At 44.0% G+C, this 288358-nt stretch overlaps 3 protein-coding genes, 1 long non-coding RNA gene, 2 other non-coding genes and 1 pseudogene across 15 annotated transcripts; 2 read left to right on the top strand and 5 right to left on the bottom strand.

Annotated features, from left to right (window-relative positions):
* Nucleotides 1-48042: 48042 nt before the first annotated feature.
* TBC1D30 (TBC1 domain family member 30) lies at nucleotides 48043-129298 on the bottom strand. Of its 5 annotated transcripts, XM_045588217.1 has the most exons (15): nucleotides 128748-129186; nucleotides 122981-123145; nucleotides 85592-85653; nucleotides 85031-85096; nucleotides 83090-83215; nucleotides 81239-81424; nucleotides 76492-76660; nucleotides 73995-74163; nucleotides 68557-68662; nucleotides 59930-60042; nucleotides 57687-57826; nucleotides 54389-54595; nucleotides 54188-54220; nucleotides 50505-51657; nucleotides 48043-50331 (listed from the first exon to the last, which is right to left on the bottom strand). In XM_045588217.1, the coding sequence occupies exons 1-14, from the start codon at nucleotides 129169-129171 to the stop codon at nucleotides 50894-50896; spliced, it is 2730 nt and encodes a 909-aa protein (XP_045444173.1). In that variant the 5' UTR covers nucleotides 129172-129186; the 3' UTR covers nucleotides 48043-50331; nucleotides 50505-50893. The 5 variants fall into 5 exon arrangements, with proteins under 5 accessions (XP_045444173.1, XP_036312804.1, XP_036312805.2 ...); XM_036456911.2 differs by lacking the exon at nucleotides 54188-54220; XM_036456912.2 differs by lacking the exons at nucleotides 122981-123145; nucleotides 128748-129186 and adding an exon at nucleotides 89326-89755.
* Nucleotides 129299-141566: 12268 nt separating this feature from the next.
* Nucleotides 141567-189106, top strand: GNS (glucosamine (N-acetyl)-6-sulfatase). 5 transcript variants are annotated; one of them, XM_036458943.2, is made up of 15 exons: nucleotides 141568-141930; nucleotides 147903-147962; nucleotides 151070-151276; nucleotides 154717-154782; nucleotides 157688-157786; nucleotides 160320-160487; nucleotides 162055-162137; nucleotides 165860-165978; nucleotides 168177-168280; nucleotides 178413-178514; nucleotides 180267-180374; nucleotides 181332-181442; nucleotides 182784-182944; nucleotides 186610-186691; nucleotides 186722-189106. In XM_036458943.2, exons 1-14 carry the CDS (start codon nucleotides 141724-141726, stop codon nucleotides 186686-186688), a joined length of 1674 nt encoding a protein of 557 aa, XP_036314836.1. In that variant the 5' UTR covers nucleotides 141568-141723; the 3' UTR covers nucleotides 186689-186691; nucleotides 186722-189106. The 5 variants fall into 5 exon arrangements, with proteins under 5 accessions (XP_045444169.1, XP_045444170.1, XP_036314836.1 ...); XM_045588212.1 differs by having other exon boundaries at nucleotides 186610-189106; XM_045588215.1 differs by lacking the exon at nucleotides 141568-141930 and adding an exon at nucleotides 145980-146057 and having other exon boundaries at nucleotides 186610-189106.
* LOC118730984 lies at nucleotides 151763-151869 on the top strand. Its single transcript, XR_004991707.1, has one exon. It is a non-coding gene; the product is annotated as a U6 spliceosomal RNA (small nuclear RNA).
* Nucleotides 163980-164073, bottom strand: LOC118731090 (annotated as a pseudogene).
* An 8763-nt stretch (nucleotides 189107-197869) lies between the features above and the next one.
* RASSF3 (Ras association domain family member 3) lies at nucleotides 197870-280702 on the bottom strand. 2 transcript variants are annotated; one of them, XM_036458947.2, is made up of 5 exons: nucleotides 280421-280700; nucleotides 209401-209508; nucleotides 206114-206324; nucleotides 203760-203869; nucleotides 197870-200482 (listed from the first exon to the last, which is right to left on the bottom strand). In XM_036458947.2, the coding sequence occupies exons 1-5, from the start codon at nucleotides 280529-280531 to the stop codon at nucleotides 200333-200335; spliced, it is 690 nt and encodes a 229-aa protein (XP_036314840.1). In that variant the 5' UTR covers nucleotides 280532-280700; the 3' UTR covers nucleotides 197870-200332. The 2 variants fall into 2 exon arrangements, with proteins under 2 accessions (XP_036314840.1, XP_045444172.1); XM_045588216.1 differs by lacking the exon at nucleotides 209401-209508 and having other exon boundaries at nucleotides 280421-280702.
* On the bottom strand, nucleotides 213192-213298 carry LOC118730979. Its single transcript, XR_004991703.1, has one exon. It is a non-coding gene; the product is annotated as a U6 spliceosomal RNA (small nuclear RNA).
* Nucleotides 259315-263229, bottom strand: LOC123653200. Its single transcript, XR_006742864.1, has 2 exons — nucleotides 260375-263229; nucleotides 259315-260289 (listed from the first exon to the last, which is right to left on the bottom strand). It is a non-coding gene; the product is annotated as an uncharacterized LOC123653200 (long non-coding RNA).
* Nucleotides 280703-288358: the final 7656 nt, after the last annotated feature.

Here is a 288358-nt window from a genome sequence, read left to right as displayed (position 1 = left end):
AGGCCTGTTCCTCCGCAACTGCCCTCCCTTGCAGGCCTGGTCCCTCCCAACTGCCCTCCCCTGCTGGCCTGATCGCCCACAACTGCCCTCCCTTGCCATCCATCTTGTGGCAGCCATCTTGTGTCCACATAGGGGCAGGAAACTTGACCACATGGGAGCAGACACTTATGTGTTGGAGTGATGGTCAATTTGCATATGACTCTTTTATTAGATCTGATAATAAAAAAATAATATGCTGATTAGACTGGATAGCTGAATGGCGTTCTGGATGAAGCTGCCACGGCGGGGTCTAAAGCAGAGGCAGTTAGGGGCGATCAGGCAGGCAGAGTGGTTAAGGGTGATTAGGCAGGCAGGTAGAGTGGTTAGGGGTGATCAGGCAGGCAAGCAGGTTAGGAGCCAGCAGTCCCGGATTGTGAGAGGAATGTCTGACTGCTAGCAAACAGACATCCCCTAAGAGGTTCCAGATTGCAAGAGAGTGCAGGCCAGGCTGAGGGTACCCTCCCCTCACCCTGTGCATGAATTTCATGCACCAGGCCTTTAGTCTATGTATAAAGGGCCTGGAGCAGATAAGCAGACCCAGCACCTCAAAGGACTGCATCCAGGCTCCAGACAGCACTGCCCTAGAACTCTCTAAAGCTCAACATTCACACTGCAGAAAGGCTGCTGGGAAGAACCCAGCCACCAGCATTGCTGGCAGACTACTGCCGCAGGCAGCACTAATGGCTCCCAGAGGCCTCTGTCAATTGTCCCCTGAACCAAACATAAACATCTCCATGGCTGCCATTCAGTGGACATCCTGTTTACATGGTGAGTGGGGATCTTGGTTGCTTTCCCTCTTCTCTCTTGAAAGGCTGTAATTATGTTTACCCAAGTGAAGCAGTAGGTGCCAGCAGGACTGTGAGTTGATTTCCCTGGCTAACACTGCAGACTGCTGGCGGCGGCCCCGCTGACCCCTGCATCCCAGGCAAAGAGCCAACCCTATGCAGACACCAACACTCTCCCTACAAAGATGGCCATTCTTGCTGAGCTGATTGTTTTCTGTTCACACTGGGATGTTCTGAATAATTGTCCAGCAAATGCCAAAATATGCCGGCACTATTCACTTACCAGATAACTGGACAATAAAGGGAAGGGAAGGGTACCCTCCCCTGTGGAAGGTTGCCTGTGTACCACAAGGCACTGTCTGTATTTCACATACATTGTTTCAGTTAACCCTGTACAATCCATTGCTCGATTTTTATAGATGAGGAAACTGAAGCACAGGTTAATTCATTTTCATTAGGTCCCTCTGAAAGTAAATGTAGAACTAGACTGTCCAGATCTGAAGTTTATGTTCTTTCTATTCTAGGGGAAAAATATGAATTTTTGAATCCTTATAGTCCTTTATGGAAGTCCAAACAAGTTATTTTGACCCAGCGATGCCTAGGCTTTTTAATCCTTTTCCCTCCCACTGTAACCAGGCAAACGTATTTTCAAATATTAACCCAATGCATTCTAAATAATGCAGAGTTCCATGTGTAGTATGGTAGTATGAGCTGTTTATGCAGTAACTGTCCCACTGGTAACTCCTATAAACTCTGGGCAAAATATAAAACATAACTAATGCAGATTTTAGAAAGTAAACAATAGCAGATGGGTTGTGGAGGGAGAATGGATTTGAGATTTGGAGAAATGTTCATGCTGGGAGTGAGTTTCTTGGGTTCTGCTGGATTGGTTTGTTTAATAAAGAAGAAGTCAGAGGAGGCCAGAGAGGAAGGGAGTCATCTAATTTGCAGCATGAGTACATGTGTGCTCTGCTTACCACACATTTTCTCTTAAGAACTCCTGCAGCCCCTCTCAACTCATATGCACCCTACTCCCTGCTAGGAGGTTGTAGTCTGTCTCTTAACTTCCTCTGGGGTGTTTCAAGCAGCTTCTATGATGGCCTCCAGGGATCCCTATCCACTCCTTGTATAATGCCCCACTGCTTTCTTGAGTATGAGCTGGGTTTAGTGAATTGCTTCTAGAAAAGAGAAAGAAGTGATGGAAGTCACTTCCAAGATTAAGTTTTAGAAGATCATGGCCTCTGTCTGCGGCTCTATGTCTCTCTCTCATCTCTCACACTAGTGGAAACATGCTCCTATGCCATCAGCAGCCTACTGAGCCCATAGGTCAAGAAACTGATGTCTCTGGCCAGTGAGGACCTGGGGCCTGCCAACAGCCAAATAAGTGAACTCAAAGACAGGTCCTATCCCAGCTGGACCCGGAGATGAATCCAGCCCTGGCCAACACTAATGAGTGTTCATTTCACCTATTGCCTTCTTCTTACCAAATATATTGGGTAGGATCTGCTCTAAGGCTGCTTACCTTTTTCCATTTCTGGTATTTTTCTTTCTTTTTTTTTTTCTTTTTTTGGGAGGATATTATGCTTATTTTATATCACTTTCTCTCTGATCCACTAATTCTATCTTCCTTTATTATATGTTGTCCAGCTTGTTATCTTTTTTTTATAGCAGATGAACTCCTCTAATCCCTTCTCCCCCCACCCCGCCATGAACTCCTCTAATCCATTCTACCTTCCCCCCCTGTCGCCGCACCCCCCATCACTCCCCCAGCCATGAATATCAGCTATCTTGGTTAACAATGTGGCACCCAATGGGAAGGCTAATTAATGTCACCCAGGTCTTAAGTCAATCCTTTCCTGAGAGTTTAGAAAGGGGAATGGAAGTATGAGTCCTTCTTGGCCATTTCAAACTCCACTACATACACACATCCCCAACCAGGTGGCCCTGCCCTCCAGGAACCTCTCTCTACTTCTACCTAGGGTACTGTAACACTTGGATTTGAAATCACCTAGGCAAATTAGGGGTGGGGAGGGGACGGGAGGAAGAGAGAAGCAATTCTTGGGAGCCAGAACTCCCACAACTTTTGCTATCAGAAGCTGGGCATTAGCTTTCCCACGGCCTCAAGCTAAGGAAAGGTGGTCATCACTGTGTTCCTGTTCCACAATGCCTTTAGGGAAGGAGTGACCAGCTTCCATTTCATTTCCCTTTTAATTTATCCCCAAATACCAGTTTCATTATGTCACTTCCATGATCAACCACCTTCAATGGTTCTCCCTTATCCACTGGATTAAAGGGGAAAAGGCCAGAATACAAGGTCTTCTCTAATCTGCCCTTTTTTTCTCAATACCTTCCTATATCTGGCAACTTCAAATTTACTTCTCTGTCCTATCTCTAGTCCTAGATAGCCATCACAGCATGATTTCTTATTGATAACAGAGGCACAAAAATACACCACTTAATTGATTACATTAGCCCAGAAGCTAATGGTAGTAAAGAAGTGGCAAAATAATTGTTCTTGGTTTAGAAATTAAAACAAGTATCTTGTCAATGCAAACAAAGGACACAATCTACCATCCCTGGGATATATGGTAAGCATGACACAATGTTGGAAAACAGTTTGCAATAAAGTGAGCCAAACTCATTATTGGATCTCCAGATCAAGATGACATGTTTTCAATTTGTCGTTGTAGTGTGCAGCTATAGCACAGGCTTATGCAAGTAATCTCGTGATGTTGATCTCATTAGCAATTATTTTAATTAACAGGAACTAACCTGTGATGATGTAGCCTGTCTAAATGATCCAATTTTATAGCTTAGGTTACTGGCCACAGGACCAATGCAATAGTTTGCAAATATCATCCCCTATCTTCAATTATGAAAATGTGTCACTTCAATAAGTAGATGTAAAAATAAAACTGCAATAAACTCATACATCACAAATAAAATACATGCCTCCTTCCAAAAGGAGAAATAATCAAACATCCAGGCAGTTAGACTAGATTGCTTTAGATGTTTGAACCATTTGTTTCTGGAACCTAAGTCATTTCCATCTCAGCTCGCCCAAGTGACTGGGAGAGTATAAGAGTTGCCAAATAGGACTTGGACTCTTTAAAAGTCTGTTTGTGCCTGCATGACTAATAGTGCTATGTGTACTAAAGAGGAAATACCAAGTTAACAAGGAAGACCACAAATCCACAAAACTTTAATTTCTAGTCTTGGTAGACGTTAATCTCTACATTCATGTTTTTGTGTTATGAATTTTCATGACGACTTTAAAGCCTTCGATGGTATTTATGGTAATTTCATTACAAACCTCATCTTCATCTTTTAATTTCTTTCCTATTTATAATTATACAACTGTAATTAAAAGGTATTACTGGACTACTACACATTATCATAGCTAAAAAGCTTGGCCTGCCAGACTCAATAGTTAAGACATTTCTCTGGCTTCATTTATTTTCTCCATTTTGGAAGACGGTTGGGGAGGTAAGGGAGGCAATGGAGACTTTGGTCATTATAACCTCAAATGCTTTCATCAACTGCTCTTTGTTCTTTAAAAAAAAAAAAATATTAGGATTTTTCCAAACACCCCCCCCACGCCCACCACCAAATGAAATGTTTTGATGTAATAGTTTCCATTTCAACTTCTCACCACATCTGAAGTGATGCTCATTCAGACTAAGAACATGCAAAGGACTTCAAGGATTGTTGGGACTTGGATTGAGTTGCAATTTCCAGTGGTGCCCCCATTGCTCAAAATGTTCCAGAGGCTGAATGCCATAGCTGAGGCACCTCTTAAACTTTCACATTCAGCACATAGATGGTACTCATGGATAAAGACTTCCCTCTCATTCCAATGAGGTATCTCTCACAAGTCCAAGAAAAATTTTTGGAGGCCTAGAATCAGCATTCAAAGCTAAGCCTCAGCTGGAAAACAAAACAAAACAAAAAGCAGTGGAGCAAGCTTATAATGAACCACATTCTTAATATCTTCAAAGAAGGTTGAAGCTGTGGAGCCCAGCAGAGTCATTGCCCTCAAGGAGTTTTCAAACTAGCTGCAAAAAAAGATGCATATTTGCTGGGGTTTTGCCAACCTACTATCCAATTTTTCAGTGCAGAATTGACACTCTCTCAGCCCATGTTCCCAGATGGAACTGTCAGTCATTGTATGCCACCTACTTTAGGCCAAACACACTGAAACAGGCCAATCAAATCACTTTGGGTGAAAGAGACCTAGAACAATCTGCCGCTGTTTTGTTTTTTATTATATATTTTTATTTATTTCAGAGAGAAAAGAGAGGGAGAGATAGAAACATCAATGATGAGAGAGCATCATTGATCGGCTGCCTTCTAAGGTTCCCCACTAGGGATCGAGCCTACAACCCAGGCATGTGCCCTTGACTGGAATCGAACCTGGGACCCCTCAGTCCACAGGCTGACACTCTATCCACTGAGCCATATACATACAGGGAACTGCCACTGTTTTTATTGTTACTGCTGTAGATGTTGCCTTATGTTGAGCCCAGATTTCCAGACTCCCCCTTCTCTCACAAAGGACTCTTCTTGCGATCTTCTTTGGGATCTTTTTCTGCTGGGGGACCTTCATTTGAACCACCTTGATCCACTACAAGGTTCAAACAACAAGGAAAGGTTCCCTTCCTTAAAGCACTTCCTCTGGAGCGAGGGGTTACAACCCACTTTAGAATTAGAGTGATTCCGAAAATAGCAAAATCTGCTCCAAATGACTAGCTCTCTGTTCCTCAACCAGTGCTTCCCAACCTTAGCTCCACACTGCCACAAGGGCATCACTCTGGTTACTCTTGGAACCTCCTAGTGTCCAGGCCACACCCCACCAATTAATCACTCAGAATCTCCTGGGGGAAGAGCCAGGCATCAGGGTTTGTTCTCCCTCCCAAAAGTATCCCAATTTGCCATACTGTATATGAAGAAGCTACCGGCTACTTTAAAACAGCCAGATTCTCTGTCTCATTTAATTTTATTTAACTGGTGCTTGCAACTGTACAATAGACTATTAACATCTTATCTAATAAAAGAGTGATATGCAAATTGACTGTCATTCCAACAGACAAGATGGTAATCCCCATATGGTCAAAGATGGCTGCCCCCATGTGGACACAAGATGGCCACCACAAGATGACCAGCAGGGGAGGGCAGTTGGGGGTGAACAGGCCTGCAGGGAGGGCAGTTGTGAGGGTCCAGGCCGACAGGGGAGGGCAGTTGAGGGGGACCAGGTGTGCAGGGGAGGGCAGTTAGGGGCATCAAGGCCTGCAGGAGAAGGCAGTTGAGGGAAACCAGGCCAGAGGGGAGAGCAGTTAAGGGTGACCAGGCCAGCAAGGGAGGGCAGTTGGTGGGACCAGGCCAGCAGGGAGGACAGTTGGGGGTGACCGGGCCAGAAGGGGTGACCAAGCCTGCAGGGAAGTTGGGGGTGACTAGGCTGGCAAGAGAGGGCAGTTAGGGATTACTGGGCCAGCAGGGGAGGGCAGTTGGGGACGACCAGGCCTGCAGGGGAGGACAGTGAGGAGCAACCAGGCTGGTTCTGTGTATGTATGTGTGTGTGAAGGCAGTTAGGAGTGATCAGGCCAGCAGGGGAGGGCAGTTAGGGGCAATCGGGCCTGCAGGGGAGCACTTAGGTGTCAATCAGGCTGGCAGTGGAGAGGTTAGGGGGTGATCAGGTTGGCAGGCAGAAGCAGTTAGGGGCAATGAGGCAGGCAAGGGGTTGGGAGCCAGCAGTCCTGGATTGTGAGAAGGATCTCAGATTGAGAGAGAGCAGGCAGGGCTGAGGGATACCCCCCCTTGCATGAATTTTGTGCACCAGGTCTCTAGTACATTATCATATGTACTAGTATCCAAATATTTGTCACAATTTGTCATCTTTATGATTTTTCCAGACACATACACGTATGCATATACATACCCACATATATGTATATATAATGTGTGTATGCACATAATGTGCATAATATATGTATATATATGTGTGTGTGCATGTACCCTATACATTTTTTCTTACTAGTGTAAAGATGTGAGCAAAACTGCAAGTGGACAGAGCTCACAGGTGTGCTTAATGATCCAGTGATGTTATCACTCTTAAATAGAATATAAGTTCTCGTTCACAGAAGTTCTGGTTTATTTGTCTGATGGCAACTTTGTGCAAGATACTACACTAGCTGCTAGGACTCAGGGGTGACTAAGAGCACACCTAAACTCTGCACTCACAGAGCTATGAGAACATGGTAGACACTCAAATGGCCACGTGAGTGACAGTTACAGCCAACGTCTGTTCTCTAGAGCAGCAGTTGCCAACCTTTCGGACTTAATGGACCACCAGGGGTGTGCAGACCAGCAGTTGGCGACTACTGCTCTAGAGGACAGGAACCTGGACTTTAAGAAGAGGCAACAAGGCACCTATCAGCCTTGTGGGTTGTTCCAGAGGCACCTCCTCATATGGACTCTTTATTAAGAATATTCCCTTCTCGCCTGGCCAGTGTGGCTCAGTGGTTGAAAGTCAACCTATGAACCAGAAGGTCACAGTTCGATTCCTGGTCAGGGCACATACCCAAGTTTCCGGCTCAAACCCCAGTAGAGGGCATGCAGGAAGCAGCCAATCAATTCACTCTCATCATTGGTGTTTCTATCTCCCTCTCCCTCTCCCTTCCTCTCTGAAAACAATAAAAATATACAGTATACACTGTATATATATTAAAAATGTTCCCTTCTCCATTGCAAAGCAATTTAGAGTCCATTATATAAAGAAAGGCTTTTTTCTGGAATAACTGTAGGCGCCAAGATAGACTTCTGGAATACTATGCTTTTGGCATAGTAACACTATGAATTACTTTGGAACGGGCCTAATTATCAGAAACCTTAGCTATGCATTCCACGTTGATCCCTAAGAAACTCATCTGTGGTTTGGTTAACCACAGAGCCAACCACGTTGTAAACTGTCTACAGAGAGCCACGAAGCACAATCTCCCCAGCCTGACAATATTCTTTTTGTTCTCTAGAATTTCAGGAATTCTAAGAATTCCAGGATTAAAACAAACAAAAACCTATGCACACTAGGAATTACCAGTAATGTTTAAAGAAAGCTGTCAAACTTAGAGTCACATCCTCACTCAATTTAATATTCATTGATTACTGACTGTGGATCAAGCTTGCTCTACTAGTATGTGCTGAGAACATTTGCATATTGAGAACAGGTAGTACATTTTTACCTTTTAATCCTTACCCCTACCTAGCACCTTTGGAGCCCACATAGGAACCAGCACTCAATAGGCATTCAGTAATATTTGTTGAAATTTTTTAATATTTTTTGTTTGTGGTTTTTAATTGATTAAGTTATTACATATGAGTCCTTATGCCCTCATAGAGGTATGAGAACATGGTAGACACTTAAATGGCCACCTGAGTGACAGTTACAGCCAACATCTATCCTCTAGGCACATGTGTCAAACACAAGGCCCGTGGGCCAAATCCGTCCCGCCAGGCCTTGCAATGTGGCCCGCACCGCGCTGTCATCACTGCACTCCGCTGCGTTTCCATCACAATGACAGTTTATGACTGTTCAGTAAACCATTTGGCCCGCGTTTTAGGCTGGATTTTAGATTTTGGCCCCTTCTCTGATTGAGTTCGACACCCCTACTCTAGAGCAGCAGTTGCCAACCTTTTGGACCTCATGGACCACCAGTTGGTGACTTTTGTTCATATATTTATGCCCTCACCTCTTGGTGTCTGTGTCCATTGGTTATGCTTATATGCATGCATACAAGTCCTTTAGTTGATCTCTCCCCTTTACCCATACCTTTCCTCTGAGGTCTGAGCATCTGATCAATGCTTCTCAGTCTCTGGATCTGTTTTTGTTCATACACACACACACACACACACACACACACACACACACACACGTTTTATTGTTGATAGTATTACAGATGTTTCCTATTTCTTCCCCCCTCCTTCTAGCCTCTACCCACCCCCACCCCCAGGTCTTTACTACCCTATTGCCCATGTCCATGGGCTATGCATATAACTATACAAATGCTTTGGTTTATCTCTTCTTGTACCCCCATCCCACATTGAGGTATGTCAGTCTGTCTCATGCCTCCATGCTTTGGTTCTTACTTTGTTGATCAATTCATACTTGAAACTTTAAGAACCTTTAGGATACCTGGGTTTCCAGAGGTCCTCTGATGAGATTTAGATTAGGATGACAACACCATGGAGCCTGGGGCCTTGGAGTTCTTTGGTGGTAGTGGTGGTGGTGATGGTAACAATGTGTATGTTCTACCTCCTTTTCACACCAAAGAAATTTTTTAAAAGATCTCCAAGCCAACAAATTATTTGATCTTTTGGTCTAGTCATAGGGTGGGGATTTGGGAAAAAAATAGGAACAGAACTTAGAGCTCCTCATAGTTCTTAGTAATTCTCAACAGGCTAAGTACTCTACCCTCAAAAATGTTCTTTGAGAAGTTATGATTCATAATATGACCACCACAGGTTGTAAACAAGATCATGTCATGATGTCCAATATTCAACAGGAGTGAGGAGACCAGAATTACTGGTAAATGTGCATGGAAGTAGTCTCCTCTCCTATCCTCCCCTACCTCTTCCCCTCTCTTCCCCTCCCCTCCCCTCTCCTTCCTCTCTTTCCCTCCCCTCCCCTCCCCTACCTTCTCTCTCTCTTCACTCCCCACCCTCTCATCCAGGATTGGTTGGCCTCTCAAACCTTGTGAAGACAAGGAAACCAGTTAATACTTGGATTTAAAGGCTCAGATTCCTGACCTGGCCCCAGGTGGTCGACAGGGACTTGGATATAAAGCAACTGTTAGACTCAAAGGACGTCTTCTAACTCTGTTCATCCCCAAATAACTCAAATTTTTTTAAACTACAGTGTTGAATTGACAGAGAAAACAACCATCACATTGTAGGTTTGTCCTTGCTAGTCATGACTATTACTCACCAAATCAGGGAATGCCTAAGTGATCCCATCTACTTACTGTTTAGTCTCACTTGTCAGAGAGAGATGGTTTCCAATGTTTACTTCTTTTCTCTTCTCCCTTTTAAAATTGTTTTTAGCTCTGGCTGGTTTGGCTCAGTGGAAAGAGCATTGAGCCTGTGGACTAAAGGGTCCTGGGTTCAATTTTGACCAAGGGCACATGCCCAGGTTGTGGGCTTGATCCTCAGTAGGGGGTGTGCGGGAGGCATCCGACTAATGATTCTCTATCATCATTGATGTTTCTATCTCTGTCTTTCCACCACCACCTTCCTCTTGGAAACCAATAAAAATACATTAAAATAAATAAATAGTTTATTTTCTAACATTTGATAAATTTCATTCTCTTTTCCTTTAAAATAACTTTTAGGTTCCTTTGGTTGGTGAGTAAAAGAAAGGACGAGGGAAAACACAGCTTCTGAGAATACTGGGCCCACTCTCACTTGAGGCTAAGTGGCTCCTATGGGAACTGGCTGAGTGGAGAGTGGGATTCTGGATCGACCCCAGTCCCAAATACACCTGTGTCAGGCCAGAGGGAGGGATGGAGTCACCAGGAAAGTTCTGTGTCCCGGAGCACACAAGAAGGCACAGTGCATGAGTAGAATCATTTTGGGAAGTCATTTGTGCTTTCCACTTCCACTTAGAAAATCTCACTAGTGTCATGCAGAAAATTGTTTCTCAACCTTTTTAAAATCAAAGAACTTCATTGATACTTTCTTTAAAAAAACAAGCCAAAAACCTTTCTATCTCTGTGCCCATCCACACACATAAACCTAATACCAGAATTAAGGTATACACACACATACATCTTAATCAGACACTGCGGTGATGCAAAGGGTTCTGATATGTGGCTCTTTGTCAATCATCTTTATACTTCAGTAGTTAACATGATTCAAAGTATATAGCAACAGTCCAATAAATGCCCACTGAATAACTTAAAAATTCCATCTGTGTATGTTACCAAAAAGTGACAGAGCAAAGAGAAATTTTAACCTGTTTAATTCTCTTAATAAATTTTTTCACATACTATGATGTTGTGTTTTGCTTCCAAATATCTAAAACTATGATGCAATTCAACAGAACCTCCAGGTAAATAATTCATGAGCAATTATTTGCCTTATATATGGGACTACAAACATTAGGAATGGAGGCATGCATGTTGAAATGACATTTTCTTCTCTTGTATTTTTAAAGATGTGAATGTATTTCCTTTTTATTTATATGTCAGTGGTTCTAACTTCTACTTTTCATTCATTTCTATTAAAAACAGAAAAACTATTGAACTCTGCTTGCTCCAGTGAGTGTAAATACCTTGTCTAATGTTGTAATTGTCCCCAGGCCAACCCAGAGTGCTGGGCATGGAACTAGCTTTGTTGCCATGGTCAGTAAAAGCAGTGTATGAGCCGAGAGATGATGTGTGGGTGGGCCTGGACTGGAACCCTCCTCTCTCAGGTTCTGCTCACAAGACATGCGCCACATAACGTGTTTATCCTGAGCCAGTCTATGCTGAGATGAGAATAACCTTGAATCAGACTCTTTCAATTGTTTTCAAATATTCTTAGTCCCTTCAGATGCAGTGCAACTAATTGAAGTTCGATGAAAGAAGCATCTTTGCCTAAAGATTTCTATAAAAAGAGGATTTCTTCCAATATTCCCCATGAAATGCTGTCTGCCTGCCAGGGAATGGGTTGTCTTTGTAACCAGGGTGTCCGGTCTGTCTTCTACTCTGCTTTTATAGGTGGGAGAGAAGAACAGGGGGAGCATGCACAGCAGGAGAGCAGTTTTCTGACTCCAAGTAAGTCCAGTAGCTGAAGTATAATCACCATCTAATCCATTCTCTCCCACCCAGTATTAAACAATACAGTGATAGCATAATTTTAGGAAATCATGCCATGTCGTCGGCCCAATGATCTTGCAAATTGTAAAATAAAATTGCTTTCGTGATTTCTACTGCAGTTATCTGGGGTGATAGTCAAAATCTTTAACTGTTATCTTATAGGTGCTAACCTTTCAGAACAGACACCTGCAATAATTAAGTGGTACAAACTAACTAAATGTTGCTTATTGGAAATTGTTATTTTTTAGAAATTTTTTCCATTATTTCCCCAAATATCTGTGGTACAACTAAAAGTTATCCTTGTGCTGACAAAATAGTGAGATTGAGGAATAGTAAAAGGGAGGGAGCTGTGGCAAAAATAGCAGAAGGGGTACCATCTTTCGAGACACTCCCCCCTCCCCGCTCCCTCTACATGCCTGCCTGCTATTTGCAACCATCCCCAAGGGATGTCACCACTGCCCTCAGGAATGCCAATGAGCCAGAGCAGGCAACTTACTGTGCATCTTTGGATGATTCCCAACCCGCAGCGCAGCCCTGCACCTCCTGTTGGCTGCCTTACTGCCCTGAGAGTCCAGCCCTGTGGCCTTCCTTGCTAAGAGCAATTTTCTATTGTGATCTGCTGGAGGTTTTTATAGAAGAAACAATGATGATGGAGTAAGTGAATAATTTCTTAGAATGATTAAGGACTACCTCTCTAGGGACACAAGAGGCAGTTCAAGTATGGAAAGGTTCAAGGTTATCTTAGCAGAGTGGAACCTTCGAGTATTCAAAATGGGTCCTGACATGGGAGAGGTCCCTGATTCGCTTTTCAAATTATTCTAGTAAATCAAACCATGAGTGGAAATTATTCAGAAAAAGGAAGTTAATAACAACCGCTTATCATTTCATCAAAGGCTCTAGATCTGAGACTTGAGAGAATATTCAACTGTTTAGGAGCCAATACCAGTTGGTATGTATAAATGACGACAAGGAAGTGATTATTTAAGGAGGAAGCCCAGTAATTATGAAGGTGGATGAGGTTGTCGTTTGATCCAAATCTTTCATTCTTTGTTAATTCCACAAGCATTTGCTGCGCCTTCATGCACAAGGCAGGAGGGATGCACAAAACAGAGTGCCTGGCTTAGAAGATACTCAAGAATCCTACCTTTTCACTTACATTCTTGGGATAATCACTTAATTTTCTCAGATATGTTATGTAGCTAGAAGCAGCCTGGTAGTGAGTGATAAGAGAAATAACCTAATCTTGGCATCTCCTGCTCAGAGAGGGCATGCAAACCACTGCGTCAATGAGGTCAATCTGCTGCTGGGAAGAAGACTATGGTTTGGACACTCGGTTCTGCCACTTACCAGCTGGAGGTCAGTGAGAAAGTTACTTACCTTCATCTGTTAAAGAGAGCTAATATCTCATGTTATATACTGTATAATGTAAACATTATCTCACACTGTGCCATTTCATCAGAAATGTTCAGTCATAGTGAAAACCTCAGGACACATAAATAAGTGATAACAAATTAATATTGAGCCCAGATGGCATGGCTCAGTGGTTGAGCAATGACCTATGAACCAGGAGGCCACAGTTAGATTCATGATCAGGGCACATGCCCAGGTTGCATGCTTGATCCCCAGTGTGGGGCATGTAGGAGGCAGCCCATCAATGATTCTCTTTCATCACTGATGTTTCTATATCACTCTATCCTTCTCCCTTCCTCACTAAAATAAATAAAAATGTATTTTAAACAAAAAAAATTAATATCATAGAAGCTCGATTCACATAGATATAAACACTCAAATAGGCCCTGCCCTGCATAAGGATTCCACAAAAGGAATCAGTCTCATGTCGTTGGAGTGACTACCACAGACCAGACATCTTATCCACTTTATTTTAGTTAGTCCCCATAACAGTCCTAGGAGGTGGATGTTGTCACCATTTTGCAAATAAGGAAACTAAGGCTAAGCAACAGTGATGAAGGTCACACAGCAAGCAAGGCAGGAGTCAAGCTTTATGTAACCCAATGTGAGTGCTTTTTCCTTAGGCCACTGGCTCTCAAATTTAGTCTCAAAGGGGCAGCACCAGCATCACCAGGGAACCTGTTAGGAATGTACATTCCCTTCCCATCCCAAACCCACGGAGTCAGGAAGGATGGACGTGGGCACAGCCAGCTCTGTTCCAGGTGATCCTGATGCCTGTTCAGTTTAAGAACCACTGCATTGTGTACTATGTGTTCCCTCTCCACTTGGGATCCAGCTCCTTATCTATGTTTAACAAAGAGCATGAAACTTGTGTTTATGAACTTGAGTTTATACCAACTCCTGGCTATGAACTTGAGTTCATACCAACTCCTCAGCAATGACGGATCGGGTAATGCTAAACAAGCTACCTTTGTCCCATTCCAGCCCATGCTGCACATAGGAAAGAAGAATGGAAATTTCTCGTGTATTAAGTTTCTTAAGCATCTCTCCTCGGAGAACACAAGCTTTCCTTCTTGCTGTTGTCACAAATGGTGGTGTTACTCCCCTCCATGCCACTTGGTCTTGGCCAACACAATATAGTAGTATTTATCAAGTTCCACTATGTGCCAGACATGGAAAGAACAATGGGGAACAGAACCAGCAAAGCCTTCCTCAAGGAGCATACAATCCAATTTCTCCCAGCAGTGGACATTACTGACCTTTCCTAGAATCCCTGAATACCCTAGACAAGTGGACAAATTAGGGGTTCCCTACTCCTCCTCCACTGCCCACCACCGCCACCTAGAGTGAGAATAACAATAGCTCCTAAGCAAAGATGTTATTAGGAGAAACAAGGCATTTTACTCAAAACCCACCTGGACCATACACGGCATATCCACCCAAGGGAGTGTAGCTGACCAAATAAACAAGGCAGAAGCCAGTCAAGCGTGGAGAAACCACTGCACCAGCAGCCCAAGACCTCAAACCATTCTAACCATCCGCCTGTGTGCCTGTGGGCCTCCGCGCAGGTGCGAAGAACAGGTCTGCCAAGCCAGGACCCACACCTTTCAGCATGTTAGCCCAGTGCTCTCTGAGCTCTCTGGGTGACAATGTGATGCTGGAGACACCACAAATCATCAGCCCCACTGGCTAAAGGGCAAACACCCTGAATTTGCTCTTTATTGACTATATAAGAACCACATTGCTTCCCGCTGAGAATAAGTACCAAAGAATAAAAGGACCCCTAATGTATATTCCACCTGCTGCTAGCCAGGTCTTTGAAAGCCATTGCCTTCGCTGAACGATTCCAGCTGGTGCTCTCCTTTGTGCTGGCTTTTATGGGCTGTAAGGACGGATACATAAGGTGTAGGTCAGTTTCTTTAGGGAATGTAGGAGTCTTGCCCTCTCAACTCAACACATGCTTCTCTTTTCTTCCCACCTCCTGCTTAGAATTATGGGGATAGAGGTCGCTAAAGTGTCTAATTAAATGCTTTTGGATAATTCTGCTCTGTGCAACAGGCTGACTAGAAAACTGAAATGACTTCATCTGAAAGAGGAGAACCAATATATGAGGAAAGAAGGAGTGACGTGTTTATAATATTTATGCTTTCCCACCCCTTGTCTAACTCACAAGCAATTTCCAGAATACAATGCTTACATGTTTTTTCCATCAATGGGAGAACTTGAATCAATATTATGGGGAGAGTTTTCCCTTGTTTAAATTTCTCTCCCACCTCACAATGTGCCTGCTACAAGTTTGTGTCATAAATCCCAGCATAAAATTCCCTGTTGCTTAACTTGCCCATAAATGTGGAGCATGTAGTCATATTATACGATCCCTGACCTGAACATAAATTTCCTGTGGTCTAGTGGTGCCTTAAGGAGGAGCTAATATGTTCACCTGCTTGTTTTCCAGGCAATAAACCCAGAACAGGTGAAATGAAGAAGAAATTTAAGTAAGATCAAAAGGCAGGTTCAAAAGAATAGACAAAGCCATCTGGAATGCATCAGTGCTGCCAATCTCAAATATGAGACCCAGTGGAATGTTAAGTGGAATTTCTAGTTTTCCCTTCTTTCCAACCTCAACTTTTCTTTGGAAGGAAGCTCATTGTCCCAGAGGTAGGGCCAGACACTCACAAGTGAAAAAAATAATTAATTTCTTCTAAACCCGTTGTTGACAACCTCTTTCTCCCCTTCATTCCCCAGGCCTCTTGTTGCTTCAAAATGTATATAGCTTTCTCTAGTATTCTACCTTGCAGCATGAGTTTGGAAGTTTGGAAGGTATTTGCTGAATTAGTAGGGGAGAGTTTTACTTCGGATTTCAAATTACTCTGCAAATGACAACATTCTACTGCTGAAAATAACTTGAACAAGAAGCAACAGTGCCAGTAGGAATATAAATTGGTACAGTCTTCAACTTAAATTGGCAATATGTATCAAAACCCTTAAAATTATATAAACAGTATTTGATCCAGAAATTCCACATCTATGAAGTCATCATAAAGAAATGGTTGTACAAAGACAAGAAGATATATGCACAATGATGTTGCCTGTAACATAAGATGGGCACAACCTAAATATTAAACAATGAAATTGGTTTCATAAATTTTGATATTATGATGATTAGGAATATTATATAGTCACTAGAGGCCTGGTGCATGAAATTCGTGCAAGGGGGGGAGGGTTGTCCCTCAGCCCAGCCTGCACCCTCTCCAATCTGGGACATCCTTCTCACAATCTAGGACTGCTGGTTCCCAACTGCTCACCTGCCTGCCTTTCTAATTGCCCCTAACCACTTATGCCTGCCAGCCTGATCATCCCTAACCACTCCCCTGCCGCCCGATTGATGCCTAACTGCTCCCCTGCCAGCCTGTTTGCCCCTAACTGCCCTCCCCTGCAGGCCTGGTCCCTCCAACTGCCCTCACCTGCTGGCCATCTTGTGGTGGCCATCTTGTGCCCACATGGGGGCAGTTATCTTTGACCACGTGGGGGCAGCCACCTTGTATATTGGAGTAATGGACAATTTGCATATTACTCTTTTATTAGATAGGATAGAGGCCTGGTGTATGGGTGGGGGCCAGCAGGTTTGCCCTGAAGGGTTTCCCGGATCAGGGTGGGTGTTCCCTTGGGGCATGGGGAGGCCTGGGTGAGGGGTCTGTGGTGGTTTGCAGGCTGGCCACAGCCCCTGGTGATCCAAGTGGAGGCCCTGGGATCAGGTATTTATTTATCTTCTATAATTGAAACTTTGTAGCCTTGAGCAGAGCCAAGCCTCCTGCTTGTTCCGTGGCAGCAGCCATTTTTGTTGGGATTTATTTATCTTCTGTAATTGAAACTTTGTAGCCTTGAGCAGAGACTTCAGCCAGCTAGGGCAGGCAGAAAGTTTGGTTTCCTCCATTGCCGAGGGATACCGAAGCATCCTGCTCTCTCCATGGCAGCAGCCATTTTGATTGGGTTAATTTGCATACTCATTCCTGATTGGCTGGTGGGTGTGGCTTGTGGTATAGAGGAGGTACAGCAATTTGCATAATACTCTTTTATTAGATAGAATTAAATTATGATGGAGATCAAATATTTTGACAAAGAAGAATGTCTACTTATATTCAATAAAGAAGGCATGTTAACAAAATAATACTTATTTTGTATAGTTTACTCCTCTAAAATTATATTTTGCAGAGGGGACACTAAGGCCTGGCAAAATCCTTGTATCAGCTTCATTATTTTTTTTATTTTGATGATAAAGACAGACAGTGGAACCAGCCTTTCTTAGGGGATTTCTTTCATCCCCTCTCAGCTTTCAACCATTTTTTCTTCATAGACACAATGTTCTACAACTACCATCTCCTTATCCAGAGAGTGAGGTTGTAAGTTTTTTTTTGTTTTGTTTTTTCTTAAATATATTTTATTGATTTTTTACAGAGAGAAAGGGAGAGAGATAGAGAGCTAGAAACGTCGATGAGAGAGAAACATCGACCAGCTGCCTCTTGCACACCCCCTACCGGGGATGTGCCCGCAACCAAGGTACATGCCCTTGACTGGAATCGAACCTGGGACCTTTCAGTCCTCAGACCGACGCTCTTACCGCTGAGCCAAACCAGTTTCGGCAGAGGTTATAAGTTTTTAATGAGGATTAAAACAAAGCAAAATGCTTTGCTACTGTAGGCATTACCTCACATTACCACAACTGTACAATGTAGATATTATTCTATCCCCATTTTATAAATAAGGAAACTGAGATTCAAAGAAGTTAAATAAATTATAGCCACTAACATGGTGATGGAGATCTTTGACAAAGAAAAATGTGAATGTCTACTTATACTGCATGAAGAAAGTATGTTATGCCGAAACCGGTTTGGCTCAGCGGTAGAACATTGGTCTGCAGACTGCAAGGTCCCAGGTTCGATTCCGGTCAAGGGCATGTACGTTGGTTGCGGGCACATCCCTGGTGGGGGGTGTGCAAGAGGCAGCTGGTCGATGTTTCTCTCTCATCGACGTTTCTAGCTCTCTATCTCTCTCCCTTCCTCTCTGTAAAAAAATCAATAAAATATATATTTTTTTTAAAAGAAAGAAAGCATGTTACAAAACAATGTATTTAGTTAGTCCTCTAAAATTATGTGTATGTGCTTATATATGACTTACAAGGTCTCTATGAAATTCTTTTCAGCAGACCACACATACTGAAGTTCAATCAGTACAAATTAAGAAACTGTCATGTTAAAATGCCATTATGTTTTCTCCTCCAATTATAGTGAAATAAAATCAACAAGTATTTCCCCATGCAGATTTGGGCCTTTACAGACTCCTGCATGCTGGGCTCATTATGCTCATGCTATTTTTGATCAGTATGACATACATCCGTCTTCTATTTTGATATGTTTTTCATTGAAAAAATTGGTTTTATTTGTGGGAGTTGTTAAGGTCCTTGACATAAATAAAGACACACATCAAGGACAGCTATTTCCACAGTGTCAGAAAATAGTGCATTGCAGCGGCTTCTCTTGATTGGAGGCCAAAGCCTGAACTGGAATTGAGTAAAAAAAGGGGGTGGAAAAAAGGCTTACAAGTAAGTTTCTCTAAAACAGATTTTGTACTCATTTCTATGAAAGAGCTTTACACACATTTCCATTCTAATTAAAAAAGTAATTGGTAACATACGTCTTAATGCTATGATTATTTTGGTAAAGGAAACTCAGAGACTAGCAGTACATCTCTAAGAAGCCTTAGTATGCACTTTGAGGAGAAAAGCAAAAAGTTTGAAACGAACAACAGAAGCAATGCATGATGTTAACTTTTGACATCTAATTCTTCAACTCAGGTGATTTCATATGAATGATACTATAAACTAAAAACCAAAGACAAGACTTTTTACTGTAGCCACTAATGTAAACCCCAATCCTGGCTGCCCTACAGAATTACTACCCAACTAGTGATTCTGCTTTAATATGTCTGGGTGAGACCTGGACACCAGGGTTTTTAAAAGCTTACTAGAGGCTCAAATGTATCCATCATTTAGAGACCTAAACCTTATAATTGATATTCCTCATTTGGCAATCATTCTGGAAATGGAAATGAATGAAGTGTTACAGCTTAGAAGGGCCTTAAAACATCTAATTTTGCAGAAGAAGACACTGAGGCCTGGCAATCTCCTTGTGTCAGCTTCATTGTTTTCTTATTTTAGTGACAAAGACAGACAGTGGAACCAGCCTTTCTTTCATCCCTTATATAGCTCTTAGCCATTTTTTTCCTAATAGACACAATGTTCTGCAGCCACTATTTCCCTATCCAGAGAGTGGGACTATACGTTTTTAATGAGGATTAAGACAAAGGCAACAATTTGTTAAATGCTTTTGCTTCCCCAGTCTATACCTCACATCACCACAACTCTATGAAGTAGATATTATTCTATCTCCATTTTATAAATAAGGAAACTGAGATAATGCTCTTCATGCCAGAGGTAAAAGCTTTGCTGAATGAATGCCACATGGACTTTAACTGTTAGAGAGTACAGTCAGGAGCACTCAGCATCCACGGGAGTGACCTCCAGCAGGCCACTGGAGCATGGATACATCCTCCACAATCCACGAGGGACTCCCACTCATCTTCCAAGACCCATTCACTGGTCTTTCCTCTCTGATCTCTGAAGACCGGACCATATAACTCTCGCTAGTACATTCCTAACATCGACTAACACTGCTGTCATAGCACACACACTAGGGTGACTTGTCTGTGTACTTTTCTGCCTGTCACCAAAATGCCAGTTCCCTGGGTGAGGCCCATGTATCCCAATGCTTAGTCTATTTCCTACAACAGGGCACACACTCAACAACAGGTGTGGAAGGTGATAAATGTGTGCTCCTTCCACATAGGTGAGTGGAACAGCATATTAGAATGGAGATACCATGTTATAATTTTCCCAGCTAGGATGAAAATATATTTTAGAAAAGGGAATGCTTTGATCTGAAAAATAATAAATAATGTTAATGAAAACTTGACTATACAGTGAGACACTCTCCTCCTCCCACTCCTAATTCACCCCTCTCCCCTGGTGCAATATGGATTCAATGTTGATATCCCCCCCTTCAAAATTCATAGTTGAAACCCAGTGTGATGGTATTTGGAGATGGGGCCTTTGGAAGGTGATTAGAGCATGAGGATGGAGCCTTTGTAAGAGATTCTAGAGAGCTTGCTTCATGTGAATGAGCAAGACGACTGGCTCTGAACCAGGAATCTAGTCCTTACCAGACATCGAGTAAGCCAGAGCCTAATCTCTAGTCTAGCCTATGGTATGTTGTTATGGCAACCAGAATGGACTAAGACACCTACTTAGGTTCTATATGTTGTCTAGAACCAAAGTTTAGGCTATATGAATTAAATTATTCTGTATAAAGAGAAATGCAGTTTTGACATTTCACAAGCAATCCAGGAGGAAGGAGCGAGGAGGAGCTAGAGAAGTCAGGGAGATGCAGAAAGTCCACATGCTATACAATTTGGAACTCCTATTGGTACTCTGAAGTTTTAAAAAATAAGATCATGAGTACCTATGAAAGTGGTTTACTATTTTGTGATTTAAAGACAAGGCTGAGTTTCATGTTAAATGGCTATAGAGTGAGATAGAGATAGCCCATTAAGACAAAAGGCAACAAATGATGCTTTCATCCACTTCCCACAACTCCTCTCAAGGTCTCTTCTGCAAAACAGAGCACTGAATAAACAGTTCACTCGTGGCACTGACAAAGTCAACACTCAGATGATAGATACAATGAAGGATCCCGCTGAATTGACCCAACAAATGAGATGTGGCTGCAGTTAATTGCATGAGTGAAAACATTAGGCTATAGCTTATTTTATTACAATCAAACCTAGCCACTCAGATGCTTCGAGCTACTTCAAGGATACCATCTGCATATTGCATTGTGTGCTCACCACCAAATGTGAAATCTCCAGAGCGAGTGCATAAAAAGTACAAATGGGTGCTCATGGTAACAATCTCCAAAGTTAGCCCTGGCCAGTGTGGCAAGGTCAGTTGGAGTGCTGTCCTGTGCACCGAAAAATCTCGGGTTTGATTCCAGGTCAGGGCACATCAAATAAACGTGCCCTGTCACCATATAATTGATCCCCTTTATTCCCTCCCTCTGTAATCACCAGAACCATGTCTTCATTTCCTAAATCACTGTGATATCAAGAACAGCCTTGGCTGCACGGTGACCCCAAATGTCCACCAGTTGGGAGTGAGAAGAGGAAGGGCAGGGTAGCTCAGACACGTCCTATGACACAGACAGGATGAATTCAGGAAATGAGATGGGATCCCACACCTCTGGAAATGAGAATGACAGAGGCAGAGGTCAAGAAGGCAGTGGTTGGAAGGCAAATTATGTCCGGAATAGTTAAAGGCACTGGAAATGCTTGGCCAGAGAAGAAAATATCTGAGTATGAGAAGGGTGTAGTGTGAGGGGAGAGACAGACACGCGTTTTATATTTTTTTAAAGATGTCACCTAAAGGCAAAATTGAATGTAATCTATTTGGCACTAGAGGACAGAACTAAGACTCATGAGCAAAAAGTTTAAGAAAGCGAGATAGGATTCATGAGCGGAGGCCTCTAGCACTATAGCTTTCAACGTGACAATCCTGCTCCCTAGGGAACATTTTTGAAATGAATGGGGTTTACATTTTTATTTATTTTTTTATTTTTACATTTTAAAAAATTAGATTTATGGGGGTGACACTGGTTGATAAAAGTATTCTTTTTAGGTTTAAAGCACGTCTATGGTACCTCATCTGTGTATTGCATTGTGTTCACCATCAAAATAAAATCCTTGGCACCATATAATTGACACCTTTTCCCTTTCCTATCCCCCCTTCCCTCTGTAACCACCATAATTGTGACTATGAGTTTTTGTTTGTTTTTCCTGTTTGTTCATTTGTTGCTTTCAGTTTTATATTCCACATATGAGTGAAATCATATAGTTGCTAACTTTTTCTGACTTACTTTGCTTAGACTTCTAATATAGCCACACATGAGTGTTCACAGATTAAAATCCACATATTTATTTTAAGTTTCTTTCCTGTTACTTCTCCTATATATTACAGTTACAGGCAACATATTCATTTTTTTAAATCATGTGTGTTTAGTTATATTACCTGTGAGTTTCATTTAGACTAAAAAGAAGTGGTCACTAAATATATGTTCTGGAAATGGGCCCTGAGTTTGCTCTCAGTGTGAGGCACTACTCTGGCAAAAAGATGACAAATTTAAAAATGAGGCCACATTTGCACTGCAGGCATTTTTTGGGGGGTCTCTTCAGCATTCTTCATAATGTTTAACTAGTTGCTGACATTTGAACACCAGGAGATACATAAACAGCAGCATAAAAACTCACCCTAGAGAGGGTTAAAAAAAAAAAAAAAAAAACCCTCCCCAGTCACCGCCACATCTTCAATCCCACTACACTCACTTCCAGTGTGGTCCTTGCTGTCCCATTCCAGCTCTCGGTCAATCACACTGTGCTCATCGAGAGCGGATATTCCTCCCTGGCTGGGACCTTGTGCTGGAGACTGCAGGTGCTGGGCACAGTGCGGGGAAGGCTGTGTGTACAGTGCGGGGAAGGCTGTGTGTACAGTGCGGGGAAGGCTGTGTGTACAGTGCGGGGAAGGCTGTGTGTACAGTGCGAGGAAGGCTGTGTGTACAGTGCGGGGAAGGCTGTGTGTACAGTGCGGGGAAGGCTGTGTGTACAGTGCGGGGAAGGCTGTGTGTACAGTGCGGGGAAGGCTGTGTGTACAGTGCGAGGAAGGCTGTGTGTACAGTGCGGGGAAGGCTGTGTATACAGTGCGGGGAAGGCTGTGTGTACAGTGCGGGGAAGGCTGTGTGTACAGTGCGGGGAAGGCTGTGTGTACAGTGCGGGGAAGGCTGTGTGTACAGTGTGGGGAAGGCTGTGTGTACAGTGCGGGGAAGGCTGTGTGAGCACAGTGTGGGGAAGGCTGTGTGAACCTGTGCCTAGTTCCAAGTTCTAGCTTTTCAGAGTTGTGGCTCATTGGGTGAATCTCATAAAGCCTCTTCACTCTCTCCCAAGAAAAAATGCACAGCCACACAAAACAGTGCTTATTGTTTAAATAACTATAGGACCCTGGTATCTTTTCAAATCAAATTCAACTCAAAATTAAGATTCTAACTCGAATGATGTTGAGTCCAGCTGGCTCATCAAGTCTCACTTCTCTCCTCAAGTCTAACTTGGGAGATTTTTTTTAATCCTCACCCAATGATATGTTTTTCACTGATTATAAAGAGGAAGGGAGAGGGGGAGAGAAGCATCAATTAGTTGCCTTCTGCATGCACCCAGACCTGGAATTGAACCCACAACCTCGGTATGTGCCCTGACCGGGAATCGAACCCGCGACCTTTCAGTGCACAGGACAGCACTCCAACTGACCTTGCTACACAGGCCAGGGCTAACTTTGGAGATTGTTACCATGAGCACCCATTTTAACTTGTATGAACACGCCAGTAGAGATAATGATACTCATGTGATATACCTGGGCTGGTCAGGCAGCTACTGAGCTCTGGTTAAACAATAGCTCTGACAAGAACAACTAAGTTAACATCTAAAATCTGCTCTTCTCAGAAACTGCTTCCTGAGCAGAGGTCCAACCTGAAGACAACCAAGAAATAAGACCAACTGTAAGACCGAATGCGCCCCCCAGTGACTCGTTGGGCCTGTAATGAAATAACAGAAACAGAGATATCAACTGTGTGAGACAGTGGGCTTAGAGAAATGAAATGTGGCAGCATTTATTCTCTAGAGAACAAACTACTTGAAACTATATATTAATATATCATTTTTATGGCTCTCTTGCAGATGATCCCCCAGATCTTTCCTGGATCACAGCATTCCCAACCTTCTTCAGAAGTCATGCATCAAAAAGTATTTAAAATATACATTCTTATTAAAAAAAAACACACACACAAAAAAAAAAACAAACAAACTATTTCTCCTTGGCAAGAGGGGATGGTTAAAAATACCCAGCATAAAAAAAAAAAATTTTACCAACAAGCCTTTAATTTGGCACACGTTCTTCCTGTGATTTAAACTCATCAAACCACAGCCGGCTCTGAATAAATTTAGAATCAGACACAACAAAAACAAGATATATAGAAGGCTACTTGGGACAATCTTCAGAGATAGTAAAAAAAAAAAAATAACATAATAATAAGTATATATAGAAACTGTGCTTAAAAACCATGCAACTCTAGCTATACCTAAGGCATTATACTAACACAAATACTGCAGAAAGTTTTGGTATAAAATTGAAATAATATTTTCTTAAAACAAGGCAGTGTTTTCACAAAGCACCTTTCATCAAGCAATCTTATAACTTGAGAAAGCACTGGCTAGAAAATAGGAAATATTTCCCAAATCCAATAAAGTTCAGTTGTGCCACTGAAAATGACCGCCAAGAAATGGGACATTTCTGGGACAGAATTTTGGATCAAACTACTTTGTTATTATATAACTATCTAGAAATGAAAAACTCAATTATAATATACCACTGAATGGCCTGACTGTGAATTACTACAAAGCTTTGAAAGAATAGATGAAAACTGCAAGATCCACTCTCACTTAGACATGGTGCTTTCTCTCTTTGGCACTGAGATGCATATCCTTCAGACACAAATGTTCTGTCCAAAAATGCCCATGCATTTGGGTAGGGCACAGAATTACATGTGTCCTTTAACCTTTGCACAGTAGTAATTTTTGAAGTGATGAGAATTCCCAGAAACAGGTCTCAAGAAGAATTCATATTTTTATTGTAGTTGACTTAAGTTGTTAATGCTTTGTTTTGTTTAAGTATGCTTTTATTGACTTGAGAGAAGGGAAAAAGAAACATTGATGAGAGAGAACCATTGATTGCCTGCCTCCTGCACACACTCTAATGGAGACTGAATCCACAACCCCGGCAAGTGCCCTGGTAAGGATTCAAACCTACAACGCTTCAGTGCACCAGACAACACTCAACCAAATGAGCCACACCAGTCAGGGCAAATTGTACATGCTTTGTGGTTTTCAAAAGCCTAGAGAGTATGGTAATGTATTAATGAAATCACACCCCACTTCCTGGCTGATACCAACTAGCGTACACTCTAAAATAAAAGAATCCTATATAATAAAAGCCTAATATGCAAATTGAACAGCAGAATGACCAGCAGAACAACTGGTCGCTATGACAAGCACTGACCACCAGGGGGCAGACACTCAGTGCAGAAGCTGCCCCCAGCCTGCAGGCCCCAGGCCAGCTAAGGTGGGTATCAGCAGGGGGCGTTGGGGAAGAAAGGGGCGCTGGATCAATCCACCAGTTGCCCGCAGATCAGCCCTTATTGCCAGCCAGGCCTAGGGACCCTACTCTTGCACAAATTTCATGCGCTGGGCCTCTAGAAAATAATAAGACCATCAGACTTGAGCAAATTAAGTGCTAAGAGATCTGGAGAAGCAGGAAAGGTTCAAGATCAGCAAACTATCTCTGTCCTCCAATCAGGTTTTGAAAAGAGCTGATTGGAGGACAGAGATAAGCTTTACCTCCCTTCTGAATTAAGAAATTGAATATTGTTCTGGTCTGGTAGGTTTCTTTTGAACAGTTATGAATTTAACCAAGATCCGGGTGTGTTGCCTCCAGGATCAAGTTCTTTTGTATTAGGCCCACCACGTAAACTTCTACAGCAAAGCCTCCCAGACAGGTGGGAATCAGAAGGCACCACCTGAACCAAAGCATCCTCCTATGTGGGCCTATCTTTTAGTTAGGATAAGTTGGGTAGTGACTTTGGACCCCACACTGAAGTAGGAAGGAGACCTTAGGTACTCTAGCATATCCACTCCTCTTTGCTGAATATCATGAACATCTACTTCAGATCTTTAGTCCCAAGGGGCCTGAGAAATGCTGACAAAGTGGACTCCTTTCAAGTATAATTATCTACGGTGGACCCCATATAGGTGTTGCTATGTCACGCCCAGGCCCATCCTCCAAGGTATGGCCCTACTTTAGTCTACATTCCAGAGGCAGTGAGTCCAGAATCCTGGGAACCAGAAAAAGGCTCTCGGAGGCTATATAGTACCAGGCGGAATCTTTACACCTGAAGGAGTGAGGCTTGTGGGTCCCCCAAAGAGAGGGAAACTCCAGAAAGACACAGGATATTGCTAAATATGTTGTCTTTCATGTAAAGCAGTGTTAATGTGTCCTCAGAAACTTTACCTCTGAATCATATTTCTCAATCTAACATCAAACAAACTGATGACTCAAGCCACCCTTTGGATTCATTATTGCTTAGCTTTATTTTGTTGACAGAATCACTCCATTCTTCAGTAGAATTCTTTGGAGCCAATACTCAGTGAACTGGATAGGAATCCAGAAATGAGAAAGTCAGAGAAAAATCTACTCTTTGCTTTCCTCCTTCTCCCTTAGCTCTAAGCTCACTGAAGTTGTGTTTCTATAGCACAGGATGCTGCCTTGGATTTTTCTTTTGGAAACTATGCAAATTAAAAATTTTGAGGGGTCAATGTAATTTCTTTAGAAGGACCAGAAAAAGAGTCAGAATCCCAGTGGCATGGAAAGCTCAGGGGCACATGAACCTCCAGGTCAGTACTGTCCAGGAGCTAACAAAACCATAATAAACTTAGTCTCCTTTCATCTTCAAAGTCATTCATAAGCTCTAAATCCTTCATCCTCACACCACTGTAATCATGCGATTTGGCAGAAGCAATACACCTTTCATCTCTGGATCTAAAAGTGCCCTGTAAATGCCAATTAATCCTTACAACTGCCCTGTGAGGCAATGAAACATCAGCTAACGTAATTGGTACACAGAGAGGTTAAGTAACTTGGTCCAATCCAAACAGCAAACTGGCAGCAGAAGTTGAGAACTTGATCTGGATATTCTATTCCTGGGCTTGGATGTCTGAGGCTGAAAACCAAACCTATAAGTAAAGCCCCACATGGTAGCTGGCACATTATAGGTGTATAGGTAACAATTTCTGAATAAAGGAAGCAGTTGGTTAATCAAATTTCCAATTGTCTGTCAAATGTGTCTAAGTTTGCTAATATTTGAACTCAGGTTCAAATTTCTGCTCCAAACTGGCTTTGACTCTTGGATTTCTAGTCATCTGTTCTCCGACCAGAGCACCCACTATAGCTGGGTCCTTTTCAAGCCTCATGATTTCTTCAAGGAATTTACATCCACAGAAAATGAGGCAGATAATTTGCTCAGTGGATAGAGTGTTAGCCTGCGGACTAAAGGGTCCCAGGTTTGATTCTGGTCAAGGGCATATGCCTGGGTTGCAGGCTTGATTTCCAGTAGAAGGGGTGCAGGAGGCAGCTGATCGATGATTCTCTGCCATCATTGATGTTCCTATCTCTCCCTCTCTGAAATTCATTTTTTTTTTTAATTTTAAAGAAAACAAATAATGTTGGATGGTAAGAAGGTTATGTGCTAGTAAATAAAAGCCCAACTCCTGGATCACCAGTTGCCACACTACAAGTGCAAGACAAAAACCCTGGTGCAAGTGCCAGGGCACTAAGAATTTTGTAATATTCTAGCAACTTAGAGAAAAATTCTGACTCGTTTCTATTACTCTATAATTGATAGCAAAACCCTTAAGAAAAAAAAAAAAAAAGCCAGATCCTTTGCCTTCAGGGACCATCAGAAAAAGACAAGCTGATGGTATTATCTTTTAAGAAGTCTAGGAATAGACTGGGGATGGCAGCTTGCCTGTCTGGGTGCAGCCTGCACTTGAGGGTGCCCCCAGCATAGCATTAAAAAGACCCATGTGTTCCATCCAAAGCTACTCACCTCACTGAGGCACTTACCCATTCGTCCACTTACCCATTCATCCACTTCACACTTACTGTCTACTATGTGCCATGGTCCAGGCTCCTCTCTGCCCTTGGCGAACACGGCAGGAGCCAGGCCAGCAATATCCCTGCCTTCTACTCTTTGTTTGGCATACAACTTATTACCGTGTTTCCCCGAAAATAAGACCTACTTACAGGTTTCCTTCTGAGTGAAATATAAGGCATCCCCCCGAAAATATGGCCCCCCTAGGCTAAACATGAGAGGTTTGGTCCACTGATTCTGAAAGAAATGGAGTCACAAGAAATTCACCAGGAAATTCAGGAATTGGATTGTTATGATGATGTTCCAGAAGATGATGACATGATTGTCATTGGATAAATGAGTAAATTCTTGATACTGTAGGATTCAGTTTGTCTGGTTTGTGTTGACAACTACCGTACTACCGTACAGTATACAGGTAATAAGTTTCCTTTATTTTCATTTAACAATAAATGTGTACCGTATTCTTCTTCATGGAAAAATAAGACATCCCCTGAAAATAAGACCTAGCGCATCTTTGGGAGCAAAAATTAATATAAGACACTGTCTTATTTTCGGGGAAACGGTATTATGAAATGATTTTTAATTCAGTAACAATGAAAAGGGGGCAAATACAGATAAATGGTTGGTAGCTTTAGAAGTGATCTGCAGTCATCTCCTTACACCCGTGGTCAGCAAACTGTGGCTCGCGAGCCACATGCGGCTCTTTGGCCCCTTGAGTGTGGCTCTTCCACAAAATACCACAGCCTGGGAGAGTCTATTTTGGAGAAGTGCCGTTAGTAGAAGTTTAAGTTTAAAAAATTTGGCTCTCAAATTTCAATCGTTGTACTGTTGATATTTGGCTCTGCTGACTAATGAGTTTGCCGACCACTGCCCTTAACTGAATACGTCCCAAACACCCCCTCCCCCACTGTGGATGCCTGAAACCTCAGACAGTACAGGCCTGTATAGCCTATGTTTTTTTCTTACATATACACACACACACCTATAGTAAAGTGTAATGTATGCATCAGGCGCGGTAAGAGATTAACAACACTAATAAAATAGCAGTTATGACACTGCAGTAATAAAAGTTATGTGAATGTGGTTTCTCTCTCAAAAGAGCCCATTGTGCGTACTCACCTCGCTGTGATGATGGGCGATGATAAAATGCCGTGTTAAGTCGAGAAGGTGTATCCGAGCTGCTAGCGTCACTACTCCTGCGCTGTGGAGCCATTTTTAAGTAAAATAAGGGTTACTTGAACTTGAGAAAAAAGAAAACACTTTCATGGCAGAGCCCACCGGCCCTGCCACTCGACAGACAGCCGGGGAGATAACGGAGCCACAGTCGCTCAGTGGCCACCCGGCCGGAGCAGCGAGGCGCCTCAGGACAAAAGCATGATTCACATCCGGGGAGACGGGGCGGATCTCGCGAGATTTCACCACGCGAGGCAGAACGCCGCGCACCTTGGAACTTAGGGATTGTTTGTTTCTGGAATTTTCCATGTCATGTGTTCGGCCGTGGTTGACCACAGGTAACGGAAACCGTGGAGGGCGGCACGTGGGTGAAGGGGGGACTATGCCACACAGCTCGCGTTGTAGTCCCTTCATTTGCTTTAACTAATAAACTTTAATTTTAGGGCAGTTTTAGGTTTACACTGTAAACTTTACAGAAAAAAAATGGATCCGAAAGTACAATTTCAGCCGAAATCGGCTTGGCTCAGCAGGTAGAGCGCTGAACTACGGACTGAAGGGTCCCAGGTTCGATTCTGTTCAAGGGCATGTACCTTGTTTGTGGGCACATCTCTGGTAAGGGGTGTGCAGGAGGCAGCTGGTCGATGTTTCTCTCTCATCGATGTTTCTAGCTCTCTATCCCTCTCCCTTCCTCTCTGTAAAAACTCAATAAAATGTATTTAAAAAAAAAAAAAAAGAAAGAAAGAAAGTACAGTTTCCACATACCGGCTCCCCTCCCCCAACGCCAGACTCATGGCTCCCCCTAGAGAGGCGCCTGTCTGCTTCCCTGAAGGAGCCAGTAAGACAGTGCGTGCGTGGTCCCCAAGCTTTCTGCTCCCTCCAATTGCATAGGAACAATGGTTCGGCTACAGAAAATCCGGCTCCTGCCTCCGACCTTAAAACCAGCTTCGTCCCAGTAAAAGGCCAGTCCCGCTTCCTGGGAGCGCCCCTCACACCCCTCCTGGGGCTCCATCTCATCACAAACCACGTGGCCCCGGTGCTGAGTTTGAGTGAGTGAAATGGAGAATTGGGAAGACTGGCCTCAAGTTGGCCCTCCTGACACTTACCCCAGCCACCCTCCAGGTCTACAGTGCTGCTGGATCTGTTCTTTTCCTAAAGGCGCCCAGAGCCCTGAGCCTTCACCTGGGGGCAGCTCTGCAAGGAGGGATCTTTCCTCGCCTGTTCTGCATCTTCTTGTTGCTTCACCCTTCTCTAGACAGACCTCTGCAGGCTTCAGTTCTATACAACTCAGCATTCACTGCAACTATTGGAGTCCCTCACCACCATATATGGGGTGATCACCTCCTTTTATCCCCATTGTATTATGGAAACACCAACTTAGAGTAAGCCCAGAAGAAGACAGCAGAAGGAAAAGATGAATGCAAAGGCTGAGGTGATCCTCTCATTAAATATTCACTCCCTGTCCTTGAGCGTTTGAAGAACAGATCCTCCCAAACCTGCCTTTGTAAGGACGTGGAGGTCAGCTCCGAGACCTTTGAGAAGATAGAAACCACCCATAGGTACCCCATAGTGCATCCATAGATGAGCTGAAAATTCTGAGGGTGCCTTCCTTAGATGGCATTTAGTTGAGTCTCCCGAGGAATTTGTCAATGAAGAAATCGAGGCCCAAAACAGGGAAGAGGCCAGGGCTGCATTATACAGGATGAGCAAGTTCCTGAAGGTTCAAGGTCTCCAAGGTTATGAGCTACATTCACTATCCTACCTAATAAAAGAGAAACATGCAAGTTAACCATCACTCCACTATTCCCACAACCAATCAGAGCGACTATGCAAATTAACCCAACAAAGATGGAGGTTAATTTGCATATGCAGGCGGAGTGGAGTGAAGCCTGCTGTGAGGGGAAGTGAGGCAGCAGAGGGAGCTACTGCAGTGGTGCTCCAGACAGAAGCAAGGACTTGCCGGCCCAGGGGAAGGAAGGCCTATTCTTGCACAAATATCATGCAATGGGCCTCTAGTACATATATATTGGTCCTTACGCAAATATTTAAAAATCTATCCTTTACAGGATTCACATTCACCTTGATAAGCTGTAGACTGGAAATGAAAAGGGATCCTTTGGCCAGCCAGGTAGGTTTGTGTCAGAGGCCCCAGAACTAAGCTGGAGAGAGGTTGGTGTAGCCAGTCCTGGGAAACCAAGCATGGCTCCACAAGCATGGTCCTCAGCCGCACTCTGTGCCTGATGCACGGAACAGCTGTCCATCTTCCAGAGATCCTCAGGGCGTCCTGCTCAGGTATCATGGCCTCCAGGACAGAGTAGCTCAAGTTTTCTTCAATCCTTGTTCTCTGGAACAAAAGCCGAGCTTCCCCACCCTGCTCCGTCCACTCCTGAATTTAAGCTACAATGATATAATAGCTACAATGTGTTAGGTGCCAGGCCTGGACTAAGTGCCTTTCTTGTGTCCACACAATTACACCTCTTTTTCTGATGAGAAAACTGAGACTCGGGTAGGTTAACCCACAGGGTCTGCCTTCAACACCTGCTGCTGGGCTCCTGGCCACGTTTTGGCCAATGAGGAGCGTGCCCTTCTGTGTGTTCTCTCCATAGAAGAAGAGGGGCTGTCAGGACCTTGTGGGCCAGCAGGGCCAGAGGCTGGGCCAAGTGCATCTGGCGTGTCTTCTGCACAGGGGCTGCAGGAGATGTAACTAAGCTCGTGGAGTCGATACTCGCGTTTTGGTGCTTGAGGACAGCCAGCCACTGCAGGACCATGCCGGGTAGGTACCCCCAAACCACAAGGTCCAGCTCCAAGCCCTAGTACCAGAGACTGTATACAGTTGCTTCTGCCCTCCCAGTGACAGTCTCAGGTGGGCTACCTTCCTATTTCCTCCACTGCAGAACCTCTCTGCCACTGCCCTTCCCGGGGGGTAGCTGGCCCCTGCTGATTCTGCGCTCATGATACAGAGGTTGCCCTCTGCCCAATCTCTTGCTTTGTGGTGGCTGAGTAGTAGAGTCTGCATGGCCATCCACCCCAGGCTGCCCAATTAGAGCATGCCCAGAGTCTCCCCCACGGGGCTGCAGACACACTCCTTCTGAGCATGTGCTATGCTATAGGAGACGAGTCCAGGTCTGCAGGTAGGCAGGACAAGAAATTTCCCAAAAATGATTCTCTAATTCTCTCGTATCTGGGATGACCTCTATGCTCCAGGTCACAGCCTGGCTCGCACTTCCCATGTAACTGCTGCCTGATGCTGCCTCCTATTTCCAGACCTTCCCTGTTTTAGGTGACTGTCCACACAGGCACTCCCATCTTTCCCACCCCCTCCTGCCTGGCGGAGGGGGTTGGGGGGAGAGCAGGGACAGGCAGGGAGACTAGTATTGTACTTTAAGAGAAAGTTTATAGCGGTCACTCTCTGTGATCAGCAGTTAGGAAACTAAATGCAAATGTGGGCACTAAATTTTGGATCACAGATATAATCCAAAGTCAGATTAGATGGTTCTTTTAAATACTGAAACGTTAAATGCATTAAATATTAAAATGCTAACATCCAGTAACATCTCAATGACTTTGTACAGTGACAAATGGTTAGTTACTAGACTCTTGTGATGGTCACTCTGAAAGGTATATAAATGCCAAATCGTTATGTCAAACACTTGAAACTAATATAATAGTGTATGTCAGCTATACTTTAATTTTGGAGAGTTTTACATTCCAGAAATAAATTAATTTAATTAAATACTAACATAAAAATAAAAATTTAGAACTTCTCACTGAACTCGTGGATCTCCTGGGAATTCATGGCCGACAGCTTAAGAAACACCTTCAGAGGTGGAGCTCCCTTTGCCTGTCTCACTGAGTGCAAGTAGACCCGTGGGCTTTGAGACAGGAGTTGCTGTGTGTGTACACAGAAAGAGGGGGGGCCATTATAGCTCACATTTATTGAGTGCTTACTTTGTAAAAGACTGGTTCAGCATGTGTATGTTTTATTTATTTAACCTCTCCAAATCATACAAGCTAGATACTGTTGTTATCTCTGCGTTTACTCATGAAGCCATTGAGATAGAGAGGGGAAGTCATTGGCCCAGGATTACATAGTTGTCTACGGCCAAAGCTACAAAGAGTGGCTCCTGGGCTACTTCCTCTCCCCTGCCCTCCTCTTCCTTCCCTTCTTCTCCCCATCTTCCCCACTCCACCCCTCTCCTCCCCATCACACCTCTAATATAAGATGGCAGTACTGTCTGTCTTTGTCCTCCCACCATCTGTCGCCACCTTCCCTGCCTCTCTCTGACTCTAGGCATCACAGAAGCTGGCTTCAGCATTACTCAAGTGCCAGTGCTGGCATCAAGCACATGATAACTGCTTATTAGATACTTGTTGCCCTGTGGTGGAGGGCAAAAAACACTTTAAACAATGGATTGGGGGGGGGGGGGCAGGTGTGTGTGTGTGTGTGTGTTAGTTTCAATGATCTTAGTGTTCTGTTCCCCATTTTATGATAATTGAGTACTGGCTGGAAAAAATCCAAACAAATTAACTCTCTATTACTGACAGCGGAACAAGGAGACCCAAATCAGGACCATATGCCCCGCAAAGGCCCTCACATGCTTTCCCACCTCCCCTGGGACCTGCTCGCCTGTGTGATTCTTGGAGAGACAAAGCCCCACATTTCTGTGATTGGGGTAAATGCTGGAACAAAATTGGGTGGGCTCTGAGCCTGTCTGCTCTGTCTCTTCCCACCCCCACCCTCCTTCCTCCCTCATGACTTCAGACAGGCATGGAAGACTCCCAGGATATCCCCATTGTCTTCCCTAACAATAGCTTAAGACACGAGGGCAGCCAGGATTGAAGAAGTATGTGTTCAGTCACAGTTAACTTGCTAATGTACAGCGCACAAAAGGCAGGAGTGAGAAAGAGATGAGCCGGGTTACTATACCTTCGGGATCCCAGAGAGTATGTGTATCCAGCCACCCTGAGCAACAACAGGAAAAGTTTGGCATGGTCTAATCTGTGGGTGTATTTCCTTGTTTGCTGGTCTAGAATCTTCTGCTTTCATCAGGGGTTGGGGGGTAGGAGGGCTTGTGCTAAATGCTTCCAGAGAACATCTAACCTCTCGCTAGAGACACTCCTGAAAAGTGATTGGGTATGATTCTTCTTCTGTTCACTTCACTGCCATCGCTTATGTTTTTGGTCCCAAGCTAAATAAGTCCTCATGTTGGTCAGTTCCACCTTTCAAATTCTTGCTGTTTGTTATCATGTTCCCTGAAGTCATTTCTGGGCCCTGGCTCTATGTTTTTTGGGGTTTTTTGGTTTTGTGGGGGGTTTTTTTGGTTCTTTAATCTCTCCTCATAAATCAGTCCCTCCATTCCCTTCATCATTTTTATTGCTTTTCTCTGAACTCTCTCCAATTTGTCTATATATTTCGACTGCCGGGTGTCTAAATATAATTTGTGGGACTAAAAGCCATCTTTGGAGGAATGCCACCAATGAATCTCCTATCCTGAATCCTTTCAAAGGGTCTCGGCACACTGACCTGTTTACCCCATTATTGCATAATAAATGCCCCCAGGACAGCGTGGCACTGTGTTCAGGAGGCCGCACGCCACATGCTTGCTTTAAAGGAGAAGTTACTCTGTATTCCAATCCTTGACTGCACAACGTTTAAGCCAACTCAGAGGGACCCACCTCCCGCGGGGTACCTTTTCTAGTGAATGGTGTCAAAGGCAGATGGGGATGTTTTCACAGGTCACCCCTGGGGAGGAAGGCTGTCTCTAAGTTGTCCACGTAGGTAGGATGCACTTCCCTGGGAAACTGCTGTCTGTGGGTCAGGCCTGACACTGGTCCACACCACCAACTTTTAAAACATCCATAAACCTCAGTGTGGGCAAGATGTATCCAAAATCTTTATACAGCATGTGCCCTCTGACCAATGGGTAACCAATGAGGCCACTTCTAGGAAGTTATCCTAAGAAAAGAACTAAAAAACAGACAAAGATGTGTGTACAAGGATATTTATCCAAATATTATTTAAGGTAGCAAGAAAATACTGGAAACAACCTGAATATTTTTTTAGTGATGGGATATATATAACTGAAAAGGGCACAAAGATATTTCTACAAGAATATTTAACCCAGTACTATTTACTGTAACAGTGGACATTGGAAATAGTCTAAGACCCAAATGTGGGGTGACTGTTTAGACAGGTAATACCACCCCATGTTTATTCACACAGAAAGATGCTTATGGCACATAGTCTACAGGACACCTTACTTAGAAGGGATCACAGTGCGAGCCCGTTTTTATTTAGAAAAATCTCTACCTCCATGTCCATATTATACCTAGCAAAGGTCCAGAGATAAATATTCTAAAATATTCATAGTGGTTGTCTCCATGTGGTAGGCTGAGAGGTGATTTGACTCTTGACTTTACTGCCTGATTCCATCCCAAGGAGCCTGTTAGCGCTAAACTTATAATAGCAAGACAAGAAAGCTTTTTCCTTTACCTTTCTACATTTAGATAACCTAGTCAGGGTTCACAGAGTGTCTACTGTGCCAGGGCACCGAAACGGATGAGGGAGCTTTCCCTGCCTCAGTAATGGTGCAGCTCTGTGCAGGCCATCAGGGCCTGGAAAGTCTGGCCACGTGTGGAGAAAACACAGTGGAATCTGGAGGACTGGGAGAGGCTCTAGAAAGGAGCTGATACTGTATTCCAATCAGACTGTGAAAGATGCTGAGACAAAGAAAGGAGAAGTCCAAGTCCAGGCGACAGAATGAGCATAAACAGCCAGGAACACACAGACGGCAGCAAATGCTCTCGTTGGCTACAGTGGCCAGCACAGGAAAGAGGCCAGAGGAAAATAAGGCTAAACATGGAGGCAGAAGCCACATCTACAGGACTTTGCGTGCCACACTCGGGATTGTCCATCCTGTGAGCAAATAGAAGCCTTCAGTTTCTAAGTTGGGGTGAAATGTAAACAGATATACTTTAGAAAGACACCTTCGAGGCAGAGAGGAGCATTGATGAAGTAAGGTAAAGGCGAAAGGGAAGTCAGTCTGAGGAATATGACGATAACCTAAGTTTGAGAATTGAATGGACATTTTTATCAGAGCAAACATCAGAATACTTTGGTAGTTGAACACAGACTTTGAAGTCTGACTGACCAAAGATTAAATCCTGGTCCTACCGTGTATTGGCTCTGTGACCTTGGGTAACTTACTAAACCTCTCTCTGCCTTAGTTTCCTTAGCTGAAATAGATATGGGAGCAATAATATTGCTGTAAAAATTAAATATGTGTAAAGTGCTCGTAAAATGGAGGCTAGCAGCCAGGAAGAGCTAGTGTGGAGCTATTCTGAAGCTTTCGCTCTTAGTTGATAATAGCTAACATGTATCAAGGACCTAGTCTGTGGCTGGTGTTGATCTCTGCGCTTTACATACATTATCTCCACCTCGGTGACAATCTGTTTTCTACTACAGATAAGGAAACAGAGTTGGAAGCATATGTGGTGTGACCAAAACCATGGAGCTCTGAATGTCTGTGGGAAGGCCAGACAGGGGTCCAAACCTGTTTCTTTCCTCTATACCTGCTTTTGGTTCACGGGAGGTGAGGAAGGGAAACAACTCAAAAGTGATTCCCACACTTTCTAATTGGGGAACTGGAGGGATGGTGATTCCACCACCCAAACAAGGAAAAGAAAAGGAGGGTTTCAGAATTTTAGAGAAAGCAGGGCTTTTCCAAGTTATCTAATTCAACCCACATTTACCATTTTTAAGATGTCCAGATCTGGGGCTTTAGCCATCTCTTTCAACATGATGCCTCCTGAGTATCAAATTTACTTTTTAATTTAAAAATAGTTCCTTCCCAACATTTTGTTGGTCTTGAACTATCTCTTTAGTGTGAATGTTGTTACAATAACTGGTTATCTCTGGAGCACACAAGTGTTTAATGTTTGTGTTTTATTATCAATGAAGCCGTTAGTTAATGCACATGACTAGCATTTCATTGATTTTGCTAATAAGAAAATTAGAAAATCAAACAGTTCATTTAAAATCGGGTTCAATCAGACTCCCCTCCCCCATAAGGAAGTGCCCAGCTTAAAGTTAGCACCACGTGCCCAGCACTGAGTGAGACACTGAAATAGTCTCCAAAATTCCTCAAGCTCAGCCCTTGTCCTCACTCACACCCTCACACATGTCCCGCCTTCTTCATCGTCCCCATTAAGCGGCTGCCTGTTAACTGAGTGTTGATAAGCTCTCTCCAGTGCTGTTGTGAAAGAGCGAACCACATCTGTTGTTCCCACCCACTTCCCAGATTCCTGGCTCCCAGACAGAGAACAGTCAATTGCATTCCAGATGCCAAGATGCACGAATCATCAAACAGAAACAATTCTCTATTGAGAACCCACATGTCCCTCTCTGCAGGTGACCTGAGAAAGCAGGGACATTCCTGCTCATGGGAAGGCATTCACGCCATGTGCTCTGGGTCTTTAGCAGGCTCCCACCGCTTTTTTTCATTCTGCATCCTTGGTTTATCTGCACAGTACGTTGATGGCCTGTCTCCAAGACAAAGGTCTTCATCCTCATCAAAGCAAACACCGAAATCCTGAAGCAGCCGGTAAGACTACAGAAGCCACTCAAACCCTTCTTGTGCTCTCCTCCAAATGTAGATTCAAAGTCTCTGGGGAGGGAGGGGATGTGTGGGAGGGAGGGAGGGGGGCAAAAAAAAATCAATAAAATATGTAAAAATAAAAATAAAAATAAATAAAAAACAAAGTCTGATGTGTTGGTTAAAACACACACACACACACACACACACACCCCAAATGGAGCCGAAGAAATCATCAAGAAATGCTAGGACCTAGCTGGTTTGGCTCAGTGAATAGATTGTCGGCCTGTGGACTGAAGGGTCCAAGGTTAATTCTGGTCAAGGGCATGTACCTTGGTTCAAGCTCCATCCCTGGCCCCAGTCTGGGCATGTGTAAGAGGCAACTAATAGTTGTGTCTTTCTCACATCAATGTTTCTCTCTCTGTCTCTCCTCCTTTCCATTCTATCTAAAAAAATCAATGGGGAAAATCCTCAGGGGAGGATTAACAACAACAAAAGAAATGCTAGAAAAGAATTTTCTTGAATGAAGGAAGGATCAGTGTTTCCAGAAAGAATATGCCCAAGAACCAAGAGTCACAATGTGAATGTACTAATGTCACATAACTGTTCCCTTTAAAATAGTTAAAATGAAAAATTTTTAAATAGTTGAAATGATAAATTGTAGGTAATGTGTATTTTACCACAATAATAAAAAAGAAGTACCAGGAAAAAATTGTACATAAAGTTGTATCCCAATGATATAAAATAGATAACATATATAATTAATCTGAAAATACATAGAAAATACACTGGAAAAATACTTCACCCTAGGAACAGGTCTTATCACTTGATGTTGAACTTTCTGGTAAATTTTTTTCTAATTTCCTGTACTATCCAAATTTTGTATGAATATGTGTTTCTTTTACAATCAGAAGGATGCATTTTAAAAAGTAACACTTTCAAGTCTGTCCCTTCTTCACTGCAGCTCTTAGCAAGAGCCCCTTCTTCACACTGTACCTGGACTGTTTCCATAGCCCCTGACTAACGAGTGAGACCTCTCCTCCTCCCCCTCTACGTCACACCAGAGAGAAAGAGTTCTGTGAAAGTATAAGGCAGAGAAGACATGTCACGTGATACTGTATAATGCATGCAGCCATCAGCCCCACCCTATTCCTGGTCCTTACTCATCCCAAAGCCTAATCCATCCCTGAGCCATGCTTAGTCCTTCAACTCCACCCAAACTCTTCCTTCTCCTTAGCTGAGCCCTAGGATGATGCCAACTTGTAGGCATCATTGACAAGGAGGAGTTTGATGGGTGGGGTGGGGAGAGGGAAATGGGGCAGTTAACACTTCCAAAAGTCTCTAAAGGAGGGGATTCAGGTAGAAATTTAGCTGAATTTGGGGATTTGTATTATATGTTTTTTTGGGATGACTTGGTGTGAGAGTAATGAAAATTAGAGAGTTGTCATAAAAATAATGTTTACCCACTGAACACAAATGATTTTACTTGGATTGTACATTCATTGGGGATAGTATGGGTTAGGGTTGGTGAAACGTATAGGGAGTCCTACTACCATCAAGCCACCTCTGGTTTCACCCCTCTCCTCTCCTCCCGCCCCCCACCCCCCATTAGCTTCCTGCTAACTCTTAGGTCTCATCACTCAGATGGATCACAACTTTCCTGACACCGTAGTCTAGGTCACACGTCCCTCCTCTGGACTCTCCCAGCACTGCAGGTACACCTGATCTCAATGGTCCCACACCCCACACTGTCACTCTCCGTGCTGACCAGACACCAGGCTGCAAATCCTTCTCTACCAGCAATGTCCTTCATTTGGTGTTCTGGTCACCAAGTTCTGGTACTATCTGTCTGCAAAACCTTTCCTTCCATTCTATCTCAAACCCAACCAACACAGGCACTGAAACTATTTTTGTCAAGATCATCAAAAATGTGCATGTTGCTAACCACAACGATTAATTTTCAGTTCTCATCTTATTGAATGAATCAGAAGTAGCTGACATTCCTCCTTCTTAATAAACTTATTTCACTTGGCTTCCATGACCCACATCTTTTGGGTTCATCCTACTTGCCTAATTGCTCCTTCTCAGTTTCCTTTGCTGCTTACTCCTCTTTTTCCTTATGTTTTACATGCAGTGGGGTATCCTAGGCTCAATCCTTAGCCTTTTCTTCTCCGTCTACACAATGGTTTCTCAACTTTGGCACTATTGGCATTTGGGGTCAGATAGTTCTAGGCATTGTAGGACTTAAAGCAACATCTTTGGCCTCTATCCATTCAATATCAAGCTGTGACAATCAAAAATGTTCCCATACATTGCCAACTAACCTCTGGGGAGAGTGGAGAATCACTTATGGTTGAGAACTACTGCTCTGGGTCTATAGGGAATTCTCCTTTAAATATTCTAGATTTTAATGATCACTTCCACTCTGTAGTATTTAAATGCTATATATATGCCAATAATTCCCAAATTGGTATGTCCAGTTCAGACCTCATGAATTCCAGACTAAACTATTCAATTTCCCATTCAAACACTTCACTTCTATATCTAATATCCCAAACTCAACCTGTAGTCTTCCACCTCTCCTTGAAGGTAAGCTCCATCCTTCCAGTTACTCGAAATAAAAGTCTTGGAGTCATCCTCTATTTTCTTTTTAAAGCACTGCATTTTGCCAAGAAATCCTATTAACCTTCAAAATACATCCAGCATCTAATGACTTATCTCACCTCCACTACTTACCATGACCCCACACCTGGGTCATGGCAACGACCTCCTAACTGGTCTCCCCAGTGATAGCCTTGTGCCACTACTGCCTATTCTCAGAAAAACAGCCAGAATGAGACTTAAAATACAAGTCTGATCATTTCGTTCCTTGTTCAAATCCCTCCAATGACTTCTCATCTTATTCAGAGGAAACCCAAGGTCCCTGCAAGTCCTTCTGTGATCTGGCCCCTGTTACTCTCTGAGGTTAAAAACTGCTACTCTCAATTATCAGCTGAGAGGAGAAAGCCGAGGGGAGCGGGTCTAGAAGGAATGACCAAGAAATCATGTCTGGAGGTTCTTACAGCAAGATGTTGTGTGGTGGTGTGTGTGTACGTCTGGAACTCAAAGGGATTCCGGACTGGAAATATGCATTTGGGAGTTTTTGGCACACAGTATTTAAAGACATAAGCCTGGAACAGGTCCCCAAGGTAGTAGATTTAGCTAAAGACGACCAAGAGTGGAGGCTCATGGAACCCCAAAATTAAATGAGTGAAAAGAAAAGGAGGAACCAGAAAGGGGGACTGAAAAGTAGCTATCAGCAAGGTGGGAGGGAAACCAATGGGGTGAAGGGGAAGAACCTGCAAGCTAAGCGAAGTAATCTTCCAGTAAACTGAAATCTGTGCATCAAAGGTTTCTCTCTAAACCTATTATAGATTCATCATAGGGACTGCTCTGGGAAATGTATGTTCTATTGCACAACAAAATGCAGCACACAGTGTATTTCTTTCACCACTGTGCTTAATTGCCCATTAATTTATCACATACAGTTCTTGGTTTTAAGAGTCTTGTCTCCATTTCATTTCCTTCTGTTTTCCTATTTATGATGGTATCACTGTTTAAATAACCTAAAAGCTTAGGCATTATATGAATAGGGCATATGTATGTAGAAATACCAATCAACACATGACTAATGCAAGAATTAATTATCTAATTATTAATTTTGTCATTTACTTAAATGAGTAGTGAAGGATCAAGATGAAGAAAAAGAGCTGCTCCTGATTCTAAACTTAATCATAACAAAACCCAGGAAACACAATCTATACTAATAAAAGGGTAATAGGCTAATTAGACCAGGTCAACCGGCCATCTTCTGGACATCCGACTTCTTTCCAGACAAAGCCATGGTGGTGGGGGTTGAGGCAGAGGCAGTTAGGGGCAATCAGACAGGCAGGGATAGAGTTAGGGGTGAGATCAGGCTAGCAGGGGGTTAAGGGCAACCAGAACTGCAAGGGGGGGCAGTTAGGCTGACCAGGCAGGCAGGTTATACTTATCTTATTAACTGAAACCCAGGGCAATGTCTTTGCCTGCCGTATTTCTAGTCCACACAGATGGTTTCTTAGAAGCAGTTGCTCCCCATGAAGCTGAGGTCATATTTCCTCCAAACAGTAACCGAGCTCAGACGCCATGTGCAGCGCTTCACATGTGTATGGCAGCATATGCTTCCATCGCATCCACTTCTGATTTCCCTCATACACATTATTCTGCGAGCTCCTTGGACATTATCACACATCTGTACATAACCCATGAATGCCACAAGGTCAGGCCAATACTCACCTGCAGCTCTGCAAGAAATGACCGCGTCAAGGGAGTCCAAGCACTAAGTAAGTGCTAGGCTAAGCTCCTTACGCGAATTAACTGACCTATTGTTGGAATAAACACCAGATTGGTTATTAAATACGAGGGTCCCTCGGCCTGGCCTGCGGGGATCAGTGGACCTCCGAGCCACCACAGCCTGGCCTTACTGGCCGGCTCTGGGCTCCTGGACATTATTTCTCTAGAGCCCAGCAACAAAAAATCAATAAGGAAAAAGATTTGCTGTTTTCAGGCTCTTCTATTGTATCTTATTCCCACTAATGAAAACTGGTATGCCATGGGCTATTGGAGCCTGGGGAAGGTGTGGGGGAGTGGGGGAGAAACTGAGAGATTGGCTGTTCCATCCCGCTCACCAGCCCCGCCCCTGCCTCTGCTGCGGGTTGCCCTCTGTGTGTGGGGTGGGGGTGGGGGGTTGGCGTGCCACCCACATCCTTCATCATCCAACCCCATTTCCCCTTTCACCATCAGGCGATCAGAGCCTGAAGGCCGGGAAGGGACCAAGAGGTAGTAGGCAGTGCACCTCATAGTGACATCTGGTCATTCTGTCATTAGGGTCAATTTGCATATTGCCCTTTGATTATATAGGATGATGAAGGGAGGTCCAGGGGAGATGGGTTTTAGTTTGGGCTGTACTTTAGCTGGGTTGTACTTTCTAACAGGGCTGCCCCTCAACAAAAGGGGTACCCGACAAAGGAACCAGCACAGAGAAATGGGGGACCCTGAGGACTCCTCTTACTGAGTCTTCTTCGTGGATCACCTAGAACTCAGTCTGCCTACTCCTACTCCTCCCCAACGTGAGCCCTACTGTGTGTCCTAGTCTTCAAAGGGGGACGCTGCTGGGCTACAAGCTGCAACTTGACCCTGTGCACAGCCAAGAGCAGTGCTTCTACCCTAAAGCAGCCTAGCATTTGCTTTCCATTACTATGCTTTACACTCTACTGCTTCTCAAAGAAACTGTTGTTGAAGTCCTTCAAGAAATAATGATCTTTGGCTGGGAAATCCGTACCCTTGGGAAATTCGTATACTTTGAAGAATGTGTAAGATGAGAGTATTGGGGGCCCGGGTGTGTGGGGGGGTGAGAGACAATGGGAGCCTTCCTGCTCCTGTCCCCACACAAACACCCTGAACACTTAAGTTTGCAAGTCCTAGCATATCCCTAGAACCCAAGTGGCAGGTGAGGTTTGCATGAAGCAACAGTGACATCTAGTGGTTTCATACTTAATCACACCCATGCTCAGGTTCAATGAGAAAAAAGAAAAACAATTTAAACCCAACCCTTTTCCCATCCTTTGTACCTCTTACCTACTACCCATACCTGCTGGGAAGTTGATGGGAAATAGAAAAACCAGTAAAACAGTGAATCGTTAAAATGAAGCATGCACTACACCTGAACTATGCCTTTATATAACCGTTGATGCGCAGCCTGGGTTTCTTTCCCGAATGTGGATCTGCTGAGCTATTGCTGGGTCAAACCTAGCTATTGCATTAGTCAAACCACTTACATCATCCACAATGCCCCGTTTTAGTTTGTTTAAATGGGTGAGAACCTTCAGACATCTGTGAAACAAGCTTTCCTCCACTGATATTATGGTTTGGTTTTTTCTCAGAGTTGGCCCACTGTTTAATAATCATGGCCCTTGTGCTCCAAGACTAACTAAAAGGGGAAAGACCCAGCGTGGGTTTCAGTGTGTGGGGATCTAGTGGCCAGACGGTGTCCACTACTCCATGGAAGTCCAGCAGCTGGTTCGGGCCAACCCTGACTCAGCGAGGAGAGATCTTCTAAGTGTCCATAGTAAGTTTCCAGTTGCTTCCCAGTTCTGCCTCAGTCGTCCTCAGGTTTTTAACTAGGGGCAGTGGGCCACACAAAGGCAGGTGGAGGCACAGGCTTCAAGAAGAGCCCCCATTAAGTAGGTTAGGGTGTAAGGGCTGGAGCCACACTCCCTGAGGTCAATTCCACACTCTACTGCTTTCAAAGTCTATGACCTTAAGAAAGCTACGCGCCGAAACCGGTCTGGCTCAGTGGATAGAGCGTAGGCCTGCGGACTGAAAAGTCGCAGGTTTGATTCCGGTCAAGGGCATGTACCTTGGTTGCGGGCACATCCCCAGTAGGGGGCGTGCAAGAGGCAGCTGATAGATGATTCTCTCTCATTGATATTTCTAATTCTCTATTCCTCTCTTCCTCTCTGTAAAAAATCAATAAAATATATTAGAAAGAGAGAGAGAGAGAGAGAGAGAGAGAGAGAGAGAGAGAGAGAGAGAGAGAGAGAGAGAAGAAGAAGAAGAAAGGAAGGAAGGAAGGAAGGAAGGAAGGAAGGAAGGAAGGAAGGAAGGAAGGAAGGAAGAAAGAAAGAGAGAGAAAGAAAGAAAGAGAAAGAAAGGAAGAAAGAAAGGAAGGAAGAAAGCTACGCATCCCTCCAAGCCTGGTTCCTCACCTGTAACATAAGAAGGATTACCTTGTGTTTATCTTCTTTTGTTATCCTGTAGACCTACAGTTCTCAAGCCTTTGGGTCTTAGGACCCCTTTACATATATATTTTTTTAAATCATAAGGACCCTAACGAGCCTAAGCTGATATGTTATATCTTTTGATAGTTACTGTTTTACAAATAAAAAATATTTGATTTTTTTTCTAAATGACAATAAGTACATGAAAGGAAATAACATTTTATGAAAAATAACTCCACTTTCTAAAACAAAGATTTTTGGTAAGAGAGTGGCACTGTCTTCCACTTTCGCAAACCTCTTTCAGGCCTGGCTGTGACGGAGACAACTGGTTTCCCTCGTCTGCTCTGCACTCACCTGTTCCACTACCGCACACCCGGGAGCCTCTGAGAAACGCCTTGTGCACTCAGGAGAGTGGAAGTGGCAAATCAGATCTTAACGCTCTTACAAAAATAGTTTTGACCTCATGGTCTCATCAAAGGACCCCCAGACATCCACAGGGGCCCCCATTTCAAGGTGGCAGCTCATCTCACAGCCCTAGCCAGATCTCCTGGTGTCAAACTCAGTGTGGCAGTCAGCTCACTGTCAGCATCTGGGAGGATGTCCACAGACCGCAGGCCAATGGAATTGGATATAAAATACAGCTGCTGGTGAAAGGAGGCAGGAAAGCCCCACAACCCAAGCTTACATAGACCTTCTGGGCAGAAACTCCAGCCTGGGCCACACAGACCAGACCCTCGTTCTCTGCTGCATGGGCCAAAGCTCAGTTGTGGCCACCATCATTCCTGCAGTACACCCATTTCTCTGGGTCAATAGTAGACAATTGTTTTTCATCATTATTTTTCTTTTTTATTTGTTTTGGAAGAGAACCAATTCAAGGGAGATAAAAGGTTCACTTGATAGAATTCCTTTTCTGAAATTGTTTTTTTAAAATCTGAAAATCCAATGGTTGTGTGTGATGTAATCATTATTTGTTATATTTATACTAGAGGTCCGATGCACGAAATCATGCATGGAGGGGGGGTTTGGGGATCCCTCAGCCTGGCCTGTGCCCCCTTGCAATCTGGGACCCCTTGCTCCTAACCGCCCAGCTGCTCACTCCTTACTGCTTGGCTCGCCACTCCTTACCACTGCCACGAAGGCAGGAGAGGCTCCTGTCACCGCCACTGTGCTGGTCAGCCGTGAACCCAGCTTCTGACTGAGCAGCACTCCCCCCATGAGAGCGCACTGACCACCAGGGGGCAGCTCCTGCATTGAGCATCTGCCCCCTGGTGGTCAGTGTGCATCATAGTGACTGGTCGTTCCACCATAACGGTCGCTGGGCTTTTAGTAGCCTTATAGATCATTAAAGGTTGGATGGTAGTTGTTTCCTGGCAAGCTTTTATTACAAACGTTGCAGACTGAGACTCTCTTAAATTTGTTTCATTTATTCTTTTAGTGACCATTTAAGCTACTTAAGTGTAGCTACTTAAGCTACTGGTCGATGATATCACAGTCACTATGTCCCTCCATGACACTCACACCCATGCACGAGGCACACTCAAGCGATGGTCCACTTCCTGTCTGAGGGGTTCCACAGTTGATCTCTGTGAGTTTTCAAAACGAGGCCGGAATTGGCTGCCTGGACAGACTTGGACAGACTTCATCGGGGGCAGAGCTATGTTCTCCTCACATGGGCATCAACCACACAGGCTCTCTCCCTCCAACCCACAAGTTCTAGAAACATGAGAAGTTACTGTGTCTATCCAAACCCGCAGAGGCTGGCACCGAAACCCAGATCCAGAGGCTGCAGTGGGAGGGACTGGGAAGGAAATGCTCACTTGTTGGAAGTGAGCACCTAGCGATGATTCGCTTAGCACAGGAGTGCTGTGAAAACGCAAGCAGTGTGACGTGTGGCAATCATACATAGGAATTTACTTTTATTAATATAAACAGGATACTGTGTGAAAGTTTCCCCACTCTTGAGTGAAGCTCATGCTAATCTCCAGATGTGTGTTTGTGTGTGTATGTCTATTTTACCTAGACTATCCTAGTCCCATTTCTGTACCTATACGGATGTCTCTATCTATACATATGGGTCCCAGTAACTCTGTACCGATTGTTCCCTCCGCTTGGAAAATCTTTCCCCCAAAGACCTGTGTGAGGAGCCAAGGCACATAGTGGTCCTGACTCGGGCTCTGTGCTCTCTACCCAGCTCCCTGTGACTCCCTCTCAGTCCCTATGTCAGTGGGGCGGGAAGGAAGCCGAGCCCAGCAGGCGTGGCTCAGTGGTTGAGCATTAATTTGAACCAGGAAGTCAAGGTTTGATTTCCAGTTGGGACACATGCCCAGGTTGCAGGCTCAATCCCCAGTGGAAGGCATGCAGGAAGCAGCCGATCACTGATTCTCATCACTGATGATTCTATTTCTCTCCCCATCTCCCTTTCTCCCTAAACATATTTTTTTTAATGTTTAAAGAAACCAACTTGTTGACTTATAAAAAACAAACATCTTAGTGAGAAAAGAATAAAAAGATAATTTCTTTAACCTGATAAGTTACCTACCAGAAATCTCAGCGAACATCTTAGTGAATGGTTCCTTTAAGAGTCAGGAGTGAGATAGGAATGCCTAGTATCACTGCTTCTATCAACAGTGCAGGCCTAGGACAAAAGAAACGTGCTCCCCTCCCAGAGGCAAAGAGAAGCAGGCATGCTCACTCATTGCTCGCCTAAGTCCCACCTTTAAGGATGGCAATGTGGCAGTGTATGTAAGTCTTAAAAAGACGCACATTCTCTGACTGCAATCCTACGTCTATGAGCACGCCCTAGAAAATAGCTGAGGATGTAGCGTTAGGATGCTCCAGTGCTCTCCACAATCAGAGACAACCTGTGTGACAGCAGGTGCTGGTTCTGTGAATTCTGGCATGGACACAGGATGGAATACTAGTCACTGAAAATGATGCTGCACAAGAGCAATTCCTGGAAGGACCACCTAAACTAGTGTGCTCACCATACCTTTAATAGACACTGGTGTACACACACACATCAGAAAGACCAACACTAGGACATGGGTGATTCCTTATGCTGTTTCCCTAATTCTTTTAGAGCGGGTGTCACTTTTCTAACTAGGAAGCATATGTATTTACAACGCTGCCTCCTGTGGGGGTTGAGGGCAGCTGCTGTGTGCTCCATCATGGCTCTCTATCCATCCAGAATCCACAGACCAGAAAGCTAAGTTGCATTCTTATTGTTCTACTTTATTAAAACAAAGAAAAATCTAAAGGTTAATCTTATACACGCACACACACTCTCCAGTGATCTCTCTACTTACTCATATTGAGGAACCCTCTATTCTGCCAGGGGCTCAGCAGGCCACCATGCAACCCGCATATTAGACTGGGGAGTAGGGGGTGGGGTGGAGCTTACAGGGGTGTTTCCCTGGTTCACGTGACCAACGTGGGGGGCCTCACAGCAGGGTTCTGTGCACTGGCCAGACAGAAAACAGCACCCTAGCTACAACAATGAACGTCTTTATGCACATATCTTTGTAATCGACACAGTCTTTAGAACAGCGAGAGACAAAAATGGAATAGAATATCCCAATCAGTGACCACCCATAGGTCGACATTACAAACTCAGGGTGTGTGGGTGGTCTGGGAGGATAGGTGTGGAGGGCCAGGAGGAGCTCGTGCCCGGGCCGGCAGGCGCAGGCATCTCTGAGGATGAAGGAGCACTGCCCCGTGAGTGCTTTCGGGTTTGCATGGTGTCCAATACAAGAACGAGTCCATAGAGGTCTTTGTCCATGCTGTGTGGTCGAGGCTACTGCAGATTCTTTAAATTCCAAAGTAGGAAGGCTTAGAAGCTCACCAATTCATAACGGAAAGTGAGTACATGGTACAGTGCATGCACAGTATCGGAACAGAGAATGCTTCCACAGGAAATCTGTTAGTTTTTTACATCCTGACAAGGTCATTTTTTTTTTCTTCAAAAGACTATTATGCTTTCAGTTATTCATTCATCCAACAAATGCTCATCCCACACAATGTGCTCTCCCATCCATCCCTTTCTTAGACCAGCCCTGGGCAACGGGCGTGTGCTGGGAACAGAGACAGCTGGGGTGCAGCCAGGGGCCTCCACACCACCACTGCCTTCCTGGGCCCCCACCGCAGGTTGCTGGGAGCTGCCTGTCAGAGGAAAGAACAATTCTGTGCTGTCAGACATCCCTCAAGGGGAACAAGGCAGCTCTGACTCATTGGGGCAGGGGGGTGGGGGGAGAGGAGGGAAGAATCTGAGGTGGAATCATTCTTTTCTGTACAGTTGAACAGGTGGAAGGAAATCGTGTCATTTGCTTCACTTTGGGAAACGCAGTGGGTCTCCATTTCCGGGTGGGTTGCAAAGTCAGCCCAACCCTCCACCTTCCCCCCTCACCCCCTCACACCCCCGCCACAAGACACAGGCTGTAGGCGTGGCGGCTTTTTAAGAAGCTACCTGCTAACTTCAGGCGGCACAGATTTCAAGCAAAACTGCAGTATCTTATCAGTCATGTTTTCCATCTTCCATTCATTGGAGGGTCAAAATACCAGAAAAGGGATAAAGTGGCTTTTTCTCGCTATATATGTCATTCTTGTGTTTCCTGTTCAAAAAAGCCCACACCACCACATTTCCTATTTTATTATAAAAACATGTACCTCTCCTAGGAAAAGCCTTGTCTAAAACTACAGCTTTGGTTTCAGAGTTAGCGACCCAACTAGCTCAGATAAGAATGGCTGCCCCAGCACTATGCCTGCAGCACAGCCAAGGTCTTCCAAGACAAGGAAAGAGGCTGAGTCTGTGCTCCTGATGCTGGGAGAAGGGGACCGAGGAGTGAACCTTTGGTTTAGCCAAATGAGAGCTGCACGTGGCATGTTTTAAAATGCACTAACTGTTCAGGTCAAAGGGGTCGAGCTGGTTTAGTAAAACCACCGCAGGGCTGTCCCTGCCTGGAGGAGGGCCCTTGGAGTCAGGAGGGCGTGCAGTGTATGGCTTCCCAGTGGTGGTGTGTAGAACCTTTCCAGTGCATCTGCATGGAAAGAGCATGAAACCCGGCTGCTGCACTGGAGGAACGGTGGCCATGTCACCCTGAAGAGGGGCAGTATTTACCTGGCGGATCTGAGGGGCTACTTCACCGCTCAGTGGCCGAGTTCCCATTGCATAGTGGCAACAGCAGGTCCCTCTCTGACCTGCTGGGACCAGGGAGGAGTGGGTGAGAGAGAGCTGGAAAGCACTGGCCCTTCTCCAGAGAAAGGTAGTGTTCAAGGAACAAAGTATTCCAAGCATTCCAGTCAAAAGCAGCACAAAATTCAAGTAACAGCCTCTGCATCTGCCGCGAGAGCTGGCAGGGGAGTGAGCTGTACAGCGGAGGACACGGGACAAGCTGCCCATACAGCCCATCATGTCATCCCACCACGCTCCTAAGAGTAGAAAATGGGCCTTGGGGAAAGCTTAGGGGACTTAGCAAGCTGTTGTGAGCAGTGGTCGAGTGCCTACCCCATCTGTGTTCTCTGCATTAAGATCTTCAAGTTAGCCATCAACCTAAATTTCAGCAGATGAAAGTTTCCTTCATTTTGCAGCTAGAGATACTAGTAGAAAGGGAGGGAAAGGCTATCTGGAGTTTTCTCCTGCTCTTTAGCATAAGAATCAAAAACATCTTGAGACTGGCTGAAAGCAACAACTGAAGGAAAACTCGCACATACAAACATGCCCTCCCCGCATAGGGCATGAAGAGGGAAATCAGGAAGTTTTTTGCTACTAAGAAATTTACTTTCTGCTGAAACCGGTTTGGCTCAGTGGACAGAGCTTCGGCTTGACGGCTTGGTTCCGGGAACATCCCCAGTAGGTGTGTGCAGGAGGCAGCTGATTGCTATTTCTAACTCTCTGCCCTTCTCCCTTCCTCTCTGTAGAAAATCAATAAAATATATTTTAAAAAAAGAAACTTACCTTCTCTTTACAGTTTCTGTTCTAGCAAGCTAGTGGTGCATGCGTGCGTATTAACACCCAAAGGACCCTGAAGGCCCCTGGACAGGAAGAAGAGGGACTAACAAGTGTAGGTACACAGTCTTTTCGAAACAGCTGACAAAAAGTGGGAAGACTTCGCATTTTAAAACCACCGTTATTTATTTCGCCACCAAGAATCCATGTACCGGTCATCAGTGGATGGACAGACACCCCTCACCTCGCTCCCATAGTGAATCTTCCCATTCCATCTCCGAGCCCATCTATCTGTTTTCACCGGGCAGTTGCTGTTCTTCCGGCGCCGTGGAGGGGGAACCCCTGCTCCACCATGAAAAGGGATGAAAAGGGGGGCCTCGGCGCGGGGTTTTGGGGAGTCACCGCTTCTTGGTGCCGCCTCCCCCGGCGGCGGTGCTGAGGCTGTGGCTCAAGTGCGGGAAGCGCACAGCCGGGGTCCGCTCCGTGGGGCCGTACAGCCCCAGGTTCCTGGCTGCCGCAGACTTGCGCAGCGGCTTGACGCTGGGGAAGGGGCTGAAGATGGGGGTTTTGGAGCGGCCGCCGTGGGGGGGTTTGCCGGCGGCCCTGTCCTCCCCGGGCGCCTCGGGCAGCTCCGGGAGGCGCCGCTGGCAGGGCGGGTGCCGTGTGGGCTCCGCGTGGGCAGCGGCTTCCCTCTGGCTCAGTTCCAAGGCTTCCAACTTCACCTGCACCTCCGACACGTCGGCCTCCCCGAAGGCGGGCTCCGGGGACCGGCCCTCGATGGTGCGCCCGGCGCTGCCCTCCGCGCCGCCGCCTGCGCCTTCGCCCGCAGGGGACGCGCTGGGCTCGGAGGCGGCGGCCCCAGGGCGGCCCTCGCTCAGCTCCTCGATCAGCCCCACGGTGTCCCCGCAGCCCGGCTGGCCCCGGGCCCTCGGCAGGGCCTTCTTGTGGACTCGGATGTGCGTTCGCCACGGGGAGTTGAGCTTGGTCCGGAGGTCTTCGCAGGGCCCCGGGGATGCTTTGCCCCCCGCGTGGCCGGGCATGTGGATGACGGCGTTCCTGGCGGCTCGATTGGACATTTTCATCTTCTTTCCCAAAAGGAGGTGATTGATCACTGGGGAGTTGTTCACCTGAGACGGGAGGAGGCTGGTCACCGGCCCTTTGTCTGAAAGAAACATCGGAAGGAAGCAGGTAAGAGACGTGCCCTCAAGTCACCGGGTCCCAGCCTGTCCCCAGCCTTGCCCACGCGGTTTGGTTCCCAGGCGCTGGGAGCATGTGACTGCAGACGCAGAAACTGAATTCCAACCGGGGCGCTGTTCCCTCCTCTCTAAAGAGGAGGAGAGAAGGGGCCGAGGTCATAGAAAGGAACAGAGACTGACCCCTCCTGACTAGGTAGAGGCCTAATGACTTGGGGGTGAAGGGAGCTTTTGTCTCTGAGACGCAACCTCAGAGGTCTTCTATCCAGAAAACGTTGAAGATTTTTTAAAACATAGTAAGTCCAACATGCGTTATCAGTTGACTTCTGGCAGGCAAAGAACACACTGCGTATGACTAATGTGGGAGAGAGCAGGGTGAGAGGAAAACTACTTTTCCCCAATTTCTCCATAAAAACAAGCTATCCAGTCTGAAACACCCCAACTTCTTGCCCTCTGTAACCTAGGAGGCTGGTACCCCAACCAACTTCCTTCCCTCCTTCCGTTAAGTCTCAGAAACTACGGTCTTTGGCTTCTAGCTCAAGGTCAGTCTACACCGGAGCTGCTAATCCTGTCCTCCACCACCTCCTCTAACACCTTCCACTCCACATGTGAGCCCCACCAGGCAGCACTGGCACCCACAGCTCGTTGAAAATGCATAACCTGAGCCCCACCCAAACCTACGGAAACACGCTCTTCCTTTTCACAGACCCCCAGCTGGACCCTATGCACAGGAGAGTTTGAGGAGCAATGCTTTAGAACAGTGGTCAGCAAACTGCGGCTTGCAAGCCACATGCGGCTCTTTGGCCCCTCTAGTGTGACTCTTCCACAAAATACCACGTGTGGGCACGCACGTACATGCAGTTGAAACTTCATGGCTCATGCGCAGAAGGTTTTCGGCTCTCAAAAGAAATTTCAATCATTGCACTGTTGATATTTGGCTCTGTTGACTAATGAGTTTGCCAACCACTGCCCTAGAACAATCTCTCCCTAAAATGAGCCACATAAACCATGATCCAGAGTAAGGGTTGGCAAACTTTTACTGTGCAGGGCCAGATTACAAATATTTTAGTCATGGTAGTGTAAAGTCAGTCACAGACAGTGTGTAAACAATGGTCATGCCTGTATTCCAGGAAAACTTTATTTACACAAACAGGCAACAAGCAGGGTTTGGCCTGCAGACCATAGTCTGCTGACCCCTGACTAGAGAACGAGGCGCTGGGCTGAGTCAGCACAGAATCACCCAACGATTCACACAGTTCTGTTGAAAAAGGACTGTACAAAGAATTAGAACGAATGGATCCCAGCCCAGTCTGGACCACTCACTATCACTGTATCATCTCTAACGACTGCGAAGTCCTCATGAGTCACCACTTCCTCATCTTCTAAACGGATATGAGAATACCTGTTCCTTGCCTTCCTCATAGACTCCCCTGAAGGACAACATGAGGATGTGTACGTACCAATGCTTTGAAAACTGCGGAGCTGCAGTTGCCCGTTTCTTCTGTGATTAATGTGTGATTCAGGATAAAGTACAAATCGTCAGGTAGTCACCTCCTGTAGGGAGCAGCTCTAGGGCCAAGCCTCAGACTGACCTGTGGCAGGGCCACCAACAAGCCTCAGCGTGGAGGGCAGAGCCCTCCTGGCACAATTAAGGCTGACCTTAGAGTCCTCCCTTGCTCCTTCCTAGGTAGTTAATGGGCTGTGGGAGGTGCAGCAAGTGCTGCCAAAACAAGTCAAACCCACAAGAACATTTTAAACATGTTGACCACTTCCCTTCTTTTGCTTTGTGTGCTCTGACTATAAAATATAGCTTCCATTTTCAGGCTGGGTCTGTGTCAGAGATCCACCTAGCCCCAGCTGTAGTCTCTTTGTCTTCTTTAATCCTTTGCCGCCCCTCCTAAGGCTCACCTCACCGAACCTGGCCATGCTGAATGCAGCACAGCCTACCCTTCCTGAGAAGAAGGAGGTAAATTCAGTTTTGGGGCAAGATCAGTCACATGCTCCCAAGCCTCTTAAAAACATGTCAAATTTATACATTGGTATATTCTGGACAGGAATCATTTTCATTCAAATTTCACCGAGAACAAGACAAACCAATTCCAAAATCAGCGTATATTAAACAACAAAGCAGATTATTGCTCCCTGGGATTTGGGGAATTAAAAAGAAAAGAAGCCTGGCAATCCTTGGAAAAGAGCATTTCCAACTGCATTACCCCTGTGTTCTCAGCAGAGTCAGGACACAGTCACCTCGGGCAAGGCGTGGGGGCAGCCATTCCCTTTTTCTCAGATTACATGACCCTTTATTATAACCTTTTAAATGACCAATCGGTAGCTCGATTTAGTCATGTACAGATCGCAAAGTTCTATTTCTCAATGCCTGGAATTTGAGAGGCAACAGCTCCAAAATGTCTTAAGTCCAAGGATTGCTTGGCTTTGCAACACTGTGATCACTTGTAAACCCCTCTCCAGAAGCACACAGAGTGAAGATGTGTTCAATACCATCAGCTTCCCGGTCCTTGTCTTCCGTAGAGCCTGATAAAATAAAATTTTAAAAATGAGATGCTAAATGTGCCATCACCCGTGCCAGCTGAGTTTCTGGATGCTGAGATGCAGTGAGCAGCTGCCGTGAGACCAAAGCAGGACGTGCTCTCCCTTACCAGGCTGGCACAGAGTTGAAGTTGATTCGAAGAAGCCCATTACCTGCTCTGATATACACCTGATGAACCTGCTGCTGCTGCTTCCTTTTAATCCGAGAATACTGCCGCTTCAGCGCGTTGATGTCCGTGGTCATGCGCTCCATCATCATGCTGTTGAAAGCGGCGTGGTACTCACTGCGGCAGGAATTGATGGCTCCCGGACTCAGCTCCGCAATGTTGTTAGACCTCAGACTCTGCTCTTCGTGGGGCTCTGTACTCGCAGCAGCAGAGACAAGGAGAGGTGACAGTGGAGGAGAAAGGGACAAAAGGGCAATTGATTCCACTGTAACCAGAGTGGTATCACAACCTCCAGAAAATTCTAAACCATACACACACAAAAATGCACATGCCTAAACCAGTTTGGCTCAGTGGATAGAGCGTCAGCCTGGGGACTGAAAGGTCCCAGGTTCGATTCCGGTCAAGGGCATGTACCTTGGTTGCGGGCACATCCCCAGTAGGGGGTGTACAAGAGGCAGCTGATTGATGATTCTCCCTCATCGATGTTTCTAACTCTCTATCCCTCTCTCTTCCTCTCTGTAAAAAAAAAAAAAAAAAAAGCAATAAAATATATTAATTAAAAAAATGTACACTAGGATTTGTCTAGTGCTTGTTTTTGAATCAGTTCTGAAAAGACTTCTGCATTTTCTTCTTAGCTTAATTGTGGGTCTGAAATGAGCTGTCTGGGTTCATAGTTTTATGTTATTACCACTTTATTATACAGACATAAGATCAATTTTTTCCAGATAAAAGTCACTGTTATTTTCGAAAATGCCCTTAGAAAAATGTAATTCCAGATGTCAAGTCATTGTACAGATGTCCACATAAATGAGTGAGGATTTATAAGGGATTGGTAGTTTGTAGTGTTTAATCAGCCATTAAAGGTGAGATTTTAGCACTGGCTGGTACGGCTCAGTTGTTTGGTGCATCATCCCATACACTGAAAGGTTGTGGGTTTGACTCCTAATCAGGACACATACCCAGACTATGGGTTTGATCCCTGTTTAAGGCACTTGTGAGAGGCCACTAACTGATGCTTCTCTCTCACATCAATGTTTCGCTCTCTCCCTTTTCCTCTCTCTCTAAAATCAATAAAACATATCCATGGGTAAGGATTTTTTTTAAGTAAGTTTTTAAGTTAAAAATACATTCTATGAAATGATCAAGACTTCGAGTCACTCTATCCCTACTAATGCATGTTTTTATTTGTTTAACAACCATTTCCTGACAATACACTTATGTGTGTTATGTCCGATGTGGTTTCTGCTCCCAGGACACCTACACCCAGCAGGGTTGTCCCTTAAATAAAACAGAGATTACATAGACTGCACAGCCAAGGGGGCAGATCCAGGCTCCTCAGCACAATATGCAAAGCTGGCCAGGGGACCAGCTGAAAGAGAACCCTCAGTAGGGATGCCGACTATCCTAACAGCCACTGAAAGTGTTAGAGTGCTAAACATCTGGCTACTTACTTCCTTTTTTCCCTGAGACACATGTTCGAGGAAAAGGAAATTAAAAGGGGATCTGCACATCTGAATTTAAGTAAAACCAACAGAGGAATGATAAAAGAGGAGACCATGATCAGGTCTTCCTGGGCACAGAACTGCACAGAAAGAAAAACGGGGCGGGAGGAGGAGGGGGGGCACAGAGCCAGTCTTCAGAAATGCAGATTAAAAAATGTTAGAATTAAGTTCCACATTGATTTCATAGCTAGAAACCAAAAGCTGAAATCCAGGCAACAAGAGGGAGGGTGGAAGGCATTACGAAATCAATGGGGCTCTTGTTAGGTTCACAGTTTTAAAAGCCTTTTAAAAGGTGAGAGGAAAATGCATACCACAGACATTACACACAAAAAAGTATGAACCCAAACCATGAAACAGGTCAAAACTCAAAACAAGCTAAGGCTTAGGGAAAATACTCATTCTAGCACTAGGAAAAAGACAAAGAAGAAAAAGACAGCAATGATGAGATGATGAGGAAGAGGAGGAAAACGAAGAAAAACAAGATAAAGATGAAGAAGAAAACTTCTAAGCAAGAAGAACAAAAATGAGAAGATAGTCACATGACTTTGAGAAGGTTCAAGGTAAGGTTGGCAGATAACAAAAAGAATGCAAGGGTGTCTGACATCGATCTTGTCACTGTGCCCTTTTAGCAAGGAGAATGGTCTTCAAACTAGAAAATGTAGAATGAATATCCTCAAGGAAGAGCTGCCACTCAGAATGGGAAAGAACCGAGTGAGAGCACCATGAACTGCTTCAAAAGAGTTCATTATCAAGAATGTCTAGACCACAGGAAGCTTATCCTGCACAAGAAAAAAATATATAGATGGCATTCTGTTCAGAGCACCGCATTTTAAAAGGGACTCTGCCACACTGTGGGACATTTAGCAGTGAATTTTTAAATACTATTAAAAGTTCTGAAAATCATATCTTATGAGAAATGCTTAAAGAAATTCTGACCTTGGGCCATGAAGAAAACTTTTGGAGATGTGATGATTGTCCTCAAAAAACCGAAGAGCCATCCAGTCAAAGAGGAAGCGGACTCATTCTGTTTTGTTCCAAAGAGATGAACTATTAATAGAACTCGTAGGCAGAGATTATCTCTCTGATACTAGAAACCATGGGCTAAGTGGAGGAACCCAGAAGAATACCTTGTGAGATGAGTTTCTTATCTCTCAAATTGAAGGAGAGGCCACCATAATGTTTTAGATTCAGAGGGTACTTCTCTATGGAAGAGGAGCCAGTCTAGAAAAAATTCAATTTAAACTCAAACACAAGGTAGCAAGCAACTATTATATCCCAGACTAAGGGAGTAGAGCTGAACTGAATCAGACAAGTACAGGGCAAAAGTCATCATAAAAAAAAGAAGAAATATATATTATGCATGCAACCCATAACACAGAGAAATCCTAATAAATGAGAAAAGAACACAGAAGATTATATATATATATATATATATATATATATATATATATATATATATATATATATATATATCCCCCCCCAGGAAGGTCCCTTCAGGGAGGGAGAGAGAGAGCATTGATAGGCTGCTTCCTGCATGCCCCACATTGGGGATCAAACCAACAAAACTGAGTATATATGCCCTGACCGGGAATTGAACCTTGACCTCCTGATTCATAGGTCGACACTCAACCACTGAGCCACAACAGCTGGTCCAGAGAAGATACTTTTAACGAAGACCTTCAATAGGAGTAACCAGCTCAGGAAATAAATAGGCAGTTATAGGATACAGAAATAGTGAACTAACACACTGTGATAATCTAAATAGAGAGCCACCTTTTTTACCTTTAATTTGTTTTTGGTACTTCTGCAGTTCAGGTGCCAGGAGCCCACTGAAAGGTCCAAGACACCCCACAGCATTAGCAATAGTATCTTCATCATCTGGGTCATTCTCTTCATCACTGTCTCTGATCTTACCATGTCGTCTTGGAAAACATAACAGAAAAAAAATATTCAAAGAAAATACTGGCATTTTTAAAAAAATATAAGTAACACAGTCACATGATTTAAATGACATATATATATATATAGTTATATGTATGACTAAAACCAAAACAGAACAAAATAGAACCCCCATAAGCAGACACAAAAATATTCATGAAAAAATATTTGTAATTGATCTCTCTCATAAAGTTCCTAGAAATTAATACAGAATGACCACCCAACTGAAAAATGATGGATTATAATATATAAGTCTCTTATCCCTATCCAATTTCTGCCCAGCTGTTCTACCTAATCCCTACAGGTGATGCAGGACTAACTTCTTATTTAGTCTTTAGTTTCTTTATGCATGGATAAGCAGATATGACTATACTAGAGTACTGGTGCACAAAGTTTGTGCACAGGGGTGGGGGTGGGGCTTGCCTGGTCTGCACCCTCTTGCAATCCGGGACCTTTCGGGAGATGTCTGACTGCCGGTTTAGGCACCACCTGCAGGTATTCCTGCAGGATTAGACCTAAACCGGCAATCAGACATCCCTCTCGCAATCCGGGACCACTGGCTTCTAACTGCTGGCCTGCCTGTCTGATAACCCCTATCTGCTCACTTGCCTGCCTGATTGCCCTTAACCACTTGCCTGCCTATCTTATCACCCCTAACTGCCTCTGCCTGCTTGCCTGTCTCATGGCTCCTAACTGCTCCCTAGGGGGTGGGGCCAACTGGGGTGAGAGGCCACGGTCCTTCTGATCTCTGGTCATTCCACTGTTTCAGTTGCTGGGCTTTTATTATATAGGATAGTCTTATTTTTCTCCTCTTTTTTACATAAATATTAGCATACTATTTACACTTTTCTGCTCCTTGCTTTTATTCACTGAAGAAACCTCTCCATATTCATACAAAGAGCTTCCTCGTTGTTTTTTACAGCTGCACTGTATTGTATGCATGTAGTGCACGTTTGGGTCTCAATATTATGCCATTATGAACAATGCTGCAGTAAGTAACCTTATACATCCTGTGTTTTGCATGTGTAGAAATATATTTGTGTGATAATTCTTTGAGGTAGAATTTCTGGGTCAAACTCCATTATGAATTTTGGACAATAATGCCAAACTGCCTGCCACGAATCCTGTAGCAAGCAACCTCTCACCTGCAGTGTGCCTGTGTCCCCCAGCCTCATCAAGCGTGCACATCAACCTTTTGAATTCTTGTAAATCTGACAGGCAAAGTTAACATACTCTCAATCTAGTTATATGCTACATTTCTCTTGATGCTGCCTTTATGTAAACTACCTAGTCCCATCCTCCCATCGTTTTTTCAGTTGGATGGTCATTCTGTATTAATTTCTAGGAACTTTATGAGAGGTATCAATTACAAATATTTTTCCATGAATATTTTTGTGTCTGCTTATGGGGGTTCTATTTTGTTCTGTTTTGGTTTTAGTCATACAGAACATTATTTTTAAATACTTAGTGATTTTTTCCCTTATTGCTTTTTATTTTTTTATTTTGATTATTAAAGCCTTCTCAATTCCAAAGACCTAGAGACATGTCTCCACATTTTCTTCTGCTAATGTTATTACTTCATTTTTTCCCATTTAAGTCTCTGATCTATATGAAATGTATCCTTCTGTCTGATGTGAAGGAAAACTCTAACTTTATTTCCTTCCAGAGTAGGTCTCATTGGCCCAGTACTATTTACTAAGTAATACCTCTTTTCACTACTGTTTGATATGCCAAGTTTTCATGTGCTGTGTTCCTGTGTATTTGTCAATGTCTGGTCTTTACAGAATTTTATTGTAAATAAGCTCATCTGTCTTTTCATGCATCAGTTCTACACTATTTTAATTATGGAGTTTTTTTAGTATTTTATATTTTTACATAAGTTATGGGGTTGCAACAGGTCCCTTCAGTTTATATTCTTAGTCTTCCTTGGAAAGTATGGTTTTAAAAATCACTCTCTTAAATTTAAATCAAAACCTTTAAAAAAAAAATCCAGATTTTAAGAACCAAACTACTTTGAATATATTTCTAGGGCTTACCAACTATTAAGTTACAATAACAAGTTAAAGTAGGGGAAAAAGAGACCTTACCCAGACACAGAGGTGGGTTTTACTGCAGCTGGGAACGGTGTGATGTTGTAGGTGTACTTTTCCCTCAGCTCTGCCAGTTGTGGGAACGGGAATGGCGCCATGGAGTAAACCGTCTGAAAACCAGAAGCAAAAATGCCACAGCTGAAATGGATCCTTAAGTAACTCTATCAGCCTGGAAAGACATGATTTGAGTGTGAAAAGGTAAAAACTGCTTCTGAAACAGAGAGTGGAAAGATCCTCCTCCAATGTCCGCTTTAGAGAAAGACAAAAGAACACTGCTAAACACAACAGTGAGTTTTCAAACCAACCTGACTGCAACCAGGCATTCCAACTGGTGAGCAAGGCTGAGCCATGGGGGAGTCCATTCCTTCTGCTCGGTTCAGGGTGCATGAATTTAGAAAGCCACAGCTCCCTTACCTTTTATCTTCACTTGAAGTTATGTTTATGGTTTTAGAGAGAGAGGAAAGGGGAGGGGGGAGAGAGAAGGGAAGGGAGACAGGGCAGGAGGAAGGGGGGGAGAAGAGAGAGAGGATCGGTTGCCTCTCATATACAACTCGACCATATACACCCCGACCAGGGATTGAATCTACACCCTAGGTATGTGCCCTGCAGGGAATCGAACCTGCAACTTTTCGGTGCACAGGACAATGCTCCAACCAATTGAGCTACCCAACCAGGGCAGCTTCCTTACTTCTTTAATAAAGAACCCATTGATGTTTTAAATATGTAGTACTCGTACTTGCTTTTTCAAAGCTGTTTGATGATTTTTATAGACATTACGCAAGCCTGGATAAAAATAAGTGGACAATCATACGATGGGCTGCATGCTTTCTCCAAACACACCTTTTCAAATATCTGTGAATAAAGTCGAGGTGAAAATTGCTGATGTCGATGTGTGTTTTTTTTAAGTGACAGTGTAAAAGCCCAGAATGTTAAAAATCTATAAATAAAAATGAGAAAAACACCTGTGCTTTCTCCAGAATTTCAAAATTATATGCCATTCTATTAGCAGGAAGGAGATAATCTTATTTGCTTTCTTAATTTTATCAAAATTTAATTGCTCCAAAATTTTAATTATATTATTTATTCAATCCTTAAGGTTTTTATTCACCAGAAAAATATATCTTTTTTTTTTAATTTTTTATCCTCAACTGAGGATATTTTTTCCATTGATTTTTAGAGAGAGTGGAAGTGAGAGAAAGACACATGGACTGATTGCTTCCTACATGCCCCCAACCAGAGCCGGAAGCCTGCAACTAAGGTACATGCCGTTGACAGGAATAGAACCTGGAATCGTTCAGTCCTCAAGCCGACGCTCTATCCACTGAGCTAAACTGGCTACGGCCAGAAAATGTATCTTAATCACACTAGCTTTCTCCCAGGAAGCTTCTTAAATATCCTGATATTCTTTGGGGAAATATTTTAAGGTGGTATTTTTCATTTCAGCAGGAGAGTTGTTCTGAAGGTTTCGAGGAGACGTGTACTGTCTGCCTGGGCAGGAAAGGAGGGCTCTGAAAGGGGCTGACTGTGCTGCTGTCTTACTCTACAGCTCAGATCCACCAAGGGGACAGCCCACGGCCACCTGATTCTAAACAGTCTGTCCTTCAGACCGTCCCCAAACAGATATAAGGCATCTGCTTACATCTTCCTGTACCACCCACAGATTCTACACAAGTGAGTGTTGGCTAAAATCCCTTCCCCTCTATTCTCCATTGCCTGTTATCCAAAGTTACACAGATCGTAGGGACCAAAAAGTCATCTCTGAGCCATTCCATATACCACATATCTGATTATACACACAAGGCTCAAACACAGTACAAATTTACTAACAGTGAGCTGCTCCCCCATGGAGAGAAGCAGGAGTATCTTGTGGTTCCCGTTAGTCTCAGATTGGCCAGATCCCAACCTCTCTGGGCCTCATTTTCCTTCTCTGAAAAATGAAGGGTGTTAAAGTTGGGATTGTGGTTAACTTGAAAAGAAAAGGGAAGAAAAGAGGAATGGGAAAACCAAAGATAAGCATATGAGGGTGTTCAAATGCATTTTTAATGGTTTATTAAGATGGGTGATGGGTGTGTAGTTTTGTAATACTATTTTTTTTAAATATATTTTATTGACTTTTTACAAAGAGGAAGAGAGAGGGGTAGAAAGTTAGAAACATCGATGAGAGAGAATCATCAATGAGTTGCCTCTTGCACACCCCCTATTGGGGATATGCCTGCAACCAAGGTACATGCCCTTGACCAGAATCGAACCTGGGACCTCTCAGTCGGCAGACCGACGCTCTATCCACTGAGCCAAACCGGTTTCGGCTGTAATACTATTTTTAATACATTTCATACATTTCTGTATGCCTGAAATACTTCATATAATTTCATTCAGATGGTCAGAGTGGACTCTCACATGGTTTGCTCCCACAAAGGTTGCCAACAGCTCATCCCTCAAGAAGCTGCCTTATTGCCAGCACAGAACCCTTTCCTCCTTGCTCTGGGACCTGTCTTAGCTCCGTGTATCCTTTGAGGGAAATGGAGAGAAGGGACATCCTCTCCTCACCACCCCAACTTTAAGTCCTCAGTTAGGCAGCACCAGCCTCTGACCACCACACACCAAGCGGGGTCCTACCACCGCACTCACGGGACCTTCCTTCTGGGACAATTTAGAAACTTGGTTCAGATATTTAAGAAACCCATGCTGTTTCGATTCAAGCTTCACAGATGAACTCATTAATGCTATACATTTAAATTTTTCTTCCAAATGAGGTAAAATGTCTCACTGAAGACAATTAGTGGGGTAAAATAGCTGAAGGTTCACTGTATTTTATTTTTGCCAGTTTTAGAAAAAGTTATCAGAATTATTTATCCATGCAGGAGGCAGCTGATCACTTATGCTCTCTCATCATTGATGTTTCTTTCTCTCTCTCTCCCTCCCTCCCTCCCTCCCTCTCTCCCTCTCTTTTCCTCTCTGAAATCAATAAAAAATATATATATATATTTTTAAAAAGGAATAGACAATACTTTGGCCTCGGGGTAGATGGCCTTGGTTCTGAGCCAGCTCCTTCAAAGACCGCTCAACAAAAGACATTCAACCAAAAGAAAACTGGCTCCACTGAGCTTTCATTTTCTATTTTTGCACTTCCTTTCCCTATTGTGTGCTTTTAGTTAATCCTTCAAAGATGAGACCAGTGTGTCTGAAAAACAGTATCTAGTCCTTCTTCGCCCACATGCACTCAATCCTTTGAAGGTCTCATGGATGTGGAGGCATGTTGACCCCACGAACATAAGCTTTCCCGGCACAACCCCATAGTGCTCAGGGTACCCGAGTAGCTCTGGGTTTCTAACTTTGTAAGTCACGGATTTACAACCAATTCCAAGAAATAAATTGTACTCATCATCTCAGAACCCAAATAAGGTAGACTCACAGAATCTGAGGGTCAGGAAAAAATTGAAACGTCATTTAGTTCCATCTCCCTCCCCGGCAGGAGCTGCTCTCAGGGTCTCTGCAGATGGCGCTGCCGGGACACTCCCCACACGCACGGCTTTGCAGGCAGACGGTTTCCGTTTCTGGCAGCACTAATTAACCAAACATCGTCTTTCTATTGAACAAGCATCCGCATCCTTGTCATTCCCACTCCATCACTCATGGAAAACAGCCAACAATCCAAGGGCAGATCTCGCCCAGGGCACATGAGAGCTGCCGCAGGAAACAGGAAATTATCCACAAGAGGGATATGTTTCCATTGATTTTTAGGGAGAGTGGAGGAGATAGGGAAAAACACAGAGAAACATTAGTGTGATAGAAATATGTCGATTGGTTGCCTCCTGCACTAGCCCTGACCAGGGCTGGGGCAAGGGAGGAGCCTGAAACCAAGGTATGTGCCCTTGACTAGAATTGAACCCGGGACCCTTTGGTCCTCAGGCCGATGCTCTAACCACTGAGCCAGACCAGCTAGGGCACCCAATCTCTTTTTCTAACACTCTCAATTTTTTAAAATAGCCATTGCTAATAAAAGAAAAAGTGATGTGATTTTCAGGGGAGAAAAACAGTACTTTGTGTCTGGCACTTAGAGCTGAAAGAAATGGAGAAGACCAAGCAGGGAGAACCCTTTCGTCTCTTCTCTGACCTCACACACCATTCACATTTCACCCGGAGCCATCTCAGGTTTGCAGACAGACTGAAGGTGCACCATAACTGGGTCCCAGCCACTGGATTAACTGTTTTTAACGAGTGAATACAGAAAGAGTGGTTTGAAATGATAGCCAGCATTTCTCTCTTAATACTCTATGAGGCCAAGAAAAAACAAGTCTGTTTCCTACCAAAACTATCAACACACACTCACATAGACATTTATATTTAGGCTCCGCTGAAAAGAAATTCTTTTTTTTTTTTTTTCATTATTGACATGTTTTTACAAGAAACATGAAAACATAAGTTGTATAAAATTAAGTTCAGTTTATCATCATCCGGATGTTTTCTTTGGCCGGAAAAAAATAATGCTACTAAAAGGGGATCTAATCTATCAAGCCCCAGCCAGCATTTTCCCCTCTAGGATTCCCTTTAAGAGGTAACAAAGGGTCCGCTTTCCTTCTAATCCTTAAGGTTGGAAATTCCTAGAGGACAAAGATGACAGGAGTAGATCTCAACATGAATCTCATTCATTCTGGCAGTGTTTGGGCTTTAAGTAAAATAAAATGCTGCCTTGTTCTTCTAAGGAGAAGTTCAGCTTTAGAAAGATATTTTTTAAATAAGGTATAACCAGAGGTTGGGGCCTCGGGTTCCAGTCCTGGGTCTGCCATTAGACAACCTAAGAAACTGGCAGATGCTAGCTCTCCAAGTCTTAGCTTCTTCTCTGTAAAGTGGCAGAATTAGGTTAGTTCATCTTTAAGCTTCTCTAAAGCCACAGTTTTTCTAAGTATTTTTTTAAGCCATCTGCCTCAGAACCACCCATGGAGCAAACACCTGAATTTTAATGCACTGTTGAGCTGTTTTTTATACACAGTCAACTTTGAAAACCACTGCCTCAAGTTCTAATGTTCTGTGATTCTGCGTATTCATTGAGCAACCAGGTGTATTCTCAGAACTCGATAGATTGTCATGGACATACAGAGCAATATGAGGCCCCTAGCATTAAGGAGCTTGCTACCTCATTAGAGAAATAAGATGAACACATACAAAATATAGCAAACAACATCGAATCATCTGTAATAGCAATTAATCAGTTGTTGGAAATTTTCAATACTGAAGGAGTACAGAGGAGGCATAACTAATGAGGGCTGAGGTACAGAGGCTGTGTAGGGGAGGGAGGAAGGAGACTGGGGAGGACCCAGGTGGGTGGGTAGGATTTTCACAGATGGTGTGAGAAGGCAGTGCAAGCCCTCAACTAGCACGGGCAGGGACTAGCAGCGCTACAACCAGTGTGATAGGTTCTGGTTGCGAAGGGGTGAGGAATACCTTTGGACAGGTGAGTAACGGGCAGCCAAAGTGCACCTCCATGCAGCCTCTCTGAGGGCTAACTCATCTTCCTGCCCTCCTCTTTCTAAGCCAGAAATGTGTGATTGCCCTTGTCCCCTCCATTTCTTTCATCAGACCATGTCGTTTCTGTGGCCAAGTCCTATCAACTTCACCTTCTAAGTACTGTCTCTATTCCATGTTTGTTTCTACCCTTTACTGCTCCTCACAGGCCTTGTGCTATCAAACATGGTCCCGTCAAGTCCAGCCTTCACAGAGCTGCCCCTGTAGTCGACATAAGCACTCAGACCCTTTCCCTCCTCTCCTTAAAACCTTTCAGCTCCGCAGTTGTTTTTCCCTTTCTGAAGGCTCCACAGAAGCCCCAGAACTCCAGCAAGCTCAAAAACTCCATTTCGCTGAAACCAGTTTGGCTCAGTGGATAGAGCGTTGGCTAACTGAAAGGTCCCAGGTTTGATTTGGGTCAAGGGCATGTACCTTGGTTGCAGGCACAGCCCCAGTAGGGGGTGTGCAAGAGGCAGCTGATCGATGATTCTCTCTCATCGATGTTTCTAACTCTCTATCCCTCTCTCTTCCTCTCTGTAAAAAATCAATAAAATATATTTTATTATATTTTATTATAGAGAGTTAGAAACATCGATGAGAGAGAATCATCGATCAGCTGCCTCTTGCACACCCCCCACTGGGGACGTGCCTGCAACCAAGGTACATGCCCTTCACCGGAATCGAATCTGGGACTTTTCAGTCCGCAGGCCGATGCTCTATCCACTGAGCCAAACCGGCCCCAGCTGTTTCTAACTCTTTATCCCTCTCTCTTCCTCTCTATAAAAAAATCAATAAAATATATTTTAAAAAAAGAACTCCATTTCACAACCATTGACCCAAAAGATCAAGGCTAAGCTCCTCAACATGGGTTAAGGTCTCCTATAACCCTTCCCTAAATACCAGACTCCTTATAGTTTCCTTCACACACAACAGAGGTTTCCACTGCCATGCTTTTACTCACCCTGCCCCCCTCCACCAGGAACAGCCTCTCTGCTCTGCATCACTGCCTCCAACACATACACACATATACACACTTACATGTGTGTGCACCCATGTATATCTGTGCGGGCACACACAGAGCCTGACCAACTGTTATTAGTCTTAAAGGAAGATTTTTTTTTAATCTTCACCTAAGGATAGACTTTTACTGATTTGAGAGAGAGAGGAAGAGGGAAACAGAGAAACATCCATATGAGAAAGATACATCAGTTGCTTCCTGCACGCACCCCAATGAGGGATTGAACCCATAACCTGAGTATGTCCCCTCCCTGGGAATCCAACCCAAGACCTTTTGGTGTATGGGACAATGCTCCAACCAACTGAGCCACACTGGTCAGGGCCAAGGAAGACTTCTGACATGTAGAAATTAATAAATCTTTGCAGAGGTTAATATATTAATAGAACCTCAGAAACAAGGCTGAAGCATTTTATATCCTATAGTTAATAACAGGGAAGCACTTAAGGTTTTATGAATAACAATGAAATGGGCAAATAGACTATTACTTTGGCAGCAAAATGCTGATTGTATAGCGCAGAGGGAATCTGAGAGGAGGGACATCATCTATGAATGTCCTAAAAGAAAATGGTGTAGCCCAACCCGCATAGCTCAGGGACTGAGCATTGATCTATGAACCAGGAGGTACAGTTGATTCCCATGCCTGGGTTGTGGGCTCAACCCCAGTGTGGAGCATGCAGAAGGCAACCAATCAATGGTTCTCTCTCATCATTGATGTTTCTATCTCTCTCTCTCCCTACTTCTCTGAAATTATTTATATATATATATATATATATATATATATATATATATATATATATATATGAAAATTATGTAAAAGAAAATGTCAGGCATGGACCTGGCACACAGAGGGAAGTGCAATAAAAGGTACTTCCTTCAGGGAGAGGGAGAGGGAGAGGGAGAGGGAGAGGGAGAGGGAGAGGGAGGGGAGAGGGAGAGAGGGAGAGGGAGAGAGGGAGAGAGGGAGAGAGGGAGAGGGAGAGGGAGAGGGAGAGGGAGAGGGAGAGGGAGAGAGAGCAATGACAATGTGAGAAGAGGTGAAATCAAGCAGAAATGGCAATATCAGAATATTTCCTCCTCTGAGACACACAGGAAGGAAGGAAAGAGATGCAAATGGAAAGAAAAACTGAACTAAAAAATATCAATGTTCAGGGAAGTTATATTAAGTGGTCAATATTCTCAACAAATCAATAACTGTCTGCTAAACACTGGGAATTCTAAAAAGGAGCTGTGGTGCTGGAAGAGGAATAGAGGAATGGAAGCTCCATACATCTTATGTCCTAAAACAGAGCTTGAGTGTTTGACTGGGCCCCAAAATTGACCTCAGGGATGGAACCCAACATAAAAATAAACTATGGGAACAAGAAAAAGAAGAGAGAGAGGAAGTAACCGAGGCCCAAGGACAACTTTGGGAAGACCTACAGTTGGTCAGAGGGCAAGAGGAAGAACCAGAGGAAAGTGGTCAGAAGCATCAGAGAATGGAGATGAAGTTATATTACAGAATCTCACGGAAGAAAGAGAGTTAACAAATCTGTTCTTTCCTATACTCACTCTCTTCTGTCTGACTTAGTAAATAGATATTGAGATAGAGTAACAGGCCGCAAAATAACAAAACCCTTCGTCTTACATGTTGAAATTTATGATTCACATATAACATCAGTTGAAAATGTGGGCAAAACAAACCAAAGTGCTAATTACAACAATCTCCCTTCTAATCCTCAGTGATTCCTCCCCCCAAATAATTACTTCACCCCACAAGTCTCCCCTTAAAAGACTAAGAATCAGATTGAGAATAACTGTATTTTTGTAATAACACCTCAAAAATACTCTTTTATTCCTCAGTTTTTTAAATTCATTTTTGTATTGCATCTCATGATTTTTAAGCAACAAGTTTGAATGAAAACCACAATAAATATCTATTATTCATTTCTTTTTTCCTCTTGTGACATGGTTAAGATTCTTATCCAATTATATATAGACTCTTGGTCAACTGAAGAATTAAATCTGAAGGCTGGCCAAATACTTTTCCCAATACCACTGCTCTGGACTGCTTGTTCCAACGGTGCCCGAGTCCCCCAGCCAAGGCGGGGCCGAGCTGCGCACTTACCTGCATGAGTTCATGGCTTTCTAGAAGATCATGCTCCAGCATCTCCTGGGTGAGGCGCCCCATGGTGCTGTAGAATTCATCTGCCGTTTCACAGCTTTCTATCTGCCTAGAAGCAGAAGGACAGAACAAGGAATTGTGTCGGACACCCACGCTGTCTCCCAGGTACCTGCTCCAGGTCCGACAGAATCTATGGCCCCTGGCCATCACATCAGTTAACATTAGCAATCAACAAAAATCAAAATACTGGGACACACTCACCATACGGCCCGCCATATACAGAGAAAAGATAAAAATAAACACCCACGGCATCTCGGAGGACTTATTATGGGATGAGTTCCCATCTTTCCTGCATGGCTCCCCAGCCTCCAGCCTCCCAGCCCTACCGGTGGCACTTTTACTGCTTCCATGTGACACATTTTACATGTCAGAATACCCACCGCTGATGAGAATCATAACCATGAAATTAGATCTGAAGAACAATTATCCCCAGGAGGAAATCTCTTGCTGTTAATCTACAAACCGCGGTCTCACCGATAGACTGAAACCAAACCACAGGAGAAACAAAAGATGAGAAATACTAGAACTTTATCTGCCTATGTCATCAGTCCACAGGATGCTTTCACAGGCAGGATTTTTTTCAGTTCTTCTCAGGGCCCTGCTGCTAGCTGGAGATCGCACCCTGCTTCTTACATTCGGTTCAACATGTAAATAAAGAAGCTGTTACCTGGCAACCTGGGAGGCAGGGTACATGTTAATCCTTCTCGAGGGGGAAAAAAAAAGGAGTGGTCCGAAACAAAGAGCATGGTGCATCTGTTCCATCCACCATGACATCCTCTGGGTGGGAGGATGACTCTGTTGGCCCACCAACCACAAGATACACTATGATGTACGCTGGGGGATTTTCGTAGAGCCCTCCCCAAAAAACAAGATGGGAAAACTTCAGGCTCTGCAGTGCTGTTCAAATCTCACTGCCACAATCAGGTAAATAAATAAATAAACCAGAGGAACTGTTGAGGTGTTATTACAAGAATACAAAGTAGCATGTGGGCATCAATAATAAAAAATAAAAATAAAAAAAAGTGGTTACGTTTACCCTGGTGGATGAGAAATAATGCTGAAGATTAATTTTGAAAAATATTCTCCAGGTTGACAAGGAAAAGTATTTTGATGGAAAAGTATTTTGCAGACCCTACCCAAGAATTTGCAAGTGGCTCCCCAGGGCCAGGATGGAGCCGGGGAGAGCTGCAGGGGGAGAGCTGCAGGGGGAGAGCTACAGACAGAGGACACAGAAGGGCTCACCTCGAGCTGAGCCCCTTCAGGGCGACCATCCCTGGAAGGCTCTGAATGGGGAATATGGGGACAGATATGCCCTCGGCAAGGTCAGCCTGGAGGTCATGGCAAGGGTGGGTGTGATGGAGAAACCAGGGAAGACACACGGAGACAGGCCAGGCATGAGGTCAAGAGGGAGCGAGCCAGAGCAGCAGGGTCAGAGGAGAAAGGACACGCAAAAGAGATGCCAGGGAAGGTGAGCTGATGTTCTACAACTTACATATTCTAAAAGTACCCTCGGTGTGAGTGAGAAGGAGGCATTCAAGTTGCAGAAGCGAAGGGAAAGGAGACGTCCTATGGATAACCATACACAAGGCACATATGTTACTCCGGCAGGCATGCCTGGAGATTACCTATCTGCTGCTTATGATTTTCCCAAGGGACAGTTTGTGGGGAAGAGCACGGGCCCTGGAGTCAAAAAGATCCAGGTTTAAGTCCCACCTACGTCACAGGGCTATGGGCAGGATGAATGAGACCATGTGTTTACAATGTCTAAGGAAATGATGGCACTATAGGCACTTGATGTATGTTGGTTGCCTTTCCTTCTGCTTAACAAGTTGCACACTCAAAACATGTAGAATTATAGTGAGCAAAGCCTCTGAAACACTTAAAATTCTTCCAGTCTGATCCATATATCCTCTGAACTGCATAAATAGTAGCCATATATTATCAGTATATTCACATTATTAAAATCACGTATTCCAGAGCCAGGAGACCTGGGTTCAATCACAGGCCCTTCCACTTCTAACAAGGGTGACCTTGGGCAATTAACTTCTCTGTGCCTCAGCTCCCACATCCGTAAAATGGGGATAATAGTAGGACCCACTCATAGAATGATGGTGAGTACCAAAGGAGTTAGTTTTACATGTAGAGTACTCAGAGCAATGCCAGTCCATTGCAAGCACTCAATGAATACTGGATTTAAAAGTGTAGCCATTACCTTTTCAACAATGTGACATCCCTGGAATGACAATATGACTAAATTCTAATCCTATAGATCACATGTGTCAAACACAAGGCCCGCGGGCCAAATCCGTCCCACCAGGCCTTGCAATGTGGCCCGCACCGCGCTGTCATCACTGCACTCCGCTGCGTTTCCATCACAATGACAGTTTATGACTGTTCAGTAAACCATTCGGCCGGAGATTTAGGCTGGATTTTAGATTTTGGCCCCTTCTCTGATTGAGTTCGACACCCCTACTATAGATAATGAATAGATGGGAATAAAACCAGAATCACCTCTTTCCTCCTGCCACATAATCAAGAACCAATCCAAGGTGACAATAACGGAGTCAGCATACAGTAAAGGGCTTTACTATTATAACCCTACCAGAGGCCCGGTGCACAGCATTGTGCACTGGATGGGGGTGGGGAGGGGTTCCTCAGCCTCGCCTGAGCCCTTTCGCAGTCCAGGAGCGCTCATGGGATGTCTGACTGCCACAGAGGCGCAAGAGGCCCTGCTCTAGTCGCCATGAGCCCAGCTCCTGGCTGAGTAGCACTCCCCCTGTGGGAGCACACTGACCATCAGGAGTAGCTCCTGCGTCGACCATCTGCCCCTGGTATGTCATAGAGACTGGCCATTCTGTCCTTTGGTCAATTTGCATATTACCCTGTTATTATATAGGATGAGCTAGTTACTCAGTAACTGGACTATCACACCTAGAGAAACTATCAAAACTCAAAGAACTTACAAGATGTAGAGTAGATTGGAAGTACAGTACTGCAAAAAGAGGTAGATAATGAGAGAAATTGAAAAAGATAAGCAAAGCCCTGGCCAGTTTGCTCAGTTGTTAGAATGTCAGCCTGTGGACCGAAAGGTCAAGGGTTCAATAACAGGTCAAGAGCATGTACCTCGACTACAGGCTCAATCCCTACCCCAGTCAGAGTGCTGGAGGCAGCCAATCATTGTGTTACTCTCACACAATGTTCTCTCTCTCTCTCTCTCTCTCCCTCCCTCTCTCTCTCTCTCTCTCTCTCCCTCCCTCCCTCCCTCCCCTCCCATCCCCCCCTTCTCTCTCCCTCCAGCACTCTCTTAAAAAAAAAAAATGTCCTCAGGTGAGGATAAAAAAAATAAAAGATAAGTAAATAGCAAACCAAATCTCCCACCAATGAATTTATTTGATATTGAAAAGTAACCTACAATAAAACAATTGTAGGAGCTCTGGGATGTTTAAAATACACACAATCCTGATTTTTTTTTTTTTTTTTTTAATCCTTGAATCAATAGTTTGGTGTATCTTTCTTACAAAAAAAAATTAAAAATGCTTCAAGTCTCCCAGAAAACAATTTATACATTAAAAGGCTAAAAGGCTTTTGAAATAAAACACTGTCAGTAAGCCCTAGCAGGTTTGGTTCAATGGATAGAGCCTTGGCCTGGGGACTGAAGGGTCCCAGGTTCCATTCCAGTCAAGGGCATGTACCACCGTTGCAGGATTGGTGTGCACATGCAAGAGACAACCAATAGGTATGTTTCACTCACATTGATATTTCTGTCTGTCTTTCCCTCTCTCTTCCACTCTTACTAAAAATCAGTGGGAAAATATCCTTAGGTAATGATTTAAAAAAACACGCCAAACTTCTGACACACACAAAAAAACACCTCTGTATCTTAAGTTACCACTAGAACAATTTCATCCTAATACAGGGATTGGCAAAAGTAGATTTACTGCTGTTCATATGGAAAATAATACAATAATCGTACCTAATAATACACAATCATGTAAATTGACTGTACCTCTGTTATGCTACCACCCAATCAGGAGTATATGCAAATTAACCCAACAAAGATGGTGGTTAATTTGCATACATAGACGCTGAGTGATAGGGGCCCCACCCCAGGTCTCTCAGGGCCTCTGGGCAGTGTGGGAAGGCAGGGCCAGAGCGGAAAGAGGCAGCTCCCCGGCCTGAGCAGAAAGGGGCTGGGCCAGAGTGGAAAGGTGGTGCCAGCAGCCAGGGAAAGGAAAGCCCATTCTAGCACGAATCTTCATGCATCGGGCTTCTAGTTAATAAATAATAACACAAGAATAAACTGTTTCACATACCTACAACTGTAAACCTACTTTTGCCCACCCCTGTATTTTTCAGCCCAGCTGCTAGTAAAGAACATAAGTAAAATCTCTTTAGTGATGTATTTGATAGTAATAGATTGCCCCACACAGTGTTAATTCTTGATGAAAGGAAAGAAGTTGCCCATGTTCTACTGACAATGTACCAAGCACCTTGCTAGACACCTTATATATATATTACCTCATTAAATTTCATCACAGCCCTAAAACGCTGGACACAATAAATAATAAGGATTCAAACATAATCCAAATTGTGGCATTAACCAACAAATCCACCTACTTCTTTCCGGACCTCACAGTTCCTCATGCACCTCAGTCTCCCTCTTCCAAACTAGTGTCCAGAGAGATGCTGACAAAGAGTAAGCCAGCTGGACAAACACTGGGAGGAGGAGGAGGAGGAGGAGAATTCCAGGCCTGAACAAGCCTGCCCCCTTCTCTAAAGCAGATGCCATCTGTCCCCAACAATCTAGAACACATGTGTCAAACACAAGGCCCGCGGGCCAAATCCGTCCCGCCAGGCCTTGCAATGTGGCCCGCACCGCGCTGTCATCACTGCACTCCGCTGCGTTTCCATCACAATGACAGTTTATAACTGTTCAATAAACCATTCGGCCCGCGATTTAGGCTGGATTTTAGATTTTGGCCCCTTCTCTGATTGAGTTCGACACCCCTAATCTAGAATGTGTCAGCAGGGGAGGTGAGTGGGAAGCCATCAACCAATGAATGTGTATGCATATATGCAAAACCCAGGAGCACAGACAGGGGGTGGTGAGCGCCTGGGGTGGGGAAGGACGATGGGAGTAGGCTGGAAGAGGTTAATGGGGAGAAAGGAGAATCTATTAATACTTTCAACAATAAAGATTAAAAGAAAAAGAAAAAAAAGAATGTGCCAGCTGAGATCCCCGAAGACTAAAGCCACCGCACAAAGTTCACAACTCCCTCCTTTCCTCACACTTAATTATCGGTGCTTCACATGTGAGGGCGTAAAAAAACGGCTCAAGGCCCCCAACACCCCAGAGCAGAAGAGAAGGGGCAGTCACTTACTCTCCCAACTTCGCCCAGATGGCCAGCGACACCCTTAGGATGATTTCTGAACCTTCAAAAAAGACGGAATCCCAGATCTTTAGAACGGTGTGGTTAGGGAGGCAGGTGGCGAAGAGAGTCAGGAACCACTGCATCGTGAAGACATTCGTGAGCGGGGGCTCGTATCCACCTGCAGTGAAGCAAACATGCCATTTCTTCAGAATGGACAGTTTGCAAGATAGAAAGGCGCCCTCGTTCAGCCTCCCAAGTCCACCCTACTTACTGTGTTCCTCTTCCTGACTGATTTGTTTATGGGGCTAAACTATGGTTCTTTCCTCTTTCTTCCTCCCTTTTTCTAGAAGAACATAGGTGTGTTTAATAAAGATCTCAGTGATATGAACTTCACAAATTCTTTATGGTACTTCAGAAATCTTAACCTAATGCTTAATTTGGTTCTACCTATTATGGGATGCTGAAAATTAAGGAGAATGTTTTCCTCACCAAAAACGAGATTATAAAAAAAAAAATTAAAAAAAAAAGATTTTAGTCCCTCAAAAGCAAACACTGATTTCCAAAATATCCTAAAGCCCACTTTTATTCAAATGCTGCTCATAAAAGTAAAATTGCTCATTAGGAATTGCTTGTCTACTTCTTAAAGTATGCATAGTTCTCAGACCACAGTGGAATCAAACTACAAATCAATTAGAGAAAGATAGCTGGAAAACCCCCAAATATCTAGAGATCAAAATTCTAATTTTAATTCTAAATTCTGAACAAGTCTGACCCCTTCTCTAAAGTAGATGCCATCTGTTCCCAACAATCAAGAATGTGTCAGCAGGGAGGGTGAGTGGGAAGCCATCAACCAATGAATTTGTATGCATATATTTAATGAGATAATATATATAAGGTGTCTAGCAAGGTGCTTGATACGTAGTTTCATTAAAACATGAAGTTTTAAAATATGTTGAACTAAACTACACAGTTTTAAACATCTGAGATCCAGCTCACTTTGAAGCTTCTAAATTCACTAAAAGACACAGAGCTACCTCTCATTTTCTGTGATGGCATAAGTATATATTTTAATGAAATAAAATTTAGATATGGGGACTGCTTCTCCCTCCTAATTACAGTCAGAATATGCATTTACCCAAGTATTAGCAAAAGAGATCTCTCCTGCCCTCGTTTCCTTCCTTCTCACCTAGGAGCAAAGGGAGCATCTCTTCCCAGAGACTGGCCAATGCAGAGCACTTGGGGAACAACATGGACCCCAGTACAGCGTGTCTGACTATGGGACAGATCAAGGTTGTCCGACCCGGGAGTCTTATGAAATCCACACAGGTGCATAATTATACTGCACAGCCAAATTAAATAAGATTATTCAAATCACTTAGAAGGAAATGCTTAGAGACACCCAGGTGTCACTAAAATTTCCAGTGTATTTTAATCATAGATTAGGTCCTCAAAATCATTTACTATTTTCCTGGTTTAAATGTGTGGCCAGTAACTAGCAACCATTTACAGAAAACACAATACACTCTGACTCTTCTTTCTGGTCCCTGAGCCCAGCCAGGGAAGTGCATGCAGGGTGTAACTACAGCACTAGCTTAGGTCATCTGGAAAGCTGGCTGATGCCTGCTGGAGGCGGTGACTCTCAGAGCTGAGGTAGAGCTGTCTCCATCACCACTTTACCCAGCCCAGCACCTTCCTTCAGGTTTCGGGTTCTTCCTGGAGCTCCTTCTCCAGCAAGAACTGGCCCATTCATCTCAAGTAAATCTGCATACCCTTAGCATGAATCAATAAAAGTAACATTAAGCCGAAACCGGTTTGGCTCAATGGATAGAGCGTTGGCTTGGGGACTGAAGAGTCCCGGGTTCGATTCCAGTCAAGGGCATGTGCCTTGGTTGCAGGCATATCCCCAGTGGGGGGTGTGCAGGAGGCAGCTGATTGATGACTCTCTCTCATCGATGTTTCTAACTCTGTATCTCTCTCCCTTCCTCTCTGTACAAAAATCAATAAAATATATATTAAAAATAAATAAATAAATAAAAATAAAAGTAACATTAAACATTTCAATTCAAATTATCTCCTACAGCTTTATGAAAATATATATTCCACTTTTCCATAACCTCAGTGCTACAGGAAAAACCACAGTGTGTGCTAAATGGTACAAGTGGCTCAGCTTTAAAATGCCTATAAATGTAGAGTTTAACTCAATGGCGAGGCATGTACACCATTCTTCATCTAAAAGACAGCAGATTTAGTGGTTGATCTGGTACTGATGACGTATGAGGTTCTTGACCAATTTCCTAACTATGACCATTCAAGGGTTCAATATGTGGCCCTATGTTAGTTTTTTGTTTGTTTTGTTTTGTTTTGTTTTGTTTCCATTCTCTAAAAAATCTATTTCATAGCATCAAACTCTCATCAACAGAAATATTTGAAAAGATATATTTCCATTCCAAGTGGAGTCAGAGAAGTAAACAATTTCAAAGGTATAACAGCATTGAGTCATCACTACCTCCGCTCTCCTTGTTTGCAGTTCTCTGAAGAGTGTCCAGGTGCTCAGATAACTCAGGGAGCTTCAGTCTCAAGAGGTCTCTGAAGACAGCCATATCCACAGACAATGCCCGGAGGTTATTAACAAAATAGCTCTCAGGAAGTACCTTATCAATAAGGTAAATCATAATCTGAAGAAAAAGGTAGAAAACATATCTAAATGGATAAAATGCAGTTAGCTAAAGCACACTATCATTCAAATGTGTCAATACCAAATGTTCTGGATCTTCGAGATCATCTCCACCCTGGGCGAAGAGCATGTGCGTAATTATCTAGATAATTCATAATTATCGATATCTAAGTAAGTTATCAAAGCAGCTCAGACTCACAGACTGCTACGGTCTACAATTTCTACATGGGCTGCTAGGCCTGAGGCTACCCATAAGTGACTGTGATCAGACAACCCTCAGTCTCACTCTGAAAAGTACGAGATGGAACACATGCTTCAGCAGCAGCCGGCAGGAATCCCACCACTGGCTCCTTGAAGTCAGCACTTTTCCAACTTGACTACAAAAACCAAGACTGGCCCATCACAAAATGCCCCCCTGAAGACGGTCTCAGGATTCACTTTCCCTCAACCTGGGTTATCAGAATACCTCATGTGGGCTCTTTGTCCACTTTCCTTTCCTGGGAGAATGCAACAAGGTTTTGTTTGGACAAATGATACTTTTAAAATCTGGATTCCTTCCTAAGGGTGTCTCATACTAAGTTCTTCAAATTACTATTTTCATTCTGATTTTTTTTTTTTAATTTGCATTACCTTTTCTAAGAAATCAAGATCCTCTAGAATGGCCCAGCAAAACACGTGTTCTAATCTCTGATCCCTTCCCTGTCAGCACATATGCTCTTCATATGCCCTCCCTGCTAGAAGACCTGCTCATTCTCCAGAGCACAAGAAAACCAAAATTGAAAACAAAATCACAGCTGGCCCTACATGTGGAAAGGAGCTGTCTCCCATTTTGATTTTCATCATTTTGCAAAACCTAATTTCCCCAAAAAACTATCTCCCAGACCGCCAATGGCCCATTTCCCCCTCATCTTTGGCTTATAATCTCTACTTTTAAGGTGAGAGTTTTAACTAAGTCAATAAAGATAGAGACATAGTCTCAAGAAACACCCTCTACTCATCCCCCCCCCCCCCCCCCCCCCCCCCCCCCCCCCCCCCCCCCCCGCCTTTGAGGCCTTTATTCCAGCAATTAGAAGGCCCAGGGAGCTGCTATAGGCCAGGCCTTCCTATAAAGGGAATTTACCAGGTAAAAGTATCATCACTCTGAAAATGGTAACTTAGCAATAAAAAGAGTATATTCATCCGTGTCAAGGGAGGAAGTCTCGAGTGCCCAGGCCAGGTGACGGGGAGTGAGTTTCCAGCAGAGCACAGAGCCCGGGCAGACTTCACACGCCATAGGTAAGGAGAGGAGGACATACAGGATCACTTTTCACCGAAGGTAAATTATATAAAACTCAGAGAATATTTAAGTTTTTATGAAAAATTATGAACCTCAAGATTACAAGAAAACAACAACAACAAAATACCAATTCTCATAGTAATTCTGCGATACAATAAAATTCTCTATCCAAAAGCATCTAAAGTCAGATGTAAGACATAAGAGCAGGCTTATGTCTTATATCAGCAACGTCACTCCACCCACTACTGTATTTCAAAGACCAAACATTGCATCTTTAAAAAAAAAAAAAAAGAAGGAAGGAAGGAAGGAAGGAAAGGCAGGCAGGCAATAGAACAAAGATAGTCTCTTCAACAAATGGTGCTGAGACAACAGAACATCCAAATGCAAAACAAATTGAATACAGACACAAACCTTACACCCTTCACAAAAACTGTCTCAACAGAGATCATAAACTTAAATGTAAAATGCAATACTATAAAATTCCTAGATGATAGCATAGCCTAGATGATCTTGGGTATAAGAATGACTTTTTAGATATAACACAACACCAAAGGCATAATCCATGCAGGAAATACTAATAAGCTAGACTACATTAAAATTAAAAACTTCTGCTCTGTGAAAGTGGATTAGAAGACAAACCACATTCAGGGAGAAAATACTTTCAAGAGATCCATCTGATAAAGGACTGTCGTCCAAAATACACAAAGAATTCTTAAAATTCAATAATAAAAAAACAAACTTTAAAAACAAAACAAAAAAAACAACTCAATTAAAAATATGCCCAAAAACCTTAACAGACACCTCACCAAAAATAAAACAGTTACTAAGTGCAAAAAAAGCAAAGAAAATGGTTTGCCTCCATTTAATAAATTATATATTTCATTACTAATTACAACTTGCAGAGGCCAAAATAGCTGTTGGAAAAACACCAACACCCAATATTTTCCTTTGCATCGGAAGTGTTTCTTCATAAACCCAACCTTTCCCTGCACATTAATTGCCTAACCCAATTCCTAAATGATGATAATGTCATTTCATTCCACAAAGTTCATTTTCTTAAATATTCTGTTCCTGAGCTTTATTTAACCCATTGTTTTATGTGACTTTTTACTTTCTCAAGTACCATCACTGAGTCATTTCATGATGTGATTGGCATTATAACCCTTTCCCCAAACCTTCCCACCCCAATCCCAACCTGAACTGTTTATTTCAGCTTTTCAACAGAACAGTTCCCTTTTTATAGTCATACAAGTAAAATCGTGTGTGCGGGGAGAGGGGGAAGGCGGGAATCACTAAATCTGATAGCCTAAGTAAACAAAATTGCTTCTTAATAAAAAATGTTTTAATGTCATGTATTTGATTCATCACTGCCTCCCCCCCACACACACACCCCTGCCTATTTGATGAACAAGTAGCTTCAAAGCTGTTTCCTTAAATACATGAATGGAAAAAGTGAGAGAGTGAATACAGATTGAGATCGTGTCAGGTTTTATAATTAATTCCACATAATGTATATGAAACGGAGGAAATTTGCTTATCTTTCCATAACAGAATTAGTCAGTGGTTGAGAGTATCACAATGGTATTTGCCACGGTCAAACAAAGAATGGGAGTGGGGGGAAGGTGCTCTTGAATACAATGACTAAGGTAATCATCACATCCACCACAAAGCATTGCAATCAACAGCAGTCTGGAGATTCAAGAAGAAGCAACCCCTTCCCTGATCGGATTTGCTCAGTGGATAGAGCATTGGCCTATGGACTCAAGAGTCCCAGGTTCAATTCCAGTCAAGGACATGTACCCTGGTTGTGGGCACATCCCCAGTAGAAGATGTGCAGGAGGCAGCTGATAGATGTTTCTAACTCTCTATCCCTCTCCCTTCCTCTCTATAAGGAATCAATAAAATATTTTTTTTCAAATAAGAAGCAATCCCATATTGCCCCAAGCAAGGAAGGAAGTGGTCATCTTCCAAATATAAATGCTTCATTCCTCCTGAAGACTTATTTCTAGTGATTCACTGAATCACATTCAGACCTACATGCTTAAACTGTTAGTGTCCCATCTCAAAGTGTTTTCAGAATTTATTTATTTTTTTTTTACTAATAAAGGCTCTAGACATCAAAGATTAAAATATTAGCTGAAACCGGTTTGGCTCAGTGGATAGAGCATCAGCCTTCAGACTGAAAAGGTCCCAGGTTTGATTCCAGTCAAGGGTATGTACCTTGGTTGCGGGCACATCTCCAGTAGGGAGAGTGCAAGAGGCAGCTGATCAATGTTTCTCTCTCATCGACGTTTCTAACTCTCTATCCCTCTCTCTTCCTCTCTGTAAAAAATCAATAAAATATATTTTTAAAAAGATTAAAATATTATTCACTTCCATAGCCTTTCTCCAAGCAAACTGCTTCCATCATAGACATTTACTCTCAGCCTACCTCCTCCATACTTCATCTCAGATATGCGAGAATAAAGCAATCTAATGAGATCCAACTAGAATTTAGGATAACTGGTGGAGTAGGCAGTTTCTACTATGACCCTGGGGATTCCCCACATCCTGAGAGTAATACTCTTATATTAACCCTTTCCCTGGAGCATGGGCTGGACCTAGTGACTGGCTCCTAATGAACAGAATGTGGGAAAAATGATGAAATTTGACTTCTGATATAGAGGCTTCACATCTGTAACTTAATCTCTTCTGTGTTGCTCACTCTCTTTCACTCTCATGTTCATTGAGGGATACCAACCAGAATGTTGCACAATGGTGAGCTCCACAAAGCGGAACTAAAAAAGGGCGCTGACCAATAGCCAACAAGTTCAAGACCTGTGAGGAATTAAAGTTTTCCAGCAACCACATAAATGAACTTGGAAGTAAATGTTCCCACCTAGTGGGGCCTTCAGATGAGACCACACCCCAGCCAACAGTTTGAATGCCAGAATCATGTGACTCAGCCAGTTAAGCCACGCCCAGATTCCTAACTTAAAGAAACAGTGAGGTAATACCAAGTTTGCTGTTTTAAGCAGCTAATTTGTTATGCAACAGTAAGTATTAATATAATTAATAACTAACTTGCTTTAAAAATAGATGTCTTATAAGTGAATCTAAACACCTAATCATCCTCTTCACATTTGGTAGCTGCATGAATCTGTCACTTGGCCTGGCTTTAACCTAGGAGAAATGGTATCATGGGTAATTAAGAAGGTGTGGCAAACACCTTGGAAGAAAGTGGCATCAAAGAAGAGAAATTATAGTTTCAATATTTAACTCTCTGAAGAATTTCAGCTGCCTTCTTCAGAGCCTGATACTCACTTTCAGAGCATCCCCTTCATTGCCTTCCACCACTTCCAGAATTAGTGCAGCAAGGATGTTAAAGCCTTGGCAGTAACCAACATTCTTGTTCCATCGGGCATAGGCCAACAGGACCCGCTTCAACACAACCCTGTCTTGCTCTGCCTCCTGGCCACAGTAAGAACTGCAGCCTGTGCGGTGAAGATCCTAAATAAGAGGAAAACAGTAATTTTTGGAGTCACTATTCTCTCTCTCTCTCTCAAAACCAAAAAATAAAAACAAAAACCCTAGTTATTTCTTTGCCTCAGCATTAAGTAGATTATCAACATGGACTGTAGTGTTTTTTTTAATTGTATATGCAACCGGGGTCAAAAGAAATTCCTTTTCTTTTTTGCCTAATGTTATCTAATATGCTTACACACTTTCAAGAAGAATTACAGTCAGGCAAATTTTCTACTTCAAGTGTTTCCAGAATTAACACAAAGAGGGATTTAGTATTAATAAAATTTCATATAAGTTGGCAGTTTATTTAATAATATATCTGAAATAAAACAAGTCATTTCAATATGTATGATACATGCCAACATTACTTCTACAAAAAAAGGATATAAAGTTTACTTAGCTATCAAAACTCCAAATAGTATTAAGGAGCAAAACAAAAATCACAGAAAGTACAACCTGTATTGTAGAGATACAGAAGACTCATTCTGTCTAAAACAGAAAAATTATTCTATCCAAATTGTTTTATAAATGTGTGTAAAACAGACAAAAATTTAACATTTAATAAGGGCAATATCCATAATTTTATTACCAGGATAAAATTACTGTGAGGACTATGACTGCCCCAAGCCCCAGAGACTATGATTCTCAGGAGCTGAAGTTATTTTACTGATATAGTATTCACTTCAATGATAAAATAAAAGACCCTCTTAATAATGTGATCGTTATAAAATGTGCATTGCCTTAATTTACAATTTAAACAGAAATAAAATATTTCAAATATGCAATACTTCATCTGTGAGAAACACATTCTGAAATTCTAAGTAAACAGCTGAAATGTCAAAATGTAAAGGCTTTTCAAGCATACCATATAAAATTCCATATATATTTTTACCATTTGTCTGAAACAGACAAAATTAGACCAGAAAGTAGCTTCTTTTAGTTAGTACTTCCTCCAGAAAAAAAAAAAAAAAAAAAATCACTTCAAATCTGCCAAAACATTAGCCATCTTGTGTTGACCAAAATTTAGATGAAACAAGTTTCCTTTTAAAACCACAGCCTAGTGTCACACTGTGATGTACTCATATAAAATTAAAGCCACATGCTGCAGGATTATGTAAGAGAATAACAGTGAGGTCAAATCGAATCAGCAGCTTTGGCACCAGGTTCTAACCAACTGCAATAATCCAGGTAGACAAACCACCGCTGCCTCCAGAGCTGGTCTGAACCTAACCAGCTAATGTAATTAGATTGACTTACTAGTCAATCTAATTATATTCATAAATTGACAGTTAAGAAATTATCAAAGACCCTAATAAGAGCCCAATTATTATAATAGGAGTACCCTTAACTTTATTTTTATGTGAAAATTCAGTTAATATCACTGACCAGTGCTAAAAATAAATTCATCTTCTGTCATGTGAGCAAGTAAGTTGAATCTGAGTGGAAACATTTTATTCTTACTGGCAACATACAAACTTTTGAAGACAATGTATATAGTCAAAGTTCTTCATTAAAAATCTATTAACTAAAGAAGAAACAGAAAATATACAGACATTCAGACCATAAGGCTTGATGCTCTATCCAGGAAATGTCTGGCTCTTAGAATCTTCCTTCTAAGTTAGGACAGCAGGCCAAGCTCAGGGGCATTACCTTGACTATTTGAATTCCCATGGAGTCATCATCCGGATTACTCCTTTCATTGAAAGTGAAGCGCAAGGTTTTGTCCCAATCAATGGATATACTGTGCAAATAATGATCTGCCAAGGTCAACCAAACCTAAAATGTGAATAAAGAAGAATGCTAAAGTCAAATACATAATTTCATCTTTACTAAGACTAGTTATTGCATGCAACAAGAAAATGGGAACTGTTCCTAGACCAGAAATAGCCACATGCAGAAATCCAGAAGAGCCTCATTGAGATGTGTATTGTACTGAATTCATCAATTAGGACCTTTCATGTGTTCAAAATTTCAATTAACATTTGTTGAGTTCCACTATGTATGAAGCAATAGTCCTAACATTAGGAATATTGTTAAGTTTTTTTTTCAAATTATATTTCAGTTCATTGAATTAGCTATATTATGTTACAAGCTTGTTATATTTAACTCTGAATTGTTGTCTCTGCTTGAGCAATAGCCACCTGGCAACTCATGGAAAAGGGGCCTTTTCTCACTATGAGGTGGTCTCTGCTTTAAAATCATCTCTCTCTCTCTCTCTCTCTCACACACACACACACACACACACACACACACTCACACACATCAATTAACACAATAGATGAGCTCCCATAATAAATAACTTCTAATATTTTTGAGTCAAAGGAAATTTTTACACATTACCTTGAAAAGTTGCTTCTAAAAGATGTATTTCTTAATGTCATTTTTAAGGTATATTTCGAGGAACCCCCGATATTAAAATTCTAGCAGAATTAGACTAGGTCTATAAATTGATATAACAAGAGAGCACTTCAAGTTTTGGTATCTGGGCATAGTTAGCAGGAATATCACTGATTAATATCTCCACTCAGACTTCTCTCCTAAGCATCAGAATCATATGTCAACATGCCCATTTGACACTTTTAACTTAGATATCTAATAGGTATCTTAACCTTAATAGATACAAAGCCGATCAGCTAACCCATCCCCACCTCAAATGCACAAGCACACGTATGAGCACACACATCTGCTCCTCCCCTCTGAGTAAATGGTAACTCTCCCCTTCCGGTAGCTCAGGTCAAAATCGTGAAGTCATCGTTGGCATCCTATTACCTCATCTTCAATCTAATAGGAATTCATGTCAACTCAGCCTTGAAAATATACCTAGAATCAGACCCCTTGCTCCATCTCTTGCCTAAATTATTATAAGCCTCTATTAGTCTCCCACTTCTGTCCTTGTCCCTTGTCTCAAGTTAGTGGTCAGAGTGGTCCACTTAAAATATAAGTTGTATCATGTAATTCCCCTGCTCAAAACTACCCAATGCTTCCCATCTCACACAGAGCAAAGTCCTACTATGGCCTACAAGGTCTTACATGATCTGCCATCCTCCTAACCCCTTAACACTACCTCTATGACCCTTTCTCCTATTGCTTTCCCCCTTTTCACCGTGCTTCGGCTACCCTGTCCTCTTGCATTTGCTTGTATATTTGCTCCCACCTGAGTGTTTTGTGGCACACTCTTCCCCCAGGGTAGCTGCATGGCCCACTGCTCACCTCCTGCAAGGCCCCATTTAAATGTCACTTTGCTGTTTAAAATTCCACCTCCTTATCACCATTTCCCACAGTTCCACTTGTTTTTCTGCTTTATTTTTATCTGTGGCACTTATCACCATCTGACATGCTTTATATTTTATTCACTGTAACCTCCATAAGTACAAACATTTTGGTCTGTTTTTTCTTTCCACTGCTATATCCCCTGTACCTAGGACAGTACCTGATACAGAATAAATAATCAATAAATACTGAATGAATGAATAATGAAAGGGGACATCTTTCAAATTGCTAGATTTAGAATGTCATTTTTTACATTCCAGAGATTTAAAGAGGGACAGAGTGATGGCCCTTTTGTATTTCAGCCCTACAAATCCTCCTTACCTTTCTCCTCCATTCTTTTGGTATTCCTGTTGATAGTCTGGCAACTGCCTTGAGAGCATCATACCACTAGGAACAAAGAAGAAATACTGGCAAAATGATGCTATTGACCTGGGTAAGCATTTTTCAATCTTTTTTTCATCTTGACATCTGTAGACCATAAACTTTGTACAGCACATTGGGGTAACAGTCAACTTCTTTCAGCCAGATATGACTGGTGTGAGGACTATGACTGCCCCAAGCCCCACCTTGAGCACCCTTAACACACCTGTGACCCATCTGCAATCCACAAACAATAATTGGGAAGCACTGGTCAGAACCAAAACATGTATTATGGATTCAGAATAGTAAATGTTTGGTTTCGTAAATTTTTTCACACTTGCACTATTAATAGAAAATACAAAAATTTTCATGGGAAGTATAAACCCAAGTGTCATCTATGTTTTTAAAATGATTTGTCTTCTTATATTTGTCAAAGTTTTCCCATTTTGAGAATATGTCTCAGTATATATCCTATAGATACCCCCAAAAGAAGAGTATTATCAAAACCAAAAATAAAATTACCTGCTGAAAACCATTTTGACCTAAAGACGGCTCAAGAGTGAACTTCAACTTGGTGTCAACTCCTAAAAGAAAAACACATAACTGTTACTTTGGAAGAAAATAAGTTATGTCAAAAATAGAAGTAAAAATTAACTGAACCATCATGAAGTTTTTTAAACTATTACTAATTTTTAGTCAATTTTGTTGAAGAAAAAGAATATTGGTTATTACTATAGAAAAAAATATCCTATGGCAATAATATGGAGCTTTCCCCCTAAGATGGTGGGTTGCACAGCTGTCTGGAGTAGTGCCAAGCCAAAAAACAAATACATTAAAAAAAAAAAAAAGACATCACAGGCTTGGAATTAGGCCTCCATACAACTTTGGTTCCTAGAGTCAAATAAATAATTTAACCTGCCTCAATCTCAATACTTTTTTCTTTATTTTTTTAATTCTCACCCGAGGATATTTTTCCATTCATTTTTAGAGATTAGAAGAGAGGGAAAGACAGAAATATCCATATGAGAGAAACACATCAATCAGTTGCTTCATGCACATGCTCCAATCAGGGCCCAGGTGGGGGAAGAGTCTCCAATCAAGGTATGCGCCCTTGACCGGAATCAAAACCAGGACCCTTCAGTGCACAGGCCAATGCTCTATCTACTGAGCCAAACTGGCTAGGGAAGTCTCAATTCTTTATCTTTAAAATTAGGATAAATAATACTTATCTCAGTAGACAGTTGTGATGATTAACTGTAAATCACCTAGCCTTGTTTAATTAATATTTATGAAACTTAGGAAGAGAATTCTCTATTTTCAGAATTTGTTTTCTGGGGCATTTGAATGATTTATGTCTATTAGGGAAATGTCAGTGGAATATCAAAAGTTATAAAAATAAAGTCATTGCCTTCCCAATTATGTAATCCTTAGTAGTCCTATTGGAGATTTCCATGTTTTTAAATTATGTCTTCATAAACTTAGCTATTGAAGAAAAGAAAAGTTTGTATGTTTAATTATAGACTACAAGCTAAAAATATAACTGAACTCTAATGCTAAGTTACCTACAACTTTAGAGATAAAGTTCCAAAGTTTTAACTTTATTTTGGAACTTCTCTGCTCCAAATCCCAAATCTATGGAATTGAAGTACATAAATAGGAGAACACATAAAGGCTATATGTTTGATATTTATATTGTTTTTTTTTATTCCAGAATTCCATGTTAGAAGCATATGTGCTGTCATTATTGAGGTAAAATTAAAGGACAATTTTTATCCCTACTCAATTGTATTTTAAAATAATATAATCAAATCTAAAAATGCTATATATTCTTTTTCTACAATTTCAAATTCAATGCAATTACATTTTAAGTCACTTTTTAAAAGATATGACTTAAAAGCTCAAGGATCAAAATATACAAAACATTAGCCAGAGCATTCAGTTTTACAATTTATGATGAAATGTTTGCTTCTAAGATGTTGATAGCCGATTAGGCATACTGAAAATCTCTCCACAACTACGTAGGGCTGGCACATGGGTAGGAACAACCTTCAGAATTTGCAAAATTATAATAATAAAGTAGACCTGCCTTTTTAAAAACATATATACGGAGGCAAGAAGCTGGAAAGAGATGTGTCTGACCTGCCCAAGCCCAGGAGAGTATGCAGATGCCCTTGGTGGACTCCTGGACGAAGGCTGTGAATGCATGAGATGGTCAAGCTGTGGTAGAGAAACCCAAGATACCTCTTTTCAAAGCTTCAGGTTCAAAACCAAACTGTATGGGTAGATAACATTTTCTCCCCCCCGTATATATGCAGCACCTCCCACAGATTCTCATCTCTCCGGGTTGGTATAGAGGCAGCCCAGGCCTCAGTGCCCAGAAATAAAGCAATGGGCACAAGAGTGCCTCCAGCTCCAGCGCAGGATTTAAGGCTGGAAGAAACACAGCCGGTGGTGCGGTTGCTGTCCAGACCCAGGGTGCTGAATGGAGGTCTAGTCATGACGTTTGCTGTAGTATAACAAAGACCAGGAAATTCGGTCCGCACAGAATGATTTCTATCGACCGAAAAGCCCGGATTCCCTGGATCTATTCCCCAAAATACTCCCCGGACTTTTTCAGAGCACCTGCCGAGAGTTCTGCCGAGTGCCCGGCGGCGCTGACATTAGTTAGTCAAAACCTCAACTATTTTCTTCTGGTCAGAAATGAGTCACAGGCTTGAACTAGAATTGATCATTTGCTGCCTATAGGCAAAAAAAAAAAAAAAAAAAACCCTCAAATCAGGTCATTTTCACCGATTCGCCTAACTCCGTGGTCGGCAAACTGCATGCAGCTCGCGAGCCACATGCGGCTCTTGGTCCCCTTGAGTGTGGCTCTTCCACAAAATACAATAAATACCACGGCCTGGGCGAGTCTATTTTGAAGAAGTGGCATTAGAAGAAGTGTAAGTTTAAAAAATGCGGCTCTCAAAAAAAATTTCAATCATTGTACTGTTGATATTTGGCTCTGTTGACTAACGAGTTTGCCGACCACTGTAAGTGAATGGAGTGTGGGGGAGGGGGGAGGGGAGAGAAGGTTTATATTTTATCTGATCATCACAGCTGTTCCGGGTTCAGAAATACAAATCACTTCTCATGTGTGAAGGAGGTTTTGTTTTGTTTTTTCTTAAAGGGCAAAGTAAGACGGTGAAGAAACACTACAGCTTCTGTAACTAGACACTTCCTTGGGGAGAAAAACAAAGGAACCACGAGGTTCGGAAAGGCAGCCAGGCTTTCCACCCTGTGGGGGCTCAGGGCCGTGGCAGATTCTCCCCTGCAGCCTCCGAAGGCGCTGGGAGGCAGGGGCTGGGGGGAAGGGGCTGGGGGAGGTCCACCCCGCGGGGAACCCAGCTGGTGCCACTCCAGGGGCAGGAGAGCGTAAGCCCCGGGCAGCGGGCGCAGCTGGCTCCCTCTGCGGCCACCCCCGGCCAGGAAGCTCTGAGCCCAGGCTCCCGCGCCAGGGCCGGGCTCACAAAGCCCCGGGGAGGGATGCCGGCTGGTGGAGCAGGCGCGGAGCCACGCAGCCTGGAGAAGCAGGGATGTGTCCAACACAGGCTGACAGCAGCAAGGGCCTAGCCTGGCACCGTGAGGTGCGCTCCCAGACTTTCCCTGTAAGAAAGCATCTCTAGGCTGCATAAGTGTTCCCTGTCCGCTCCGAACCCCGGCACACACAGGAGATGCTCTAGGCTAGCGGACCCGGCACTCACACCGCGGCACTCACACTCACTCCTCGCCTCTTACCGCCACCCCCTCTCCCCGTCCGCCGCCGATTTTTCCTTTGAAGCCACTGCCTTCCCCTCGGACCCTAAATATCAAACCATTGCTGATTGCTGGTTTTCTCAACCTCTTTCAAATGAGCCTGGCGCCCAATGGGTAGCGCGGCCCCCGAGAGCCTGAGCAGGCGCCTGCCCTTGCCCAGCTCCGGGCACAAGCGGGACCGGACCTCGCACAGGCCGCAGGGGTGGGGGCCCTCGGGCCGCGGGCGAACTCCGGGTCCTCCGCGCCTGGGGAGGCCGCTGCCTCCACCCAGGACCAGCTCTGCGACCCGCCTTCCCAGGTCGACCCAGCCTCGCCTGAGCCAAGCCTCGGAACCTCGCTCCGCGGCCCGGGGCGCTCCCAGCCCAGGCAGAGCCCCGGCGGAGCCCAGGGAAGGCAGAGGCAGCACCAGCTCCCGGGGCGCCGCGCTGGTTCCCAGCGCCCCGTCCGCAGCCCAGGGTGCTCACCCGGCTCCAGCGTGCAGAGCAGCCGGGGCGCGGTCCGGGAGATGCAGCTGCGCTTCTTGAGCACATTGCTCAGGATGGTGCCCACGCCGCCGCCGCCGCCGCCGCCGCCCTGCCGCTTCAGGCATCTCCCTCCGCGCCGCAGGGAGCCGGGCAGCTTGTCCTGCCGCATCCAGGAGCGCCCCGGGCGGGCTCCGGTGCAGCCACGGTCCACCCAGGGACCCCTTCGCCCCGCCGCCGGCGGAGAGGCTTCTCGGTGGCTCCGAGACTGTTCAGTCGAGGGTCCCTTGGGAACAGCGTGAGAGCCGCCGGGGCTCGGGGGTGGAGGGGACCTGCCGGTGCTCGGGGTGCAGGGGGCCTGCGGGGCACCACCGGAGCCGACGAGCGCCAGGCGGCCAGCAGGCATCTGCAGTGCGGAGCCCGAGCCGCACGGCGGAGGCAGGAGAGGGCTTGGGGCGGGGAGGAGGGCGGGAGAGCTCGGGAGGCGGAGGCTGCGCTCCCGCCCCCAATGCTGGCATCACTGTGCGCAGAAAGGACGGCTCTAGGGCCCGGGAGCAGCCGAGCTGCGGAGCCCGGAAACCCGGAGCAAGTGGGTGAGCGAACCAGAAGCAGCACCAGAGATTTCCGAGCTTCTCGCAAAGTCAGGGAGGGGCTGGAGTGGGCCCCCAAGGGAGCAAGTCTCCGGTGCAGAACGCCAGTGAGATGCCAGTGCCCCCTTCCCCTGAGCGGAGGCCATCCATGGGCTGGCCCAGGGCGAAGCCCGAGCTTCATCCCAAATTGTTTTTAACTCTTTCCTGGCAGCTCGGAGAGGCACAGCGAGCACATTTTAAAAAATGGTAGTCATAATAATAGGTCTTTATCTTTTTTTAAACTATATATTTATATTGGTTTCAGAGAGGAAGGGAATGATGAAACATCCATAATACTCAACCACAGAGCTGGTTCTTTATCTTGGAAGTATGGGTTTCAAGAAGGAAAAAAAAAAAAAAGTAGTTCCCAATTAAAAGCAGTTTTGTTTTTGTTTTTCAAAGTGGCTCATCTCTGCAGCTAGAGATCCAATTCAGTAGTTCAGAACTAAGTATCATTACTGTGTGTTTTTTAAAATCACTCTTAAATTATGGCACTCACTAGTGGAATGTTAATCATAAAAAATGAATGAAGCCCTGGCCAGTTTTGCTCAGTGGATAGAGGTCAGCCTGCAGACTGAAGGGTCCCAGTTCAATTCCGGTTTTATCTGGTCAGGGGCATATGCCGGGTTTGCAAGCTTGATCCCCAGTAGGGGGCTGTACGAAGCAGCCAATCAATGATTCCCTCTCATCATTGATGTTTCTATCTCTCCCTCTCCCTTCCTCTCTGAAATCAATTATATATATGAAGAATGGAGAAGGATGTGGGGGAAATACAAATCTATTTGTATTTGCTAACATTAAAAAAAGGAACACTAGCCGAGACCGGTTTGACTCAGTGGATAGATCGTCGGCCTGCAGACTGAAAGGTCCCAGGTTCGATTCCAGTCAAAGGCATGTATTGTGGTTGCCGGCACATCCCCAGTAGGAGGTGTGCAGGAGGCAACTGATGGATGTCTCTAACTCTCTATTCCTCTCCTTTCTTCTCTGTAAAAAATCAATAAAATATATATATTTTTAAAAAGGAACACTAAATGGGTAAAACAAAAACTAATTTAAAGAACATTTATGTGGGATATATCTGATAAAGGATTAATACCCAAAATTTATAAAGCACTCATACAACTCAACACCAAAAAATAAAAAAGCAAATAATGCAAGTTCAAAATGGTTGCAGGACTTGAATAGACACTCTCCAAAGAGGACATACAAATGGCCAATAGACATATGAAAAGATGTTCCAAGTCACTAATCATCAGAAAAATGTAAAATTAAAGCCACAATGAGATCACCTCCCGCCTGTCAGAATGGCCATCATCAATAAATCAACAAACAAGTGTGGAGAGGATGTAGAGAAAAGGAAACACTGGTGCACTGTTATTGGGAATGCAACCCCTATGGAAAACAGAATGAAGTTTCCTTAAATAATAAAAAATGGAACTGCCTTATGACCCAGCAATTCCACTTCTTAGTATACATCCAGAGAAACCCAAAACATTAATTTGAAAGAATATCCACACCTCCGCAACATTATTTACAATAGACAAGATATGGAAACAACCCAAGTGCCTATCCATAGACAAGTGGATAAAAAAGCTGAGTGACATGCAATGGAATATCACTCAGCCATAAAAAAGAAATGAAGTCTTACTATTTGTGACAGCATGAATGGACCTACATGGTATCATGCTAAGTGAATTAAGTCAGAGCAAGACAAATACCATATGATTTTACTTGTGTTTGTAATCTAAAGAGCAAAATAAATGATCAAACAAGACAGAAACAGACTCATAGACACAGAGAACAGTCTGAGGGTTGCCAGAGCATGAATGGATTAAAAACTACAAATTGGGCCCTAACTGGTTTGGCTCAGTGGTTAGAGTGCGGCCTGCAGACAGAAAGGTCCCAGGTTCGATTCTGTTCAAGGGCATGTACCTTGATTGTGGGCACATCCCCAGTAGGAGGTGTGCAGGAGGCAGCTGATTGATGTTTCTCTCTCTTCGATGTTTCTAAATTCTCTATCCCTCTCTGTAAAAATCAATTAAAAATATATTTTAAAAAACAACAACTATAAATTGGTAGTTCCAAAATATTCATGGGGATATAAAATACAGCATAAGGAATGTAGTCAATAATATTGTAATAACTGTATTTGGTACAAGGTGGGTACTTGAAATATCAGGGGACCACTTTGTATAGTATATGATTGACCACTTTGCTGTATACCTGAAACTATTACAAAATAATTTTGAATGTAAACTTACTTGAAAAATAAAAAAAAAATTTTAAAGACTACTTATGTGGGAGAGAACAGTATGGTCATAAGAGACAAGAATAAAAAACTGAGCCTTCTTTTGGATGTGCCTTACATAATATAGTTTTGTCTCAAATTATATTAATAAAATAAAGAAAATCTTAAAAATTGAAAATGAATTAACCTAATGGGAGATTTTTTTCATGACATAAGAACACAGGGAAAAAATAAGTTGCTTTAGAATACAGTGTTACGACTGAACATGAAGGGTGATTCCAAAGCAAATAGAACTGAAACAAAGTCTTACACTTCATTCAGTGGTATCCTTGTCATTAGCAATATTCGAGTTATTTTTTTAATTCTTATATATACTTTTTTAAATTCTTACATATACTATAGACCAGCGTTTTTCAACCGCTGTTCCGCGGCACACTAGTGATGTTGCCTGGTGTGCCATAGGTGCAGACAAGACAAGAATTTTATAATTTTTCACTATTTTGTTTACTTAATATTTCATAATAAAGTAATTATAAAATACTTTCTTTGTGTTTATTTGATTCCTATTCAAGAGAATTACTTTATATATAGTCAATATAGGCACAGAGTTAAATTTTTTAACATTTTCTAATGGTGGTGTGCCTCGTGATTTTTTTCATGAAACAAGTGTGCTTTTGCCCAAAAAAGGTTGAAAAACACTGCTATAGACAAAGCAAATAAATAAGTATGGTAATGTCAAAAGGAACCAAGATGTTCTCAGTGTAACAGAAAATACAAACATACCAAAAAAATAAAAACAAAAAGGACAACAGATTTTCTTACATCTTTTTTCTTTTCAAAAATACACATGTATCCACGGGTACACTTAAAAGTAAGGACAACCCAGCCCCCGCAGCCCCCAGATTGTGGTCTCTAAAACAACTCTCCACTAAAAAGAACCAAGGGCACTTTGAGGTGTGACTGATCCCAGATCTGGGCCAGAGAAAGTACAAGATGAGCCTGAAACATCTTGACGAGCTCAGAAAGGAAGCAGGTGCTCCAAAACAAATGGGGTCATCTCAAAAGGACACAGAGCCACGTGCATAGGCTTCCACTGGCCAAGGATGGAACAATTTGAGCATCAAAACCAAAGGCTGTTACTGAGTAAAAAGTGTTGAATATTTTTTAAATGTATTCCTAATGATATTTTGAAAGAGCTAAAAAATAATAAAGAAGTCATTCTAATAACTCTGGCACATTTGTTTTATAATTAGTACATTTTGGTTTTTGTGAAGTACCCCCGGAATTTGAGGACAACGTCAGAAATAGTACAGCTCTAAGCATGAAATATACATTTCGTATATAAGAATCTGTTAAAATGAGATTAGTCATCTGCACAAATAAACCAGGTGGATAAACTATTCAATTCTGCCTGCCCTACCAAAGTAAAAATGCTTTGAAAAAGACAGTGCTCTGCCTCATCGTTTCAGAAGATGAAGTCATCGTTTAACTTGGTCGTGACTAACTGGTGTAGGTTCCACACCACGCGCACATGCAGAAATCTATCCTTCATCAGCATGATTTTTTAAAATATATTTTTATTGATTTCAGAGAGGAAGGGAGAGGGGGAGAGAGAGAAACATCAATGATGAGAGAGAATCATTGATCAGCTGCCTCCTGCATGGGGATTGAGCCCACCACCCAGGCAATGTGCCCTGACCTGGAATCAAACCATGACTTCCTAGTTCATAGGTAACTGCTCTCAACTACTGAGCCATACTGGCAGGGCAGCCTGATGATATTATAGGTTTGATACATGTTTGTTTTCCGTTAGCTTTCTCCTAATTTTAATGAGCTTTCCATTCCCTCTTCTGTTCCATCTCAGTAATAGAGAGGTCTGATGCTTGGCTTTGGCCAGTTTTTTAGAGGGTGCAACAGGCTCCTGGGGTGAAGAGGGTGATAAACACCCAGAATCAAAGACAGAAAACTGGGAGGAGAGGTGGAATCCTGGTAACCACATGCACAGTCTCGTATTCCTGAGTTCTCATCTGTTTGTGTTCTATCCTAACAAGAGGCTATTCACAACCAGCTGCCTGCACTGGGCCGGCAGGAAAGCAGCCTTGCCCGCCAAGAGGAGGAGCCAGGCCCTCTGCTCTCCAACTCTGCCCCAGGGGACAGACGCGGACATCCAGCTCCCAAGGCTGGCTGACACGTACCTCAGACCATCTGTCCCTTTGGCTCCAGCTCCATGCTCATCATGCAAACGTCTGATTGTCATTTCACTTCCCATAGAAACGCTGCCACAGAGGAGCAAAACATACTGACCACTTAACCGTAGTCAATACCCCTGAGTCCACTCAACTCTCAGTGAGCTGAAGAAATCAAATTCCGCCGAAACCGGTTTGGCTCAGCGGTAAAGCGTCGGTTTGCGGACTGAAAGGTCCCAGGTTCAATTCCTGTCAAGGGCATGTACATTGGTTGCGGGTATATCCCCAGTAGGGGGTGTACAAGAGGCAGCTGATCGATGTTTCTCTCTAATCGACGTTTCTAGCTCTCTATCTCTCTCCCTTCCTCTCTGTAAAAAAATCAATAAAATAGCCGAAACTGGTTTGGCTCAATGGATAGAGCGTCGGCTTGAGGACTGAGGAGTCCTGGGTTTGATTCCGGTCAAGGGCATGTACCTTGGTTGCAGGTATATCCCCAGTAGGGGGTGTGCAAGAGGCAGCTGATCAATGACTCTCTCTCATCGATGTTTCTAACTATCTCTCTCCCTTCCTCTCTGTACAAAATCAATAAAAATATATTTTTAAAAAAAAAATCAATAAAATATTTTTTTTTAAATCAAATTCCGGGACGGCCAAAGCCAAAGTCTTGGTCCAAGCCTGTAGCCCACTCAGACACGTCATGTCTGACAACAGGGCCTCTCTCTCAAATCCTTCCTCAGTTCCACTTTTTACTAGTTAGTGACAGGGCATGTTTACTTTCAAGATGAAAATTCTATTTCACCTCTCTTAGACTTACTATAAGCAAAAACTGGCTCATTTTTCTTTTTAAAAATAAATAAGAGCTTCCTTAAAAATGTCCCATTCTAAGCTTACACAGAAATTGAAACCAGAAAATAAAGTTTTAAAGAGTTTCTACTGTTATAGCAATAACTAGCTGGGGAATTAAATAATATTATTTTGTTTACATTAGAGAATCAAGACTGCCAACATTTATAGCAAACGGATAATTAAATGGGCACTAAAATACAATGCTCTAAAAGTGGCTGGGGCACAAGCCTACTATTATAGTTATTGTGTGAGTCATGGTTTCTTAATCATGTCTGGAATATTGTTTTTCAAATAGCAAGAGATGTCATCTGCCGGCAGCCTGCAGAGGAAACAAGGCCGACAGGGACGCTGCTTGAGGCCCACAGCAGGTGAGATGTCCGCCCAATCCACCTCACCAGCACTCTTTACTGGTCAAGGGACTGTTACTCATAACACAGTATCAGTGAGTTCGTATTTGGGCAAAGCGTACCTTGGTCTGGCCCCAAACAATTACATTCTAAGCTGAATGTGGGGAAAAGAAGGCTCAGTGAAAACTTCACATGGGCTGTGGATGGCTTGGATTGCTAAAGAAAATGAATGTTTTGAGGAAATGCCCTGAATATCTCAGAGATCCCATTTCCCATGGAACATCCCCGGAGACAGGAACTCCCAGGAACAAGGGAGCAGGGATCTCCAGGCCTACGTGCTGGGAGCAAGGCTGTCTTAAAAGCAAACTATTCCTTTAACAGGAAACAGGGGAAGGAGCCAGAAGAAAAAGGAAGCCCCACATAAGAAATAAAAGCTGAGTCCCAAGGGCTTCTAGAAGGGAATCAGGTCTGGGACTCCTGTGATTTCCTAATGCTGCTATTTTTGTGTAACAGTAAAGTCTTAAAATAAAAAGGGCCTACGTGCCTGTCATCAGGGACTGAGCAGAACTAGTGGTGACAATTATCAAGAGAAAAGGCCCGAAGACTGCTGTGAGGAGAGAGAAGGCAAGGAGAGCCAGCTGCCCGGAAAGGGGCCTGGAACCCATCCCTGCTGCCACAGCGCCGGCTCGCAGGAGCCGTTCACCTGCACAGAGCCTCTGAGGGTCAGAGCGCCTAACCAGGCATCAGGTCTGGTGCTGTCGCCCATTGGCAGAATGAGTACATCCCTGCGCTCCTGCTATCAGAAAGAGTGGGGGTCTCATGACATGAAAGCCACAGTTCTTTCTGCTCCGGAAGGTCTGTGAGCCACTACTGAGCGCGACAGTAACTGGCCAGCACTGTACGTTAACACGCTCCTTAGACCTAAAATGGGGTCTTAATAAGCAGTTCTTTCTACTCCTCCTCCAGGACGGAGCCCACACACAATGAGCTCATGCTGACAAGCATCAGAAAAGTCTCTCATGAGAGAGACTCAGAGTCAGGGCAGCAGAAGGAAATCGAGGGGGAAGGGAAAAACCTTATAGTGATCTGACAGGTCGCATTTTGTATGAGACATTTTATTTTCTTGTTGCATGACTTTCTCTTCTGAGTCATAAAAACTGATTTCTCTTCTTAAACACAGGCGTCCTTAAAGACAATCAGGTGTGCCTTTTGTATTTTGTTTATTTCGGAGGAAGGATTCTGTCAAGCATGGCACAGAGAGGCTTTGAAATTCCAACATCAGGTCCAACTCAGCACCATCTTCTACCTCCTGAGGGTCCCTGTTTATGCTTTCTCAGAACCATCCCCTTTCATTGGATATTTCCAAACACAAAATCACCCCTAACACTCCTCCTCAAACGCACTCAAATATTTGGGGTGAAGTATTTTAAGAATAACTAGTTTTATTTACAAACCAGAAATATGTATAAGTTAAAAACATATGTAGTTATTTAATTCACAGCTGGAGTGGAAGTCCCACTTTAGAGTACATACCAGAAATGCACTTAATTGGAAATATCCAATTAAACTCATAGATAACCCAAGATTTTACAAATCATCCTATTAGTCCTCTTGGCTTGTCATTTCCTTAAAGTATTTTCTTGCCTCGAAATAACTGAAATTGATTCATTATCACTTGAGGTAGGTTCATGTTGACCATATAAAGGCATCTTTGTATTTCTTTTATTTACTTATTCATTCATTCATTCAACACTTACTCATCAACTGCTGCAGAAAAGGCATTATGCTATGTATGGCCAAAGAAAGTATGAATCCAATACATTCTCTACCCTCAAGAAACATACATTTTACTGAGGGAGAGACACATGGGTAGTGGCAAGGCAGTGTGAAAAGTCCCCTTTCATTCTATGCGAGTACTTGTAGGGATACCGTTCCCTCTGCCTCCTCTCAAGTATTGTACATTCCAACGCTTTCCCAGAGCTTTATTGCACGGAACTATTCACTTTCACCTGAAAGTAGGCCTAGGACAAAGCTCAGCTGTGTTCTTTAGTTATGATATTCACAATTACACTTTACGTCCACATCAGGAGTGAGTGTAACTGGAAGACACATCACTTTAGACTGGATAAAAGCATTGTTTAACCTGGTCATGATTAACTAGTTAGCTTAGATTTCCCAACCTTTTGCACCCAGCCACTCTAAGATTCCCTTGGCCCAGTCAAGGAATGTGAAAGGAGGTGTGTCTTATAAACTGATGCAGATTAGTTTAGTTTAGAAAAATACATTTTTGAAGAAAAAGGGCAATGCTTTTGATAAGGAATATGCTTCATTTTGATGTAGAGACAAGAAAAGCATCAGGAAGAGGGGAGAGATTAGAACCAACATTAATATTGGCCTGGGAGCCTGACATCTCCCAGCGGGGTTCATTCAGAAGAGAAGACAGAATGTGTGGGCTGCTGAGGGAGTGTGTGAAAGTACTGTCACTGCACCCAATAAGGCCAGAAAAGTGCTGGCCACCGAGGCGGGCACACCAGGGTTAGAATTCTAATGCCCATATTTATCACTGTATGTCCTTGGGCAAGCTCCTTAATTTCTGGGTTTCAGATTCCTCGCCTTTAGAATTAACGTCTAGCACAGTACTGCTACCAAACAGGCCCTCAACACATTTATATTTAGGTGTCCTCCTTTTCTTAGTGCTCATTGTTACGGTCCAAGATGAAGGTTAAGATGGCCCTGTTGGCAGTCAACCCAGAAGTCTGCCCTGCAGTGGACCCAGGGCCTGACTCACTGGCCAGAACAGCCCCCGGGGGTCCTCACCACACACTCCTCTTTTATTCTCTTACCCCGGTACCCTCAGGCACTGGAAGGAATAGTGAGACTAGTAGCTTCATGTTTACTCGAAGGGGCCAATTCAAAACTGGTGAACTGGAATTAGAGAGAGGCAGATACAGCAAAATTTAAGGATGCAAAAAAATATATAGCCTTCGGAGGCCTTAAAGTCTTGTCCCTTGGACTTCTAAGGTGAAACCTGAAAGCCCAGCCATCGGGAGCACTGAGAAAGGACATTTGGAATGAGGTGAGGTTTAACTTCCAATACCAGTACAACGTGTCCTTATGGGGACTTAGTTTTTAAGTACTAGGAAGGTTTGAAATTTAGAGAAACCAGAGGTAGTAATCTATTTGCTCCCTAGAAGCTGGCATTGCTGATTGATACTGGCATTAGGCCAGACCGACGTACTGCCGGTGACGTTCTGGTGAGCTGGGACTAAAGACAGTGGTAATTAAAGGTGCCAGCGTTACTATATATGGATGTGGGAATACTACCGTGTTTCCCCAAAAATAAGACATCCTTCGAAAATAAGACCTAGCGCATGGAAAGATAAGACATCCCTTGAAAATAAGACCTAGCGCAACTTTGGGAGAAAAAATTAATATAAGACACTGTCTTATTTTCGGGGAAACAGGGTAGGTATTCCCTAGTATTATGAGCTCATGGTGACAAGCATCACACTGATTCTCTGAGATCAATTTAATTGCTCAGAGTCTATTCCTCTATAAAAATGCTTCAATCCAATATAAATGTTGACCAACTTCAATGCTTAGAGAAAATTATTTGGGTTATTATATTGTCAGATAAAATGAAGCTTAAGCAAACAAACAAAAAAAAAAAGATCCTTAATTCCTAAGAATTATTTAATGTATCATTATACTTTGTTGACTTCAAAAGAATAGCTCTGTCCAGGTAACTCAATTGGTTGGAATGTTGTCCTGATACACCAAGATTGTGGGTTCAGTCCCTGATCAGAGTACATACAGGAGTCAACCAACAAATGCATAAATAAGTAGAACAATAAATTGATGTCTCTCTCTCTCCTTCCCTCCCTTCCTCTCTCTTCAAATCAATAAATACATTTTAAAAATTTTTAAAGAATTTTCTGAACAAATTGAATTTTTATGTATTTATTAAGAACTGACATTATCTTTCCATCATTATTCCCATTGTATAAGACTCCAAGACAGGTAATAGACAGGGATTTCAAATCATGGTAGGAACTATATTAAAAAGAAAATGCATGTCTTCTGAATTACATTGGTGACAGACTTGGGATAAGAGAAATTTTATGGTATGTTAGTCAATACAGGCCTCGAAATTCTAAAGGGTAGCATATCTGGGGACAGACATTCATTTTTATCTTTACCTACATAGACATACAGGAGTCCACCAGTGTATCCTTGGGAATGTATGTGTTCTAGTGCTTGAAAGTCAACTTAAAGTTTTGGTAATAGAGAAAAACTCCTAAGGAGGCAGACAGTTCTTAATAAATACACTTTTTATGTGCTCCTTCTCTTCTAGAAGCAATATGAATGTGGCCTAGTATTCCTACATCCATATATAGCAACGCTGGCACTTTTAATTACCACTGTCTTTAGTCCCAGCTCACCAGAACATCACCGGCAGTACGTCGGTCTGGCCTAGTGCCAGTATCAATCAGCAATGCCAGCTCCTAGGGAGCAAACAGATTATTACCTCTGGTTTCCCTAAATGTTAAACCTTCCTAACACTTAAAAACTAAGTCCCCCTAAGGACACATATGTAATATCATAATCAATAAAGAAATTTAAAAAAAAATTCTCTAGTGAAAAAAAAAATCAAACTAAGTCCCCACCCTAACCCGTTTGGCTCACTGGATAGAGTGTCCGCCCACTGACAGGGTCAATGCAGCTCAAGGGCAGGCTTGCTCCCCAGCCCTGGGTCTGGACACAAATGGGAGGCAACCAATCAACATGTCTCTCTCACATCGCTGTTTCTTTCTCTCTCTCTCTCTCCCCCTCCCTCCCACTCTAAATATCAATGAAAAAGTATCAGACGAGGATTAACAAAAACAAAAACAAGTTCCACAGCATACTGTAGGAAAATTCAAAACAATTGTCTAGCACAGGGCCTGATATACAGTAGGCACTAGGAAATGTGGTTTTCAATGGCATGTCTGACACACAAGGAACAGCAGATTTAGGATCCTGCTGACTTGACATTTCAAAATGGCATCTGCCTTCACACCTGTCCTCCACATGTCAGACTTCGCCCACTCCCCCACTTGATTCATCCATGCCCTTGAATTATTTATAGGCCGAGCTTTTCGACACAGGGACTGAGCTTATTCATTGTTGTATCTCTCTCCTCCCCTGCCTGCAGCTCCACGCATATTGAACACTCAGCTCATGAACATTAAAAATAAAGAACATCAGCCCTAGCTGGTTTGGCTCAGTGGACAGCATGTCCATCAAAGGCAAGACCCTCTACCACCTGCAGCCTGAAGGGTTCCAGGTTTGATTCTGGTCAAGGCACATGTCCAGGTTGCGGGCTCAATCCTCAGTAGGGGACATGCCGGAGGCATCCAATCAATGATTCTCTCGTCACTGATGTTTCTATCTTTACCCCTCTCTCTTTTTCTCTGAAATAAATAAAAATATCTATAATAATAAAACATAATATGCAAATCAACTGAACAGGCAAACAGCGGAACAACCATCTGGAAGATTACACTATGACACCCACTGGCACCAGGCCAGCCAAGGCAGGTACGATGTGATTGGTTGGGGCCTGGCCATCACCCCACAATCGCCCTGCAGAGGGAGGCCACCTGCAGGATGATAGGTCAAACAGGGGGCTCCACGATTGTCCCAAAGAGGGAGGCCCAGGCCACTGACTGGTGGGCTGCGGTGGGTGGGCAGGGCCTTCCTCTTTGGGGTGATTGATCACAGGGCTCCTGGACTGTGAGAGGGCACAAGCCGGGCTGAGGGACGCCCCTTCCTCCCCAGTGCACAAATGTTGTGCGCTGGGCCTCTAGTTAATAAAATAAAGAACATCATAACTTCAGCCTGTCAAGAAGAGAAGCATGCCTTCCCATTCCCTAAAGAAGGGCTTTCTATACAGCCACAAGAGAAGGGAGTAGACGTGTTTATGAACAGTTATTTTGACTGGCGTTCGTGCCATGTACAAAAAAAAAAAATCCACAAATATTATTTTTAGTTTCCTCGTCAAATTTCCAAAATATACGAGGCTCCAAGATCACATATTTGCTCTACTTATCAGGTAAGAGATGCTCTTGAAATTCTAGATATAATGGCAGTCAGCAATGTATAGTAGTTGAAAATCACAGACCCGAGAACAAGCTGCAAGATTTGAAACCCAGCTCCTTCAGGTTAGCTATGTAAACCCGGGTAAGTTCACGGTCTCAGTTTTCTCATTCATAATAGCATCATCAAATAGCCTACTCCAGAAGGATTATCATAAGGCTCAAATGATACCAGTAACAAACTCATCGCACTGCCTGGACATACCCTTTACGCAGACACACCTCACTTTATTGTGCTTCACAGATGTTTTCTGCAAATTGAAGGCAAGACCCTCTACCACCAAAAAGGTCACAGCTCACTTGCTGTGGTGGTCTGGAGCCCAACCCGTAGATCTCTGAGGTATGCCTGTGTAAGCATCCCCTATGATATCATTTACAGTAGTAAGGGCACCGAGAGTATTTTTAAAAGGGAAGACATTATTAACACTGTCATAGATTACAAACTATGCTACCTGCTCACTCTAACTTCCATGCTCTTTAATTATGCTACTACCACTCATTTTGGCATAGAGATTTAGTGCAAAGACAATCGAAGAAGCCCATAAAGAGGAATATTCATTTAAGTTGACAAGTTGCTCACATTTTTCATCACCTAGATTTTTTTAACCTGTCACTTGGGAGAGAATTTGCTTCAATAAAGACACACTAGTCCTTCCCTGCTCTTCATAAATTAATAAAACCCCGCATTAATTACCTGACAGAAGCTTGCTCTGCGAGGTCACCGCAAGCATGATGTAAATCAATCTTCCTCGGCAGGGTTTAAATAAGCAATTTTTTTTCCTCAAGCTTTCTGAACCTCCACTATTATAGCTTTTTAGGTAATGTGTGAAATATTTTATAATTGGGTTCAATTACTTTATATTAAAGAGTTTCCCAAATGTAACCTATCGTTTATATTAGTAAGTCTGCTTTGTCAATACATTTTCATTATTTACGCTATAAATAAGTTTTATGGTGCATTCTACATCCCTCCATGTAGTGACAACAATTCCTCAATTTGATGGTTGCAAATACTTCCTAGAAGGAGAAATAACTCCTCAAAAGAAAAGGTTTGCATATGTTCGTCAGTTTGCCAGGACTATATTCTCTAATGGAGATGTAAGCAGTGAAAGAAGCAAGCATAGGAGAAGGAGAGCAATAACTGATAATAATGACCACACACCAATCGTCTACTGTGGACGAGGCACTGGCCAGGTGCTTTAATTTTTTTTTTTTATCTCATTTTAATTGAACAAGGTAAATATTGTTTTGCAAGCAATGGGGAGTAAAAAGAAAGTGTACACATATATTATTGAGGTAATTTTTAACTAGGGATAGGAAAAAATGACTAAGAGAAAATACAGTCAAATATAGTTAATTCTTAGTGGTGTGACGATGGGAATTTATTGTATTTTTCCTTGTACTTCTCTGATTTTTTTATTCACTAAGGAAGAAAACAAGAGACAAGCAACTGAATGAATGATCAAACAAACAAACCAAGAGGTTAAGCAACTTTTCCAATTTCTTAAAAACAAATAAGCAATGGAGTTGGGATTTGAACCCAGGACTGTCTCACTCTAAAGCCACACTATCCATTAACTTGAAAAAATATAATCAGATTTTTTTTTTTTACCTGAACACGATCAAAAACATTTTGGGCCCTGGCCAGTGTGGATCAGTGGTTAGAGCATCAGCCCATGCTCCAAAGGGTCAAGATTTGATTCGCAGTCAAGGGCACGTACCTGGGTTGCAGGTTCAATCCCTGGTCCCTGTCGGGACTAGTTCAGGAGGCACTAGTGTCTCTCTCACATCAGTGTTTCTTTTTCTCTCTCTCTCAAAATCAATGGGAAAAATATCCTTGGATGAGGATAAACAAAACAAAACAAAAAAATATTTTGGAAACTCTGAATGATGACTTGTTCACAGCCCCATTTATGTTACCAAGTAAATGAAATGTCCCCAATTTCCTCAAATTACGTACATTTCTCCCCTTATATTATTTGTCTATTAAAAAAAAAAAGATATGGGTAGAGATAACAAAGAAGTATCTTCAACAAGGTCAGCTTAGCACAACCAATTAACAAAAGAATCCCATGATACCAGAGCAGATGAGTGAAGTGCTTAGGTGAGGACTACAGAAGACCAGCTGTCACCTTATATGATACTAGAGGCCCAGTGCACAAAATTCGTGCACAGGTAGGGACCCTAGGCCAGGCCTGCAATTAGGGTAGATCAGGTTCCTTTCCTCCTCCTTCCCTCACTCCCTCAGCACCCACTGCCACTGTGGGTCACCCGCTATTTCTGCGCCAACCCTGGTGGTCAACACACATCATAGCGAGTGAATGAACTCCCAGTCTCCCAGTTGAATTCTTGAGGGGACACTTTTCATGTTAGCCTTTTATATTATAGATGTGGCAGGTCCCACAGAGAGACCTCGCAGTGCACGTCTCTCCATCAGCCCTCCCTACAACACATCCAGAAAATATCTGAGCCACTTTGAAGTTCCGCAAGAAACTACAGAAATGATTTGTCTCTAAACATAATTCCCCAAATGTGAAACAGGAAGCTTGTTAATTAGCTGAGAAAGCAACAAACCAAAACTCTCTCCATGGACAGAAAATGTTAAATGATACAGACCCGGGGGATAATCAGTTGTGAGTAATTTTTGTGCCATTGTCGTGTACCCTCTTGGGCAGGGAGCGGCTGTCATAATCACTGTCTCAAAGTGAGGAGAGCATCTGTGATGATTCAGACCAAATTGACCAGAGTTTTAAAAAACGTGTTTGAAAACTTGCACAAAATCACACACAGTAGAAACACTTGGTTAACCATTTGGAGACGCTGAAGCTCTGATGCAGTGAGTCAGACACTTGCATCACAAAATGCGGTGCCCAATCTGACTGGCAATGAACGTTAGTCAGAGATGTTTCAAATGCTTCCCCCCTCCTGCCTGGCCATACAGGAAAGGGATGCTACAGGCAGCAAATGTACCTATACCCGGCTCTCCCATGAGGGAAAAGCTGGGACAGGGCAGTGATGCAGGTTACCCTCCTAGCTCCTGAGCCTCCTGGCTTCCTCACAGTAAGGACAGCTGAGCTCTAAAACAGATCCCTACAGGCGAGAGGAAAAGACTGTCCGGAGAGATTCCAAGGGGAAGAAGTTCAAAGAACACTTTGCAAGTCCAAAGCACGAGACTGTCTGAGACTCAGTTCACCAGTCGGCCATCTCGTTTCCCTCTGGGCCGCAGCTTCCCTCCGGGCGACCCCTGCGGTGAAGTGTGTTCCTCACGGCCAGCCTCCTGCCAGTGGCACTTTGGGGAGTGACAGAGAAGAAACAGGTTTAGGGTGAAGTGAAGGAATGAGGAGAAAAAGAGCATGTGGTAACTGAGAAGCAGGACAGCCCCTGTCGGAACAGAAGTGAAAGAACCTGCTCTCACCTCCTCTCTCCGCCCAGACCCGCTAACAAGGCTGTTGGGAGTGGGCGTTATATGTGCTGTAGGTCGTCTCTGGGACAGGAGGTCCCTTGGCCTTTCCATCGTGGGAGATGGGGGGCGAAGCCTCTAAGGAGAGGCTTCATGATGGACAGAGCCTGGGAGGGCTGCGGCCAGGGAATCCTCCTTTCTCTGATGGGAATAGCTGGAAATGTGGGAGATTAAGACCTGGGGGAGGGAAGAGGAGGGGGAGAAGAAGGATGAGGATAAAGAGGAGGAGGAGGAGGAGGAGGAGGAGGAGGAGGAGGAGGAGGAGGAGGAAGAGGAGGAGGAGGAGGAGGAGGAGGAGGAGGAGGAGGAGGAGGAGGAGGAAGAGGAGGAGAAGGAGGAGGAGGAGGAGGAAAAGGAGGAGGAAGAGGAGGAGAAGGAGGAAGAGGAAAAGAAGAGGAGGAGGAAAAGGAATAAGAGGGGGAGGAGGGGGGAGGAGGAGAAGGAGGAGGGGGAGGGGGAGGAGGAGGAGGGGGAGGAGGAGGGGGAGGAGGAGGAAAAGGAAGAAGAGGAGGAGGAGAAGGAAGAGGAAGGAGGGGGAGGAGGGGGGGGAGGAGGAGAAGGAGGAGGGGGAGGGGGAGGAGGAGGAGGGGGAGGAGGAGGGGGAGGAGGAGGAAAAGGAAGACAGTCTATCAAGAACTCCCAAACACCATGAGGTATAGAAGCACATCTTCAGACTGGACCTGTAGCATCACTGATCCAAAACCACAAACACCAAACACGGGTAGGCATGCAGCCCAGTGCAGAGGGAAGCCTTAGAAGCAGGGGTAGGTGAGGAAAACAAGTCGTAAGATCAAAGCTGAGGAGACTGGAACAGAACGGGAAGCAACTACATGGAGAGAAATGGCCAGGATAGAGGTTGTAAAGAATCTGGGTGCTAAAGGCGTATTTTTATGTGGTCCTGTATGGAAGGCATAGGGGCAGGCCAGCCTTGTCTAAAAAGTCAGGGCCACCCCATGTTCACAGCAGCTTTGTTCACAACAGCCAATATGGCGGGAGAGCAACCCAAGTGTCCACTGAGGGATAAATGGATAAACAAAATGTGGCCTATACACACAGTGGAATATTACTTAGCCTTAAAAAGGAAGGACATTCTAACCATTCTGACAGCATGGATGAACCTTGAAGACATTCTGTCAAGCAAAATAAGTCAGTCACACAAAGGACAATTACTACATGGTGGTTGCCAGGAGCTGGGGGGAGAGAAGGATGGATTATTGTTTAAAGTGTTTCAATTTTACAAAATGGGAAGAGCACTAAAAATGAGTGAGGGTGATGATGGTACACCATGAATCTACTTAATACCACTGAATTGCACACTTAAAAATGGTTACAGTGGCTAATTTTATGTTACGTGTATTTTACTCTAATAAAAAATAGGAGATTCCTGCTGAAACTAGTTTGGCTCAATGGAAAGAGCGTCGGGTTCTGCGGACTGAAAGGTCCCGGGTTCCATTCCGGTCAAGGGCATGTACCCTGGTTGGGGACACAGCCTCTGTAGGGGGTGTGCAAGAGGCAGCTGATCAATGTTTCTCTCTCATCGATGTTTCTAACTCTCTAGCCCTCTCTCTTCCTCTCTGTAAAAAAGCAATAAAATATATATATTTTTTAAAAAATAAGAAATACCTTTAGCCGAAACCGGTTTGGCTCAATGGATAGAGCGTCGGCTTGGGGACTGAAGGGTCCCGGGTTCGATTCCAATCAAGGGCATGTACCTTGGTTGCGGGCATATCCCCAGTAGGGGGTGTGCAAGAGGCAGCTGATCGATGACTCTCTCCCATCGATGTTTCTAACTCTCTATCCCTCTCCCTTCCTCTCTGTACAAAATCAATAAAATATATTTTTTTAAAAAAAGAAAAAAAGAAATATCTTTAAAAAAAAAAAAGGCAAGTTTTGCAGATCAGCAATTTGTATCAGTGGTTTGTTTTTAAAGAGGAATAGTTTTTAAATGTTTATTTTTTAAAATAAATTTTTATTGATTTTAGAGAGAAAGGGAGATGGAGAAAGATAGAAACATCAATGATTAGAGAGAATCATTGACTTGTTGCCTCCTGCATGCTCCACACTAGGGATCAAGCCCCACAACCAGGGCATGTGCCTTGACTGGGAATTGAACCGTGACCTCCTGGTTCATTGGCTGACTCTCAACCCCTGAACTTGGCTGGTAACAGTTTTGAATGTCTCTTATAGCAGTACCTTCCAAGGTATAGTTCATCTTGCAGCAAATATTTTCGACCATTTACTCTGTAAGAGTAATGTGCTAGACACTGGGAACATCAAGACTGTCCGAGAACAGTCCAGCATGAGATGCAGACCAGAAAACAGGGTTATAACAGTTCCATGTGGCCAGGATGACCCTGAAAAGAGTAATAAGCACCTAACACAGACTATGTGGTCAAAATTGCATTCCAGAACAGATCATGCCCCAGCTGCTTCCTAACACAGAAGCTGCCATTTAGAGGTAGAGGAGAAAGGGGGCCCAGGCAGAGAGCTCAGCACATGGCAAGAGAGAACGTGGCACGTCTTAGGTATCGTGTGTAACCGCTCCTGCCCAGAGCACAGCGGGGGAGGAGCAATGTGAAGAAGAGAGGAAGGTGAACGTTAAACAGCATCTGAGCAGCAACAATGAACATTGTTTTTCTGGATGGTGACAAACCAGTTGGGGAAGGAAGCTTTAGCCTTTGATCTGTGACCACTGTTTTCTGAAAGAATGCTACGAGTGGCATTTTAGGACAGAAATAGAAGAGGGAGCTGAGAGGGAATGCAATGCCAACTGCCCATGAGGCCATAAGCGTCTTGTGTGTGCATGTGTGTGTGTGGTCAGGTACACATAAAATGGACTACATTAAAACTTTTCCAGTGTACAGTTCAGTAGCGGGAAGTATTCAAACTGTTGTGCAACCACCTCCAGGACACTTTTCATCTTCCCACCCAAAAACTCTCCATCCAGTAAAGAATGACTCCCTATTCCTGTCCCTCCCCCAGATCCTTGTCTCTGAATGTGAGTATTCTAAGTACATCATATATGTGAAATCACACTCTGTCTTTTTGTGACTGGATTGTTACACTTAGCATAATGGTCTTCTAGATTCATCCATGTCGTAGCATGTGTCAGAACGCCCTTCCTTTTCAAGACTGAATAATATCCTACTGTATGTGTAAGGCTGCGTCTTGCTGATCCATTCATCTATGAGGGACAGTTGGGCTGCTTCCACCCATGGCTATTGTGAATGATGCTGCTATGAATGTGGGGGGTATAAATATCTCTTCAAGACCTTGCTTTCACTCCTTTGGGGTATAGACCCAGAAAAAGAGTTGCCAGATCATATGGTAATCCTATTTTTTATTTTTGAGGAGCTGTCATAACATTTCCTTAGCAGCAGCACCATTTTACTCTCCCACCAACAGCGGGCACGGGTTGCAGGTGTTTTTTGTTTTTCTTTTCACATTCTGGCCAGCACTTGTTAATGTGTTCTGGTTTGTTGTGTTACAGCAGCCACCTTAATGTGTGTGGCAGTGGTAAACATCTACTATTTAACTCTTCTGGGCCTTTAATTTTCTCATATCTGTAAAATGAGTGCACTGGACCAGATGGTCCCCAAGGATCTCAAATTCCATGGTGCCATATAAATTGAGTGGAGAATTGGGTTGATTTACTGGAAAAACTCAGGTCATTTAATCACTGTGAGGCTCACATTCCCTATGTTCACAGCACTGACACATATGCTGGATATGGTTTCAAGGAAAACACAGATTGAAATTCAAGTGCAAGGAGCATTAACTTAATGCGGAAGTTTCAGAGAGCCTGGTCCCAGCCATCCAGAGGACATGGATGCCACTGGATAGCAAAGAAGTATACCCAGGTGGCACCGCTTTTACATTGCAAACCACCACCCCCACACACAGGTGGGGCTGATGATTACTGTAGTAGAGACACCCAGTCACTGTTCAACTTTCACGCATAGAAAAGGGTAAAACTGCAACTACATAAAAATATGGTCAGGCTGGGATGGCAGAGAGAAGCGGTCGTTCCCCAGGGATTGTTATGTTTTCTGATGTGACCAAAACTTTGAAAAGGGAAAGGCATTTGCTTAATGAGATGCCCTGAACAAGTGTCACCAGGATGTCCTTGGGAAGAATGCTGTGCTCCCCAAAAAAAGGCAAAGGATGATCTGCAGAAAAACCAGTAATATTCAAACAGAATCCGAGACCCCTGAACTCACACCCAACACTGCTCCCAAAGATAGCTTCTCCTCTAAAAGGGAGGATCATTATTACCACAGCTTTCCAAGAGCAGCAAAAGAAACCTATTGTTATAGACATGTACGGACTGCTTAGCTCCATAAAAGCCCGTGTCTTCTGCAGGAGAGCTGCAGCCCTCTGGGCCTTCACAGGGGGATCAAACACAAAACATAAAAGCCTCTTTCATGTTCTGTGAAGAATCATCTGGAATTCTGGGCTGATGGGTTTTAATTAAACTTACTGTGGTAATCATTTTGCAATATATACAAACATCGCCTGAAACTAATATAATATTATATGTTAATTATATCTCAAAAACCCAAAAACAACCCATCATCCAACACCTGAGGACTACAAACCTCCCCATATTACAAGGGTTGAGGGTTGGGTCCCTTTACCTTTATGGGTGATTTTAGGAGAATTAGGGCAAAAAAAAAAAAGCTCAAAGAGGGCAAGCATTGTGGACTAAAAGAGAGCTGCCCCCAAAGAGGCAATATGTATGGAGAAAACAAGAAATTAGTCTGTGGCTCTTTTCCACCCGTTTTTAAGAATATTACATAACTGATTGTAGGAATGGTGTCCTCTAACAAATCAGAAAACTGCTGACTATCAGAGCCAGGGAGCAGAGAGTCCAATCCCAGATCAGAGGAAGCAGCAAGCCTGTCCTCTGCTGGGCCCTGGGTCGTGGCACTAAATGTGAAAAGAAGGCCCTTTCTGTCTTCCACCGTCAGCTGGAGGACCCAGACATGCAAAACACCAACGTGTGCAGCTACGGTACTTTGAGTGCATGTGAACCTTGCAGGAGAGATTTTTTTTAAAAAAATATATTTTACTGATTTTGTACAGAGAGGAAGGGAGAGAGATAGAGAGTCAGAAACATCGATGAGAGAGAGTCATCTATCAGCTGCCTCTTGCACACCCCCTACTGGGGATATGCCCGCAACCAAGGTACATGCCCTTGACCGGAATCGAACCCGGGACCCCTCAGTCCCCAAGCTGACGCTCTATCCATTGAGCCAAACCGGTTTCAGCTGCAGGAGAGATTTGCAGGCCCAACAACAAGCTTTGATGCTGCCTCAGTGACCATGTCCTGGAGCACACCTTTCTGCAAATGGTGTTTAAAAGGCAATATTGGACAGAACTATAAGAGATCTGTCTGAAACGCCAGGCAACGGGCTATGAGGTGCATTCATTAGAAACTATTACATTCCAACATAAGGTATCAAAATATATTCCTATACAGAGTTCATTACAAACACCTACTTGTTCATGCACTCACCAGGAAAAAAAAAAATTAAGTTACATTATTGTTCAAAGGCATATAATCCACTGAAAGTAAAAACGGTGACAAAAATGCCAAGGATCAAGTAGGGAAAAACCTCCTGCAACGTGGGGAAGGAGACAGAGTCAGGTGCATATTTGGAATTGGAAGATAAAATTGTGCAATGCTGTTACGGAGATACTCCATAAAGGCAACACAGCTGAATTACCTGCCTTTGCTATTCTCCTGCTGCCTGATACATAAATTTTTGAATAACTTTTCAGATTTTCAAACTAGAATAATGCAACCTAATTTTCTTTCCTCACTCCACCCTTGTGTTAGGTAAGAGCGTATTAACATTATCAGTGAATAAATGTGTACTTGCCAAATGGCCAAACTCTCACATGGCTCTCAATCTAGCCAGTGAAGCACAGTAATCCCTCCTTTGGAAAACTGCTGTTTGAACTACTCTGTTATTCTTAGACAGACTTCTATTCTGTAGGTCAACTCTGTTATTCTCAGTCTCTTATTTTGTAAAATAACTGTTTTAGTTTGAATAACAGAAAAGATAAAAACTTAGCTGTCTACCCGAAACCGGTTTGGCAAAGGTCCCGGGTTCGATTCCAGTCAAGAGTATGTACCTTGTTTGTGGGCACATCCCCAGTGGGGGGTGTGCAGGAGGCTCTCTCATCGATGTTTCTAACTCTCTATCCCTCTCTCTTCCTCTCTGTGAAAAATCAATATATATAAACTTAGCTGTCTGACCTTCCAAGCTAGCCATCTGCCATAACAAGCTAATGATGATACTGATAATATTCCCATATTCTCATGCCAAGTGTTTGTTCGTTATGCATCCAAGGTCACAAACTATCTGCAAAAAATAACTTACACAGAGCTCTTTGTAAAATCTGCAAAGAAGAAGAACAAAAGGTGTAAATAGAGAGAACTTCCTCTATGTGTTGGTTCAGAATTTGACATTCTGCTCTGAACCCGTGCACAAGAAAAGACTACTAATTAATTAGCTTGTTAAAGCATCTTGTATCTAGCTCACTGACTTACAAAACAACATTAGGAAGGCAGTGCACATACCCTAGAGTCCTTGTTCAAAGGGTGGTTTACATTAGATTCATTCTGAGGTTCCCTCTAGCTCCAAAAGCCTAAGATATTATAACTTCACAAAATCAATGCACATTTACTGTCTACAAAGTTCCAATCTCAGCAATCTGGAGGCTGCTCCTTCTTATCAGTCCCTTTCCCATTTATCCAAGTGGTAATTCCAAACACGTACTGTTGTTCCCAAGTGCCCAACCTGTTCTAGCCAGTCTCTCTTGCTCTCATTAACAAGCATCTGCTTCACATGTGCACACACGGTAACTTGGAGCCAATTTATCCAGCCAGCCAGCCAGCCAACCATCCATCCAACATTCAATGAGCCTATGATGATTTAGTCCTTCCCCCAGAAGATCTATGTCTAATGTTATAAAGAGAAAAATTACCCCAATAAAAAAGGAACATAATAAAATATGTGTGCTTTTATAGAAGTTAGGATAGGAAATGGGTTCAGAAGGAGAAAAAGTTCATCGATTCTAGCCAAAGGTGAGGTGGGGGTGGAAAAGTCTCTTTACAAGGAAGGCAGAACAAGCCTAGTCCTCATCCCATCTCACCGCCCAACACCCTGGGAAAGAACAGCACACCCTTGCTATGGAAGCCGAGTGTTATGTGGCTTCTGTCTCCATCACTTGATTAAACAGAAATTCTGCTCATGTTGTTTTAAAATGGCAAAAATCCAATGCCCTTTACGATTCTCTTCCTATTTGACTTCTCTATGGTAATTACAGATGCATGCACATGTGTTTTATTAATTCTGGAAAAATGGTCTAGAGAGGAAAAACCTGCACCTCTGAAACTCTCCTCTGTCCTCTGGCAGTTTCCTGGGCACTGCTCTGCTTCCTGGCGCTCCTACTCCAATGGCTCTTCCTTTTTTTTTTTTTTTTTTTTTTTTTTTTAAGGGTAGAACCCTGATCCTATAGGATTAGTGGTTTTTTTTAAAATATATTTTATTGATTTTCTTACAGAGAGGAAGGGAGAGAGATAGAGAGTTAGAAACATCGGTGAGAGAGAAACATCGACCAGCTGCCTCTTGCACACCCCCTACTGGGGATGTGCCCGCAACCAAGGTACATGCCCTTGACCAGAATCGAACCTGGGACCTTTCAGTCTGCAGACCGACGCTCTACCGCTGAGCCAAACCGATTTTGGTTCCAATGGCTCTTTCTTCCCAGCAGACCTATGTGGATCCCTAAGCCAGGAGTTCAGCTGCAAGCACTTACTGGTCCCTCCCACACCTTCTCCAGGCCCTCAGCTCCCAGATTCCTCCTCTTCCCACACCTCCCTCCCAGTCCAATCCAATCTCTTCCTAAGTCTCCCTTTGCCTTCTCTCCATTCCCAGAGCCCCTTGGCCCAGGGCCCATCACTTCCACTGGCTTACTGCATCAGCCTCTTCCTGATACTCCTCACATCCACTCACCCTCTCCAGCCTGCTGCCAAGTGACCTGTGAAACATCAAATCCAATTGTGCCACTCTGCCACTCAGCAGTGGTGCTACAAGACACAATATAAACTCCAGCCTCAACTTCTTCCACTTCCCTCAAAAAATTATATCCATATCAGAACCGGTTTGGCTCAGTAGATAGAGTGTTGGCCTGCGGACTGAGGGGTCCCGGGTTCGGTTCCACTCAAGGGCATGTACGTTGGTTGTGGGCACATCCCCAGTAGGGGGTGTGCAGGAGGCAGCTGATCGATGTTTTTCTCTCACCGATGTTTCTTACTCTCTATCCCTCTCTCTTCCTCTCTGTGAAAAATCAATAAAATACATATTTTTTAAATTATATCCAATAATGCTAGACAAGTACCTGAGAAACTCAATCTTCTCACAGCCTCTGCACCATTGTCTCAGCCTGGAAGGTCTCTCCAGCCCTCTTCTCCTCATCCCCATGGCAGATTTCAATCATCCTTCTAACCCTAGTTCTTCTTTGAAATGCCTCCTGGTGCTTCAAGGAGGATTTTGCTGGTTCTTACCTTTGTTCCTATTGTCTTTGCACACACAGACAGTTGCCTACTTTGATACATAACAAGTGTCTGACAAACATATTTACATATTATCATCTCAAATGAAACACTGAAAGGAGTAGCAACTCCTTCTATGTTATTGAAGAAAAGTGAGCCATCCTTTCTCAAAGAGCTGATAAATTAGAAAATCCCTACTTATGATTATTCAATATCTCCTCCTCAACTAACCCCATCCCACTGATTTCATTTACTGTGAAGAGTCCCAACAACCTTCAGAGTTGCCTTAAACAGGCAAGGATGCGCATGATGGTGGGAAAGGCAGCCTTTAACATCCCCGATGCAGAAATAATGGCAATAGCTGTAAATAATAGAGCCAGACAAGGTTCTAAGCATTTTATATACTTTAACTCACTCAGTTCTCACAATGACCCTATGAAGTGGTTATTATCATCTCATCCCCTTTTTACTGAGGATAAAACTGAAGCTCAGGGGTGTTAAGGAACTTGCACGAAATGGCACATCTAGAAAGTGGATAAACCAGGATTCAAGCTCTGACAACACAGAGAACATAAATGTACAGGTCTTGGGAAAGCATAAAAGAGAAAAAGAGCTCCCCCTACTGGCCATAGATTGAATTTTCTTTGGTCATAACTGATAGCAAGGGCACCCACCAACCAGGGGAGCCTGACCGAGCCACCAACCCTCTGAGTGAGTTTCAGCCACACTGTTTACTCTCCCATGTGTCACTCTGCTCAGGCATAGGTTCGGAGAAAACAGAAATCAGGTTTAAGTTCTCTTCTAGCTCTAAGTTATTATGATTTTGAGATTCAGATTTTCCCCCTAAAAAACAGGTTTATTTTGCAATAACAAAGAAACATGTTTTTTTCAAAGCCACCCTAATTTCTCAGAATTTGGAGGTTCAAAAATTATGACTGTACTTTTAAATATTACGCAAATTTACAATACACATAAGAATAAGTATGACAAAATGGAAAAATGACCCAGTGACAAGACACTTACGAGTTTTAAGAGAATAAAAGGAAACAAGTTTCAGACTTGTCAATCAAAGTGAGGATTTAATAAAGACATTTTCATTCCTACACAAGCCCTAAAAAAGTTGTGTGGGCAACAATATAGAAACAATAATCAAGAAAGAAGAAAACACGGGAAGTCAAAAAGCAAGATATCCAACAGAGGAGAGAGACAAAGACAGCGTCCAGGGTGAGAGGGAAGGGAGGTCCCCGGCACAGCACAACCAGCTCAGGCGGGAGCAGAGTGGCTCAAGCGACACTTGTCCTGAGAACAGCCCACCTGCGATGCTTCCTGCTCTTGCACCGTCTTTCTCACGAGGACAGAACGCCCAGGACTCTCGTCTGTGCTTATCTCATGGCATGCTGAGGAAGTGCCTGCTCTCCCTTCCCCTCCATGTCCACAGCCGTGTTCAGCTTTGACCTACTTTTGAGAGCAGCAGCAAAGTCATGGTGAGCTTTGAATCAAAAATAAAAAGCAGGCCACTCTCCCAGCCTAGCTGTTCATTCAGCAACTAGTCCTGGCAGATGTCACAGGACTCATGTATAACCTTGCCCCTGGCTCTCCCAGAAGGGGGTCCCTGTGCATTCTCAGGGGAACCCAACCTCAGACTGTGTGACCCAGAGACTGTTTGTCTTTTGAGAGCTTTCATTCAACAGGGGTAACATTATCCTTCCCCTACAAACGAGGCTTGGGTTTGCTACTCAGTTTTTCAAAACTACAGAGTATGGTGCTTATGAATACCCACAGGAGATGGAAGAATGATAGAGAAGAACAAGGGAATCCTATATAATAAAAGCCTAATTAATATGCAAATTGTCCCCTCGACTGGGAGTTCGGCCAGGAGACCAGGAGTTCGGTTGCTTGCTAAGACGTGTGCTGACCGCCTGGGGGTGAGGCGGAACCTGGCAGGCATCAGCGATGAGCTGCGGCCTCTCTCACCAGATCCCTGGGGGCGGGGCTGACAGGGACAGAGGTGCTGTGAGAATGCGGATGTCCACCGAGCTCGCTCTCACTGCCCCTGCCAGCCTCCCTAGAGATGCCAGGGCTCGCATGCCAGCGAAGGAAGCCCCCCCCCACCCCTCCCAACTACCACCTGCCCCACCACCACCACCACTCATGCTCAGGTTCCAGGCACCTGCGCAGCATTTTCCGATTGAGCCAGGCCACAGTCGCTGGGACCACAGGGGCTGGTTGTGCTCCCTGTGGGTTTGCACAGGAGCCAGCCTGCGAGGCCGGCTGGGAGAGAGCACACTGTCCACCCAGCTTCCGTGCAGCACAGCTGGGTGGCCCAGTGGCCCATGCTGTGCCCTGGCCCATGGCATATGGCCATGGCGTCTGGGTGCACTCACCGCATCTCCCCATGGGGACTTGGGTGCTGTGACTCAGGCGGAGGGAGGGTGCATGGGGGCCCCAGGGCCCAGTGCTGCCCAGGGCCCAGAGGTAGCTGGGAACTGCCCTTCCACACCAGACACTCGATCGCCGGCCAGGCATAGAGAATTTACCCATGCACGAATTTCATGCACCGGGCCTCTAGTAATTAACATAAATGTGGGTGAGATTTCAACCAGGAAGGTACACACGGGGACTTCTAACATGACAGTAATATCTATTATTCAATCTTGATAAGTAGATAGCCACATACACAGATCTTTGTTTAATTATTTTTAAAATAGATATACATGTATTAGAATATTCTTTACAAGGATACACTCAATGATAAAAATATTTTTAAGTAGTAAGTGAATTCCTGTTTAAATCAGTGAAATTGTTTTAGTATCTTAAAACACTAAAGGATCCCAAAGAATATTATGCCCATAAATGTGAAAAATTATGTGAAATGGGCATTCTATATAATTTCCCACATCTAATACAAAAAGAAATTTAAAAATACAAATAATCCTATAATTATTTTGTTTAAAGTTGATTCCATAATTTCAGCCCTTCCTACAAAAAAAAAAAAAAAAAAATCAGACCAAATGTTTTGCTAGTGAATTCTACCAAAGATGAAGGAAAAAAATAATCCAGTCTAGCACAATGTCTTCCAAAGAATGGAAAAGGAGGGCATACTCCATAACTTCTTTATGAAGCTCCCAAGCTCTAAAAAGAGCATTTCAAGAAAGGAAAATTATAGGTTAATCTCACTCATAACATAGCTGTGAAAATCATAAACAAAATATTAGCAGACCAAATCCAGATTATATAAATATATGTTGTTTAGTATTTTCCAAGAATTCAAAGATGTTTTAACATTCAATAAAATATACAAAATTCATCGTATTAGCTCAATACACCAATAAAGTATATGTGAAAATCCATCATATTAGCAAATTGGACAAAGCGATTCCTTCGTTTTTAAAACTATACATATATATTTTTATTTCAGAGAGGAAGGGAAAGGGAGCAAGAGGTAGAAACATCAATGATGAGAATCATTGAAGGCTGTCCCCTGCATGCCCCACACTGGGGATTAAGCCTGCAATCCATGCATGTGCCCTGACCAGGAATTGAAACTCCTGGTTCCTCGGTCCATGCTCAACCACTGAACCACACTGGCCAGGGTGAAATTCCTTAATTTGATACAGGATTTCTACAGAAAACTTTTAGGAAGTATTGCACTTAATGGTGAAACATGAAAAGAAAACTTTCCCTCTTAGGTTGAACATAAACAAAAATTTTCATCCCATTGTCTCTACTCCTATTCAACATTATTCTACAGATCCTAGCCAGTGCACATGATGAGAAAAAGAGATTAAAGAATGGTAAAGAAATCCATCATTGGACTGTGTGGCTCAGTTGGTTAGAGCGCCATCCCATGCACCAGAAAGTCGAGGGTTGGCTCCGGGTCAGGGAACATACCTTGGTTTGGGGTTTGATCCCTGATCAGGCATATGTTTCTCTCTCTCCTCTCTCTCTCTCTCTCTCTCTCTCTCTCTCTCTCTCTCTCTCTCTCTCTCTCTCTCTCTCTCTCTCTCTCTCTCCTGCTTGTTCTTTCTCCTTTCCTCCCTCTCGATTAAAATTAACCTATAAATACAGACAACTGACAGTACTGAAAGCCAATTCCAGCATGTCAGCAGGACTGAATCACCTGGAAATGGCTGAGGGCATTTCCCAAACCTGAAAAGGATGCATAAAGGATTGCTTGCTGCCAGACAGCAGAGGGCATTTCAATCTATATGTTATTGCCTCCTACTGGCCAAACATCTGAACAGCTGTAGGCAGTTCTTCCAATCTGACAATGGATTCTGTAAACTAAACCCTGGCCTTTATGTGTATATCTACTTTGCCTTAGAACAATTTGTGTAAATAAAAAGACAGGGGTCCTTGAGACAAGGGAGAATTTGGTTTCTTTAGCCAAGCTCCTCTAGCCCCCCAAATATGCCTTTCAAAATTATGTTTTGTCTCTAGACTCTTGATTAATTTACATACAGCACTTTCTCTTTTAGATGCTGGATTAAGACCCCCAGCATGACACTACTCACAGATGTTGAAGATTATATACTTAGAAACATACAAAATAACTTACAGATAATTAGAATAAAAAAAGAGAAAAAGAAAGATTACTAGATATAAGGTCAATATGCAAAAACAACTATATTTATATGTACTAGAAACAGATCATTAATTTTTAAAAAGATACCAATTTAAAAAGAGCATCAAGAAATCTGAGCTACTTAAGAATAAATCTAGTAAAACATATACTAAAGACCTCTACATAGAAAACTGTAAAATATTCAAATAAATTTTAAAATACCATATTTATAAATTAGAAGACTCCTGCATTGAATGTCTGCCCCCTGGTGGTCAGTGTGTGTCATAGCGACTGGTCGACCAGTAGTTCAGTCAACACATCATAACAGGCTTTTATAGATAGACAGATAGATAGCTCCCCAGAGCAATGGTAAAAGAATGGTCTCTTCAATAAACAGGGCTGGGTCCATTAGATATCCATGTGGACAGAGTGCAATAGGAGTCCTTTCATGTTACACAGCATAATGAATCCAATCCAGGTGGATCTAGATCTAGATATGAAAACAAAACAATAAAGCTTCTAGAAAATAATGTGGGAGAAATTCTTCATGAGTTTGCTATTGAAAGAAGATTTCTTAAACAGGATAGAAAAAGTACCAGCCATAAAAGCCTAACTGGCTACATAATTTATGGATGCCTTGTTCAAAAATTAAGAAATTTGAGAAAGCAACAGCAGAGCCCTAGCTGGTTTGACCAATAGATAGAGCATCAGCCTGCAGACCAAAGGGTCCCAGGTTCAATTCTAGTCAAGGGCACGTACATTGGTTGCAGGCTTGTCCCCAGCCCAGGCCCTGGTCAGGGGATGCAGGAGGCTACCAATTGCTGTGTTTCTCTCACATCGATATTTCTGTCTTTACCTCTCTCTTCCACTCTCTCTAAAAAAAATCAATGGAAAAGGTATTTGCAACACATATATCTGACAAAGACTCGTATTCAGAATACATAAACCTGAAAATTGTATTATGTCCTATGCATGTTACAAATTTCTTATTGTGACAGCCATCTATAATAATAAAAGTATAATATTCTAATTAGACCAGATGTCCTGTTGGATGTCCTTCCAGACAAAGCCAGGGCTGCGAGGGAAGCCTGGGTCCCGGGTGCCAGAGGGAAGCCAATGCCGGCAGCCGGGAGAAGGAAGACCTACTCTTGCATGTATTTCGTGTATCAGACTTCTAGTACTAATAATATTACAGAAGCATCAATTAATTGCTAGAAATAGAACCCTCTTGTCACAATTTATGGTAGGAAGAGTAGATTTTTGAAGTATCTAGCTTTAAATTCCATCTCAACCACTTATCTACTAGACTTTAGCAAATTAAATTTTCTGACTCTCAGTTTCCTAACACAATGTGCCTAAAGATACATACATTTATTTGAATTGCTATAAGATAAAAACAACATTTTGGCAGAAAGCGAGTATATAATGAATGGTTTCAGCTGCTGCCATTCTTATTATTATTGATTTTATTTTTTTAATATTTTTTTGATTTCAGAGAGAGAGAAAGAGAGAGAGAAAGAGGTAGAAATGTCAATGGTGAGAGAACATCATTGATCGGCTGCTTCCTGCTTGCTCCCTACTGGGAGTTGAGCCCACAACTCGGGCATGTGCCCTTAACTGGAATCACAGCAGGGACCTTTCAGTCCATTGGACAACACTCTATCCACTGAGCTAAACCAGCGAGGGCATTGATTTTATTATTAATATTAAATTGGTTATACCATGATTATCCCTAGATGAATGAGTAAATGTAAAGGGGAAATCTGCTCTTCTATAAAGCAAATTTTGATCTTTTTCTTATTCCCACCCATTTTAAAATAAAGGGATTCTACCATAAGGCTTAGTGTAGGGAACTATAAAGTCTAAGTAGTCACATCATCTCTGTTAGAAATAAAAATGATCTAGTCATTTTGGTTCATAATCCACACTTACTTATGATTATTTCAAAATTATTATACCTCTTTAACTCATCAACAGGAAATAACCCATTTTAATAAATAATAAAAGAGTTGTATTCCAAAGTAGGTTATGGAAGGAGGAAAGTCACTTATGGAAAGGACTATAAGCACTGAATCCATGTGAGGGGGAAAGGTTATCTGGATTTTTGCATGTTAAATGTAAATGAGTCGACATGTATTTGAATGCATCAGTGCCAATCACTACTAAAATGAAAGTTCAGAGTGACAGTAAAATCTCAACTCTTCAGAACTCTAATTGTTATTATTGGACTTGAGGAAAGAGGCAAAAAGTGAAACTACCGAAAGGAAGCATTTAGTCACAAAACATCTAACCTCTGGAGATCTAAAAGGGATTTCAAAGAACCACCTAATCAAATTTCTAACACTGTTTATCTACATCATAAAGCAGTATCATATGCTGAAAGTGATCATTTTGATGCACCATTATGTCTTAAATCAACAATGGAAAGTGTGCATTCACTAATTTACAAGTTAAACGGATGCTTATGGACACATTTTTCTAAAAAGACATAAATGCTGGTCCTTTCATCAAGCAGGAAGGTTCAAATCCTAAATGGCTATCAGTCCCTGGTAATCACCAGCCCATGGTCCTGTTCTAGCCAGACATTCTTCTCCATCTCCTCACACTGGCTCCATCTCCCCTATGCTATCCCACACATCCAAACTCCACTTACCACAAAGTGCACTTAACACTTTGTGCTTTTAACTTTTGATACAAGCAACAATAATGGGTAGATGAAAACACAATTGTGAAAAGAGAAATATCAAAATCAAAACTTGTATCTTAAAATAAAAGAGGAAAATGATAACATATCTACTTGGCACTTGTGAATCAATCAGAATCCATGGAGAAACATCAGATACTATAATGCATGCCAATGTTTTATAGACAGACATAGATATATACACATCTACATAGCTATTTCCTCCTCCTTTTCTCGCTATTTCAGACAAGTTCCTGGCTCTGGAGAAAACTCTATTCAAAAGCAGTCTACTCAACACCCGTCCCATGTTGTCAGTGGCTAAGCATTGGCCCACAAACCACGAGAGATCATGGTTCAATTCCCAGTCAGGGCACAAGCCTGGGTTGTGGGCTCCATCCCCCGTGGGGGTTGTGCAGGAGGCAGCCAAGCCGATGATTCTCTCTCATCACTGATGTTTCTATCTCCCTCTCCCCTTCTCCCTTCCTCTCTCTGAAATCAATAAAAATATATATGCTTAAAAAAAAAAAAAAAAAAGTCTACTCAACAACATTCCTGCTTCTCACGTGGACCATTATGTCATTACTAGAGGTTCGGTGCACAAAATTAGTGCACTTGGTGGGAGGGTCCCTCAGCCCAGCTTACGCCCTCTCGCAATCCAGGAGCCTTCAAGGGATGTCCAAACTGACGGCTTGGGCCCGCTCCCTGCCATCAATCAGACACCCTTAGCACTGCCACAGAGGTAAAAAAAGGCTCCCACCACCATCACTGCGCTTGCCAGCCATGAGCCCAGCTTCTGGCTGAGTGGCGCTCCCCCTGTGGGAGCATACTGACCACCAGGGGGCAGCTCCTGCATTGAGTGTCTGCCCCCCGGTGGTCAGTGCGCATCATGGCAAGTGGTCGTTCTGCAGTTCAGTCGATTTACATATTAGCCTTGTATTATATAGGATGATAATCTAGCATCATTGTATTTAATACACATTAAGTTGAAACCTTCTTTAGTAAACAGCAAGAAGAAGAATTTGGGGATAACAAACAGTGATATAATAAAAGAGAAGGAAGAAAACATAGTACTTTCTTCCAATAATAAACATAAGAATAGAATATAACCATTAATGTAATCTGAAACTACCCATGCCCTGAAAATTGTTTTATAAAAAGAAACATATCTTAATTTAGAATTTAAAAAAAAAAAAAAAAACTCTAAGAGGTGTCACTTTACATATTAAATGTGACAGAGTAAAGGAACAAGGAAAAGGCAACTTTCACATGCACCTAAAAAGTTGCCACAGGTGTTTTAGCAAAACACTTTGTTGGTGCCTGTATTTACCATACCTGAACATACTGTTCTGCCATGCTGCATGTTAATAAAGAATACAAAACAAAAACAGGGAAACGTTAGCAGAATAAAACATAAAACGACTGCATGGAGAATATAAAACTAATCCATAAGCTTTTATCTGGTATTTGACATGCATTAGTAATTTAACAAGTTTTAACTCAATTAACAAACCATGCATCTCTTAACTATGACCAGATTACCTATAGATGGGTTTGTTAAAGTATTTTGTCCCTTTCAGGTCTCAGAGCAAATGGTAAGATCCTGTTACAAAAGTCTCCTTTTAAATCAGTTTTTAATCCACTTACTAAGCACAACGAGAATACTAAAACAAAGATATGCCTTTTAGGTTGTATCTATTTGGTGCTGTTTTTCGAATAAAGATTTTTGTCATTGTTTAGCATCATGTAAAAATAATCAATGTCACAGTGAAGTGCTGCTTGCAAATTGAGAATAAGAAAACTAAGTTTGTAACTTTAGACATGCAACAAACATTTCAACTGGGGGGCGAGGGGACTAATTCCTAGTTCTTAGTTCTGAGGGGATAAATTTCCATTTAAAACTTTTCAACAGATTAAAAAAACGCTACTATTGACTCAGCTTACTACCATTCCAGTCGCATGTAGCCAAAGGGCTAACCCCACTCCAGCACTTACTTCTCTTCTGTGACACGGCCTGCAAGCAGGCGGTCACGATGTCGCAGTTCCTCTGGACCTTATGCAGAAGCCGATCTTTCTGCTTCAGCTGCCGGAGCAGCTTTGCCGACTGAATGCCAATTCTGTGCTTAAGCTCTCGGAGAATCGTCTTCAGTTCATTAGTGTCTATGCAAAAAGAAGATTTAAAACAGAACGATAAACACCCTGAGAGGAATACAAATGCCAACATGATACTAATCATAAGATAATTATCTCGATTCTAGAACATCTGTGCAGGTAATTCTGGGTTCTCACTCAGTATTCAGTTAAGATATCCTGCTCAAATAATTCACTCATCCATTTCTTGCCCTGTCAATGAGACAAACACTGCAAAATAAATTTTATCTACCTGTGATATGTAAGCAAGACTCTTGACTTTTACCATATTTAGCTATGGTTGCAAATTTTCCTTTCCTAGCCTGAAAATTGGTGTGTGTATTTGATATCGTCAATATACTTAGAGGCTAAGCCGCAAGAAAATAATCTTTTTGAGTCTGTAAAACCTGATCAATGATAAACCTGGTCAATATTTTGTCATTGTTAGTCCTCACTGACGGATATTTTTCCATTGATTTTTAAAGAGAGTGAAAGGGAAGGAGGATGGGGAGAGATAGAGAGAAAAACATCAATGTGAGAGAGACACATCGACTGTTTGTCTCCCACATGGGCCCCGACCAGGACCTGAGGCGCCTGCCCTTGACCAGAATAGAACCCACAGCCCTTCCGTCCACTCTATTCACAGAGCCAAACCAGCCAGGGCCTGATCCATACCAGCCAGGGCCTAATAAATATTTTTTTCTCGTTTTTTTTTTTTTTTTTTTTTTTATTAAGGTATTATATGTGTACATACCTTACCAATCCCCCACCCCACCTCCCACCCCCATACATGCCCTCCTCCCCTCCCCTGAGTTTTTCGTCCATTGGTTATGCTTATATGCATGCATACAAATCCTCGGGTTGATCTCTTATCTTCCCCAAATCTCCCTACCCTCCCCACTGTAATTTGACAGTCTGTTCGTTTCTTTACTATCTCTATATCTATCTTTTTGTTCATCAGTTTATAATGTTCCTTATTATTCATAAATGAGTGAGATCATGTAGTGTTTGTTTTTTTTCATTGGCTGGCTTATTTCACTCACGGATAAATATTTTTTAAAGTATTCACCTTTTGTTTGTAAATAATTGTAGGGAGCGGCTATAGGGTTAAGCCTCGGACTGACCTGTTGGCAAACCACCAAGAACACTGTAACTATGGTAACCACTACCTTGTTTACCTCTGACCATAAAATAAAATAAAGCATGAGCTTGGAGTCTGGATCCTTCTCTGTGGCCTCAGCCAGGCACAGGAGATCCACAAGACCAGCTTATTCTCTTTGTCTTTTCTTCAATCCTTCACCGCCCTCACTCACCGTAAGGCTCACCGAACTCTTGGCTGAGCTGGCCCGGCACAAATAATCAGTCAAAAGTAAATAATACTGCCACATTTTCTAATGCAAGTAAATGTGAAAATACTGGTTTTGTTTTAAATACTCCGCCTTCCAATAGCTTGAATATTAGGTACAATGTTTTATCTCTGAGACTCTGTATGATTTTTCAAATGTGCAGAAAGTAAATGAATAAATTAAAGATAATTCTATATATATTCATAAAGCTAATATTCTCAACAGCAGTTTTCGACAAGTGAAAAAAGACTTGGGAATTGGAAGTGGCAACAATCATTATGTGACTGATCATTACAATTTGGGAGTGCTGTTTGTCACTCCTGACATTACCGTCAGTCATCACAGTGTGGCCTGCCAGGCAGGAAAGCCTTCACTCAGCTTGGCGTTGGCTAGGCCCTCAGTAGAGGTCCTCTGTGGGGGTTGGATCTACTCATGTTGAAAATGATTTGGAGAAACTAGACAGGATTAGAAGAGAACAAAAGAAATGTTCCAAAGTAAGAAAAATACTTCAGAGGTCAGAGGAAGTGAACTTTGTGGGTCTGTATAAGAGAAGTGCAGGGCGTTGCTTTAACCTCTGTCATAGCTGACCGCGTCATTTGGAAAATGCTATTTGACCTTCAGTGACTACGAACTTCCTATGGACCAGCCAACTACCTGTGTGATCTTAGGCAAGGTCGTGCTCCAAGACTCAAAGTATGCTTAGGATTCTAGGTTATTCTGAGAAACAAATGTGAATATTCTTTATAAACATTAACATAAATAGCACTAAAATAAGAATAAGGAATGGCTATGAAGAAGAGAACACAGACCAGTTATTTCTCTCACCCTGAGTTCAAACACTGTGGCATGTCATGGGAAATAAGAGCTCACTTACTATTTGGGTTCTAAGAATGATCAACTATGAGAACCAGCTACCAGAGGAGGTCAGAGGCTCTTCATTCTTAGGTTCCTTCAGAGAGAGCAGATAGGCTTTCTTTGAATGTTTAAAATTTTTTCTTCTAGGGGTAGGACTATCATCTTGCATTTAAATTATACTTTCTTCCACAAAAGAGTCATTTTTTTCAGTGACTCTTAAGGTACCTACATCTCTGTGTGTCTCTGAATTATATGTAGTGTCCAATATGGGAAAATCTTCAGGGTTGAGTTTGGAAATGTACATCATGATTTGCTGGTATACAAGCATCCCAAAGACAGAAATAAAGTCTTCTTTATCTTTGTATGCCCCACAGCATCAGCTACAACTCCTAACACAGTTTTAAATAAATAGGAAAAAATAAGATCATCAAGTGACAAACAATGGACAATTTCCCTACCAAGGAATCCCAGTATCTATAATAAATATTGTTATATCTAACACTTATTGAGCACATTATACACATTAACTTATATAATTCTCAGTACAGTCCTGTGAAGTAGGTATTATTATTATCCCTACTTATAAGTGAGAGAAATGAGACAGAGAGGTTAAATAGCTTGCCTGAGTTCCCAAGTTAGTTAAGGAATAGTAGCAGGATATCAGCTCAAACATTTGACTCCAAAGTTCATCCTTAATGAAAACACTGAGAAGAGTGTAGATTTCCTGAGAAACTATTTTGGTGCCTCAAATAAATAAAGGACCCACACAGCTGAAACCGGTTTGGCTCAGTGGATAGAGTGTCGGCTTGCGGACTGAAAGGTCCCGGGATCGATTCCGGACAGGAGCATGTACCTTGGTTGCGGGCACATCCCCAGTGGGGGGTGTGCAGGAGGGAGCTGATCGATGTCTCTCTCTCATCGATGTTTCTAACTCTATCCCTCTCTCTTCATCTCTGTAAAAAATCAATAAAATATATATTAAAAAATAAATAAATAAACCAAAACCCTGACTCTTAAAATAAATTAATTAATTAATTAATTAATTAATTAAGGACCCACACATGTTAAATATGTAAAAAATAGGTGCTACCTCGATGCTACAGCAAAATCTCCAACAGAAAAAAATGAGAGAATTAATACACAGGTTATATGCATTATATGAGACTTCCTACTAGGCACTATGCTGAGAGATTCTTTTTTTTTTTTTTTTGACCCTGAAAAAAAAACACACAGAACAAAATAGGTAACCTAATAAGCTGTAAAATTAAGCAGACAGCTGTTTCCGTCACCTGATTATTTCTTTCTTAGTACTCTAATGGTGTTTATTGATAAAGTAGGAGGAGGTGTAGCTATTAGAATATGGTATCTTGTTCATCCTACAGAATTGACTGCAAGAAAAGATTAACAAGCAACTAACCATGCAATAAGACTGAGACCTGGGCAACACTTACTTGCAGGTCTTAAGAATGATTACTATAGAAAACTATTATACATTTACACAATGGAATACTATGTTGCTGTAAAAGAGAAAGAACTCTTACCATTTGCAACAGCATGAATGGAACTGGAGAGCATTATGCTAAGCGAAAAAGCCAGTCAGAGAAACATAAATATCACAGGATCTCACTCATTTGTGGAATATAATGAACAGCATAAACTGATGAACAAAAATAGAACCAGAGTCACAGAAGCATTGAACAGACTGTCCAAAATATGAGGGAAGGCAGGGGGTGAGGGAGTAAGAAATCAACCAAAGGACTTGCATGCATGAATATGAGCATAACCAATGGACACAGACAAGGGGGATAGGAAGGTGAGGCATGTGCTGGGGTGTGAGGGCGGCCGGTAGTTGATCAGTGGAGGGAAAAGGAGACTTATGTAATACTTTAAACAATAAAGAATTTAAATAAAAGAATTATTATTACAGTGGTCACTTGTTTGAAATCCACTTGCAAAGCTGTAGTGTTACTTCTTTAAAAATTAGCTTGCCATATTTCCTCTTCCAAAAGGAAATTACTAAGTAATTACTATTAATCCACCTAATTTGCTCGGTAATGAAAAGCCAAATCATGATTCTCCAAGATTGATTTTGTTGGGTTCTAAAAGAACTACTGCCCTACGGAACTCTAGGCATAAACAGACGCTCTGAGAGCAGCCAAATAATTGTATAAAACGAAGTGGCACAACTCCAGCCACGTCTGAGGCAGCGGGAGGAAGGTGGAAGTCATTTGTAACAATCAGCTGGGAAACATATCTTCACTGGGAAGCCAAAAGAGGAAGCTGAAAGCTGTTTACATAGATTTGAGAAAGCAGACACATTTATTCCTTTTCTGGTTATGTTTTTTCCTTTTCTTTTGTTTTCTAGCACCAGCTAGTCTGACTTTTCAGTTAGAGCAGACAGGATATCATTCTAGTATGCATCCTCTCTTTCCCCCTCTCCCCTGATAGATTAGCACAAGGACATGAATTCAAGAAATGCTGTGGTTTTAGCATGTTTTCCACATCTCACTTCATTTTGTAAATTGAAGTCTTGACCTATCTGTTTTAATAAAGACAACTGTAATAACTGAGTTAGTGCCAGAAGGGCAAACTACTTACTAACAGCTGGGGGTAGGGGAGAGAGATCTCAATTAGGACACAGCATTAGAGTCTAATGACAAAAGAAACACCAAATTCTCCTCACGCCCTGAAAACCAAGGCCATGTTCAGATGACCTCTCCAGCCGATAATGTCAACATCCTCCAAGTGATAATGCCAACACACTAGGGTCCCTCCACTAATAAAAAGCCCATCTCGGTGCAGCTTCTTGAAACCAGCCGTTCCAGTAGAAACGGAATTCACACGTTCTGCTTGGAAACCGAATTATGGGATGATTCTGGCTCGCTGGTCAAACACTATCCCCAAGTAGTGTGGCCAGGGAGGCGGATTTCTTAAACTAAAAAATAAAATAAAATAGCCCCCAGATGCCTCACGGGTCCCAGCGCCCTATGTCGCGTGCACTTATCGGAAACCCCAGACCTGTCCTAACAGCTGTTCCGGCGACACCAGAACCCGAACTGCCTCTCCCCGCGGAGCCTCCGCCGACACGCGGGGCGGGGACCGCGGCTGCCACGCCAACACCCGGGCTGCGCTCCGCGGCTCCAAGGGGATGCGGGCGGGCGGGCGGGCGGGCGGGGGGGGGGGGGGGTGCGGTAAGAAGTACGTCTAGTCGTGTTCCGTGACTCTGTGGACCCCGGCAACACACCGATGGAGACACCCCGAACTTAACACCTGCGCGCTGGACCTGTTCAGGCCGGGGGCGCACAGGTGAGCGCGGGGCCCGGGAGCGCAGGGCGGGGCGCGGGGTGGAGGTGGGGGGCTGCGGCCGCTCCCTCCGAGTGGCCCCCCGCCCCGCAGGCCCCCCGCCCCGCAGACCCCCCTCCCGGCCTCACCTTTCTGCCGCAGGTACAGCCGCTGGTGCCGCAGGCTCGGCCGCTCCCGCAGCTCCTGCAGCTCCTGCAGCTCCCGGGAGTCGCCGCGCCCGCCCAGCACCACGTCGGAGCCCGAGGCCTCGGTGGGGCTGTCGAGGCTGTCGCGGCGCTGCGGGCGGCCCCCGGGCCCGCGGCCCCCGCCGGCCGCCGCCTCCTCCTCCTCGGTGCAGCTGTACAGCTCGGTGAGCAGCCCGCTCACCAGGGACGCCGTGCGGCCGGTGCGCCCGCCCCGCCGCTCGCCGGGCTCCGCGTCCTCCTCGCCCTCCCAGGCATCCGGGGGCTCCCGCAGGGGGGCAGCCGGCGGCCCTGCGGGGACCGCTTCCTCCGCGATGTCCTCCGGCCCCGCCTCAGGCTCCGGGCGTCCGCCCGCGGGCAGGACCTCCATGGCCCCCGGCGCAGAGCGCGGCGCCCGGCTCCCGCCGATCCCGCCGGCCGCCGGCCAGTTCCGGGAGGAGGCGCGGCCTCTCCCCGCGGGGTGCCCTCGGCCGGGTGCCGGGCGAGCGAGCTCCGGATCCAGCGGCAGCCTGCCTGCCCCCCTCCCCTCTCTCCCTCCCCTCTCCGGCTCCCAGCGGGAGGAGAGCCCGGTGGCCCCGCGCTGGGCCACCTGGGGACACCTGTGCCAGGTGAGGCCCCTTCGGCCAGAGGGGGAAGGGCGCTCTGGGCTGCCACCTTCGCCTGTGGGCACGTGACTTCACTCCAAAGGAGAGCAGCTCCTCCATCTGTTCAGCCTCCGGTTAGAAATAATGCCGGAGCCGGGGCTGGTTTGGCTAAGCGGATAGAGCGTCGGCCAGCGGACTGAAAGGTCCCGGGTTTGATTCCGGTCAAGGGCATGTACCTTGGTGTGGGCACATCCCCAGTGGGGTTGTGCAGGAGGCAGCTGATTGATGACTCTCTCTTTCTCTGTCATCGATGTTTCTAACTCTCTATCTCTCTCCCTCTCTATAAAAAATCAATAAAATATATTTTATTCTATTTTATTTTATTTTTTTAATATATTTTATTGATTATTTCAGTCCCCAGGCCGACGCTCTATCCACTGAGCCAAACCGGTTTCGGCAAAAAATCAATAAAATATATTTTAAAAAAGAAAGAAAGGAAGGAAGGAAGGAAAGAAGGGAGGGAGGGAGGGAGGGAGGGAGGGAGGGAGGAAGGAAGGAAGGAAGGAAGGAAGGAAGGAAGGAAGGAAGGAAGGAAGGAAGGAAGGAAGGAAGGAATGTTGGAGCCTCCTGAACACCAACTGGTAGTCAGAGGCAGGGAGCGCCCTTCTGCACATCCCAGCGCACAATGCCCAGCCCTTCTCACCTTCCTGCCAGACTTGAGTGCCTTCCAAGGTGTCCTTGGTTATTTTCTCACAATAACCTTTTGGAAGCGCTGGCATATACTTCAGATGTCATAGCGCTGCAAACTGTTTCCCCCAATGATCAAGTATTGGATTAAGAGCAACTACCATGTTTCCCCGAAAATAAGACATCCTCCGAAAACAAGACCTAGTGCATGGAAAGATAAGACATCCCCTGAAAATAAGACCTAGCGCAACTTTGGAAGAAAAAATTAATATAAGACACTCTCTTATTTTCAGGGAAACGGGGTAATTCCCTGGCACAAGACTTAACAGAATAAGGATTTAATAAGTGCCCAGGAGATAACCAAACTAATAATAAGTTGATGTCGCTGATTTTTTGACAGTACACAAAAGGTGACATGATATCCTGAGAGATGTATGCTTGTGGTAGTTCTCAATAGAACACAGAGGTGCCCTTCCACTGTAGATATTTTTGCAAATTCCTATGTAATAAAAGGCTAATATGCATATTGTTCCTAGAGGTAGGAGTTCCACCAACCGGTAGTTAGATGTGCACTGACCACCAGGGGGCAGTGAGTAACATGGCCAAGGTGATGTGGCACTGGCAGCAGGCATCAATGGAGGCTCTGCCAGCCCCTATGGGCCTTCACGAGAGCTGGACCAGAGTGGGAAGGTGGAGCAGGTGAGTGGGCAGCAGCAGGCCAAGGCAAGTGTGAAGGGAAGCTCTGGCTGGCAGCTGGCAGCCTCTAGGGGCCCTATCCTTGCAGAAATGTGTGCACTGGGCCTCTAGTTTAATAATTGTCAGCGTCTTTGAGTGCTTTATTTGTGCCAGGCACTGGTTGCTGGGTGTTTTTTTTAAATGGAGTCCCGGGCACTATCTCACTTTAATACTATAAAGCAGGTAAGTACTATTTGTTTAATTGAGTACAACTGACCACATAACATTATATTAGTTTGAGGTGTATAACAATCGTCCTCCTTCTATATAATAAAAGCATAGTATGCAAATTGTCACTTCCACCTCGAGTTCATCTGGGAGTTTGACCAGGGGGCAGGGCCGGCTGGGGGAAGGGAAGGAGGTCATGTTTATCTTTTAATGCTATTAAATTGTTGCCATATTTCTAAAAGAAGCAATAGTGCACCTAGTGAACAGTGGTGATGCTTGATGTTTGAATAACACACTTTTTACTTTTCAAGGCACTTGCATAGTAGAGCCTTGCCCGACAGGTCCTTTGCCACCACCATCACAATACATGTAAACACAGAGTGAGAACAACAGGACCATTTTTTAAATTGGAGTTAATAGAAGGAAAGTAGAAGTTTTATAACTTTCTCTTAGGTGTCCATATTTAAAATTATACTGGAACCTGGCCGTCATGGCTCACTGGTTGAGCGTCCACCTATGAACCACCTATGAGGGATCAAGGTCACAGTTCGATTCCCAGTCAGGGCATGCAGGAGGCAACCAATCTCTTTCATCATTGATGTTTCTACCTCTGTCCCTCTCCCTTCCTTTCTGAAATCTTTTAAGATGTATTTTTTTTAATTATAATAGAAATGTTATTTTATGTTAAATTGTATCAACCTCTATATTATCTATTTAATTTTAAAATGTATGAAATAGAATGGGATTATTTATTTATAACTAGTGGCCCAGTGCACAAATTCATGCACATTGAAAGGAAATTAATTAGAAGAAATATTTTAATGTCGCTATTTGCCCTTTCTCTATAATAGAAGTGTCAACCAAATTCACTGATAGGCAATGAAAGATGGAAACACACATGTGCAATGGGCACCAATGAGAGCTTTTATGTATTGTGCATGCACGAGTCAACTTAGCCTTTTATAGACATAGAATATACTTGCTTAATTAGACCTGCTTTCTGATGTAGCTAAACTTTTTCCAGCCCAGTGAAGCATCCCAATTTCTCTTTCAGGTAATTGTCAGCAACACAGTAGTAAATATCAACATGAAGCAGATTATTATTGTAGATCACCCAGGGAGAACAAAGGTTAAAATATTTAACTGTAGCAGTGTTTGACTATGTTCTGTGCAGTGAGAAAACCTGAAATCATTTTCAAGGTCCACCATTTCTTCTTTTCAGATGGGTCAAGTTTCTAAGTTTTCTAAAATCTCCATTTTCCAGCTAATGAAAAGAAAATAGGATTCAACCAAGTCTCCTATCTACCTACTCCATGACTTCTGTGAGGATCAAATGAGGCACGGGAAAACACGTCACAGACATTTGATTACAGTGTAAAGTGTTCCCACCTGGCTATAAAGCAAGTCGTGTTCCTGGGCTGAAGAAACTGCAAGCAGCTAGTCGTTGCTAGGGAGAGGAAGCCGGGTGTTGCTATGTGACATCATTACTCAGAGGGAAGGGCACAGCATATTAGCCTTTTACATGTATAGATTTTGTTTTGTTTTTTGAGGTTTTTTGTTGTGTTTTTGTGTGTTTTTTTTCTATTGTCTCTGGCATTGAATAGAGTCCTGAGAGCCTTCCTTCATATGCTGAACTTTGTAAAAAACAGGACTTTTATAAAGGGAAACACTGAAATTGGATCTCTTTTCTTAGTTGATTTCCCAGCCCTTTCTCTCTATCTCAACCCAGTTAGAGATGAGATAATTGCTAGTCTTCAACACTGTTCTCATCCAGGGTTTCTCTCTCAGGACCTGTGGGTAAAGAAACTCATCCTGAGCTAAAGAGGATGGCGACAAAGGCCAGGAAAACAACAGGTCAACATTGTTAAATTAATCAGGACTTCAAAGTTATTTTTCACTTCCATCATTACCAAATTACCTGAGAAGAGGAAATGGGCAAAATAAGAACTAATAAGGAAAGGAAAGTCAAGGTCTTTGCACTTGTTGGAATGATTTCCCCCCAAATGGCCATATGACTCTTTTCTCACCAGGGTTAAACTCTGCTAAATGACTTCTCACTGGATTTTCCTAACCACTCTGTTTGAAATCACAGCTCCCTATCCTCCCTCTTAGTTTTCCCTTCTTCCCCCTCTTTGTTCTCTTTTCTCCATAATACTACCACTTCCCAACATACCATATCACCTATTGATTTATTTTGATATCTTTATTTTTACAGTGTTCATCAATTTTGCCAAGAACTGGAAGGCAAACAAAAGATTTATTTGGAGACCTTAGGAATTTCAAATCTTAAGTCACAGATTTAAGTAGAAGCCCAATGTGTTCTGAGGGGGGAAAAAGACTGAAAAGTAATATTATAGTCACTTAAAGCCCATTGAGTTGTGAACTCATGGTCGTTTGCATCATACAAGAGTGTAGTCATACATTTTTAAAGGGACAAAACCTGAAAGTATGCCTGAACTGTTTATATTTTAAAAACAGATAGGCAAGTTATTGGTAAGAGTCCAGACTGCATATATGGGTATTTCTTTGTGGGTTGGCGGAGCTTATGAATGGATCTGGACTCAGGAAGGTCGTTTGTTCCATCAATATTTTTTGAGGTTTGAGAGTAAAAAATGACTTTAAATTTGGAGTTATGTCCAGTTAGGTTTTGTAAGCTTTCAAGGTTCAATGGCCAAGCCACTAGTCTGGTTCAGGCCTGATCGCCCACAACTGCCCTCCCCTGCTGGCCATCTTGTGGGTTAGACTGAAAGTCAATTTGCATATTATCCTTTTTTTAGATAGGACACGAGGTCTCCTTCAGCAATGCAGATTCATACATTCTTTGATCTAATCTCATGGGTCTCCAAGTAATAATTTCAAAAGGAGACAAACAAGGCTTGCCAAAGGGAGAGGATCATAGGTTGAGCAATACCAAGGGGAGAGCCTTAGACCAAGGCAGAGTAAAGGACCCTATGAGTTTTGCCAATTAAGTTTTGATTACTCTTTAGTCTGTTCTACAAGATCAGAGAACTGGGGATGATAAACACAACAGGAATGTGAAGTCGGCCAGATCTTACAGACAGATCGTATAACTTGTCCTGTGGAAATGAGTTCCCTGGTCACTGGGGAGCTCTGAAGGGATTCCCTAAGTGGGGAACATAGTTTCTAGGAGTAATTCCTTTGCTGCTGAGGCTGTGGCTTTGCAGCATGAGAATGTTTCCACCCAAAGAGAAAACATACAAATCATTACAAACACACATTTGTATCCTTGAAAAGGGAGCAGCTGAATAAAGTGCATTTGCCAGACCTCAAAAGGGTCCTGAAGGCAAGGCAAAATGCCCCACGGAGGTATGAATGGCTTTCCAGGGCTGCCTTTGGGAAGATTTGGCATTTTTGGTCTGCCTAGAAAGCTATCTATGGAAATGACTAAAGTAGTATTGTTTTCCCCATAAAACTATTTTCTCAGCATTCCAGTGAGTTAAGTCATGTACATATTGTAATCTGTGATGTTGTATGCAATTAGAGAAGAGTGGTAGTTCTTTCAGAGTTAAATTTACAGCCTGTTCTAACCACTTCTTTTCATTTTGTCAAACAGCTAAATGCTGTGCTTCCATAATGTTATCTTTTATATCTCCAACTAGAGGCCCGGTGCACAAAATGCGTGCATGGGGTGTGGGGGAATGTGTCCTTCAGCCCAGCCTGCACCCTCTCCAATCTGGGACATCCTTCTCACAATCCAGGACTGCTGGCTCCCAACTGCTTGCCTGCCTGCCTTCCTGATTGCCCCTAATTGCTTCTGCCTGTCAGCCTGATCACCTCCTAACCACTCCCATGCAAGCCTGATTGATGCCTAACTGCTCCCCTGCCAGCCTGATCGCCCCTAACTACCCTTACCTACAGGCCTGGTCACCCCCAACTGTCCTCCCCTGCTGACCATCTTGTGTCCACATGAAGGCAGCCATCTTTGACCACAAGGGGCAGCCATCTTGTGTGTTGGAGTGACGGTCATTTTGCACATTACTCTTTTAGATAGGATTGCTTCAGCTGGTAGTTTAGGTGCTTTTATTAGGGACTGAGTTTGGGTCATTGCTTAGTTTTATAGTTGGTTTTGTTGTTGTTGTTGTTGTTTTTCTAATTGACTGTGCAGATTTAAAAAGAGCCCCAAGTTGGCCAGTATAACTGTAGATAGTCCTGGATAATTATGGTCCAGCAAGACAGAAATTTGAAAGGTAGGGGCTCGTAATTTTGGTACATACATACAGCTGGAGTTCTAGCAGGTGGCTCTTCAACAGCTATTCCCTTAGAAAGTGAACTTCCCACTTTTCAGGAGTAATTATTCATTAGACAGGTGTTTTATTTATTTATTTATTTTTTAAATAGACACTTTTCATTTCTTTCTCTTTTTTAAAATATATTTTATTGATTTTTTACAGAGAGGAAGGGAGAGGGATAGAGAGTTAGAAACATCGATGAGAGAGAAACATCGATCAGCTGCCTCTTGCACACCCCCTACTGGGGATGTGCCCACAACCAAGGCACATGCCCTTGACCAGAATTGAACCCGGGACCTTTCAGTCCACAGGCCAACACTCTATCCACTGAGCCAAACCAGTTTTGGCTAGACAGGTGTTTTAAGTACCATAGATAAAAAACCCGCAACAGAGGTCACCCAAACGAAAGTGAACCTCAACCAAGCAGGTAGTTCAGGTCTAGGAGGACTTACCACAACTATCGATAGATGGACTTTCAGATTAGTAAAGTATACTCCTGAAGGCAGGAATTTTTGTCTATTTTGTTCACTGATGTTTGCCCACCACCTAGAACAGTCCCTATCGCATTATAGGTACTCAATAAATATTTGTTGAATTAATTAACTGAAAACTAGAGATAAGACCAACCAGTTACCAACCTTCTTAAGAAAAGTGAGTTCCATTAAATAGAATCCTAGAGGTAGCAAAGGGAAGCCCATTTGTGTACACTACATTACTGCTAATTGGTGCCTGGAAGGATGTAAGAGATAACCTTTGGCCCAGCCAGTGTTGCTCAATGGTTGAGCATCAACCCATGAACCAGGAAGTCATGGTTTCATTCCTGGTCAGGGCACGTGTGTGGGTTTTGAGCTCAATACCCAGTAGAAGGTGTGCAAAAGGCAGCCAGTCAATGATTCTCTCTCATCATTGGTGTTTCCATCTCTCTCTGCCTCTCCCTTCCTCTCTGAAATCAATAAAATTATATTTTAAACAAAGAGAGAGAACTATTGATCTAACAATATGATTTTGAACTGATCGTGACTAAAGAAAATAGCTATAATTGAATTTACTATGGTTAGTTATGCTACTAACAATAATTAGCGTTTCAATTTGTTTGAAACTTTAGTTTTAATATTTAAATAATTATACCACTTATTTTATACCAAATATAAGGTCTAATATTGCATCATATTTACAAGGAGCTAAGAAGCATCTATCTCAAAGTCAAGTACAACTTAATATAGTCTATCAAGTGCAATCTAAGTAAATCTAGTGTACAAGCTACAGAGGGTGAATATTTGAATTATTTCCAAGCATGTATCAGGATCTTGTCAATAACCTTCTGACACCTATTATTTGAAACCACCTTAACAAGATTCAACATTTTTGATAATTTGATAATTTTTTTTCAGCATGTGCATACATACACATAAAGACTAAATTGCTATGATGAAAGCTTTGATTATTCTTGGCTGATTTGTAAAATCTGGCAGTTAACCTTTTACTTTGATCCTTCGGGGATTACTCACTCCAGAGTCACATGAGAAATGCAAAAGGTCAGTGCTGTGTTTCAGCTTCTCCACATGGTAGCTCACTTTTGCTCTTTGGGTCTGCTGATTATGATTTTTTACATGCTTGGAATACAATGAAATCTATTTTCAGTTTAATAACTATACACGAACAAGGCTCTTGTGTTTACAATTCAAAAAGTTGGAATAAGAAGTAAAAACAGGATTTTAGTATTTGTAAAAGCTATCAAGCTTTAGACAGACTTTAGAAAATGCATAGTAATACATAATATATGGTCAATAAGTAAGAACTATTAATGTTAAATGATATGTAAGTCTTAACATTTGAGTGCTTAGAGGAACTTTGGAGACCTAATCTGACTGAGGCTTAATTAATATTTAAATATTACACTAGATTTCAAAATAATAGAACATAACCTTTCCTTTGTGATAATAAAACATTGCGATTGCTTGACCCTAGCTTGGTGGCTGAACTTGGTTAGAGCAGTGGTCAGCAAAGTCATTAGTCAACAGAGCCAAATATCAACAGTACAATGATCAAAATTTCTTTTGAGAGCCAATTTTTTTTAACTTAAACTATATAGGTAGGTGCATTATTATTAACTTAATTAGGGTACTCCTAAGATGGTCTTTGCTAAAAACTCAAGGGGCCAAAGAGCCGCATGTGGCTCGCGAGACACAGTTTGTCGACCACTGGGTTAAAACCTCATCCTGATATACCAAGGTTGCAGGTTTCAACTCTGGTCAGGGCGCATACAAGCAACCAATGAGTGCATAAAAAGTGGAAAAACAGCTAAAATCGGTTTGGCTCAGTGGATAGAGCATCGGCCTGCAGACTGAAGGGTCCTGGGTTTGATTCCGGCCAAGGGCATGTACCTTGGTTGCGGACACATCCCCAGTAGTGGGTGTGCAAGAGGCAGCTGTGATCGATGTTTCTAACTCTCTGATCCCTCTCTCTTCCTCTCTGTAAAAAAATCAATAAAATATATTGAAAAATAAAAGTGGAAAAACAAATCAATGTTTTTTCCCCTCCCCTCTCTCTATATAAAATTAATAAATGAAAAATAATTTAAATTGTGATTGCTCAATGTATGTTCTGTTCTGTTATTTTCTGTTATGTTCTGTTATTTTGAAATCTAGTGTAATATTTAAATATTAATTAAGCCTGAGTCAGAGCTGAAAACCAAAATTCTGATCTGTCACCTGTACTCAAGTGACATTTTTCTGAGAGTAAATGAGGTGTCTTTATACCAGCACTTAGGTAGCCACTGGCAAAGGCTGGCTAACAACTGACTAAGCTGTTTTGTCTAATTTGTTGTTTAGTGCCACTTCCATGGTGAGTGATTTCTGCTGAGTATAAATATGTCATATGGAGATCTTCACAAAGGGCCCTGCAGATTATGTAGCCAGCCCTGCCTGCTACTGAGCGCTTTCCACCCCCTCCCCACCCCCACCCCCCGGGGCCACTCAAAGATGACAGCCTTTCATGACACTCTGTACAACAGTCCCCCCTTATAAGGGGGTGGGAAACATGTTCCAAGACCTTCAGTGGATGTCTGAAACGGAGGATAATATTGAGCCCCATATATACTATGGGTTTGTGTGTGTTTTTTTCTTATATATACATATATTTTCACTTAAAGGAAGCATTTTATGGCTTTTCTTTGGCATGTTCAAATTGCCAGCCTCACTACTCTTGTGCTTTAGTCATTATTAAGTAAAATATGGTTAGTTGAACACAAGCACTGCGAAACCTAAACAGTAGATCTGATCACCTAGATGGCTACTAAGTGCTGAGCAAAGGGATGCCTGCCAGCATGGGGCAGAGAGGAAATAGTGCAAGATGTCGTCAAGCTACTCAGAATGGGGTGCAATTTAAAACTTGCAAATTGTCTATTTATGGAATTCTCCATTTAATATTTCCTGACCATGGTTGACAGTGGATAACTGAAACGGCAGAAAATAAAACTGCAGAAAAGGGGGAACTAGTCTATGTAGGCTGGGGCAGTATTCCTAGATAGGATGGGTTGCATACAGAAGACAAAAGTAGTCTACCAAACACTGCTGCTGCTTTGTAGTAAGAGATGCAAAATACAAGTTTGTTTTTACTCTAGAGACAATGTCCTGGCATATCCTTGGGCCCCTAAAATTCTTACTGAAGTGCCAACTTCCTGAATTTTCATAAGGTCTATCTCCCATGCTCCAGAGCACATGTGTCATAACAAAGATTCCAGCATGCCTCTTGTTCATCCTGCCCAATCAACATGATGTCATCAATGTGATGGATGGGTAGGAGGTCCTGCAGGATGCCCAGACAGTCTAGATTTGTTTAAAGCCAATGGTCACCAAACTTTCGGACCTCACAGAACACCAATGGTCCACAGACAACCAGCTGGTGACTGCTGGTTTAAACTATATGGTAACACATAGTTATACTAGGTATTTTATCACCTTGCTTTATTTCCCTCATCTCTGTCATTTATTACTGATTTTTCTCCTGGTTACTGCTCATATTTTCCTGTTTGGTGCCTGAGTATTTTTATATTGGAAGTAGGAACTTCTATTGTGAATTTTATGTTGTTGAGTATTTAGATTTTCTTATCTTTTCTTAAAGAGTGGAGGCCTTGTTTTGACAGGCAAATTATGTTTTTTGCAGATCAGCTTGATATTTTGAGACTTGTATTTAAATTTTGTTATCATAGGTGTACAGTATCTTTCATTTATGATAATTTAGCTTGACTAGTAAGGAATAACCTTCCTGGGTTCTCAACTCAATGTTCTTTGTGATTAAGGAAGACTTTCCCTTCTGGCTGGTTCTCAAACATCTCCCCCTCCTTTAAGAATTATTACATCTCCTTAGTTATTCATTGTCTTACCGTCCGGTGTCTTTATCCAATAAAATACACCTTAGTGTTCAATGAAGACTCAAAAAGATAATCTATGCAGATTTATGGAGCCTTTCATCTACAAAGCTTCCTCCTCTTTCTAACTTTGCCACGCGACTTCCAGCTGCCTTGGCCACCCTACACTTAATCTCCGTGCCCTCAACGCAACCTGGTTCTACATGGGATCCTCTTTTTGGTGCCGATTTCTACTAGTGGCAACTAGTAGAAAACTGGCACAATACTTCTATTGTCTAACACTTATAGCTGTATATATATATGACACTTTGAAGTACTTCCACAATTATTTTTACCTTCTGGTACAGTGCTTTCACAAGGTTTAAAAGACTTTTTGTGTTGGATGATCCAGCTTAGAAAATATACACTTTGTTAGAAGCCAGGAGATACAGCCTATTGTTCTGAGTTGGGAATAAGGCTTGGCCACTCACCTTGCCAGGAAAGTTTCTGTTTTCCTATATTTCAGCAGAGGGGCATGGTAGAGCAGGTCTAGAGCCACCACAGACACTCCGGTTTCATGGGACTTTCTAAAGATTGCTTAATATGGTTTTGTTTTTATTCAATGACCACATCCTCCAACATCTTCTAAGGTGGCTTTCAAACATTCACCAAGATGCCTTGGCCAGTGTGTCTCCATTGGTTGGAGCATCATCCCACATAAAGCCGGGCAGAGGTCCTGGCTTGATTCCTGGTCAGGACACTTGCCTAGGTTGTAGGACCTGGGTCATGTCTGGGGCACTAACAAGAGGCAATGGATTTATATTTCTCTCTCACATGGATGTTTCTCTCCCCCACCCTCCCTCTACAATCAATCAACATATCCACTGGTGAAAATCAAACTGAAAATTCACCGAGAAATATTAGGGTAAATATTTGAAAACTCATTAAGGAACATTAGACTGCCAGGATACACAAAATTGTTGATTTGTTTGAAACCACTATTAACAGCCTTGGAGTAACATATAACCAGGCTTGGAATTAAGAGAGCTGACGTGGATCTCTAGCCGGTTTGGCTCAGTGGATAGAGTCTTGGCCTAGGGAGGGAGCATCTCAGAGCCCATTCTGGTCAAGGGCATGTACCTCAGTTGCAGTCTTTTCCCACTCCTGCCGGTGGCAACCAATCTATGTGTTTCTCTCACTTGATTTTTCTTTTTGTCTTTACCTCTCTCTCTCACACTCTCTAAAATCACTGGAAAAATATCCTCAGGAGAGAATTTTAAAAAAGAGAGAGTGCTCTAACCGGTTTGGCTCAGGGTCCCAGGTTTGATTCCGGTCAAGGGCATGTACCTTGATTGCGAGCACATCCCCAGTAGGGGGTGGGCAGGAGGCGGCTGATTGATGATTCTCTCTCATCGATGTTTCTAACTCTCTATCTCCCTCCCTTCCTGTAATAAATCAATAAAATATATTTTTAAGAGAGAGAGAAAGAGAGAGAGAGAGAGAGAGAGAGAGAGAGAGAGAGAGAGAGAAAGGGAGAGAGGAGTTAGGGAGTGAGGGAGAGAGAGAGAGAGAGAGAGAGAGAGAGAGATAGCTGACTTGGAATCCAGCTCCAAATTGAATAGCTGAGTTGCAAAGAAATCAAAACCGTTAAATATAAAGGTCCTCGATTAGTGTTTTTTGTCTTGGGGATTAAACATGGTAAAACCCAGACTCTGCCTACCACCTGATCTCACTAGGTACATTCCTCCTTTCTCTCCCTCCTCCTTTTCATCTTATCCTCGCTCCGTCTTACAGTTTCTGCACCAAATGCTCAGAAACTGGTCCTACCAAAACCACACCAGAGCCTAAGCTCTCAGCACTTCTCCCCAGGCTCGGCCCACTTCCGGGTTCCCTGCCTTGGCCCCGCCCCTCCCTCCCTTCTGTCCGCGGCCCGCCGGCCCCACCCCGCCCCGCCGCCCCACGTGACCGCACGGCGCGCTCCACCCCTGTCCCCTCTCACGTGACCGCGCCTGGGGAGAAAACGCCTGACCCGGGCCCCCGGCTTTCCCGGTTCGCCGACTCTCTCCGCGGCTCCTCGTCCTCTCTCCCTTCAGCCGCCAGCGCGTCCCCCCACACACCGTGCCGGGGTGTCCCCCGGAGCCCTGTCCGCCATGCGGCTTCTGCCTCTGGGCGCAGGCGGGCCCGGGCGACACAGCCCCCGCCACCTCCGCTCCTGCCGCCCGGCGCTGCTGGTTCTGCTGCTGCCGCTGCTGCCGGGCTGCTGCCTGGGGGGCTCCCGGGCGGCGGCGGCCGGCTCTCGGAGGCCCAACGTGGTGCTGCTCCTCACCGACGACCAGGACGAAGTGCTCGGCGGCATGGTAACTCCTGTTCCCGCCCCGCCCCTCTCCCTCTCCCGGGCGGACTCCCTGGTGTCTTGCCCCCTTTCCCCTTCCCCGCCCCGGCCCCCTGGACATGCTGACCGGACCCTGGGCAGGTTTGCTTTGGCCTCGCCAGGCCCTGGACGCAGGACTGAGGGGCTGCAGGACTCTATTTCCTCCTCTTGCTCCAGCGTCTCTTGGAAGGTGACACACACACATACACACGCGCTACAAGGAGCTTCTAGTCTGGACCTGACGGCTGCGGAGCCTGCGTTCCCTCGTGATCTCGGGATGCACAGGTGGACGCCAGTTAGGGGTGGGCAGAACCAGTGAGGAGCAGGTGTTGGCCGAGGAGATGCAAGCCTTGAGTATTTTTTGGATTAGAAGACTAGTACAGCCCCTTCTAGTGTGAGGACCTAGGCCACCCCCGCCTTTGTCCCTGGGTGCAGTGTCTGTGCCTGATATTTATAAAAACAAGTGCTGAAATGAACTAATCTGGTGGGTAGGTTTCGAACTATTTATTCAGGGTGTGCTTTGCCTCCCAAGAATCAAGAAAATCCAATTAGCCTAATTGAACACCTGGCTGATGGCATTCGATACCGTCCGTGTTCCATTTTGTAGCATCTGGGTGTTGTCATGAGACTTCATTCTTTTCCAGAGTTGATTTTGCCTCTGTATCGTTAAGAGTCTTGATGTTTATGACCCTCAGGAGTATCCACCCAAGCCCCTACTCAGGAGAGCACAGAAAGTGGCTTGCCCGAGGCACATAAATGGTGGAGGCAGTCAAGTCAGAATCCTGACTAGTGCTCTGATTCTGGGTCTGGTATTCCTCTTTTTTAAGAACAAGTGCTTTTTTTTTTTTTTTTTTTTTTTTTTGCTTGCTTGCTTTCGCTTCTCTTTTTGCTTTCAGCAAAATGCTGAGATTATGAAAACACTTCAGGCAAGAGGTTCCTAACTTTGTGTAATAACACCCTAGTTCAGTGTCTTTCATCCTGTCCATAAGTGAGTTGTGAAATCAGTTTAGTAACTACCAGCATTTTCACTTTCCTGTGGAACAGACTCCGAAAATAAGAAAATGTCTGTGTGGTACATGCGGCAAAGGTTAAGCATATCCATATCCATATCCATATGTATATGCATTTCTGGGTTGTTAATGAAAATATTAACTCAGGGTTGTATTCAAGAGTATGAGATTCTTTTCTAGCTGATGTTTTAAGACGCTTGCATTTTGACTCCACATTCCTGACACATACGCCTCATTGCCTTTTAATTTCTATTCAGTCACATTGACATTGAAAAGTCTTGACTTAATTGCCCTCCTGGATTTTATTTTGTTCTTTTTTCCCACCGTTCTAACAGCTACACTCCTCCTCCTCACAAAACTCATTTTTTTTTTTTTTTAAGAAAATACCTCTTGTATCCTTGAAAAGTATTTTATCCAGGAAAAACAAGCCACTTCTATAAAAAATTAATAATAGTTTAGTGACTGAAGCATAATTGAAAGGTAAAGCTTTCGCTCTAGCTGGTTTTGCTCAGTGGATAGAGCGTTGGCCTGCGGACTAAAGGGTCCTGGGTTCGATTCGGGCCAAGAGCACATTCCAGGTTGTGGGCTCCAAGCCTAGTGGGGGGGGGGGGGTTGCATAAGGCAGCTGATCAATGAGTCTCTCTCATCATTGATGTTTCTCTCTCCCCCTCTCCCTTCCTTCCTGAAATCAATAAGGAAGTATATTTTAAAAAAGAAAGAAAAGTGTGTGTATGTTTTGTTTTGTTTTTTTAAAAAAGGTAAAGCTTTCACATTTCTGTTGAAAACAAAGTTCATCACTTAAATACAAGATGTGGTGTTCAGAATTCATTTTCTTTCATTTTTGTAGGCCACAGATGTGGTCTCTTCCCCTTAGCATGTTAGTCATATTTGCTTCTTTAAACCACAGAAGTTTCTTTTTTATAGGTGTTTGTACTAGAGAGAAGAGCCAAAATTGTGTGGAGGGAACAAGTTGAATTTAGTGCTGCAACTCTGGAGAATTCTTACTTCTCTTGTAGGCTTTTACAGAATACTTTATGACTAGTTGTCAAACAGGACTTGAAGGGGAAGAGCTAAGACAATATAGCATTTGAGATTCTACTTGGAGCCAGAGTATGAGGTGTTTTATATTTGTGCTTCAGTCATCGCAGGAGTCCTCTGCTGTAGGTATTGTCCTTATCTTAACGAAGAGGAAACTGAAATTTAGAGGGGGCTATAGCTTGGCCAGCTAGGGAGGGGCAAAGCCTGGTGTGTAATGACCTCAGAGCCCCATGCTTTCTCTCCTGTGATAATACTGTGATAATACTGTCTTACAGATGTTATTCCGCCTGCCCACATCAGCGTTACTTACCCACAGGTCAGAGATTCTTCAGGTAACATTTAGGAGCACAGTGGGGTCAGGGAACGCCTTAATTTACATGTAACAAATACTTTGTATATATTATCTGCATTTCTTGGTGCTCCCCCCCCCCCCCCTTCAAAGGATTATGAATTGCCACCACAGTTGGCAAAATTAACTGGTCAATCCCCGCAGACTAATTCAGATGAAAGGATTGTAACACTTGTATTGTGGCTTAATGTGAAACCTGTCATCTTTGAAATAGTCTTTAATGTGGTAGTGTCCTCTTTAATATTTCATTGTATTTGTTGCAGGTATCTGGGATTTCCTTTTTAGGTTGTTTTTTGTTTGTTTGTTTGTTCGTTTGTTGTTTTTTTACCCAGGGAACTATTCTTGTAGATTTCTTGAATTATTTGTTTTTAATCCTCACCTGAAGACATACTTACAATTTTAGAGCGAGGGGACGAAGGAGAGAGAGAAACATCAGTGGGAGAGAGGAACATCAATTGATTGCTTTCCAATACACACCTTGACCGGGGATTGAACACCCAACCTGGATATGTGCCCTGGAACTGAGCTACACTGGCCTGGGTTCAATTTCTTGGTTTTATTTAAATGTAATTATGGTGTGGTGGACATCCTGTTTTTCACAGAAGCACAGGATTGTTTTTAAAAAATCATTCACTCTAGAAAAATTGACAGGGTTAAAATTTCAAGGAAGTGAGGGGAGGAGTTGTAATGAAATGTAGGGGAAGAATAAATATTTACATGATGTCTTTGGTTTGCTTAAAGCAGAATGGTTTTCCATTGAAAAAGGAAAAGTTTGCCGAAACCGGTTTGGCTCAGTGGATAGAGCATCGGCCTGCGGACTGAAAGGTCCCAGGTTCGATTCCGGTCAAGGGCATGTACCTTGGTTGTGGGCACATCCCCAGTAGGAGGTGTGCAAGAGGCAGCTGATGGATGCTTCTCTCTCATCGATGTTTCTATCTATCCCTCTCTCTTCCTCTGTAAAAAATCAATAAAATATATTTTTTTTTAAAAAGGAAAAAGAAAAGTTAGCTATAGAATTACCAAACTTTATTTCAGAGTAGGTGTACATGGAAGCTAGGAAAGTAAATGACTCCTTGGGATTTTTATGGAAGGGATTTTGCTTTGGATGTTGTAAAGTAACACATTTACCTATATACGAGTATAAGATTGGCTGCTTCATGAAGAATGTGGTATGGCCTTAACCTCACCAATCATTATATTTGCTTAGCTCTTAAGGATCCATGTTAGCATTCAGACATGCATACACATTTTCAGTACAGTGTGGTTTCTTGCCTGGGACTTACTTGATTAAGCACAGATTTTATGCTTATCATTTGTACTATGAATAATCTAAAGATTATGGTTATTGATATAAATCTCTTACATTAAACTCTAGATTCTTGTGCAGCCCTCCATCAATTCTTTGGCTTCTGCCTAACTCTCTGAACTTGTCTTATCCCACTCACACACACACACACACACACACACACACACACACACACCCCGAATTACTGATTGCACTGCTTCTGCCACACGTGCCCTGCTTTTTGTCACTCACACGTGCCTCTGTCCTTCTCTGGCAGCCTTTGTACTTGCTGTTCACTCAGCCTAGAAGCGTCTTATCCTGCACGTTTGTGGGGCTGACTCATCATCATGTGACTCAATATGGTTACCTCCTGAAAGAGGCCATCCCTGACCTATCACCTAAAGTGTTTTCCACTTTTCATCCCACCAGCTGTAAGCATATCATCCTGGTTTATTCTGTTCATAGCATTTTCACCACCCAGAATGCTTGCTTGTTTACCTGTTAGTTGTTTAAGCCCCCAAGAGTGCAAGGATCTTCAGGGCAGGGACTTTCTATCTTTATCCACTTCTATTGCCAAAACCAGTCAATGCCTGGCACAAATTAAGTGTTTAATAAATGTTATACTAGTATAAGCACACAATAGAGTCTTACTGTAAATCAGATATTCCTCAGTAACTTTGCATATTTGTCAAACAGTCTGATAGCTAGGTCAGATATAATCAACTCACATGGATCTTTTCTCGCCCTCCCTGCACTTATTTCCCCTCCCTTTATCCTCACTGTACCTCAGATTCTTCATCCATCTAATGTTTTATGCAGCCCAGTATTCTGTACCTGAGTGTAGCATCGAGGGATGCTTTATGGGAGATAATGACTGATGACATTGTTTCTGAAGGTTACCAAAGACCTATGTCTCTAGCATTTCTTGGGGACCCATTATGCATCTACTCATGAAATGATCAAAGTAGTTGTTTGGGTTTTTTTGTTTATTTGTTTTTCAAAGAGAAAGGAAGGGAGAAGGAAAGATAAAGTGCTAGAAACATTGATGAGACAGGAATATCATTGATCGGCTAACTCCTACATGCCCCACACTGGGGATTGAGCCCACAATCTGGAGATGTGCCCTGACCAGGAATCAAACCAATGATCTCTTGGTTCCTGAATCAATGCTCAACTGCTGAGCCACATTGACCAGAGTCAAAGTTCTTCTTGAATATGTTAGAATTCTCATCCTTTTGAGCTTTTGGGTTCCTTAATTTTTCTACTATCTATGCAAAACAATGGGGGAAAGTAATTTATAGAATATTGAAAATGAGGCTCTTGTTAACACAGTTATATATTTGGATTGTCTTTAAGGAACTGTTATACAACAAAATACACTTAGAGCTGCATTTAATATAGCCCTAGATTTCAAAGGTACTTGAGAATCATCATGAATTGACTCTCATAATACAACTAAAATGAGCCTCTTCAATGGTCCTTTCTTGCTATGTGGCCTTTGAATAAAGTTTATTCAGATTTATGGTCCTTTTTATTTGTATTTAAATGACCATTTTTAGACTTTTATCCTCACTGCAGGATTTGATACTAATTATCATCTATATTTGTCAGGATCTTAGATTTTGAATAAATGATAAAAAGCAAGAAATAAACAAAATAATTTCTGAGTAGTCTTTTGCTTGACAGGGTTCTGTGTATACCTGTTTGCCACCTGGTTCCAGTTCTTACCTGAGGTGGTGATCTGTCTAGTGCAGAGGGCTGTGCGTTTGCAGTCAAAAGTGTGCATCTGGGCTCCACCACTGAATGACTGATATTGGACTTAATCTCTGAGCCTCAGTCTTGCTGGCTTTCAGAACCTAAGTGTTATAACTTTTAAAAGGTGGAAGGCTCCTTTTATATGATTTCCCACATCCTACTTCAAAAGATGAATTAATGGAGATAGTTCTGCCCTGTCTCTTAAGGAGTCTGGTGACAAATGAGATAAGGGCCCAAAATTTCATTACATTGAAATCAGCACTGCTAGAAAAATACCATCAGCTGTGAACTTTCCCCTCCTACAAGCATTATGAAGCCCTGAACTTTGCAAAGGAAAGAACTGACTAACCAAACCTGTTTGCTTTATCTCCGGAATCACTCTCTTGGCTGTTTCTTAGGGTCAGATGAAGCTGATCGATTGGGAATAAGAGATTGAAATAAGATGCAAAACCCACGAATTTTGGTCTGTGTATTGTAGTTGATTGAAAGAAATAGTTTAACAGATAATTTTTGCTTTACAGACACCACTGAAGAAAACCAAGGCTCTCATCGGAGAGATGGGGATGACTTTCTCAAGTGCTGTAAGTTTTAAAGCCAATTTAATTTTGTTAAACTTTAATTGTATGTATGTTCTAAGAAGAAACACTCTCTTTGGGGTAGTCTGTTTTGTTTTTTCTTCCCTAATTAAAAGCCTGATTTGAAGGAGGGACCTTATTTAATGTGATAAATTATGTTAATTGAAATACTACTTCTTACCAATTGGAGATATTCTGTAGGCAATTTCTAAGCCAGTCTTTTTTACAACTTAGAACTTGAGAATTTTATTTCAAACCTGACTGAGGTTTGAATGTGGATTGTAAGCATCAAATGCTATGCTAACTGTCCCATGGTAAAAGCTTGCAGACCCCTTTACAAAATCCAGTTAACCGTGAAAGCCAAACCTGACAAAGACAATAGCAACAAAGCCAACAACAATTGTATGTATGTGTGAATGTATAAAACAAATACATGTATATATAAACATAGGTACAGAGACTCAAATGCTAGCAAACTTGAGAACCATGCACATACACAAGTAATTGGTAGCCTATTGAGTAGCAGCCTAGTGTTGTGCTTCAGAGTGCGGACTCTGGAGCCAACTGTCTAGTTTCAAATGCTCTCTGCCTCTTTTCCAGCTGTGTGATCTTGGGCAAGTTATTAAGCTTTCTGGCCTTTATTTTCCACATTTATAAATGGGAATACTAAAACTTATCTCAGGGTTTATGTGAGGTTAAGTGAATTGATACATATAAAGCAACCACTGTATCCCTGCCTGACTTATAATTGATTTCAGTCACCCCTGGATATCTGTGAGGGATTGGTTCCAGGACCACCCCCACCCCCAAAGATACCAAATCGGTGGGTGCTCAAGTCCGTTACATGTAATAGCATAGTATTTGCATGTAACTTAGGCACATACTCCTGTGGACTTTATGTTACCTAATGCAATGGAAATACTATGTAAACAGTTGTTATACTGCATTGTTTATGGAATAGTGACAATAAAAAGACTGTACAAGTTCAGTACAAAATGCAACCACATTATAGACCTAATTATACTATTCACGTCTGCAACAATGTAATGTTTTTCCCCTGAATATTTTCAATCTGAGGTTGGTTGAATCTGTGGATTCGGAACCCACACATACAGAGGGCTGACTGTACTATACAATGGTGGTTATTACATTGTCCACCAACATGGAATTGGTAGTGAAAGAAGGATAATTATATGTACATTCCAATAGATGATTGAAAATTCTCTGAAATTTTAGCATCTTTTCCTGGTAATTTATTAAGCTGTTGGAAGAATGCATCCTTATGATGAATATTTCAGACAAATAGCACATCTGTAGTTAAGGTGAAATACTCTGGTCACTGTTGTTAGGGAGACAGAGGGCTAATACCTCTTGCTTAATATTGTTCTGAACTCTAGTCGTTGGCATAGTCTTGCAAAATTAAGAGGTAAAACTATTGGGAAAAGACAAAATTATTATTTCCACTTGTTTGGATTGTCTACCTAGAAAATGAGAATTATTGGAAAACTTTTAATAGAACTTAGTAAGATAGAAATCAAACAAACAACCAAAAAACAAAAAAACAAAAAACACACACACTTCCATATAACCAGTTAGAGAAATATGGGAGGGAGAAAAAATCTTATTCACATAGCAGGAAAATTCAGACTCTGGAAATAAGCTAGTGGTAGCTAGTAATGGTTCTTTAAGACCTATCTATATAAAGTTACAGAACTTAGTAAGTGATATAATAAAAGCTATTTAATATGAAGACATGCATATTACTTTCCATGGGAAGAAACAAGATTATGAAGTATTTATTCTAATCAGAATCCTAATAAGATTTTTTTATGCTGAATTCAGTGAATCCAAAGTTATCTGGAATAATAAGTAGGTTAGAACAATTAGGATAATTTTTTTAAAGGAAGAAATTGCTCTACTGGATACTAAAATGTAATATGAAGATACAATAAACAGTGTGGAAGTCCCAAAAATTAGATTAGGAAACAAAAAAGGGAAAGAATTAGAAGTTGCCAATGTGAAAATTACAAAAGTCAAACATCTAACAAAATTAAAAGGCAAAAGTAAAAAACAGGAAGTATTTGTAGCATGACTGAATCCTTTTTTAATTCCAGTTTTATGTAACAAGAAGGCAATAGCTCAAGAGGAAAAAATGTGCAAAGCACTTGAACAGACCATTCCCATAAGCACAGTTGGACATTGTGCATGTGGAGAATGTTCACCAGTATTTAAAAATGTCAAATCCAATAAAAGGCCAAATAAATACTAAGTATTTAAAAAGGATACTATATCATTTTGACAAAGGTATGCTCAAATGAGCCTGCCTTCTCTGCTGGTGGAAGTATAAGCTAGTATTACCCTTCTGTTAAATGTGCATTAAGAGTTACACAGATATTATTGGGTAGAATGAGGTAAGTCTATTGATCATAGTAGCAAATAGAAACATAATTAAAGTAGAAAAAAAAATCTCTTTCATGTATAAAATGATACAGGAAATACATAAAGCTACAGATTAGCCTGAACATGACCTTCTACTTCTAGCTACATTAAATTCAAGTAGTAGTCTTTTTTATAAAATATATTTTATTGATTTTTTTTATAGAGAAGGGAGAGAGATAGAAGGTTAGATACTACATCAATCAACTGCCTCCTGCACACTCCCTACTGGGTATGTGCCTGCAACCAAGGTACATGCCCTTGACCGGAATAGAACCTGGGACCCTTCAGTCCGCAGGCTGACACTCTATCCACTGAGCCAAACCAGTTAGGACTCAAGTACTAGTGGTCTTTATCTTTAGTTAAGACCTAGCTCCCACTATGCTGTTCTCCTTGTATGTAAATATTTATTTGAGGTGAGGTTAGACTAACATGTTATCCTGCAGAAAGAAACCAGCTAAAAAAAGTAGTCTGTTTCTTGGTTTGTTTTTTCTGCTTTACTGTTATTATATATGGCAGCTTGGAAATGTGTCATATGCAAAGAATATTTCTATAAGGGGAAACTAGATATTTGAAGTTAAAATATTGAGTAGCTTTCTTTAATTCTTTTTAGAAATTATGAGAAATTCATCTTTCTTGTGTAACTTTATTCTTTTTTGCTTCTGTTTCCTTTGTAGTATGTGCCAAGTGCTCTTTGCTGCCCGAGCCGTGCCAGTATCCTGACAGGGAAGTACCCACATAACCATCACGTTGTTAACAACACGTTAGAGGGAAACTGCAGTAGTAAGTCTTGGCAGAAGATCGAGGAACCAAATACTTTCCCAGCAATTCTCAGGTCATTGTGTGGTTATCAGACCTTTTTTGCAGGAAAATACTTAAATGAGGTATGTTGAATGGTCTAATTATTCCTCTCCCCCCCTTTTTTTAATAACAGCTTTTTAAATGTGAATTACTAATAGAATTCATGCTACTTTTTTAAAAAAATAAAAAGTATCTGTTCAAGTCATGTTTAAAGGATTTTTGGCAAATGTTTTCTAATCTGCCCATAAATAAGAACTTATATAAACATATTTATATCATTTGGGTACTGTATTTATTCTTTTAAATAGTCTCAGGAGCATTTGTTGAAAAATTATCCTAGGACTACCCCGACTGCGTGGGTCGGTCAGTTGGAGCATCATCCTCTACACCAAAAAGGTTATGGGTTCGATTCTTGGTCAGGGCACATACCTGGATTGCAGGTTTGATCCCGGTCAGATCTATACAGGAGGCAGTTGATTGATGTTTGTTTGTTTTTTCCCCCTCCCTCCTTTCTCTTCTCTCCTCCCATTCCCCCTTTTTCTCTCTCTAAAAAAAAAAAAAAAAAATCAGTGCTCACTTCAGCAACACATATACTAAAATTGGAACAATAAAGAAAAGGTTAGCATGGTCCCTGCACAATGATGACACACAAATTTATGAAGCATTCCATAAAAAAAAAAAAATCAATAAAAGCATATCCTAGCTCAGTGTCGGCAAACCGCGGCTCCTGAGCCACATTCGGCTCTTTGGCCCCTTGAATGTGGTTCTTCCACAAAATACCACATGCCGGTGCGCACGTACAGTGCAATTGAAACTTCGTGGCCCATGGGCAGAAGTCGGTTTTCAGCCTGGGCGAGTGCCATTAGAACACTCAAGGGGCCAAAGAGCTGCATGTGGCTTGCGAGCTGCAGTTTGCCGACCACTGTCCTACCCAACTGGAGTGGCTCAGTTGGTTGAGCCTTTTCCTATTCAGTGAAAGGTTGCTGGTTCAATTCCCCATCAGAACATATACCTGGATTGCATGTTCAACCTCTGGTCCTGTCACATAGGGAAGGCAACCAATTGATGTTTTTCTCCCTCTCTTTTTTCCTCTCCCTCTCCCTCACTCTAAGCATGTCTTCAGGTGGAGATTAAAAAACAAATTAAAATCCTGAGGTGAGGATTAAAATAATAATAATTATCCTAGGACTGCTGCTGTGTACATCTTCCCCTTTTACTCAAGAACTCTGCTTGTCATGTGGCTGTCATGTTATCTTTGTTTCCATTTCTTCTATATTAGGATCAGAATGAAGAATATTTCTTTAGTATCTTTCCTGAATTACAATTTAGGCTTAACCCATTTTGTAACCTGAAAAGTGGGAACAGAATGTGGACAGATGAGTGATAAAGAGAAAGCACCCAGAGCCAGGGACAGTCAGGCCATTAAAGCAGGTGACTGAGTGTCCATGTGCAGCTATTTGGGCCTAGATGGAGAGAGACCGCATTGTGACCTGCCAAGGCCAGATTTCATGGCCTCACTGGCCTTCGCTTTTAGTCAGAATTTAGCTTTAAAGGAAATAGTGTGTTTGAGGGTATTTGGGGTTAACTCAATAGGAAAATTGGGAGTGCAGGACAGAGAGAAGATGTACATTTTCTTATATATTTTTATCTGGTTGCTAAATATCTTAATATTTGATCTGATTTTTTTTTCACTTTTCCCACTCCCCACAATAATTAGGGGAATTTGCATTCTTGTGGGTTGGAAAGAAGATGACTCAGTTTGAAAAGAATAATGAGGAATATATAAGTACAGATACTAGGTCATTGTGTTAAGACTATGGGTCATAAAGAAAACTTATACTACTTTGCATATTAAAGAGCATCTAATATATACAAAATTAAGAGAAATTTTTTTTTTTTTTTTTTTTTTTAATGGGGCAGGCTCTTCTTCTTTTTTCTCTTTTAATATATTTTATTGACTTCATAGGGGAAGGGAGAAGGAAAGGGAGATGATTGAGAATCATTGATCAGCCAGCTCCTACATGCCCCATGATATTTTGGTGAATCTCCAATGTATTCACCAACCCAGAAGCTCTCTGAACTCCATTCTCCTGGGTATTTATGGAGGCTCTGCTACACAGTCATGAATGATTAAATCATTGCCCACTGATGATTCTATTAGCAACTAGCCTTCAGTCTTTGGGTGCTTTTGAAAAGACCCCTACTGGGGATCCAAAGGGCAAACCAGGGCATGTGCCCTTGACTGGAATCGAACCCTGGATTCACAGGCTGATGCTCTATCCACTGAGCCAAACCAGCAAGGACAAGGGGCAGGCTCTTCTTTACAGGATGTCAGCTAATACATGTAGAAGGAATGACAGAATCAACAAAGTCAACATTTTATAATCATTAGAGTGGATGTTAAAATGGTTAATTATAAATTGTTTAAAAACAAGTTATTTTTACAAACTGTCACCTTAAACATTACTTGTTAATTGCAAAAGGGAAAAGGTACCTTTACAATGGAAAGTGCAGGCCAACTGTAACCAAGTGATAAAACTTAAGGAGAAATTCTTTAAAATACAAAGATTTAGCCCTAGCTGGTTTTGCTCAGTGGATATAGCATCGGCCTACAGACTGAAGGGATCCAGGTTTGATTCCAGTCAAGGGAACATGCCCAGGTTGCTATCTTAATCACCAGTAGGGGGCATGTAGGAGTCAGCCTCTCAATGATTCTCTCTCATCATTGATGTTTCTATCTCCCTCTCCCTCTCCCCTCCTCTCTGAAATCAATAAAAATATATATTTAAATATATATTTATAAAATACAAATATTTCATTCTCAGAAGCTAAATTCTGCCTTAAGTGGGCAGTATTAAACCTTGCTGAGGTAGAGTGGGATGATTCTATGGTCTCTTCACTTGCTCAGTTCCAAAAGTAGATTTCATCATCAAGACAACAGAAACTATTGGCTGGTAGCTCATAGTTGGGTTATTTTCACTGTTGTTAGTCACAAGGTCAGTTGGACTACTCAGCAAATGAGCCCTGTGGCCTAAGCCATATGGCCATCTTCTGTAAAGGGCCAGAAGTAAATAATTTGGGCTTTGCAAGCTGTATGGCTCTGTTGTAAGTTCAACTCTGTCATCGTAGCATGAAAGCAGCTATAGACGTTACATAAACTGATGAGTGTGGCTGTGTTCCAATAAACTTTATCACCACTGAAATTTCAATTTCATTTAGCTGTCACATGTTATATTCTTTTTAGGATTGGACTGTATATTTTTTTAATGGTTGTGGGGGTGGGGGGGATTTTAGCTTGCTGGCCATACAAAACAGCAGCTAGATTTGGCCTGTATTTTGCCAGCTCATACTTCAGAAGTTTCTGGGAATATGGTGTCCTTTATATTTTGCTGGTTTGTGTGTTTGGGAAAGTGAGTGCCTGCCGTGTTTCAGGAACTGATCTAAAAAGATTCTACACGTGTCCTGTTTGTTTGTGTCTCTTTATGTCTGAGGACTTCTAATGCCCTGCTTGTCTGCTTTTCAGTATGGAGCTCCAGCTGCTGGTGGGCTAGAATACGTTCCTCCGGGATGGAGCTACTGGTATGCCTTGGTGAGTGATTACTGAAGTCAGTGACGATTACAGCCCACAGATGTCAAATGTGTGTACTCCATGATTTAGCTCTGATATTGACATAACTTGGTTTGCTTTTATGATGGGCTGTTTCATCTCCCTGAAGTAAAGTCTTTTGATTTGCAAGTAATTCCTTTGTGGGCGTTGAGCAACATATTTTGCTGTTCTACCTGATCCACTCCTGTTTTTTTAAAGTAGGACAGGCTTGGCCAGTGTTGCTCAGTGATTAGAGCATCAACCCATGCAGGTTCAGTTCCCAGTCAAGGGCATGTACCTGGGTTGCAGGTTCGATCCCTGGCTTCAGTTGGAATGTGTGTGGGAGGCAACCAATCATTGTGTCTCTCTCACTCGATGTTTCTTTTTTCTCTCTCTCTCCCCCCAACCCCTTCTTTCCCTCCCTTCCACTCTCTAAAATAATCCAATGGAAAAAAATATCCTTGGGTGAGGTTTAACAAAAAATAAAAAGTAGGACATATTATTGAAACTATGCTAATAGTTAATTAAAACCCTATTCAAAAATTCTAATTTTTTTAATAAATCTTTATTGTTCATATTACTACAAATGTTCCTCTTTTTTTTCCCCCATCCATTGCTCCCCTCCACCAGGTTCCCACCCCACCCTCTGCCCTTTCCCCACCCCTCATTGTCCTCATCCATAGGTGCACAGTTTATGTTCAGTCTCTTCCCACATCCCCCTCTCCCCTTTTGCCCAAGAATCGTTAGTTCACTCCCCTTCCATACCTCTGATTCTATTATATTCAACAGTTAATATTGTTCATCAGATTTTTTTTTTAATTCCCCTGGTTTTTAGATTCACTTGTTGATAGTTACGTATTTATTGTTCATAGTTTTTATCTTTATTTTCTTCCTCTTCCTAAAGAACCCCCTTCAGCAATTCATATAATTCTGATTTGGCAGTGATGAATTCCTTTAGCTTTTTTTTATTAGTGAAGCTCTTTATCTGGCCTTCGATTCTGAGTGATAGCTTTGCTGAGTAGAGTATTTTTGGCTGTAGGTTCTTGCTATTCATCACCTTGGATATTTCTTGCCATTCTCGTCTGGCCTGCATGGTTTCTGTTGACAAATCAGCTGACAATCGTATGGGTGCTCCTTTATAGGTAACTACCTGCTTTGCTCTTGCTGCTTTTAATATTCTCTCTTTGTCTTTTGCTCTTGGAATTTTAATTATGGTGTGTCTTGGTGTGGTCCTCTTTGGATTCCTTTTGTTTAGGGTTCTGTGCGCTTCCTGGACTTGTAAGTCTAATTCTTTCACCAGGTGGGGGAAGTTTTCTGTCACTATTTCTTTCAGTATGTTTTTGATATCTTGCTCTCTCTCTTCTTCTGGGACCACCATAATTCTGATGTTGGTTCGCTTGAAGTTGTCCCAGAGGTTTCTTACATTATCTTCAACTTTCTGGATTCTCTTGCCTTCTTGCTTCTGCGGAGGAGTGTCTTCTGGCTCTTTATGTTCCAAATCTTTGACTTGATTCTTGCGATCTTCCATTCTGTTTTTAAGACTTTGTATGTTTTATTTCAGACAGTGTATTCTTTATTTCTTGTTGATCCCTTATTATTTCTTGTTGATTCCTTATTATTTCTAGTTGATCCCTTTTCATATTCTCATAGGACTTATCAATCTTTTCTAGGAAATTCTTGAAAAACCTTATAAGTGTGGTTTTGAACTCTATATTCAGTCGCTTTTTGTCCTCCATTACATTCGTTTGTGATTTATTTCCATGTCTCAGCATTTTCGCAGCTTCCCTGAGTTGGTAGCCTTAAAAGTCTCTGTGTTCTGCTTGGATGGGGCGGGATTTCAGTGTGGAGCCTACAGTCTTGCCTTCCGTCAGCCACGCCCTATGTGGCTCCTGAGTCTCAGCGTTTCTCAGGGTCCTTTGGTACTCGCTGCAAGCAACTCTGAGAGTAAGGTGCCATCGAGTTTCGCCTGCTACCAGTCTAGTCTCTCTCCCAATAAGCCCAGAACTGGGGTTCAGTTCAGTTGGAAGTGGGGTTCAGAGCAGTCTGGAGCTTTTGTCTCCTTCCCGCCAGAGCAGTCCCGCAGCACAGCCAACCTTCCCTTCTCTGCGGGCAATGTGCGCGCCTCCGGGGGCTCTGCCTTTCACCGCTCCCCCGGGTTTCTGCCTTACAGCCCAGTCTCCCTCTGTATGAGCCTGGGTCCCCGGGGTCTGGCCTAGAACTGGGGCTCAGAACAGTTGGAACTGGGGCTCAGCACAGTCCAGAGCTTTTGTCTCCTTTCCACTCGGGCAATCTGGCAACAGAGTCAACAGTCCGTCCTCTGCATGCAGTGTGTGCGCCTCCGGGGGCTCTGCCTTTCGCTGCTCCCCCGAGATTCCACCTCACAGGCCAGGCTTTCTCTATATGCGCCTGGGTCCCCAGGGTCTGGCCTAGAACTGGGGTTCAGTGCTGTCGGGTCTGGGGTTCGGCACAATCTGGAGCTTTTATCTCCTTCCTGCTAGGGAACGCCAGCCAGGCACTCAGCCACCCCTCCTCTCCGGCTGCGTCCTCTCTGTGTGCGCCTCGTGTCTCTGTACCTTAGGCTTTTACTGCTCCTCTGATTTTCCTTCTAGTTTTCTCTTTCCTTCTTGTTGTAGAATTTCCAGTCAGTCGACTTTCCTGTAGCTCTGGGCAATGCCCATTTTATATTTTAGTTGTATTTTATTGAAATTGTTGTGTGCAGCTGTGGTTAGGTTTATTCCTGTGCAGCCATCTTGGATCCTCCAAAAATTCTAATTTAACATGACTTGTAAAATTATCTTTTTAAAATATCTTATTACTATTTAAATAGTATAAGTTAACCTAGCATGGTTTTCAGCTTTCATTGTATGTGTTGATGTCATTATAAATTTTACTTTCCTCTCTTTAATAGGAGAAGAATTCTAAGTACTATAATTACACCCTCTCTATCAACGGCAAGGCACGGAAGCATGGTGAGAACTACAGTGTGGACTACCTGACAGATGTTTTGGTGAGTCACCGAAGTTTTGTCCTGGCAGATTCGGCTAACATTAAAGACTTTGCCTAGAAAACCTTTAGTTATATTTGTTCATTTTGGTAATGTGAATGAATAATAACTTGATCTAGCTGCCAAAGAATAGTTCCAACTGATTAAAAATTTCTGAGAGTATACTTCTCTATATAGTCAGGCTCAAGTCTAATGTGCTTGAAATTCCTGCAACAAATCCCCACCCCCACCCCCACCTCATTTTTATTTTTTTAACTTGAGGTTTTACTTTGTAATGGTTTCTATTCTTGACCCCAGTTTTACTCACAAACTACCAGATGACAGCTTCATCATGCGGGTGTAGTGATAAGGATATGGGGGTTCTTCAGGCATTGTGTAATTATATATAAAAAATACCGAAATTGGGTGAATTGGGGCTTTTCTTTCCTGTCTAATGTATTTCTAATGATAACCCTTTTTAGAGTATTCAATTACCAAATATTTCAGCGTCACTTGTAGTGGGTTTTCAGCAGTAAATGAAGCAGAGTCCTTGATTCTGTGGAGGTAACTTTTTAGTAGCAAATTTTATTTATGCATATGTGTGTATGTGCACCATATTTATTTATTATCTTGTTAGATGATGATTAGTTAGAAAGAGGTGGCAGATTATAGGATTACTTAGATAACATTTAAGCATAATACTAATGTAGGTGAGCATGAGCTATAAAGATCATGGGAAAGAACGCCACAGACAAAAGGAATGAGTAGTGTCTGGGCACTCAAGTGGGAGTGTGCCTGGCATGTTGGAGAAACCACAGCTTTCTTACAAGGCAAGGGCAAATTGGTGGGCAGGGTGGTGATGGGAAATTGATGCAGTCAGTGCCTTTTGAGATTAGTGTTGGGACTAAATGAGGATATAAATCAACTAGAACAATTAAAAACATGACATGGATGTGGGATGCTTTCATTTTCATAAAGTATCTCCAAATAAGCAAATGAAAAATGTAAGTCCATATATATTTAAGCACTGGTGTGATTTATTTGGATTTAATATTACTCATCTGGCTTAGCTAGTTTACCTGGCAAAACTTGCAATATCTACATATTTTTGTAAGATTAAGGTAATTTAATCCACCTTTCCCACTGCTGTGAATTAGATTTACTCTTATTTTTATATTCCTTGAAGCATCAAATGTCAATACTGTAAGCTGCATTTAATGTAAGTTAATGCTAAAAGGGCCAAATTATTTCTTTCCAATGAGAGGCATAACATTTTTAATATATACATACTAGAAGCCCAATGCATGAAGATTAGTGCCTGAATGGCCTTTCTTTCCCTGGCTGTCACTGCCTTCGCTCTGACTGGAGCCACCTTTCCGCCTTCCTAGGCTTCTCAGAGGCCCAGAGCGGCCAGAGTGGTGCAGAATGCCTGTGTCATCGCCATGGCAATGACACAAGTGTCCTGCCCCGCCCCTGGCCCCTCAGCTCCCAGATATGCAAATTACCTGCCATCTTTGTTAGGTTAATTTGCATACTCCTGATTGGCTGGTGGGCATCATGAAGGTACAGCCAATTAGCATGTTACTCTTTTATTAAATAGATTTTTATTAAGTTTAGAGAGGAAGGAGGAGGGAGAGATAGAAACATCAGTGATGAGAGAGAATCATTCATCAGCTGCCTCCTTTATTCCCCACACTGGGGGTCAAGCCCACAATCTGGGAATGTGCCCTGACCAGGAATCTTAACTGTGATCTCCTGTTTCATAGGTCGATATTCAACCACTGAGCCATGCCAGCTGGGCCATAATACTTTTTTGATCATGTAAAATCATCAGGGGCTTAATTGCCCCTTAGGATAGTGTGCTCTTTGATTTTTTATTATAAGTATTGCCTAAAAGCTTTTTGTGGGGTCGAAACCTGAGTTCAAAATAAGACCACCGGAGGCTGATGATTGATTTAAAAAAGCAGGCAAGGAGTTATTGAAAAACTGGCCAGGATGGCCGCGAGAGCACCACATGCAGGTGGAGTCCACAGGACCACACTGTTCCAGGTGTAGGCAAGTCTTTTTAAAGGTCCAAACCACAGGAATTTTCCTTTGTTCTAAATTCCTGGGAACATTGGAATGTGGCCCTATCTTGCAATAGCCAATAATACAGAAGCAGAGCTCAGTGGTTAATCTCTAAAGGTTATCTACAGTTTCTACCTTTGAAGCTACTGAGTCAGTGGGAATCAATCTCCTATATTTCTGGTCCCAGGCACAGGAAAATTGCCTTAGCTCCAGGTCCCCACCTGGAAGCTGAGGTAACTACCCTATGTTTAAGCAGGTGCAGAAGCCAAAATATGGTAGCGACCCTTTTGGTTTTTACCCAAGTATGATTGCTACCATATTTCAAGCCTAATATTTGTTCCAACAGCACACTGGTCATTTGTGGCACAGGTTCTGTGCTGAAATTTGTTAAAAGCTAATATGACCCTGTCCCTTCTGTTTACCAAAGAACATGTATTAAGTCTGCAACTGATGGGTAGAGTAGGAGATGACAAATCTTTGTGTATGTCAGGCTAATATCTCCTTGGACTTCCTTGACTACAAGTCCAACTTTGAACCGTTCTTCATGATGATCTCCACTCCAGCACCTCACTCGCCTTGGATAGCTGCACCCCAGTACCAGAAGACCTTCCAGAACGTCCTCGCACCAAGGAACAAGAACTTCAACATCCATGGAACGGTAGTGTCCCTAATCCTAGTTAAGCCATATTCGATATAGTTAGCCAGTTAATGTACTTGTCAGGGAGCCTTTCAGCCATGTAGTTGATTTTCTTCCCAAATGCTCAAAGGTGATTACAGCTGTCCCTTATAAGATAGGTGGTATAATCTTGCTTCAGAAATACAGATAAGGTTCCTGCCATACATCCTGTGAGCAGCTAGAGAGTCCACAGGGAATATTAAAGACATGCATCTTCCTTGACTACAGGCTCTCCTAATAACATCTATGCTGGTTCTCTTCTGCCTGGCAGGGTTGACACGTGTCCCTTGGGGCCGAGTTGGGCTTGAAGCAGCCTCCTTTGGTGGCCCTCACGCATAGGAAGAAGAGGGGAGACACAATGTGACATGATGGGTAGGGAAATAAAATGGAGAAATGAGCCAGAACAGGGAATATAATGAAGGGCCACAATTTAAATTTTGCTTCATGTATCAGTTACTTATCCTTCCCTTGGCACAGGGATTGACTAGTCCAAGTATAGGATGCCTCTACTGCCCCATGCCTGTTTCCCAGAAATCTCCATTGCTTGTGAAGTGGTGGAAAAAATGAATCTTAAAGTTAGACTCAGCACTACCACCTTCTAGCTTAGTGACCCAAGATGCTAACAGTGAGCAAGATGCTAACTTACGTTGTTTATGCAACTGTTATATGGACTAAATGCAACTGTTATATGGACTAAAGCAGTGGTCGACAAACCTTTTGGATCTCATGGACCACCAGTGGTTCTTGGACTACTTGTTGGCAACCGCTACTCCTAAGGTTTCCTTAAACCAGTGGTCGCCAACCTTTCACACCTGACGGACCACCAGTGGTCCACAGACCACAGTCTGGAGACTGCTGGACTAAAGTACATAGAAACATCTAGGGTATCACCTGGAATATTGCAATCATGTGCTTGTTAGTATGATTTGAAAGCTGAGTGAGCTAAGTTTTAAACTAGAGAGCCATTCTCAAACTGTGTTCTAAAAAAATTGATAGCAGTTCCTATGACCAAGTAAGTGCAGAAACTTTAGGTTAAATAAGTCACTCTGCTATAGGATTCCTCAGAGTTATTCATGTTCTAACATGAATTTCCAGTTAGAGGACATGCTATATACCATCTCTCAAACATATGAAACATATTAACTAAAAAACACTTTGAGGATCATAGTTCGGGAGATAGCTTAGGGTTTCAAGACTAGGGAGGAAGGAGAAAATTAACAGCTTGTGTGAATGTTTTGTTTTTTTTAAAACTGACTTTTTTATTTAAATAAGAACCCTCCAGATTTGGACTTGAAGTTTTAGGAGATTGCTATGATGAGATTTTTCCCAACAGTTTAGGATGATCAATATCTTGGGCAAGAAAATAGAGGACAATAAAATGTTGAATGATAAGCAAATCTTAAGAGGAAGATAAAGTTAATATTTACCCTTTTGTAGTTTGGGTAAGAGACTCAAAGCTTATACTCAGAGTTATAAATTTAATTTTCTACTGAAGTAGTTTATTTGACTGGGTGACTTGGTGTTAACATTTTTTTCTTTTAAATTTTAGAACAAGCACTGGTTAATTAGGCAAGCCAAGACCCCAATGACTAATTCTTCGATACAGTTTTTAGATAATGCATTTAGGAAAAGGTAAGAGCTGCTACTTTCTCAACCTGTATTGTCTTAGAGGACTCTTCAAATCAGCCTATGAACAAGGAACTGTACCATGTGGTTATCTTTGAGACAAAATCAGAGGGTAACAAGTTGATGGGAGAGACTCTTTGCTTGATGGGGAGGGCATGTGTTGCCTCAGAAGCAAATATTCCTTTACATTTGGGGGTGTGAGGTGGCCTTTGTACCCTTAGACTAATTAAACACTCTGTTTTTATGACTTGTTAAAACATTGCAAACTGAAGCCATTTGCCTTTTGGTTTTTTTTTAAGTTTCCACCCAGCCAATGTGGCTCAGTGGTTGAGCGTTGACCTATGAACCAAGAGGTCAGGGTTCCATTCCCAATCAGGGCATATGCCCTGGTTTGGGGCTCAATTCCCAGTAGGGGGTGTGCAGGAGGCAGCTGATCAATGATTCTCTCTCATCATTGATGTTTCTATCTCTCCCTCTCCCTTCCTCTCTAAAACTATCTATCTTATCTATCTATTTATTTATTTATTTATTTATTTATTTATTTATTTTTATTTTTTTTAAGCTTCCTGTATCTAAGGAAAAGGTCAGTTTGTTAGGACCAGTCTCCCAATATTTGCATAAAACCCAAAGGCTTAGACTAGAGCAAATTATTTATCTTTGCTGTTTGTGATTTTCAAGAAATTTCCTAAGTCAGTTTTTCAAAAAATTTATTACTTAAATTGTAATCTATTACTTATTACCAGGGGTTGGCAAACACTTTCTGTAAAGGGCCAGATGGTAAATATTATAGGCTTGCAGGCCATATGATCTCTGTTGTAGCTGCTCAGCTCTGCTGTTGGAGTACAAAAGCAGGTCAAGACAGTACATGAATGAATGAGCATGGTTGTGTTTTAATAAAACCTTATGTATATATAAAAACAGACAGTAGTTGCTTAATGGGTCATTTCAGATTTGTAAACTGAAAAAGTTCTGGAAATCTCTCCCATTATGTGAATATATTTAATACTACTGACCTGTACAATTATATATTAAGATGGAAAATTTTATATTATGTGTTTTTTTACCACAATTTAAAAGCAAACAAAACAACAGACAATGGGCAAACTTTGGCGCATGGCTGCAGTTTGCCAGCCCCTAGTTTATTTTTTTATTTATATTTTTTATTTTAATAAATCTTTATTGTTCATATTATTACAAATGTTCCTCATTTTTCCCCCCTCCATTGCTCCCCTCCACCAAGTTCCCACCCCACCCTCTGCCCTTTCCCCACCCCTTATTGTCCTTATCCGTAGGTGCACAGTTTATGTTCAGTCTCTTCCCACACCCCCCACTCCCCTTTTCCCCGAGAATCGTCAGTTCACTCCCCTTCCATACCTCTGATTCTATTAAATTCACCAGTTAATATTGTTCATCAGGTTTTTTAATTCCCTTGGCTTTTAGTTTCACTTGTTGATGGTTAAGTATTTGTTGTTCATAATTTTTATCTTTATTTTCTTCCTCTTCCTAAAGAACCCCCTTCAGCAATTCATATAATTCTGATTTGGCAGTGATGAATTCCTTTAGCTTTTTTTTATTAGTGAAGCTCTTTATCTGGCCTTCGATTCTGAGTGATAGCTTTGCTGGGTAGAGTATTTTTGGCTGTAGGTTCTTGCTATTCATCAACTTGAATATTTCTTGCCATTCCTGTCTGGCCTGCATGGTTTCTGTTGAGAAATCAGCTGACAATCGTATGGGTGCTCCTTTATAGGTAACTACCTGCTTTGCTCTTGCTGCTTTTAATATTCTCTCTTTGTCTTTTGCTCTTGGAATTTTATTTTTATTTATTTATTTATTATTTATTTTTATTATTATGTTTCTTCTTATATGTATCAAAACTCATACTGAGCAGTGAGTTCTGGGTTGCAAAAGAGGCTTTATTTTTAGCACTTGTATGTAGTTTGCTCTTGGAATTTTAATTATGATGTGTCTTGGAGTGGTCCTCTTTGGATTCCTTTTGTTTAGGGTTCTGTGCGCTTCCTGGACTTATAAGTCTAATTCTTTCACCAGGTGGGGGAAGTTTTCTGTCACTATTTCTTTCAGTATGTTTTCGATATCTTGCTCTCTTCTTCTGGGACCCCCATAATTCTGATGTTGGTTCGCTTGAAGTTGTCCCAGAGGTTTCTTACATTATCTTCAACTTTCTGGATTCTCTTGCCTTCTAGCTTCTGCGGAGGAGTGTCTTCTGGCTCTTTATGTTCCAAATCTTTGACTTGATTCTTGCGATCTTCCATTCTGTTTTTAGGACTCTGAATAATATTTTTTATTTCAGACAATGTATTTTTTGTTTCTAGTTGATCCCTTATTATTTCTAGTTGATCCCTTTTCATATCCTCATAGGTCTTGTTTATTTTATCGGCCTTTTCTAGGAAATTCTTGAAAAACCTTATAAGCGTGGTTTTGAACTCTATATCTAGTTGCTTTTTGTCCTCCATTTCTTTCGTTTGTGATCTGTTTACTTGTCTCGGCATTTTGGCAGCTTCCCTGAGTTGGTAGCCTTAAAAGTCTCTGTGTTCAGCTTGTATGGGGCGGAGTTTCAGAGTGAAGCCTACAGTCTTGACTTCCGTCAGCCCCGCCCCATGAGGCTCCTGAGTCTCAGTTTTCCTCAGTGTCCTTTAGTACTCACTGCAAGCACCTCTGAGAGAAAGGTGCCCTCGAGTTTCACCCACTACCAAACAGTCTAGGCTCTCCCCCAATGAGCCTGGAACTGGGGTTCAGTTAAGTTGGAAGTAGAGTTGGAAGTGGGAGTAAGAGCAGTCTGGAGCTTTTGTCTCCTTCCCTCTCCAGCGGCACAGTCAACTGTCCGTTCTCTGCGAGCAATGTGCGCGCCTCCAGGACTTCCTTTCGCCGCTCCTCTGAGTTCCTGCCTTATAGCCCAGGCTCCCTCTGTATGAGCCTGTGTCCCCAGGGTCTCGCACAGAACTGGGGTTCAGTGCAGTCGGAGCTGGGGCTCAGCACAGTCCGGTGCTTTTATCTCCTTCCCGCTAGGGCAATCTGGCAGCAGAGTCAACAGTCCGTCCTCTGCTTGAAATGTGAGCTCCTCCAGGACTGCCTTTCTCCGCTCCCCTGAGGTTCCGCCTTACAGCTCAGACTCCCCCTCCTCTCCGGCTCCGTCCTCTCCGCGCACAACATGTCTCCGTACCTTAGGCTTTTACAGCTCCTCTGATTTTCCTTCTGGTTTTCTCTTTCCTTATCATAATAGAATTTCCAGTCAGTCGACTTTCCTGTAGTTCTAGATAATGTCCATTTTGTATTTTAGTTGTATTTTATTGAAATTGTTGTGTGAGGCTGCAGTTAGGTGTTTACCTATGCCGCTATCTTGGTTTCTCCATATTTAGCTTTTGCCAGCCCCTAGTTTAGATCACAAACACTGCTGGGGTCCATCTGAATTAATCTGTATTAATCAGTGCTGAGTTGACAACTTGCCCTCATCTCTGCTTTCATCAACAGTGATGATAAGTAATAAAACTAGTTATAAAAAGCCTCATTCATTTCTTTGGAAACAGTTCAATTTGGATTGAAGTAACTATTTTAAAGTGTTCTATTTTTTTTATTTTTTTTTTCCAATGAGGCATTTGAGGAAAGGAAATTTGGAAATTTCTGTCATTTCTGAGACAGTGGTTTTGAGGTTTTGCAGGTGTCCCTGTGCCATTTTCTTTGAGGTTCCATTGACCTCCTCTGTTCACATCCAGGTGGCAAACTCTACTCTCAGTTGATGACCTTGTGGAGAAATTGGTCAAGAGATTGGAGTTCATCGGGGAGCTCGACAACACTTACATCTTTTATACCTCTGACAACGGCTACCACACAGGTAAGGGGCGTGGGTGGGTGTTCCCGAGGCCTTTGGGAGGTGCCTTTCCTGTTTCACCCACCCAGGATCACTGGCAGGAGCTCTGGTGTCTGTAGAGCAGTTTAGTGGCCAGAGGGAAGATCTTGCCCTCAGGTCCCTCTGGTCAGAGGGCCAACTCATTGCCACATGGAGAAACCAGTTTCATTATTTGCTGTGTCATATGTTATATTACATGATGTTCCAGGAGTCGGGAGAGTGAGCTTGATGGGTTGGAAGCAGGATTTATGAAGGAGGTAAGAAGTTGAACAGGCCGAAACCGGTTTGGCTCAATGGATAGAGCGTCAGCTTGGTTGATACTGTTGTGTACTTGGGGATTTAAGGGTCCCGGGTTCGATTCCGCTCAAGGGCATGTACCTTGGTTGCGGGCACATCCCCAGTAGGGGGTGTGCAAGAGGCAGCTGATCGATGACTGTCTCTCATCGATGTTTCTAACTCTCTATCTCTCTCCTTTTCTCTCTGTACAAAATCAATAAAATATATTAAAAAAAAAAAAAAAAAAAAGAAGTTGAACAGGATTTTAAGAACAAGCAGACTTTAGAAAATAAGGGTAAGACATTTTACACAAAAGAGCAAGAGAAAATTGTCTGGGGTGGGGGGGCTCTTTTATTCGAAATTGTGAAATTTGGTGTGCGTGAGTGCACGCGCATATGTGAAGGTTTCCATTTTTGTGTGTGTGTGTGTTTTGTCTTTAAAACTGCAGGATGAGCCGAGACCGGTTTGGCTCAATGGATAGAGCGTCGGCTTGGGGACTGAAAGGTCCCGGGTTCGATTCCGGTCAAGGGCATGTACTTTGGTTGCGGGCATATCCCCAGTAGGGGGTGTGCAAGAGGCGGCTGATCGATGACTCTCTCTCATCGATGTTTCTAGCTCTCTATCTCTCTCCCTTCCTCTCTGTACAAAAAAAAAAAAAAAAATTAAAAAAAAAAAAAAAAAAAAAAAAAAAAAAAAAAATAAAACTGCAGGATGAACTTTCATCCTTTCTACTTGAACCTTTTGCAGGTTAAAAACCAATGTTTTCTTCTTTCCCCACCTATAAATTTCATAAACTTGAGTGGAATTAACCTGAGGCTTGCTTGTATAGAGCAGATTGGGCATTTAATCTATTGTGAATATTTTTAATACTTGAAGTAGAGACTAATAAAATAACCCCTATTATCCAGCTTCAGTTTCAGTTGCATGCGGCCAGTCTTTGGAATTCTTTCTACCTTACCCTAGTGTGTTGTTTATTTTAGCTAGAAGTTTTTGTAGAAACTCCGGAAATTGTGATTTCACACATCAACACTTGATTGTGCATCTGACTAGATTATTCTGTATCAGGATCTATACAAAGTCTGCATGCTACCTTTAGCTTTTGTGTGTCCTAAAAGCTGTCATTGCCACTGATTGGTTGGAAAAAATGGTCTTTTGCCCATTAGAATATCTGACATTCTGGCTTTTATCTTGTTTGTTTATACTTAGCGTTTCCTATAGATTGGTAGTCAGATCTAGGGTCTTAATAGAAATTCACATTTTCAGCAAGCATGCTTTCTTGTTGATACTGTTGTGTACTTCCTGTTGCATCCCTTCATGATGCCTCAGTTTCTGGTTGTCCCACTTTAGGGATGGTAGCATTGATTGATGGCCCGTGTGGTGTCAGCCTGTGCTGTGAATCTTTTGTGGTTAAAACTTCCATTGATGCTTAAATTCATTTTTCCCTCAGAAATTGCAAAATTTTGACTTTATAACTCTCTTCTTCCTTTTGAATTTATTAGCTGGAATTCCTCAGAGAAGAATTTTCCCTCAACTGTTCAGTTCTTTTGAAATGCAGTTTATTCAGGAAAGGCCAAATAAATGTTTTTGCCCTTTATTTAGCAGTTTTAGAATAATCTCATTCAGTTGAGTATCATAAATAAATTAGAATTTGTGTTACATACTTCCCAGTCACTCTTTTTCCTGAATTTGTCCTAATTTAGATCAGGGAGTCCCCCTAGACATTTATTTAAGGAAGATGAACTCATTGTTTCCTGCCTTGTAGTAATGAGACCCAGGCAAATTTAAGCCTCCTATTAAAGCACCATAATTAGATGAACTAAGTTGTTTTGTTTTTGTTGACTAAATAAATGTATATGCGTGACACTTCCATCTGGTATCTATCTTTACCCTATGCCTTTTGTTTTCAGGACAGTTTTCTTTGCCAATAGACAAAAGGCAGCTGTATGAGTTTGATATCAAAGTTCCCCTGTTGGTTCGAGGGCCTGGGATCAAACCAAATCAGACAAGCAAGGTAGGTGTCTGACAAGGCGATGCTGTTTATAGGTAGCACTTGCATGAGAAAATAAGACTGATAAGATTTCTCCTCCTATGAGATGAAAGCTGATTGATTTAAGATTGTGTAAGTGTCCCTGGAGAACAATGACTTTTTAAAAATACCTGACCATTCCTTATTAATTGTATCCCCCCCTCCAGATATGTTTGTATATATACACACGCGTGTACATTATATATAACATCAGCATGATGTCTTTTATTGAATTTTAAAAATTATAGTTAACATACAGTATATATTAACTTCAGGCATACAAGATTGCGATTAGACATTTGTATACCTTGAAGTAATCACCATGAGATAAGATTAGTACCCACCCTGTACCATCCATAGTTATAACAGTACTAGGGGTATGGTGCATGAAATTTGTGCACGGGTGTGTGTATATGAGGAGGAGAGGTTCGTGTCCCTCAGCCCAGCCTGCACCCTCTCCATTCTGGAACATCCCTATCACAATCCAGGACTGCTGCTCCCAACTGCTCGCCTGCCTGCCTTCCTGATTGCCCCTAACTGCTTCTGCTTGCCAGCCTGATCATCCTCTAACCCACATGTGTCAAACACAAGGCCCGCGGGCCAAATCCGTCCCACCAGGCCTTGCAATGTGGCCCGCACCGCGCTGTCATCACTGCACTCCGCTGCGTTTCCATCACAATGACAGTTTATGACTGTTCAGTAAACCATTCGGCCCGCAATTTAGGCTGGATTTTAGATTTTGGCCCCTTCTCTGATTGAGTTCGACACCCTGATTGATGCCCAACTGCTCCCCTGCCAGCCTGTTTGTGCCTAACTTCCCTCCCCTGCTAGCCTGGTCACCCCCAACTGCCCTCTCCTGCAAGCTTGGTCCCCTTCAACTGCCCTCCCCTGCAGTTGTGGGTCCCCCCCTACTGCCTTCCCCTGCAGGCCTGGGTCCCCCCAACTGTCCTCCCCTGAAGGCCTGGTCTCCCACAACTATTCTCCCCTGCAGGCCATCTTATGGTATCCATCTTGTGTCCACATGCGGTCAGCCATCTTTGACCACATGAGGATGGCCATCTGTGTGTTGGAGTGATGGTCAATTTGCATATTACTCTTTTATTAGATAGGATTATTGACTATAGTGCCTATTCTGTACTTTACCTACCTGTGACTAATTTTATAACTGGCAGTTTGTGTTTCATAATTTTTTGCTCTTCCCCTCACTATCTTTCCATCAGGCAACCATCAGTTTGTTCTCAATATTTATGAGTTTGTTTCTTTTCTCTTTTTTTGGTTTGTATATTTTGTATTTTAGATTCCACATGTAAGTAAAGTCAGACATTAGTTGTCTTTCTCTGTCTGACTTATTTCACTTGACATAATACCCTCTGGTTCCATCCATGTTGTTTCACCACCTCTTTTTTTATTTATTGAGTTTTGTTTGTTTGTTTTTACAGAGAAGAAAGGAGAGGGATAGAGAGTTAGAAACATCGATCAGCTGCCTCCACACTCCCAATTGGGTATGTGCCTGCAACCAAGGTACATGCCCTTGACCGGAATTGAACCTGGGACCCTTGAGTCTGTAGGCTGACACTCTATCCACTGAGCCAAACCAGTTAGGGATCACCACCTCTTCTTTATTCAGTAAACACCTGGTCTATTTTCATATGTTGGCAATTGTAAATAATGCTGAAGTGAACATAATGGTGCATATATCTTTTCAAATTACTGTTTTCACTTTATTTAGATAAATACCCAGAAATGTGATTGCTGGGTCATATGGTAGTTCTATGATTCATTTTTTGAAAACTCTCCATATGTTTTCCATAGTGAGTACACCAGTTTACAATCTCACCAACAATGCAGGAAGGTTCCTTTTTCTCCACATCCTCCCTCACTCACACTTGTTTGTTGATTTACTGATATTAGCCATTCTGAGAGGTGTGAGGTAATCTCTCATTGTGTTTTTGGTTTGCATTTCCTTGATGATTAGTGATGTTGAGCATCTTTACATGTGTCTGTTTGCTCTCTGTATGTCCTCTTCAGAGAAATGTCTGTTCAGGTCCTCTGCCCATTTTTAAATTGGATTGTTTGGTTTTTTGATGTTGAGTTGTATGAGCTCTTTATATATTTTGCATGTTAACCCTTTATCATATATACCATTTGCAAAAATATTTTCCCATTCAGTAGGTTGCCTTTTTATTTTGTTGATGGTTTTCCTTACTGTGCAAAAGCTTTTTAGTTTGATGTAGTTCATTTACTTATATTCTGTGTTTATCTTTGCCCTAGATGACATATACTAAAATTAATGTCAAAAAGTCCATTGCCTGTATAATTCTAGGTCTTACATACAAGACTAATTCATCTTGTGTTTATTTTTGTATATGGTGTAAAAAAAATGGTCTAATTTCATTTTTTGCAACTATCTATTCTGTTTTCCTAACATTTATTGAAAAGAGACTGCTTTACTTCCTTCTATATTCTTGCCTCCTTTATCATACACTAATCCTATATAATAAGTAGTTAATATGCAAATTGACAACCACTCCAACATACAACATGGCCACCCCCTATGGTCAAAGATGGCTGCCCCCATGTGGACACAAGATGGCTAGCAAGGGAGGGCAGTTATGGGCTATCAGGCTGGCAGGGGAGGGCAGTTGGGGGACCTGAGCCTGCAGGGGAGGGCCTCAATAGCTGCTGGGAGGTCATTGGGTGAGATTGACCTTCAGGCTGATTGGCTGTATCAATGGACAAGCTGCTGTGCAGAGGCTACCACCATGGAGGGGGAGTCACTCTAGCAGAGTCCAAGGCTGCCTGTCCGATATGTCACTTGTAGAGCCACTTGGGTGGGACTCTAGAGCATTCTGAAGCCAGCCAATGGTTCTTTGGGTCTGGTGCCTCTTTGGAGGGGCACCAGTGTGGGCTGAGGCCAGGTGCTACTTGCAGTCACTTGCATGCACTTGGGAGAGGCTGGTATGCTAGCCAAAGCTGGCTGCCACTTGTTCCAGGCTTGGGACTGTTTGGTTGGAGCTATACTGCAGGAGGCCATTTGTGCCAGATTTAGGGCCACTTGTTTGGAGCTGTGTCACAAACTAAGGCTGGTTGTCACTTTTGTCAGGCTCAGGGCCACTTAGTGGGAGCTACAGTTCGAGATGAGTCTGGCCATTGCTTGTGTGGGGCTTGTGGGGTTTTGGGAGAGTACTCAGTAAGTGCCAAGACCAGCTGCTTGAGTGGAGGGGATGGAGCTGGATCTGCTGGGTGAGTGGGTTGGGTGGGACAGGGTCTCGGGGATATGCTAGAGCAAGGCGAACAAGGGCACCCACCAATGCTTCTGTTTCCTGAGAGAGTGGTTCCAACCTCTGCCCCGCCAACCCTCACCCTAAAGTTAGTCTAATTTATTCCTCCTCATGTGGCTCAGGTGCTTCTTGAGATTCTGCCTCTGCACTGGAGCTTGGAGCAAGTGAGCTTTGTGTGAGCCCTTTATGATCAGCATCTTTGTCTCATAGCCCTTTATCTCGTACATGATCCCCTTTGGTTTTCAAAGCCAGATATTATGGGACTCTTCTTCCTGGCACAGGTGCCTTAGGCTGGGGAGCCCAGTAAGGGGCTTGGACCCCTCACTGCTCTGGGGAGAACTTTGTAGCCAATATGATCCTCCTGTTTATTAATCACTACACCGTGGGCATGGACCAGCCTGGTCTGTGTCTCTGTCACTCCTACCTGTCCCCAATATGGCTTCTTATCTGTGTCCATAATTATAGGACTCTGTTCAGCTCTTCTTCAGCTGGTTCTCCATGATGCTTGTTCTATAATTTAGTTGTAATTTGGATGTGTTAGTTGGAGGAGGTAAGTTCAGGATTTATCTTCTTCTCCATCTTGACTCTGCCTCTTTTTGTTTCTCTCTTGAGACTAGATCTTTACTTTGTTTTGGAGCAGCGACTCTCTACCCAGGAGCTCATCAAACTTAGCCTCTGAAGTTGTGAAAGGTTCAACATGTAGAAAGATTCTGGTTAACTCACTTGGGCTGGAATATGGATCCGTCCTCTGCTTTTTTCCCCCCTGAACTTCAGGAAGCTGGATTGGGGCCCACAGCCCTGTACAGATCTCCCCAGGCGTTATTGTGGGCAGATCCCCGGGGCCTTGCTCAAATGTGGTTCTGAGGCTGCCTTTCTGACCTGCTCCCAGGTGACGCTGGCCCGACCCCATTTTGGGTATAAGGCTATGGAAAGCATGTTTTCTGTGAATTTTGTTTCTCTCCATGGGATTCTTCCTCACTAATGCTTTTCTGCTCTATAGGTGTTCCCTCCTGGACCTGCATAATGCACCAGACTCTTTTGTTGTTATTTCCATTTGGTTTCCGTGTCTTTCCACACTTGCTACTTAATACTAAGGCACTTTGTTTCTGGAGGTCATGGGCACCTTGATTCAGAACTCTCTGGTCTAGTGCCAGGAGATAAAAATTGGTAGATGCTATTAGTTATGTCTTCTCTGACTCATTATTTTAGTCGTCTGTGAAACAAAAGAAAATGAGCAAATACATGATGTATGCTAAAGTTGGGAAACGGGCCAGACTTTCTGGGTATACTTTAGTTTAATTTGGGAGTTTAATGTTTACTTTGTTTAAATGTCTGACATTCACTTATTTCCTCTCACAATGCTCTTGATGGAATTCTGTTCAAATTCTGTCTGAAAGGTAAAATGGCCTTCATAATTGCCTTTGAGTTTTCTTTTCCTTTTAAGATCCATATTCCTAGAGCCAGTCAGTTCCCACTACAAATTCAATACCCTCTACAGAGGCCTCTTTTTACAAAGGAGATAGGCAAGTTTGGAAGACCCCATTAAATCTTAAAAAGCATTTTATTGATCTTGGTGCTGGGCGCTGATTGAGGAAAATGCTAGCAGCTGTGTGCCTTTCCCAGGAGCAGGGCTGCGGGGCCCTTTCTGACCGAGCGGGAAGGAGGCTGAGTGAGAGCAGAGTGCAGTGTGGCAGCCAGCTGCCCATGGGACGAACTGGTCCTTTTTTCTTCAAGTCAGCAGTGCCATCTAAATGTCAAACTGAGAAACTTCACCCTCTCTAAGCAGTGTAAATGAGGCCTGCTTCCTAGGAAGCCATTTTAACAATAACAACTAGGTAGCATTTACTGAATGCTTAGTATGTGACAGGTGCTATTCTAAATGTATTACCTGCATCAACTCATTTTACCTTCACAGTCTTATGAGATATAGTTACTAATAGTCCCATTTTACAAATGAGGAAACTGAGGTACAGAAGTTAAGTGGTTTGCCCAAGATCATGTAGCTAAAATATATCAGAGCCCTGTTACTTGAATTTGTTCAGTCTGATTCTAGAGTCCAGGCACTTAACAGTTACACTGTAGCTCAGACAGCAAGTGTTTATGAAGTATATTGTGCCAGCACTCTGTGCCTGGAGCGTTGGGTACACAGCAGTGAGCAGTCCGGGAAGATCCCCCTTAACTTCCTGTGTCAGGGAGAGCCAGATACTGAGTTATAATTGTCAGTGAAAGCAGCTGTCAGAGCAGAGACCTGGGTGCTGAGAGGATTTAGTCATACAGAGATCTGCGGGAGGGTGTCCTGGCAGAACAGTAAATGTGAAGGCACAGACGTGAGAAAGAGCTGGGCTTGTGCAGGGACTGAACTGCTTTCACTTCCTAAGTGAACCGCTTCTCTCACCTCCTTGCCTGTCTTTGACTGTTCCTTCCATCTGGAATGCCCATCTCATGCCCTCTGACCAGGCTACGTTAATCGTCCTTTAGGGCTTCCCTCCGGGAGGTCAGTGCCCCTGTCCCCAGATAAGGTAGGTGACCTTCCCTTGTTCCTGGCCTCACACCTACCATACCTTTCTGAGTCTCTTTTTTACTCTCGGATTTCCTAGAAGAGAGAGGCATTATCTAAACTTAGAATACCCAATTCTTAACATTGGGGGACACCTGAGTTAGTTGGATGGCTATTACCAAGGTCACTTAGTAAGTAGCAGACCAGGACTGGAAATGAACTATACCTATTCTCAAAATCCATTTTTCACCTTCTGTGCTGACAGTTGTAGTTTGAGAAGCATGAAACGCCCAGCTTTCATCCTGCGCAGAGAATGTCAGAGACAGTAGGTGATTCATCATGTGTTGGCAGCACGGTTGTCTCGGTGCCAGTTGTTCTGCATAATGAACCGAGCTGTCAGCAGCCTGATGGTGAAAAAGGGCACATGTGACCAGTGGGTTTAGCTGTGTAATGGCTGTTCAGGAGAGCAGGGGCAGATGGTATGTGTGGTTTTCCAAGACTGGCTGTTGAGGTTTTCCTCTCTTGCTAGAAATTAATCTAGCTTTTATTGGGTAGTAGAATTTCTTTAAAAAGGGTTTTAAGACAGGAAAAGGTTTGTAGGAAAACTAACATGGCCAGCATGATCCAAGGGAAATAGAACTGAACCGGGAGTCAGAAAAACCACATTCGGGCTTTAAGACTTTGGACAAATAAGCTTTGGTTTCCCTGTGTGAAGTTGGGAGGATGTTCAGTGCAACTAGGGGATGCCTGGCTTCTTCCTTGTTGGAGAAGCTGAGGGGCACATCCAGATGGAGCAGCCCAAGATGTGGAGTTCTCTGCCTATGCCATTCCAGTGCTTTGCACTAAGTGGATTTGGATGCTCTGTGATGTGTTTGTCTCTTTGATGGCCGTATTTGAATTCTTTAACATTGGGGCTTAAATATCTGTTTGGAAACCCCAAGTCTCCTCCTGAGAGCCCTTTTACTCTTCTCATTGATTCTGCAGCACTGTCGATCTTCCAGAACAAAGAAAGATGCCCTTTCAAGGCATGATGCCCTTGAGGTCATGCCCCAGAGCTTTCCAGGGGCTTTTATTTGATCAGAATGTCTATATTTAAATTCCAAGAACATTCCCAACTGAGAGGCTATGATTTATGAAATAATCTACTTTTGATCTTGTCCAAGCTTTTTCCGTTTCAGTCCATAGTGAATGTTTTGAGTTTTATATATAGAGATAAAAGCAGTATTGGCAGTTCCCTAATTACAGTGTTCTGATTTACAATTTTTTGACATTATGATGGTGATACAAAATACGCATCCAGTGGAAACCGTCTAGGCTAAGCTATGTTTGGTAGGTTAGGCATATTAAATGCATTGTCAACTTACGATATTTTCAATTTATGATGTGTTTTTTAGGACATCACCCTGTCGTAAGTTGAGGAACAAAAATCAGTACCATTTTAAGAACTTAAAATACTAATGTCTGTAGAAGTCATTACAGTGATGGACCCATAGTATCTATTCTAATTCCAGGTTATATAAAAACAGAGATAGATAATTCTCAGGTGAGTTCTTCACTCATACTAAGTATCCACTAGAAGTCTCCTATCTCCTAACATAGTATGCTAATTTTGAGACCCTATTTACTTTCTAAGTCAAACAAAACCCTACAAAGGAAGAGCTCATTGTAGCTATCTGGAAGAGTTCTGGGGCAGTATATATGGTTTTTGTGCCATTTGACTAGTATTGGAACTTACAGACCTTTCTCTCCATGGAGCAAACCACTCTGAGAGCCTCCCGTCATACAGCTGATGGCCCCTCATTCCTGGTGAGACTGTCAGTCAACATTTTATATTCTGTGGGTTTTGCTATTTTGGTATTTACCTTTTTTCCTTTTTTATAAAACTGCCTAGGACTTGTTAGTAATACTTGTGGACTTTGCTTCGCTTTATTCATATTCTGGACATCACTGAAGACCTGTTAGTCACAAAGCAGGGTCCTTTTACCTTGATCTGATTCTGGAGGTCATGTGTCTGCTGGTCTCTTCTTTCCTGACATGTTGTTTTCTGTTCATGTCCATTCTTTTTTTTTCTTTCTTTCTTTCTTTTTTTTTTTTTTAATGCTTCCTCCCTCCCCCACCCAGTTATGTATTTATTTAATACCTAAAGGTTTACATATGTCTCCTTTTCTCCCAGTTGACACCCTTCTGCCCCCAACCATTCCCATCCTGGGCAAGCCCCCACCAACCCAGTGTCTGTCCATTGGTTATGCTAATATGCATGCATACAAGTCCTTTGGTTGCTCTCTAACCTCCCCCTCCTACCATTTGTCTCTGGATCTATTCTTGTTCTCACATTAATTCTACCCAGTTCCATCCCTGCTGTTGTAAATGGTAAAAGTCCCTTCTTTTTTATAGCAGTGTAGTGTTCCATTGTGTAGATGTACCACAGCTTTTTAATCCACTCATCTGCTAATGGGCACGTAAACTGTTTCCAAATCTTAGCTCTTGTAAATTGTGCTGCTATTGTTCATGTCCATTCTTGTTGACCATATCCCAGGCTTCCCAGTCTGCCTGGGGAACTTGGACCTAGATACAGTCTCACTAACCCAGGTTTGATATAATCCCTAGACATTGCTGTGGGCTTTTCGTAGTAGCACAAGGATTGCCTTTCCCTTGAGTTGCTAGGTCATTTCTGTCGCTTCAGAGCCAGGATGAACAACGATCAGGTGTTTTCTTGCCTTTTGTGTTTGTACTTTCGGTTTTGTTTTTGAATTAAAAGTACCAGGGTTAATAGGGTTCTTTTTAATCCCCATTTGGCCTTCCCTAAGATGATCCAAGTTTTCTCAAGAATTGTGAACACTGAAATTTCCTCTGAGTAAATAATAGCTTTTCTAGTTACAAACTGTTGACTTTGTTTCAGTTTCTTCTCTTTGATTTTCTCATCTGTAAAATAGGGGGGAGGGGGAGATGTACTGCATCACAGGATTGTGGTGAGGATTAAGTGAGGGTAAATGCTAAGTACTGGCACAGCACAGATGCTCAGTGGGCATCAGTTCCCCTGGTTTCCCTGCTGGGTTGTCACCACCACTCTGAACCTTTTCTAACATGTGAGCAAAGTGACTTCTAGTTGTGTGCTTAGTATCCAGGCCTGCACTGTCCACGTGCAATAGCCACCAGCCACATTGGCTTTTGAACCAAAGATAGGCTACTTGAGATGTTATAATATTTTAAATACCAGATTTCACAGACTTGGTTTAAAAAAAAAAAGTAAAATCATTAATTTTTTGTATTGCTTACATGTTGAAATAGCAATGTTTTTATATATCAGGTTAAATGAAATATATAAACTGAATTTCACCTTTTTACTTAAATGTGCTCACTAGATATTTTTAAATTACATATATGGTCTTCTTATGTTTCTATTTGAACTGGTGCTGGGTTAGGTCCTGAAGAGGCATGGTATACAGAAGGAATATAGTCTAATAAACATAGAAAATGAGAGGTATAAATGCAGGACAGTATCTTTAATACCAAGAATGTTTATTTAAAATATCTAAGTTTTGTGCTCTTCAAGGAAACTTTTTGCTGTATTGTTGGAATAAGTTTTCTGCTGTCTTCAAAGCTTATTGCAAGCCTTTTTTTTTTTTTAACAGTGTTGTCACTTTGAAAAACTATAAAAAGAGCTAATATCTTCCTTGGTGGTAAACATTCAACCTTTGACACTTTCAAAATTGTCAGGAGTCAATTTGAAGTTAAATTTAGTGAACTAATAAGAATAATTAAGTTGGAAAACACTTTGTATAAAATAGACCCACATTTTTCTCATGATTCATAACAGACTCTAGGCAATCCCAAATGAGTTTTTAAAAAATGTTTTGCTCAACAACACTATGTGTGGAATAAATAAATAACTTCCCATAATATAGCTTCATACACATAAGGACAAGAAGTCACAAATATGCAACAGGGCTGTGCTAAGGACGGGAAAATATTTACAAGTGTGAAAAATAACAGTAAGTCCTAATAGAAGAGTTTTTAGAAAGCAAATATTAATATCCCAGTAGAAAAATGGGCAAAAGAAGTAACTGATTAACTTAATACTCACACAGAGTTTATGGACAGGACTGTTTATTCTATTCAGCACCTTGAGCTGTGACTGATATTGTAACATATATTACAAGCCTTATAAGCCTTTGTTTTTTAAATTACTATAACTATATTTGAATATGTAAGTCAGTAAGACCTAAGTAAGTATGGGCTATACAAAAGATAATAGTAAATGCTGTTTGTGTCAAGGAGAAGTGGGGGAAGACAGTATAGATAGAAAAGGAAAACTTGTTTCTTTTTCTCATTCCCATAGTTGCTCGTTGCCAACATTGACTTGGGTCCTACTATTTTGGACATTGCTGGCTACAACCTGAATAAGACCCAGATGGACGGGATGTCTTTATTGCCCATTTTGGTGAGTATAAAGCCCTCAATCAGGCCTGAGCCAAGACTCTGAAATAAATTCCAGGATGTATAAATTTAAACTTAAAAACTATTAAATTTAGGGAAAAGTTTTCTTTTAAAAAGAATGATCGGAACACAGATAAACAGAGTTTTCTATATTCTTCCTACTTTCCATCTCCTCCCCCCAAAAAACCATTATAAACAAAATTAAGACAGGTGATCAATTGGGAAAATATTTACAAGTGTGAAAAATGACAGTAAGTCCTAATAGAAGAGTTTTTAGAAAGCAAATATTAATATCCCAGTAGAAAAATGGGCAAAAGAAGTAACTGATTAACTCACAGAGGTATTAGAAATGGTCAAAGTTCAAAAAGATTGTTTCAGTACTGATCAAAGAAATGCTTAACTGAATGAGACCTTTATTGTCTGCAGAACTAGCAGATACCCACTATTTGCAGAAGTCTGAGAAAATGAATTACTCAGACTTACAGAGCTAACTATAAAAAATGTATGTGTAGTGTTAATAGAAGAAAACAGAAAACCTAAATATTCATGGTTGAATTGTTGCACCACTAAACAATAGAATATTACTAACACTACATAGTATAGATTTGTATGCATTGACTTGGAAAGATGCCTATTCCATGCTATAGCAAGGAGGTTTCACAACAGCATCTCTTATTCATTAAAAATGTGTCTTAATATGTTTAAACATAGACAAGTTTGGAAAGATTGGTCTTAAAATGTTTTAGGCATTTAAGTGACTCATAAATCTTACTTATTGATTTTTCTGAATCTATTACAGTGTATTAGGTAGAATATGATTCATAGAAGAGAATACATGTAACTCATGTTAGTTATGAAACACAAGAGATACCATGAACCCATCATTCCATTTAAGAATTCAGATATTTCTAATACTGGTACCTCTACCTATATGTGTCCTCCCCCTCCCCCCTTCATTCTATCCCTCACCTGCCCCATGAGAGTGATCACTTTCTGATTTTCATGGTTATAATTCTCTGGCTTTTATTTTTTTAGGGTTATTATGTATATATTCCTAAACAACATGCCTAGTTTTGGTCTTGTTTTGCCCTCTTGTTTTACTAGTCCAGTTGTAAGAACTAAAGTGGGGGATTCTCCCCCCCACCACAAGTTCATGTATGTATGCTATCTTTATTCTGACCAGCAAGTATATTGGACCTATTACCGTCCTTAGCACAGCCCTGTTGCATATTTGTGACTTCTTGTCCTTATGTGTATGAAGCTATGCATTTCTTAGTATGAGCTTAGAATAATACTCACACAGAGTTTATGGACAGGATTGTTTATTCTATTCAGCACCTTGAGCTGTGACTGATTCTTGCTTAGTGACTTTGCTGGTTTCCGTTCCTGACCTGCCTCACAGTAGTCGTGGGAACTATAGAGTGCTCAAAGCACTTGCCCATCACTTGGGCTCTAGAACAGCGGTCGGCAACCGATAGTCCTTGGACCACTGGTGGTCCGTGAGGTCCAAAAGGTTGGCGACCGCTGGTTTTAGGAAACCTTTAGAGCAGTGGTCGGCAACCGGTGGTCCGAGGCAACCGCTGCTCTAGATCCTCAGTAGCCTTCACGTGCATCAGTTTTAGTCACTCCCTTTAGATACTGGATGAACAGTCCAGTGAGTTTTGACTGCCGAGGCCCCGTTAGCAGCAGAATCAATAACTCCGTGGTCCTGCTCAGTCTGTAAGCCTCACAGGAACCACTTTCGCTCTTCTTTCAGACAGGTGTCAGCAATGTGACCTGGCGATCGGACGTCCTGGTGGAATATCAAGGCGAAGGTCGTAATGTCACCGACCCAACATGTCCTTCCCTGAGTCCTGGAGTCTCTGTGAGTAAGGGTTTGAGTTGGCTTGGACAGCTTCCTCACTGACAGCTCGGCAGGACACTGGTGTAGAGGTAGCAGATGCTGAAACCCGTTTGAGTCCTGCTTCTCTATCACTTCACTTAGTTACTTGCCTGCAAGATCAGTAGATGCACAAAGATAAATCAGTATTCCTGAAAAAAAAATTATGAAAATTATACTGCTGAGCTGTTGTCAGAATGTGCATTTCAAATTCTTCCAATTATTGTAACAAGTACACGTACCTGCCAATATTCTTAACCTTATTAATCAATACCCCTTCCGGATTTCCTACCCTTCCCAGTAATGGTACTGTTTTACGTTAGGGATATAACCCGTGGCATCCAACGAAGATATGGGCTCCCACCTCTAACCGTGCCATGCACTGGTAGCAGCGAGGCTGGTCGTGGTGGTGGTGGCCTCACGCTGGAGAATAGGAAATAGGCTTCCATTTGAGTTGACTCTTCTAACACCAAGGTGTTAAGAACCAACCAAAAGTTGATATGGGAGACTGAATTCAAGTCCCACTTGGTGATAAGAACAGTCATAAATAACTAACCTGCTGATGATTCCACAAAGCTCAGTTTAGCTTTTTTCCCCAACTTCTAGCATGGCAGTTCTTAATATACCTTAGAAGTGATTCATTTGAGTATTGGTCTCTTCTTTACCAACCACACATTTTACAAGGGCCCATTACAGCTAAATAGATGTGCCAGCAGAGATGGCAATAGTCTACAGACAGAACCACCATGACCACGTCCCTTAGTCAAGGGGGCCATCACATCAGTAAGGAACAAAGCTGCACATGTGTTTTTAGTTCATCGTGGAAATTTTCCCAATTCCTGTCCACTTATATGTCTGGTTTGAGCCAACTTGGTTGCCCCAGTAGGCAGGTAGTTACTGTAGAATGACTATCTTCATTTAACTTTTAAAATATCCCGACAGCAATGTTTCCCAGACTGTGTGTGTGAAGATGCTTATAACAACACGTATGCCTGTGTGCGGACCATGTCAGCACGGTGGAACTTACAGTACTGCGAGTTTGACGACCAGGAGGTAAGGTGCCCTGCTGCTTCCCTGTGTCTTGCTGGCGCTTTGTTGGTTGGGCTTGGTGGGAGAAGAGCAGTTCCAAGGGAAGATGTGTTCTTCTCTGTACTTCCACCTAGGTTTCCTTCAGCAAAGGAATCGGAATTCCCAGGCCATGCTTCACTGTCATGCCCTTTCTGATGAGGCTCTCTCTGCTCCCGCCACCACCCAAACACTTTAAATGTGCAGGTCACTTTGCCAGATGCGGCTTTCCTACGTGGGTAGGCTGAGGGTCGGACACCTCATCTTGGTCAGAAACTGTCCCAACCTCAGCACAGTCCTGTGTTGCTCAAACAGATCAGCACGGACAGTCTGAAGGACCACGTGACACGTCCCTGGGGTTTCGCACCACTTATCAGAAGGTGCTAACTTACGCCAGCTGGCTCCCCACATTGGGCCTTGTGGAGTCAACATTCATTATCTTTCTCAGAAGCTGACTCACTCGCCATTTCCATGTAGCTTTTAAGCATTTTAACAGGCAAGAGAGTTCCCCTCCAACTCAATTCCTGTTCCTCTCCCGCCATAATCTACCCACGTAACTACTTTATAAGTGACTAGAGGCCTGATGCACGGAATTTGTGCAAGAGTAGGCCTTCCTTCCTGGCTGCTGGCACCAGTTCCTTCTGGCACCCAGGCTTCCCTCACAGCCAGGCTTCGTCTAGAAAGTCTAATTAGCATATTACGCTTTTATTATTATAGTCTAAGGACAGCCACTTGAAACCATTATAGGCAAATTCTGCCTGTCATCTTCCTAGTCTATCACTTGACTCCCAATTTGGAGAACAAGGTACAGACTGGAGGGAAATAGTGATATTAGACATGTCTAATATTAGAAATAATAGTATTGTATCTTTCAGCAACACTGCTTTTCTAACATTGGTGTAACATAGGTTAGAGTACTTTCCTATCCTCATTTGAATCTTCACAATCCCAAGGCAAAAATAAACTTTCAAATGTCAGCTCTCTCTGAGTAACTTCATTCCTAAGTCTAGTTTCTGAGACCCTGCGTGTGAAGGTCATGCCTTCTGCTATCTGCCTTAGTTACAGAAAGTAATGACCACCCCCTCCTGACTCTGCCCAAAAAGGGCCCCTTTCCAGCGCGTGGACCATAGACCGAGGCAGTTTAACCCCGAACAGATGAGATGCTCCGCTGTCGCATGGATACCCTTGGGCTCTCGAGGGCTTTGTTCTCTGTGAGGGTCTTGAGACGATGATGTTTTCCTGGGCCGGGGGTGTTGTCTGTCTCTGCCCTCCCCATTTGGGAACAATTCACACAAGTATTTCTTTCCTCCCTCCTTTCATTGCCTGCAGGTGTTTGTGGAAGTCTATAACCTGACTGCAGACCCCCACCAAATCACTAACATTGCTAAAAGCATCGACCCAGAGCTGCTCGGGAAGATGAACTACCGGCTGATGATGCTGCAGTCCTGTTCTGGACCAGCCTGCCGCACTCCAGGGGTTTTTGACCCCGGGTAAGTTTCCGTTTTCCTCAGTGACTTTGCCAAGTTGGATCTAGCTGTCTGCTGTTGTTGAAGGCGGCGGGAGCCCGAGGGGTCCCTTCGCTGTGGGCTGTGGTTCCCATGCAACTGCTGAAGAGTGGGAACACCGTGCCTCCGTGCACCAGCCCGTGTGCCAGGAGAGCACGCTGTTTGAAACGCCCTCTGTGTGCCAGTCGGTGTTTGAGAGGCACAGCCCCGCTCCTCACCGCCACTGGGGCTCCTCTGCCTCCCCTCCTGGCTGGGATTCTTGTCAAGGCACCACTGGTGACCCCTGGGGCGTCTGAGGGTAACTGACCAAGTCATACCCTGTTCCTAGCAATTTCGAGAGCATATGCCTTCATTTCCTTTCTCAGAAATCCCGATTACAGAAACATGAATACTTTCCAGTAAATGTAATGTATTAAATACAGATAATGAAACAGAAGGCATAAACTCTCATGTTGAAATGTGTAAGCCCACTGCAGTACACAGAGGTAGGAAAGATGTTTACCACCTACTCAGTCGGCTCCATTCCTTCCTCTCATTCCTCTTGAGCAGTAACTTTTCACCACGAACACTGGGCTCAGCACACCGTATCTCTGAGCGCCTATGGCAAAACCTGTCATCTTTTGCTCGAAATTTACAGAATTAAACTTTCATTGGGAAAGAATTATTTCAGTTCTGGTAGCCTAATTATAGGAGAGAGGGAAGAATGCTGTCTTAAGCAAATGAAAATCGTCGTCACATGAAGAGATCTTCAGTCCGCATTAGAGAGGAATGTATGTGAATTAGGAGGGAAACAGGATTAGTTTTTGAACCCATTTTCTTTTCTTTTCTTTTTTATAAGTTTTATTGTTCATATTATTACAAATGTTCCTTTTTTTCCCCCCACCATTGCTCTCCTCTACCAGGTTCCCACCCCACCCTCTGCCCTTTCCCCACTCCTCATTGTCCTCATCCATAGGTGCACAGTTTATGTTCAGTCTCTTCCCATGCCCCCCTCTCCCCTTTTCCCCAAGAATCGTCAGTTCACTCCCCTTCCATACCTCTGATTCTATTATATTCAACAGTTACTATTGTTCATCAGATTTTTTTTTTAATTTCCTTGGTTTTTAGATTCACTTGTTGATAGTTACGTATTTGTTGTTCATAATTTTTATCTTTGTTTACTTTCTCTTCTGAAAGAACCCCCTTCAGCAATTCATATAATTCTGGTTTGGTGTTGATGAACTCCTTTAGCTTTTTTTTATTAGTGAAGCTCTTTATCTGACCTTCGATTCTGAGTGATAGCTTTGCTGGGTAGATTATCTTTGGCTGTAGGTTCTTACTATTCATCACCTTGAATATTTCTTGCCATTCTCATCTGGCCTGCATGGTTTCTGTTGAGAAGTCAGCTGACAATCGTATAGGTGCTCCTTTGTAGGTAACTACCTTCTTTGCTCTTGCTTCTTTTAATATTCTCTCTTTGTCTTTTGCTCTTGGAATTTTAATTATGATGTGTCTTGGTGTGGTCCTCTTTGGATTCCTTTTGTTTGGAGTTCTGTGCGCTTCTTGGACTTGTAAGTCTAATTCTTTCACCAGGTGGGGGAAGTTTTCTGTCACTATTTCTTTCAGTATGTTTTCGATATCTTGCTCTCTCTCATCTTCTGGGACTCCCATAATTCTGATGTTGGTTCGCTTGAAGTTGTCCCAGAGGTTTCTTACATTATCTTCAATTTTCTGGATTCTCTTGCCTTCTAGCTTCTGTGGAGGAGTGTCTTCTGGCTCTTTATGTTCTAAATCTTTGACTTGATTCTTGCAATCTTCCCTTCTGTTTTTAGGACTCTGTAAAATATTTTTTATTTCAGACAATGTATTCTTTATTTCTTGTTGATCCCTTATCATTTCTTGATGACTCCTTCTTAATTCTAGTTGATCTCTTTTTATATCCTCATAGGTCTTATCCATCTTTTCTAGGAAATTCTTGAAAAACCTTATAAGCGTAGATTTGAACTCTATATCCAGATGCTTTTTGTCCTTCATTTCTTTCGTTTGTGATCTATTTTGTTGTCGCATTTCACAGTTGCAGATGGGACGGGGTTTCAGGGTGGAGCCTGCAGCTTTGGCTTCCGTCAGCCCCGCCCTATGCAGGTCCTTCAGTGCTTGCTGCCGGCGCCTCTGAGAGAAAGGCGCCCTTGATTTTCACCTGCTGCCAAACAGTCTATGCTCTCCCACAATGAGCCCGGTATTGGGGTTCAGTTGAGTTGGAAGTGGGGTTGGAGGTGGCGTTCAGAGCAGTCTGGAGCCCCAGTCTCCTTCCCGCCAGGGCAATCCCGAGGCACAGCCGACTGTCCCTTCTCTGCGCACAGTGTGCGCGCCGCCGGGACCTCCTTTCGCCTCTTCCCGGGGTTCCGCCTTACAGCCCAGCTCCCTATGGCTGAGCCTGAGTCCCCGGGGTCTGGCCTAGAACTGGGGTTCAGAGCAGTCGGGGTCCCAGCACAGTCGGAGTTTTATCTCCTTTCCGCTAGGGAACGCCCGCCAGGCACTCAGCCACCCCTCCTCTCCGGCTCCGTCCTCTTCTCGCGCCGCGTCTCCATACCTCAGGCTTTTCCAGCTCCTCCGCGCCTCCTTCTGGTTTTCTCCTTGCTTCTCGCTGTAGAATTTCCAGTCAGTCAACCTTCCTGTAGTTCTGGGCAATGTCCGTTTTATATTTTAGTTGTATTTTATTGAAATTGTTGTGTGCGGCTGCGGCTAGGTGTTCACCTGGGCGCAGCCATCTTGGATCCTCTCCTGAACCCATTTTCTTTAAAAATCTTTAGCCATAGGCTAGTCTCTCCAAACAAATATTTAGGCCTATAGAATCCCATAGCCACCCTATTAGAATACAGGCACACATATTTATTTATATATTGTGTGTGGCTGCTTTTATACTTCAGTAAACATTGAATAGTTGGGACAGAAATTGTATGGCCCACAAATGCTAAAATATTTATTATCTGCCTCTTTATGAGGGGGTCGGGGGGATTGGCCAGCCCTTACTCTAAAATAATAGTGAGAATTAGTTTATCCTAAAAGACAGCAGATAAAAGTAAAAGACAGTGTTATTTCTAGCCTTCACCTATATTCTTTATGTTTGCCAAGTCTCAGCTCAAGTTACCATTCGGCATTCACTCTGACTTCCCCATGGGTGATAAAATGAGTTCTTTTATGTGCCAGACATTGTATACAAATTGCCTTACTATTTTATTGGCCGCCAGAGGGGTTAATGACTTGCCTCAGTTCATAATGAACCAGATTCAAACTCATGTCTGAAGTACACACCTGTGCTCTTTCACTTAATTGTAAAAGAAAGGCTCAGGACTTTGCAACTGCTGGCGAGGCCTTCGGCAAGGACTAGAAGATCTCCCCTTCCTCCCAAAAAAACAAACCAAAAAAACAAATCTCACCTTCTTCCTAATGCCTTCTCAGATGAACCTTCCTGTTTCTCCTCTCCTGTTTTGTGTGGCTGACTTGCGATGGAAATGCCCTTAATAAAACTCCCCCATCTTGAGCCACTAGATTCCTGTCTGGTGACTTAATTGTTCTTTGCTATCCCTTCCTGCCCTCCTTTCCACGTAGCATTTGGAGGGAGGTTCTGGCAACTGCAAGTGATGTGACATCCTTTTACCCCTTCTCCCCAGATACAGGTTTGACCCTCGTCTCATGTTCAACAATTACAATGCCGGCAGGACTCGAAGGTTTTCCAAACACCTTCTGTAGCGACCTCTGCGGGTAGCGACCTCTGCAGCTGGGCCTCTGCACGCCTGTCTGATGAAGTGAGCGTAGTAGGTATCTGTAGCTAGTCTTCAAGACCACGCCTGGAAGAGTTTCGGGACTGGCTTGTTTTAAGTCCTGTTGTGAAAAGCACCCCAATCAGCCGACCTTCCTGTGCAGTGTGTTACACTGTGAACGCTGCCCGTCTGTCAGAGCGGCCGTCCCCAGTCCCTCCATTCAGCTGACACGACTGCTCCTGCGGTCCGGGTCTCGCCATACCCTTTCTGCCCTGGGCTCGCTCCCCGGTGGTCCCAGTCTGAATTGGTAAGCCCGTTCAGAAAAACGCATTTGGTGCGCAACATGACCTGAAGATCAAAGGACCCGCATCGCATTTCAGATTGAGCACTTGACTCTCAAAAAGTACTAACATCACATGGCTTGAAGAGTAACTATCAGAACTAAATCATCTATGAACAAGTACCACTGCTTTCAGAGTAGCAGAAATACGTTATTTATAGTACCTGTCCATCACAATGTGATAAGACGCAAATTCAAAACGTCAGCCAAACTCTGTTCATTTTTTGGGCCTGGACTGGCACACACTGACATGGAACAGAGGCTTTTGGTAAAGGCTAATTGCAGGTAGTTGTTGAAGGTGAGAGCCATCTATTTTCCAGGGGCTGCTACCAGATGGAGTCTCAGGTGACACCAGGGGTAGGGAAGGGGGTGTGTTTTGAGGGCCTTCTGCAGAGGGGGCGCTCGGTTGATACGCAGTAAGTGCCTGACCAGCAGGGAGTCTGAGTGTCAGTCTCAGGCTGAAGTTGTTTTGACTCTCTCTGCATTTTGCTGACACTCTGTCTAGCTGTTCATTTGTTAAGAAAATTTTTGTAGTTGATGCACCATTTTGTTCTTCTGAGTTTGTGGTGTCTTGTGTAATTAGGCCCCCTTCACTATTCTCATTAAAATCAGATCTTGTTGCGGTTTCCTCACTATTTAAAACTACATATTTCTGTTTCTTGACTGAAGCCCACTTCCACCATTTTCTTCACAAGAAGGTTAATCAGTGGTGGGGCAGTAAGGAAGGGGAAACGCTGTGGTTTGTAACCTGATCAACTCAGGCAATAGTGAATTAGCTTTATTTAGGGTCTTAGGCTGAGCTTTAAGCACTTTGTAAGACGTGGTCGTAAGCAGCTTTTCTATCAGAATTCCAGATAGCCATTGGGTTTTTTCCTTTACCTCACGTAGTCCATTAACTGGTGATATTTAGAGGTGAAACAGGCAAATGAAATGGACACCGCTGCTGTGAAATTATAAAAATTTGTAACTAAAAGCAAACTACAATGTTGAATATGGGTTTCGGCTTTATTCTACACTTTTGATTCCTAACATTTCTCAGTCAACTTCCACATGAATAAAAGTTGGCCATAACTATTCCCGAATAAAAAGAAACCAACTCTTACCAGGTCTTGTCCTGTGATGTCATATTATTCAATTAATTCACTTTATGATGCATAGAGTGACACACATGTCAGCTGCCGACATACCCATCCCTACCAGCAGCTTGTTTGTGCTGGGGACGCAGTGAGGCCTCTCTGTAGTTGCATTTCCAAGCTGAGTGTTGAGTGCCCTCTGATTTGATTCTCCTGGTCAAGCTTCATTCTGGATCTGGGCTAAAGTCACCTTTCATTTTGAGGCTTCAGCTTGTGTAGGCTATCAGGCTACAAAATGCACAGAACTTTTCAAAATGTCTCTGTCTGAGGGACCCACTGCAGGAGGCTTGCCTTGTCTCTTAATTGTATTGATTTAAGTTTTATTACTTTCCCTTTTAAGAAGGCCAGGCCCATATCTATTTGTGCCCTTCAGAGTAGAGAACTACCCATTAGTAATGAACAGAAGATATAGGAATGAACAGATTTTGCCTTATAAAAGTTCCTATTACAAAGCTTTTCCTCACATGCAATCACCAAGTAGGAAACACCTTTTGAACATCTTTGAATCAATGGTGCTGTTGCAAAATAACATTTTTTTGGTCAATATAATTGACAACACTAGGGGTTTTGTACAAAATAGTAATGATAGCCATGGAAGTTATACGTTAATCTGTGAAAAATGTTCTTAAACGTTAAGTGTCTAAATGAAGGACTCGTGCTTTAACAAAAGAATTGTCCCAGGATCCTTATGAGAAAGCAGAGAGTATGTCACCTGATCCACCAGTGTAATTAGATGGGAATATTTGGGTTCTTTAGTTTTACCACCACTATGTCCCCCCTGAATTTTGTGAATTCCTGTGTTTGCATCATCTGTTCTGGGAGTTACTCTGCCCTGGTTCTGTCATTTCAGTCATTTGTCTTAGAAAGTGCCCTTCAAAGGACCCTGTTCACTGCTGCACTTTTCAATGAATTAAACTTGATTTCTGTTCTAGTGGAAATGTGTCCTTTGTCTTAGCCCCCATGTAGTAATTCTGACAAGATAGATGCTCTCTCTTCCTGATGCTGTTTCATGTTCCAGTCACTCCCCTAGGACAGGACTGGCTGTTTTCACACCAGGGTACAGTCTGTGCCTGGAAAGCTCTCCTGCACGTGGTCCCTGCTGGCCAAGCCCTGAGTGAGCACCATGTAGAAAATCCTTCCTGGTCCATCTTGATGCATTTACAGCTTTGGAGAACAATCATCTTACCTTGGCTGGCTTTCCGTTAGATAAACTCAGCTCGCCTTCCAAGGTGCGTTACCGTGATGCCCAGTCATGTGACCCAGTGCCCCAAACAACTTCATGTGGAAGATGGAAAACTTTTCTGAAAGGGCTCATAGGCTGTTAAATTATGTGGGCTCTGTTGCAATTAAACTCTAACTAGGGCAATTTTTGTGCTACTATACCAGTCAATAAAATCAATGAGTGGCTATGATCCAACAAAACTACAAACAGGTAGGACCTGATTTGCCAACCCCAGACCTAGTGAGTTGCCTCGTACCCTGTAAACTAGGGGTGTCGAACTCAATCAGAGAAGGGGCCAAAATCTAAAATCCAGCCTAAATCGCGGGCCGAATGGTTTACTGAACAGTCAAACTGTCATTGTGATGGAAACGCAGCGGAGTACAGTGATGACAGCGTGGTGCGGGCCACATTGCAAGGCCTGGCAGGACGGATTTGGCCCGCGGGCCTTGTGTTTGACACATGTGCTGTAAACTATGAAGGTCAAGTAGAAAAACAAGGTTAGAACATACCCATAAAGTTGCCAGATTTCTACCCCCAAAATGGGTAATTTGGGTATATCACAATATGAAGCCATCAAGTAAAAGGAGAAAGTTGACCTGCATAGACTCACAAAGTGAGGCCAAGTACAGACTCTCCAAACTCCTTTTTCTGATTTATCCCACCTGTTCCCATTGAGACTGCCTGCAGAACCAAACTCCCTGCAGAATTAGTCTTTGTTTCATCTTTCTCTACTAGCAATGGGATTAAAGGGCTGGTCATATGCATCCATTGAAAGCAGAGAACACAAACACCCCAGGCAGAAAGTGCTGTGTTGAGACAGCTACTGATGGCCCAGGGATTATATATAAGGCAAGATTAAAATGTGGGACACAAGCTAGCTCTAAGTACCGGAGAGGAGGTAACAGTTCTAAACACTGGTCTTTGAGAGGAAGCTTGCATGACCAGGAGACCGTAATCATCCTTAACTTGTAGCTGACGTATGATCAGAGGCCCTAGAAGGGCAGATGGACACAAAGGATGCTTGTAATTAGACTTATGATAAAAATGGCTCTGCAGGATAGGTTTTTCCCTCAGCTTGATTCACCCAAGCTCACAAAGCTAGTGACAGTCATGGTTCCAAAGAAGATCCAGCTTCAAAGCCATCTATCTGTCAAACTCTGCTGTCTCTGTGATCTACGAGGACTTTCCCTCCATCATATACCTGAGTGCCTCCTCTGCCCACTAATGAGTTAGTTATGAAAGGGAATTATCCCATTCCTGACCTTGAGGACATTATGTAAATTAAAAAGAGAACTTAAAAAACTCCAGGCAAGAAAATTAATCACCGCTAAACCAGCCTCAAGGGACTTCTTTAAGCTGAAAAGAATGGGTGCTATTAAGTAACAAGAAGACATATGAAAGTAGGAATCTCACTGGTAAAGGTAAGTATACAATAAAAAGTAATGGGCTGATCATTTATAAAGTGAGCTTAAGGGTAAAAGATAAGAGTAATAACTATAATAATTACTTAGGGTGTACCAAGTACATGAAAGGGAGTGAAAATGTAGAGGTCTAGCACATGTTCAAACTTAAGTTGTCACCAACTTAAACTGTTAAAACTGTTAAATTATAAGTTGTTATATGTAAGCCTCAAGGTAATCACAAAGCAAAAACCTACAAGATATCCACAAAAGATAAAGGACTCTAAACATACCTCGCTACAAAAAGTCGTCAAACCACAGAGGAAGAGCACAAGAGAAGAAAGGAACAGAGAGGTACTAGAAGACAGTCATTAAACAATAAAATGGCAATAAGTATATACCTATCAATAATTACTTCAAATGGACTGAAAATTCCCAATTAAAAGAGAGTGGCTGAATGGATTAAAATAAAAAGACCCATCTATATGATTGCTTCTTATAAGAGACTCACTTCAGATGTAAGGATACATACAGACTTGAAAGTGAAGGGATAGAAAAAGATATTCCATGCAAACGAAAGACAAAGCTATACTTACATCAGACAGACTTTAAAATAAAGACACGGTTCATGGACTGAAGAGTAGTGGTTTCCATTCCGATCAAGGGCACAGAACTTGGCTGCAGACTTACTCCAGGCCCTGATTGGGGCCTGTGTGGGAAGCAACCAATCACTGTGTCTTTCTCACCTCACTGTTTCTCTGTCTTTACTCCTCTACCTTCCACTCTCTGTAAAAAATCAATGGAAAAAAATATCCTCAGTGTGGATTAACAAAAAAACAAAGACTAATCAGAAAATTGATGAACAGGGACAGATCCAAAGGCAGAGAAGCATCAATCAGACTGACAGACCTCAGAGGGAAGCTAGGGGAGGGTGGGCGAAAGGAGATCAACCAAAGGACTTATATGCATGCATATAAGCCTCACCAAGGACATGAACACCAGGGGAGGTGAGGACATGAGTTGGGGAGGGGGGGTGTTAATGGAGGGATGAGGACACATGTAATACCTTAATCAATAAAGAAAATTTTTAATAAAGACTAATCAGAGAAAAGGGGCATTACATAATAATAAAGAGATCAATCCAAGAGGACAAAACATTCATAAATATTATGCACACAACAGAGGAACACCTCAATAAGTAAAGCAGGTATTAACAGACTGAAAAAAAGAAGAGGATTTGTCCCTGATAGCTCTATTTGCAGGGCAAGGACAGTTTCAGACTAAGAAGGGGAGGGAGGTGCTATTACCATTCAAGTGTCTTCTTGTTTTATTTGCAAGAGAAATCAAAACAGAATTCTCTTCACACCTCGTTTAAGTGCTTGCAGCATGGCTGTGGTAAGCAAGCCAGGGTCCAAGGTGGCTCCTGACGATCCAATGCTTCAGCGTTGGTCCACACCACTGATGGGACAGTATGTGGTGGTGTGGCTTCTGAGGTTAGAACATGAAAGACATGGCCACTCGCACCTTGTTCTCTCTTGGATACTCAGAGGGGGGACCTGCCACCTCATAAAAACACCCAGCAGCCCTAAGGTGAGGTCTGTGTGGGTCTGATGTGAGAACTGCCAATGACCAGCCCCACCTTGACAGCCACGTGAGCCATCTCAGAAACAGGTGAAGAATTCACAGGAGTAAGCTCAGCCCCAGCGATATCTTAACTCTGGGAGACTGACCCCCCAAGCCAGAACCATCGGCTCACCTGCTCTGAACTACTGACCCACAAAGAGTAAATGATAAAATAAATACTTTAGGCTGCTGACTCGGGAGTAATTTGTTAAGCAGCAATACATGACTAACGTAATGACCGAAGAAAAACTGGAGCAAGCCTTTTGTCCAAACCTATCCCATTGCAGGTCCCTGGGCTAGGGCAAAGCTGTCCAGTGGTAAGGCTCAACTTGTCTCCAAAGGGGAGGAAAAGTCACGTGCATTACACGCTTGAATAGAAACAAACACTGGCTCCCAGCTATTGTTGCTAACACCAAGAAGAGGCTTCTTGGTTGAAACGGTTGTTTTCGGCACATGTTGGAAGGTATTTTAATGGACTCTCCTCCTGGCTCCAGGGGTCCCCATAACTCACAAAGGCCAGTGCGGGGGAGAGCAGAGCACAGGCCAGAGCAGCCCTCGGCAGCTGCTGCACCTGCTGCACATCAGGGTTCGGGCTGGGTTTCTGAGGCACCTGTTGTCCAATTCAAGGCCATCAGTCAGTCACTACTCCCTTGCCTCGTCCCAATGCTCGGAAGTAGCTCAGAAGCGCAACAGATTCTGTTCCCGCAGACGTCCCTAAGAAAGGCTGCTTTGTGCACTTCACTTCCCCAGGCCCCCGATCTCCCCAAGTCCGGGGGCAGCAACTTTATTAGGTCTGAGGTCAACCTGGCGACCTGCTTTCCTTTGCGGCCTGGAAGGAATGACTACTGATGGAGTCTACCGGGGCAGCCTTCCTCCTTGGACTCTGCTTTTATGGACGTGTCCACCGATAGCGAAGCCCAGGGCCAACAGACAAGAACTTGGGCCTCGGGCCTCCTGCCCCTTTCTTCTCCCTGCAATGGCACGGAGGCCTCAGCTAGGAGTTCAGCCAGGTATGAACACTGACTCAGGAATCTGTGCTCAGGGTCCTTGTGGAGGAGCCCCTTCCTGTCTCGAAGATGTGCCTTGCAGCTGGGAGAGAGACAAAGTGAGCTGAAAATATGGCCCAGAGATTACCGTCTGGGGGAGGAGTCACACACATGCCTGACAGCACTGAGCAGCCACAGGGCGAAGGCCCCAGACCACCTGCGCACGGCCCTCGGGCCTGTGTGTCTGGGCATCGCTCTCCTCACGGTGACATGGCAGCACGGGCATCCCTCCGTCCCAGCTGCTCTGCGCACCTGGCTCTCCCCTGTCCGAGAAGGAAGACCACACTCTGCCACTGTGTTTATGGGAGCACCAGGGGAGGTGCTAAATATTCCGCCATCCTAGAATCTTGAGTGTTTTGCTTAAAAAAAAATGTCCCTCTTCGGAACTGCGCCCTATGCGATGCTTCCAGATGAATTTGGCCCAGGGTAGAGCAGCCATTAACACACTGCAGGAGCGAGAGCTTGGAGGATAAGACCACCCTGCACTGTATCGGGCTTCCCGGAGTACAAAGCATCTTCACATGCACCATGTTACTGGTCCTCACATCAGCCCTGTGAGGTAAGCAAACACTTTACAGGAGAAAAAACGTTGGATTTGACCCACAGCAAAATGCCATAATAATAAGTTCTAACTCTGCTCTTGCCAAAAACGAACGCATGACCTAGGGAGAATTATTTAGCCCCAGTTAAAGTTCTTTTCTCACAATGGAGGGAGCAGCAGGTGATGCTGACATAGTGTGCTGCCCAAAGACCTCAGAAACCAGCTTCATCGTGTGGGAAATGTCATATAAGCTACGCATTCTGCTTGGTAGTCCTCCTCATCCGTAGGATCTCAGCTCTAAATCGCTTCTAGGAAACCTTCTCCAGCCTCCTCACGCTCCTAAGCCTCTGGACTTGGTCTTCAGGGCACTTTCCGGCTTGCATTGCTCGTGCACCCTGGTTTCCATGACGACACGGGTCGTGATATCCTTTCTCAGGGGTCACCCAGCACCTCACATCCTCAGGGTGATTTATAACGATTCCTTCAATGAAAGAAATGAAGACACTTGGTGTTCTACTCACGTTTCTTCTTGTGCAATGAACAGAACAAACTAAGGTAAAGTGAAAGGTTAAAAAAAAAGTTATAAGAATAAAGATATAACAGTAAACCAGATACACTCATTTCTCAAATATGATTACAATTAGTTCCAAGCTGTTGGCTGGGAAAGAAGGAAAAAAGAGTAAGGAGGGGAAGAGAGAGATTTTAATAAGCATAAACCCTACTATATCTCTAATATAAAAGCAAGCTGAACAGTGTTAGGATATTCCGGATCCTATGCATTAAAGCTTTATACTGCAGGTAACTAACCTGCGCGCTCGGGGGAACCAAGGAGTTGGCAGCAGCAGTGCCACCGGGCAAGCTTTTCAGAAGCTAGGCAAAATTAGAAACACCCAGAACTCACCGCTCCGGCACAAATTAACGTTTTTTAAGGAAACGATTCAACGCAAGGACCTCGTTTTGTCTTGCAATCTCTTTCATCGGATCCTAAACACTGCTCTTTCGCGACCACCAGCGTCATAACAAACAACTCTCCCCAAGAGCTGCTGAAAGAGGGAGCCCGAGGGACAGAAAGCACCCGTGTCCTCATCCACACCCCAACACGCAAGACGACTACCTTCCCCGGCAGATGCCGAACCCCTGGGAAGTCTGTTTGGACAAAAGGCGCTGGAACTCGGACTTTGCAGAAGGCTCGGTTTCTACAGCTGCCCTTGTGCCCTGTATTGATAAGGCATCAGAAGACAGGCTCGATTTTACCTAAAAATCACGGGCTCTGAATGTTTTCCTGAAGAGCACACATTCAAGAAAAAACATCAGAAATGTTTGCCATTTTGAAAAGAACATGGGGACCATGTAGAGCTCGGATTAAAAGATTGGAATATGATCTGTAGCCCCCGCGACAATCATAATCATTCAAGGAGCCTACGTCTTGGCACCACACCCCAAATTACTGCTCCTGGCATTTAAGTGCCTGCTATGGCTCTTGGAAATCAGCAAGCCCTTAGCGCAGGGCCCCTGGAACTCCAAAGGAAAGGAGCCGCACAGGGTCTGATGAATCCCACGTGTCCATTAAGGGAGGGGAGGGTGCAGAACCCACCCCCACCCCCAGAGCTGTGCCATTCAAGATCCAGGCCCCATGAGGGGCAAGGCTCTTTGTTCAGAAAGATGAACGCAAGCCATCCTGGTTAACAGAATTCCCAAAACAAAGCCAAAACCCACACATAGCCCTGGTGTTTCGTGTTTGTGCGTAAGCATTTTAAAATCCCAATACTCACTTTTCTTGGAAACGAGAAGAGAGGAACTTTTGAGTTCAGCTGCTACCAAGCGCTACCTCACCAAACCTGAGAATCACAACTGGCTCTGGAAGCCGTTTCTGAAGTTCAAAAGGATCTGCCCTCGACCCTGTTAGTCTCACTTTGTAGAAAATCCCCCTCCCCCCTCAAAAAAACAAGCACAAAACAAAATGAAACCAAAACTACTAGGAAACCAAACCAAACCAAAAGCTCTGTGGTTTTTACGGCTGCCCACGTCCCTCTTCCTGTTCATCCCCCAATCCTTACCCCAGGCTTTCTTGCACACTTACCACATGAGAATTCTCAATTCATATTACACAGTTTTACAAAGTATCATACTTTACAAAGATATCTGCTTGTAAGAACATGTATTAAGTAACTTCAAAATGCAATGGGTATTTAAAGCGTGCCTTTAACATTTTTGTTAAACATTTTTTGTACTCGTTCAATAGAAACTTACCTGGCCACTGGGTACAGCGAGCAATAAAACTGCCGGCCCGCAATGTGCTAAGTAGTGACTCACACGAGACAAGTATACACTGTAAGTGCCTGGCTTCCCATGTTCCTTTGAAGAGGAGCGTCCTTGATGGGGAGTACAACTCCAGGCTTGCAAGCGTTTGGGAGATCCTCTGGAACTCAGCTCTGAGGCATTCTTCCGGGGGCCCAGGAGGCTGAGGGGCTGACCGCAGTCAGAACACGGGGCTCTGCCACCTGCCCTGCCGGCCTCTCCCTGGCACCACGGGCAGGTGCTTCTCCCTCTGCCACTCAGTCCATCACTCCCGCGGAACGCTGACGGAGCAGAAAAGGACAATAAAGCACCCTGGTATCAAGGCTGCGCTTTCGCCTCTCAGAAACCCCGAAAGTGCGGACAACCGAGAAGGCTTCGAACCAGCAGCGTCATGGAACAGCTGGAATGAGCGCACAGGAAGGGGATGGAGAGGCCGAGAGCTCGGCTGCCAGGACGCGGCCCTGCCTCTCACTCGGGGCCACAGGCAAGCTGCTGGACCTCGATGCACCTCTGCCTCCTCACCTGCAAATGGGAATGGGTTAATACGCACTGAGCTTTTAGAATAATGCCTGGCACCCGTTCAGCACTTTATCCTGCAGAGAATTCTGCTCCTCTTTCAAAAACACAGAACCCCCAACTGGGATCATTTGACAGAGTCCCAAACGCAGCAGGTGACTCTTGAGAACTGATCTTGTAACCAGTGACACATTCGGAAGAGAAGCCTAGGGCAGGAAGCTAATCCCTTTAAGGAATAAAAATTTCAAAACATCCCCCTGCACCTTGGATAGTAACCAAGGCTGAAATCCCAAATTAGATTCCTACGGACAGTTCTGTGAAAAAGGAACTCTGTATGGAGCCATCATTTTCTAGGATGATATTCTCACTTGTGAAGCAGCTCTAGTTGGTGAAATGTTACCCCCTCACCAATCAGTGTGGCCTTGCTATGTCATCAGTGCCACTAGAAGGCAGTGCAGTGGTAAGAACACTGATCTGCAACTGGCTCCGAGGTCTAAGACCAGGAGGCAGTGGTGCAGGTGGTGGAGGGGGGGAAAGGGTACATCAAGTCAGTCACCACTGCTGACGGCCAAACACTCCCCACCCATGTGAGATGGTCACGTTGACCAAAATTAAAACACTTTTATGTTGAAAGTGGTTTGTTTCAAGGATGGGATGCCTCAGGGCTAAGAATGGGGGCAGAGGGGAGGGGCGTAGAGGGAGAAGGTATCTAAGGAACTTACGATGTCTATGTTGGTGTAGCCACAAGGTGTCCCACTTTATAATAATTCTCTAAACGGTTCCCAGGCTTTATACACTCTGCATGCATGTCTGTCTCACAATTAAAGCAATGGCTTTAGTAATGTATTCTACGGGCAGACACTCAGCTAGGGTTGTTTTCCCCACAAGACAGGAAACATGACATTTGAGAGACCAGGTGTGCCCCACTCAAACCTAGTAAAAAGGGTCACCCTCTAGCATGTGTCCCCACGTGTCTCACAAGAAGTTTCTCCCGCTCCTGTGACCTTCTTGTACCTGGCGCAGCGCCATAAGTGAAAACACACAAACGTTGACTGACAACATCAGCTTTTAATAATGGAAACAAATTGCCAATCCAAAAACAATTTCAGGGAAGAAAAATGTTCCCTATAAAAAATAAACTTAAACACTCCTCAACATTATAAATATTATAACTTTTTACGTGTGCGATTTAAAATGCTCCCCTGCAATATCTCCCCCCTTCATTTGACATCACTCCTGTACCATCACATAGGGAAAACAGTATCACAGCAAAGCTTAGTTTAATTTAACGTAAGAATTTGCACAATGATTTTTAATAAAAACCGGTGGCCTTACTGGCCCTTCTTTTTTTAATACATGAACCTTGCTGCAGTAACCAGTGTCTTGGAGAAAGCATCGATCTTCAAGAACAGCAAGAACATTTTCCGAATTGCAGCTTGTAGTGCACATGGCGACGATGAACGGGGTGTGGATGATACAGGGGAGGGGGCCTATTTTAAGACAATCTACTTCAAGTAAAAAAAAAAAAAAAAAAAAAAAAAAAAAAAAAAAAAAAAATTCACAGATACCCATCAGCTACTACATTAGGTTCTAACAGTGTCTTAATCTGAGAAACAAATGCTTCACAAAATATAAGCTTACTGGGGTGGGTGAAGAAGAGAGCAGGTGGTTGATAACACTATCCTCAAACCCAAGCCACAGCCCGAACAGTAAAACCAGTATAAAAACCGTGAAGGCATTCCCTGAACAATAAAAGTGTTCGATGACAATGACAACTAAAACCTCATCAATGCACTAAAAAGAAGTCACATGCAAAATTAAACAAGATGTGCCATACATGTTTTATAGCTAGCTCTACTCTTTTTCCCATCTTTCCTTGAAAAGCTGAGGAAGATACGATTGTCTCAGTGACGTGCGGCAGATCACCGCCGACACTCCATCTGCCTCTGAGAGGGGCCCTCTGACTGAGGAGCCCCCGGGAGGGAGACAAATGCAATCAAAGGCACAGTTCGGGTAAAAGGCAAAAAGCTGAAGCACCTCGGAATTTCACAAAGAATCCAGTAGGTGTCACCAAAGCGTTAACAATTCCTTGGGAATTTATAAAAACAAAACAAAAAAATATATAGACAAAAAATAATAGACTGTAAATCCCTCTCTAGAACCACAGTTACACCTTTCCCATGGTTTTCAGATGAACTGCTGCCTACAATGAGGTTATTTAGCTTGCTTTAAGGAAGGCTTCCATTGCACACGCGTTTCTTTGGTCGGAAGGAACATGCACTTTTGTTAAAAGGTTTCCACAAACTGTCCCTCTGCGGTGGCCAGGGGTGGCCCTCCCCTTTCCTGCCGTCGTCGTCCTCCTGAGAACCGAGGCTCCGGTAGTACTGGGTCTTTCAGCCAGAGCCCTGGTCCCCGGTACACGGAACGGACTCCCATTCACAAGAGAGAGGGAGAAGGGAAAGGAAGGGGAGGGGAAGGAAAAGGGAAACGGAGTGATTGTCACCAAGTGTGCAGGGAGCTCTTCCCTGGACAAATCTCTCAGCCAACCATCTGGAGAAACGGGCCCTCCCCAGACTCCTTTTCAGCTTTAAAAACAACCTCAGGGAAAAGAGTAACTTAGCAGGCGTTCAACAGTCCCTGCTCCACAGGCCGGGGGAAGCTGCACCTTCCACGCGAAAAGGCAGGCCCGGGAAGGCAGGCTCCGGCTCGGCTCCCGCTCCCACTCCCGCTCCCGGCTCTGCACCATCACCGGCCGCAGGCCACCTTCAGTCGGCCTCCGTCACCATCCCTCTCTTTGGTCTAGCTCCTACGTTCTTTGGTGCCGTTTCCCTATTTTATTCACCAGGAAACCAAGCACTACTACAGTGGCCCTAACACCTCAAAACACTGAACGTTTTAATCCTTTACAAACAAATACACCTTTCCCTCTCCTCCATCAACCCGGCACCCAAACCGCCCTCACTCAGAGCTCCTCCAGCTCCACTCACGCCTTCTTCCAAACTTGCTCTTTACTTTCTTGAAATGCCAAGCTCCTCCAAAATCCTTCCCAAACTCCTGAGTTCCCAGCTTCCTGTGCCTTTCATTCACGTGGATGTTCCCTCTGATATTGGGGGGGAAAAAAAAAAAAAAAAAAAGGTAGTTTCAACAGAGGACAAGTATTCAGATTCCTGGTTAAGCTTTTTAAAAATCATTTGCACATCCTTAAGCTTAACAACATCATCATCAAATAATTAAAATATCAAAGAAAACGAGAAACAAAACCCAGAGTCCATGCTTCCGAGCACGCGCGGCCCAGCTCCACGGCTCGCGGGCGGGCGGGACGCGCAGTAACAGGCGAGCCCGCAGGCTCCGGGCAGAGGCCCAGGCGCGGGGGCCGTGCGGTCCGGAGAGCTCCTCTAGGGATAAAGGGGAAGCCCCTCGCATCACGGGGCCGGGAAACAGCCCTCCGAGACGAGACGAGAGGAGATCCGCTGCCGGTGCGTCCGCAGTCCCTGCGCCCTGAGCTCGGGCCGCCTTAGCCCGGCTTCCACACCTCGCTGAGCGCCGCCTCCAGCTTCTGCCTGTAGGCCGTGTAGCGCCTCTTCAGGTTATACAGCTGCTCGTCCTCCTCCTTGTCCAGGATGCGCAAGAAGTTCTGCAGCTCCGGGAGGCTGAAGGCTTCCCACTGGGAGAGAAGGCAAAAGGAGAAACGCCAGGTGTTTAATTCCGTCCGGACCAAGGATGCCGCCCGGGAGCGCCCAACATGTGCGGGTTCCTGCCTGGGCACTCAGCCCCGCGCCTGCAGGGCCTCGGGTTCCAGAGCCTCGCTGCCATGCCCACCGCGCCACCCGCCCTGGCTGCTCCGCGGCCCTCCGTCCTCCCGGGGCCCCGCTAAGGCCAGGACCGCACGGCCCACACCCATTACACACGTTCACTGGCTGACCCCCGAGCATCAGGACAACCCCTCACTCCCTCCATCCGTGCCCTCTCCTCGGAGTCGTCGCTGCCCCTACCTCTTCCTCTGCTCCCTCAGGCAACGTGATCACTTCCCAAACTTTCTCCCTCTCAACGGCCACCGCCATCTCCTTCCCTGGCCTCCTCACGCCACTCCACGCCCCCCAACCTGTTCCCCACCGCCAGCCTGAACACAAGTCCCCGCCCCATCCGCCATTCCTGTCGGTGGTTCCAGTTGCCCCAGTCAATCCAGTCCACCATGGTCCAAACACATTAAATGGAATTCCAGAGATAAACAATGCGTAAGTCTTAAATCTCCGCCACCGTGAGAAGCAGGAAGAAATCTCGAGCCCCCCGGGCCACCCCTCCCAGCAAGGAGCCGCCCTTCGGCTGGCCTCCTCGCTGCATATGCTCCCGGCCCATTGGTCGGCAGCGCCTCAGTTCTCAGACTGAGGGTCCCCCAGACTGAGGGTCCCCCAGACTGAGGGTCCCCTGTCCGCGTGCTGGTGCTCACGTAACCCTTATCTTACAGCACAGCTCAGATTGATGCTGGCAGCTCAGATATGATGAAGAGAAGCAGTAAAGTGCTTCCTGTAAGTAAAAAGGGTTTGGTACTATCTGGGGTTCCGGTCATCCACTTGGGGGCCTACAGGCTAGGGAGGGCGACCATACTCAGTAAAACGCCAATCTGGTGATGACCCGCCCCTCCTGGGGATCACTCAATGCTTCCCTCGGTTGCTTCTGCGAAGTGTGAAAGACCCTCCCCTCTCTCACACTGTCCCCCTCACCTACGACCCCAAGTGGCTCTGCACATGTTTTCCCTTCCTCCACTTTGCCTGGCGAACTCCTACTCAAAACAATCGAGTCTCGGCTTAAATGCCACTTTCTCTAAGAAGCCTTCCGTGATTTCCTCCCTCCCCACCCCCGACCCAGGACGAAGTCTACTAGAAAGCTCTCACTGAGCACTGGTAACCCTGACCAAAAAAGACACAGGAATTATTATAATCATCTGCTGAGCATTCCTCTCACCTACACCAAGCTGTCATACCTTTCACTATTTTGGCTTTGTCTCTTGCCCTTGTGTTTCCGAGTTGTCCCTAGAAGCACTGGGTACTTAGAAGGCACAAAATCAATGTTTGTGGGTGGTTTTCCAGTTTTTCAGTAGAACAGTACATATCAAGAAGGGTATATGCATCGGCTGGGAGGACTTTTCAAACCTGACATCCTCCCCTCCCAAAAGGGGCCCTGGGTCCTGGCTGCGAGCTGCCACAGCCGATCCCGATGGGAATTCCCAGTGGGGAGGGGCAGGGGAGAGCTGGAGAGAATCCAATTCGGCAGACAGAGGGGACAGAGCAAAACCACCCAGTGGCTCCATGACAGAGGGGCCCCGGAGATGGGGATCATTATCAAAGGAAATGAGAAACATGGAACAGGAGGGTAAAACTTCCTACACTGGAATATTCTGTTAAACTTTAAACATTAACGTTTTACTTTTCACATATGTTCTCCAAAATAAAATAAGTTCCTCCCTCTTCCTGCCGGCTATGGATTTCTTCCCCCAATTTAGCTTAACCGTAAAACACTGAGAAATGAGAACACCATTCAGAGGTCTAATAAAGCAATTCAGAGCATTAAAACACAAGGTAAATTTCAAAACTATAACTCCCTCCCAGACAATAAATATGGCTCTGATTGCACTACCATGTGCAGTGTGTCAAGGCCCATGGCCAGGAAAATGAGACGTTAGCAAGGCGAGGCTGACGGGCACGTCCCCTGGCAGGAGAAACGCTGCCACGCGTCAAACCAAAGCCACGCCCCGTTTTCTCCCAAAAATGACGGTGAATTTTAAAACTCCAGAACATTAGAATCCAAAAGGAACTTCAAAAGTGCCCAAATAAAGTTACAATTCACATGGATGGACATAAGCATACTACTGTATTTACAAAGCATATTTACAGTCATTTCTAATTTGCAACTTAAAACCACCTTTTAAAGTCCTTAGTCCCACTTCTCAGATGTTAAAACTGAACCGAAGAGATTAGAGTTACCCAAGGTCATACTCCTAATCTAACGGAGGCGGAGTCCTGGTCCCCCTTTTTTTTTTTTAAATATACATTTTATTGATTTTTTTACAGAGAGGAAGGGAGAGAGATAGAGAGCTAAAAACGTCGATGAGAGAGAAACATCGACCAGCTGCCTCTTGCACACCCCCTACCGAGGATGTGCCCGCAACCAAGGTACATGCCCTTGACCGGAATCGAACCTGGGACCTTTCAGTCCGCAGACCGACGCTCTACCACTGAGCCAAACTGGCTTCGGCTGGTCCCCTAACTTTTTAACCCAGAAACCCTCTTCTCGCTGCATCACAAACTGGACAGTTCATACCATTTCCTGTTGCAGACAAAGGACGGAGACCTGGAGCCCGAGAGACTTGCTCAAGTGTCCTTTCAAAGGTGACACTTGATCTAGGGCGACAGTCCAAAGTGTTTTCTCCTCCAACTCACTGGCCTAAATACAACCCTCCCCGGAGGGAAAACGGCAAACGATGGCACATCCATAAACATAATTTCCTAATCATCTGGGCCAAGAGGAAAAAAAGGATCCTACAACCTTCAGTGTCTCTCCTGGTAAAGAGATCGAGTTCCCTTTTATTCCCCTTTGGAGTGAATTAGCCTGGAGACTTCGTTAGTGGAGAACATATGGAGAGTGTCAGCTTTCAAAGTTCGGCTGGATTAGAGGAATTCAGAGGTGGAGGGGCTGAGAATGACTCTTTGGGTGGAGATCCGGTGAAAACGCTGTTTCCTCCACCGCTGGAAGCGACAGGCCAAGGTAACGAGCGTGTAAAAGAAATGCTGTGGACTAACCCTGGGCTCATTCCCAACAATTCAAAAACACAGAAAGCCGCCCTCCGCAGGGCAACCCTCCCTCTCCCGACGGCAAACTCGCTCGGTTGGAGCCACAAAGCGGGACCAACTGGTGGGCACCGTTTAAAGCAGTCATGGACTTACCTCTCCGATTTCATGCTCGCGGAGAACAAAACTGAGCGTGTCTGTCCTGGGCCCGGCTGCCAAGCGCAGGTGGAGCGGGTGCTCCCGGTCCGAGAGCTTGCAGGCGTAGACTGGGTGAGGGGAGAGGAGCGGGTCATGGGCAGGCGCAGCATCGTTGCCCAGCCTCACCCCCACCACCCACCTCGGCATCGCTCCCCGGCCTCACCCCCACCACCCGCCTCGGCATCGCTCCCCAGCCTCACCCCCACCACCCACCTCGGCATCGCTCCCCGGCCTCACCCCCACCACCCGCCTCCAGGCCGCAGCACCAGCCCACACACCACCCTCCCCTCCTGTTACCAGCAGCCCGCAGGGGGATGAAAGCTATACTGTTTTCTTTCTAGCTGCACAATATAAACTACGCCTTGATCAAAAAGGCAATAATTTTCAAGAATTAATTTAAATGGATAATCCTCCCCCAAAATGGGCCTATAATTAATTCTGCTCCTCCCTTTAGAAAACAAGATTAAAAAAAAAAAAAAAAAAAAAAAACTTCTATAAAAAGGATCTGCAACCCCTTTAAAAACTATAAAAAGAGCCAAAACCGGTTTGGCTCAGTGGTTAGAGCATGGGCCTGAAGACTGAAAGGTCCCAGGTTCGATTCCTGTCAAGGGCGTGTACCTTAGTTGCGGGCACATCCCCGGTAAGGGGTATGCAGGAGGCAGCTGGTTGATGTTTCTCTCTCATCGATGTTTCTAGTTCTCTATCCCTCTCCCTTCCTTTCTGCAAAAAATAAAATATATTTTTTAAAAATAAATAAAAATATACCATCCAAAGAACATGAAGTCAGAGCTCCAGGAGCAAATCTCTGCAGATTAATTGAGGATCTGCAGCCACAAACAGAGTCAGAATACAAGCTTGGGTGACTTTAAGCACAGCTATATGCCTCATCTCCCTCTCCCTCTCTCTCTCTCTCTCTCTCTCTCTCTCTCTCTCGCGCGCGCGCGCACACACACACACACACACACACACACACACACACACACACAGTACTGGCATTGCCTGTAATGTTAAAAGATTTGCAGCCACGAAGGCAATATCTCAACAGGACTGCACAGCTGAAGTCCAGGTGAGTCAGCAAGTAAGCTGGCAAGATAAAAACGCCATCCGAGCTAATCTCCATTCCTTTGGCACTTCAGGTACAACTGCACTGCAGGTGCTCATTTCCCTCCAGAGGTGAACTTGCCCCCCTCACTGAGCCTGTGGCCTCGAGATGGGAACCTCCGTCCATCCAACCTCAGTCCATTCGCACCTGTATGCTGCAGGGCCCAGCCCATGCATGGTATGTGTTCCCAAAATGTGCATATACTCAGCAACTAGCTGGGTTCCGTCCTCATGCAACTGAGGGCATTCCAATCACGTTAGCATTACCTTTTTCTAGAGCTGCTTTAGGCTTTACCCCAGAAAAACTAGAGAAAGCAAACAGTTAGTTCTGCCTGACTGGCATGGCTCAGTGGTTGGGCGTTGACCTGTGAACCAGGAGGTCACGGTTCGATGCCCAACCAGGACACATGCCCAGGATGCAGGCTCAATCCCCATTGTGGGGTGTGTAGAAGGCAATCGGTGATTCTCTCATCATTGATATTTCTAGCCTCCCTCTCTCTTCCTCTCTGAAATCAATAAAAAAATATATATTAAAATTTTAAATAAAAATAAATAGCTGAGTTCTCAGTCACCATTTTCAAATGATTACTTAAGTCAATCATCACTCAATCACTGTTGTCCACGACTAGTATCAATTTCTGCCCGAGAACCTGACTCCACATAGAAATGTAATATTCTCTTTCTATCCACTGACTGTGGGTATTATGTTCAGAATGTAAGTGCCTCTGGGGGACTGGGTGCCAAAATGCCCCGGTGTAATGGCCAGAGGCAAGCCAGGGAGAGAGAAGAGCTGGGCTGGCCACGCACGCACGTTAGTCCGGATGTGCGGTCATACACACGGGCCTCCCCAGCCTCGGGGTCTCAGAACAAACCCACCAGGCCGCGCCCTGTTCCGCTGCGCCTCTAACCTGCAAACGTCAAGCGCGGGCATGCTTTTTGTCCTAAAGGGCCTTCAAACCGAAGTTTCCAGAGAAAACCAAAGCCATCTCCCTGCACAAAGGTGCTCATCACATGGGATGCCTGAGCTCTCCAGGTGCACACTGCCCAGCTCAAACCTACGGACAGCCAGCACGCACCGTCCACGCCCCCCAGAACTGTCCCGGCTCCCAGGTAACGGACGGACACGTCCACCAGCCCTCCTTCTGCCAACGGGCACAGGAGACAAAATTAAAGAAAGCAGAGGCCCCGTCCCTCCTGCGCGGGCCACGTACCTTGATCCTCCCGGTAACAGCGTTTATAAAGTGCAAACTTGGCGGGGCTCTCGGTCACGAGGAACTTCTTGAGCAGGGCCTCGATCACCTCCCCCACGGTGTTGGTGCTGCTGATGTGGAGCGTGTTCATGCAGCCGCTCGGAGACGCCTGCGGGGGCTTGCAGAGTTCCATCTGCACCTTGATGAAGCCAGTGTACGTCCCATTCGGATTCTGAAGCGGGAAGAAAAGCAAGCGCACTCTGAGCTGCACGGGTGGCGGCACTGGAGGGAAGGGTCAGATGAAGACAATACAAGGAAGGACGGGTTCTGTGGCCACACTTCACCAGAGAGCACTGCTCTGTGCATGACCTCTGAGGAGGTTACGCCCCAGCAAAGTGCTTCCAGAGGCAAGGTCTGCAGGGCAGATGTGGAGACAGCAGACGCCTCCCGACACAGGCCGACCGAAGCCCAGACCCACGCCTCTGAAGCTGCACGGGGGCCCCCAAGCGAGGGAGACAGCCCGCTGGAGCAGATGCTGGCCAAACCACAGGGCTCCTTAAGGCCTGGGGCACAGGCCTAGGCTCATGCACGAGGGAGAGACATCTGTAACTGGGACCAGCTCTGACAGAAAAGGAGAGTCACAAACGGGGCTTTGAAATACCTAAGCCAACAAGGAGGAGGCAGTAAGAAAACAAGCTCTGTCCTCCTGGCTGTTATGTTAGGCACTCGATTACTAATGTCACTGAATCTCTCTTACACAAATCACCCCACGGAGCACAGGGTATGCGATGGGCTTCAGGCACCTCAAGCAACTGTATTTTTAAAACAAATTCAAGCGACAGTGTGAACTATAGATATTATAATATAAGCAGCTGTCTTTTTCTATTTAACAGGGTATTTGTTTCCCTCTGTATATACAGTAGGTCCTCGGGTTACGTCGGAGATCCGTTTCTACGGCGACGTAATTTTCGCCGTAAGTGGGAACCCACCTACGCACGCACCTACGCACAGCAGTAATGAAGTGAAACAGTAAAAACACTTAAAAGATAACAATCCCTGACCTTTGCTTGTGGTAAATAAATAATAAAAAACATACAGCACATATGTACATACATCGAAATGACAGAACTTTTTTTTTTAAATAAATAAATGGGATGCTGAAACCGGTTTGGCCCAGTGGATAGAGCATCGGCCTGTGGACTGAAAGGTCCCAGGTTTGATTCTGGTCAAGGGCATGTACCTTGGTTGCGGGCACATCCCCAGTAGGGGGTGTGCAAAAGGCAGCTGATAGATGATTCTCTCTCATCAGTGTTTCTAACTCTCTATCCCTTTCTCTTCCTCTCTTTAAAAAACCAATAAAATATATTAAAAAAATAAAAATTAAAAAATTTTTGGGAGATGGCGATGTAACCACAAAACGACATATTTTTACTAGTTTTAGTTAGGATATAACTTTTATACAAAAAAAATCCCTGCATATATTTAATATATACAATTTGATGAGTTTTAGCACCTATCTTAACTTATGGTAGAATTACTATGTTTTAATGGCCAAGAATGGTAATAATGGTCTTGTTTTCACTTTCTATTTTACATTCAGTATATATATATATATATATATTTTTTTAAATATTGTAATCTTTTATTTAAATAAATTATCAGGTGTTATGTATAAATGACACAGTTAAAATAGGACCATGATCGGCAAACTGCGGCTCGCGAGCCACATGCAGCTCTTTGGCCCCTTGAGTGTGGCTCTTCCACAAAATACCACGGCCCGGGCGAGTCTATTTTGAAGAAGTGGCCTAAGAAGAAGTTTAAGTTTAAAAAATTTGGCTCTCAAAAGACATTTCAACCGTTATACTGTTGATATTTGGCTCTGTGGGCTAATGCGTTTGCCGACCACTGAAGTAGGACATTAAAAGACTCCTTTATGGCCCACTAAGGGTCTGGTGCACGGTATTCATGCACTTGGGGGAGGGGGTGGTCCCTCACCCAGCCCTGCACCCTCTCACAGTCTGGGACCCCTCGCCCCTCGCTCCTTACGGGCCCCCTGCAATGGAGGCGGGAGAGGCTCCTGCCACCACTGCTGCGCTCACCAGCTGTGAGCCCAGCTCCCTCTGTGGGAGCACACCAGGGGGCAGCTCCTGTGCTGAATGTCTGCCCCCTGGTGGTCAGTGCACATCATAGCGACCCATCGTTTGCCATTCAGTTAATTTGCATATTAGGGTTTGTTATATAGAATTAATTTTCTTCCTTTATTCAGGATCACTTTACAATACTAATTCACTTGTTCAGTCTGGTGGAAAGTAGTATACTACACTCAAAAAGTTTATCTATGAAAACATGGAAATTTGCATATTTTAATTTAACTTTACAGAAGGGCGGGGGGGGGGGGGCGGGTTGTGGAATTTCTCTACTTAAGATGAAAACTGTTTGAAAAAGGAGAACATCACCGCTGGAGTGATGAAGAGTAGCCCTGAGTTCATCTGCCCCTCTCTCCATCTTGGCAGAGCCCCACCAGGGAGGGATCTCTTATCGCAGGGTTTATATTTAAAAGCTCCTCCCCTGGGGTCACAGAACTCAGTAGGGCCTGTTCTAAACAGGTCAGCCTGTCCTTTGCTGAACTCGTCGGCTCAGTCAATAGGCTGAGAGGCAGGGGCCCAAGAGCCCTGGAAACCGGCACGAAGGGATGGCAGGTGCCGCAAGGAAAGTCCCCAAGTGGGGCAGGGCGGTAAGTACAGGTGCCAGTCTGAGTTAAAGGGACAGGAGCACTCCAGCTCGGTAGTCAGCGCTCCTCTCCTCTCCCAGCCCCGTGCTCCCCTCCGCGCTTCACACAGTAGGCACACTGTTGCAGGAGCTTGAATCAACAACACACAGGGAGCAGATACCGCATACCTCACCTTAGTCTCGATACCAGCTGAGAAAAGTCTGAGCTCAATTAGATTTCAGTCCATTGGCACAACCCCTTTTCCTGAAACTTCCAGATGTATTTACACAAGATAAACGTATGTAGGGACTCATGAGAATCTGAGTCACCACCTATATGTTAAACAGGCAAAGATTATACTCACTGCTATCAATCCTTTGGTGGGCACAGAATCTTTTAAAATTAAATGTAACTGATTTTGAGATAAAGCTACTTCAAAGGAATCTGAAAGACTCAGAAACATTTTCCTGTCCTACATACGAGGACCATTAACCTTCTGCAACTGTGACTCAGAGACTTTAAACAGAGATGGATTGTAACAGCAGCGACTTATTTGTTTTTTACCTCCGTCAACCTGGAGTGTGTCATGGGTGCTTACCAAGGTCATCTTCAGCTTGTCTGTCACTGCTAAATTGTACTTATGAATTTTCTCTTGGATTTCCTCTTTGCTGAGGTAATTGTGGGTTTCCTTCTCTTTCTCCACATCCTAGAAGAAAAACAAACCATGCCACATATGAGCAATCAGAGGAAAAATGCAGATAATTCAGAACTCTTGACACTTGAGATCATTATGACCAACTGTGAGATACTTTACCTGGAATAAATCTCTCTGTCTCTCTCTCTCTCTTTCTCTCTTTTTCTTTCCCCCCCTCTCACTTTCAAACTCTCATCTACCAACTATAGTTGTCATTCCTTTAGTCTTCCTGAGGGATATATCAAAAACTAATTTGTCAGCAGCTAAAAGCAACACTTCATTAAATACCGTTTTTTGCAAAACTGTCTTTGCTAATTTTCCCTTCTGCAAAAACACCATTCCCTAAAAGTACCTACTAGATTGCCTATTTCATTTAAACACTATATAAAGGCATATCAAAATCTTCTCTTTAGCAAATTCTATGACCTTTATGCTCTTACAGCTTTACAACAATGTACAGTAGTTAATAAAAGTTAACTGGCACTAATCACCGACCTGTCACATTACATACAATTACCAGAAGGAAATTTATTTTCCAAACAAATCCTCATGTCAAGATACAAGTAGCCAGACTCACCCACTCTCATCCCCTCCCCCTACCTCCCCACTCACTCTCTGCAGGGACAGCACCAGTTCAATGCTCGTATCCCTGTGAAGAACTCACTAGTCGTGTATTGTGTCCAAGAGCTCAGCCAGCGTATGGCATCATGCAAAGTCTACCATGTGATCGCCGTTGGCCAAGCTCTGTGACCCCTGGAAGGCAGGTATATCAGGCATCCGGCTTGTTTAACCAGGTAGGTGGTGTTATTTAGCCGCGTAGGTGTCATTATTACCGTTTCCCAACCATTTAACCAGGTAAGTGTTACTATTCCAGTTTCCCAATGAGATCAAGTTCCAAGCACTAAATTAACCTGCCAATAGGAACTTAACTAAATCTGTGGAAGCGATGGAACTTATCTGCAGTCAGATCCCAGAGCAACACCAAACACTGACTGAAACACTAAGTCCTCCCACAGACCGTCCTCACATGATCCTCGCGACAAAAGAGCTAATTAGCACCCGCGAGTTACAGACGCGGACGCTGAGACTCGCAGAAGTCCAGTGGCTTGTCTGGGTAACCCAACTAGTTAAGAGACCATGCTCAGTTTTAATCCAGGTCCTCCGCGCTGTGTCCACCACCCGAACAGGTGCCCTCGGTTCCCACGCGGGTGTTGGAAAACTTAAAGGCTACAAAATCACATCCGAACCAGAGGAGCAACTCAGACAAGAAGACGGAACCCTAGCTATCTCCAAGACAAAAGCGGAAGAGCACTTAAAATCGAATGATTTACCCCCCCCACCACCACCAATTAAACCTTTGAAGAGGGGCCATGGTCCCAGCCGAATCCACAGCACCGTCCTCCCGGCTGGGGTCCACCCAGGCAGCCCTTGTCCCACTGCTCCCTGGGAGCCGGCGTTCCACACACCGGCTCCCACACACGGATGGGCAGGATGGGCAGGTGCCGGGCGTGCACGGCCGCCGTGAAGACGTAAAATGGCTCCTGATCGGTTCAGGAGCTTTGATTCTAGACCCTGAGAGGGGTGTGCTGACTCTAAATGATCTCAGAAACTTTTCCGTGTCCGCACTGTCCTGGCAGGCCGCGTTGGGTAATCAATACCAAGGCAGAATGGTCTTCTCCTCGTTTCAGGGGCCGGCCTCAAATTCCCCTGGGAACATTCTATCTGCCACTGTAAAGCCCAAAGCAATCCCATTGTTTGGTGTCACTGGTTGGGGGGGGGGGGGGGGGGAGATATAAATAAAAGGTGTCTATTAAAATAACGTTCCAGAAGCTTCAATGAGTATTTCCAAGGGAACTTAACGCCAGCAGTGGACACTGGTTTCTTTCATGTCAGAACGGGAGAAGCTCTCCTGATTGGAAAACTTTCAAACTGTTTATTTACCCCTTGAAAGGAGACCCCCTTTCCTCTCAGACAAGAAGGAATCCCCACCCGTCCTCCTCCAAATACAGTGCCTTCGGGGATGCAGCTGTCTCAGCGGGAAGGAGGAGGGACCCTGGAAACCAGAGAGACAGCAGGAACAGGGGCACCAAGAGAGAAAGCAAGGAGCGGGTTAACAACAACCAGTGCGGAGGGCGCGGAGCAGATAACACAGTGTAAACAGTCATCTTTAATTGCAACAGCGAGGAGAGGAAACGGTGGGGCGCAGCGTCTGGGAACCCGTCGAGTGTTGTTCTTGGCAGCCGGAGGTATGGTGCCACCCCCGAGGGTGTCCGACTGGGAAGCTGAAGTCATCTTCATGAGCCACTTTTATACTCCCCACACCCTCCCGTTTCTCAGAGGGGGGGTTCTTCCACGCAAAATCACAAACCCCACACTCTCCTCTCATGTTTTCATCCAGCAAGCCGGTGAGGGCAGCTCTTGGGTTAGCTTTAGTTCCTGGGTGGGGTCACATGGCTGGGGTTTTTTTTTCCACACGAGCCCCCCCCCCTCCATCCCCCCCGTAAACGTTCTCAGAGGGACACACCCTGCCTCACAGACACCAGGAAGCCCCTATGCAGGGTGGCCGGACCTCAAGTGAAAACAGCTCACAAGATCTCCCAAGAATATACCTCTGCAGACATGGGCAAAGGAGAATTGTTTATACTGATTGCCAACTTCTCTGTAATTATGTCAAAACTTAAAAAAAAAAAACAACAACAACAACAACTTAAAAATATAACAGAAAAAAACAAAACAAAGGGAGTGACTGTGTTGAAGAGAGCGAGTGAACGAGCGAGGAGAAGAAGAATGTGTTTCTCCCACCCCCTCTGTGTCAGTCTACTGAGGGCACGTGGCCCGCGGCTCCTCAGAAAGGGGTCTGGGTCACGGCCTGCCGAGTCCCAGCTGTGTGACCACAGGCAAGTTATCCAACCTCTCTGAGCCTCCGTTTACTCATCACATTAAAATGTTATGAAAATACAATACCATCTATTATTCAACAACTCTTTACTGAGTGCCTACTGGAGCCTGGCTCTGTGCCAGGCACTTAAGGCTGGGAAGACAGTTGTGGTCACTGCCTTTCTTGGATGACAGCCTACTGAAGTCTGTCCTATTTCCCCCACTCCACCCCCCTTGGGTCTTTTGGTTTTTATGGGTGTTGTTTTGTTTTGTTTTTGCATCACAAACCTCTTTATGAAGTAAAGCTACTGACCTTTCTTTTCAAACTAGAGGCCTGGTGCACAAAATTCAGCCCGGCCTGCGCCCTCTCGAATCTGGGACCCCTCAGGTAGGGTCCCTAGGCCTTGCCAGCGTCCAGGGCCTATCGATCAGGGCCTATCAGAGCTTTCCTTCCCCAGCTGCCGGCAACTGGCCCCGCCCCTACTGCCACTGCCTGCCATCTGTGCTGTGCTACTCCCTCCCCCCACCCCCACCAGTCACCTCCCTCTGTGGGCACCAGGCATGGGGTGCGATTGTTTGGCTGGCTTGGGCCTCCCCCTGCAGGGTGATCAAAGAGCCCTCCCCACCCCCCATCCCCCATAGACTGCCCTGCTGGCCGGTGGTCTGGGCCTCCCTCTGCAGGGTGACTGTGGGGCAATAGCAGGACCCTGACCTTGGCTGGCCTGGCGCCAGTGCATGTCATAGCGTGGTCATCCATCCGGAAGGTCACCCAGACAGTCGTTCTGCTGTTTGGTTAATTTGCATATTATGTGTTTATTATAGATATTGAATGCTTCCTGAGTTTATGTCCCACCCTTGTACAAGGACCATGCTAATCTTCTCTGTATCGTCCCAATTTTACTAGATGTGCTGCCAGAGAGAGCTCTACTGACCCTCTTTGAAAAAAAAATGCAAATAGCCTCGGTTCTCCAACTGAGTGCTTGGTGACAGGGGCGAGGCCGACACTCAGTCACCATCTCTCCATGGTGGTCCCACCGCTCTCACAGGTGCTGCTCGGACCCTGGCCAGGTCTGGGGTCCGGCCCAGGGCAGTGGAGAAGGGGAAACGTACTAAGGCCAACAGGTGCTTGTGCTCTCTCTAATTGAGACTAGGTTCCAAACTCAAGGATTCCTCCTTTCCATCTCATTTCCAGTTGTGGAAACAGGCAATCACCTACTGATGTCTCAAGTGGTACCCAGTGCAACACAGACAGGACAGGTGCCAGTCTTATGCTGGGCACCCTTCGCCCTAAGCCTGCACTTCCTGGGAGCAGCGGGCCCTCCCTGCAAATGGAATTCCGGGGCAGCCCAAACGGAATGGAGACCCAGCAATGATGCCATTCGAGGTCTTCCTTCCAGGCTCTGTTCCAACAAACACCCCAAAGCAGCAAGGACCGACCAAAACAGAACCATCTTCCCCGGGAGACCTCTCCCTCCCCCAGGTCAGGGAGGGGCCACAGAGCACATCATTGCTGTTCACGCTGTAGCGCAGTATGGAGCCAGCGATTCCCAGGAGCCTGAGAGCACGCTGTTTGAGGACTCCAAAGAAATCTTCAACAAGTCCAGTTCAACACTCCTGAGTTAGATTTTAAAATATGAATATGACTGGCAGGGGAAAGCTGTCCCGCCATGTAGGTCGGATGTGGAAACCCTGGGATGGATACAGGAAGGGCTGTCACACACAGCTCCACCGGGAAAGCCGAGGAGGGCTTTTCAGGCCGGGAGCCCGCGGTGCTCAGCCCTCAGGACTGTGTGTGGACAGGTTTATATGGACAGTCATGATGTCACTTCCGATACCGTAAGATTTTTATTTTGTTGCATTTAAAATCGTTTTATTTCCACAATCCTGGTGCCATGAGACGTTAAAATGGACAGGGGCACGGGGGCCCAGAAAGTCCCGCATGAGGATCTGCACCACCGGGCCGCACGGTGCTCCCCAGCAGCGTGTGTGTGTGTGTGTGTGTGTGTGTGTGTGTGTGTGTGTGTGTGAGCGCGCATGCGCACACCATGGGGGAGACGTGCTGAGCCTGCGCTCCTCCCACGTGTCTCTCTCGGTGCTCGACTGGACAGTGTGGACGAGAAAGTAGTGTGCCTAGGTGCATCGGAGAACGAGGAAGGAGAAACCCAGGAGAAAGCAACATCAAATACTATGCTGAGGTGGAAAGACACTGTTCTAGCCCCAAGCAGGCAGCTCCGTTGGTTGGTGTGTTGTCCCACACACCAAAAGGTTCCGGGTTCGATCCCGGGTCAGGGCACGTACAGGAGGCAGCCGATCAATGTTTCTCTCCTCTCTCGCTCATCAATAAACATACCCTTGGGTGAGGATTAAAAACAACAACGAGAAACGACAACTGTCCTAGAGCACACAGGATTCTACTCCTGAAGGGAAGAGATCGGAACAGCTGTTTCTGGGGAGCAGGGCGCTGCTGTTCTTGACCTTAAAAGCACATGTGCTGCTGGCCGCTGTGTTCTCACGGTACCAGCCCTGCCCGCCAGCCGGTGCCATGTCTACAGACGCTTATCTTGGTGTCCAGCCATGGCAGCTGATTCATCCTGTCCACACTAGGGTGTTTTGTCCTGCCAAATGGGAAGGTTTTTATTTTTATTTTTATTTTATTTTTTACAGAGAGGAAGGGAGAGGGATACAGAGCTAGAAACATCAATGAGAGAGAAACATCAATCAGCTGCCTCCTGCACACCTCCTGCTGAGGATGTGCCTGCAACCAAGGTACATGCCCTTGACTGGAATTGAACCTGGGACCCTCCAGTCCGTAGGCCAATACTCTATCCACTGAACCAGGAAAGGGGTGTTGTGTGTGTGTGTGTGTGTGTGTGTGTGTGTGTGTGTGTGTTTAATGGGAGGATGTAGAGAGCTAGGTTTCTATTTCTATTAATGTGAGGATTCAGAGATTCAACTTGCCCAAATTCAGCTTGTCCGCAACTCTTCTATGCAGCCATATAAGATGTTTGCTGTTTATAATATTTCCAAAGAAAAAGGAAGGGAGGACTGTAACAGCCCCCTCATCGGCCTTCAACCAAGAGGGCATCACTGGGTAGAAAAGGTAAATGGCGGGCAGTGCACACAACACTGCCGAACGGAAGAGCCACACTCCCAGAATGCCCCGGGGTGCTCTATGGACAGACAGGGCACTCCCGCCTCCTTTCCCAGAGTTCACTTTTTAAAGCATATTTCTATTGATTTCAGAGAGGAAGGGAGATGGAGAGAGAGAGATGGAAACATCAATGATGAGAGAGAATCACTGATCGGTTGCTTCCTGCACGCCCCCTACTGGGCATGTGCCCTTGACCAGAATCAAACCCGGGACCTTTAGTCCGCAGGCTCATGCTCTATCCACTGAGCCAAGTCGGCCAGGGTCCAAATTTTTTTTTTAATATATATTTTTATTGATTTCAGAAAGGAAGGGAGGGAGGAAGGGAAGAGAGAAACATCAAAGATAAGAGAGAATCACTGCCTTCTGCACACCCCACACTGGGATTCGAGCCCACAGCCCGAGCACATGCCCTGACTGCGAATCGAGCTGTGCCCTCCTGGTTCACAGGTCAAGGCTCAACCACTGAGCCTCACCGGCTGGGCCCAAAGTAATTCAGAATGCTGAAGGCTCTGGCAAGTCCTGCAGGTAAGAACCCTGTGGAAACACCAGCAAGGAAACTTTAGAACAGGCTTAATAATGTTACAAGTGTGGCATTTATTAATTATGAGCTAACGGGTACATTATACAAAAGGACAGATATTTCTCTTATTAATTATTCTCTTCATAAGCAGTTTCTGTATTCATTAGGGAACATTAGGACACCCAAACCACATCTGTTGAATGTGACAATTTTAAATAACCTCTCTGTCCCCAAGGCTACTTGTTAAATAACAAAGGGGGCAGCAAAAGGGAGTCTAGGTGGGTATTTTAGATAGCTTCCAAAAAAATGGACTTCCAAAATAGAACTAGGCAGCAGCCTTATAAGGATGCATCATGGTACTAGCCTCCTCTCACATACTGGTGCGGGAGGCAGATCAAAGTGTGCCATCTGCTGCCTTTCAGCTCTCCCGGCCTGCCCCCCCCCCCCCCCGCCCTCACACAGCCTCCCACTCAGTCACACCTGACTCCCCGAGAGCACCCTGTGCACCTCACCCTGCTCCTCACCTCCTGACCCTCCGGTGAAGGCCCGCCCCCCCCATGAAGCAGGCCTAGCCGCTCTCCTCTCTGTCTTAGGAACCCCCATGGCGCCCATCCATGCGGATTTAGCATCCACAGCACCTCCAATGTTGGCTGGGTCTATGTTTACTTTTAAAAATATATATATTTTATTAATTTTTTACAGAGAGGAAGAGAGAGGGACAGAGAGATAGAAACATCGATGAGAGAGAATCATCGACCAGCTGCCTCCTGCACACCCCCTACTGGGGATGTGCCCGCAACCAAGGTACATGCCCCTGACGGGAATCGAACCCGGGACTTCTCAGTCCGCAGGCCGATGCTCTACCCACTGAGCCAAACCGGTTTCGGCTGTGTTTACTCTTGCCTCCCAACAAACCAGCCGTGTCTTGAAGTCTCTCACTTCCCACACTGAGCTGGAACTCGCCGGACGCTGGGCCCAGAGGAGCCGCCGCACTCCTCTCTGCACGGTTCTGTCCGCTCAGAGCCCACAGCTACAAGGCAGCATTTGCGGTCAATCCTCTTTTGTACATCTTATCAATCTGCATGGTGTTGTGGTTTTTTTTTTTTGGTTTTTTTTTTGGGGGGGAGGTTTGTTTGCTTCTCCAAACTGAATGAATCTGCAAGGGCACACAAAAGGCCTTTATAACAGCGGATACAGTTTTATGCGCTTCTGCTATCCATTTGCACCATCAAAGCAGCGCGCCCTTCAAAGCGTGCCCCTTCAATGCCCGCGCACACCCGGGCAGCCAGCGCCGGCGGGGGCCCAGCACGTTCGTAAGATTAATTGCCGCTGTGATACACATTAAAGGAGTTTCATCTGGGCCTTCCATGACCTCACTTTTCAAACCCCCCCATGACCAGCCTGCCATACCCTATAAGGCTGTGCTTTAAAAACTGGGTCGCGTGCCAACAGTCAAACAGCCGCTCGTTTGTTTGGAGCCAGAAAACAAACTTGGAGGTGGGCCGTCTCCCCGGAGCGCCCCTGCCTGAGGGCCCAGCCTCCAGGCTTACCAGATTACACCGGACTGAGAAATCGCAGTTTGACATGCTTCCAAGGCGAGTCAATTAAGATGCTATTCATCTCCGAAAGGTGATACATTTCACAACTGGTTTAACTTTCTTCCAATTCTAGGTGAGCTGGGTTACAAAGAAAGCTTATTACAGGCCTCCGAGCCTCGCACACCCGGCCCAGCCAATCCGCTCGGACCATTGAGGAAGAATGTGGCGGAAGGTGAGTCAGCGCTCCTAGCCTCAGCACACCTCTTGCGAGGTCTCAGGAGCGAGGGATTCTTAGCTTTTCAAAGTCAGGCCCGTTCCCCAGGACTCCGTTTCCCTGGTTATTGAGAGAGCACTAAGGCCTGGCCACGTCGCTCGGTTGGCTGGAGCATCGTCCCAATATGCCAAGGTTGCAGGATCTATTCCTGGTCAATGCACATACAAGTCTCAACCAATACATGCATAAGTAACGGAACAACAATTCTCTCTCTCTCTCTCATCAAGAAATGTTTTTAAATGACAGCATCTGGACACTCAGCAATAAGTTTTCTAATGCTCTATCCAGGGGTCCTCAAACTTTTTAAAGTGGGGGCCAGATCACGGTCCCTCAGAGAGCTGGAGGGCCGGACTATATGAACTACTAATTCCTACTGTAACACCTCGGCTGCGCTCACTGCCCAAAAAACCTGGCGGGCCGGATCAGACTCCTCTGCGGGCCACATGTGGCCCGCGGGCCGTAGTTTGAGGACGCCTGTATGCCATCTACACTACCCTGATCAAGTGCCTACAAAGTCAGTCCACCGGGTACTGTGAAAAGTACCTGGAAGCTGAAGCCGGTTTGGCTCAGTGGGTAGAGCGTCGGTCTGTGGACTGGGGGGTCCCAGGTTTGATTCCGGTCAAGGGCATGTGCATTGGTTGCGGGCACATCTCCAGTAGGGGGTGTGCAGGAGGCAGCTGGTCTATGATTCTCTCTCATCGATGTTTCTAGCTATCTATCCCTCTTCCTCTCTGCAGAAAATCAATAAAATATATATATATATATATATATATATATATATATATATATATATATATATATATATATATATATATATTTTGTAACAGAAAAAGAAAAAAGAAAAGTACCTGGAAAAGTAAGTGTAGAGGTTGTGGAGAAGCCAGAAGGGAAGTGAGATTGGCACTCCAATGCGGGCACGTGCACAAGGCCACCCCAAACTCTGGCTAAAAGCATCTCACAGCCCAGGCTCTGCAGGTCGTCCGGCAGCCGCCCATGTCATCTGGCTACAAGCAACCAAAACCGTGACTTTGGCGCCACAGCCCACTGCTTCAGGTTAGCTCCGGAACATGAGAGGCTCTGACCAAGGTCAGAGTTTGAAGGTCAGGCCCACAGGCTCCTTTATGGGACCTTGGAACCTTTGAACCTGGGCAATAAGGGGCTTTCCGGAGAAAGGAAATGAGCAGGCTCATTTGGAGGCGAGCCAGACAGGAAGCGCTGAGGAACGCCGCGGCAGCCAGGGGGAGGCAGGTGGGGCCCATCTGGGCAAACACAGCAGCCTGGCCGCCCCGGCTCCACCACCAGCAGGAATCTGAAAGCCAGGGCAGAGGCTTGCAACAAACTGACACACCACCTTGCAAGCTGGAGCCTAATTTGATCAAAGGACAGTCTCAGGAATTAGAAATGTCTGTAGACCAGCACTCCGAGAACAACGATCAAAAGCAAGCTTCTCCAACGATTTGATGTCTTTCTTCTTCCTCACCAATTATACTGTGGGGTCTAAGATGCCACCACATAATAAAAGAGTTAGTAGCACCTTGGGCCCTTATAGTTTCAGGCAACACAGGGCTTAAAAGTTTATTACAGGCAACAACTTCCTTGGTTCGGGATGACAATGCCCAGGGAGACAGTCACTTTTAAACGGAGGCCTGGGTTTGTAAATCCTCAGTTCTCACTCATCGCAGCCTTACCCATGAATGCACTAGTCCGCACACGTGCCTGCTGCTCTCTCAGACCATCCGAGGTCCAGGGACGGCACCACAGGCGCGTTAGAGAAGAGGCAGCACTTCTAAGCCAGATGTCCAGACCATGAGCGTTTTTCCTTTTAAATAGACAAATTTGAAAGTCTGAAGGGGCGCACAAGAAGTTAAACTGTTTTTATATCGCTCTTGTTCCCATTAATCCAATCCGCCCCCTCTTCCCGAATTCCCCTCCTCCCCAGCCCCACCCGCCACTCGAGATGGCTCTTTAGATTGCGTCTGTTCCTGGCCTTTAAAAGGCATAGCTGAAGGACCAAGCGTACAAGGCCTCATTCTTCTGCCGCAGGCAGTGCATGACGGAGAACAAAGGGAGGCACCGCGCTGCCCTCCTCGGCCTGTGCAGGGAGCGGGCAGGGAGAGCGCCTGTGTGGCCAGCTCCGCCCTGGTGGCCATTTCTCTCCCAAGTGCAGCCCAGGGTGTGGGGTTTATCTGAGGAACCCCGTCCTCTGGAGTACTTAAAAGATATGGTCGAGCCGAGGCCGGTTTGGCTCAGCGGATAGAGTGTCGGCCTGCGGACTGAAAGGTCCCGGGTTCGATTCCAGTCAAAGGCATGTATTATACCTTGGTTTCGGGCACATCCCCTTTGGGGGTGTGCAGGAGGCAGCTGACTGATGTTTCTCTCTCATCGATGTTTCTTACTCTCTATCCCTCTCTTCCTCTCTGTAAAAGAAAAAAAAAAAAAAATCAATAAAATACAGTTTAAAAAAAAAATATGGTAGAGCAATTCAAATAAAAGTCAGGTGGATTAGGACCAAAAGAGCTACACATAAGCAATGTCTGAAGACACTCTTTTCCACAGAAATCCTCTCCTGCCCTCCAGCTTCGCTGTGGATGGGGTGAAAAACCCAAAAGTCACGGGGAGGGCGAATGTCAGGGGCACATGGCTGCTCAGTCAGCGGCTTGGGGTGTGTCAGGCGACAAGCAAAGACCAGAGACCACGGAGGCAGATCCACTGCTGGCAGAACTGCCAGGGCCTGGCACCCCTGGCCCACCTCCCTGAACCCAGTCAGCCCCCTCCCCCCACCCCCCCACCTCCCCACCCCCCCGACACTGGAGGGTTCAGGCAGTGCCCAAAACAAACACTTGAACTTTATACTTAGAAGAGGGGAAAAATAGCTTTTCGGCGCACCTCCCCCATGTGGCTTCCCTTTCCTTTCTAGTCTCTCTCCCAAAGCCAACCCAAGTCCCTGGGAGGGAGGTGACCGTGCTGCTCTCAGAGAATCTCACCGAGGCTCCAGGCGCTGCCACACCCTCCACAACCTGGCTCCCAGTCCTAACAAAACCCAGTGATGGGGTGTTACCATTATCTCTGTCCTGTGAATAGGAAAATGGAGGCTTAGGACTGACGTGTCCATGGACCTGCAGGTAGGTCAGAGGCTGAGCAAGGTTGGTCTTCCGTCTGATTCAAAGCCAATTAAGCCAAGAAAGCAAGAGGAGGAAGAACCTTGGATAAGAACAGGGACAGCGGCCCAGACCCTCAGGTGAGGGCGTGGCTGGCTTTTGGAGGCTTAGTTGTTTTGATTACAGTCTTCAACCTGAATTTTGGAGAGTGAAGTACTAATCGCATCAGGACCACAGAGAATTATAGTTTAACAATTAGAAATTGTATGCCCAGCATTAAGGAAATAGATAAAGACATTCAGATCTTAAAAGGGCCGATAGCCCTAGCTGGTTTGGCTCAGTGGATAGAGCATCCAGCTGGTGGACTTTAGGATCCCGGGTTCAGTTCTGGTCAAGGGCCTGGGTTGCGGGCTCGATCCCCAGTAGGGAGCTTGCAGGAGGCTGTCAATCAATACTTCTCTCTCATCATTGATATTTCTCTCTCTCCCTCTCCCTTCCTCTCTGAAATCAATAAAAAATATATATATTTCTTTTTCTAAAAGGTGGGGTCTGTACAGGAGCTGTTTATATGAAGCCTACAGAAGAAAAGGTGGTGGTTTTTTGTTTTTTTAAAGAATATCTTTTTATTGGTTTCAGAGAGTAAGGGAGAGGGAGTGAGAGATAAAAACATCAATGATGAGAGAGAATAATTGATAGACTGCCCCCTGCAATGCCCCACACTGTGGACTGAACCTGAAATTCAGGCACGTGCCCTGACCAGGAATTGAACCATGACCTCCTGGCTCATAAGTCAACACTCAACCACTGAGCCATGCCGGCCAGGCCAGAAGAGGTTTTAACACTGTATCTAATATGATAAACTATGTGCCAAAAGACTAGAACTATTCCCAAATGCTAATAGTGTTTATGCCTGATTGGAGAGATTTCAGATGGTGTTTTTCTTCTTTTCTGTACCAAACTTCCCCCATGCCTGTATGACTGTGAATCAGGAAAGAAGTAAAATCTAAAGGGGGTAGGGGGGAGAGAGAGAGACTTTCATGTATAAAAAATAAAATTAAACAGCAACCTTAGAGACAAAAGTAAACACAAAGCAATTCAGCACTTTGCCAGGATAACTGAGCACCCTTTGATGTGCCGCCCCCACTGACAAACGCCAACATTGAGAACAGAAGCCTGGAGGTGGCAAAGCTATACCTCTCCTCCATGCTGACAGCCAATGGCACTTACAGGAGGGAAGGGCGAGAGAGCAAACCAGAGAGAGATCTCCAAGGTAAAAACAGCCCTTGTCATCTGGGAAATAAAAAAGTCTTTTCCTTTTGTTAAAATCGTACTGCTATTGGCAACAACTGCCAGAAGGAAAGGTAGGTTTTTAAAATATCATCGTATCAATGCACCAATTTATAGATCACAGCTACCCCCGACAGCTGTCCTGAACGCCAGTAATTTTTTTTTTGGGGGGGGGGGGGCGGGGTGACGCACACAATTCGCATTTTCTTTGTGGTGCTGCTGGTTTAACCTGAGGGCTCACACGCCCTCGGGCTGTTTTCCTCCTGGCGTGCGCAGGAAGTGCCCTGGGCCCCACCTTTCCTCTGCCAGGCCAGCTCCACCCCCACCGCCAGGGCCGGGCCAGGTCAGTCCCGCCCGGGAGGTGGCGGGGCCTGGACAAGGAGAGGGGCAGCTCATCTGGGAAGCATAAAAGTAAAACCTGATTTGCTTATTTTCTCGAACGTGTTCGCTAACACGAAGGGCCTGAACAGTGAGGATCCACACTGTTCACAGCTGTACTGCCCCAACCGGAAGAGCTGGGCGGGAAGCCAGGAGCAGACACTCAGAGAGAAGTCCGCACCCGGAGCTCCGCACAGGATGTGCGCTGCCTGGAGCAGCACCCGCAGCCCCTCGGCGGCGCCTGAAACAACAGTGTGTGTGTGTGTGTGTGTGTGAGTGTGTGAGTGTGTGTGTGTGTCCCCGAGGGCGCGGGACCTCCCGCGGGGACATCTAAGGAAGCCTGAGGGCAGGGTCTCCATCACGTTTCACAAATCCCGGGCGACATCCCTCACTCAAAGCCGTGCATGTTTAGACCACCAGTTCCGCTGCCCAGAAACTTTTCCATCAAGACCTCTGTCCTGTGTAACAAAACAAAACTTTAGAAATAGCCACTGGGCCGAAACCGGTTTGGCTCAATGGATAGAGCGACGGCTTGGGGACTGAAAGGTCCCGGGTTCGATTCCGGTCAAGGGCATGTACCTTGGTTGCGGGCACATCCCCAGTAGGGGAGGGGGGGGTGCAAGAGGCAGCTGATCAATGACTCTCTCTCATTGATGTTTCTAACTATCTCTCTCCCTTCCTCTCTGTAAAAAATCAATGAAATATATTTTAAAAACAATAATAAAATTAAATTAAAAATAGCCACTGGAAGAATGTCCCAGAGAAGAACTGAGAATATTTCAAACTGAAAGGTAGTTGTCCCCCACGGTTACACGGGCCACACTGCTTAACTTCCGGTGACAAAACCAATTCCAGGTGTAACACAAGTTTTTTTCTAGAGTATGTGTGGCATGTAAAATTCTTCCAGCTTAGGAATTTACTTCCTCGGGGACATTTTTTTTTCCCCTCCCAAAAGATTAAAATTAAAATAATCAACTACCAAGTCCCACTCTGCTGAGCACCACCCCAATCACCAAATGTTCTGCAGCTCCAGCCTGAATTAAGAAGAACAAAGGGGTTGTTAAATGCCCCGGCTTGGCTGGGTGGTATCTGCATTGCTGATGAGGAAATGGAGGCCAGATCCTGGCCCAGGTCATTCAGCAATGGTGAGATCCAATGCGACCGCCCCAAGAGCCCTTGAGATAGAAGGCTTAACCCCATTGGACAGGTGCGCACACCAAGGCGGCCATCGCAGAACAGAATGTGAGCACGAGGCCTGGCCACTCCCATGCCACGCCCTTCCAGGGGTCCTCAAACTTTTTAAAGTGGGGGCCAGATCACGGTCCCTCAGAGAGCTGGAGGGCCGGACTATATGAACTACTAATTCCTACTGTAACACCTCGGCTGCGCTCACTGCCCAAAAAACCTGGCGGGCCGGATCAGACTCCTCTGCGGGCCTCATGTGGCCCGCGGGCCGTAGTTTGAAGACCCCTGTAAGACCGAACGCTTCGAGAGCCCAGGAGAAAATCCGTTGTTGCCAACGAGCTGTGTGAGCGCGGGGAAGCACATAACAGGCGTCGTTTCTTTTTCCTGTTAATAGGGAAGGAAGGCTCCACCCACCAGTGACCCTCCCCGACAAGGATATGACCAGTAAGTCTGGAAGGAGAAAGGGGGCAGGCACAGCCAGCCCCTCCCTCCTCCTCACTTGGGGCCAACTGTTCGGCCTTGAGCCTGTAGGGGGCCAGCCCCAGGCAGCCCTGGAGGCTGATCTCAGCTTTGTCTGCTCTCAGCAATAAAGGTAAGTTTTGCAGTCCGTGTTCCTTACTCCTGACTTCTCAACTGACTCACACCCAGGCCGGGAAACAGTAAATCTGCTCGGCCTTGAGTGCCCCAGCACCTGTAAAATGAGAACAGTTCTGACCGAAACTCCATTAACCCAAACAGAAGGCATCGTTGGCCTGGGTAGCTAGTATTATAAAGGAAGGGAGCAAAGGGAATCGGGACGACTGATCCTGAGGAGCTAGCTGAACCCATACCAGGCCTGGTTCACTAGGAAGCGACATCTCTCACAGGCTCCCGAGGAGGCCGCTGTATCGGGACTAATCCCCACCGCAGGCAGGAGGCGTGCCACCAGGTACTACCAGGGGAGAAATAAAAGCAGGAGGAAGGCCTCTGCTGGGCACGGGCCCAGTAGGAGCCAAGATGGTGCTGGGGAGGTCCTTCTGCTCGGGGCATGGGCTGTAGGAACTAAGACAGTGACCATAAAAGGTAGAGCCTAGCCTGAGTCAAGGGTTGGACTGGATAAGGGACACAGGGCCCAGAAGATCTAGGAAATGCACTGATTAGGGAGAGTACCCAACTTGCAAGCCTGTGGAGGACTGGGAAGTTGATTGGTTAGTTTGAAAAAGCGCTTGGTTCTTCCTAAGCCCGGGATAAGGTAGTGCTTGCCCCGTTGGCTGTTCGTGTTCTTTCTCTCTCTCTCCCTCTCTCTCTCTCTCCCTCTCTCTCTCTCTCTCTCTCTCTCAGGTCCGAGTGTGAACCTGGGCACAGCAATGCAGCACCGCCGCACAAATCAGGTTGGCCAGATGGGAACGTGCTGAGCAGGACTGAGCTTCCGAAGCCAAGGACACAGAAGCTCTGGATCTTGGTCTTCCTCCTGCGCCTGGTGAAGACAAGACTCGATGCTTTCACAGCAGCACTGAGACGAGCCTTCCATTTCAACCAACACCACCTGACCACTAAGCCTTCTCCTCCTGTTCGTGGTCCCCCGAATGCGTTCCTTGTGGCTCCATCGAAGAGCCTCATTTCCACCACAACATTATGACTCCCTTCCCTTAAGGAACTTGTAATAGAAAGAACACACACACACACACACACACACACACACACACACACACCTGAAACCACTTCCAGACATTAACCAATGGAAACTTAACAAGTACACCTACTTTCACAAAAGTAAATGTTCCCCACCTGGGGCAGGTACATTTTTGAAAGCACAGATACTGTTTTAAAAACAAAAACGTGCCTTAGAAATATCCATTGCCGTGCAGGGCTCAGGCAGAGGGAGGGCCGGCACTGGCTGCCCTCCCCTCCGTGGAGACCATCTCTTCTGGCTTCTAGAACAAGGCTTCTCCGTCCACACCTGTCAACACTTCCCAGCACGCCCATCTCAACCAGTTCTCTCCCACTCCTTTTCCGCCCCCAGTTCCTTAATTTTCTCGAGAGAAGATTAAGTTTCTTTGTGTACACCACTAACAAATTATATTTCCCTTCCTTCCTGCCTAGAAATAGGTCAATGTTGGCATTCAACAAGCATTTGATAAGCACCTAAAGATTTGGGCTAAGAGCACAGGTTCTGCCCTTAGGGTAAGGGTGTCGAACTCAATCAGAGAAGGGGCCAAAATCTAAAATCCAGCCTAAATCGCGGGCCGAATGGTTTACTGAACAGTCATAAACTGTCATTGTGATGGAAACACAGCGGAGTGCAGTGATGACAGCGCGGTGCGGGCCACACTGCAAGGCCTGGCAGGACGGATTTGGCCCTTGTGTTTGACACATGTGCCTTAGGGCATCAGTGGGACAGGAAAGGTGCTAAATGGGGGGGTAAAATGACAGGTGGTGCAGAGGGAGCTCAGCGGAGAGAAAGGCGCTCTGGACAAGGTGAGGCTGGAACCTGCCTCAGATGTCTGTAAATTCTTCTGGGAAAGATAAAGTCATCTCCCCTACACCACCCCCCACCCCCGCCGCCAGTGTTTTCAGTGATTAGAGTGTCAGCTGGTATATCAAAGGGTCGCAGGTTTGATTCCCAGTCAAGGGCACATACCTCGGTTGCAGGTTCGATCCCTGGCCCTGCTTCAGGACACATGCAGGAGGCAACCAATCCATGTGTCTCTCTCACATCAATGTTTCTCTCTCATCTCCCCCTCCTTTCCACTCTCTCTTAAAAAAATCAATGGGGAAAAACAAAGACAGTCATTCCCAGTTTGCTTCCCCATCAAACATGTTATCCGGAGCTCATGACAATGTGCCTGGGAAGGGGACCGGGCCCTGAGCGGCCAGCTGTGTGTGGCTTCTTCACTTCATGCAGGAAAGATTTCAAGACGAGTCCAGGCGTTTTTTTGAGGACGTGTATTACAGGTGGGGACAGTGAAACAGGAAGAGCCTAGGATAGAAGAAGCAACAGGAGAGACTAGGTGGGGAAATGAGCTCAGACCGGCTGCTCTGGCTCACTGAGAAGTCAGAGAAAAGGGGGCCTTGGGGACAGGTTCGGGGCGGGGGGGGGGGGGGGGGGGTGTCGCCAGGGACAAGCAGCCGCTGCCCACGGCTCCCTGGCTGCATGTCTCGCTGTGTCCCTTGGAGTGTGAGCGGCATGCCTGCGGGGGAAGGAGGGGGAAAAGGAAAGGACTTCCATGTTGAGGGGTTTTAAAGGCTGGGCATTTAGGGGAGGTCTTATAGAAGGGTTTCAATAGAATATTCACCAGTTTTATGCTGATGTGCCAAAATGAGATTCATTCCCTTAAGTTCATTTGTCCTCGGGTTAGGCTGGCCAGTGGCACTGATTGGATTTCTGCCATTTACCGTCTGGATAAGAAGAAATGTAAACTATTTACTCTGAAGTGCCCTTGGTTATAGAATAGAGGGTTTTACAATTTACTAGAGGCTGTAAAGTGCTTGGTCTTTTCACTGTCTGTCTCGGTTTCCCTCTTCGGCCTGTCCTGGCTTACCAGCCTGTCTCCAAACCAGAGGGAAGTAGCTAGAGCAACTAATGGAAGGCTTCAGAAAACCAGAGTACACGGCTCAAATCAGCTAATTTTAGACAAAGAGAAAATACCGTGGCATGCTACAAAAAGGTATTTTTAGTCTGTTTCACTTAACCACTCTTAACTTCTCAGTAGAAAGGAAGAAAAAACTATTTCCAATTTATTACAAGAAAAAATAGTTTTCCTTCTTTGCCTCATTTTTCTCACCCTAAAACAAAAAAATAAACAATTGACCTTCTATAACAAATTCCATTCCATGCCTAAACACCATAAGTATTTGCTTTGTACTCAGGGAAGAAAGCTGCCCACAGCTGCTCCTCACCGCATATCCTGAGAAAGCACTGAACAATGTGAAACACGCCAATAGGCAGTAAGTTAACACAAAACCGAGGTTCCCTTCCCTTCCCAATACCACCCAGGAACTGCTCCAGCATTTCCTGGCTTAAGGGGACCCTCAAGCCTGGCCCCCTCTCTCCAAACTCTGACTAGCCCCGCCTGGGATCACCCCAAAGTTTGGGGTGGGAGGACCCAGAAGTTCAGCTTTCACTATACACAACGGCACTTAGTACTTATTTTCTGCAAAAAGCCACCGGTCTTGGAAATCCTGGCTACGCCATCCAGTACCCTGACACTCCTTTTTCCGATCTGTTACTGACTCAGCCTCATTTTCCTGAAAACACCCGGGAGAAACCAGAATCCTCCTCATCCTTGGATTCCTGCCAGTCAGCAAGTCTGCAAGGAAAGCAAGCATCCCACTTTCGAATGCTCGTGCTGTGACACTAGTTGTGCGGCTCACATTTTTCCTGTTCATTCATCGGGGGTTAATTCATGAGTGCCTGGCACTGTGCAAGGTGCTTTGGACAGACCGTGCCCTTCAAGAGCTCAAAGTGTCACAGACTGAATGCTGACTCTCGGATTCCATCCTGTTCTAGGCTGCTGAGTTCCTCAGGCCTTCAGGCTAAGCTCCAGTGTTATTCATCCAAATCATTAAAGGAATTCGGCTAGGGGCTTGGGGTTTCCTAAAAACAGCTCCTCCCATTTCCCCTTCTCTTGATAGAAAAGAAGCCTGAACTCTGTACTGTCTACAGATGGATATGAGAATCAGGGCTTATCTTCTGGGAGGGTGGCTTCTTAATCAGTAAACCTTTACTTATTTCAAACTGACCTTTTGAGTTTTGGCCTCTTGAAATATCGGCACAGGGGCTCTGACAGGTAACAAGCACAGAGGAAAGGACAGGGATAACGAACGGGCTGGCTGGGTTCTCCCTAACGGCCTTCCGTTCAGCAAACAGGTACTGCCACTGTGTGTCAGGCACTAGGCACATGTGGTTCTTGCCTTCAGTGGGTTTAACCCATCCCTGTATAGGGAGTGAGCTTTCCTTACTTTTGCAGAACCATTTCTAAATTGTAGTCATAAAACTCTACCCTAGATCCTTAAGCATAAATCTCTAAAAAATTACATTCTCCATGAAAGGGCAGGGCGGGGCGAGGATGAGCTCCCAACTCCGCCCCGTAGGGCGGAGTTATCCCTAGCCCTCAAAACCCCTGGACCGGAAGAAATTCGCTCTCTTCCGCCATGCTGCCGGCATGAGTGGGGGAGCACATGCTAGCATGGTGAAGGCTCTCTTGCTTATTGCATCGGACTTGGCTCCCTGGTGGTCCTTGGGGATCATGAAGTCTGGGCATAACAGATGGGGGATTCGTCCGGGATCCCCGGGACCATTAGGGAAAACCCGATCCGGAGAGTCTGACTGGCCGCGGTAGGTGTGTGCGCGCTCTGGAGGGACGTAAAACCCCTCATGGAATTGGTGCCCGAAGACGCCTGGTGGACGCACCGTGAAGGCTACGGGCAGGAGGATCAGAAGACGTTCTGACCTCCCGGGAGGGCCCGAGAGGGACCCTCGTATGGGGAGAGGAATGGCGTGAGCCGTTGCCTCACCTGCGGAAAGTGAGCCTTTCCCAGGTCTGAGTTTGGTATCTGTGGGCGGCATGGCGCCCCAGGATGGAGCCGGCGAAGTGTGGCCGGCGTGGTGGTTCGGGGCCCCCTGGCGGCGTTGGGTCGGAGGGGGGGCTCCCGCGGGGCTCAGTCTGCGCGTTGGAGCGCGGCTGGGCAGTGGTGGCCTCGCTCGGGGAGCAGGCACCTGGGTTAATTTGCTGGCTGCCTGGGAAGTGGAGCCGGGAAGCCGCTGGGGCGACCCGCGCTTTCTCCTCGGGGGCTGCCTGAGTAGTGTGGCTGGGGTGGCCAAAGCAGCCTCGCCCCAGGGGCCTGGGCCATAGGGGCCTGGGCCAGCATAGAGACATTGGTCCCTGGAGACATCAGGTACCGGAGAAGAGCTCAAGGGCAAATCTCTGTGCTCAGTAAAGAGAAAAGGCCAGTTCAAAACGAGTGCGCATAGTTTTGGGCTGTGCTTAAAAACACTTTTCTGGGTACAGAATAAGTTTTAAAAGTGGTGGAGATAAATTAAAACTGGTTTCCCAAGTCATTGTAAGCAGCTCTTGAAATTCCCCGCCATGAGGCGGAAATTAGATGGTAATGGCTGAGAGTCTTCAGGTAAAGAATGTGTTCATTTGCATTTGTATGCTGCTCCAGCTTCAGGGAGTGGCAGGTAATTGGTGGTGAAGCAGCCCACAATGGTTAGTCTTCCTTGTCATTGGTATCAGCTAAGCAGAGTCATATAGCTACTTAAGTATGAATTGTGATTGACCTATGATTTTCTGACATTGTCTTAAATCCTAGTAAACTGCCTCTGGTGTGAAGAGGTCTAGGGGAGGCCGGAGAGCGCAAGACTATTAGCTCTCCTACAAAGAGATTATTCAGTGCTTTGTTTGAACTTCAGGAAAAAAAATTTTGAGATCTGAAAAAACTGTATGATTAGATCTGTTGCTGAAACTTTACCCTAAGTAGGATATATTAAAAATGTAATGTTATTAATCTAAGAAATGCCAAATTTATTTGACTTGCCAGCTTTAAAAGTTCAAAGTATAAGTTGAATTAGGAAAAGTTAATTGCAGTAACTAGATGCCTAGAATATGGCAGGATAAACTGTATTATATATGTTAAGAATAAGCAGTAATGATCAAAGATCTCAAGGATTGATTTATTCTCATTTGTCAGATGAAAAAGTATGTAATGCTTACACTTAAAAAAAATTATTTTAAGTCAGTGATGCAGTATTTTTTAAAGTCAGTTTTTCTAAAGTAATGTTTAATGTAACATATGAAACTTTTATATTTGATTTGTTTTGTTTTGCTTTTCTCATATGCCATTGTTGTTGAATTTGGGCTTGTACCTGCATCTTGTATTTTGTTTAAACTTTGGGAATAATTTTTGGTTTCAGTCATGTGTATCTACTTTATAGATTTAAGTAGACTTCATCACAAAGGTTTATAATTTATTTAGAATTATGTTAAAACAATGTGAAAACAATTATTTGTATGATTAACCCCCCGAGACTGCTTGGACAATTTTCACCGATGTTCTGCAGTGGGGAGTAGAGGGGCTTAGAAATGTAGATAAATCTATATCTGTAGGGAAAATGTGGCATTTTACATTTCAGGTGGCTGTTAGAGGCCTGGGAACAGGTACTGGACCTGCTCCCTCCTCCCTTGCCTTTTAAAATTTGAGGCATGGTTATGTATTTTTGGAAGATAAGATTTTTATAGAAATTATAAAGAGTATGTCCTGACAGGTTAGCTAGGAGAGGCAAGCCTTTTAGTTTCCTGATGGGCATGGGGGCACCCTATTTAGTCTTGAGAGAGCCAATAGGACCCGTACATCAGCCCAGGAAGCCACCGGACAAACTGCCTGTTTTCCTTGGACATCAAGAAGGACTGTGGTCCTCGGAAGGAACACGTACTGGGGGAATGCAGCTGTTGAACTGGTCCAAAGTGGAACAACGGATCTTTGAGGAGCTAAAGAAGGCTCTCATCTCAGCAGCTGCCCTAGCCTTGCCGGACGACGCAGAGCCCTTCCACCCCTACGTGAGTGAGGTAAGAGACATTGCCAAAGGGGTTCTCACTCAGACTCTAGGTCCCTGGAAGAGACCTGTTGCCTATCTGTCTAAGAGACTGGACCCTGTGGCAGCCACAGCATTGTTGGTGAAGGAGGCAGACAAGTGGACTCTGGACCAGGAGCTAACCTGGATGGGCCAGGCTTTTCTCCTGGACCAGCCCTGTGTCCAGATTCAGAAAACTCTGGCCATCAACCCTGCCAGCCTGCTTCCAGATGATGATGATGGAACCCATTCATGACTGCACAGAGGTAACAGACGACAAGGTACTGTTCACGGATGGGAGCAGTTATGTTCAGGATGGGACCTGATATGCAGGGGCAGTGCTAGTCACCCTGGACCACACCATTTGGGCACAGCTCCAGAACTTTTGGCCTTAATCCAGGCCCTTTGATGGAGACACTGTGCCATCCACAAAGAAAAGAGGGGTACCAACTGCAGCCAGAAGGAATTGGCTGACCAGAAGCAAGCCACTGAAGGACCAGATGGTTGATGGACCCTCCAGATGACAAGACTGTTGGTCCCAGAGGCTCTAGGTCAGAGGTGCCCGGTGACACCAGGTTAAGTGTCACCAAGACTTCTGAACTTCTGTGAGGCAGAGTTGCTAGAAGTACTGTCTGTGCACAGGTAAATGCTAAGCAAGGTAAGGGGATCCCCCCTGGGAATTCAGGTCCCAGGGAACCTCCCCAGGAGAGCATTGGTAGGTGGATTTCAGAGATTAAACCACCAGCATTAAGGTCTAGTTTTTATAGACACTTCAGATTAGGTTGAGGTATACCCCACTATCAGATAACAGCCCTCCCCTTGGTAGCTAAGGTATCTCATAGCTCTAGCCTTAGGACAGGCGAGACTCTTGAAAAGGGGGTTTAACTAAATGTGTCTTAGAATCGGTGAAAATTGGACCAACCCCCTGTCCTTTGCCCTCTTGAGGGCCAGGTGTACCCCTTATTGGGACAAGTTTCCCCTTTTTGGGAGGGGATCATGTATGGTAACCATTTCCTTGCTCAAGTCCTTACAGGCTCTGCAGTTTGCTTGTTCCAGATGCACTGCCAGTGCCCACCGCAGACCCTGTAGCCCCGGAACTCAATGTGGGTAAAGAAATTTGCTGCCCAAGGACTCAAAGGGATGCTGCACTTTATCCTGAGCACGCCCACTGCTGTTGAAGTAGATGGCACCCAGACCTGACTACATGACTCCCAGCTCCTGCATGGCCTGGATCCTGGCAACTACAGGCCAGGAGGAGAACTGATGCCTGCAGGAGGGGAACTGGACTTCAGTGAGGACAATACTGATGGGAACTGTGGTACTAAGGGTCTTGATAACTGTATTTGTTGTTTATGCTGAAAGGAAGTAGGCTGCTGAGTCAATGATTTGACTAGGCACATTAGACAAGGGGGGAATGAAAGGGCAGGGCGGGGCGAGGATGAGCTCCCAACTCCGCCCCGTAGGGCGGAGTTATCCCTAGCCCTCAAAACCCCTGGACCGGAAGAAATTCGCTCTCTTCCGCCATGCTGCCGGCATGAGTGGGGGAGCACATGCTAGCATGGTGAAGGCTCTCTTGCTTATTGCATCGGACTTGGCTCCCTGGTGGTCCTTGGGGATCATGAAGTCTGGGCATAACACTCCACATCATCATACCTAAGAAAACCAAATGTCATTTCTTAATATCATCCAATGCCCTTCCCATATTCAGCATTCTCTTTCCACCCCAAAAATATATTTCACAGATTTTTTTATCCAATCAAGGTTCTTACATTGTTTTTGCTAAGTCTTTCTGGTCTTATTTTAAAACACTGAAGTCAGCCCTAGCCGATTTGGCTCAGTGGATAGAATGTCAGCCTGCAGACTGAAGGGTCCCAGGTTTGATTCCATTCAACTGCAGGGTCCTCCCGAGCCGAGGCAACCAATCGATGTGTTTCTCTCACATAGATGTTTCTACGTCTTTCCCTCTCTCTTCCACTCTCTCTACAAATCAATGGAAAAATATCCTCAGGTGAGGACTAAAAAAAATAATTATTATTTAAATAAATACACAAAATACTGAAAGCAATATAACTCACTCTGAATTCACTAAAATGTTAACATTCAGAGGAAACAAGCACAAATATAAGGGAGAGGAAGTAATGTTGCATTCTAGAACTTAATTTTTCATTTCCAGTTGACTAGAGTGTGGGATATATCAAAAATTCTAAATTGCTAAGTTTGTAAGTAAGGATGGCCAACTGCTGATTCACCCACCACAAGTTCCCAGCTGCCTTTAGAGCCTGATTCCATCAGGAATCCCAAAGGAAAGGTGAACGCGATACAAATCACAAAGGTCTCGCAGCCCACCCAGGGTGTTGATGACCACCGTATCTGTTGTGGTTTTCTGGACTATTTCCTCCCCTGCAAAACAGATTACTGGCTGGACTCTTATTCCCGTAGGAACTAAGAATAATCAATCAGCAGTAAATCAGTTATTTCCCAGGTGAACAGATCAACTTTGAAGAAAGCAAAGTTAGAAACTTCCTGGGAAGCTTCAAGAAGACTATGCAAATATATAGTCCAGTGCCTCTTCACGAGGGCTGTGTTCTGAGAAATGCATCATTAGGTAATTTCGTTGCCGTGTGAACATCAAATAGCACACTTAAAAAACCGGGACGGTATAGCCGACTGACACACCTAACCTAGATGGCATAGCTCCTGGGCCACAAGCCTGTACAACACACATGGGTACGTCAATCACCAGGCAAAAGGACGCAATCAAGAGACACAGCACTGCCCTGCCCTGGTTGCAGGCTCCATCCCCGGTAGGGGGGTGCAGAAGACAGTCTGTTTCTCAGACTGATGTTTCTTTCTCATCAATGTTTCGCTCTCCCTCTCCCTCTCCCTTCCTCTTTCTCTCTAAAATCAATAAAAGTGTATTTAAACAGAGCGAAAGAGAGAGACAGGAAACATAAGATGCATGAGGCTGCTGCCTGCACAATACAGCACACTGTTTTATAGCAAACGTGTGTTTTTTTTACTAAGTAGAAAGATTACACTACACTCTAAAATAATGACAAAAAGTATAACACAGTAAATACATAAACCGGTAACAGTCGAGTATTATAATTACCAACTATTCCGTACAGTACAGGATTATATCAGCGATACTTTAAGTGGACTGGCAGGGCAGGTTTGTTTACATCAGCATCACCACAAACATGTGAGTAATCGCTGCTCTACAACATGACTGGGAATGCTTCAGCTCCATTATAATCTTACTAGAGGCACGCTGCACGAATACATGCACATTGAAATTAATTAGCAGAAATATTCACCCTTTCTCTATAATAGAAGTGTCAACCAAATTCACAATCCACAATGACAGATGGAAACACATGCATGTGACTGGCACTAGCGAGAGCTTTATAACCTATATAATAAAGAGCTAATATGCTAATTAGACCGAAGAGCAGAATGACCATCTGGATGACCTTCGGATGAAGCCGGGGCTGTGAGGGCTTAGGCAGCCGGGGCTGTGGGTGCCAAGCTCCTTGCACGAATTTTGTGCACTGGGCCTCTAGTATATAGATAAACTTACTTAATTAGACGTGCTTTCTGACTTAGATAAACTTTTTTCAGCCCAGTGAAGCACCCCAACTTCTCTATCAGGTAATCGTCAGCAACACAGCAGTAAATATCAACACGAAGCAGATTATTATTGTAGATCGCTCAGCGAGAACAAAGGGTGAAATATTTAACTGCAGCAATGTTTTGACTATATTCTGTGCAGTGAGAAAACCTGAAGTCATTTTCAAGCTCCACCATTTCTTACTTCTTTTCAGTCAGGTCAAGTTTCTAAATCTCTGTTTTCCAGCTAATGAAAAGAAAATAGGATTCCACCAAGTCTCCTATCTAACCACTCCAGGACTTCTGAGGATCAAATGAGATGAGGTACATGTAAGCATTTCACAGACACTTGGTTACAGTGTGAAATGTTTGCACCTGGCTATAAAGCAAGTAGGGTTCCTAGGCTGAAGAAACTGCAAGGAGGCTAGCTGCTAGGGAGAGGAAGCTGGGCGTTGCTACCTGATGTCATTACCCAGAGCCCACAGGGACCATTCCCAGGCTGGGCTGGACTGTGGGCCTCGTTCTGCACCATGGCATCTTGGCAGCTTTGGCTGCAATTTGGTGGGGTGTCACTCCGGGGTGGTGGCAGGGCCTGTGTCCCATTTGGGGGAAGCAGAGTGTTGATTTGTCGGCGCCAGGTCCAAGGTGCCGTTTCTTTGTAAATGGCCTGAGCACATCTCGGCCGCCCCTGTATTGAGTGTCTGCCCCTGGTGATCAGTGTGTGTTATAGTTACCAGTCAGATGGTCGGAGGGACCCTTAGCATATTAGCCTTTTTTATATATAGATAGGACCACCTTCATAGATGTGGCCCTATGTCGTTGACAAAATGTCATTTATACAGTGCATGCCAGGACACCAGAGTTTCAGGATCCTATTCAATCAGCCTTCAAAGGGTGATTACTGTATTCATGAAACATGGTTGGGTGTAGTAAGTGAAGGATGAGGGTGTGAAGCTCAATAAACAGAAACCTCATTGAAGTCAGCGCTGTGAGGGCCAGCTGGGGGAGCTCTGGTGCCCTACCACTGACTGCCAATTACCCCAAACAGGAAGAGGTGTGCTTTCCACCTCCCACAGGAAGCTGTTTTCCTTTTCTTTTTAAGGTTAAGTTTTTCTTTATTTTGTTCTTAACCTTTATTGTTGAAAGTATTGCCAATGTAAAGGAATATGTTTTTCTACTCTATGACTCTGACAGAGGGAGGAGGACCTTTTCCTCACCTGTCAACCACTCAGCCAATGAGACTTAAGACGTGACCAATGAAAAGCCACGACACTTCAAACTCCCAGGTGCCCCCAATGGATTCAGTTCACATCAGCTCCTCTGCACTCCCCCTTTCCTCTCCTTTGCTCTCTGGACTTGGCATGGTTTGCCATGAGACTGTAGGTGCCCCACTGCAATTCTGTGTTGCCCCCAAATAAACCCGTTTTGCTGGAGAAATATCTGGTTGTCCTTTTCTTTAAAACCAACAACAGACTCGCCTTCTGTACTGCAAAACGTTGAACTGGTTCAAAAGGAAAAGCTCTCACTGCGATCTTTTATAAGCCACCTCCCGTGATTTTTCAAATCATGTTACCTTGACCAACAAAAAGTGATCTTTTTAACACAACGTTTTTCTTTCATTACTTTCTAAAACTTTTAATCTCACTCAAGCTTCTGTTTCTAGTCAGCAAAATGGACGTAATAAAAATACCTGCCCTCAGACAGTCCTTGTTCAGAATAGTAGGGGCCCAGGGCAGGCCATCCCAAAATATCTCATAATGGCTTATTGATGATTTTTAATTAAAGTTACTTAAGAATCTGCCAGTGCAAGAAGAACACTCTGACCTCTTTCTGACCCTCGGAAAGCAAGAGATAAATCTCCCATTGAAGGTGCCCTCCCTGTGCCTGAGCGAACAAGAGGCATTATCATCTGTTAGGGAATTCCGGGCCATAAAGCACTTATCAACAAAATCCACGACTCCTTCAGTAATTTAATACCCAAGCCCAAACTTCGCTTAGATTCCTCACTGATGAGCACCCAAATCTGTCCATTATTCGCAAATTTATTATTTCTTTATGTATAAGATATAAAAGCTGCCTGCTTGTCCTAACCAGTCTGGCTCAGTGGATAGAACGTCGGCCTGCAGACTGAAGAATCCTGGGTTTGATTCTGATTATGGGTATGTACCTTGGTTGCGGGCTCGATCCCCAGTAAGGGGCCTGCAAGAGGCAGCTGATTGATGTTTCTCATCAATGTTTCTAACCCTCTATCCCGCTCCCTTCTTCTCTGTAAACATCAATAAAACATATCTTAAAAAATAAAAGTTGCCTACTTTGGGCACTTACTAAGCATCATTTTATGTTCTCCCGTGTATTGAATTGGTTTTTCTGTCTTACATCAATTTTATTATTAATCCAGCCAAAAGAATTCAGAGGAGTGAGGGGGGAATTCTACACACACACACACACACACACACACACACACACACACACACACACAGTAACCAAGATAACACACATAAAGAACTTTACAATATCTGGCTGGCTATTATCGCCATTAATACTTCTACTGTTACCAGGTGTTACTGGCAAAGTTGGACCTTGGTCCTTGAGTTTGGCAAAGAAAGAATTCTCAACTAAGAACTCAAATTACAAGAGAAAGTTTATTTAGAAAGTTACAGGCAGAGTAGAAGTGAGCCAGCTGGACTGGGTAGGCTCAAGAAACAAGTTACAGAAGCAAAAGGAAGGGCCCTTGGACTTGGGAGACAGGCAAAGGTAACACTCCTGTGGAAGAGGGGAAAAGCTGCAGGCCTGCCCGCCCCCCCCCCCAATTCCTCAGAGAGACAGGGAGAGTTTAAAAGGCTGGGGTTCAGAGAAGGTCTGAGGGACTATTATTAGTATTATTATTAAAGCTGGTGTTTAATAACAATAAACTTAAAATCTAATACTAAAAATTAATGTTTATCAACTGGGCAATCTGACTGAGGGCTCTCAAAATCAATTATTACGAGTGTACAAACTATTTCTGACAGAAGCGAAATCAGATTTAGCATCTACCTTGTGCCAGACACATATCCATTTAATCACAACCCTGTGAGACAAAACTAATTATTTAGATGTGACAAAAACTGACACAGAGAGACATCTATCCAAGTTTTACATAACTGGCTGAAAAAGGCCGACATTCTAACCCAGATCCACGCTAACTTTCCAGTAAACTTCATTGCTTTTCTGAATTAGCTCATTTAGCTTATAAAATACCATAACCAATATAGAAAACCCTGTATCTCTTAATTCTGGACCTCTGATATTTTTTAGGGACAAAAGATAATACTAATATTTTCAATGGAGACCGACTATTAAAGTGACAGTGACCTTTGTTAAACTGAGGTACATATACTGTACAGGGAAGTGAAGTATTAACAGTAGCTTCAGTAAAGCTGAAGTATAATTTTTAATGCCAGTAATGAAAAATTTCAGGTGTAAGCCACACAGAATAAGCTTGAATCCTTCAATGAATTTCCATATTTTCCAAAACCCAAATTTGGTCACTAAACAAGATATGGCTAGAATTTCGGAAAGCACTGGATGTTTTCCCCCACTGATCAGCACATGCCACACTTTCACTAAAGTTCTTGTCCTCTCCCCTTTATCCAGGCACATTTTCAGAAACCTGACTATGCTCTGAGAATGTGTTTCTTCTTTTTGCTGGAGTCACTAGATAATAACACAAGATGGTTTTTGTTACATACATTTCCCTGGCCCTGCCTTAAAAACCGTTCCTCCAAATGGCTCCAGAGGGTGGAAGGGGGCAGAGCGAAGGAGATGAGAGAGTTGAAAAAAGAAATACCAGTCTGGGAAGGTTTGGGGGAGGGTGGTCAGCATTCAGTCTATGCTCCAAATTTGGTGCTTATGTAGTTAATGCTTCTACCCCTGGGCACTTTTTCCAGGAAAGTGGCCCCTCCGGTTTCTATTTAAAGCTTTCAGTTTTATAACATAAGACATATAATAGCTAAACAGTACTAACGTATGATCACTACAATTTATTGAATGCTTGACACTATTCTAAACACTCTCCTTGTATAGTCAGAGACCACACACACACACACACACACACACACACACACACACGCTCAAACCTGGAGCCCTTTCCCGGCCAGGGAAGATCCGGAACCCACCTCCTCCCAAAACCACCACACCAGGTCAGCCCTCACCACCACCGGGGGTGCTGGCCTCCAGCTGCAGGAAAGACCCATCCCATGTGGAAACTACACGCGGTTCCATTGCAGGTAAAATGATTCATGTCCCATCTCCCAGACACAGGCACACACGGCCGTACCCCACAGACCCTCCTCCATGCTTTCCTTTTTCCTCCTTCGTACTTACCCCCATTATAGTGTATCAGATATTTGAGGCATTTTATCTTGTTTATTCCTGCCTTCCCCACAAATCTGAGCTCCCTGAGGGCAGGGAATTTTTGTTTGTTTGGCATCCAGCACCTAGAGCAGGGCCTGGCACACAGCTGGGGTCGAGAGCACTCCTGAGTGAAGGAAACCAGCAGCACAGCACCTATGGAGAGAGCTCCTTCTGAGAGCCTGTTCTGCACCAGGTAACTCAGATCATTCTAACCAAGACACGTTATCACCAAGCACACACGTAAACCAGGTGAACATGGCTACAATTTCCCTGCGTCTTGCGTCAGAATCTGCACCCCAGGCACCACACAGAAAGCATCTGTCAAGACCTGACTCAGACACAAACCCTGAGAACACACGCTCCCAGGAAGGGGCTGCTGCAGGATGTTCTGTTGAGCAGAACTGCAGAATTCAACGTTTAACAAATTCAAAACAAAACTCAAGTTCCCTGCGAAGAAGATGGAAAGTTCATGGGTGAGAAAGCCAGGTGACTGACTCCCAAACCCTCCAAAAGCAGAAGGCCAGAGAGGAGGCCGGGGAAGGTCGGCCGGCCTCCACCGAGCCTGACCGCCTTCCTCAGCTTCCTCCAAACCAGGGCGGACTGGTCCGACTGCTCCAGGCACCTCACAGGACAGAGCTGCTCGACACAGAACCACCGTTCATCCTGACAGAGATTTCCTAAAAGGAAGAGGTCTTCCAGAAATGTCTCCGTTTTTTCAAATTTCCAAGATATATTATTTTAGTCATTGGGAAAATACAATTTTGACAGAAATTTCTCTGCTTTTATAAGGAAAAACAAATGAGTGTCAGCAACTTTTTTCATTGATTGACAGAGAGAGAGAGAGAGAGAGAGAGAGAGAGAGAGAGAGAGAGAGACATTAATTTGTTGTTCCACTTATTTATGCATTCATTGATTGATTCTTATATGTGTCCTGACCAGGGGATCCAACCCGCACCTTGGTGTATCTAATCAACTAAGCGACCTAGCCAGGGCCACTGACGTTTATTAAAAAAGAAAAATCTGCCAAAACCGGTTTGGCTCAGTGGACGGGTTTCCGTCTGCAGACTGAAAAGTCCCAGGTTCAATTCCGGTCAAGTGCATGTACCTTGGTTAAGGGCACATCCCCAGTGGGGGGTGTGCAAGAGGCAGCTGATCGGTGATTCTCTCTCTCATCGACGTTACTAACTCTCTATCCCTCTCTTCCTCTCTGTAAAAAAAAAAAAAAAAAAAAAAAAAAAAAAATTAATAAAATATATATTTAAAAAAAGAAAAAAAGAAAAAATCTGTCCGACGGTGTGGCTCAATGATTGAGTGTGGACCTCTGAACCAGGGAAGGTCGCTGTTCGATTTCCAGTCAGGTCAGGGCACATGCCCAGGTTGCAAGCTCAAAGTAAGTAGGGGGGAGTGCAGGAGGCAGCCAGTCAATGATTCTCTCTCATCGTTGATGTTTATCTCTCTCTCTCTCTCTCTCCTTTCCTCTGAAGTCAATAAAAAATATATTTTAAAAAAAGAAAAGAGAAAGTCATGTCCTACTCTTTAAAGGTCAAGAACTTAGTTTATGGACAAAACAGTAAGCTTAGTTATGAAATGTGAAGTTGTTACTTGTTCCTAACATGACCAAGGCAGGTTCAAGCAGTTTTCTCACAGATATTGGCCAACACAGACCCCCAGTATTCACACCCTTAAATGCAATGAGATAGCACTTCAATGGTTTCCTTTAAAATGCCTATCACAGTGGCTTCTAATTGTCACTGGTTAATGACAATGGAATCATAAATAAGTGGAAAAAATAAGTATCACTTTTAGTGCAGTTACTTCCTTTATTTTTAATATTCTTTCATGTATTTCAGAGAGGGAGAGGGAGAGAGAGAGAGAAACATCAATGACGAGAATCCTATACAATAAAAACCTAATAATGCAAATAGACTGAAAGGCAGAACTGGTCACTATGACCACCAGGGGGCAGACTCTCAATGCAGGAGCTGCCCCTAGCCTGCAGGGCCAGGGAGTATGAGGGGGGGGGCCCCCCCGCAGAGGGAGGTGATGGGTGGTTGCAGGGAGTGGGGCCCAGGGAGAGGGGAGAGTATGAGGGGGGGGGGGGGCCCGCAGAGGGAGGTGATGGGCGGTTGCAGGGAGCGGGGCCAGTGAGTGAGCAGCGCCAGGCAGGCCAAGGCAGGTGCCCGTGGTGGGGGAGGGGGGAGCCTTATCACCCTATCAGTTGCCCCACAGATAGCCCTGATCACTGGCCAGGCCTAGGGACTCTACTCATGCACGAATTTCATGCACCAGGCCTTTAGTCTATATAATAAAAGCCTAAATGGCCATTTCAGCAGAATAATCAAAACAACCAGTGCCTACGATGCACACTGACCACTAGGGGGCAGACGCTCAATGCAGGAGCTGCCCCCCCTAGTGGTCAGTGCGCTCCCACAGGGGGAGCACTGCTCAGCCAGAAGCTGGGCTCACGGCTGGCAAGCGCAGCGATGGTGGCAGGAGCCTCTCCCACCTCCGAGGCAGCGCTAAAGAGCAGCGAGCAGAGTGATGAGGGGCAGTAAGGAGCCAGGGGTCCCGGACTGAAAGAGGGCACAGGCCCGGGCTGAGGGACCCCTCCACCCCCAGTGCATGAATTTCGTGTACCGGGCCTCTAGTCATCTATAGCAGTGGTTGCCTACTGGTGGTCCGTGGACCACTGGAGGTCCATGAGGTCCAAAAGGTTGTTGACCGCTGATCTATAGGCTGCCTCCTGCACACCCCCTACTGGGTATGAAGCCGGCAAAACAGGCATGTGCCCTGACCAGGATTCAAACCCCGACCTCTGGTCCATGGGTCAGCACTCAACCACTCCTCTTCAGAAAAAAACAAAACAAAACAAAAACCCAGAAGATCTGTTTCCAGACACACTGATAATACATTCTGAGCATCTGATTTTTAAAAGCTTCCTTTCAAAATCTGCAATATTCTGAACTGGTACAATCCCCTACCATCCCGCAGGGGAAAAGTGACAAAAAAAGGAAAAGCCCTGACTTGGTTTCAGTATGAAATTCAGAAACAAACCTCAAATCAAAAAAGGGGCTCCACGAAAACCCTCCCTCCCCGTCCGAAAGCCACTCTTCTGCCGCGCTCGGAGCCCGGGCCGGATTCAGCACGGCCTCCCAAGCTCACCCACTCTGTTTCACTTTGTCAGTTAGAGAATGACCACAGCGCAGGTTTAACTCAGGAGAAAATAAGTCTTATCAGGAAATCTGCTTTGGATCTCAAACTATTCCAAAAATATCACATCCTTGCCCCCACTTCACCTCTCCTCCTCCTCCTCCCTCTTCCTCCTCCTCCCAGGAAAGAATTTATTTAACAGAAGACTGCCTCTGAGAGTGAGCTTGCTGTTGAAAACATTAACAAGCACTGTGACACCAGGGAAGGAGGAAAGTGTGAATATTTCAAAACCATGTGTTCTGAAAATAGGGTCTCTGAGCTCTTGGTCACTAACTCACCTGAAATCATGCTTCTTGTCCTTTATTTATTTAATACATTAATCCTTCCTTATTTATAGACGGCTCTCTGTTACAGAGTAAATGTCTGTAACATTGAACCCTACCCCCCAATGGGGTGGGATGAGGAGTAAGGCCTGTGGGAGGTGATTAGGTGCGAGGGCTTAGTGCCTCCTGGGAGAGCCCCGTGTGAGGACACAGCAAAAAGGCTGTTGTGACCCAGGGATGGGACCCCGCCAGACACCGAATCTCTGGCCCCTCCATCTGTGACTTCAAAACCCCCAGACAGTGAGGAATGCATTTCTGTGGTGTATGTGCTACGCAGTGGATGGCACTTGGTTACCGCAGCCCGAAGGACTGAGAAACTGTAAACATGACATTTCATTTACAAGCAAAGGACACATTTGTATTTCATTTTTTTAAATCTTCACCTGACAATGTTTTGTTTTGTGTTTTGTTTTTTAAAGAAAGAGAGAAAGGGAGAGAGGGAGAGAAACACGGATGGATGTGAGAAAGAAACATCAATCAGTTGCCTCCATACGTGCCCGACAGGGGAATCGTACCCCAAACCCAGGCAGGTGCCGATGGGGAATCAAACCTGTCGCCGACGGAGGCACCAGCTGGGCACACACGTCTGTGTTTTGGTCTCTCCTCCACTGACTAGCCCGGCTGCTCCTGAGGAACCAGGTGCGTCTTTCTTCCTTTGCCTCAGGAAACAGCAGCCACTGATGACCCCGTCCTCATCCTGGCAGCCCCCCATGACGGTTTTTTCCATGAAGAATGTTTAGGGTGCAGACAAACCTTATTTCTCCAGAGACGCTCTGTCTTTCTAAAGAGTGCATCTGCCGGCGTCAGATTTCAGCCACGAGCTGATGTTACCACTTTAAGCCAGGCTTCCAGACAGGACACCGTCCCCCACCAAGCACGGCTACCTAGAGGGTGCCACCCACACTTCCCACCACAGAGGAGCATAGACGATGTGGAAAACATTGTTAACAAGGGCGTCTCTCCCAGCCTTCCTCTGGTTATCCATGCCTGGGGGGTCACACTTTTCAAGCTCAGTTTCTGGAACGCGGGAGATGCTCCCTGGTGACCGCTGAAGGACCAGCACGAACGGGGAGCAGGGAGGGGCCTCGATAAGCATCCTGGCGGTCCCTCACACACACTCAGGACGCGAGGCCATCTAAAAAGGTGCCCAGTCTGACAGAGAACCCAAACCACCTTTAAATGATTCCACTCTTACTTTACTTTATTTTTATTTATTTATTTTTTATATTTTTATATTTTATTTATTTTTAATTTTTTTTTAATTGTAGTTAAATATCCATAACATAGAATTTACCCTTCTCACCCTTTTGTTTGTTAATCCTCACTTGAGGATATTTTTCCCGTTGATTTTTAGAGAGAGAGAGTGGAAAAGAGGGAGAATCAGAGAGAGAGAAACATGGATGTGCGAGAGGGGGGCCGGGGATCGAGCCTGCAACAGAGGTCCATGGCCTCGACCGGAATCAAACCTGAGGCCCTTCAGTCCACAGGCTGCCGCTCGAACCACTGAACCAAACAGCCTAGGACAATTCTAACCATTTTTTAAGTGTCCAGTTCAGTGGCAGTTAGTACAGTCACATAGTTGTGCGACCAGCACCACCATCCATCTCCAAAGCTTGATCTTCCCTTACCGAAACTACTCCCGAAACAATGACGCTTCCGTTTCCGGCCCTCCCTTCCCGGCCCCACCACAGGGCCCCGGGCCACCACCATCCCGCTCCTCTGTCGGTGAATCTGACTCCTGTCAGGAGCTCATAGAAGTGGGATCCACACTATCCGTCCTTGTGTGACTGGCTTATTTCACTCAGCCCGCTGTCTTCAAGGTTCATCCACTAGCAGCATGTGTCAGGATTTTACCCGTAGACGGACTACTGTTTTGTCAACAGCCTAGAATGGTCCATAAATTAGGGACCACTATCAGGAAATCCCAGATTTTCCCACTTCTCTGGTCAGTTTCGGCCTGAGTGGGCCTAGGGCTTGATTTTTCTTATCTCTGGGCTAACAGACTCAGGCTTGTGTAAACAGCTTTCACCTCGGGCCACTCAGCATTTCCCCACCACTGGAGATAACAGTGTTGGCATAGCTTTCATTGCAACTGCTTGGGAGATCTGGGGAACACGGGATCAGAAGCAATTTTGGAATCTTCTCTACAGTGCGGATTCATTAATAAGATCTCTTCTTTAAACATCATTACTGTGCTATAACTCCCATACCTTAAAACTCACCCACCGGGAAGGGCACAATTCAATGGTTTCAGTTCACAAAGCTGTCAAACTATTACCACCACCCAAGTTTACATTCGCATCAATTTAAAAAGAACACCATAAATAGTTACACCTCTCTCCTTCCCATTAATATTATTTTAAAGTTTATATTTAATTGATAGTCTTACACTTCTCCTCCATGTCCCAAAATATGTAGCAAGTATTTAAAAGCCCAATAACTTGTCCACTACCACCAAATGCAGATATACATATGCCATAAATAACCTTGAAAATAATTCCTTCCAGTAAGCACTGTGTTCAGAAATGTTGTTACTAGGCATATCCCAAGATCTCGTTCTCCTCACATACTTCAGATTCCAGTTAGAATTAAAAGAATTCATGAATCTTTAAAAAAAAAAAAAATCTAGACGTGTGCTCCTAAACCAGTAAAATGCTCCAGAATGAGCCTCCCTTCTGTTTCCTGCTTCATCACCAGATTAGATCTGCCCACCTGTTCTACAGAGACCCCTCCCCTCCCCCATCAGAAACGGCACATACTGCTCCGGCCAGCAGCTAGGTTGGGTAGAGAGGCACCCCGATATGCCAGGGCTGTGGGTTTGATCCCCAGGCAGGGTACATATCAGAATCAACTAATGGATGCATAGATGGAACAGAAAATTGATGGTTTCTCTTTCTCCCTCTTCCTCTCTCCCTGTCTATCTATAATCAATAAATAAAATTAAATTAAAAATGTACTGGCTGTGTGTGTGTGTGTGTGTGTGTGTTTTAAATTCAGATGCTGTGTCCTCATATGAAACAATAGAACATAAATGGAATAATACAACCTTTTTTTTAAAAAAAAAAGGGGGGGTGTAAATTATTTATTTATAATTACAGAGAGCTAAATACTAAATAAAAATGTGATCATTTATGTCCTCTTGAAAACCTGTATGGATCTATACCCTGAAGGGGGTGTGGCCAGCATGCAAACAGCCATCAGCCCCTCACCCGGGCTGGCCAGACACCCCAGTGGGGACCCCCACCCTGAAGGGGGTGTGGCCAGCCTGAAAACAGCCCTCACTTCCTCATCCCTATGGCCTGACCCCCTGTAAACAGGCAATCGAACATCCCTCAAGGGGTCCCAGATTGGAGAGGGTACAGGCTGGGAGAGCATGCACGAATTTTGTGCATCAGGCCTCTGGTTAGTATATAATATTCAGTAAATCATAGCGTAAGTGTTGTTTTCCTAGCTCTCCCAGAAGTTAGTACTGCAATAGCAAAGGAGAGAGCATTGCTGATGTTGGACATGAGAGAAGGCCATCTTGGTGAATTTGTTCCAGGTGGAACATAGTGAGGGGTGTGTGTGTGTGTGTGTGTGTTAATATTTCCTTTAAAATTTTTATTGTATTGTGTGTTCACCATTCCAAGTCAACTCTCCTTCCAGCACCATTTAACCCCCCCCCCCTTTACCCTCTGCTACCCTTAAATTAGGTAAGCTGCCAAAGTTCCTGACATTGTCAGCACTTAAATTTTTTTAAAAAGAGGGGGAGGAGGGGTGTACGAGAAAGAGGCACAGCCCAGTGAGATGGCCTCTTCTATTATTGGACTGAAGGGGCTGCACGCAGTGAGTGACACATCCTTACTAAGTTAGCCCTGTGTCTGGCTATGTGGCACTTTCAAGCACCAACCCAAATCTAGTCACTATATCAAATGCAGCAAAACACAGCAAACGCTGCTTGGAAGCTATTCGATAAGCACATAAGAAACCAGTGTCAGTGGCCTTAGAGGCAGAAGGCAAAGAGCAGCCATGCAAACAGTCTCACGTGCCCAATCCTGAAGTTGGCAGGACAGCGTGACTAAAGAGAATACTCAGTGCAGGGACTCTCCAACGAGTGTGACATATTTTAAGTCAAAATTGTGAAAGAAATTAATATGAAACATCCAAACCAGCAAACCTCTTGAGTGCAACTGCCGCCTCAGTGTGCAGGATAAGGCAAGACCCCTAGCGTCCCTTTCCGAGTAAACATCTCCCGGGGTGAAAAGGCCAGTTTTTACTGCAGCGTACCGAGGACAGCTCACCAGGAGGGCGCTGACTAACCGTGAGGACCTGGCCTGATCCGTAAGCTCCTAACCAAACGCATGCGAGCCGTGTGACAGAGACATCTGGGCAGGGCTACCTCGGCCGGGCTCCCACACAGTTTCCCCTTCGGTTGGACAGGATCAGATTTGCTTACCAAACTGGCAAAGTGACGCCTGACAGGGGGCAGCTAACACAGCGAAGGCCCACGAGCTGACAGAACAGGATGCATCCAACATGTATGAAAGGTCCCCTTAGAGCAGGCAGTGGTTCTCAACCTTCCTAATGCCGAGGCCCTTTAATACAGTTCCTCACGTTGTGGTGACCCCCAACCATACAATTATTTTCCTTGCTACTTCATTGCTGTAATTTTGCTACTGTTATGATTCGTCATGCTGAGACCCACAGGTTGAGAACCGCTAGCAGGGTCGCCTAAGACCATCGGAAAACACAGATATTTACATAACGATTCATTAACAGTAGCAAAATTACAGTTATGAAGTAGCAACGAAAATAATTGTATGGCTGGGGGTCACCACAACATGAGGAACCGCATAAAAGGGTCAAGGCGTTAGGAAGGTTGAGAACCACTGGCTTAGGGTCTATGCCCGGGGTGCCTCCACTCTCCCTCCAAAACGCAGGCAGAAGTGTATTCCCTGCTCAGAGAGGACCACGCGGCCCCACTCTATCTCATGCTGGCCACATGTCTAAATGCGGGCTTTTCCTTTGAAGAGCAATGGTGGCAACGAGGAACAGCTGGCTCAGGGGATCAGAATGAAGGCTCTGAAAACTACCCAGAGCATGCGGAGGACGTTTAGTGTGGGAGATGTGAAGCTATCCTTAAGAGGCAAAAAGAATATCCTGTAGGAGGATTAGCCTTGGGCACCCAGGAAGGCCCAGCCTATACAAGCAGTAGGTTGGCTTATTTCACCAAAAAGCTTTCTGATCCTCAAAACTGTCCAAAAATGGCTGCCTGGGAAGTTGGCAAGCTCTTGGCTTATGCAGGGCCAGCAAGGCCACTTTTTTTTGGGGGGGGAGGGGGGGGAGAAGAGACCTTTTGGAGCCACTGTACACTGCTCCCCCAGCTGTTAAGACAGCACAATTTCTGCCTCCGATTCTCGGGCCTGAGACGTGTCCTGGAGGGGTACCCAGACTCACTTTCATCTCTGACTCATACCTGCAGGTGGGGAGGGAAAGTATGTAGAATAAACCCAGACACTTTTTACAATCCAGAGGGCTGCTGTCAACCACCAATCAGAAGCTCTGAGGTTGGCTCAATCTGGAGGATTTTCTAGTTTTACTACTGATTCTGACACCCACCCTTGGTTAGCCCCACAACTCAACATCTTTAGCCAGCAGCCTCCATTCATTCCCACTGCTCCTGCAACCAGTTTTGTGTCTCTTTCCTCCATCCCAGATCTCCCTAACCCTCAGTCCCGCCTGGCAGAGAGCCTACACAACCAATGCCATACCACTCACTGTCCAACTAATCTCCCCAAAGCGAGAAGCACCTCAAACGCTGCAGGACCCGACATTCAAGAGTGAGCTTCCTTGACCGGGCTGGGGCCTCGGGGGCACCTGGCAGCCACGATGATGCCTGTCACACATCTCATGCCTCATTAACGCAGGGATCTGCATTTTGAGGCCAAGATGCCATCCTCTGCCCCATGGCCCAACCTCCAGCGCCCGCTTTTCAAGGCAAAGGTCAGATACCTCCAGCGCAAAGCCTGGTACCACTTCCTCTGGGCCGCCCTGTGCATGGCCGGCCATCTGCATTTCTAACCTTGGCATTACAGATCGCACTCTTGAGAACTAGATCTTCTCCCCGTTCATTGCTTTTATGCTCTCCAAAGGAACTACAAACAAACTTGGGAATAAAACAAAACTCTAAGCTTCATTTATCTTTGGCCGGATAGGGATGAAGGAGGGGAAGGCTCAGGAAAAGAGAAGTTGTGTTAGTACATAAAAACTCTGTGGAGATCTGTCATTTAGTTGATTATTGACAACCTAGTAATCATAAGGAGGGAGTCCAATTCCGTCCTTTGTGATTTTACTTAGACTAAAATTCCAGCTTCTATACTTACTACTGGATAAATCTGGACAAATTACTTAACCTCTCAGGGCTGTCGGCTATAAAAAACAAAATGAAACAAACAAACAAACAAAACCCTACATACTACATGCTTTCATTTCTATGAAGGTCAAGAAGAGGCTGGTTGATTTATGGTGATCTAAGGTAGAATATTGGTTCTGCTTAGGAATGGACACTAAAGAACCTTCCAGGGTGACAAAAATGAACTGTGTTTTCATGGTGGTGGTTAGTGGGTAGGGGAGAGAAGGAGAGGAGAGAAACGCATCAAGCTGTATAGTTAACATATTTGACATAATTATTTATCCATTTCCTCACTCCCTTTTGACTCAACCCACAACTCTCAACCCAGCAAAACATTCAATATTTGTTGAATAAATACAGAGAAGCTCTCTCAAGCACACAACCCACCTGAATCTATAATACCCAAGCTGTCCAGGTCTGCTTCTGATACCAACCTATACACAGACCTCTGGGCACCCCACGGAATACTGGCATTAAGAATAAATACAGCACATACCAGTATACCTGAGGCAATCTTAAATTTTAGGAGAAGACATATTTATATTTAAACAGATATTAAGAAAACGTCAACACCGGCTAAGATAGTACATGATACTGCAGAGAGATCTTGAGCTTCCAGCTGCCAGTCACTTCAAGCTTTGCTCTCTGGTACCTCCCCCCAAACCCACCCTACATACTCCTTCCTCTCACCACCAGTACTCCTTCCTCTCTCCACCCCGGTTCCAGGAATAGTTTTAACAGCATGGACACAGGAAATGTAAAATTCCTGGCTCTCTACCTTATAAAACTCTAACCAAAGTACTGCTGGCTTTTGTGCAGTTTTAACTGATGGCCGTTTAGGCTATTTCCTTGAATTATAAACACCACTCCATCTGGCTTACTACCCTGCTGAGCAAAATATTTATTTTCAGCAATGTTAAGTGCAAAACTGAATGAACAGGAAACCACACTTAAGAAAAACAAAAATGCCACAATAAAATGAACAAACTATATAATATTTTAAGGATACCCTTAGGAATTTGCATTTGTATGAAAGTGTATTTTTGACACAACTGAATGCATGCATGCCACAAAGAATCTTAACTAATTATTTAATTAGTCAGGGAGAACAATTGAAACTCTGAGATAAAGTGAAAAATCAGATTGTTACTTTTAGGATAACCTGCCAATAATGGCTGGGTGCTTTTTGTATGCAAAAAAAATAAATTTTTTTCAATCACAAAAGCAAAACAGGGCAATTATAAGAAAAGAAAAGAAACACAGGAACAAAAGGAGATTACCCTACCAACCAGAGGTAGATCCTTCTAGTTCTTTTTTCTATTTTTATATTTAATGATAAACTATGCATGCATGCTATTTTTAATCTTTTCCATTTAAAAATTTCATGAGTACCCATGTATTGAATACTTTAACAATAACTAACGTTTGTGATCAAAGGGTACAAAGTTGCAGATATATAGGATGAATAAATCTAGAGATCTATTGTACAGCATTTTTATTCTAGTTAATAATACTGAATACTGAAATATGATAAAAGAGTAGATTTCAGGTACACTCATCACAAATAAATGATAACTATATAAAGAGATAACTATATGTTAATTAGCTTGCCTATAATAATCATTTCACTCTGCTATGTATATCAAACATATGTATTGTAAATATACATAACTTTCATTTAAATATATAGATTTATATATCTACATATATACATACATAAAATCACTAATGTTTATTGAGTATTTACTATGGACCAGGCACATTCTAAGCTTTTAACATGTATTCACTTCTTTGATATTCAAAATAACCCAAAGATAGTTGTTAGTTACAATTACCAATTTTATTAAGGCACTTGCTTACATAATATTAATGCATTTAATGCCACTTAATTATACACTTTAAAGGTGTTAAAATGATAAATTTCATGTTATGTATATTTTACATTAGAAAAAGCAAAAGAAACTTGCCCAAGATCAGATAGCTCTAAGTGTCAGCACCAGCATTAGGATTCAAATAGTCTGCATCCAGAACCTGTACTTTTAACTCTCAAATAACTTTCAACAGTTCTATGTCTATATATCTGAGAGGTTTAATGTTGGGCCTTTAAACTATTTCCAAAACAATGCTTTGATGAGCCTTCTTATAAGAGATCTTTTCATGTATCCTTGTTGTTGTTTCTCAGGATAAATATTTAGAAACAGAATTGCAAGGTCAGAGGATAAAGCGGACAATTTAACCAGGTGAGCTGTCAACCAGAGCTCGTTTTGATCATCTTACAAACAAGCCTGATGCAGGAGAAAAGATCATTTGCAACAAATGATTATAACAGGATGGCTTCAAACACGGGGACAAGAATCACTAGGCACTGCAGGACCAGGGCGCTGGCTGCACATGATTAAAGAAGCGCTGGCATTTACCAACGGATTACTGCTTACACATCTCTTGGAGTCGTTTATTTCTTAAACCCAGTCTCAACAGCTGTACAGCCGCATAGGAACCCATACCTATACGATTTCCCATTTGTTCTCAACTTTAACCATCACCTGCTTTAACATTCTAAGTCCAAATCAGTGGAAGAGTGAATGGAGAATATGAAGGCCCAGAGGTGAATCAGTCAGAGATCTCGATTAAATCCACATAAATGCAAAGTTTGCCCCTTATTTCTTCATGATAGACGACAGGGATATCATCCATGTTGCAGTCCCTTCAAAGGTCTGTCAATCATGACACTTTGCAGAACTTGTGGCTAAGCTCCAGGAGAAGTAGATCTCTTATTAATGCCTGCCAGTAGGAAATAAATGTTTGGAGAAGCAACTAAACTCTACTAGCAAATGGTTTAGGACAGCGGTCGGCAAACTCATTAGCCAACAGAGCCAAATATCAGCAGTACAACGATTGAAATTTCTTTTTATTTATTTATTTATTTATTTTTTAAACATATTTTAATGATTTTTTTTTGCCCCCCTCCCTCCCTCCCCCATATCCCCTCCCTCCCCATAGTTTTATGTCCACTGGTTGTACTTATATGCATGTATACAAGTCCTTCGGTTGATCTATTATCTCCCCCAGATCCTCCTCCCCTCCCCGCTGTAATTTGACAATCTGCTTGTTGCTTTACTGTCTCTATATCTATCTTTTGGTTCATCAGTTTATAATGCTCTTTATTATCCACAAATAAGTGAGGTCATGTGGTGTTTCTCTTTCATTGAATGGCTTATTTCACTCAGCATGATGTTCTCCAATTCCATCCATGAAATTTCTTTTGAGAGCCCAATTTTTTTAAACTTAAACTTCTTCTAACGCCACTTCTTCAAAATAGACTCGCCCAGGCTGTGGTATTTTTGTGGAAGAGCCACACTCGAGGGGCCAAAGAGCCGCATGTGGCTCACGAGCCGCAGTTTGCCGACCACGGGTTTTGATCTTATTGAAGAGTTACATAAAAGTTCAGAAAAAAGAGGCGGAGGAAATATGAAGGCACAGCTATTGTCTGCCTGAAGCCAGTCCAACAGATATCCTGGAAACCACACACTAAGCCGGGGCAGCCCGAGCAGGAAGGCTGCGATCGGAAACAGAGCCCTCTTTCACCGGAAGGAACACACCAACTCCTGTTGTGATTTATGCCATTCTTCTTGATTCAGGCACCTGTTCCCTTCTACTTGGTCACCTTGAGTCATAATGAGAGTGTAAGAGAGATTTTTCAAATAAATTGCATTCAGAACATTTAAGTGCCACAAAAATACGATCTATTCAAAAATCTCCCACACCCCACCAAGCCTCCCTCACTGTAACTTCAGGTCAGCACTGAGAATCAAAGAAATACAATTTAGGGAATTCTTTTCTATAGAATCTTTCCTTGTGGTTCTAGAACATATGCAACCATATGTTTTCCAATTAAACAGAAACATATGTAAGTCACAAGTTACTGTGAACCCTAAGAAGAAGATACCTACACCAAGAAGGTCTCCTGGTGGTTAACTGGGCTCAAACTGAAAACAAAACAAAACAGAGTCTCGTAGCCATTTCTAGGCAGGAGCCTCTCACATTAGCCATGCTTCAGGGAGAAGACTGCGCTGAGCTGCCTGCTTCCTGCCCTGAACTGCTGCCTCCTGCACTGTGTTCCTGGTGCCTGAGTCAGCCCCTTCATAAAGGAGTTCCTGGAATTGTATTTCAATCAAGGCTGAGACTTTCCCCATTCAACCAGAGCTGTGCAGCTATAGGCCATTAGCACTTCCACAAACCAATCAGAGCGGTTCCACTGAGACCAATCAGAATAGTGCTTTTGGGACCAATCAAATTGGAGGGACTTGGAGTCCTCATTTACATGAGGACAAACCAGGAGCAAGTGGGGACTTCTCTCTACATAAGTCAGTTCCCCTCTCTCTGCCTGGAGGGCACACTTTCCCTTTATTTCCGAGGCTGGAGGTGTTTGGCAGGTGCAGAGGGGACAGACCAGACTGGGGCAGAGCAGAGCTGTCTAGCTAGAGGGGCCTTACCCCAGTGCTGCTTCACAGCCATGCTGTGTCATAACTGAGCTATCTGCACTGAGTAGTTTCCTTCTTCACCACACTCTGCATTGAGGATACCCATTGATACTTACCGTATTTTTCGGACCATAAGACGCTCTGGACCATAAGACGCACCAGTTTTTAGAGAAGGGAAATGAAGAAAAAAAGATTCTGAAACAAATAGTGTCCTAAAATATTTTATGTGCATTAAAACCCAACATCACAGTAATAAACACATATAATCAACCCTGTAAAGTAAACAGCAGCATTTAGAACCATTTTAGAGCCGGGCAAGCACACAGAGACCACACAGAGCCAGGCAAGTAAAAAAAACTTTTTTTTTAAAGTATATGTGTAGGCTATATTTGGACCATAAGAGGAAAAAGTCCGTCTTATGGTCCGAAAAATACGGTAACTGGCACCAATGACCATCAGTTGATATTACAAACCATTAACAGATATATTGCTTATTCTATATTCCATTTCCCCCCCCAAACCACAAATTTTCACAGTTAGTTCCATTATAGTTCCAATAAAATATGAGCATACAAGTTAAAAAGAGATAATTTCTTAATCCTCAAACTTCCCATTTTAAAGATAGCTCTGAAGCACCACCTATGGCAGGTGCTACCTAAGGCCAATGAATAGGAAGCTAATTCCCTTCCCTATATTCAAGCAACTGCTGGGGTCATAACCTACAGAAAGTCCTACACATGCACCAAAGGAAACACATAAAGATGTTTATTGCAATGTCATTTGTTATAGAGAAAAATGGGAGGAAATAACAATTAAATGTTCATCAGCAGGAAAATGGATACACTGTGGTGTGTTGATCAGTTTAAAAGAACAAACTAGAGCAACAAAGATCCAGCTCAAAAGCAAGGTTGAGCAACAGAAGTGACCTATAAAGAAAATGTTTTCATAGCAGTAAAATAACACTAACAATGACAACTATTTACACAGACACACAGAGAAGACGTATAAAATACATGGGCAGCAATGACCAAAAAAGAACTGGGAAGGCCCTAGCTGGTTTGGCTCAATGGCTAGAACGCTGGCCTTCGGACTGAATGGTCCTGGGTTTGATTCCGGTCAAAGGACACATGCCTGGGTTGGGGGCTCATTCCCCAGAAAGGGGGCAGAGGGTGCAGGAGGCAGCCAATCAATGATTCTTTCCCATCATTGATGTTTCTAGCTCTCTATCCCTCCCCCTTCCTCTCTAAAATCAATTTTTTTTTTTAAGTATTTTTAAAAGAACTGGAAAGAAAGGGAAGGAGAAAATTGGGGCCAGGAAGTGATTCCAGGGGTTTCAAAAGTATCTATAGCCCGAACTGGTTTGGCTCAGTGGATAGAGCATCGGCCTGTGGACTCAAGAGTCCCAGGTTTGATTCCAGTCAAGGGCATGTACTTTGGTTGCAGGCACATCCTCAATAGAGGGTGTGCAGGAGGCAGCTGATCAATGTTTCTCTCTCATCAATGTTTCTAACTCTCTGTCCCTCTCCCTTCCTCTCTGTGAAAAATCAATAAAATATATTTTTTTAAAGAGTATTCATAATACTATTCATAATACCTCTATTTACCAACTATTATTTAAAAATTACTATATTCTGAATTACTTTAGTAAACTGAACAAAACATTATTTAACATTTTGACCTGTTTCAAGAAATTCATATTTATTTTGACAATAGCTCAAAAACAATTCTCTTTATTTTCCTTTTTAATATAAATTTGGACTCTAGCAAAAATGTCTGATTTGATAACTACAGAAAAAGAGTGAAATGGAACATCCTAAATGAAGAGCTATCCCAATCTCATAGACTACTGTGCAGGGTTTCTAGAAAGTAACTACCCACACTAACCTACCCCTGGAGATGATCCCATCAGAGACATGTGTGGCATTTCTGAAACTAAGTCTATAAAGCTCATTACATTTTTGAGGTGATCTAAACCTTTTCAATACAGAAACCAGTGCTTTCTCTACAGAAAAATAAAAGACACTTGTCATTGTTTGAGCTTCTAGCCTTTCAAAACCCAAAGCCAAGCTCCTACCACCGTCAGGTCTGCCTCTTCCTATTCGGCCTCCAGGTACCCACCGCTCAGCACTTACACATATAAATAAACCAAGGGTATGTTTATGGGTCTTCTGGTGTGTTTGTCTTAATTTCTTTGGGTTGCTCTATGCTCATTACAGAGCTGTTACAATTCACACGTGGCATCATATTATGTTGGTCTCCGCGTGTAATCCCAGAGTTCCTTATACGAAAGGAGTACTCTTTCAGAATAAACCCAACTGTATGCCCTGCTGAGCTCTGCGCATGGGCCCTGCTCAGTAATACTTACTGCAAACATTCCAGCAACGTCAGTGCAACAACAAGGGTGTGAGTCACTTATTTTAATTTTGGAACACACCCACGTCTTTTAAATTCTCTTTCTGATCTGAGAGGTAAACAAAAATGCAGCAACATACAACCATCTTCTGGAATGCCTTCCTTTACCACTCCTTAAAACAAATTTCCAAAGCCTACAATTACAGACTGCTCTTTAAATTACAATAAACCATGCAGACATCCCTAGCTTTTTTGGAATTGTGAGCCACTCCCATTATAATTATCGTAATTCCCACCCATGTTATACATGCGCATTTTTAACATTGCAATGAGTGTAATCCGTATGAAAGTAAGAATGCTATAAACTGAAAGGTCTTGGGCCTCTTCTGAATATACACGGTACATATTCAATATAAGCAGAACTGTATATTTCTAGGGATTTCAAGGTAAACCATGATGTAAAAGGAGACTCCCTATCTTCATAATCTGGTCCCCATCCCCTTTCCACCATCCACCTCTTGACTTCAGACTACACCATCCAGATTAATTTAACCTCAACCTTATGATTTCCCTTCCCGCCGCCCCCCATCCCGAGGCCCAAGCTGCATGCACTCAGCACAGAGTCTTATGCTGATGTTTGCTAATGTGGCAGTCACCCTAAATATAGACTGTCACTTCCCCTGCTCTAAAAGTGTGGGCTCTCATACCAGACTGCCCAGTTTCTCATCCTGGTTCCTCTATTTAGCAGCTACTATTTAACCTCTCTGGGCCTCTTCCATGCTTCTCTGAGCTGGTGTGAGGATGAGCTGAACCTATAAAGGTAAAATGCCTTGTAAGTGCACCACACACATGAGCCATTGGCTCTCAGCAGTCAGTGTGCCTCTTCCACTGTGTTGAAAATGGTCTCTTCTTAGCTGAAAACAACAACAAAATACTCCTTTTCTGTACTCTGATCCACTCCTCACAAAACTTCACTTCTGACATCAGATAGATGGGGTTTTGCCCCACACCAAGCAAGTCTCTGCAGATGATCACCTGTGTGTTCCGCAATTTAATTCATTCTAACATTAACTACCTGGGGTTAGCACAGACCCCCTAGCTCTTTTTGTTAAGTGAAAAAATCCTTTTTCTGCACGATCCGGTATATAGCATTAAGGTAAGAAACAATATATGCAGTGTTATACTTGTTTTAAATGTCGCAATGGTTTTGAGGCTCCCAGGTGTGTTTTTTTTCCTTCGAAAACAGGTCCAAGTGGCTCTTTATGTCTTAAAGGTTGCCGGCCCCTCCCCTAGGTTCACTATGGGCTCGATCTCACAAGACTTCCTTCCACTTCAGATGCCAATGGCAAGTCCAGGTGGTCACCTGTGCTTCTGACAGTCCCAAGTCCCTCCCATTCAGGTTCAGTGATTTGCCAGAATGGCTCAAGAACTTAAGGAAGTGCTTTTTTATTTACTATTCCCCACTTATTACAAAGGACACAATGAGGAGCAGCCGAAGGAAGAGAGGCATTGCATGAGGCCCATGGGAAGGGGCTCAGAGTCTCATGTTCTTTCCAAGGGTGCCGCCTCCCAGCACCTCCCGGTGTTCACCAACCAGGAAGCTCTCCGACCCCATCAGTCAGCATTTTTATGGAGGCTTCGTGACATAGGCACGACTGATTAAATCACTGGCACTGGTGACTCAGCTCAATCTCTGGTCCCTATCTGCTTCCCCTGAAACCAGCCTCCAAATACTTAGAGCAAGCATGTTGAACTCAAAGGCTAAAACAGGCCGAATAAACAAGGTTTAAGTTTATGCGGGCTGCAAAAAAACCCAAAAGCTTCACTTTCCATAGAAACGTAGGTTTATTTCGATAGAGACATGCTGAATACAAAGGGCTGAAATAAATGAGTCATTGTTAACATAAAATATAGACCGTTTTTATAAAAACTAATATTCTTTCTTGAACATTAACTTACCAGACACTGAATAACTGCACAAATTAATAAGCCTAACTCAAATAAACCTATTTTTCTTATTCTCCGAAAGTGAAATATTCCCTTTTGCGCACACCAAACAAGTCAGTCCAAGACTAATGACGTGGCAATCAGCTGCTAAAATATTCGCTGCTAGTACCGTTTCCCCGAAAATAAGACAGTGTCTTATATTAATTTTTTCTCCCAAAGTTTTGCTAGGTCTTATTGTCTTACCTTTCCATGCGCTAGGTCTTATTTTCGGAGGATGTCTTATTTTTGGGGAAACGTGGTATTAGCAAAGAGAAATGGTGTGCCTGTGCGTAAGGCGCATTATGGAAATGAATGCAACAAATTACAGTAATCAGTTATTAGCGAACACTGTAGTTCAGTTATTAATAATTATGTATGACAGGATATTGTAAAAATTAAAGTTATGAAATTTTTATTAAACTCTTCTTACCTACTGTTGTATTGGCTGGGCTGTAAAAATATTCATTGTGGGCCGCATGTGACCCATGGGCCATAAGTTTGACATGCTTGACTTAGAGGTTTTCAAAAGTCACCTTCTTTGCCCAGCCCGTGGGGTAGTGGTTGAGCAGTGACCTATGAACCGGGAGGTCACGGTTCCATTCCCAGTCAGGGCACATGCCCAGGTTGTAGGCTCCATCTCCAGGATGGAGCTGATTCTCTCTCACCACTGATGTTTCTCTCTCTCCCTCTCCCTTCCTCCCTGAAATCAATAAAAATATAAATTTTTAAAGTCACCTCATTTAACAAACTAAAGTGTGATTGAAAGGGGCTTGTTATGAATACCAAAAGACACTTCTGTCACTTTTATAGAAATTCCCACTTAGGAAATTTCAAGGGTTTTTGGAGTTTTGTTCCAGGAACAAATATATATTTCTTGTTATAAATCACAATATCGCAATGGTTCTGTATGACTTGCCACCACCCAGAGCCAAGCACTGGGAATAAAGCAGGAAGAGTGATCTCTTTTCTGCAGCGTTAAATCGAAGTGGAAGAAGGCGGGCCGGGGTGGCTCAGTGGTTGAGCTCTGACCTAGGCACCAGTAGATCACAGCTGCATTTCGGGTCAGGGCACACACCCGGGTTGTGGGCTTGCTCCCCAGTGTGGGGCATGCAAGAGGCAACTGATCAATGGTTCTCTCTCATCATTGATGTTTTTACCTCTCTCTCCCTCTCCCTTCCTCTCTGAAATCAAATTTTTTTTTTTAATTGTTTAATGGAAGTAGTACAGAGAGGAGTGGGCACTCAGAGAGAACACTTGCCATCACTCACATCCCTACACAAATTCTAGAACACCCAACAAACTGCTGGAAATCCCAGATTTAAAATACTCATTTCTGTTTTAATTCACATTTCCACAGAAGAGCAGTATTACCTGCTTACACATGTTAGGAAGGAAAGCAGAAAAATGAAGATTCTTATGGGAAATCCCAAAGCAAGGTTCTACAAATCAGTATTTAGTTTAAATATAAATTGTTACCAGCCTATTTTCTGAAAAAAGATAAAATCCACTTAAGGGTTTTCTTTTTCATTCCTCTCTGGACATTTCATTAAAATACCAATTATTAGGTATCCTGGTGCCAAAAGCAGGGAGTAACATGCAATGATACCACATTCAACGCAGTATATTTCATCTTCAAAGACTTCTCAGAAATCCAACCCACTACTCCTCACCAGTCTTCTGAAGTCTCTTATCAACAATAATAAACAGAAGAATTGAAGAAACGGAGTTTAACCCGAGAGGAAAAAAACCGCTAAGATAACAGCATTTCTATTGAAGCGTACTGACTGGACTTCCTAACATCTTCTTGCTGTGTTAATTTTCGGCTGTTTGGGGGGCATGTCCACATTCTGGTCATCAAAGGCTTTGCTCTAAGAAAGTTAAAAATACACTGAAGTGGTCTGAGAAGTTTTCTTTTACGGTCCACGGCCACATCAAGGTTTATTTTTCTCGCGTTCCTTCAAATAAATCTCAACTACTTCCAATTCAAGGATGATGAGCTCATGCTCCAAATCTTTGTCTCTTGCCATGACCACTCTCCCCGGCTTCAGGCCCCTGGGTTCTGGGTGCCAGCTGATTGCTACACAAACGTTCTGCAAAGGTGCCCAACACTGAACTGTCCCACCGCCTCCTCACTAGGCCGGCTTCTCCTCCTCTGGTGTCTCTGTTTCCTCAATGGCAATGCCACCCTCTCAGGCACCTTCCATACCGCCGCCTCCTCCTTTTCCCTCCTCTCGGTCCACCCCTTGGTCAATCTGGTGCTAATCTGCCCACCAGACTTCTGGAATCATCTCTCCCACTGCAGCTGTCCCATTTGTAGCTCTAATGACCTTCACCCAGGTGACTGCAATAGCCGCCCAAACAACATCCCTGACTCTCTCTCACTCTGCTATCGGCTTCAAAGTCATAGACCTGACCAGGTTACTTCTCCCTGAATGGCTCCTCCTTGCCCAGACCACGCCCACGGGGGGACGTCATTTGTTCCACCCACCACGCCAGCTGGTTCTCTAGAAAAAGCAGCCTCCCTCTTCTGCCTCTGCGCCTCTGCAGGCTTCTCTCCACACACGTATGCACACCCACCTCGTCGATCAAAATCCACCTGCCACTCATCAAACTCCTAGTCACCTATCACCCCTTATATCATGTACATACGTGTGTCGGATTTAACGTCCCCACCGCCCCCCATTCTCCGAATACCAGCCCCCCAATGGCCCAACTTCTTGGCTTTTCTGCTGCACTTTCCCTTGTTCTTGAGGTGAGCCTCCTCCTCGGCTCTCAGCACACACCCACTCTCTCCTGGTTTTCTTCCCATTTCCCCCACCCACTCACCCTGGTTATCGCCAGAGACACACACACCCTTCTTCTTTGCATGGTAGTATCCTCCGTGCTCCTGACAACCTCATGGTTTCAACAGATCCCAAGGCTCTCTCCCTAGACCAGGTCTACCTTTTCTATCTTATAGGTAAACGCAGAAAACCTTTATACCCTACAGACATCTCAATTCACACACCCAGATTCATTCACTCATTATTTACTGACGGCCTGGAATCAGTGCATTGTCTGAACTTACCCTCCCTCCCAAACCTGACATTTCTCCTATATTCCCTTTCTTGGTGAGGGACAGCAACATCCTTCCTGCCACCCAAGCCAGAAACCCACACTTCATCCCCGACTCCTCTCTCTCACCCCAACACCCACATTCAATGTTACCAAATCCTCCTAATTCCCCGATACCTCCAACCTGGCCCCTCCTCCAGTTGATCTCCACTCTCACTGCCTTCATTGCCCATCCCAGCCGCAAAACAGCCACTGAGGACTGGCTAGAATTTTCTCCTGAGGTGGATGTGGTTGGTATATGTTGACAGCTACAAAGAAAGGCTCAAAACTTCCAAGCAGGTTTTAACTTTATATTTCTCTCTTACTTGGTGACAAACTATACATCTGGGGAAATCTATTACTTTACAGTTGAAGCCCACATTCTCCTTTCTGTCCACTAAAATTGTTAAAACCCTAAGTGCCCAAATGAATAGAATACCTTTGTATGACATCAGAGAGAATTCAGATAATGGTAATAACTATACCTTTAGGATCTGGACACTCGGTGCTTTGTTGCACACAAAATACTAACACTGTACTCTATTTCATCTAAACCATTTTGACATGATACTCATTTTCATATGGCGAACATTTCAAGTTCAAATGAACACAATGTAAGAAACTACCTACATCAGCCATCTCTTCATATCATCACATCACACATTTTCCAAATTTAAAACATACCACATATTTTCAGGGATACTGCGATGTATTTAATGTAAAGAAATAGAGTCGCTAGAAAAATAATTAGTTATTATTTCCATGGCTGAAAAAATGCCGTGTAATTATGCACTTAAGTGTGTTCCATCCAACTACTAAAAGAATAGTAGAAAACCTCAGACTCTTCAGGTTAAAATGAGCCATTTCCGCTAATCCATTTCTTTGGAGTTAAAGTTATGTCATCCTAAATTATCAATAATCATCCCAATGTTTAAAAGTCCAATTTTGAGGAAATATCTTCCCCCTTAGGGTCCTGCTGAAATAGCCCCTGAAGTGTACATGAAATTTAAGACAGATTAAAGTTCTAAATCAATGGCTCAGATTAAAAATAATTCTCCTCAGGAAAGATGTCTGAATAATGAGTCAAATTAATCATCACATTCAAGAATCTTTGAACATGGTTTCTATAAAAGCCAAGGTCCCTAGATCTTAAGAGCTTTCGATCGTGTCAGGAGGGCAATTCTAAAATGTAGCAATCAGAGGACAAGACATGATTAAGAAATGAGCCTTGAACGGGGTGGGTATTCTGGGACCGAGGATTAGAGAGACGAAGTCTCTCTACACAGAGTGTGGGCAAGGGGCAGCAGCCTCGGGAGCCTCCCATTTGGATATGTTATATTAGACAGCAGCTGCTGATGTTCTGTAACAAAATCTAACTTGCTAAAGAAGTTTTCTAAGAACATTTACCTGGCAAGGGTTTGTGCAGACCAGTTGGAATAAAGGAGACACTAAAAACAAAAAATTAAATCTTCCAAAGGAAATGAATAACCTTTCACTCCCAGATGCTGCCCCAACCACAAGCACGTAGCCCTCCAGGAAGCACAGTGACGAAATGCCCTAGCATTCTCAGCAGGCAGAGGACTCTCCCACAGCCATCCTGCCCCGTCTGAGGAACGTGGCATTGCTGGTGGGCTCCTTCTTAAATGCTTCTTGCCTTTACATCAATAACTCCTGCGATATAAACGTTCAGAACAATTAGGTGTCCCCGTTAGCCTGCAGGAAGTCCATCCTTGTTGGTACTGTACAGGGATGAAGTCAATATACCACTCATGGCCCCTTGATTTCTTTCCTGAGACTTTCCCTTTTTAGGAAAAGAAATCATTTTACATGTTATACTCGTTTCTCAAACACCAATGACTAATCAATTCCCTTAAGTTCAACCCCACCCAACCAGATGTGGCCTAAGCTAGCTATTTCCAAACTAATTCATTTGGCATCTTAATTCATTTCATTGAATCTCTTTCCAGCCTTGTCTCTGTGACTCTCCCCCAATCAGGAATTCAGGTCTAGAATAAATCTGTCGTAGTACTGGGCAGGGCAAGAGCCATAAAAGGCGTTTCAGTGCCCTTCTCACATTGGCAGGAACCTTATGTCACCTCCTCAAAGAGCTGAGAAAGAGGAACGGTGTCCGATCCACGCCCGTCCTACAGGATGACGAAGTGCAGGTTGTGAGGACACTACGGAAGGCGGCCCAGTGGCCGGGTCTACAGGAGGAAATGCGGCGTCCACACTGAACGGGGCAGCGGGAGAAAGCTGGAGGTCCGACTGCTCGGGTGGGCTCGCCCCAGCAAGGTGCTCTCACTAGACGGAAGCTGGACAATGACCCCCAAAAAAGCCTGGAACATAAAGCCAAATCTCTCCAAGTACGAAAGGAAAAGGGCAAATGCAAAGGAAAAAACTATTGAGAAGATGCAGAAGTAATCTTCTACACAACTTTCACTGAATCATATTAAAATGGAAAAAAATAAAAGCTCCTTCCAAACTGATTTTAATTAGTAATGTGAATACCACCAGAAATAATAAAAGTTAGCCTACATTGAAAATATACTTATATGTAGATAATGGTTCAAGTCCTTCATATGAATTAAGGACAATCACTTACATAAGAGTATATCAGGAACACTACAGTTCAGTCAAATTAAAAAAAAATGTTAGGTGGTTAAAAATATTCACAGTGGCATTCAGGATATAAAGCCAGCTTCAGACAACCCATTTATTGTCAGAATCACAAGCAAAGGAAAGGGAGGCTGGCAGTGAGGAGGGAAGAGCCAGCCCCAGTGGCTGGCCCGAAGGAAGAGGTTTCCCACCAGATTCCAGCCCTCCGACCCTTTACGGAGCATACATGAACTGGGAGCGCCAGCCAGACTGATCACCCAACTCGCTGAGCTTTCTTCAATGCCTGCATCCAAATTTTGCATCAGCCGAAACCGGTTTGGCTCAGAGTAGAGCGTCGGTCTGCGGACTGAAAGGTCCCAGGTTCGATTCCGGTCAAGGGCATGTACGTTGGTTGCGGGCACATCCCTGGTAGGGGGTGTGCAAGAGGCAGCTGATCGATGATTCTCTCTCATCGATGTTTCTAACTCTCTATACCTCTATCTTCCTCTCTGTAAAAAAATCAATAAAATATATTTAAAATATATGTGTTTATATATATATATGTTTATATATATATATATATATATATGTGTGTGTGTTTATATTTATTTATTTATTTGTTTGTTTGTTTGTTTGTTTGTTTGTTTGTTTTTTAATTTGCATCAGCAAGCTTGTTTCTGAGCCTCGGATGTGTCCAACAGGGCTGGCCCCCCTGAGAGCCGAGAGGCGTGCTGTGGGTGGGAGGCAAGGCCTGGGAAGCCGGCCACAGCACCTCCCTCTGCAGCGCCTGACAGGGTTCACACAAATGACATCATTTGATCTGATCTTACACAAACCAGAAACAAGACAGTGACTAAGTCCCCAAACAATGAGCACAAGGTGATCTAAACCTCCTGGAGGAAAAAGGAAGGCCCCTGGGAGGAAGCAGGATTTGTCACGGGTCCATCAGGCAGCCAGGGAGAGACTCTCCCGCAGCCTGGGGCAGACAAGAGAGGGAATACGGAGGAAGTTGGAAAGGAAAAAATAAAAACTGTCATACAATGTGCTAATTTATACATCAACTATTGGACAAAAGAACCACACTTTCATCCGCTGCTCATTGGGGAATGGGTGAAGACTCTGATGGGTAGCCTCGGGCTTGGTAAGAAGGAAGCAGCCCTTTCACCAGAAAACAGAGGCGCCGCAGACACAGAGATGAGAGACAGAGACACAGAGACCAGAGACAAAGAGAGAGAGAACATTAAGTATCCAGGAATGGCTAAAGCTCCTTCTTAATTACACTGAGATTCCCAATTCATTTTGGTCACTTAATTAGACACAACCTAATTTCCTGTTATTCTGGCAAAACCGAAACAATCCACAGCAAACAGACACAGACATTCCGTGGGCAAAAGTAACATTGTTTCTTTAAGCCACCTACATAAAATAGTTACATTTTCATAGCTGGGAAATCACTAACCACAGTCAAGCATCCCTGAATTTACCTCTGCGGTGCCCCTGACCGTGGATCTGCTTAAGGCCTAAGAATAAAAGGAAATTAGATTGTATCTAATTAAGTGGATGGATTATTAGTTCACTTCAAATCTCTCAACCACCGTCAGTTCTCCATTATACCTAGAACCCTGAAGTGAAAAGTACATGATCATATAGAGTAGAACTTCTTAAATAACAAATACTAATACTTATTACTGTTTATTACTGACAGGCAGGCTGCAACTTTACAGATGAGGAGACTGAGGCTTAAAGAGGTGCCATGACTTGCCCAAGACAACACAGCACAGATGTAGCTCAAGCTGTCTTCATACAACCGTAAATTAATGAAGAATACACACACCTTTTAGCCTATTACAAAACCCAGTTCCCTTTCTTGGTTTCAATAGTAAGAGAGTTTTTAGCCCTCACCTCAAAAGATCAAGATTCACTGTAATGTTACCTTTGAAACTGCACAGAACTACCGCTCTGGGAATGAATTTTAAGTTGACTTGCTGATACAGATGCTAGGTTTGCCTTTTTGACAAGTATTCCCCTTTCCCTACATGACCTACCTCCCAATCCTCTCCACCCGATGGCAGGAATAATCTCCCTCTGGGTACAGTTCAGAGAACAAACTCCCTCCGGCGGAGACCATCAGGACTGCCAAGCACCGGAGCCCCCCTCGCACAGCAGCCCTGCCTTCTTTCCAGCCTCACAGGTCACACCTCGCCACGGCTGTCATCAGGGAGAGCGGGGGGGGGGGGGGCCTTTCTATTGTACCTGCACAGGGATCGGCAAGGGCAGGACCTTCCCCCCAAAGGAAAACTGGCAAAAACAAAACAACCCGCAGCAAACAGACACAGACCTTCGCGGGTAAAAGCCACGTTGTTTCTTTAAGCCACCTACATATTACCGTGTTTCCCCGAAAATAAGACCTACTTACAGGTTTCCTTCTGAGTGAAATATAAGGCATCCCCCCGAAAATATGGCCCCCCTAGGCTAAACATGAGAGATTTGGTCCACTGATTCTGAAAGAAATGGAGTCACAAGAAATTCACCAGGAAATTCAGGAATTGGATTGTTATGATGGTGTTCCAGAAGATGACGACATGATTGTCATTGAATAAATGAGTAAATTCTTGATACTGTAGGATTCACAGTTTGTCTGGTTTGTGTTGACAACTACCGTACTACCGTACCGTATACAGGTAATAAATTTCCTTTATTTTCATTTAACAATAAATGTGTACCGTATTCTTCTTCATGGAAAAATAAGACATTCCCTGAAAATAAGACCTAGCGCATCTTTGGGAGCAAAAATTAATATAAGACATTGTCTTATTTTCGGGGAAACAGGGTGTTTACATTTTCATAGGTGGGAAATCACAGTCAAGCACCCTTGACTTCACCTCTGCCATGCCACTGATCATGGATCTGCTTAAGGCCTAAACCGATAAAACTTCTTTTTTTAAAAATATATTTTATTGATTTTGTGCAGAGAGGAAGGGAGAGAGATACAGAGTTAGAAACATCGATGAGAGAGTCATCGATCAGCTGCCTCTTGCACACCCCCTACTGGGGATATGCCTGCAACCAAGGTACATGCCCTTGACCAGAATCGAACCCGGGACCTTCCAGTCCCCAAGCTGATGCTCTATCCATTGAGCCAAACCGGTTTCGGCCCGATAAAACTTCTGTTAGTTTCATTTATCATCTCAAACCTTTCACTGAAATTAGAGTCCGAGAAATCAACTGAATTTTAATTCCTTTTGAATGCTCTATTAACTGTAAAGCACTAGGGAAAATTAATTTCATTTTAGTGTTGGTATTTCCCCTCCTCCCTAATACATGTAGCTATGTGGTTTTCTGTTTTCTTAAAAAAAAAAAAATTGTTATGTTGTTTGAGAACTATAGCACACACATAAATTTCTATGCCTTACCTTGCAAAATAGCGAAAAAATAATCCTCAAAACAAGCATCTGTGGGGAATGTTCAGAGTAAGTTTGAGTTGCCTAAGGCTAGAATGATTAAGGAAGATTCACAATCTACCTAAAGTCAGAAATAACTTCTTACCTTTTCAAAAGATTCGCTTAATGAAAAACACTCTGTAACAAGCAACAAACTAAATCAGGGCAAACGAGGAGTTAATCAGAGGAAGAGAGATTAAGCAACGATGTTCACCAGAGGCAAGCCTTCCGGTAGACAGGGCTGCTGCCGGGAGTCCATCTACTGGCAATTTTTCAACAAAAGACAATAAGCTGATAAGTAAATAGTATAAATATCCTCTTTGGTAGGTGGGGATGTTAGCTGTTGGTCCCACCATCCCAGTCTGGTTAGAAGATAATTTGGGTTCCTCCTAATTCTGCTGCGGTGGTTGGGGAACTTGCACTAAACGGATTGAAATTCAAAGATAAACAGGCGCTTCCAGTCACCCTTGGACCCACAAGCTTAGTAAGAGCCGCATCACCCAGCTCCCCACCCTCCCTATCCCATGGAGTGTCTCACAGGACGCGGGCGGGGGCTTGTCACTGCAGGAGCAACAAGTATTTTGTTCCCTCCTTTCAGTGATGTCAGCCTGAAACACAACCTAAGGTATTTCAAAATGCCAGAATGTGTGTCTTTGGTACAAACAGAGTAAGCAAAAAAAATAAAATAAAAAATAACCTAAAGTTCAGCTGACCGCAAAAAGGAGAAGCATCTACCGAGATAAATGTTTGCATAGCACTTAGGAGCAATGCTCTCAGGACTTCCGCCTACCTCACGGACACATGGTCAAGGCCATGCAGGAACAAAGCTCACACCAAGAAGCCCCACTCGGAATTAGAAAACATGTTACATTCACTATTAACTAAAGGAATGCAAATTAAATACCCTAGAGATAGATGCCTTTACAAAGTTTTCCCCTCTATTTTAATGACTATATCCAGTGGAGCTAAGGGCGAACTGCATGAAACTAGTTAAAAATGGAGCCCGAGCCCTAGCCACTTTGGCTCAGGGGATAGAGCCTGCGGACTGAAAGGTCCCAGGTTCAATTCCAGTCAAGGGCATGGACCTTGGTTGCGGGCACATCCCCAGCAGGAGGCAGCTGACGTTTCTTCTCTCTCATTGATGTTTCTAACTCTATCCCTCTCTCTTCCTCTCTGCAAAAAATCAATAAAATATTTTTTAAATGTAACCCTAAAGCCATAAAAATGGTCACACCCTCCTGCTCAGTAAAATTCCATTTTGTACATCTGCCCTAAAAAATTAACCCATAATGGAAAAGATTTCTTACTCTATGTTTATTACAGTAGCAAAAATTAGAAACTTCCAAGTTTTCCAGTCTTTGGGGAATCATGCCTATTGGGAAAATACAAAGTGGACCTGAAAATGATGGGTGACATCATGCAGCAACACCCCCTTGTTCACAGTGGCATTATTCACAATAGCCGAAAGGGGGCAGCAATTCAAACATTCACTGACTGACAAATGGATAAACAAAATGTGTTACATGCATACAATAGGATATTAATCAGACTTAATTACAGGGAGGAAACTATGACATCTACTACGACATGGACAAGCCTTGAGTGAAATAAGCCAGTTACAAAAAGACCAATAGCGTATGGTTTCACTAGTTTTAGATGACTACAATAGTTAAACTCATAGCAACAGAAAGTAGAATGGTAATTGCCAGCAGCAGGGGGAGAAATGGAGAATTGTTTAATGGGTAGTTTCAAGCTTTTCAAGGTGAGAAGATTCTGAAGATTGGATGTACAACTGTATAAATTTACTTAACCCTACTGAACTGCACACTTCAAAATGGTTAAGTGGTAAATTTTGTTATATATGTGTGAAAGAAAAAAGCCACCTGCTAACCTGAAAAGCTCAGGGAAGGCCTGCATGGCAGTCTTGCAAACCCAGAGACCTAAGATAACCACAAAAGATGGTTTGAAAATTAAATATCTAACAGGTTATAGTAGGTAGTCATGTCCCAGATATTTTCCCAGACAAAGATCAACTTTGATCTTTTTACTGAGCCCATTTGCCTTTTTGCCTCTAAGATAACATATCTGTGAGATGTCTGGGTAACTTGTAACTTCCCTTTTTCCGGAGCCCCTGGGGAACAACCAAATGTGGTGGGCGCCAGGACAGATGCCTCAAATTCCTTCTTTATCATGTTAATTGTTCCTGCACTCACCTGAGTATACATCCATCATTTTACTTTTTATCCAGTCCCAGGAGTTTCCCACCGCTTTGCTTTCTCCCACCTCCTTACTCCATCACCAATGAATTTCATGTAACTCACCTATGTCCCTCCTTTGATTTCAGTGTATAAATAGAGAAATGTAACCCGCCATTCTTCGGAGCATTATCTCAATCCATTGAGGTTTTGCCTGGCAATTGTCGACAGTTTTGGCTCAAATAAACTCATTAAAAAATTCTTTACAGGTTTCAATGTTTTTTTTCGTTAACATATGTTATGCATATATGTCAGTGTATATGTATGTACCAGTACAGAACAATTATATTCATGTAAAACAGACCAAGGAAAAAAACTACCCTGTTTCCCCGAAAATAAGACAGTGTCTTATATTAATTTTTTCTCCCAAAGTTGAGCTAGGTCTTATTTTCAGGGGATGTCTTATCTTTCCATGCGCTAGGTCTTATTTTCGGGGAAACACGGTAGTAAACAATTCTGCAAAATTGTATTTGGATTAGGGTAGTAAGATAATGGACAATTTCCCCCCACCCCCAAACTCTGTGATGTGACTTTTATAGCTCTCTTGTCATTTTAAAAACTTTTAAGAACATATTTCTCTAACTACCCAAATCCCAAAGCTTAAAGTCCTTCCGGGGGAGGGGGGGGGGGGAGGCATGCTTATGAGAAATTACTCAATGTTTTTTAGCAAATTACTCAACATTTTTAGCAAAAAAGATGGAAGCCAAATTTTTTACTAAGGTCTTGCTCTTTACAACATATGAGAGATTATCTAAATTAACTACTCACTAAACTCCAAGAGAGAACGTTTCCATTTGTTTGGTTCACCAAATCCCTAGCACCAGTCTGAACACTGGTATTCAACAGATTTGCAAAATAAATTTAGAAAACTACCTTCACAATCTTTTTTTTTTTTAATGTACATATTTATTTTATGATAGTCTTTAGCCAAAAGAAAGACAAAAGCACTGCTGGCCTAGATACCTTCACAATCTTAACACACACACCAACTAGCATTAACTTCATGAAAACACTTTGCTGATTGCATTCTAAATCTCTAAATCCGAGATCTTCTAAATCTATTCTTCTGGTCTCCAATTCCCAAATTCATCCTTTTCGGTCCTCTAATTATCTCACTTTGTTTAGCATCTGGAAAAAGAACTGAGTGCTGCAATATATAATTAGTAAATTATTCTTAGCTGGCAGAACCCTGTACCAGCAGTAAGCAATTACAGGCCATAAAACGCATATCCCCCGTGCTGCTTTAATACTCTGCGACATGATGGGCCCCGTTCTCTGTAAACTGGGGGCGTAGCTGCGGTTTGAATGTAGAATAGTTTTATCCTTCAGCTCAACATCAAACAGGGAAGTTCCCCACACACATGTTTCACAACCCCAAAATGCTGCTGTGTGTTATCCAAGACAGGCTGAGAAGACACCCGTCCCACTAACAAAGAAAAACCGACCCCTCCAGCCAGCCAACCAGCCAGCTCTGGATGATGGAGATTCAAACCCCTAACAGCAAGAGATAGCAGCTCTGCCTTAGCAAACTCATGTCCAACAGAAACATGTCAGCCACCTATGCAAGGTCTAATTCTCTAACAGCCACATTAAAAAATAAACAGGTAAAAATTCATTTCATTTAACTCAATATATCCAAAGTATTATCATTTCAACATGTAATCAATATTTAAAATTATTCTGATAAGTTATATATCCTCTTCCCTTTGTCCTGGGAATCCAGTGTACATTTCAAACGAACAGCACATTGCTCCACTCAGGCCAGCCCCACTTCAAGTGTGCAACCACCACCTGTCTATTACCTACCATGTTGGACAGCAAAGCTTTAGCATGATGGTCACTTCTATTTCAGAATCACTTGTAACATTTTTACATGTATTTCACATTTTAATCATTTAAAAATTTTTTTTATTGATTTCATAGAGGAAGGGAAAAGGAGAGAGGGCTAGAAACAACAATGATGAGAGAAAAGCACTGACTGGCTGCCTCCTGCATGACCCCTGCTGGGGATGGAGCCTGCAACGTGGGCATGTGCCTGACTGGGAATCAAACTGGGACCTTTTGGTTCAGAGGTCAACACTCAACCCTGAGCCATGCCGGCTGGGCACTAGTTATTTTACATATATATATATATATATATATATATATATATATATATATATATATATATCCTCTGACATCCTTCTTATTGCATCTCTGTCCCTCTCCACTAAAAAAAAAAAAAAAAAAAAAAAAAAAATTTAATTAGAAAAAAACACACTATTTGACTAGCCACTCAGCCAAACAAGAACTAACTGAGCAATTAAGAGAAACCTGGACAGTTAACTCGTTCAAGAGTTTGGTAAACTCTGCTTAGATTTTTCACTGTTTAATGCATTTTATGTCCTTGAGCACGATTATGTTTCTGTTGGAGCAGCCATCTACAATTTTGGGCAGGTGTCAGGGAAATGTGACTAGTTTTCAGGGATGTACTTCTCAGTCAACATTTCCATACCACACTCTACCAATGGGTGTGCTCCTGAAACATTTCGAGCAGTGAAACGTTTCCTTTCCACTAAAGGAACAAGTTCTTTAAAGGAAAATTGGAGGGATGTATTGTCTATTTAATAAGCTTTCAAAAAATATTACTAAATGAGACCAGAACCTCGTTTTGTTCACCGCGCTGTTCCAGAGCCAAGTTTGTGTGTGGGGCACAGAGAAAGCGCTCAAAAAACTGCTGAATGCACGAATGAATGATGGGTTTTCTTAAAATAAAGGGGACGTATTCAGTGCTTTATAAAGAGTGGCCAGATTATTATGATCTCTGAACACATAATAATCTGGCCACTCTGTGTGTGTTTGTGTGTGTGTGTGTGTGTGTGTGTGTGTGTATGTGTTTCCTATCTAATAGAGTAATATGCAAATTGACCATCACTCCAACCCACAAGATGACTGCCCCCATGTGGTCAAAGATCCTGCCCCCATGTGGACACAAGATGGCCACCACAAGATGGCCAGCAGGGGAGGGCAGTTGGGGGCAATGAAGCAGTTAAGGGTGACCAGGCTGGCAGAGGAGGGAAGTTGGGGGAGACCAGGCCTACAGGGGAGGGCAGTTAGACACAAACAAGCTGGCAGGGGAGCAGTTAGGCAGCAATCAGGCTGGCAGGGTAGTAGTTAGGGGATGATCAGGTTGGCAGGCAGAAGCAGTTACGGGCAATCAGGAAGGCAGACAGGAGAGCAGTTAGGAGCCAGCAGTCCTGGATTGTGAAAGGGATGGCCACTGGGATCAGACCTAAACAGGCAGTCAGACATTCCTTGAGGGGTTCCAGATTGGAGAGGGAGCAGACTGGGCTGAGGGACACACACCCCATGCATGAATTTCATGCACTGGACCTCGTGTGTGTATGTGTGTGTGTGTGTGTGTGTGCATATACATACTAGAGGCCCAGTGCATGAATTCATGCATGGGCGGGGTCTGGCCAGCCTGGCCAGGGGGAGGGGGTCATGGGCGGTTGGCCAGCCTGCCTGTTGTTCGAACTCCTAGTCGAGGGGACAATTTGCATATTAGCCTTTTATTATTTAGGATATACACTGAGTGGCCAGATTATTATGTGTTCTTAGATCATAATAATCTGGCCACTCAGTGTATCTAACTAGTAATAACAGCACCAATATCATCCATCTTTATTTTGTTTGTTTTTTGTTAATACTCACCTAAGAATATTTTTCCATTGGTTTTTAGAAAGAGTAGAAGGGAGAGGGAGAGGGAGAGGGAGAGGGAGAGACAGAGAGAGAGAAACATCACTGTGAGAGAGGCACATCGATTGGTTGTCTCCTGCACGTGCCCCCGCCAGGGCTGGGGATCAAGCCTGCAACCAAGATACATGTCCTTGACGGGAATCACCCTGAGATCCGTCAGTCCACAGGCCAACACTCTATCTACTGAGCCAAAGTGACTAGGGCTCATCCATTTTTAAATGACTACTACATGTATGCTACTGTGAAGACTTAGGAGATGACAGAAAATTGTGTCCAACTGCGTATAAAGGAAAATTAAGAGTACCGAGTATATACTTTTAATAATGAGTAGGCTTTCATTTGCCTACTAAGGACCAGACATTTATTTTATGTGTTGTTAAACATGTTAGTCTCAATCCTCATTAAAGAAAACATAACAACAGATTATAATTTTTGCTTTGAAGGAAAAGAGCAGAGGGCGTTACAAAGCAAGAGGTGCTTTGGGCTGGAAAGGAGCCGAGAGGAAAGGAGCCGAGAGGAAATTAATACTGATTAGCGTCCTCACCACATGCTACCCTGTTTCCCCGAAAATAAGACAGTGTCTTATATTAATTTTTGCTCCCAAAGATGCGCTAGGTCTTATTTTCAGGGGATGTCATCTTTCCATGCGCTAGGTCTTATTTTCGGAGGATGTCTTATTTTCGGGGAAACAGGGTGTTACTTAGAAGTGGTTGCATCAGAGAGCGGGGCCTTGTAACATAGGCAGTGTTTGCTTAGCAAGAATAAGTCCTCCTAGAAAAAGGTGAGGCTCGGCCCCGTTTTGTGAAACAAGGTCACGTAGGCATTGCTCGCCTAAGGCAGCAGGAGCCATCTGCCTGGAGATCTCTGAAGTCTTCCCTCAGGTGGGCCGATTTACCTTGAGAGATGAGGGTAAGACCGTTGCAAATGGCAAATTTCTGAAACAGGTTCCAGGGAAAGACTAAGCATTTTCTTGATGACCCTGCACAACACTGTGAGGAAAATTAACTGCAAAAGCCTACTTCACGCCGCCTTCTTGTATTTTCCGCCCATTGACAAACCTCTCCCCATATTTTGCAAAGACAAAATTCATAGCAAAAGTCCACATGATGTCAGCTTTCTCACATTGAGACTCTGCTGTGCCAACATTTTTTTCTTCCCCTCTCAAACTGCCTCCTTGGACAGATTTGGCAATAGCTTTGTAAGTGATGTGGGCATACTTGCCTACAATAATGAAAACCTACAGAAATTTTTTAATTTTTCATTTTCCTCTTAGGCATACATAGTCTTTCCCCCTACCCCCCAAGCAGATCATTCTAAGTGTGTGAGTGTGTGTGCACATGTTACAAAGACAACTACCATGTTAATAAAATATTCTATTTTAAACACTCTCCCCCACCAAAAAAAAAGAGAGAGAGAGAATAAATCCTCCTACTAAACAATGTACAGGGATGGCCAAAAGAGTTGCTAGTATGGAAAATAATACAATAATTAAACAATAACACAAGAATAAACTTTCAAGTACTCACAACTGTAAAGCTACTTCTGCCCACCCCTATGTACATTAGCTCTTCAATGAGACAAGGACACAAACAGGCTAAGTGAGCTAAGACAAGACATTTCATTAAATGAGCAGCTCCTCGGCATGCCTCTGTCAGATATCCCATTTGGGTCTTCCCTGAAGAGGGGCCGGCTGGCTAATGGCCTGGGGTCAAATTAGAAGTGAAAGGCAAGCCTCAAACTGGGCCTTTCTCAAAAGAAAGCCACTTTAGGCGGGAAGCTGGGGGGGAGCTAGAGCTGCTTACTCGGGGCTAGGAAGAAATGGTGATCAAGCTACGACACAAAGCATTTGGCCCGCCTCATTTCTTTTCTCCCAGAAAATGAATGTTTAAAGTTATGACATTCACTGACTGCCAAAGGAACTCTAAAAAGAATAACCACATTATTAGATATTTTTAGCTTTTCTTTTCATAAATATTTTGTGTCACTGCTTTCCAAATAATTCTAAGTCTTCCGAGTTAGCCAGAAGAGTGAAAAAAACACGGAGTGAAGAGTGTGTTGTTCATAGATGAGGATATATGCATCAGTGACTAATTTTCTTTTGAAATTCAGTTAAAGGAGGAGTCTTTGTGGGCCCTACGCACACAGACACAAAACCCCGAAGGGTCGATACTGTGTCAGAACAGGGTACACCGGACATGAAGACGAGATGTGTACATCACCAAGCACCAGGCAAAGGACTGGTGGGAATGTTTACATTCAATAACATAGGAATTAACCCACTTGAGATCGGAAGATACAACACACAGACTAAAAGTAAATGGATAGAAGAAGGTATTTCATGCAAATGGGAACAGAAAAGGAAAAAAAGCTGGCGTAGCAATACTTCTATCAGACTAAACAGACTTTAAAACAAAGGCTAGCCCAGCCAGCATGGGTTGGTGGTTGAGCTTTGACCTATGAAATCAGGAGGTCCCGGGTTTGATTCCAGTCAAAGGCATATGCCCGGGCTGTGGGCTGGGTCCCAGCATGGGGCGTACAAGAGGCAGTTGGTCAATGATTCACTCTCATCATTGATGTTTCTCTCTCTCCTCCCTTCCTTTCAGAAACCAATAAAAATATACTTAAAAAACAAACAACAACGAAGACTATATTTAACAAGAGACAAAGAATGACATTTTATAATGATAAAGGGATCAGCCCAACAAGAGGCTATAACATTTACGAACCCAACATAGGATTATCTAATATATAAACCAAATGCTGACGGGCCAAAAGGGAGAGATCGGTAGTAATAGTCTTGGTAGGGAACTTTTAACACCCCACTGACATCAATAGGCAGATGATCCAGACAGAAAATCAACAGGGAAACAGTGGCCTTAAATGACACATTAGATCAGATTTCATTTCTATTTTTAGAACATTTCACTCCAAAGCAGCAGAATATACATTCTTCTTAACCACACATGGAACATTTTCCAGAACAGACCACATGTTAGGCCACAAAACAAGTCTCAACAAATTTAAAGAGGACTGAAATCATATCAAGCATATTCTCCAATCACAATGGTATAAAACTAGAAATCAATTCCAAGGAAAAAAACCTGAAAAGCACATACACATGGAGGCTAAATAATATGCTACTATACAATCAAGAGATTAACAACAAGATCAAGAAAGCAATAAAAACATACCTTGAGACAAATAAAAATGAAAACACAACAGCCAAAGCAGTTCCAAGAGAAAAATTCATAGCCTACCTCAAGAAACCAAACAAAAAATCTCAAATAAACCATCTATTTGGGTCAAAGGCATGTACTTTGGTGGCTGGCACATCCCCTGTAGGGTGTGCAAGAGGCAGCTGATGGATGACTCTCTCTTATCGGTTTCTAACTCTCTATCCCTCTCCCTTCCTCTCTGTAAAAAAATCAATAAAATATATTAAAAAAAAAAAAAACAAGAGAGGACCCAAATAAGCAAAATTACAAATGGAAAAAAAAATTTATTATAATCTAGGGATTAAAAAATTAGTATAGCCAAAAAAACTTTTGAAGTTGTAAAACAGTGGTCTGCAAACTCATTAGTCAACAGAGCCAAATATCAGCAGTACAACGATTGAAATTTCTTTTGAGAGCCAAATTTTTTAAACTTAAACTTCTTCTAATGCCACTTCTTCAAAATAGACTCGCCCAGGCCATGGTATTTTGTGGAAGAGCCACCCTCAAGGGACCAAAGAGCCACATGGGGCTCTCAAGCCACAGTTTGCCTGACTCCGGCTCCAGAGGATCCTTGGGAGAATCTTAAGATAGGATCTTTAAACCCTCGAAGAGCCCATTATCATCAAACCAGAAAAGCACTCATTCGTTCAGCTAATAATGCATTCAATGACCAACCACTGTGTGTCAGGTGCTGACTGGGACTCTGAATACAGTAAATAAATGTGGCATTCAAACTGCCACAAACAGGTTATACGTTCATTCCCTTTACATCCTTCCTACTGGTTTTTAATCCTTTTCCATTAACAGGAAAAAAAAAAAAAAAAAGACGGGTACCAACATAAAATAAGAAATAAAATGGTAAGCAGTTGCTTTATATCTGTAAACTTTTTGTTATTGTTGGAGACAAAAAAAAAGTGGGCTATGTTCCTTTGCCTGGCAAGAGAAGAAAGACATTTCGCCCCCTCTCCCCCTCTCCCCATCCTGCATTTACCACAAACATCTTGCTTTCTCTGGATATCTTCAGGAGTTCTAAAACTACATGTTATGGCTTTTTACACCAAGTGATTCAGCACCAAAAAAATTAATAATAATAATTATTATTATTATTGACAATAGATTCCTATAGCAACCATCTCTCTTTCCAGCTCTCTAGAGAAAAGAAAAAATTTCCCTATACACTTTGTCAGAATACTTACCTTATTCCTGTAATTCCAAGTTAGCTAAAATGAAAAAGGCTTAGCTAACCTTAGGTAAAAAAAATAAAATAAAATAAAATAAAATAAAATAAAAATGTTCTATATGGAGTGCCTTGCTTTATAAAGTTTACTTCCATACTTCCAGATCTTATCAGGAATTTAACAGACAACCAATTCTTTAAACTAAAGTACATACTAAAATTCAGAGTTTAGAACATTTTCTACAGCTGGCAAATAAGTCCTATAACTCAGCACACATTGCCTGTGTTATTGTTAAAAGGGGAAATGAATTACACAAGCAATATAGCTTCAGAATATGCATATTAAACTCAAGCAAAGAATTAGGTCTTACTGTCCTGATTTTCAGCAAAATGCACGTATTGATGGACTAATTCTAAATGCTATATAAGTAACATTACATGAATATAACATATTTGCTAGGGGAATATTACATAAATTAATGAGTATAACACAAATATTATATCGGACTTATAAGTCCAGAAAAAAAGTTTTTTTTTTAAATATATATATGTTTTTATTGATTTTATGAGAAGAGGGAGAGATAGAGACATAGATTGGCTGCCTGGTGCACACCCCCTTCTGGGACTCAAGCTCAAAATCCAAAGAGTTTCCTGACCAGAAATGAAACCAGGGAGCATTCAGTGCATGGGACAACCAACTCAGTCATACCAGCCAGGGAAAGATATTTTTACTTTTAAAGGGCCAACGCATATTCACACACCATTCCAACCTACATACTCTGGCCCTTCTGAAGGAGCATCTCCCACCTGCAGAACCCAAGAGCCAGCCAGTTTTCTGGAGAGTACTAGCTCCCTCCGGCATGGACTTGAAACCAGCACCGTCTCTGACAAGCTCTAGTCCAAGTGTCAAATGGTGAAAGCAACTTAAGTGGAAGGAGAAAATACAACGTGGAGAATGGAAAGAAAGAGGAGGGTAAGAAAGTTAAAAAAAAAAAAAAAAAAAAGTGAAATAAAAGCAGAAGGAGATGCAATTCTTCCATAACCAATAGGGGGAAGAAGGGTAATTCTGATTTCAAAACTTCACAGCAAACTCTCACCATGAGAATACACCCTACTGAAAGCAAGAGATCACCTGCTATGACAGAATGTGTGTGGCCCCTCAACTGTCCTATGGGGGAGCCCTAATGTGATCGTATTTGGAGAGGGGGGCCTTTGGGAGGTACTCAGGCCATGAGGGTGGCCCCCACGACCACATTAGTGTCCTCATAAGAGGAAGAGAGAGGGCCCTTGCTCCAAGTGAGGGGACCCTAAGAAGTCAGCTGTCTACAAGACAGGAAGTCCAGGAAGGAGTCCTCCCTGAGAAGCCAACCGCGGAGGCACCCAGGCCTTCAGAACCGGGAGAAGCAAATATTTACTTAAGTGCCTAGTCCGTGGCATTGGTTACAGCAGCCCAGACAGACATCACTCAAAGCGACTAGCAAACCGTGCGGCCTTGAACCTTAGAAACAAGGAGGGGAGGGAGGGCTTCCTGCGCCAGGCTTCGTTCGCTCAGGATCACCTGCTGCTGAGTAAGGAAGGGCACATGACCTCACTCTTACCCTTCAGGGGGGTCCCCCTCCCCCCCTTTCTTCTGGTTTGGGAGTGAAGAGGTTGAAAAGACTAACACTTCCTGACATAAAAAAAAAAGAAAGAAAGAAAGAAATCTGTCCTCGGAAAGTGGTTGGAGAACCTTAAAAAACTCCGGCCGAGGAAACCCTGGCGCATTATACTCGGTCCTCTCGTCCTTGTGTCTAGTCTCCAGGACTGAGCTGGATAGCCGTGTCTGGTGCACGCCTGTCGTTTTAAGAGCAACCAGCTTGTTCCATGTCAGCCTTCTCTAATCTGGTGTGAGCCTGGCTGGGCTGGCAGGGCTTCCTGGAGTTGGCTCCAGGACCGGGAGGCTCCCGCGCCACGCTGAGAAGTCCAGCCCCCAATGCCCCGTTTGGGGAAAGCCTCTCTGCAGAAGCCGGGCCGCGGCCAGCGGAGCTGGCCCAAGCTCCCGCACCGTCTCTCCCCCAGTCCTGCTTCCCACGGCGCGCTGCCTCCAAAAAAGGAAGCAGCCGGCCCGGGGCCCGTCTCTCGCCCGCTAGCATGTATTTACCTATCACCGGAGCTGGTTTGCAAAACAGAGGCAGCCACAGCTTGACTTTGCAGGAAATGCCCAACTCTGACACCCGCAACGCCAGGATTTTTCGTGAGCGCCTTCTGCCGTCGGGCCCCGCGCTCCTCTCCGCGCGCCCTCCCCACCCGAGGAGGCGCGGGGGCCCGAGCCCCGGGGTCACCCTGCCACCCCCCTCCCCGCCCCCCAGCGACTCCTCCGCCCCCCGAGCCGCTCCGGGGGCCGCGGGCCACCGCGATGACCAGCCGGAGGCCCGGCGCCAGGACCTGGCCGCTGACTCCGCGGGGGCGCCCGGGGCGCAGGGGGAACTCCGGGAGCGGCCCGGGGGCGCCCCCCGCCCAGCCCGGCTCCCCGGCAGCCGGCGGCCGCCCGAGGCGGGGCGCGGAGGCCATCTGGCGCGGAAGGCAGGAGCCGGCCGGGCCTCCCCGCGCTTCCTCCTGCCCTGGCCCCGGGCGCCCCCGGCGCACGCCCAGGAGCACACACTGCGGCCAGAGCCCCGCGATCCCAAAAAGGCAGGAGCCGCTTCCCCGCGGCCCCCGCCTCGCGCCCGGCGAGCATCCCCGCCCGGCGCACACACGTGGCGTCCGGGGTCGCGGGGATCCCCCACTCTCCCCCGGGGGGCGCCGGGCCGGGGCAGCGCACTCACCGGCTGGCCGGCGCGGGGCTTGCCCGGGGGCGCCCTCTTGAAGAAGGAGGTCCTGGCGGTGAAGAAGAAGTCCTCGGCGTCCTCCTCCAGGCTGCTGTAGCCGCTGCTCATGCTGCTGGCCCAGGCGCGCGCCGGCCGCCGCCCCGGGGCGCAGGCGGCCAGGCCGGGGGTGCGGCGCCCGCCGCCCCGCGAGGTTCTCGGCGCGCGGCCCCGAGCCGCCCGCGGGCCGTCCTGCCGCCGCTGCGCCCGCCGCTCCGGCCCCTCGGCCGCCTCCCTCCCGCCCGCCGGCTCCCTCCCCGCGCGGCCCGGCCTCCGGGCGCCCGGCGACCCCGCCCCCGGGTCCGCCCCGCCCCCGCCCTCCCGGGGCGGCTCCGGCCGCGCCCCGCGCCCCGCGCCCAGCGTCGCCCCAGGTGGGGACGGGCCGCCGCTGCCGCGGAGCAGAAGCCGGGGAGCTCGGTGCGGTGGCTGCGAGGGGTGGGGCAGGGGTGGGGCTGGGTTGGGGGTCGTGTGCCCAGCCCCCCGGAAACTGCCCGCTCCTCTGCGATCGGCCCGCCGCCCCCTCCCGGGCTCCCGGGCTCTCAGGGTCCCGGGGTGGCGGTGGGGATGGCCCAGCCAGGGGGCCCCCAGACCCGCGGGCGTCCGGCGGCGGTCCCGCCCCGGGCTGACCTCCCGCAGCTCGTCCCTCCCGGAGGCTGGAAAGTTAGCAGAGCTGCGCCGGGAGGTAACCGCTGGGCTGAGTTTATTCAAATGAAAACATCCTGTTAGTTCCGTTGAGCGTCGGGTCTTTCCCTGCCGCCCTTCTCCAGCGAGAGGATTCCTTCCCAGATTAGCACAGCCAAGGTCACTGTGACCGCAGGAGCCGCCGGTGCAAAAGATGGGGGGGTGAGAAAGGGGGGGGGGGGGGTGAGCTAGGTCTGTAGTTCGAATTGATTAATTAAAGGTGCTTTTTAAAAGTCCTCCTCCCACAATCCGCTTTAAACCGACAAGGCAGGGTTTCAGTGGGGGGGAGAGTTGAAGGAATTTGATTCACCGCCATACCAAAAAGTTCCATAGTTTCTGAAATCCTTCCAGGCAGGTAATCCTCTTTTAAATTGCAAATGTTTCCTCGGAGACACCGGTGGGTGGTCCGGCGCCGGTCCGTTACACCTTTCTCTGACTGGGTTGATTTAAATAACACTAGTTTTTCCTTGCAGGATTCTGGTTGAAAGGAGGTTTCTGCAAGCCTCTGCATTGCTATGGTAAACAGGCCTTAAGAGGGGTTTCCTTAGGAGGGAAAGGAGTTAGGAAACAAAATGTTCTATGATAGCTAAACGCTCTTGAATAGCTCTAATCTTAAGAACAACTTTGTTAGATAGTACTATTTCGTGCTCAACCTACACCTGGAGCAGCTGAGGCCTAGAGAGAGAAAAGTAGCTGCAGGTGGCAGGGCTGGGCCTCTTCTGGCCTGAAGTTCTTCATATACCCTACTAGGCCCTCTGTCCGCCATGGTCTGGAGAGAATGGGAGGGAGGGATGTGGCTCCAGAGTCATCCTAGCCGGGCGGAGAGGAGGCGTGCAACCTGCTCTCCCGTCCCCAGGCTTCCCCACACGTCCAGCTTGGGAACTGGAGTGAGGTACCAGCTTATTCACAGCAACTCCAGGAGGCAGGCCTTGCAGTTGCCGCCCATTTTAAAGATTCTGCAACATCAAAGGCCCTCCCCAGTGAGAGGAAGTAGGATTTATCAATCCAAGATGTGACCTTTTTTAGATATTATTTTAAGCCGGTTATTCTTAAAAATGACTCAGGAAAAACCTTCAACCTGTCTAACTCTCATAGTCTATTGGAACAGTGGTATGTACGTCCATACATAATAAATTTGGTCATTTTCTCCTGTTAATTTGTCTCATGTTAATGTGATTATTAGTCCAGCCTAGAAGAATTTAGGATCGAAGGAAAATAACTTTTCCTCCCCTACAGCAGCCACTCAGCTACTGAATAGTTAGAAACCAGGAATTCTAAGTCCACGTTGATTTGCACAGCATAAGCTGACCCCTGTGTATGCCATGCACATGACCTAGTAAAAAGGGATAGGATGATTTACTTGTGTAGATTTGGTTTCCATTATTTTATTAAGTAGTTCTTATTAAATACTTGAATTTAAAGTAATGCATAGATGCCCTGGCTGGTCCTGCTCAGTGGATAGAACGGCCTGTGGAGTGAAAGGTCCAGGGTTTGATTCCAGTCAAGAGCACGTGCTCGGGTTACAGGCTCCATCCCCAGTGCCGGGAGTGTAGGAAGCAGCTGACCAATGATTCCCTCTCATCATTAATGTTTCTATCTCTCCCTTTCCTTTCCTCTCTGAAATCAATACAAATATATATATTTTTTTAAAAAAAAAAAGAATAATGCATAGGTTAAAGAATTTAAATAACTTGTTTTATTGTAAATGGAAGGGGAAAATAACCCCACCCAGAACAAATTATTTTAAACAGTTTTTTAATACCTTGAAAGATATTAAAAGGAAAAATACGTTAAAGTACTTCATGATCCACCATATGATTGAAAGGATTTTTTCATGGTATTATTTTTTTAAATTGCAAAGGATTTAGTTAACTTTTGTATCTGTCAATACACCATTCAATCAGTTATAACAAAAAGGCATAATTAGCCTGGCCAGCTTTGCTCAGTGGATGCATAAGTCCGGGTTTCAGGGTCAATCCTCCTGTGGGCCATGTAGGAAGCAGCCAATCAATGATTCCCTCTCATCATTAATATTTCTATCTCTCTCCCTCTCCCTTTTTCTCAAAAATTAAAAAAAAGACGTTTTTAAAAAGGCATAAGTGGATAATGAAGTAGAATCACTGCTTTTAAACAACAAGAAGCAAACAATACTAAAAAAAAAAAACTAGCATTCTGTTTCCTAAAAGCAGAATCATAATCATATTTCTATATTTTTCTGATAGTATTCTTAATTTTAAATATTACACATTTAAAATTTGGTTCATGAAATATTTGTAAAAATTCAAAATGTCACATTAAACAATAGACAGACATGTTTAATATTTAAAATTCAGGGAAGGAGTGGGATATCTAAATGTATGCAACCAAGTTCAGTTTTGAAAGGACTTACTGTCAAACACAGAAGAGAACTTATATGTGGGCTCAATTATCACAAATGTACCAGTGACACAAAAGCCTAACGATTTAGATTCATAGGCTAGTAACCTTTTGTTTGAATGGAGAATATATTTAAAACTTTATATGCAAATATTATAAACATAAATGTTTTATAATTTTAATCATTTTGTACATCAAATTATTTTCCTTAAAGTAAAAGGAAAGGTTTTAGCAACAGTTTACCCTTCTTGGTTACCAGATAAACCACCCAGGAGAAAAATAATTGTATAAATATGATTACATATTAACAAGTTTATTTTTCTAATTTAATTTTCTTTTAACATATTTTATGGTTTTTTTTTTTTGTTTTGTTTTTTTTTTTTTTTTTTTTTTTACAGAGAGGAAGGGAGAGGGATAGAGAGTTAGAAACATCAATGAGAGAGGAACATCAATCAGCTGCCCTTGGACCGGAATCAAACCTGGGTCCCTTCAGCCTGCAAGCCAATGCTCTATCCACTGAGCCAAACAGGTTAGGGCTACATATTAACAAGTTTAAATCAGTATCTGCAAATAGTAGAAATTCAAATATAATAAATGTAAGAAAAAATTAGGCACTGCTCACCTTTTGACTAAAATTATTTAGAAGTAAACTTTTTCTTTTGTTAACTTGTCCTTATAAAACACAGTATCAAAAAGAAAAATATTTCTAGATTTGACTGTAAAAGTTTAAGTACTTTTAACACAACACCACCTATATATAATGGTAAAAGGAGAAAAAACTGAGTGGGAATATGTGCCATAAAATTGATATCCTCAAAATATAAGGAGTTTATACAAATCAATAAGAACTTAGAGCACCTAATAAAAAGGTAGCCAAAGGATATGACAGTTCATTCACAAAAGGAGAACTATAGCTTATCAGTCATTTATACAATAAGACAGTCACTCAGTCAACAAATAGTTATTGAGCACACACTATCTACCAGCCACTGATCTCAGCACCAAGGATACAGCACTGGTTAAAATACATAAAAATCCTTGGCATATATTGTAGTGTGGGTTGGAGGGAAACAAGCAAAATGAATAAGAGAATTATATAGTACTAGAGGCCCAGTACACAAAATTCGTGCCCAGGGTGAGGGAAGGGGTGTCCCTCAGCCCAGCCTGCAACCTCTCCAATCTGGGACCCCTTGGGGGATGTCCTAAACCAGCAGTTGGACACCCCTCTCACAATCCAGGACTGCTGGCTCCTAACCACTTGCCTGCCTGCCTGCCTGCCTGCCTGATTGCTCTTAACCACTCTGCCTGTCGGCCTGATAGCACCCTAACTACTCCCCTGCTGACCTGCTTGATGCCTAAATGCTCCCCTACTGGCATGATTGTCCTCAATGGCCCTCCCCTTCTGGCCCAATCGTCCCCAACTGCCTTCCCCTGTGGGGCTGAAGGAACTGGAGGACTCCAGCTGGATGAGGTGGAGCTGAGGGGACTGGGGGTCTGAGGCTGGATGAGCCAGGCCTGAGGGGGCTAGGCGTTGCCATCTTGTGGCTGCACGCGCCGCCAGCTTCTGAGGGTGTTGCAGTCAATTAGCATATTCCCTCTTTATTGGCTGTGGGCTTTTCCTTATTTGTGAGGGTGTGATGGTCAATTAGCATACTCCCTCTTTATTAGATAGTGTGTTGGAAAGCACTAAATACTCAAACAAAAAATCATGGAAAAAAGATAAAGAATGTTTTATATAGATTGATTATCGAGGCTCTCATCAGGAAGGTAACTTTTCAAAGATGTATAGGAGGTAGGAGAGCTGGCCATGCAGTTGTCCATGGGGAAAGCAGGTCAGGTAGAGAAAACAGCAAGTGCAAAGGCCCTGAGGCAGGAGTGTGCTGTTCTGTTCAAATAAGAGCAAAGAAGCCAGTGTGGTCCGGGTCGTGTGGCTAAGTTGGTTGGAACATCATCCCAAGCACCAAAGCGTTATGTGTCCAATTCCTAGTCAAGGCACATACCTACGCTGAGGGTTTGATCTCTGATCAGGGCATGTACGGGAGGCAACTGATCAATCTTTCTCTCTAACATCAGTGTTTCTCAGTCTCTCCCCTTTCTCTCTCTGAAATCAGAGAACATATCCTAGGGTGAGAATTAAAACAGAAGAAGAAGTCAATGAGTCTGAAGTGGGTGAGTGAAAAAGAGAGTAATAGGAATTGCTATCAGAAAGGTAACAGGGACAGAGAGGTGACTGCTTCTATAATGCCTAAAAAGCCATTATAGGGACTTTGATTTTTACTCTGAAATGAGAGAGAAACCACTGTAAATTTTGAGCAAAAGAATTACATAATTTGACTTACATTTTTGAAGGACCCCTTTAGTTATTGGGTAGAGAATAGATTATTAAGGATTCTGAAACTCTAGCAAATAAAAACAAGGTACATTTTTCACTCATAGATGGGCAAGTGTTCTTTTTTTTAATTTAAAAAAATATATATTTTGGGGGGAGAATCCAAGATGGCTGCACAGGTAAACACCTAGCCTCAGCCGCACACAACAATTTCAATAAAATACAACTAAAATATAAAATGGACATTAACCAGAACTACAGGAAAGTCGACTGACTGGAAATTCTACAACGAGAAGCAAGGAGAAAACCAGAAGGAAGAGCGGAGGAGCTGTAAAAGCTTGAGGTATGGAGACATGGGGCGCATGTGGAGAGGACGGAGCTGGAGAGAAGGGGCAGCTGAGTGCCTGGCTGGTGTTCCCTAGCGGGAAGGAGATAAAAGCTCCGGACTGTGCTGAACCCCAGACCCGACAGCACTGAACCCCAGTTCTAGTCCAGACCCTGGGGACCCAGGCTCAAACAGAGGGTGCTGGGGCTGAGGGGCAGAATCCCAAGGGAGCGGCGAAAGGCAGAGCCCCCGGAGGCTCGCACATTGCACACAGAGGACGGACTGTTGACTCTGCTGCTAGATTGCCCTGGTGGGAAGGAGATAAAAGCTCCGAACTGTATTGAGCCCCAGTTCCGACTGCTCTGAACCCCAGTTCTAGGCCAGACCCTGGGGACCCAGGCTCATCCATAGGGAGCTCGGCTGTAAGGCGGAACCCTGGGGGAGCGGTTAAAGGAGGTCCCAGAGGCGCGCACATTGTGCACAGAGAAGGGACGGTTGGCTGTGCCTCGGGATTGCCCTGGCAGGACAGAGACAAAAGCTCGAGACTGCTCTGAACGCCACTTCCAACTGAACTGAACCTCAGTTCCGGGCTCATTGGGGGAGAGCCTAGACTGTTTGGTAGCAGGCGAAAATCGAGGGCACCTTTCTCTCAGAGGTGCTTGCAGCAAGTACTGAAGGACCCTGGAGAATACTGAGACTCAGGAGCCGCATAGGGCAGGGCTGACGGAAGACAAGGCTGTAGGCTGCACCCTGAAACACTGCCCCAGCCAAGCAGAACACAGAGACATTTAAGGCTACCAACTCAGGGAAGCTGCGAAAATGCCGATACAAGAAAATAGATCACAAACCAAAGAAATGGAGGACAAAAAGCGACTGGATATAGACTTCAAATCTATGCTTTTTCAAGAATTTCCTAGAAAAGTTCGATAAGACCTATGAGGATATGAAAAGGGATCATCTAGAATTAATAAGGAATCAACAAGAAATAATAAAGGATCCACAAGAAATAAAGAATACATTGTCTGAAATAAAAAAATATTATACAGAGTCCTAAAAACAGAATGAAAGATCACAAGAATCAGGTCAAAGATTTAGAACATAAAGAGCCAGAAGACACTCCTCCACAGAAGCAAGAAGTCAAGAGAATCCAGAAAATTGAAGGTAATGTAAGAAACCTCTGGGACAACTTCAAGCGAACCAACATCAGAATTATGGGGGTCCCAGAAGATGAGAGCAAGATATCAAAAACATACTGAAAGAAATAGTGATAGAAAACTTCCCCCACCTGGGGAAAGAATTAGACTTACAAGAATTAGACTACCTATAAAGGAGCACCTATAAGATTGTCAGCTGATTTCTCAACAGAAAACATGCAGGCCAGACGGGAATGGCAAGAAATATTCAAGGTGATGAATAGCAAGAACCTACAGCCAAAAATAATCTATCCAGCAAAGCTATCACTCAGAATTGAAGGCCAGATAAAGAGCTTCATTAATAAAAAAAAAAAAGCTAAAGGAGTTCATCACCACCAAACCAGAATTATATGAATTGCTGAAGGGGGTTCTTTCAGAAGAGAAAGTAAATAAAGATAAAAATTATGAACAACAAATACGTAACTATCAACAAGTGAATCTAAAAACCAAGGGAATTAAAAAATCTGATGAACAATATTAACTGTTGAATATAATAGAATCAGAGATATGGAAGAGAGTGAACTGACGATTCTCGGGGAAAAGGGGAGAGGGGGAATGTGGGAAGAGACTGAACATAAACTGTGCACCTATGGATGAGGACAGTGGGGGGTGGGGAAAGGGCAGAGGGTGGGGTGGGAACCTGGTGGAGAAAAGCAATGGAAGGGGGAGGGGGAAAGAGGAACATTTGTAATAATATGAACAATAAAGATTTATTTAAAATAAAAAAGTTGAAAATATATATATATATATATATATATATATATATATATATATATATATTTTAATTGATTTCAGAGAAAAAGGGAGAGGGAGAGAGATATATAGAAATATCAATGATGAGAGAGAATCACTGATTGGCTGCCTCCTGCACTCTTCACACTGGGGATTGAGTCCATAACCCAGGCATGTGCCCTGACCAGGAAATGACCCATGACCTCCTGGTTCATAGGTCGACACTCAACCACTGGACCCAGGACTATATTCTTTAACTACTT

The sequence above is a fragment of the Pipistrellus kuhlii genome, unplaced genomic scaffold (assembly GCF_014108245.1).
Source record: "Pipistrellus kuhlii isolate mPipKuh1 unplaced genomic scaffold, mPipKuh1.p scaffold_m20_p_3, whole genome shotgun sequence".
NCBI lineage: Eukaryota > Metazoa > Chordata > Mammalia > Chiroptera > Vespertilionidae > Pipistrellus > Pipistrellus kuhlii.
Note: the sequence above shows the minus strand (reverse complement) of the source record. Positions and strands in the feature narration are given on the sequence as shown.

Excerpts from the sequence above, each read along its gene's own strand:
- TBC1D30 (XM_045588217.1), bottom strand. The coding sequence starts at position 129,171 with ATGGAGGTCCTGCCCGCGGGCGGACGCCCGGAGCCTGAGGCGGGGCCG. Across the intron at positions 85,654-122,980 it reads GGCCGTGTCACAGAAGAGAA|GAGTTGACACCAAGTTGAAG; the intron begins GTAAGTGCTGGA and ends TTTTTCTTTTAG. Across the intron at positions 76,661-81,238 it reads ATGAAGGGGATGCTCTGAAA|ATTATGATTTACCTTATTGA; the intron begins GTGAGTATCAGG and ends CTTTTTCTTCAG.
- GNS (XM_036458943.2), top strand. The coding sequence starts at position 141,724 with ATGCGGCTTCTGCCTCTGGGCGCAGGCGGGCCCGGGCGACACAGCCCC. Across the intron at positions 151,277-154,716 it reads CAGGAAAATACTTAAATGAG|TATGGAGCTCCAGCTGCTGG; the intron begins GTATGTTGAATG and ends TCTGCTTTTCAG. Across the intron at positions 154,783-157,687 it reads GGAGCTACTGGTATGCCTTG|GAGAAGAATTCTAAGTACTA; the intron begins GTGAGTGATTAC and ends TCTCTTTAATAG.
- RASSF3 (XM_036458947.2), bottom strand. The coding sequence starts at position 280,531 with ATGAGCAGCGGCTACAGCAGCCTGGAGGAGGACGCCGAGGACTTCTTC. Across the intron at positions 209,509-280,420 it reads AGCCCCGCGCCGGCCAGCCG|GATGTGGAGAAAGAGAAGGA; the intron begins GTGAGTGCGCTG and ends TTTTTCTTCTAG. Across the intron at positions 200,483-203,759 it reads GCGAGCATGAAATCGGAGAG|TGGGAAGCCTTCAGCCTCCC; the intron begins GTAAGTCCATGA and ends CTTCTCTCCCAG.